The sequence below is a fragment of the Lipophrys pholis genome (assembly GCF_963383615.2).
Source record: "Lipophrys pholis genome assembly, chromosome: 10".
Lineage (NCBI taxonomy): Eukaryota > Metazoa > Chordata > Actinopteri > Blenniiformes > Blenniidae > Lipophrys > Lipophrys pholis.
In genome coordinates, this window is record NC_137640.1 from 3,658,885 (window position 1) to 3,947,242 (window position 288,358).

Genomic DNA, 288,358 nt, shown 5'->3' on the forward strand with positions numbered 1-288,358 from the left:
TTGTTTAGTTTTTTTAGTTTCATATTAGTGACTGCTAACTGTTGTGGCTCTTGAGGAATCGCATAAGATACTCAAAAGGTACTGAGAGGTGGATTGATTCAGACTGAGCGCTAGTGAAGGCCGAGGTCTGACATAACGGCCCGCCACTGCAATTCTTCACTTGTCTCATAAATCACAATTTCGCCATAATTAACTTTTAATTATCTTGTGCAGTCACTTATGATGTTGTCATATGAGCGGCGCAAATTGCAGGTATATTAGCAAATTTATTTGTACCTTCGCCAATGAAAGTTGGGCGACCGACAAAGCTGGCCGAGAAGGTTGTGTTTTATTCTGCGCGTATTTATTGATTTCTTTATTGGTATGTAGGTATGTGTTTTACCAACTTTTACCAACCCGAATTGCACGAAATCTTCAGGCGTAATTTGTCACCCTCCAAGGACCAATCCATTAGATTTTGAGACGTTAACGGCCAACCGTTTCCGAATAAATTCCCAAAAACTGTGACGAAATGTCACAGAAATGACAGAGGCAACTCATGGAGGAGATTAAAGGAGATCTGTTGCCATGGAGACGCTCCCTGCTCAGTGTTTCACACAGTGATGTAGCTACATGAGCTACCTAGTTAGCATCCATATGAGCTAAATGCTATCATGCTTGTGATGCTGACTCGGTTCCGCAAACAAATATGGCTTTGGAGAAGTTCTGCGCTCTACCGAGAGCCTATTAAATATTTAAGCAGAGCACGTTTAAAATGTTTATATAAACATATAAAAATGACTTTCACCGTGATGATTGGATTCTTCAACACACTCAGCAGCTGTTAACTACCCCAGACGCCTCTGAGCGGACATCTTTAGGCTGAAGCGTCTCCGGCGTGCCGTGGCCATTAGGTGATTGCGGAGACCAAATAGCAGCACTGTGAGATGCGGGAGCTGGAAGTAAAGCCTCTCTGAGTGCTGACAATCAAGTAGCATTAGGCCAAACCAAAGAGAGGCATCAGGGAGGCGGAAACGACTTGATGTTGGCTTGCTACATGTGTACACACTGTCAGCCGTAACTCCAGACACAACAAATTGTTAAAAAAAAAAAAAAAAAAAATCTTATCAAGCTCCACTGTCAGGCTTGGAGGCCGAGCCGCCGAGATTAAGAGCGAGATATGTGTGACGGTGCGACGCATGTGGTTGGGAATTTGGAACACGTGGATGCTGGTGCAGGGATCGAGGGGGTTAGTTGTTACTTGCCAGAGAGTTTGGTATCACGTCTGCTATCATTACAGAGACAGCGCGGCGTTCTTCCATTCTCTTCAGTCCGCCGGGAGATCCTCCAGAGTGCTTCTTGATTGACGCCGGGAGATCCACCCACTCCGGCTCTGCTAATGAGAAATGCCCCGAGGACACAAAGAAAATTCTGAAGACATTACTCCCTGACCTTTGTGGCGGTTTAGCCCAGGACGCGGTGGCTCGTGGAGCCTCGCAGTTTGAGCTCCTCCACCGCCACACCCACCTACCCCCCACCCTCAACCCCCAGCCCGGGGGACACGGAGCAACACTAGGGAGCCTCGTTATGTGCGCAACATCAAAACGAATCAGGATCCGTCCGCCACCCCTCGTCATCGGCCGCTACACCGCAGGCTGAGGGGAGAGCATGTGGAGGTAATGAGACCATGGTGCTCAACGGCTTACCAGACCCCCTCCTCACCCCCAACCCCCCCTGGCCTCGCTGCCACCTCCACTGCGCGACACTAACAGCTACTGGTGCCCCGGGGATGTCCGTGAGATAAGCAGTGAGAAAAAGAAAGAGTGAAATCATGGGAGCTGGGGGAATAAGAGAGTGTGAGAGAGAGAGAGCGAGAGAGAGAGAGAGAGAGAGAGAGAGAGAGAGAGAGCGAGAGAGAGAGAGAGAGAAGACCAGGCAGTCCACCTAACCAGTTGAAGTGGAAGTTATCCTCATGAAGTGTGTGTGGGAACTCTGTGTGTGTGTTTGACTCATGCGCCGCCATGGGGTTTTTATTTTTCAGAGGTCTCGAAGAAGCTGTGCCAAGTTGTGTGGAAGTTTCTCTCATTGCCAGTCGAGCCTCCAGTATACTGTCCCGGGTCCTCGTCAATGATTAATCCCTGCGACTCCGCAGCATTTTTCTGTTTGGAGTCACCGGTTGAAAGATGACATAGTCTGTGACGTGTCACCTTAAAATCTCTCACTAAGCGGTCCTGCTTCCACACAGTCTGCAAGCTGGATGAAAAAAAAAAAGATCTTTACTGTTACAAAAACGCAGAAACACAAAATGTTGAGAAAGAAATAAAAGCAACAGACATCTTTAGTTTGCTTCTTCCAAACATCCAATCCTTCTGGCCGACCTGAGAAACATCCAAATGACCCGCAGATCAGCCAAGACCAGCAGTGGATAAACTTCACATTGCTTGTTATAAATAAACACAAGTTCAGCTCCGGTTTTGGCACATCATTACAACACCAGGCCTTTAAGATGGAGTTTGTCTCAGTATCCAGCGGATTATCAAGTTTTTCCAAAAATCTTCAATTTGGCTCTGGCACAGTTATTTAGTACAAGAAGTTAAATAATTTTTTATGTGGTTACTTTTGCAACAGTAAGGGTTTAGAAAAATTGTGTATTATGTTTGGTGGTGATAACATTTTTTTTTTTAAAAGTTCAATCTGAATACTATACCATCAATGACATTTTGCAAAATGTATAGACAGAGGGACAATGTAGAAAAAAAAAAATTCGGTCCTGACCTCCTTTCAAGGTGATTGATTCAACTATTTAACTTGCAATAAAGCAAAAAAAAAAAACCTAGAAGAAGGTCTAGGTATCATTCTATGTATTTAATTAGCACAAGTGATTTCACTTTTCATTATTCAATAAAATTATCTCTAGTTTGGACCTTGGGGAAGAGAGGGGTGCCAGAAAAGGGTCGTCTCTCTGTGGGATGAGCTACAGCCTTGTAAAGTGGCGGAGTCCACCTACTGCCCTCATTTGTGCCTCACCTGCAGCCTCCATTCTGAACGCACTACATAAATCTACACGTGGGAGGATAAACCAGGGTGGACTTGGAGTTTCTCATGGTGGGAATCAGCTTTGGAGCCAAACGTCACTCCTGCTTTTCCCACATCAAAGGTGTTGGGCTTTCGTTTCTCTGTCTCTGAGATGGTGGGACATACAGAGACATACGGAGTTAAAATCACAACGTTACAGCAGAAGCGATAAATAAAATCATCCATATTCTATCACATGGTTTGGGAAAAATCCAAACTGCGATTGATTGGGGCTTGTGGTAAGGATATTTAACGTTACTCTAGAATCTACATGGAAAATATGAAAATATTTAGGCCCCAGTTTTAGTTGTTGATGTACGTCACTAATATGTCGTCAATACCTTTCTGAAGAAAATTCCTCATTACATACGAGTGTGCAGAGGACGTTCCAAGAAATTTAAATACTGAAAATATATGAATGGGATTGTTTTGGGGGAATCTCGTTCATTGTAGTAAAAAGTAAAACAATAAACATTGAAATTACAGAATTAATATCTGGATTAGATTAAAAAACCCTGGAATTTCCACACACAATCACACATATTCTACTGCTGCACAGTATCATGTGTCTCCTCACCCATTATTTTTTTATAAATTTTACAAATGTAAGAGCGAAACAAAGCGGGACAATGAGGAAACCTCAGTACGATGTGTAGCTTTTTACCAGGAAGTGTATTGTATGATGAACAACACAGACTCTGGCATAACTAAAAGATTCTTCCTGCTAACATACATTTCAATTCTTCTGTATTTCTGAAAAGGAATCTTGTTTCCGCCTCAACACGACGGCTTACAGTGGCGTTTCTTCACATTGCTCATTTCGTCTGAGCTCAAGTTTCCAGCTGCAGTTAGAATCAGTGTCCCAGTTCCTCTTCAAAGACCTCTGTGTCACCGGAGCTTTTCTCTACCTGCAAAATCTAATTGTTCTCCTGAAAACTGTCAGCAAACCTGCTTATCACCAGTTAATTTCTGTTTGTGACAGCCATGAAGTTTAGTTCCCTTTATTGTCTTCTTTTTTTTTTTTTTTTTCATACATATTGTCAGTTTTTAAAGAGCAAAAGCCAACCTCTCTCTTGATAACGAAGACTTGGCAGGGTCTATAACTTTTGGTCTATTGTTGTAATTGGTGGCCAAAAGTCTGAGTGGCAGAGAAAACTGTCTTTTATAGTGAAAAATCCTTTCATTTCCAGTACGTCATGTGTTTTCTGAGGTTATGAACCCGCTCAATTTAGCATCTACATCGATCAACACTGCAGACTATCGGGGTGGATCAGGCGTCATCTTCTGCTACGACTCATTATAGTTTACTGCATTACGAACGACCTCCATCACAATACGGTGTTCTTTATTTCATGTTAAACGCAGATTCCAGCTGATAAGATTTCACACGCGGAAGTGAAATATTTATTCTGCGTCGTCCTCGGGTGCATGAGCGAATGTCTGTTCACGCTTTCCTCCAGACTCAAACGCGAAACCGGGAGATGGACGGGGTGGAAAAGCGCAGTCTGGGAAAGCAACCTCATGACACTGACGATGGGCTGCCTTGTTTATTGTGTAAAATTGTCAGAGCCAGAGGTTATTGTGTTCGCTATAAACCTCTTCTTCTCCGCACCAAATGAGCTACACATGCTCTCTGTAGATATTGCTGATCGAGAAAGTTTTTATGGCTCCTGCACAGCAGATACCGTCACAAAATCTAATCGACTGGTCCTTCGGTGAAGACAAATTCCCCCTGAAGATTTCATGTAATTTGAGTTGGTAAAATACATACAAACAAACTAATAAACAAATAAATTGGCGAATGTAATTAGCTCATAATGGACTCAATACATGTTTTGTTTGCTGTAATCTCACGAAAATATGTCATCCGCATAAAAATAAACATTGAAATACAACTTCAGAGGTTGAGTATTGTGTTGTACGCCGTCAAAAACTTTTATAAATTTGTCCTGCTCGTCAAAAGTTAAATTCTTATTTTTTCAAAAGTTGTGTTGTTTACGTCTCCAAAGCGCTTCCCTGTTTAACAGTAGCTTCCTACTTCTTCAGCCATTGTCATATTTACCACTCCATCGCCAAGCGCCAGCCCCTGCTGATTCTTCTTCTCATGTCTCACTTTATTTTCTGACTGACTGGTGACAGACTACATCCAGGAGTGATTCGGTACACTGCTGCTTCCTGAGCAAATCTCTGGACTCCTTTCATCTCGAGTCTGAAACAATGTCTGGCAAACAACTTCATCACTGCTTGGACTCCAAGTTTCCTTCTTCCATCTGTGGACCAAATACTCAAGGACACTAGTGTGGGACTGGTGGAAGTTTATTTACATGTTTTGAATACTTAAAAAAAAAAAAAAAAAAGAAGTGACATGACTCTTTTCCTTCGAGGAACAAGTGTGGTACAATATCTAGAACAAGAGGAAACTCCACCTCGAGAATTTCATGACCAGACTGAGGCTTGACGGGAAGTGAGGCAGTTTGATTTGTACATTTCAGAAAAGGAAATTAAACTCAATGAAATAAATCAAAAACATCAGTAATCAAAAAGAAAAACTTACAAGCACAGCAATTAAAGATATGGTGCAACATGAAATAATACTTGTTTTCCTAAAAGGCAGAAAAAAAAAAAAAGGTCTTCAGCATGTTTTTATTTCTTTTTTTGTATATTTGTTATAGAAAAAATAAAAGCAGCTTCTGCTAGTTTGGTTCTGAATGTGGGAACAGAAAGCAAGATGGATCCAGATGACCTGAGAGTTCTGGATGAATTGTGATTTAACAGAAGTACATTAATTTTAAACATCGTCAATTTCACTTTAGTCAAATGCATGGATTGACTTCTCTCAATCTTGCTGAGTCACCAGTCCATTAACCTTAAAATACCACCTACTTGTCTGTTGCTTCAAGCCACCAAGTCAAAACCAAAGTTGCTTCATCTTCTTTTATTGAAATTATAATTATCATTTTCTGGGTGTTTTTTGTTCATAATGTTCATCTGTGATCCAACAAAATGAGTTTGACTACAACCTAATTGACATTTATTCATTTCTACTACAACAGTTTTGAGGTAAAAAAAATAAAAAAATGTCTGGGTCCTTCGTGTTTTACAGAAAACTTTTGCAAAGTAGCTTCTGACTGCAAGTCAAAGCAAAGAGACAAAGTTGCTCTGATATTAAAGGACGATTCATTCTTTTTTTCGGGCTGCAGTGTCTGTGATGATAACTTCGTAATAATTTGTTTTAGTAATAATTAGTTTGTACTTCTAAGGCGTCATATACACAAGAACATTTCAAATGAAAATACTTTGTTTTTGCGCTTTCATTTCAGATACGTTTTGAGTTCACACGAAACGTTTTGAAAATCATGTAGTTCGCATGCCAGGCCACGAGATGGTGCTGTTGCTTGTTATATATAAACATTAACAACGGGAGAACACGGACATTCTAGTGGACAGACGACCAAGTTGGATCGTTATCACGATGACTCAAGTAATAAACTACCAAGTCCCAGGAGAATCTGGACTGGGAGTCAAGACACTCTGGAGGAAACTTTGTTCTTATTGCTCATCTACTGAGCATGTGCAGAACTACTTTTTACTGTGGCCGTGGTGCACATGCACCGTGGAGCCTGAGCAATTCCTGGAAGTGTAGCTCTCATCCATTTACATGACGACAGAGTCACAGCGTTTTCAGAAAGTTCCACCTTGGGAGCCATTTTGAAAATGGACCCCTCTCAAGCATTTTCACTTGAAATAATTACTAAATATGTTCATCATCTTACGTCCACATATTTTATATACCTGCTTTATCCGAGATAGCGTTGCATTTAAAATGGGAGAAAAGGGAGGATACACCCGGGACACATCACTGGTCCATTTCACATCATTTTACCCAATTTTGTGAACGTTTTCCTTTACTTGTGGGGATTCCTTCCTGTGCTCTTTGTTTCACACGTCATCGTGATTGTGAGTGCATTTGTCTGAATGCGCGGCCGGGTTAACCTCGGCCGTTTTGAATTAGGTTTGTTCATCTTCGCTCGTTTTTTTTTTTTTTGGGCCGCACTCTTAATTTCAGCACAAATTAAAGCGGCGAACAGGAGGACGTGTCTCCGGCAGCATGTGGCACAGCAGCTCAAGCTGTTAGCAGCTGAACAGGCGCAGCTGAGGAGCAGTCTCTCGGGGTCTCCAGGGGCCCGTGCAGCAGTCTGTCCGTCCTTACCTATTTCACTTCTTTCCTGCTCTCTTCGGGGACTTCGCCTGTTAGTGTAGTGTTTGCTGGAAGAGACACGTCTGCCTCTCCCATCTGTGCCCAGCCTCGGAGTGAGCTAAACTGCAGTCAATGTCACACAAGAAGTTGCTGAATTATTAAGAGTTCCAGATCTGCTGTGCACTGCACATCTTTGATCCATCTGTTGGCGAAGCACTCATATATGGCAAAGTGTACCTGCTGCAGTTGCCGGCAATCTGTCGCCGATCAAAACTTGATGGTTCATACATTTGTTGTCACCGTAGAATAAGTTTGGCTCTCCGAGCTCCCTCGGCTCAAAATCCTCGGCATTCCAGTGGCTGGAGTCGTCTTTGACTCTGGATATTTCAAAAAGTGAACCGAGGGATCATTATGCCACCACGGCCAGTGTTTCTTCATCATTTGTTTCCCGGAAGAAGGAGAAAGAGATAATAAGACAGACAGAAAGGGAGAGTGAAGTGTAAAAATAGCAGCCCTCTAACACCTTCCTAATCATGTGGCCCATTTCCTCAAGGTGATGTGGGAGAAAGGTTAGTGCCGTGTGTCCTCGGTGAGGGGAAGGGAACATTTTATCACCTCTGGTTTCATCATTCCAACTTTAATCAACAGGTTTTTATTAAGAGACCAGTTGGTGTAGTGTGTGAGGAACATCTCATAAGGCTTGATGTCATTTTCCGGCCTGCTGGTCGCCTGCACATGCTGATATTTCCATAGAGAAAAAAAAAAGGGGGGGGGGGGGTGGGTGGATACAGTATGAACTGCATGTATCATGAAATATGATTGATTATTCTGTAACACAGAACTATATCAATAACATGCTCTTTATTCAGTTCAATGGTTTTGTTTTGTGAAGCCTTTTGGCCCAGACGGATTAACGTCTGCAAAAACCACAATACAACAGCAAAAGACACAACGGAAATTAACCCACCACAGAAGTGCGCCGTGGTTGGAAGAGCAGGCTTTGTTTCTAGGGGACAATATTTTCTGACAGATTATTATAATTACGGGAGAGTTTAACCAAACGTAAGTAAAACACTGTTGCTGGATGACTGTGATTAATGATGTAACCGCTGCTGCTGGAGGTGTTTACACGACAAAGTTTCAAGTAAAACGTGTGCTTATTGTGTTTTCGTTCCAGAAAAGTTTCTCGTTAACGTGGCAGTTTTTTCTTTAGAAGATGTCAGTTTACATGGAAATGGCAGAAATGCTGAAAAGAATGTAGTTTGCATGGGGGACCACTAGTAGGTGCTGTTGTTTGTTTTGTAATGAAACCACACACATGCTCCCGAGAACAATAAACTATAAACATTAACAATGCGAGAACACGGACATTTGTGTGGACGGACGACCAAGTTGGATTGTTTTTACGGTGATTTCGACAGTCGTCATGTCAACGGCTTCTTCTGAAAATGTTAATGATAATTTCAGTTTCTCAGACAAAATCACCTTTTCATTTTATTTTCGCAATGATTCCAATTTTGACTAAATTCTGTCTTGCTCTTGATTGTGTTAGTACATTTCCTTCATTTCAACTTCAGTCTTCAGATCTTGACTTTATTCTTGACATTTTGACATTTTCTCTTTATTGTTGACATTTCAGCTGTATTCTTGACATTTTGACCTTAATGCTGACATTTCAATTTCATTCTCAACAGTCTGCTGGATGGCGTGACTTTCCTGTCTCTGCATGGGACCCGAACCCACAAACATCTGGAAGAAAGACCCACCAGTGGTTCTCGCCATTCTCTTTAAATGCCCATTCCTGTTCAGGATTGAGGGGGGGGGGGGGGGGTCATAAAAAACAAAAACTGTTGTGGAGGACTGGGATAATGGTTGAACACACTTCTTCTCAAAATGAGAAAGCAATATGAATTTTGAGCTACTGCTTTGCATGGCTGTTTCAGCTCAGCTCAATGCGTCTGAAGCTTTCCGTGTTTTACTCAAAGACATTTCAGCATATGTACAAGGAGTAAGTGGGGGATTGAACCTGCAACCCTGCATCTGACAGATGACCTGCTCTACCGACTCAGCAATGGTTGCTCCCATGTTAGTCCAGCTAGTCGACACAGAGTGGGTCGATAAATGCCCAAAAGTAATGACCACTTTCAAAGTAAATCCGTAGGATAATTGTTGTTTGATTCATATTTTCCCAGTCATCAAATCTCCATTCTGTGCAGGTCACCGTGTCATTAAGATAAAGGGATGCACCGGTACCTATACCACTGTCAGGTGTCAGGTCCGATACGGCACGAAATACCTCGACTTGGACTCGTGAAAGATCCCAGATACTACCCGGCGAGTTTTGCGTGACGCCATCCATCAGCACGATGTCCGGATGTTTGGAGATTCTTTGATATGAACAAAACTGTACATTAAGTTCTGCCAAAATATGAAGAGGAAGTGGAAGATAGTTTGTAATTCACCAGAAACTCAATCACCACCAGAGTTAACCTGATGTCGCTCTTTAGTTTAACTGCTCAGCAGGTAACTCTGAGCCGAGCTAAATGCTACATGCTACAGTTTCAGGGCTCACACACCAGCTACGCTACATGCTTCTGGAAGCGCCCAGCCTTCACATATCATTTGTGTAAATTAACATTTAGTACTCATATCGGTACTCCGTATTGGCAAGTAGCTAAAGGTTAATACTCGTACTTGTATTCGTCCGTTAAAGAAAAGGGGGTATCTGTGTATCCCTGTTAAGATATGAAGAACTGGAAGTTGGGCGATATGCATCAACGAGCCATGAAATTTTAACACCCCGGTAAACAACGAGGTTGGATTTTATGAGTTCATGTTTCATCTGACAACAACATCTACAGACTTCTGGAGTTTCGTCTGACCGAGTCGTTTCGTCTTTACTTTCTGGCTAATGTTATTTTTAACCTGGAGAAATCTTTAGGTTTGTGCATTTTTCTAGATTAAACCGTCACTTGTTGTTGAACAGATCCCAGCCACTCACAGCGGTCATGACGAGGAGATAGCCGTTCAGTGCTCGTAATGTTGTGGCTGATTTGTGTGCTCGGCTCCGAGGTTTTCTTACCCTCCTCTACTCATTGGCTTGTATTTGCTGACAACAGCAGGAGGTGGACTTAAACACAGACTGAGTCATATTGTTTAGCTAATTTAATATCAAATCTATGATTTCTATGATCATATGTCCCACCCAGATATCCACATGATAAATTCAGATAATTGTTGTCATTCATCTGCTCATGTGGCTGCTGCTCGTGGTTTTCTGTCGTCTTGCACAGAGGCTCTCCTCTGTGCTCCATGGCAGACTTTGCTCTTGACATTTCCATGATTCATGCCTGGTGTGATGTCCGGCCTGAAGGCTCGCAGAACCTTTACTGAGACAGAACCAGGCTGCGTTAATCTGCATGGCCAGAGAGCACCATCACACCACAGGACACTGCATGCGTGCCCACACAACCACATTCATGGTTACAACCCTGACCCCTTTCCACGCCTGCTCATGTTGGAAGCGCTTTATTTTGCAAGGATCAATCCTTTGTGGAAACCGCATTATTTATTTTCAATCGCAGGCTCTGTTAGAACTCACTGCTGGAGTTCAGCACACACAGATACACACTTCATAGTAAACTTTTTTTTTTTTTTTCAGAACTTGTGTTCAGAGTGGTACTGACTGCTTTTTTTATTTATTTGTGTGTGTGTGTGTGTGTGTGTGTGTGTGTGTGTGTGTGTGTGTGTGTGTGTGTGTGTGTGTGTGTGTGTGTGTGTGTGTGTGTGTGTGTGTGTGTGTGTGTGTGTGTGTGTGTGTGTGTGTGTGTGTGTGTGTGTGTGTGTGTGTGTAACCCACACAGTGCCAGTTCTTTTCATGTGCTACAGAAACCATGAAGTCAGCTCCACATGCATATGTTTCGGTGCTTTGGGGAAATGATGGTGGCTATGAATAACAAATAGATGTGAGTCAGTGCAGTTTGAAAAGCCTCGGCTTTGTTGCCGTTATTAAAGTCGCGGTAGCGGCAGAAATGGATCCAAAGTACGCTGTTGATCTTGCTGTGAGCTGATATCAAAGCCTGGACAGCAAGCGAGTGGTAAGTACTGAGGGACAGGGGGATCCCTTGAGCAAACCAAGGGTAAAGATGAAGGGATCTGGAGGAGATGAAAGAGTGAAAGGAGAAAACAGAGGGAGAGAGAGAGAGAGAGAGAGAGAGCCAGTGCGCTCTTTGTGTGTGTGTGTGTGTGTCTGTATACCAATGTCTGCTGGAGGAAGGACTTCAAAGAGGCAGCGGAGCAAAGGCTGCTTCGCTTTTTCACTTTTTTTTTTTTCTTTTCTTTTTTTCCACCAGAGCTCCTCTTGCGCTGGATCCCCCATCCCCCCGTTCTGATTATTCATCTGTCTCTCCTCAAAGGCAGCCAGGCCTATTGGATTCTGTAGGGCACCACTGACATGAATATTTCTGCTGCATCAGAGACGTTTGCTGTCGGTGCCTCGCAGTGCTTCAGCTGTAATTGAGCGCGCGAAGCCCGAAGCTTCACACAAAGTTTATCTGCTGCAATATTGGCCTGCATTATGGACTGCACAGCCACTGTCTGCAGCTCAGTGTGGAAACAAAACAAACAATTCTGTTGAGATTTTCTGGGGAAGCTGGGCACTTTTTAACAAACGACAACATGTTTACTGAAAGAATATTTCACCATTGATGGAATTGAGAAAATATTATGTTTGGTTTTCTTATCACAACCACTATTTAGCACTTTGACCCCATCCAATAAAGAACACTTGAACTTTCAACACTGTATGGGGTCTTTATAATGTGTATCGGGTCAAATACTGCACAGAGTACTGGTGAAAGGTCCCCGATATAACCCACTGAGTATTCCAGTATACCATGTGTCAGCAGGTACACAAGAAACGATGTCATTGGTATGGACATGTTTGTCTTAGGTTGGTTATCGTCATTCATTTAAAAAACCCAGACTAAATTATGTTCTGCCAAAATATCGGAAGGTCGTTGGTACAACACCAGCAACTTAATCACCAGAGAGAAACTGCTCAGTGGATCCAATGGCTTGTGGTGCTTGACCTTGTTGTATTAAAGTACTATGTAAAACAAATAAATAATACCAGGATAACCGTTTAGCAGAAATTGGAAATTCCAGTTCATGCAATTTCAAATAAGCTTTCCAGCGCTGTGAAGTACTTTTGCGTCATCGCTCATGCTTTGGGGGCTTTATCATAGCTTGGTGTACTCTTAATTGGTATTGTCATTTCACAGTGAGTCTTGTGTTTGGAGGAACCTTTGGGCACTGCTCTGGCGCACATGTGTTGATTCCAGGGTTTGATTGCTGGAATTTGGCCAAAGCAGCGTGACGCATGTGCAGCTGCAGGACACATGTTGTTGGACATTGGTGACCAGATGAGATTTTGCCTTTTGTTCCAAGCTGGAGTTTGCAGCTGACCGAACCGCTCACCGTGATGTGAAGACAACTGAGGTACCGCCGTGGGTCCCGTACCACACTTGCGCTGCCATAACTGCCAATTAAGAAACTTTCATTAATCGGTTTCTCTCCTTTAATTTCCTCTTGGATTGAGTGTTGCTTGGAGGGAAGTCAGGTTTTGTAAGATGGGTTGGAGTTACTGGAAGCATTTATCCATGTCTGATGAAGCCATTTCATAGTACAAGGGTGTATTTTGTCCTATGTTTTTTGTTTTACTTGGCCTTTGATGTCTTTCAGGTGCAAGGTTGATTTTAAGAAGCTCCTAATTGTCTTGACGAAGGTGTCGGTTTAAAATAGAAACCTGCTGATATGGGAGTTCGTAGATGCATCATGTTCTTATTTTGGTTTTAACTTAAGTTTTAGTTACCATTGGTAGGAGATTTTCACTTCACAATTATCAAACAAGAAAATTATTGCAATACAAATATTATCACCCTGCCAAATGAGAGAGTGTCGTCATCCCCCGTTACGACCTGGTTTAATGTCTGTGTAGCCTGTGCCAGAAAAAACCTCACAACAAACAAAACAAGTCGTCGTCATGTTTGGAGTGTGTCTGGATAAAATGTTTTCCAAGTTTCATCCAGACATCTAGAGGCATTTAAAAGTTATTTGGTAGAAAATAATATGCTTCCCACGTCACTTCAGCTTCCACTGACATCATCTTGGGCCCCGTTTACATGACAACGTTCCAAGTGAAAACGCATCGTTTTTGCATTTTCATTGTAGACAAGTTTCTCATTTGCGCGGCAACATTTTTAAAATGATATCCCGTTTACATGGGAACAGCAGAAACACTGGAAACTATGCGGTGGAAGTGTTGGATTGTTATGATCGTGAAAAACTAAAGTCCCAGGAGAATCTGGACGAATGTGACACTCTGGAGGCAAACATTGTTCTCATTGTCCATCTACTGAGCGTGTGCAGAAGAACTATTTAATGTAGCCAAAGTGTGCGTGTGCAGTCGCAGCATTTCCTCCGTACACATTGATAGGTAGCCTTGATAGCCATCTTTATCTTTCTTTTTGTTTTTCTGGCCGGACAGCGACGTCCGTTCAGGAAAATGCGATTGTTCAGATCATGAAGGCAGAATGGAATAAACCTCAAAACTCATTCTTGTCGTCATGAACTTCTCCTGGGAGCCAAGCAAAGGTGAGGAGCTGGCCTGCCACCAGTGTGTGCATGTACTGTATGAAAGGTGCCAACACCACCGCACCACGGGAACAAAATGAAGCTGCACAGAAGAAACATACCAGCTCTATACATAGCTGCTTCGTGGCACTGGAACAGATACACATTATCATCATTCAAGAAAAGAAATATTTCACGGTTATCATCCAAACTGGTGTATGGCGACAGACATAGTTCTAATAAATGCTTGCATTTTTAGTTTTGCAGTTCATGTGGGGTCTATCTAATTGCCACAAATGTTGAGCCGGTTTTTATTCACAGTTTGTCGCCGTAGTTGTAGCAGCGGTGCTATTTGTCAAGAAATCCGACAGGGTGTTATCTTTTAGCAGACTGCTCCACATGTTATTGAAATTTGTCAAGGATAAAATGCAAGAATTAGTACAGTTATCACTGTCAACCCTTTATTTGAATAGATTTTTTTTTCTTTTTTAAATAAAATGTTACTGAATAGCTTACTAAACTGACGAAGACGAAGGCCTACGTTTTACAATCCTAAATCAATGTTTCTCTTAAAAAACTGACTGGACATTGAATTGTGCAGCTTTACAATTTTCTACAAACAGAGTCGATTTTTCACCATTTGATTTCCTACAGTTAACGGGTTACGTTTCAGACCTCATATCAACATTCTTTACACATGCCAAGCATGAAAACGCAACTTATTGCAACTAATGTGGTAACTAGTTCTTCTGCACATGCTCAGTAGACGGACAATAAGAACAATGTTTGCTTCCAGAGTGTCTTGACTCCCAGTCCATATTCTCTCCCGGGACTTGGTAGTTTCATTTTGACAATCACCATAATAACAATCTAACTTGGTCGTCTGTCCACGATGTTGTCTGTGTTCTCCCATTGCTAATGTTTATAAGGTATTGTTCTCTACATGCATGTGTGTAGTTTCATTACAAAAACAAGCAATAGTGGCAACTTGTGGCAAGGCATGCAACTACATCTTTTTCTGCCGTTTCCATTGAAAGTGACATTTTCAAAATGCTGCCGTGTTAGCGCTCACCTCTTCTGAAACAAAAATACAAAAACGTTGAAATGGCCTTCGTAGCATGCTCTCATTTTCAGCACAGTTTGTAAAGGATCAGGGTGTGGCCATATTTGAATGTGAAATACTTTTTTTTTTTGAGACGATCAAAATTGTTTTAGTCAAACAGAAAATTCATAGTTCAAACCATGGGACAAATATAACTATGTCATTTCTTTATTTATTATAGATTTAGTTCTTTCCATGATGAGAGGTGTTGCTGGTGAAGTGACCGACACTGGGTAGATCGGCATGCAACATTTGGTACGGCCCAAAAGTGTGAATGAGCTGTAGTAGTTTGGAGCGGCTGATGTCACACCGACTTTTCCCTGCGGCTCAAATACCGCAGGAGCATCAGGTTTCCATGACAACTGGATACCATGACATGGGGAGCATCTAATTGCAGGCCATTAATTCTTATTAGCCACAATGTGGCATTCTTACGCTGAGCGATTAAATCTCGAACACAACATACACATGTTCTAAAGTCATTTGCACTGTTTATGTTGCAGGTGTCAGCAGGTTGCAAGATACACGTCTCTTTATTTAATTCAAGGGGTATAATGGAAGGTGGAAAATGTTGAAGTTGAGCTGAGGTCTGCACTGGCTGCACTGGAATTTTGGTCGGATGGAAAAAATATCAAAAAACACCATGAGACTTATAGCAGGGAAAAACCTGGGACGACTGGTGAAACAGCTGTGACTCACTACTGCCGTCTAATGCAAAAGTGACAATACTTACCGTAATTTCCGGACCTACTGAGCACCTGAATATAAGCCGCACCCACCAAATTTTAAAAGAAAAAAAAAAGAAAGGTCGGAGCTACTTGATGCATCGGAAAGCATCACCCATGTATTGGCGGCATGAAGCTCAACCTGTAAACACCTATATTTAAGCTGCACGGTTCAAAGCGTGTGAAAAAAGTAGTGGCTTATAGTCCAGAAATTACTGTAAATTTTACAGACTCCCATATTATAAAGTTGGTTTTTTTACATTTTCTCATAGGTGTCAGAGGTCCAACAACATTGTATTCAAAGTGTATTTCCCCAAATCCATCCTTGGACCAGTCTAAAAGTCCCTCTACTGAGAACAGGCTGTTTCTGTGTCTGCACCTTTAAATGGTAATGAGCTGCGTCTGTCCATGCCTACTCTGTCTGTCTTCTGGTAGTGATTGCGAGAACAAATGGCATCCCATCGTGATTTTAGAGGGAAGAGCTCATCTTCCTCTGGGAGGGTGAAAGTGTGTATCCACCACCAGAGGGAGTAGTTATTTCCTCACATGACGTCACAAAGGGAAAATCTCTGAATAAAGTGTATGAGCACACAATTGTTAAATTGTTGGATTGAGCCATTGAGGGAGATGACAGACTTTTGCTATGGGGACACATATTACAGTTAGAAAACCACCAGAAAGTGAATTTTACATGGCATGGGACCTTTTAAGACAATTCTCTCTCTGCAATAGTATTACATATTTTTGTTATTTGGACAATTCTTTCTCATGTTAGATTTAATCCACTGTAATGATCAGGTTGGGGGGGACCGAAGAGACAAACATAAAGGCTGAAGCAGGTGACAGTAACAGAACAGAACATGTGTTAAGTTCTTATAGGCTTGCAGCCATGCTGAGGGTGTCAACGCGCCTTTTCCTGAGTGTGTCAGTCTTCCACTCCGTGACTGATTTACTCTCTCCAGTCATGGAGCGAGTCTTTCAGATGCCATAATGCTGATCATGTGGCTCTTTGAAGACGAGGAAGATTCCCTGGAGGTACAGATGGCTATGTGCCTCCTCTGTTTGTGTGAGGGGAGGCGAGGGGCGGCAGGGTGGAGTGTGTTGTCGTTGTCATCATTTCACGCAGGGTGGAGGGGAGGGGAGGGCTGACTTTTGGGGGAATTTGAAGAAATCAAAGCTTTGTTTTTGCTTAGAGGCATAGGTGAGTGGGTACAACTGGTGGCAGCTGCTGTCATGAACAGATAGGCTGTCAGGTCTCTGATGGAGCTCATGGTTGTCTAATTTGACTGGTTCTTCACGACACACCATTTATTATTTGTTTCTCCTTCGCCTTAAAGCTTCTGTAATTTCATGTGTCCCCTTACTTTAGATTAAAAAAAAGTATGAGTGAATCCTGAAAGGGTGCCACAACCAATTGGCTTTCCAAAATACTGAACTAAGACATATAAGCATGCCGTGTCTTCATTTCAGAGCAATAGAAACAAAAAATATAATATCATTTGGTTGAGTTGTTGATTAATTTGACCTAATTTCACAGATGTGGCTTTGACTTACAGGTATATTATCAGTAACAACAAAAAGAACTTGTAGAAAAATCAGTTTTTTTTCCAATTGTCAATGCAATACAATTTTGTTTTTGTTGTACTGCCAGGATATCTGTTAATTTTCAAGAAAAAGTATTATTTTAAATTAAGGTATCAAACAGAAGGCCCATGGGCCAAGCAAAGACCCGTCCAGTCCGCCAAACCACCAATCAAATTTCTTTATATATTTATATTCTTTACATATTTCTATATTTCTTTATTCTTTACTCTGAGACCCGGGCTGAGATATCGGTGATGCCGTCATAAAAGATAGCAAACTAGCATTAGCTTCAAAGCCATGCTGTCAGGGTGAGGTTGTAAAAACACCCAGAATGCAACTGCTACAGGAGTTTTGTTGACATTCCACTGGATTCATTAAAATTGGCATCATGTTGAGATTGGAGTCATTATCTGTAGTAATTTTTTGGTTTTGTGAAAATATAGTAATTTTCATCACATAAAAAAAAAAAGTGTTTTTTTTTCATAACAAAGAACCAAACTGAGTCTGAGATGAGTGAGTTCACAATGCAGACGCAGCTGGTGCCAGAGCTAATAAGTAGAACAAGAAACGCAGTGATGATGACCAGACTGAGGGCAAAGTGAATTCCCCAGTGACTCACTGTACCACCTTGTGGATCAAATTGGAATTACACAACTCAACAGGCTACAGTCAGGTTGTCTGCCAGCTGCAGGAAGATATTACTCACACGTTAAACTGTATTCTTAACTTCCTGGGACTATTTGTGACAGACAAGTTAGGCAGTAATAGTCTTCTTAGTGCATCTTTCAATGAATTCAGAGTTTCACCACAATGCAAAGTTACAAGAGCAGAAGCAGAGGATGTGTCACAGTCTCGTGGGCGTCTCAGTGTCGCGCTTGTTGAAAGAGTTTGATAGCTGCAGCCTCTCCTGTACGTTTTTAAGGCACTCGGGGGAGTTGATTGACTTGTGAGGGCCAATATATTGGCCCTATGAATTCACTTGAAGACGCTAGTTGTCTGGGTGAAACGCTGCTCGCTCGTTACGCAGCTCGGATTGGTGTTATATTGCAAATCCATGAAGATGGGGCTCATCAACAAAGGGGACGGACCGTATAGTGTGAGTGCACAGTTGTTAACATTTAAGCGGGGGGGGGGGGGGTTACGAGCTTATAAAATTTGATTGCACCCTTTAGAGAACTTAGCAGCAAGTGTAAAGTTTGCACTCGGTGGGCTCGTGGCTCCTTCTTTTCTATTGTACACTATATCTTAATATCCGTCTGTTACCGCTCCCTGGTGGGTTGTAGATCTGGGTTCATGTTCAAGTAATAGCTCTTGCGCTCACAAATGCTATCTTCTGATGCGGTATGCTTTAGATCCACAGTATATTTATCACGGTGACAGTGCCGTAAAACACACACTCAGGGAGTTGGGTGAGCCTCCTCAGAGTTTTCAATATCAGCCTTATTCAAAACCCTAATATCAGCATGGGCTCCGACAATAATTCCCTCTCATTGTCTATAAAGTGATAGCTATCATTTTTATGGCACGTTTGGCGAAGTGCATCAGTGCGGGATTGACAAACGAGGCCCTCGGGACTTCGTAAAAAAAAAACAAAAAAAAAAAACAGCGTGTCGGCGCCACGCGTGCAGGCGCAGCGCCACCAGGTGGGCCCTGTAAAGTTTTTGTTTGCAAAGGTAGGGCTGCAAATAGGGGCAGGGGGGTTGGGTGACATGTTAATGGGCTGATGGGTGAGGGGCTAATCGCTGCTCGGCCGTTAGCCGCCGGGCTCATTCCAGGGGTTAACTAAACTAGCCGTGACACATGGCTGGGCTTTATGGGGTCCAGACAGGCAGGCAGAGGAGGCCCACAGATGACGCTAAAGAGCCCATAGTAATGACAGCAATTATCACAATCGGCTTAAACAAATGGGAGCGCACGGAAACCTCATCATACTCTGATCAGATTGGCCCTAATGAGATAAAGATGCCAATTAATCCTGCGGTAATTGCCGCGGCGCATTCTGGAGGAAAACACTGAAATATGCGCATGCAAATACAAAGACGGGGCCTGCTGTGCCGTCCAGGATCCAAACTGCAAAATATCGAGAGCGTATTTACATAATGATTATGATGATGATGATGGTCTTGTGGCTAATGATGATGATGATGATGATGCAGACGAGCGTTCATATCGGGTACTGTAGATTTTGAGTGATGGTCGTCCCCCAACTGATCACTGGGCTGTTCTTTTGCTCGTCCCAATGACTTCAGTAGGAGAGAAAGTCAGACTGACATTTGCATTAAGGTAATGTTTGGTGACTGATGCTGCCTTCTAATGATTCCCTACGCCGGTCAGGTGACCTCCCTCGGTGCGGCGTCTGAACCCCAAAGTGCTGAGGTGACACCGTGCAGTTGGTGACCTCATTATGGCTATTACTGCAGGCGGCAAATTTATAACATGCATGTCCGTGACGACGAATTCTATAAATCACGGCATTAACATCCTGCACAGGAGTCCTTTGCTGGAGCGTTCTCCTCAGCGCCGACGCCACGGCGATCCATTTTCCCCCCGCGCTCTCTAATTGCCTCCCTCATAGTTTTGCTCTTACTCTTGCTGCTGTTGACGGCCCGTAATAGTCGGTCTGCCCCAAAGTGTCTGCGTTGTCGCTTCTGCCATTATACGGGCCATTTTCATTTCATCTGCAGAGGTCCCGGCTCCTCACCGCCGTGACAGCATCGCCCTAAATCATCCCCATGTGTAATTGCTCCCTACTTACCCAAATGGCTATGGCCTTCTCTATTTGCCTAAGAGCGTTTATTCAAGCTTTGGAGGAATCCGTGCTCCAGGTTCGAACCTCTTTGACTATTTCTTTATGTCAAGCTCAGTGTAAGATGCATCATTACTCTCATTCAACCAAGGGCAACCCGATACGCTGCTTCTCACACTTCACGCTTAAAGTCTCTCAGAAGTCACCCGGATGGGGAAAATAACAAAGATGTCATTTAGAGATCTGCAAGTTTGTCGAGAATAAAAAAATAAAAAAGTATTTCATGAGTTGCAATTATTTTTTATTCCAGACGTATCAACCCACAACCTTTAAGCCCAGCACACCTTCCACAGACCACAGAGAGGCTGACAGAATTAGATTTGCACCTTGAAACCTCGATACAAGACGTTGTCGAAGCTAAAGCGCAGTTAGGAAAATGACTCCCTGCATTTTGAAGGGTGACACTTGATGTGTAAACTTGTGTTTGACTTCACAATAACATTTTGACAAATAAAGACTGGAAAGGATCACGGCCTCTCTCAGGTTGATTTAACACACAGCCGGCTGTTCAATCCAAATATCTCTTTAAGTTATTGGTCGGGTTGGTCAAGTTACTTGGAAATAGTTATTAGTTACTGATTACTTCCCTGAAACTTTTATCAAGTTACTTCACCTCTCAAAACTATGATGTGAAGCCTGAATACTCTACAAGTCAATAGACCTTGTGGAGTATTCCATTCCTTCTGCAGATTCCATTATATAAAACTGAATCAAATGAAAGATCGTATTTGTTTGAATCTTAACTTTCTGCACGTCAAGCAGAACGTTCCACTTCGGTGGAAAAGGCAAGCGACGCAACATGACAATCAAAAAAAGGTGAAAGGAGTCAATGTGGAGTGACGAAAGAAAGATTTTTTTTGGGGGGGGGGGGGGGGGGGGTCCACAGTTATCTAAAAACTGAGGATAAATCAAAAGTAAATACAACCCAATAACCTAGTGTATTTAACAAAGGAATACCTAGATGAGTGAAAAGTGTACAGGGCACGGCACGGCACGGCACGTCCTGTCCTGTCCTGTCCTGTCCTGTCCTGTCCTGTCCTGTCCTGTCCTGTCCTGTCCTGTCCTCCACAGAGAGCTCAGTGCTCCACACACACACAGCAGACAAAGATCAACTAAAGACGAGCCTCTCTTCCCTGCAGGATGATCCTCCTTTAAGGAGGGCTGCTGGCCCTGATTGGCCAGTTTGGAAGACACAACAGGAGCCACAGGTGCAGGCGATTAAAGTGATCACACCTGAGAGCAGACAGGAGGAGGAGGGAGAGAAAAGTGCAGAAACCAAGCTTAACTATATTACATGCCGGGCTTGTAACACAGAAGTTAAATTAAATGCAACAGGCTCTGACTTGAAGGAAATGGTTGGACATTTAAACGTTTTAAATTAACTAAAGCAAGTATTTCTTCTGTTAACCTAAATATTCTTTTTTTTATATTCCAGTATACAAATAAAATAAAATAAAACGTTTTGTGTATGTACTCCTTCATTCAAATAAATGTCAATAAACTACAGCAGTATTTATTGAAATGAAAGTTTCACTTTCCTGTGCTGCTTGGATTTAACCACCAGGGCCCCCTACTGGGGGTTACATCGGATTATAAAGTTGATAGCAATGACTGCTTTTCAAACACCAACTAAGCACCAAATGGGAGGCATGTGACGCTTAAACAACCAACTAATGTGGTACTTTGTGTAGTGGGAGAGGCTGGCATGAGAACTGAATACAAAAACAACAAACGTGTAAAGCTGTGGTCAATATATTTGGACTTAAAGTAATGAAAATCTTGCAGATTATAACTGTAATTCTGGTGACACCTTTGAGTCAAGTTGACATTTTAGAGATGACAGCAGTGATATTTGTCTTGTATTTATATTTATTCATTAGATAAAAGGTGACGTGAGGGAAGAGACCAGGATGGCCCTCACACAAACACACGTACATTCACACCGGTGCACACAGCAGCTGGTGGGTTGTGGCGACAGCATCGCCATGATAACAGCTTTGTCAATCATGGGGGTCCCAGTTTTCACTTTGGATTGTGGGAGGTGGGTGAAGCCAACACGTTGCAGGTATTTGCTTGGTTTGGGAGCGTTGTAGCGCCGCTGGAGGGTCTCTGGTGTCTCCTCACGCAAACACATAACCTCGCACGGACAAAATATAGCCGCACACTCATCTGTGCTCAACTCAAACCCCCCCTCCCCCTACACACACATACACACACACACACACACACACACACACACACACACACACACACACACACACACACACACACACACACACACACACACACACACACACACATCCCCCCCCAGTGATTTGCCCTGCCATTAGGCCCACAGGTTCTGGAGGACTGTTGAGCGAATTGGGTGTCCCAGACCCACTCAGCCTCTGAAACACATCACTTAACCCTGACGCTCTCGCCAGCCTTCGCTCGGCATGGAAAGCCAAAAGCCTTTTCCAGTTAGCTCCTGCCTGTCTTGCCTTTATCGATTTTGTGACAATGGCAAAGTCTGGTGTCAAATCAAGTGGCAAATCATTGAGAGAAAGTTTCAATTAGTTTTTTTTTTTTTTTTTTTTTTTGCTTGCCTCACCCGAAACTGAAGGCTACAGCGGATTCTGCCTCGTCCTCCTCTACTCGATCCTGTCAGGGGTAATGGGCTACACAGGAAGAGGGAGCAGTAACAAGCCCCCCCCCCCCCCCCCCCGTTTCTCAAAGATCTGCCTGAATAGAGTTCTGGTGGGAACGTCAACACATCCTGATGATGCAACAACCCAATGAATTACCTTCGCCAAAGAAAGTTGTCGGAGATAGTTATGTTTTTTTTTTTTTAATAACTCTTTTTTTTTTGTAAGACTTTATCGAGAGATAAAGAGTTATATTAACTAATTTATGTATGTATGTATGTATGTATGTATGTATGTATGTATGTATGTATGTATGTATGTATGTATGTATGTATGTATGTATGTATTTATTTATTTATTTATTTATTTATTTATTTATTGATTGATATATTTCTTTCTTTATTTCTTTCTTGGTATGTATTTTACCAACTTTTCACAAAAACTACTTACCCGAATTGCCTGAAATTTACAATCGACCAATCAATTAGGCGAAAAAGAATTCTCATACAAAACGGATGGGAGAGGCACCTCATGGATATCAAAGGAGATCAGCGTATGTTGCCATGGAGACGCTCCCTGATCAGAGTTCCTCACAGTGACCTGACAGGCTAGTTAGCATCGATATGCGCTAAAGGCTATCATGCTAGGGATGTAGGGATGACTCGGTTCTGCAAACAAATGTGGTGTGAGTGAAAGTCTGCGCTCTACCGAGTGTAGCTCTCGTTTAAAAAAAATATTCTGACTGGAAAAACAGTATTAAGTGCAAGTGGCAATAGCAAGTACTCTATAAACATCTGCTATTTATCTCAATATTATACATTTATGTTACAGTTTTGTAATACTATTTTTTAATACTGTTTTGTGTGTGAGAGGTTTTAAAGTATTTCATTCTACTAACTGCTTAAGATTTTTAATTGCTTGTTTGAATTCATTTCTGTTGTTTCTTTGTTAAGCTTTAATGTATATAATGTATATAATGTATATTTTATATTCAAACACTCCCCTTCACCCATACATTCCCACCCATCACCCTCCTCACTACCGCGTCTCCTAAGAACAGATTTCAGACAGACTGCAGCAGCCACAGTGTGGAACTCACTTCCAAAGTCACTTTGTGACGGCAGAAATCTCTGCATCTTCAAAGTCCCACTGAAAACCTTCTTTTTACGTCTGCTTTTACTTTTGAAATATTTGATCGGATTCATGTATTCTATGCTCGTTGTTTGTTTTGCTTTGTTTTTGTTAATCGTATTCTCTTGGCTTTAATCTATAAAGCGTCTTCGAGCACAATTGAAAATACTCCACTAATAAAAATGTATCATTAGAATTTTAACTATGAGGAACTCAAAAGTAAAAACTGTGAGGCACAAGTTAATATAGTGACACAATGAGGCTTCGAGGTCAAACTGGCCTGCAGCTTCATGGAGCAGCTGGAAGAAACTATGAGACAAAGTCGAGCTTAAAAATCAGCAAGTCTTTTCTGCTGCATGTCCACAGATTCTTAATGTTTATATTTACTGACCAGACAACACTGAAGGTCACATATAATGTTTTTGATTTAAAAAAAAACAACAAAAAAACCTCAGAGCTTTGACAAAAAGCAGACATAATTGTAAAGCTGCATATAAAATAATATTAGCAGTGACTGAAAGCAGAGTATGCAATGTCATATAGCGAAAGGAAAAAAACACTGAATTACATCTTATCTGTGGTTCACTGAGCCTCGCAACTACAGTAGAACCTCCGACGAGGGGACTCCACGAGAGTGGACCCCCTGTACTGAGCGAGCCAATCAGCATGCACGGGCAGGTTTTTAGATGTTAATTACTACAACTTCCATCCTCCCGATGTCCGCCATCTTGGATTGCTCTGCCTGCCTTGGCACACCATGAGCGATTCCAACAACATTCACCATCTAATTTCAGTTACTATCAGGATACCGAACACATTCAACATTATAGAGTCCCTACAGTACAATCGGCACGTCAAGAACTCAAAAGAACTTACTCAGACGCATTAAGATACGTTCTGTGTTGGAGTGTAAAGGAAAAGTAAAGCACAACAGTGTTTAGTTTTTTTTACATGTTATTCTTCTTCTAGTGGATAAAAACCAAATGAAAACGCTAAAGTCTCAACCCTAATTCAAACTCACCGTACGCACAGCCACGGGCCTTATTGCAGGCAAAGAACGTAAAGCAATTGGAAGCCCTGGTTTACTTCAAGACGGGGGAGCCCGAGGTACAAAAAAATGTACCTTTCTCTCCGGGTTTGTGCTTCTATGGCTCCGGCATTCAGAAACTGTCCTCGGTGATGGCGGCGTTCGCTGCCGACACGTGTAGCCAAACTGCAACTCGCAGGTAATTAGAAAGCGGCAGTGTGTAATCTGTCCCAAACAAAAACGGCCTAAAAATAAAAGCACTAAGAATCCGTGGCTCTACTGATGAAAGAACAAGCCACGTGGAATCCAACCAGCTCAGATGCGATGTGGCTGTGATTCCAAAGCCATTTTGTGCACACAGTTGCGTTTGATTATTTGTCACCCTCACATGCGGCGCCACATAATGAGGAGTGTGGGTTCAGCGGTGATTGGATTAGTTGAGGTTCCACGTCTTTTGAGTTCTACACACTTCTAATGGATATGGAGCTGGCTCTAAAGTGATTACCGTCTTATTTAATCACTTTAGGAAAAAAATGGTTCTAATCAATTCTGCAAGTGTGCAGCCAGATGTTTGGAGTTTCTATAATTGAGTTATTTCAGTCAGACAAACAGAGATGTGTTTGGTCTAATTAGACTCCGTTGTCAGGGAAATCAAAAATTCTTCAAGCGGGGAGCTGAATGCTTTTAATACACCCATTGAGTGATGTATCATTTTTAGAATTAATTTCTGATGCAATAAAAACTTGTCTGATCTCTGGATGTTCCTGTTCATCAAGAGCTGTCAGTTATTTCTGTCACTATTCTCTCAGAACAAACTGTTTAGAAAGTACATTGTTTGTCTCCGTTTGATCTCCGCGGAGCAATCAGGCGGTCACGGATATTTATAGCACAGCTTCCTCAATACTTGGATGAAATTAATATTTGTGCAAATGAATGGGCTCCGGGCTTCTGTCAATGTATGTGGGCTCGCGGATGATTTGTGTCGTGTGTGATGTTCTTGAAGCGTATCTGAACATCTTCTGTTTTTCTTATGATGTATACATGCCTAATATTTACACGAGGAATATCGTCTTTATTTGGACTTGGCTCATTTTCTTCCCTGGCAGCGACGTACATGACTTCATTAGCCCCGTCAGGGCCGCCAAGCGCATTGGCTAATTACTCACCGAGTCCAGGCATTGGCAGGTAGTTGCACACGTATCGATCAGGAGTGCTTAAGGCTGGATCTTCAAGCAGAAATTAATCAGGCATTATTTTTACAGAGGAAAAAAAAAAGTGACGTCTCAGATATCAATGTGAACTAGACGATGTTTTCAAAGCAATAATTTCTTTCATTCCTTCCGTGGAATACTGTCCAAACAGAGGAGGACATCAGGGAAATGAATGGATGTGCGGCCATGAGGAGACTGTCACAGTGAAGGACTCGGAACGCTGCAGACTTCCGGGTTTTCACCTGCATGACTGTGTGTAAGTGAACGTCACATAAATGAGATTGACTTTGTCTCTCAAACCAAGTGGTGGGAGTCTGTCCTCAGCTGAGCAGGAGTTTAAAATGTTCTCGTTGTGACTGTTTAGCCACAGTGTTTCAGCAAAGACGTCCTTTTAAGTTGATGGCAGACATTTACACATTTTAATTTCATATTTACATGGTAAAGTGTTGAAAACAGTGTGTGTTCACACACAAATGGCAGAAATGCTGAAAACTGTGTAGTTTTCATGTTTGGCCACTAGTGGGTACTGCTATTACGGTGACTATCAAAATAAAACCAGCAAGTCCCAGGAGAATATGGACTGGGAGTCATGACACTCTGGAGGAAACGCTGTTGTTATTGTCCGTCTACTGAGCATGTGCAGAAGAACTATTTACTAAGGCCATTGGGCACATGTGCTACAGCAGCGTTTTCTGTGTCTACACGGAGACGAAGCCCAAACTTTTCCAGAAAGTTGCATTTTCCCCCGTTTCCACCACGACAACACGGTCAAAACATTTTTAAAAAGTTCCAGCTTGGGAGCCATTTTCAAAAAGTCTCATTTTAATTCAGCTCCGAGCAGAGTTGTCATGTGAACGGACATTCGGAAAGCAACAAAAGATTTGCCTTTTCAATTGTAACCGTTGGAACTAAATTTCATCCATTCATTTACACTGTTTGACCTTTTTGATCTGTTACTCCACCTCTGGTTGGCCACAAATTGTTACCTCCATCATAAGCAATACTGGGTTAGCGTAAGAAAATCAAGACTCAAGAGATCACAAGCAAAACTAATGTAAAAAGACAAAAAAGGAGTTTAAATGAAAACTATGCACAAAAAAATTGCGACATTGTTGTTTTGTATATTATGTTTTTGTTGTAACAATACTTCGAGCTCAAGAAAATGTACCAAAATATGCAGGTGAAACACAGTATTGAAAGGGCTCATATGATGCAAAATTCACTTTCTAAAGGTTCTCCAGCAGTACTAATCGTCCCCATACCTGGACTGACGCCCCAGAAGTGAAGACAGTCTGTCCTCTCTCTCCCTGGCTTGTTTCATGTTTTAAAAAGTGTGTTGCTCCAACCAGCCAATCAGAAATCAAACCCTATATAGTGTCATCGGGGGTTTAGCCAATCCCAATCAAGGTAGGCCCTCTCTTTGACTCCTCCCACAATTAGGCAGCTCTGCTCTGGCACCATGAGAGGAAGTACTTCCTCCTCTTCCCAAGATGGGCATGTGTGGGCGGAGCCAGTCCAGCTCACACAGACACAGCAGATTATGAATGCAGCTCCTATGATCTAATATTCAAATGGAGGAAAACCAAGGAAAAGCAATGAACTTTGAGTACAAAGGTTTTTGACCAATGAGACCTTGTTAAAGTTTTGGAAAGCTGTATAATATGAGTATTTTAAATGTTCATGAATGGGATGGACCAAGATAAACAGACTGCCACAGTTGTGTTTGATGATGGTCTGGCTGAGATCAATAGGAATATCCACTCCAATATAGTCCTGCTAATAGGTTTTGCTATGTAAGACATTCTCAGACCAGAGGAGAGGTTAAACTACCACCAGTCTGAGAAAAAAGTCCTGACACTTCACCATTTCTGCCTCTCCTGCATCAGTGCTGATAAGGTTTGTTGTATAACTTTGGTTAGTATCAAGAGTTGAGAGTATTTTGCTCTGTTGCTCCAGTGGATTTATCTGAGGCCATTTCTATAGCTTGGTAGGCTGCCAAGAAGCCTGGATTGAAACGTACGTCAGTGGCGTGATTAACGGATAATGACAGACCCGAGTGTCGATATGTTCTGTGCTCAGATTTGTAGTGTGGGCATTATCACAGGCTCAGGCCCAGTATATCATCTGAAGGGAGTCAGCAGAGAGGTGTGGTGGGAGAGCAGTACTATTGTCAGGGAAAAGAAGTGAGAGGATCCCGAGTTCCCCCGATGCCATGAGGGGCTTATTTCTCATTTTTGTGTACAGACAGTAAATACCTTCTCTTTTTTTTTTTTTTTTTTGCTGGTGCTCCTTACCTGAAACTGTGACCTCAGTTTGGTCTCCGGTGGTTCTCTGACGGTTCCCCCAGCTCAAAGCTGTTGAGCGGGCTGCACGGCTGGGCCCAGGCCTTGTAATTCACAGGCTTCTAGATCGCCTGCCACACCATATTGATTTTTGTTTCCCCAATCTGCAGTGGAGAGCCAAAGAAAAGATTAAAAACACTGTCAGTTTGAAGTTGAATAAGAATCCTGCACAGGCGAGATACCTGGAAGAGCACGGGGTCACAGTAAAGGTACATATTTCTCTTTATGGGTTTAACCCCTGCATCCATCGTCTATAGAGATTTACTGTGTTCGGGGGCGCTGGAGCCGATCCTGGTTAACTGTGGTTGAAGGCCTGGACACCTGGACAGGTCATCCGTCCATCACATTGAGACAAACAACCACACACACAATCACAATCACACTTACAAGCAATGTTTTTGTTTTGTCTTGTTTTTCAGAGGGGGGGGGGGGTCAATAATTAATTGATTCATAAACTTTCACACGTGTGTACATAATGTCACATTTGCAGCCATTCTCATATGTGCAAAACTGTATACAGTCCTTTTCCATGTCTCTTCAAGTGGTCAGTGTGTCAGCCGGGACTTCAGGAGCAGTTTTGACTGAGATCAATATTTTTTTAAAGCTATTTAAAAATGGTAAAAAAAAATGAAGTATACGGGACCTAGAAGCTGAGGCTTCGTAACTAAAGACCTGACCTACATATTTCTTTTGCTAAACCAACAGTCGTCTAAAATAAGAGGTTACATTAATCAAACGATCCCATAAACCATAAATGAGCATCATTACATTTATCTGACACTGACTGCCAGCTGAGAGGCGGCCAAGTCTATAACGAAAGCAGCGTTTACGGAGTCCAACCCCCCCCCCCCCCCCCCCCCATTTCAATACAACCCACACTTATGGCATCCTCTCAGTCTGGTTAGGATTGTGTGTAGTACATCACACTATGAGGACCGTGTGTGTGTGTGTGTGTGTGTGTGTGTGTGTGTGTGTGTGTGTGTGTGTGTGTGTGTGTGTGTGTGTGTGTGTGTGTGTGTGTGTGTGTGGCTGGCGTTTTGATCATGCTAGTCAGGCCCTGTTCATCTCGGCGGTGTTGAAAAGGCTCCTTATTGGCCCTGACCCCACATGAAATATTGTGTTATCAGCTGAGCATGAGTTGCCATAAGACATTAGAGGCGTCACATGTCTCCGGCTCCCCCTCCCCGACGATCCCCATCCACTGGAAGGAGATCACAAATACAGCGCTGTCACTCCCTGTCCGCTCTGTTTACTCTATATCTATCTATCTGTGGTCAAAGCAACGATGTCAAATCGAGTCGAGCCGTGTTGACATCTTTATTGAAATTTTCTAAGATGTCGGGGGGGGGGGGGTGCTTCCTTCAAAGGTCCTTACTGTTTTAATTTAAACGTCACCAGAAAGCAGAGAAGCTGGTGCACGTACACCAACCGCAGACCTACTGTACTTTACAAATACAGGTGAGAACTCTAATAAAAGATGACAGAAGACATAAGAAAGCAAATTACAGGGTGACAATTTCCTCAGATGCTGTCACCCAAGGTTCAAATGGCAGCCTCTGTGTTCTATTATTTATTGCGTTAGTTGATGAAATGTCATCTTTGATGATGTGATGTTCACAGGGAAGGCTGACGTCTAAGAAGTTTAACTGACATGCGTCGACGCAGCCCTCACCAAAAAACGTGTGCTCTTCTTTAAATATTGAAGGCCTACATAAGGAGGAACATGGAGTCCTTTATGCTGCCTGTCATTATTACACACATGTCAGCTGGTGCAAATTAATTGGCTGGATGGCGCTCTTTTTCCACGCAATGATTAAAGGGAAGACGCCACCTTTTTCAACAATGGCTCTCTTGTCTGGTGTTTTTTTTATTTTTTTACTGCTTCCTAGAAATCAACTGTACATCAACTATATTCTATCACGCTGCTGTCATGTGCTGTGTGTTACTTTTACTTCATCAAATGTTTAATAGTAGAGTCACAAGGCGGCCACTTGACCTCCACTCACATTTCTAGATATAAATACTATAATATAAATACTATATCCACATGCCCATCAAGAATGCAAAGGTGAATACAGCTTAGAAATAAAGGATGATTTGGTATATATATATATATATATATATATATATATATATATATATATATATATATATATATATATACCAGAGCAGAGAAAACTAACAAAGGGATTAATAGAAACAGACACAAACACAGAATCAGCGGACAGCAGATTAAATTAAATAATTTAGCCTTAAAGGCGGACATAGAAAAGCATTTCAATTCCAGAGTTTGGACCCATGACATTTGATAGAACGTTTTACTTTGAAGGAATGAGAGTGGCAGATGATAAGATGTTTGTTAACAATGAATTTCTACATAAATATGCATGTTTGTAGTGTGTTGAAAGATGAAATTGGTCAAGGATTAAAGTTTCTAAACAGAGATGCAGTTGACCCTTGACTCTTGAGTACGAGATTAAAAAGTATTTGAGTAAGAAAGAAGGATGTGACGCAGCCCAGATAATCTTACACTTGGTGAGGTTTGGATATAATAAACTGTAGTTCAGTGACTTTAGAAATGACTTATTGGCTGAATGACAGTCTCTCATCAACTGGAGGACCAAGAAACCTCTTTATTCTCGAAATCACTGATTAGTAGTTTTTGATTCATTTTAAGGACCTTACTTGTTCTCATTTTTTATTATAGTATAATTGGATATATTGATAATCAGTAAGATTCTGTTCATCTGAAACCATTTCACTGCATATACCAGAGCTGTTGGCATTTGTTATAAGAGAAGCAAAGTCAGAGTGAGATATATAAACGACAGGGAAGACTGAATCAGATAATACAACAAAATCATTTATAAAAATGAGAAAGAGAAGAGGCCCTAAAATTGATCCTTGTGGCATGCCATATTTAATCTTTGATTCTGTGGAAACTATAACCGCTTAGCATTAATACCAACTTTATCTACATTAAAGACATGGAGGGTAAATATTTATTTGAAGCAACTCACCGAACTAGTTTATCATCATTTTTATTTTCTAAACTTCAAAGTTTATAAAACTCGAAGTGTTCCCTGACATTTCTCAGGTTACCCAACTGAGTATTTTAAATGTACAAATGAAATATTTGAACATATCGGGAGACATTTGTTGGAATAAAATCTGAAGTTAGTGATCAAATTGACCTACCTGAAATACAGAGCGGGAAAAAAAAAAGAAAAAAGATTGATTACTGAAGTTTTTAACAAAAGTTCTCAGAAAAATCAAGAGAGGTGAGCTTTGGATGGACTGGAAGGCACAGCGATTGTCGATAATATCTTACACGTTATATTTTTAAGGCAGCCGGGTTACAAATCATTTTAGAATACATCATGTTTGTTTAGTTTTTCAGTCTGTATGTGATGTGTGTCTGTTTATATATGATAATATGTACATAATGATTCTCTGAAAGCAAAAAAGAAACCGTAGCGAGTATAAAAATATAAAGAAATGTTTCCGTATTTTTTTCCCCCACCTAATTGAGAACAACATATTCATAATTAGTATCACATCAGGTGTTCCTCTCCTTGTGAAACATATTGCGGGTGATACAGAAATAGGCAACGGCAAGAAAGCAAAATCAGCATCTGACGTGATAAACACAACCCTTAACTCTCACAATCTACTGAGCCCGATATTATACTCTATGTTATTCGTAGGAATTTGCCCGTGGGCAACGTCGCAAGCTTAAAGTCGTGCACAATATGCCGGGGCCTCCTCAAAGGGCATATTAGCGTTTGCTGTTGCATATTAATTTAGCATCCAGAATGACTGACTGATGCACCTTTATGCCTTCTTCTCCCGCCCTGGAGGGATAATATTGCAGGATTATGAGTCCTGTGTGTTATATTTATTCACCCCCCCCCCACACACACACACACACACACAGACACACACACACACCTCTGTCGTTCTACTCCTTTTTATCTCAAGCAATTATGTCTTTCACCTCATCAATCTGTCACTCAGCATCTACTTATACTTACCCCACACTGTTCAGCCGGCAGACTCCCGACACTGTTTTGATGCATCTCTGTTTACTTGATGCGGTGAGTTTGGACTGCACATGTGAATTTACAATAGCTGCAAGGGCAGACAAAATATAAACACTTACATCCTTGTTATTATCCAGAAGTCACAGCGCTCTCCTGGATGTTTTCCTATTTTTGAAAGCTGACACGCTCAGTGTGTCTCTTTGGCAAGAATTACAAAAGAGAAACTCTTCCAGTCAAAAGACAAGTTGAAAAGTTTAAGTTATGCGTCTAAACTGAAGTCTAGTTTAATCCCAGAAGAAATTTGTTCTTCAACACATCGTCCTCACACACAGAGGCCACGTTTACACGAGTAACACACATAGTTTTTGCGTTTTTGTTTGGAGTTTTTGTGTTTACATGACGTTATTGAGAAAACAATGTAGAAACTCGATGTAGTTTCCATGTTAGGCCACTAGTTGGTGCTGTTAGTAGTCTTTGTAATGAAACCACAGCACACACGTATGCAGAGAAAAATACCTTATAAACATTAACAATGGGAGAACACGGACATTCTCGTGGACAGACGACCAAGATGGATTGTTATTACGGTGACTGTCAAAATAAAACTACCAAGTCCCAGGAGAATATTTACTGGGAGTCGTGACACTCTGGAGGAAACATTGTTGTTATTGTGCATCTACTGAGCATGTGCAGACGAACTATCTACCACGGCCGGCTGCGAGTGACCAGTTGCAGTGTTTCGGGCGTCTACATGGGGACGGAGGCCGGGCGTTTTCAGAAAGTTGCGTTTTCCCCCGTTTCCATGACGACGGAGTAGGACTGTTTTTGAAAAGTTCCACCTTGGGAGCCATTCTCAAAAAGTTGTGTTTTCAGTGACCCCGAGCACCACTGTTGTGTCTACGGACACCCAAAACCAAAAGTTTTGCCTTTTCACTTGACCTGTAGTCGGGGGCGGAGTGACAGGTGTCAAGAGTTGACCAGTGCAGTTAGGAGACAGTCTGCATACAAGTTATATTCTCTGGCAAAAGTATTCATAGAAGAGAGAGTCACAAGCTGAGACCAAATTTGGACTAGAGTTCATTATTTGCCAGCAGAAATTCTAATGGAAGACGGCTGTTTGGATAAAAATAAAGACCTAAACGGAGCTTCTTGGCCATCAGCATCTCTTTAGTGAAGCATGGTGGTGGCAGCATCATGCCTGCAGTACAGTAACAGTATTGCTATTAATAAAGAAAATTGTGGTAAAATATAGTGATGTACTGATGGTGCCTCCACGATACACAGACTTGAAAAGAGTCAGATCTTTTAATGTGGATAAAAAGTTGAACCCAAATGGGCCTTGAAAGTGTCGTTACGCGTCATGTCCCTCATTGAAAAGGCGTGAAAATCAACTTATGAAAGAAAAGTGCAGTCGTACGTTTGGATATAGAGCTGGAGATAAATCACACAAGCAAACATGGAAAAACATGCAAAAGATAAATAACGACCACGTCACTGATTGATTCTCTTTAGTTTAATTAAATTTGATTTCTTTAGGGCCAAATACAATTTTTGGATGTGTGTGTGTGTGTGTGTGTGTGTGTGTGTGTGTGTGTGTGTGTGTGTGTGTGTGTGTGTGTGTGTGTGTGTGTGTGTGTGTGTGTGTGTGTATAGGGATAATGGTTATGTATGTGATTGCATAAAATGTTTGAAATGAGACGTGCCTGAAATATATAAATGGGAATAAAAACGACAACAAAAAACAACGATTCCACATGAGCAAGCAGAAGAGACAGTCGACAGGAAAACATTCTTTATAAACCTGCAGACTCGACTTTCGCCGTTTCTGGTCGGAGTTCGCCAATAGAAAGAGAGAAAAGGGACGGACAGACCGATTAGATCACATATCAATTATCATCTAAACAACGAGAAGTCATTTTTAATCGTGATTCCATTTAGAAAAGCAAAGTAAAGGTAGAAATGATAAAAGCAGGAGTACATTTTATAAGCATAGTGTGTCGTACAGAAATTCTAGTTGAAAAGTGTTTTTTTTTCTTTTTTCTTTGTTTTTTTTTCCCGCCATGTTGACGTGCCTCCATATGGCTGTACAGGTGTGTGAAGAGGATGTGTGAGGAATCTATCACTACTGTATCGCAGCGGTGCCAGTTATTTTTGTTTCGTCCCGTCCTCTTTGGTAAGAACACGGGGGGCTCGGGGAGCGCTGAGCGCAAAATGTGCGTACAGAAGGATCAATGAAAAGCAAAAACACACACAGACGTACACACCAACAACAACAACAACAACAAGAAAATTGCACCAGCCCATGTGCATGAAAGCAAACAAAACAGAAGCGCGCGCGCACACACACACACACACACACACACGCACACACACGCACACACACACACGCACACACACACACACACACGCACACACACACACACACATCATAAACAGCGTGCACACATGCAAACATTATAAATACACCGAGTAAACCCAGGTGGATTTGGTGCAAGCTGTTTTCGCTGGCAGCCTCCTCCACCGCGCCTCCTCCTCCCCCCAAATCCACATCCACAGCCCCGTTCAGCAAAGCTGTCACAGCGGCAGCACTCATAATGAAGGGTAAAATATTTTATTCAGATTTATTAATTTGAAAATGAAGCATGCCTGTCGACGGAGGGACAGTTCTTCTCAATCTGTCAACGCGGAGCCACTCCACGCTGACACCAGGATTCATTTGTCTTGTCGGCTCTGACAGTCGGATTCTCCCAGTGCTCTGCGGAGAGGGATCGCCCAGGGATTTTTTTGAGCCGGATAAAACACATTCCGACAAGGAACAGCCTCTTTATTAATGCAAATGAGGCCAGAAAAATTCCAGCAACAGCTACTTGGCTCCAGAGTCCTGGCTCCATTCTCTCTGCCTCTGTGTGTGTGTGTGTGTGTGTGTGTGTGTGTGTTTCTTCTTCTTTTTTTTTTTTGTGTAAGTTGCTGGTGGTGGGGTGTTAATAAAGGCAGCCTTGGTGTGTTTGTGAGAATTGGGCCTGCAGGAGGACCTGTCACACTGCAGCTGTGACACTCTCCACACACGGGACCTGCACCAAATCTTGTGGAGCCTCTTTCTGCCCCTTCAGCTGCCCTTTTCCGGGCGTAATTGTTCACGTCACACGGATGAAGATTCCTCACGTTCACACCACGCTCTTCACAAACAACAGACGTAAGGTGAATGGCTGAAATTCAAGAGGAGTGAAGGAAGCAACCAGAGCATGGACGACAGCGTTTATATCAAACTTTCTTTCTCAATATGTCTCACAAACTAAAAAGATCAATTATGAGAAAATACTTTAAATCAACATAACAAAAAAAAAAAAGCTCATTCAATGTATAATATTAGTCAATATGATACTTTTGTTATTGAACACTAATATCAAAATATCAAAGATATTATGGCCCTTTTACCTGGTCTGTTTACGACAAAGGAGCGCGGAGCCACTGAAAACGCAACTTTCTGAAAACACTCGGGCTTCGTCGCCATGGAGACAGTGGAAACCGCACCGTCGTCGTAGTAACAGTTCTTCTGCACATGCTCAGCGGGAGGATGTTTCCTCCAGAGTGCCATGACTCCCAGTCCATACTCTCACAGCACAATGTCGACTTGCACTGAATCGGAGGTGACGTCCGTACACAAGAGCAGCGCGGCATAGATATCGATCAGCTGGTTCGCTCGGCGGCCTCACGACGTGCCGCGGGGAGAAGACAGACACGTGTGAATAAAGTGACAACTGGTCAGGAGAACTCACACTTCACAGTGGTGCTGGCGTGTCGTGGAGATGGACCGAACTAAGACTGAATAACTTGCCTTTCGAGATTAAATGTCTGATCTTGGCCAAGGATCTTGTGAAATAAATTTCAAAATAAATGAGAATTATATGTTTGGTTTTTTTTTGTGTGTGTGTGTGTGTGTGTGTGTGTGTGTGTGTGTGTGTGTGTGTGTGTGTGTGTGTGTGTGTGTGTGTGTGTGTGTGTGTGTGTGTTACCAACTTTTCGCAAAAGATATTAACCTAAATTGCATGAAATTTTCAGGGATGATTTGTCTTCATCCAAGGATGCTTCCATTAAATTTTGAAAGCGATTGGGTCAAAGGTCAAAATGTCAAAAATGTATTTTCGTCATAACGTGGTCGATTTTGATCTGATTGATCTCAAACCTACGCCGAACATTTTCAGTTTTCAGTTATCTATCCTCTGATGTGCCACACGAAACCGTGATGTCATTATCCTGGTCAGCAGTTGGGGGTCAAAGGTCACGCAGTAATTGTAAAATGTAGGTACGTCTGTGTCAAACATGAAGCAATTCAAACGACCATGACAAATGATGGAAGGAGTGGTGTGGTGGATCAAATAACCATAGACTCGACTGGTTTGCGCCCGTTCTAGTTTTATTTGATCTTTTCACTGATCGTAGAGGAACTGTGCTGCACAACACTGCCGCCACAGGTCACCAGTGGAAATTTACCAAATTGGCCAGAAGGCTCCATCCGTTGCCTTCTGTGTATTTAGCATTGAGCATACATTGGCAAAAACATTTTAAACTTTGTTTTACTTTTTTTTTTAAAGTATAACGTCCTGATAATGTTCATGTCTGTCTTGCTGGGGAGGTTTTTCATTCTGCTTGACTAGTCTGAATCAGTGAAGATAACTATTGTCTGAGAATGTTTACAGTACAGGTTATGAGCACGAGGTTTGTGCAGCACAGCTTGAGCAGTGTAGTGTATACAGTCGGTCGCCTGCAGGCGGGTACACAGAGAGAGGAGGCGCTATGACATTCAGTCCACCAGTGGCGACAATTGTGTAACTGTGATTAGTCACCTGCTCAGTCACACGCTTTCCACTGCCGCGGTCCGGCCAAAAGCACAACTGGCGTGCACTCGAGCATTAACAGGGGTTAAACCTCTGCATTGCTAATGCACAATGAGTCCATTTTAGTCAAGCCTGCTGCCCCATTTTTTCTGATTCTTCTCTGCATCAGAATGCATGGGTGAATTGTGTTTCCTCCCCTTTTTTCCTCTGCTGCACCACCATGTGTCTGCTCCGACCAGAGGCCAGAGGACTCACCAACTGTGGCTGACTTGCACTCGCCTGGATGAGTGCAGGCGAGTTGTTGTTTTATTTCGCCGAGAGTCCTTTGACATTTATCTCTCTTCACCTGCTCCGTGATGGTAATTTCAAGTGACAGGGTCTCCTCTTTCTCTTTCTTCTCTGTCTTTCTGTCCAACCCCCCCCCCCACCCATCTCTCTCTCTTCCTTTGCCTCCGCCTCCATCTCCCTTGCATCTTCCTGGATATTGTGCATTTCTAACCCCGGCCTCCAATTGGCACTGTACACAGTAAATTGAACCTGGTGTGCTGAGGGACCGCTCAGTCAAGTCAGTCACCCAGAGACGTTTGACGGGAGACAGCTAGAGGCTGAAGATGTGCATGATGGGATTGCTTCATTATAATGTTAAAAACCAGACAACCTCTCTGATCCTTCAATTACTTAAAAGGACGAGATAGGGGGGAAGAGCTCGCGTTGCCGCTCTACCTCCACCGTAACGCCCAGATTAGTTAATTGGTTATCCTCTGGAATGAGGAAAGGGGGCTGTATTTCACCGGCATCTCTTATTCAAAGTCCTCCCACCGTCAATACGCCGCAACACAAACAGGCTCTCCTCCGCCCGCCTCCCGCTGTCTGGGTTTTACTCTGCACCGGAAGACGGATGCTGCCTGGCTGCCTGGCTGCCTGCCTGCCTGCCTGCATGCCTGCCTGCATGCCTGCCTGCATGCCTGCCTGCATGCCTGCCTGCCTGCCTGCCTGGCTGCATGCCTGCAGCCGCTGCAGCTGTTTCTGCGGGAGAATCTGTTGGTGGAAAAGAGGAAAGTAGACGGAAATCTCATTGAAGAGCTGGCGGCTGTTTCAATCCCGGGTTTTCAGCCGCCTCCTCTGGGAAAATTCACCTTAATTGCAAAGACTTCAATACTGGACCTGACCGTCAATTCATTAAGCCAGTAATAAAAGAAGCCCCTCGTTGTTGCCGATCTCCACCCGTTCTGCCCGTTTCAAAACCGCCTCACCTCCACAGCCCCCAAACCACCGCCACCGCCACCGCCACCGCGAGAGTCAAAAACACGCCTCCTGCTTAGCCGCCCACTTTATCAATTGCCTTCATAATTTTAAAAGCCTTTTTTATGTTGTTGTTTTTCTCTCATATAGTAAATGGAGCCATAATTTAATATTTTAATGCATGTTAATGTGTTGTTTAACCTTCTAGCAACAATCAGGCGTCTCTAAAAGGTTAACCTTGAACGTGAGCCAGTGCAGACAGCAGCACAATAACACGTCAATCTTTGAAAAACATCTCTGTCTAATGGATTAGTGGTTGATTGCACAGCCCCATCTCGAGGTAGATGCAGTATATATTGGATAGGCATTAAAACGAGCATTTCTCAATTTTCTCGCTGCCGGCCCCTCAGGGTCAATGGATCGCTGGGGCAACAAAACGCTGAGTCAACGCTTGCCTCTTAATTTATCTCGCGTTTGATTATAGCTTCATTTATGTCTCCGGCAGCCCACCAGCACAAAAGTTAAACAGGTTAGATTTAAAACGGAGGGAGGGGGAGGAGGGGTGGTCCGCTCGCCGTTTGCTGAGATTTCTTTCCCTGGAGTCTGAAGTGTGGTAAAGAAAACATGGCAGAGCGTTCGCTCTGACACCAGAGGTAAACAATATTGTAAAAGATATGACAGGTAGGAGGGAAAAAAAGGAAAAAAAGAGTTGTCTTGAAATGAATGAGAGAAAGGGCATGCAGCCACTGGTGTGTGAAGGGTAACTAGACTGTCAGTAACCTTTCCGCGATGGGCTGACATTGTATATATCATATTAGGGACTGGTCAGGTGGAAAAGCAGGCACAGCTTAATATAGAAGAAAAAAAAAATTCAATGGGTTTAAATCATCTCACGTATTTCTTATGAGCAGAATTGGCATTTCTCACTTTATAAGCAGCAGCTTATGGCCTTGGTGGTCTTTAAAAAAAAAGGTGCTTGTCTGATCTGTTTAGCAGGTTTCCAAAAGAGCTGTGAGGCGACCCGTCTTCAAACTCATGATAATTAAAATAAAACATCAGGGAGACTGAAAGATTAAAGCAACACATGACAAGAAGAAATTTTGAATAGCAAACAAATGCTAAAATAATTGTTTTGACTCTCTTTAAAAAAGGGGTGTGTGAAACGTACGGCCCTCGGGCCAGAACTTCTTACATTAACAGCAATATATTTATTTGACCACCAGGGGCGCACTGGAGTATAATTTACACCCTGTTTACATGTGAAGTGAAAACAAAAAACGTCCGACGCATTCTGGACGGTGCTCCTGAAAACGGAGATTTCTGAAAACGTTCCGTATCAGTGTAGAAGGAAGTACGAAGGAACACTGCTACTGAGCATGTGCATGTGGTTTCATTACAAAAACAAACAATAGCACCCACTAGTGGCCCAACATGAAAACTACATCCTTTTCACAACATTGAAAGGTAAACGCGAATCTTTTCTCATACGAAAATGCAAAGGCAACGTGTTTCCACTTGAAAAGTTGTTGTATAAAGGGGGAACTTTGTTTTCCTTCCACTTTAGTTTGCATCATGTGAGTCCGTTGAGCTGATCGGGATTACTGCACAGAAATGTGTTGACTTCAAAGAAAAATGTATTTTCCGATCATAATATGGAGAAGTTAAGATATTTTAGGTTTCCAGCTACATGCGACCAAATGTCTTAAACCTTTGAAGATGAAAAAAATCCACAGTAGGTTATAAAGCACACAGCGAACTGAGCCATGCTATTGTTGAAATTCCAGTTCTTTTATTGAAATTTCAGGTGTTATGTTGAGTACCATCATTAAATATGAACTTCCTCATGATATATTAAAGCTTTGCTGCACTGAAGGCAGAGCTTTAGAGTTCTAGTTATTTCTATATTATAATGTTATCATTTACTGGTTCGGTCTGTTTGACACACTTACTTACAATGTTTTTCTGTGGTTAAAAAAAAAAGGATTTTAATTTTTTTTTTAAACTTTAGTAATATATTTCCCTGTGGATGTGAAAGTTATGCTGCTCAGAACATGTTTTGTTTGTTTATTCAATTATTAACAGAAGTTTATCAATATTTGTAGACATACATACACCGCCTCATAGTTTCAGTAATTCACTACTGAATCATTTTATGCAGCCTGAAATCCTTTTTCGTCATGAAAAACACCCATAAAGCCTCTGTTTGTCAGGATAATCAATGAAATGGTCACTATGATCAATTTTGTTGATACACCTTGGGCATATAACATCATATGGAGTTGGTAATGAGGGTCAACTGAGAATATAATAAAACAGAGGCGGCCTCTGCAACACAATATCTGAACGACTGACCATTGCTATCAGAGGAGTCATTTACAATAAATAGCATATTGATACGAACTCAAGGTCCCATTTACACAACGTTTTCAAGCGGAAAAACAAAACTACTGTTGTGTTTCGGGTTTCCGTTTATAAAACAACGGTGCTTGAAACCACTAAAAATGCAACTTTATGAATTAGTAAAAAAAAAAAAAAAAGTCTTTCTCTGTTAGTCCCAGCAGTACACTATGTGTGTGTCTATCGATGCCAAGGTTCCCTTGCTGTGTCCGTCCGTCTCGCAGTACCCCCCCCCCCCATAACTGGAGGCTCCGGCTCTGAAGAGGTGCATGTGAGATGCCTGTGATGCACCACAGTGACAGTAGTTGAGCAATGGGCCTGTCCTGATGTGGGGCCCCTGCTGAAGCACAGCTCCCCTTTGTTCTGTGATGTATCGATGTATTCAGACCTCCTCCCGAATGCACTCCGCTGCTGCTCAAACCAGCTTGTGCCATGGATCTTCCTCTAACGCTTGCAGCAGCCAGACCCAGGAGCTTCTGCATGGAAACATTTTTTTTTTTTTTTAAACAAACCTTGACTTCATTCTCCACTTAAGTTGAAACAACTTTGTTACCAACTAACAGGATGTATGTTTGATTTTTAAGCTGTCTGAGTTGAAGACTTCAAACTGTCATCTGTAGCCTTTAGAGACGTATGCAGGCGGATCGATTGATGGCCTTTATGACGCCACATGAATGTGTAATGTTCCTTAAAGACCTCCGAGTAAGCTTGTTGTCGAGTCGCCAGGTCACACTTTATACTGCGCCGTAGATTTAAAACCTCTAGAGCAGCTAATGTTGGTAATTGCCAGGTCACTCCGAGTTTAATTAACACGTCATCTCACTAGCAGTTGCAGTGACTCATTAGCACGGACAACAGCTCCGCTTTTTTAAAGCGGCCGTTCAGTATAACACGCCGCGGCCGCATGTCTGTAAAACAAAAGTGACCGACGAGCTCCGGCGCAGTGGTTCCTCAGTCTGAACGTGTTAGAGTCACAACGGGAGCGTGGAAATCCATTTCCCTCCGTGCCGGCTGCACACGGTCCGTTCAGGATGAAAGGGAGGATTTATTTACAGAAACCCGTCACATGATGTGACCCTGCGCCTGAAGCAGAGAGGTCATCCTCTCCCCCGCTCCGTCTCTCTCAGGTGCCATGGAAACCAGCCCACCTCTGGCTGATTGTACCTCAGTCCCCCAGTCGCCCTTTTGGGTTTTCCCACAGTGGAGGCTTCAAGCCTGTTGACTGTCTGGGACAGTTTTAAAAACACAATATTATGGCTGTGACAGAGACCTTGAAGGTGCAACATGGAGCTGACAAGATCTGCCTCATATAACGACTTCCAGCTGCCATGCATATACAATGTTAAATATATATATATATATATCTTTTTGAAACCGGCTCCCAAGTTAAAGCTTTTTGAAAACACTGTCTGACGGCGAAAAAGCTATTACTGCGCATGTGCACCACGGCTATAGTAAATAATTGTTCTGCACATGCTCAGAAGATGGACAATAACTACAATGTACAACGTAACAATCCAACTTGGTTCGTCTGTTTGTTTTTGTAATGAAGCCACATGCACACAAAGTAATATATGTTGTAATCATTGACAATGGGAGTACACGGACATTCGGACAGACAGATGAAGACGTTGGATTGTTATTAGGCGGACTGTCAAAATAAAACTCAAGTCTCAGGAGAATATGGAGGAAATGGTATTATTGTCCGTCTACTGAGCATGAGCAGAACAACTATTCACCACTGTCGTGATGTGCATGCACAGTAGACGGACAATACGAGTTTCCTCGGTCTCCGAGGAGAGGGAGCCCGAATGTTTCCAGAAAGTTGCATTTTCCCGCCATTTCTATGAAGATGGAGCCTTTTTCATAAAGTTCCACAGAGGGAGGCGTTTTTGCAAAGTTGCATTTTCTTTGAATTATTCTTGTGTAAACGGAAGCTCAAGTGATTTGGTCATTATTGTGCTAAGTGCAGTGGAGGAGGGGATCCATTCTCCGAAACAAGGTGGGTCGTACCAAGAAATGTCCATCACTTGCAGCACAGTGGCTCTCCTGAGGCAGTATGAAGGGAAAAGAATACATAAATCTGCTCTTTTGATCATGCTTCATGTATTCAGTTAATCGGATCACCTTGTTTCGGCTCTTTTTAAACACTTTGTGATTTATTTACAGTCGTATTTTTTGTCCACTGCTGTAGCTACGTAGCAGAGGCGCGAGCTGCCGTCCTGTCCTACACCTGGGCGTTGTATTTGCCACCACAGTTAGAGTCTGCCTTTGTTACTTTTAATAACTGTGACGGTCTCACAGAATCCCACTAGAGCTCAGTATCCAGCCTCGGCACTCTGTAATATATATCGCCTGCGTCTCTAAGCATTTTACAAAAGGGGGGGGGGGCATTAGCATCTCCGTCTTTATCACTAGTGAGCGGCCCGTCGTGCATCAGCCCGATGACCCAACTGATGGAGAGCACTGCCAGCCTCTGCGGTTTGTCTGCTTCACCGTGCAAACCTCCACGTATCAGCATATATTTAGATTTCCAAATGCCCCTCGAACAGAACTTAGCAGATGTTAGGGAGTCATATGGATGTTGGAGTACCAGAGACCCCCTCAGGTATTCTCATTATTCTACTACTGAGCAGATGGCAGGGAAAACTTACCACACTTACCATTATCCATCATACATATTCTGCTCCCGATTTACATAGCCGCTGATTCGCCGGCGCTCCTACGGGGAGGATACCGGGCTCCAGGTCCGCACCGCGGTCCCACCTGAGGCTTAGGGAGACCGTTGGAGATGTCACTGCCACTGCACCTCAAACTCAAATATGCTAATGGTTGTACAGAGAATTCCAATGGGTGCGTTCCAGTGGTATATTTGGAATTGGGAGGGAGAACAATGTCCAGCTCGATTTGTAATTTAGGGAATCCGTTTTGTTACCCAGCAGCCTTAATTGGGTTGTAAAGCACTGACTTTTACTGCGTCCAGAAAGGTTTGCATAGCCAGTCACTCGGAGCCTTCGGACCATACGTTGGAGTTTCTCGTTTGGATTCTTACAGCACAGACGTCCAGCAATCAGCAATTATACAAATTTAGATGTGAGATCAAGAGTTATTACTTCTATCAGTGTTGATTTTTCAGTTTGTTGTGACGTCTCACCTTCAATACACATAATTCAGCCAAAGCAAAAGTTGCTCCCAGCCCATCATCTACCACACAATTCTTGTCAAAAGAATCTCGGAGAAACTTTTTAGTTCCCAGTCCAGAAGAAGGTCGGCTGGCTGCAATTATTAATGAGAAGGACAACATTATCAATTTTACAATTAAACTAAAGTTTATAATTAAAGGCCAACAGCAGCCACAGAGCAACAATACACTTGAGGAGAAACAACCAGCGTATCAGTCACACTTCAATCATCTTTAGCATGTAGCATGTAGCATGTAGCACAACTCAGAGTTGCTATTGCACCATTGGAGAGGCTATTTGACATCGATAGTGGCCCAGGGATAGATCGACATTACCTGAGCTGTGAATGAAAGACAAGAAAAATTGAGGTTTATTTTACATTTCCTTACCCATAGCCTTCTTTTTCTGATCATATTTTGTTGCTCTACCTGTCACTTAAAAAAAAAACCCTGACACTTTATTTACAACCTCTTGTCCAGTTTTCCTTTAGTTCTCTGGCATAAAGTACCGTAACATAGAGTATTAGTAATATTACATATAGGCCTGAATGGGTGTCTGCACATGTAACTGAACTGATTTGCACAGCAATGTTTATACTTGGGTTCCACACTGGAGCTTATTTTCACCCCTCCTCCTCCTCCTCCTCCTCCTCCTCCTCTTCCTCCTTTCTTCCCTCTGAATGGCTCTCAGTGGCGAAGGGGGAGCAGCGGCAGTGAGGCAGCACTCGGCCTGAAGGGCACTTTTCAGCCTGGCCAGACACACTCGGGCCTTGCTGCTTGGCTGCGCAACATGGGTCACCGCCTTACATTAGGAGGACCCTGCCAAAGTCAGCCAAGCGGCGCCCGGCAACATACCTGAAAATGAATGAACAGAGTGGCCGCTCACTGCAAAACAAGTGCACCTCGATGGCGAGGCCGCGCTCCCAACAGCCACATGAAATATTCATGATATCAGAAAGGTGTTTTTCATTACATCTCATTAGCAGATGGATTCTTCCAGTCATAAATCGATACCTACATTATCTGTGTCATTTTTCTTTTTTCTTTTTTCTATGAACAAATGAGAGGGCTTAGACTCCAGCCTTGTATTGGTGCACCTTATCTTGGCACAGCATGGAAATGAAATGGCCTCCCGAGGAGGCGGTGGAGGCTCTGGAGGAGGTCAGACGGAGGAGCGGACCTCTTGTGTCGAGCATGGTTATTTATTTAGAGATGGGGCTCCATCCATCATGGCTCTCCCTGCACATCTCTCTCCAAACTTCTCCGGATCCGGCTCGTTCAGTCCCAATAATCGACGTTTCACAGGAGGCACCTCAAGGTGGGGCTAAGCGGTCTTACAGTAGGCTGTATTCCCAATCATGTCGCCTGGGCGGAGTCTGACTGTGGCGTTGCTTCCCCTCCCTCTGCCTCAGCCTGTTACAGTACATGACAAAAGCAGAGAGGGGATGGAGTGAGGCAAATAAATCCACACTTCTTATTTCTCTCAGCCACTTTCCCCTCTCTTTATTTTTTATTTTTTTTACCTGGTAACTGCACAGAGAGGCAGTGAGAGAGAGAGATAGCGGTAGAAGGAGAGGACAGGTGGACTAGAAGGAGGAGGGATGTTTGGATGACTGCGCGACATTACAAGCAAACGAGCGTGTTGGTTGTAGAAACCAGCAGCCTATCTCTTTTTACGCACACCCTTCGCCGGCAGTTCAGATCAGATTTCACATTCAGCTCCGACCAGCTGACAGAGAGCACGGAGGGCTCATTTTCCCCGCTTTCCCTCCTCCTCTTTCTCTCTCTCTCTTTTTTCTTACCCTGATCGCTGTGCGCAACATTAAAACAATATTTAACCAAGAAGACGCACGCCGGTGCGCCGCGCACATATCCGGATTTTTCCTACTTCTTTTCTTTTTCTTCTTCTTTTTTTTTTTTTGATACATATATGTAGAATTCTAAATAGCGACAAGACATAATTCACAAGACAAGGAGTGGGGGGGAGGAAAAAAGAAGAGCGAAGACGAGATGGACGACCAGCCGAGGTTGATGCACTCGCACGCCGGGGTAGGCATGGCAGGGCACCCCGGCCTGCCGCAGCACATGCAGGAAGGCACCGGGGGGACGGACGGCGACGGCAGAAAGCAGGACATTGGAGACATTTTACAGCAAATTATGACCATCACGGATCAAAGTCTGGACGAAGCCCAAGCCAGGTAAAGACAGGACGGGCGCCGGGTCCCTGACAGCTGGAGGAAGAGTGGCGTCAAAGTAGATAAAATGCCACGGATTGAATGAACATAATATAAATACTTTAATAATGCCAGAGGGAAATTCTGTTAACATGGATGAACACGTTTACTTTTTGCGCGTGTGCGCGTCCAAACAATTAAAATGGCAACAATTTGGCATGTGTGCGTATTTACGCAGGTAGAAACTCCGGGTGTTTTCATTAAGACTGATAAAAGACAAGCTCCAAATATAATAATTTAAGCTGCAAATTAAAGTGGCTTTTATTGTCAACGTGGGTCATTTTAGTTTTTAACACTTCCCACCTGTAATTAAAAATAAAAAAAATACATATTAAACTATTTCACCCAAACTTTGCCATTTGCCCCATTTCAAGTTTAAATTGTTTAATTAAGCATTTTTTTTAGAAGGTGCTTTTAACTCAGCTTAAGGACACATGTTAAAAAAATATTTTAAGTTGTATGAATTCCATAAATTGAAGATACATTTTAATGTTAATTAAAAAAAACCATTCTAAAGTAGCTGGAAGGAATTGTTTTAAAATTACTATTATTAAGTCTTGGCTTTTATTTTACTCACGAAGCTGCTCCTCTTGTTTGCAGGAAACACGCTCTGAACTGTCACAGAATGAAGCCAGCTCTTTTCAATGTCTTGTGCGAAATCAAAGAGAAAACAGGTACGTCTTCACACCCCGATTTCCTGCACAATTCCCCCCAATTAGAGGAGCTCCCGACTTACTTTCCAACGCAGCTCCCTGCACTGCACGGCTGCTATGGAGCTGTTCACATAAAGAGACTCACTGTACCTGTGTGTGCGTGTGTCCGTGTGTGCGTGTGTGTGTGTGTGTGTGCTATTCAGGCTCATAATCCCATTGTAGCACCTGATGTTTGGTATTCAGTCACAACACAATTCTCCATTTAAATTTCCCTGACATGTACGGATGTGTTTCCTCATGTAAGCTTTTAAGTCCCCCCCCCCCCAAACACACACACACACACACACACACACACACACACACACACACACACACACACACACACACACACACACACACACACACACACACACACACACACACACACACACACACACACACACACACACACACACACACAGCACCCGGCAACAATAAGACCTGTGGACAATTACCTCCAGCAGTCCTTATCAATTATGGTGTCAAAACAAGAATGAGGACTTTTTGATGTTATTGTGGAGTAATAGAGTATTGAGCAGAATTGTCGCCGGGCTCGCTGACGTCTCCCCTCGTGTGAGTTTAACTGTCAAGTCTGATGAATGCGTCTCCTTCTATTATGTATTGTGTCGCTCCATTAAAGCACTCTTGAGCGAGAGCGTGTCAGAGGGATAATTGGAAGGAGTGGAAATAACATAGGATACGTTTTTTTTTCTTCTTTCCTTCTTCTTCTTCTTCTTCTTCTTTGTGTGTATGTGTGTGCATGTATGTGGTGTGTAAGTATGCGGTGTGTGTCCCACCATCACATTATTTCTGTTGGCACAGGATAGATCTTATCTTCTCCTGCAACAGGGCTCCCTCACGCTCAAAAGACCGAGTCGGTTGCTCGCCGTGTTCCTCACGCTCATACTTGACCTCTGCGATGGCGGCCCAGTGTGTGTGTATTGTTTCCCCGGTGTGTGTGATCCCCACCTCACCCGGTGCCCCCGCTGAAGTTCACCTTCGTGCCTTGTACCCCTGACAACCCCACCGCGAGCCTGGCGGTTTATGTGGAGTCGGGGGGTCACCAGGAGAGGAGCGGGAGGGATGTTTTGAAGCCTGCTGGCTCGCACTTCTTTTTGTTGTCGTGACAAGGTTACGTATAGTGTTTTACTCCCTGGCCGCTCCTCGGGAGTTCATCCAAAGTTCGGCACTGGTGGGAGCTCCAAGTGCCTCGGACTTCCTCCCGCCCGCACGCCCGTCTTCCTTCTGGCTTTGAGCCGCCAACCTATAAACACGAGGTGTGCATCCTGTGGAGCTGCACGCCGGAGACCTGGCAGTGCTGCTGCAGAGCTCTGTTGGAGCATCGGCAGGAGAGAGAGACATTTACCACACGAGTTACTCAAGTCTGAAGGCTTTTCATTCAAGGGCTCAAAATTCAGACGCTAGTTTAACTCGACACATTTGAGCGTCGTCTCCTCGGCCCACGTTACAACGTTTTCTGAGCTCGTCCACGATCAATAATCCCACACCTCAGCTGTACTGCCAGTTTAGTAGTAATATATAGAGAGACAGCTAATAAGATATATCGTCTCTCTCATGTAACAAGTATGTAAAAAAAAAATAAAAAATCAGGGAAAGAAGATCTCGCTTTAAATCTGCAAATTACAATGTTTGAATACTTGGAGGAATAATACTGGACTTTAGCTCTGCATGTACCTCAAATGGCTGAGTGAGGATTTTGTGTGTAGATGTTGTGGGTAGAAGTTTGCGGAAATCATTCTATTGGTTAGTCTGTGAATCTTATTTATCTGCTCTTTGGATTTTCTCATGTAGTGTTTCTATTGGCGGATAGTTGGTTTTTCCCTGTTTAATCTGAAACGGTGTCTCCAAATTAATTCAATTGCTTTGAATTAATATGTGTTAATTGATGAGTAAAGACATTTTGTTGATTGTTTTTGGGTTTATTTTTTCATACATTGCAGGATGATACTGGTAATATTAACATGAAGGTTATCCGTGCTGCCTGCAATGTTTGTTTAAATGAAAATAATCCCATTGTGGTGCAGCATGTGCTGAATATCACATTATGAAAAACATGTGAAACCTACTAGAGGAGAGCGTTGATTAAACATTACTGTTAGGTGTGGTTATTTGTGTCAGCATCTGAAGGATTAAAAAAATAAATGCATTTGAACAAATGGAAATAAGTTGAATATTAAAAAAAATAGTTATGTTGTGACTTTATAGAAATTATTGACGGATGAAAAATCTGCATTTACTTGTGTCCTGAACGTTTCTAACCTGAAAGTGGTTAGTTTATTGTCATTTTAGGTTAAAAGCAGCAGAATGCATTGTACTCAAGAAGCCACAGTGATGATTTTAGATTATTTTGGGGGAGACTGTTGAGTTAATCAGATTATTTGTTGGTAATTCGGTGTGTTATTCACCCACTGGTCTTGGTGTTTGACTATAACTCTGCTTTCAATTTTCTGACTCTGGACTGGTGCGTTGTCCTCAAATCGTTCTTCTCATCAGCTGTAACGTCCCGTGTGTGTGTGTGTGTGTGTGTGTGTGTGTGTGTGTGTGTGTGTGTGTGTGTGTGTGTGTGTGTGTGTGTGTGTGTGTGTGTGTGTGTGTGTGTGTAGGACACAGTGCTGATCCACGGCCTGAACTTCTAACCCACTCTGTGTATTTTCTTATTTTTATATATATATATATATATATATATATATATACACACACACACACACACACACTGGGGATGGATGAAGTGAAGGATCACCCAGAGAAAAACTCAAAAATAAACGAGGATAAAGAAATGGAAGGAACATTTTCTTTAAAGCCTCATTTAGGGTTTTTTTCCTTTCCCCTTCTTCTTCTTCTTTTTTTTTTTTAAATGTTTGACAGGCATCGTCTTTACCCAGTTTCATTCCAGTCATATTTGTGCTGTCTATTCCACTTCAAAGGAATGCTGCTTTTCTGAGTGTGTGTGTGTGTGTGTGTGTGTGTGTGTGTGTGTGTGTGTGTGTGTGTGTGTGTGTGTGTGGCGTGATGCCGTCCAAAAAGGAAGCGGAGCGTAAAACATATGAAGCATATTAATGATACGTGTGTGAAATGTGGAGCAAAGGTAAAACCAGCAGTTTGTCTGCGGTAGTGTTCATCATAGCAACGCACCGGAGCCCCCCCCCCCCCCAAACACACACACACACACACATAGGAACCTACCAACAACACATCCAGCGGTCTGACTCCAGCACTCTTACACTGTCCTCACACACAAAGCCAAATCTCAGGCATGGGAAATCCAGATATCAAGCGCTATCTATCTGTGCCACCACGTGGCCGCCACGCTCTTTTTTTTTTCCAGCTGTGATTGATGAAAAAAGGCCCTCTTCAGATAAACAAATGCTCTACAAACTGATTTGGAAAATGAGCTGCCTTGACCTCTGTAAACACTTGATCAAAATCGTAAATCTCTGGCAGAGTCAAAAACTAAACTCGCTCCTCCACCGAGCCGCTCTGACTCGCTGTTTAAATCTTTTTTAAAAAAAAAAGTTCCCCCTCTCAACCTCAACAAAAGGGCCAGTTTTCTCGTGGCGCCTTGTTTGTGTAGTGTAAGGTTTCGAGCCTAGGGGATCCTCCATTTCTAAAAAAAAAAAAAAAAAAAAAAGAATGACTAGGCGAGTGATGTAATGTTATTTTTTGAAGGGTGAAAATAGGGTGTTTTACAGAGGGCAGCCGAGCGGTGTTTGACAGGGTGAAATGAGCCAGAGGTCTGATTATGGAAGGTGCGCGGAAGTCTACACTACATTGATTTGTCAGAGCGCTCAAGACGCTTGGCATCTGCCTATTTGTATTACCGAGGCTGAGCGTAGCGCCGCGCCGCCGCCGCGCGTCACTGTGAAAACAGTTTGGAGCGTCCTTCAAGGTGATCGGCTGTGATGTAATGCGTGAGATGTGATATAACCCGGCGCTCGGCTACAACAATGGGTCAATTCATTAGCGGATGGATGGCGGGGGGGGGGGGGGGGCGGGGCGAAAGGGAAAATATTAAATGTTCCCCTGTCCAGCTTCTTTTTAATATTTAATTCTTCGGTTTGTCAAACACTTAAAAACTTGTTTTATCTTCAAAACAAAGTCAACAGTCTTCACTGCTGTGACCATAATAACGTCACAGTCTTATCAATATGCCAGATTTGATTGATGACAGGACATCGTACCTTTATGTAGCATCAAGCCACTCCTGGTGGAAATGGTGAATCCTTCCACGTCTCAAAGGAGAAATCCTCTGCTGAAACTCTTGAACGTGTTTAAGCGTCTTTTAGCTCCTGTAACAGCAGCGAGGGAAACGTCTACAAGACAAGATCGGGGCTTTCTGTTTTCAAGCTGTTTATTTCACGGGACCCTCAACAGCCACGATCTGCACGTTCTATATCTTTTATTGTTATTTTACGTCGCACGTAAGTTACGGACGAGTGTTTACTGGCCTTAGTGTTTCCGCCTTTTACTGAGCAAAACATTAAAAGTTCAAGTTTTTCAAAAAAGTGACCTCACGGAAGAAAGTATTCATATGATTATGGATTAAAGACACAAGCTTAATTACCAGGTTGTTCTAAATATAGTGTCAGTTTTAATGTGTTGTGGTGGTTCGGTGCTTTCTCCTTTAGAAAAACATAACTGCTAATTCAGTAAATCAACAGATTAAACAATCAATGAGACTAACTATAATTTATTTTCACAACTTGATTTGCCATCTTTAAAACAAAACAAAACGACTAAAACTGTATATGGAACTTTAATCTCCAGTTTATTGACCAAGCAGGTCGTGTGTCAATTGAAGCAATCGACAGGCGCTTGAGCGCATTAAGAGGAGCCGGTTTGACTCATTCATCACTCGGCCTGCGAGACGTCAGGACGCGGTGGGGACGTCAGGACGCGGTGGGGACGTCAGGACGCGGTGAGGGATCACAGTAATACGCTGATTTAGCTGAGGGAGCTTTTGTTTGGGTGATTCCCCTCCGGAGCGGCAGCATCCGTCTGAGTTGTTGGGAGTTGCTGGAGCTGCCAGCAGGATGCGAGCAGGTACCGTCCGCTTGCTGTGACATCTTTTCAGGGGGGGGTGATTTGGGTCGAGGCGGGGCGCCAAGGTGGCCGCCACAGCTGTTTCCCCAATTTCTCTTGCTTAATCATCCACTGAGCCCGAGAGAGAGAGAGAGAGAGAGAGAGAGAGAAGGAAGGAGGAAGAGCCAAAGTCTAATTCTGCTCTCAGGATGTTGACAACTGTGGGGGGATAATGTGCTGTGATTAAGCAGCAGAAGGCGCACGGCGACTTTGCCTTCACGCCGCTCCTCGGCGCCCAAATCGGGCGCGGCGTCAGAGAGTGACAGCGCCGTAAATGGCGAGTTAATACCATTACAGTACGGAACAATGTGGTTACATTATACATTATGCAAATTGTCAGTGGCCTAATTGATACGTGTTAATCATATTAAGGAGCTTAATTATAGGAATCTTACTGTGCTGCCATTTGGTAATTAACACCGACACGAGGAAAAGTGATCCTTTTTTATATATATATATATTTATATATATATATATATATATAGATATATTTATATATATATATATATATATAAATATATCCAGGAAAGGCTTTCTGTGCTGTGATATCCCCCTGTCTTGTAAAGGAAACAGTTTTTATATTTTTAACTTTTGAATTTCCCCCCAACTGATGAGTGATTCTCCCTCCCTCCCTCCGTCTCTCTTTCTCTCTCTCTCTCTCTCTCTCTCGCCGAAGGCCATCACAATGCAGCTCGTCGAAAAATTACACTCAGCCTGCGAGACAGGCGGAGATTACAGAACGGAGAACTTGTAAAAGAGCACAAGCCTCAATCTTTTACCTGAATGTCGACGACGACGGCTAAAATATAGCTTTTCTGCCATTTGCCTCCATCAGCGCTCTCTCTCTCTCTCTCTCTCTCTCTCTAAGCAGCCCCTACAGGTCTGTTCTGCCCTTTTATCCTGCCTCCCCTCCTCCTCTTCCTCCTCCTCCCCACTTCCTTAATATGTTACGAATTTAATCAAGTCTGCAAATTTGTTATGCACGTTAAATTGAACATGCAATGGCACATTTCAAAGTAGTGGCCATACCAAGCAACCAACCAAGCAACCAATCACCCCCCCCCCCCCCCCCCCCCCACCCCATCACCCCCCCCCACAACCCCCAGGAATTCATTTTCCATAATATAGTGTTTGGAATCTCATTTCCTCCACTTTCGCCCTGCCGTTGATCTGCAGACGCCACCCTCCAGGCTCCCGCTGTACGTTCACTGTGAAAGAGGCTCGAGCTGCCACGGCGTTTTCAAACACATAGAGGGGAGGAGGAAGAGAGCGAGAGCGAGCGAGAGAGGCCTCTCTCCACGTAGTGGAAATGACACAAATTAATATACACTACTTAAACCAGACCAAGATTAATGGTTCCCTTTCGCTGCAGCTTAGTCCCACTGTCAGTTGCCGGGTGCTCGTTGGACAAAATCAACACTAATCAACATTTATTCCACTTTTGCCCTGGGCTCTCAGGAGCCTGGCACGACTGCTTGGCTCTCCCCACCCTCCCTCCGCCTCACCTCCTTCCCTTCCCCTTCCAGCAATCCACCCCTCGCTCCCTCCCTCTGTCCGTCTCGCTACGCTTTTCACCTCTCATCCAGCTCCTCCATACATCACCCTCCTTCGCGCCGCTCGGCTCCTCAGCTGAGAGTGCGCCCCCTCCTATCAGGCCACATTAGAGTCATGATAGATTTTCTCTTTTCATTTGCATCTGATATTTAACACAGCAAAGCAGTTGCTCTGTCACTTTGCGGCGCGGGTGCTCGAGCGCAGTGTCTTCTGGCGTGCGCGTCTCCTTTCGAAGCGGTCGGTAATCTTATCTCGCACTCAAGTCGCCGCCGCATTATGAGAAACAGGATATGCTTTCACTCGGAGGCAATTGTGTGTGTGTGTGTGCGTGCGTGTGTGTGTGTGAGTGAGTGAGTGAGGTGGTGTATTTACAGTTCTTAGTTTTTCTGTAAAGTAACCTTTAAGATTTCACCTCATACCGGGGATTGTGTCACATGATCAGCCTTGCAGCTCATCCTGAAATTACACCACATTTAAGCGTCCAATCCCGTACAGTCCCTCTGCTTTGTCCTTTCCACAGACAAACTGTTAAAAAAAAAAACGAAAAAAAAAAACTAGAGCTACGCTCGGTAGAGCGCGGACCCTACGCCAACGCCACATTTGTTTACAGAACCGAGTTAGCATTGCTAGCGTGCTAGCCAATAGCTCATATAGTTGCTAACTATCCTGTCAGGTAGCTACATCACAGTGTGAAACACTGAGCAGGGAGCGTCTCCATGGCAACAGACGATGATTCATTGATCTCCTTGATGAGGTGCCTCTCCCATCCACCTTGTATGGGGATTTTTTTTACACAGTATTTGGGGATTTATCCGGAAAATTGTTAGCCGTTAACATCCTGCAACATGCTACATACTACATGCTGAAGAGTTTCTGGACTCACACACCAGCGATGCTACATATGGTAAACAGAGCAGTGTGTAGTATTTATCTACACACTATGTGTCCTGTAGACTGTGAGGCTGTTGGAGATGCATGTAGGTTCAAGAAGAAAAGAATGAAGCATGTAAGATGTCGGGTGTATGAATTATGGAAATCCGTGTGTGCAGAGGTTCAGGGTAGATGAATGGTGGAGACACGGGACTATGTAGTTTTAATGCAAAACTGGGATTGTTTCATCATCATGAGGTTTCATGTTGTAATGATAATAAACCAAACCTCTGGTTTATAAGCAGAACTATGCAGCTGTGCTTGTCTCTTGTTATTAAGTTTGTCCACAGAGCTATTTCCAGGGCAATCAAGTAATATGAACTATTTTGTTACACACATCCTCTATAATTAGTTCTAGATCGTGTTTTATTTTGACCACGAACTGAACAATTTGTCCTGCTGTGCCGACTGCTCCCGGACTAAAACTACAAGTCACCGATGGAAAAATGTCATTCTGTACTATAAAATGGTGAAAAACTCCCCCAAAATTTAAAATTAGATCTCGTCTGCTGAATAATCAGATGGCTTATGGGAAAGATTGTGTGTTATTTTCGCACTCGCTGGGATTCTCATTCGTGCAGCCGTTGTCTTATCCACTTGTTCCTATTTAGGGAGCTGGATGAGCTGGATCATTTCCCAGCATGCATTGGGCAGAAGCCAAGGAAACACCCTGGTCGGGCAAACGGTTCATCAACGCCGGTTCAGATTTTATTAATGTCCGGTAACCGGAGGTGGGATCGCTCCTTCAACAGCCTCGAATCTGGGAGTGTGCGTGCTGCTTTGTTCGCCGGTCTTGAAAATGAAATTGTGCGAACAGCTGATGCCTCCGTTTTGTCCTCCTTTGCCAAGATATTCGGCACAGTGTTGTCCATCTTGTAGGGCTGCATGGCCAGAGGCATTGTCACAGCACCAACTGGCTTCATTGAAGTGACACTGAATGCTTTGTCAGCTTTGTGTCTCAGGTGCCAACCTGCGCTTCCCAAAATAAATCGTCATGCAATGTGGCACAACAGACAAAAAAAAAGTAAAAGGAGCACGTTGCGGAAGGGGGGGGGGGGGGGGGGGGGGGGGGGGGGGGTGATGCAAGGAAACAAATGGTCTGCTGTAGAAATGCATTGTGGGGTTTTTTTGGCGGGATAATTGAAATTGTGGCCTGTGATTATTTTGCATCATTGGTGTTTTGGATTTACTGATAAATAAAACTTGATTCTTACTTCACATCAGGCCTGTTCGAGTTCTCGCAGCGCTGTGTTCTTTGCAGACATCCTCTTCCAGAAATAGCTTATGCTTACTGTAGTTACCTCCTCTTCCTGCTTTATAAATGGTGTGTCATTTTCTCTCTGTCGTGCAACAGTACACCAGCAGAGGATAAACAGAGGATGTGCACTTGGTTGAAGTCACTTTCAGCCTGATGTCAGGACGTTTGGGGGGGGGGGGGGGGGGGGGGGGGGGTGAAGCGGTGCAAAGAGAATCCCTCACTCCCGAACCTCCAAAGTGTAACCACTGGCCGTGTCAGCCCCTGTTAGGCTTGGCCCCGAGCGCGTGATTCCTGTTAGATCTCCCCGTGGGCCCGGTGTGTTCCACCGCCGGCGTGACATTTTTATGATTAGTGCTGAAGTAAAGGTGGTACTCACAAAGGCTTGAAATGGACGCTCAGTCCGCACCTCTGTAATGAGGAACCAGCAGCTAATCATGCAGACAAAGGGAATGATTCTGTAGGCTGACAGCCAGAGATATAATTATGTTTCACCAAACATGGACTGCTGAGCTGGATAGGTTGTGATTTGACCAGTGTCTGAGTCGAGATTGTAGAGGAGGCGGCGAAATAGTCCCATTAATACTTCTCCCAGGGGGTGGCAGCTCCATCCAAGCAAGACAATAAACAACGCTGGTAAAATCCGCGCATAATATACTCGACAGTTTTATTTTCAACACATCAAATTATTGGGAATTTGTAGAATTATGCATGTGAGACTCAAAGCACAAGATAATATAGCTCATTGTCCACACTGTACCCGTCTGTAGTTTGGTTAGCATCCAGCCTGCTGCCATAGAGACTTCAGGATCAGTAAACTGTACACAAAAAGCTCAACTTTTATCTGTTATCTGTTATCCAAAAGCCCTTTTGTCGTTCAAACTTAACAGTGTACGGCCTTCAGCTGTGATGCTAACGCACCGCATTCACCAACTTATACTGCAAATGACTAATCATGTAGCTATAGCTAAAGTGCTAAAGTTCATTTAGTTAGATAAAATTACAAAGCTTTCCATATGTACTCTGCATTAATTCTTTTCAGACGTCTGTCCATTTCTGGACCACATATTGCAGTACCGACAGTGGCCATAGGGGGCCGGTGCTGTGTTGAGACCTACAAGATCGTCACTTCTCTCATACCAGTTTATGTACAGACATAGATCATAAATGTGCCTTAAAATATATAAAACTACCAGGTTCTGTGACATCCATTAAAATTCACACTATATTTGTTTTGTAAACCATAACGCTGTCCTGACGCTGGCGTCCAGATAAATATCTTGACCTCATATTATTATCTTTCACCACAACTCATTCGTGACAACAACGTTCTCCTTTTTATACCTTCTTAAACTCTGTTTCCCGTGTAGCGACTCTGCCGCTGCAGCCGCCTGGTTGCTATCGAGCTAACAGTCGTGTCGGCGCGCGTTCCAATTTCACCAATGTTTTTATGATTGATGAAAATTTAACTGTAAGAATCCAATTGTTCTGGTTATCCTCAAGGCTTTTTAATATGATGTATTGTCATTATAAGCTCCAATACATAAGAACAGCTATGAATCAGGTAGCTAATGTAGCATACAACAGTTGACATTTATTAAACAGTTTAACTTAGCAGATTAATAAAAACAATTGCTTGGAGCTGACGGTTTGATTGTAGTCAGGAGGCGCGTGGGAAAGCTGTACGTTTTAACTATGTGGAAGTGTGACAGTTTCCTATATGTGGAAGGAGCACACGAGTACTTTCAATGTCAGTCAGATAAAACAAGACATCAGAGAGCATCATCGTGAGCGAAATGAAATTGTGACGGGCACTTGTGACTATTCGCTGACGTTTTGTCGACCACAATTAGTCGAGTGATTAAAAAGTAAGGTTTTTTTTTTTTAATTGATAATCACAGTAATCATTAGCTTCAGTTTAAGAAGCCAGCTGGCTGCCCTCTGTCACTGCTATCCCCGCTGATAAATACCCCTCGGCTCCTGCCTCCGCCGTAAGGAGATTGTGTTGATAAGTTAATATTCTGACAACAGAGACGAGATAAAGTGGCTTTTAGGAGTTTGGAGGATAGTGTAACCTTGATAAAACGCTCATCTCAGTGACACTGATTTTCCCCATCCATCTTCATCTGATTTGAAGTATGCAAATGGTGGCATCGGCTGGGAGTGGAGTACAGTGCTGTTAAATGGGCCATTTCAAATGTTCTTTGTACCATGCTGACTTCCCAAAAATTCACTGTCGGCCTGCTCGGCACATACTGAAGTCTATTTGGAGACACTTTCCTGCCTTCGTCTTATATCTTTATCTATTTCTCGCTCCCTCTGTCTCTCTCTTTCTCTCTCTCTCTCTCTCTCTCTCTCTCTCTCTCTTTATCCTCCTCCCTTCTCTTCATTTCCCCCTCTCCTTGCTTGCCATACAAATTAGGTAGACAGTGACAGCGTCAGAACAGCTACTCATGAAATATTAACAGCTTGTAGAGAATTTTACATTGCCACATTCCTCTTCATTTTTAACTTTACCAGCTCAGGCTGTGGGACGTTCATTTGTGTGAGTTCAGGAAGGCTATTACCCTAACAGCTTCTTATATATATATATATATATATCCATGCAGTCTATCTCACCCCAAATACCTTTCTATTTCAGTTCCAAGAGCCTTCATGTAATATTGTGTTTATTGCCCTGTGAGGCTGGTAATTATCCTTTTATGCGCAAGATAAGACCAACACTTTGCATTAAACCACATATGGATGGTTGTTAAAGCGTCTGCATGGAAGGTAAAGCATAAACCCACTGTGATAAACAATAAGTCCAATTAGAATTCGCCTGGAGTCAGTATTCCTGCACATAAAAGAGAAGTCGAAGAGGCGTCGCGCTGTAAGACAGCTGATTTTGCTTTTATTTATTCCACGCTCACGACTATCCTCCAAGCAAATTTGACTCAGTGGGTGGGGATGGCCTCACTCTCTCGCTCTCTCTCTCTCTCTCTGCCTTTTTCGCTGGATGGCCTCTGTTAAGATGGAGCTGTCAATCACACGCAGGCTCCCCAGGTCCTGGGAGGCAGCGCCGGCTCCCGGTGCCAGACAAGAACAATGATTTTTGTTGTCACTCGTGCATTATTTTTTGGTGTGTATGTGTGTGTGTGGATATTTCACTGGATGGAGTGTTGGATTTTAAATTAATTTTGGTCTGAACGGTAGAAACCAGATGATTGTAAACATATCAGACCTGATTACAGAGAAGACATGTCCAACCCTCCATAAGTGTCGGGCAAATAGACACTAAACACTTATTATTATTTGCATTTTTTAATTGTCGAAATATGTTTAGAAATAAGCAGTATTATGTTGTTTATGTCCTGTTTCCTGGTTGGCTGAAGCTCAGGATCATCCTGTCAGAGATGTGTCCAGATGGAAACTGACTACAAGATTAAAGTTACCCGCTCACTTTGTTTGTTTTTATTTTACAAAATAATCATATCACATGCATATCAGCAACACGAGCAAAGGCTTTACTTGGTGTTGGATTGAAAAAGTGGCACATTAGTACCCTTCATGTGCAGAAAGGAAACAAATCCAGTTTTTAAAAATACATATGTTTTTGCATCTTTACCTCGTCATCGAATGTCGCCGGTGAAGGTTTTCATGGCTCGTATCACCACATTAATTGCTGGTGTTTAATACGGTATTGTCTGACCTTACCCCGAGACTCTGAAGTAAGATTAATCAACTGACTCAGAGTCCAGTAGATTAGGGTGTAGATCTTCTTTCTGTTCTTGCTTTTTTGTTGCTTAAAAATAGAAAAAATAAACCGAGGAAAATGAGTTAATGAGCAGGGTCCTCCTCTCTTATTACACGAGTGTCGGGCTTCCTTCTCCTCCAGACTAATGATGATGTGTGGCACAGGTAGCTGTCACCCAGCCATGATTAATTAAAAGGAAAAGCAGGACAATTTGTCATATTGTTCTAACTGTGGTCAGAGTGCATGGCGAGTGGCGCCGCTAACTCGTCCACGCCCTTCCACTGCTCCACCTAGACGTCCATAACTTGTTGGATTCCCCCGCAATCCGTAAGAAAGTCTCATCAGCTCTGGGGGAGGGATTTTTCTTTTCTTTTCTTTCTTTATCAAGCTCAGACTGTCTTATACACACATACACACAGAAACCGATAACAATTAGGAAGGCGTCTGCTCGGGCAGGGGGGGTCTGAAATAAGAGTGCCACGGGATGCTGATTTAATAATGAGCAGAACCTGGCAACCAAAAGGCGAGCGCTCCCTTTGTCTGAGGAGTTTTGAAGTCTCCAAAGCGGCACGCAGCCTTTATTTTTGCCACTAACAGCAGCCCGGGCTGCTTTTGATTTGTGGTGTTTGTGTTGTTGTTTTTTTCGAGGTCCATGCATGCAACAGTGATTAGCGTTATTGAGGGAGCCCTCGAGGCGCTCGCTCACCGTTGCTCCTCAGCTGCCGGCGGTGTGAGTCTCACTTGCAGACCACCCTGTCATATCTGTCTCCAGGCCTCCACCCAAACTGCCAGCCCGTTCCCCCACGTCACGCCGGCAGACTGGTCCTGGGAAAGACAGGTGTCAGCAACTCGCCTTCCCACGACAACCAACCCCCCCCCCCCCCCACCCCCCCCACCCCCCACCACCACCACCACCAACACCACACAGATGCCTTCTTGCAAACTGCGTTTTGAAGCCGAACGTCTGGAAAAGAAGGGTCATCTCCGCCACCCGTTCACAGTCGCCATATCGCAGGAGACCACAGCCCACATCAGCCTGTGGGTGGGGGTGGGGGAGAGAGAGAGAGAGAGAGAGAGAGAGAGCGAGCATTCATGTCAGATATGGTGCATCCACCGGAGGAGAGTAGTCCCAGTCCGAGAGCGTTGTGGGGGGGGTTCGGTCCTGAGTGACTGACACCCTGACTGACAGCTTTATTGTGTCCTTTGAGGAACGAGGATGAAAGGCTCTCATGAAGAGGCCTTCCAAACACAAACCGTTACTCACTCGAGCTCGGAGAGTACTACTTGCTTCTTTGTATGCAATGTTTTGTTTTGTTTCGTTTTTTTTCGTCTATTCTTTTAGCTGACAGTAACCCCCCCCCCCCCACCCCCCCATCTCCGACCCCCACCCCGATGCTTCCCCCAATTTCATTATCTAGTCTCCAGCACAAAGACAATGGTACAGTTGTACAACGGAAACATATTGTCTTCGTGTATTTCTACTGATGCCGCCAACAAACTACACAAACATTTTGATGAGAACCAAACTAAACATGTTGTTTGAGTTGTGACATCATACGTGGATGAGAATGGAACTGAATCGAGGTTTAACCCCTCGTGGGGCAAGTAACTGCATACTCACTTCCAGATTTTTCTTGTCTACTTGAAAATATCCATCCGTCCATCCATCTTCTATAGCGCTTATCTTGTCCATGGTCACAGGGTGCTGGAGTAAATCCCAGGACACACCCCGGGCAGGTCGGCACCTAAATGTCATTTTTTTTTAATTGTGAGTATTAAATGAGTATAAGGAATAAATAAAAAAACAACTGCATTGTGTTAAAAATACATGAACAGGAAAGGGCTCACTCACCAAAGCAGTGGTTCTGTACCTGCGTTACTGAACACATATTATACAGTTTTACCGACACATTTCTACTAACCCTAACCCTGTGGTTTCTTGGTACTTTAATTTGGCAATTTAATTGCCTGTCTTCTCAGAAGTAGCACTTTTAAATAATGATGTGTGAATGGAAAGATTCATAGTTGGACTATTTCAAACAAATACTATAAGTAAACGATGATACACTGCATAAGTTACAAGCAGTTCAGTAACACACTCCTAGTGAAATCCAAACATGGTTCAAGTGTAAAGTTACACCAATTTTAATTTTTTTTCCAACAAGTCCTACATTGTTGGCTCCCCGTCCTCCCACCTGCCCATCGCATCTTCCCACCCGGCGCTGGTGTCCCAGTTAGAGTGTTATTTTTGTCCAGCATCTAAATTGATCCGCGGCAATGCCAGACAAAGATTGCTGTATATTTAATGTCTTTCAGCAGCCACATTATGGAAGTGCAGTTTGTATGTTGGGCGGTGGGCGAGTGGAGACGGGGTGCGCTGTGACATTAATAATTTAATTGCAGTCGTGTGTCTGAATGCTGCAGGACCGATGGATGATGGATATTTTTAATGATATGAAGAGCAAAGCCCGGAAAGATCAATGCTGGCGCGCGCACACACACACACACACACACACACACACACACACACACACACACACACACACACACACACACACACACACACACACACACACACACACACACACACACACACACACACACACACACACACACACACACACACACACACAGTTTCTGTCAGTGTGAATCTGGTGAGGATGATTGTGCTCCCACATTAATATTGTTTTGGTCCATAAGCCTTCTTGTCTGGTCTGATCTTAACGGGGCTGGAGGTCTCTGGCCCAAATGACTTTGCCCCCTCCCCCTCTTCAACCTCCCACTCCCCTCACACACACACACACACTTTTATTTCCTCAGCCGGTGCTGTCAGAACTGACAGTCCTCATGTTTATTTCATTTTGCGTCTGGGCTGTCTCGTTTCCCTATCCTCCAATGTCATTAACGCTCCGAGCCAGGACCCTGCAGTGGCGCGCCTAATGAATTCCTCTGCGGCTCTTTGCCTCCTCACCTAGTTACCCCCAGCCCAAGGTGTCAAATTAAAAAAAAGGGGCTGAGAGAAAGAGAGAAAACAGTTTGTGCTTGCGTGTTTGTTTTAAGTGCTTATGACTGGCAGAGGCTTGATTTCCTGACCACTGAGAACAAGTGAACTTTTAATCTCTCAATTGAAGGAAAACGAACCGACAACAGTGAACACAGAAGGAAGCCACCTCTCTGGAGCAGCGATGAGTTTGAAGCTGCAACGCGAGAGCTGCCTGTGATGTCGACACGCCGCTTTAACCTCCTCTTTAGTTTTCGTGATTTGCGAGATTATCATGTGCCACTTGATGAAGAATTGCTGCTTTTAACGTTCTGGAACTCCAGAATAATTTGGGGACTGGAATTGGCGGAGGCAGCGGCTAGGATGCCTGGATGATTGCTAATTGTGCTTATTTAGTTGTCATTGTGATAAGCGTAACGAGGCCAGACGCGTTATTGAGCTGTGAGGCTGCAGTGGGGAAGCAGATTTTGTTGCGTTTACTCCGCATTGATGGAGCTTGTGACGAGGTGGAGTTGTGCCTGTGGGATACTCACTAAATCTGAAGCGAGGGCAGCTGCAAGATATTAAGTAAGTAATGATATCCCAAATAACTGTGAAAGTAAAAAAACAAAAAAACATCTTTAGTAGATTTGTACTAAATGAATCAATAATCCTTAAAAAAAAAAAAAAAAAAAGACTATACGAGCCCCTGAACGATTCCAAAAAAAATTGTGATTGTGAAATTACAATATTGAGGTAGAACTGTTTAATCAAAGCTAAACCCAGATAGCAGAAACATCAATACATCGGGAAGTACTATTACCAGAATACCATTACTAATACCAGAAATTAACGTATACGTTAGGGTACGTAAAAACTACCGCACGGATTTTCTCAACATTTTCACCACAGAGAGATACTAGGTCATGGGAGAGTCCATTGAATTTTGGAGTTGATCCGGAAAGTCCGGGTCAACCTTTGGCGGACGTCGGAAATCATTCTCAGATGTTTGGACACATTTCGTGGCAGAGATGACCACTAAAGAAATCCCGTCAGGTTAGTTCGCCTGGAAAAAATGTCCCATTGCGCCACACAACGGATTATTGGTGTGCTCAGTCATATCATGGTGGGCCGTCACAGTCTTAGACCCCGTTTACACGATGACGTTTTCAAATGAAAGCGCAAAAAACTTTCTGGCAACGCTCTGCCTCCATGTAAACGAGGGGAAGAAAAAAAACAACTTTCTGGTTATGCTTCGTCTTTGGATAGAAAGAAATGCTGCTCCTGCCATGTTAGATAGTTGTTCTGCACATGCTCAGTAGATGTGCTGTGACAACAGCCTTCCACGGGGGAAATTTATGAAAAAGGCTCCATCTCCGTAGAAATGGTGGGAAAACGCAACTTTCTGGGAACATTCAGGCTCCGCCTCTTTGTCGACCAAGGACATTCTGCTACTCTGCACATGCTCAGTAGACAGACAACAAGAACAGTGTTTTCCTCCGTCGTGTCATGACTCCAAGTCCATATTCTCCTGGGACTTGGTCGTTTTACTTTGACAGTCACTGTAATGACAATCCAACTTGGTCGTCTGTCCACTAGAATGTCCCATCGTATTGTGCTACAGATGAATCTGAACCTACAGCCAACATCTCCAGTAAAGGATCAGAACCAGGGAGTCACTTTAGCAATACCAATTACTAACTCAACAGCGAGACCAGGGGAATATGAAAGTCAGACAGAATGCTGTTACGAGTCCAAAGAAATCAGCAGCACTGCTTGGTTTGTCCCCGTTAGTTTTTCTCCTATTGAGGAAGCATTGTAAATTATATCTCAAAGTGTTTTATTGATCAGAAAATGTAATAATAGGGAATAGTAATACAGAAAAAGTCATGCTGGCTTTTAGTCACCGGATGCTGGCTTCAACAAGAGACATTTTCTGGCCTTATGGATATGAAAGGTGTACGCTGAAGCTGCAGCAAGGACACAGCTGTAGTATAGAGTCCATACAGGTACTGTATATACAAATAAATATATAAATATGTCCTTTTTCCCTGTGGGGACCCATCACAGTAGTGACCACAGTGCTGCAGCCTGCCTCGCTCCTTGTGTGGCTGGCTCTCTCTCTCTCTCTCTCTCTCTCTCTCTCTCTCTCTCTCTCTCACTCCGTGACAGGCCCAGAAGATGGAAAATGGTGTCAATCAATTCATCACAGCAGCGCTGGGCGCCTGTGCAGAGAGGTGAGCTGGGGGCGTGGTAATGGCAGCGTGCAGGAGGAGCGCAGCGCGTGATTATGGCTCCCTGCTGCAAACCCTGAACCCCCCCCCCCCCCCCCTTCTCACATACAACCCCCACCCGCTCTACCACCCCCCCACCCCATAGACGCTGCTGCAGTGCTTCCTTTAATGGGCTTGAGGAATAACGAAAAAAAAAAAAAAAAGGAAGCACCCTTGCTTTGGCTCGTCTCCACCACCTCCGCATGTGCAGCTTGTTAGCCTGAAAGAATGTGCGGCTTTAATTAAAGATGTGTAAATATGCTCAAACGGGCCGCATCTTCGCATTAGGAGAGATTTGAGGAATCAGAGCCGTAATATATTTTAATTAAGGATTAATTAAAAAATAATGGGGGATTTTATTTTGCCCGGCAGACTGCGCGTCTGAGCGTCCGCCGTGAGCTCGTCGGAGGAATATTGAGCACCTCAGGAGCACTTCCAAGGTCTCCGGGAAAACCAGGAGCCCTGCCCTCTCACCCCTGTGTGGAGAGAGAAAGAAAAACAGACATTTGCTGTGGGGAGGGAGTGGCCAATGTGTTAATTAAATTTTATTTTTTTTCTTCCTCTCATCCTCACCTCCCTCCTCTCATCCTCCTCTTTTTTTTCTCTCTCTCTCCCTTGGTTTTCGGCTGGCAGAGCAGCAGAGTGGCTCTGAGACACGGAACACTAGTTGTGCTGGCAATTATGTTAATGGGATGCTATTAGGCCATGATTCCGTATGAGCGATCGGGGAGAAGAAGAGCCCCGGCGGCAGAAAATGATAACGGAGCGTGCGCCTCGTTGATACCGCTCCAGCAGGATCATTTGCATAATGAACCCTCCCCACTAACGAGGGGTGTGGCCTCGACACCGAGCTACTTAGAAAGCTCAGGAGTCGCAGCGTGAGTCGAGCCGACAGCCACACGAGTCGGGGGGGGGGAGGGGGGAGGGGGGCGACAAGAAAGATTCCTGGACTTTGACAGGAGGTGTAACTGTGTCGTACAGCTGAATTTTTGTAAAGTTTTTACTCTGGTTTTATTTTTCTTCCACGGGGACACATGACAATGCATTTTCTTTGTAATGCAGTCCTGTGTAATGCAGTCCTGTCCTGAAAAATGAATGAGGAACTCTCCGTGTGGCTGCTGCTTTGGTCTAATTCAGTCTTTAGTCTTGGCACATATAGCGTATTGTTATTTCTGGCAGCTACATTCAGAAATGTCCTCTGCTTCCATAAATATCTCCAAATCAAATATTCATTATGCTGCCATTGTCAATTTATTCATGCACTTTTTTTTTTTTTTTTTTTTTTAGCTTTCAACCTTTCTCTTCAGAGTCAACATTTTGCATTCCATGTATAGAACACACACACACACACACACACACACACACACACACACACACACACACACACACACACACACACACACACACACACACACACACACACACACACACACACACACACACACACACACACACACACACACACACACACACACCAAAAATTCTCTGTGTGTGTGTGTGTGTGTGTGTGTGTGTAATTCACAAAGTGCTAAGAAGAAAACTACCTTGGGGCACCAAAGCCCTGTGGAATCCCTCAGCAGCTGAAATTAAAAAAAAACAAAGAAAGACCCAGGGTGAGCAGTGATTGCTCCACTTCACTGACACTGCTTAAGACGATGCATGCTTCAACCCCCCCACCCTTCTTATGATATTACAATGAGGCAATCGCAGTCACCAAAGTCTTAGACGCGACAACGTTTTCAAGCAGTGGTTATCACGTTTGCGTCACAAACAAAAGGTCCTCGGTTCAAAACCGGGTGGAAACAGTGAAAGATTTAATTAGGCCACACGGTGGCGCAGTGGTTAGCGCGCTCGCCTCATAGCCAGAAGGTTGTGTGTTCTGATACGCCCTTCTGTGTGGAGTTTGCATGTTCTCCCTGTGTATGCAGTGGTTTCCTCCAGGTACTCTGGTTTCCCCCACAGTCCAAAAATCATGGACCCTGAGCAAGACCCTCGGCCCCCCCCCCCCCCCCGAGCACTGTGCTATGTGGCTGCCTACCGATGGGTCGGTTCAGTGAAGAAATGTCCCAGAGGAGAGTAACAAAGTACGAGTCTTTTTCTGCAAACCACAAAACTTCCATCGCGCTTTGTTTGTCCGTTTACATGACAGTGATGCTCGGAGCCTCTGGAAACCACAACTCTTTGAAAACTTTATGAAAATGCTTCGACTCTGTGGAAACAGGCGAAAACGCAACTTTTCTGAAAACGCTCGGGTTCTGTCTCCACGTTGACAACAATGTTTCCTCCAGGGTGTCTTGACTCCCAGTCCATATTCTCCGGGGACGTGGTAGTTTTATTTTGACAGTCACTGTAATAACAGTCCAACTTGTTCGTCTGTCCACTAGAATGTCCGTGTTCTGCCAGTGTTAATGTTTAGAGCACATGTAAGTGTGGTTTCATCACAAAAACAACCAACAGCACCCACTAGTGGCCCGACATGTTATTTATGTCATTTTTGGTATGTCTGCCGTTTCCGTTTCCACAGAGATGAAGTCAGACTATTTTTTCTTTCCACCTTCCAATCATTCTCAAAAAAAGCAGTGTTTTCAGTGGCTCTGAACTCAGCTGTCGTGTAATCGGACGCACAAAAGTTTTGCGTTAAAAACGTTAAACTCGGCCCGGAACGTGAATTAGAATCACACAGTATTTTCTCCTCACACACAGCCAGAAGTCTGCTCTGGTGTCTGTCCTCGGTTTGACAAGGAGAGCGGGAAGCGACTTTTAGGCTTGTGGGTGAACTTCCCGGCCAGCGCTATCCGCCAACACTCGCACCACTGCTGTAATCCTACATACATCCAACAACTCACCATTAACTCGGGCTGCCGGCTGCTGCATTTTTATTCACACACTCTCCCAGGATGTCTTGATATTTTATTTGCGTGTCAGTGTGGCGTGCCCATATTTTCCCGAGGCGCCGTCCCGTCGCCTTCTCACACGGCCTGAGGATTTGATGGGAATGATCCGGAAGGCCCAGGGGAAGACATTAAACACCCAGAATGCCCCTCAGGCTCACTACCCCCCCCCCCCCCCCCCCACTCCTCTCCTTCTCAACCTTTCATTCTCCCTTAATGAGAACTCCTCCTAATTATTTCAGTGGCTGGAGCCCACGGGGGGGGGGGGGGGGGGGGGGGGTAGATCCCCCTGCGCTTGGACGTGACTGCTATGCTGATGAAGGCGGAGGGTGGGGATCAATAATTTAGGCCCTCGACTTAATGGTGGAGTAGGGTTGGGAGGTGGTGGTGGTGGTGGGGTGAGGAGAGAGCGATACATCTGAGTCAGAGATTGCATTTTTCTAAAGGCACAGCCGGAGCCCCAGTCGGAGTTAACTAGAAACCCCTCCCCCTGAGCGCGTTTTCTGTAAACAGCTGACACATTTATGTTTACTGGAATCCTTATTGCTCTTCCTCTAAAGCTCAAGTCTGCGTCTAAGTGCTTGTTTACCCGGCTCTGGATGGTCCCGCATTCAATTACTGCAGTTTGCGGAGTCACTCCTGGAAACGTCTCGCTCGCCAGACGATTTGCATTGCAAGTACACGGGGATATTATTGATTTAGATGCATGAATATTGATAGTATGTTATCAGCTCGGAGCCCCATCCCTCAAACCGCCGCGAGGTAGAATAATGGTCCTCTGAGCAGTTCCCTTGGTCATTTTGCTTTAGCACGCGCGTGCACACATAATCTTTAAGTGTACCGAGCCTGGGCTCCTCCATCTCCCTCCGGCGAGGGAAACCATGCATCTTTTAAGGACTCTTCACATCAAGAAGGGGGCCTGGGCAGAGTACCCTGCAGTCTCAGCCTCAATTATTAAAGCTGGGTTTTTTTTTTTGATGCTCCTTTACTTTTCAGCCTTCGAAAAAGAGAGAGAGAGAGAGAGAGAGACAGAGAGAAAGAAAGAGAGAGAAAGAAAGAGCAGCGAAGGGAGCCACATGCAGAGGACAGTATCCAAGCCCAAGCCTCACATCCCTCCCTCGGAGGAAAAGAGAAAGATGGTGACAATTTTCTGTGGCAGCCTATTAGAGGAGTCTTCTTTTTTTTTCAGTGTGTGTGTGTGTGTGTGTGTGTGTGTGTGTGTGTGTGTGTGTGTGTGTGTGTGTGTGTGTGTGTGTGTGTGTGTGTGTGTGCGTGTGTGTGTGTGTGTGCGTGTGTGTGTGTGTGTGTGCGTAGTGGAAACTTGGAGGAGCTTTTGAAACATTCATATGGATTTCATATTGCAGACATTCAGCTTCAAATGGAATGATTCACTGCGGGTTGCGTTACAGTTTTCCAGCACTGCGTCCGCTGTCGCTGTGTGACAAGAGAAAAAGAAGAAGAAGAAGAAGAAGAAGAAAGGAAAAAAGAAAAAAATAGCGATGAGTGAGAAAGCCGGGCTGCATCCAATTATAACAGGGGCACGTTTGCTCGCAGTGTTTCCTTCAATTGATGTGTGAGGGCTGCGATCGGAGCGCCAACAAAGTCCGATCGGTTCAGAACGTTTCTTATTGACTGAGTGAACAATCAGACCAATTCTAAGTGGGACCTCATGGTATTCCGTGTGCCTGCCTCTTTAAGAGGCAAGGCACAAAGATTATTATCCTAGGCGCCCATTTCTTTTTAAAATATATATTTTTCGTCCGCCGGACTTTTGTTGTTGTCCCGCACCGTTGGGAGCACATACACATAAAGCTCATGAGGAAGTGCGGAAAATACGGGAATATTGTGGTATAACTTTTAACAATTTGGAAAACCATTTCCGCAAAAAATAGCAAAGAACTGTGCAAAAATCTGCCGCTCAAAGTGAAAATGGGAGCACATGAAAACATGCGAAAAAGTTTGGGAACGGTGTCCTATCGTGTTTGCTAATGATTCAGCAGTTTCTTCAAATATCGCAAAAAAATTGACGGTAAAAGTGGAGGGAATATTGGTGAAAAACAAAATGGAGGGGATACTAGTCGGCAGCGAGCACACACACACACACACACACACACACACACACACACACACACACACACACACACACACACACACACACACACACACACACACACACACACACACACACACACACACACACACACACACACACACACACACACACACACACACACACAATTATATAAATAATAATTCCATTCCAGGCATATGGAAGTCACACAAACTTAAACTGTCTGATGGCAATGTAATCTGTATTTTCCATCGATTTTCTCAGAACTGTAGCTGCCTTTAACTCAGAATAAAGCCAAAAGTGTTTACGTGGATATCAATATTTAATCTGAGTCTATCTCTGCCAGTGTCGGAATGAACCGCCGCTGGCTGTGAGAAATAAGGCCCGGTGTTGTTTTGGATCGCTTGTTGATTTATGGTGACAAAATAAAGCGTTCCAAACTGAAGTGAAGGCCCCCCAGATGACTTCCCCTCCGCTCAGTTGGCGGAGGATTTGAATAAACCAAAGGCGCATGTCTTTGGGTTTATGGCGCACGCGAAGCTGCCTCCATGGTAATTTAATATTGTCTTCGGCGAGCATAAATATTCTCCGGTTGGGAAAAGACAAGAGGATTAGTGTGGCCTAATTGATAATTGACTAGATTTATTCAGCATCCGCAATCAATCAAGACAACACTCTGTAAAGTGGTTCGTTACGTGAAAGCCGATCATGCTGTTGATTTGCACAAGTGCGGGCCAAAGTGTGTCAGACATGCTTATGAATAGTGACCGGAAAGATACCATCTGTACATGTGTCTCCATTTCACAGCTTGCTTTATAGCAACAGAGCTGTTGACTGCGTGCTCCATATGTGGACCTAAAGTCTGAAATATTCAGCCGCTTTTTTATAAACAACATAATAATTAAGCATTTAAACAGCTTTGTAAAGCCAAGCAATGATCCTAGTAGGAAGTTTAACAACATCGTGTCATCGCCTTCCAAATATATATATATAAATAAATAAATATAAAGGCATTGTTTATGGATTTTCATTTGAGAAAGGTTTGAAGTTTACTCGCCAACATTCTGACACACGATTTGTAATGAAACCACTGAGCATGTGTAGAACAGCTATTCATTTAATTTTCAAACGCTCCGAGCACCATTGTGACGTAAATGGATGAACAAAACACAACATAAGTTTTGCGTTTTCACTTGAAAACGGGGCCTAAAATAGTTCTGCTGGGTGTTTTCTGAGCCGCACACTGGCTTCACTCACATTACTTCAGGTCTTTGTTTGTCCAAGTGGCCCGTCATGTCATCAGAATCAACAAAATCTGGGCGGGAAATTGCAGAGAGGTGTTGCTCAAAATTGCAGTTTTTAATACCCGCAGAATACACGACTTCTGGCCTCCACATGAAGAGTACATTCGAAATGGTGACACTCATACAGTATATTGGCTCTTTCAGTGTGTTCATGGCTTTTAATTTGAAGCACCTGGCAGTGACAAATACAGAACAACTACACTTCAAAGAAAAGTAATTATTTCCAAATGCGTCTACTTCAGTACAGTACATTTCCTGCTCTGACAGCAACTGATGACACCTTTAATGTTGTACAGCTGAACAGATATGCAACTTTTTGCGCTCTGCAAATAATAAATACAGGAGTATATCGTTCTTCTGCACATGTTTTCCTCCAGAGTGTCATGACTCCCAGTCCATGTTCTCCTGGGGCTTGGTAGTTTTATTTTGACAGTCCCCGTAATAACAATTTCATGGGAATATCCGTGTCATCCCATTGTTAATGTTTAGAGCATATTGTTCTCTACGAGTTCTCTATGTGTGTGTGGTTTCATTACAAAAACAACCACTAGTGGCCCAACATGAAAACTACATTTCTTTTCAGCATTTCTGGCGTTTCTGTGGAAACGGACATCATTTCTAAATACGTTGCCTTGTCAATGGGAAACTTTTCTGAAACGAAAGCGTAAAAACGAGGTGTGAAACATGGAAGTTTTGGCTTCATCTGTGGTAAATGAATTAAAAAGTACTCCAGCGAGGGTTCGTGTGAGCGTTAAGCGTGAGTTAGTCATTTCTTTAAGTGTAAAGTTAACAAGTGGTGCATTAAAACACTAAATTTTGCCACGGATTGCGATTCAAGTTTCACATATTCACTCTTGTGAAGCGATCACACTGAGTAAAGACATCCACCCTGCAAGTTTCTCCTTCATATTTATGACGATTTTTATTATTTTTCAATAAAATTTTACTCACCCGGCAGTCAAACATCTGCAATTAGTTAGCGAGAGAAGAGGAGGAAGCGGCGGGGAGGACTAACTGAACACAATTTCTGCTGCAAAGAGACATTCCAGTTGCTTCCAATTTCCTGTTTTCTCGTTGGCGGTCGAAGTGCCACAATTAAACTAAAACACTTCCTGCTTGGATACTTAAAGATTTGCAGCAGCCCCACGGAGAGATTTCTATCTTCTCCTGGTAATATTTAAAGCAGAACATCAGAGCGGAAGCAATTAAAAAATTGAGTGAATGAATGCTGGCGAAAAGAGTGTCGCCCTTTCATTAGTGACAAGCCCTCTGCGTGTTTACGCTGTGATCCGAGGTTTGTGGCGGCCTGCGTCCCGGCACTTCTCTGGAGAAGTCGGCGTGCCGGCGAAGCGGAGGGGATCTGGGGACGCCGTCGTCCTGGATCGCATCCACAGATTAGCTGGAGGCGCCGCGGAGCTCGCCGCCACCTGCATCTTTCATCCTGCCTGCAATCGTTGCCACATACCGAGATAATGCTACAGCGAGGGGGAGACATTTTCTTTGCTTCTCTCTTTCTGTTTTTCCCCTCCTCTGTCTTTTCTCTGAATAATAGATCTCCTGCCAGCAAGGCCTCGCCTCCACCTCCCTCTCCGGTGTTACTTCCCCCCCCTCCCCCCTGCTATCTCAGGGTCAACTCCACGAGAAACACAAGCGTTTATGGACTCTCACTTTGAGACTTTACAAAGTGTTGCGCGTTCGTGCAGCACGTGGCAATCCCGTGTCTGAAATGGCGTGCGCTTCGGAGATTGGCGCTATCCACATATAAGAAATGAATGAGGTAATGTACTGGGAGGTAATGGCTTTATGCAACATACTGGAACAGAGGAGCTCATTAGGAGACTGGAGCCTTAACCCCAGCGCCGCTTGCCTTTACTCCCTTTGTCATAACAGAGTGGTGGAAATCAGGGGAATTCAGCGCTCCAGGGTGGGTGGAGGGGGTGGTGGTGGTGGTTTAATACTGGGAGCCTTTGTAGAAGAGCACAGGTGAGTTATTTTATGTATGAAATGGCCTGTCACCAAGCAGCAAACCAGCCTTGTCGCTTTCACGAGCAAAGGAGCGCAATCGATCAAAAAGTCCTCGGTATTAATATCGTCTAAGTTTCCTATGTGTCATGTTAAATGAGTGGAAACATCCCTGGAAATCTGAATCCTGAATAGAAGTGCTTCAAGGGGTTAGGCTCGAAATGTATTAGTATATTTCCTGGACTATAAGTCGCACCTTTTTGAGTTGTTTAGCTGATTTATTTTAAGAACCGACACGTATCAAAATATAAAGACACAAACAATCTGGGAACACTAGATGTCACTGTATGTCAACAGAACGCTTATACTTATTTATACTCAGGTGCGACTTAGTCTGGAGAATATTGTACTTTCTTTACGGGATCTACAGTGCCAGAAGTTAATGTCTCAAGTTAAAACGTGTTTTATCTTGGTTAGATTTCTGGTATTATAGAACCTTTTGTTCACTTGTGTTAGTGTCAGATAATGAACGCGATTCAAACGACCCTGACCAATGATGGAAGGAGTGATGGGGTGGATCAAATAACCTCGCACTCGATTGGTTTCCATGGTGACAAATGTGGCGTTGGCGAAGGTATTGCGCTCCACCGAGTGCCCGTTGTAGTTGTATATGTACACTATTGAATACAGTATCTCAACTTTGAATATACAAGAATTGATAATCGACTGCGTCGTCGCATATCGTTCAGCCCTTCAACCTCGCATGTAACTGGATTAGTGCCAATAAATAGCTTTTACCTTGTGATAAGACAGTTTGCACAAGGTGAACTAAGAAAACCAGTCGTGTTTTGAGAAAATAACTTTAAAAACGTGTCTCACCTGGAGTGAGTACTAACATAACAGCAAACATATTTATTGATGCTAAATGTTGTATGCTATAGTAGATTTTAACAGTGTAGTCAAAAATTTAGGATTATGATTGTTTTGGTACAAAAAGTATTAATTTGACTGTCATGACATCACCTTTTGTATAAAAGAGTTCAGAAGTGTATTTCTGATTATCTTTACGTACGTCAGCGGTCCCGTTGGCTGATGGGCTCTTTGATTGACTTTAACTGTTGACACGTCTTCTGGGTTTTGTGAGCGAGTGAATCCGTCCACAGCTGCAGAAACACTCATGTCCTGATGTGGATTGTGTTGTACAGTGAGTGTAATGCCTCGCTGATAGCTGCTGCTCACACACACACACACACACACACACACACACACACACACACACACACACACACACACACACACACACACACACACACACACACACACACACACACACACACACACACACACACACACACACACACACACACACACACACACACACACACACACACACACGCGTTCCAGGCTGGGCTCGGTGCCATCCGCGGCGTTATCACACATCGGTGGACAAGGCATCAGCTGACTGCAGCGTGCTCGCAGTATGTGCACACCTAAATGGTGTCAGCGTCATAACTCGGTGCATAACATGCTTCAGTCATGTTGGCTTTGTGTGATTGAGACGTGGTCGGGGGCTTTCGGGGTGGGGTGGGGTGGGGTGGGGGTGTTGTTTGGCATGCAGGCATTGGCAGGTTTGTGGCCTGCACAGAGGCCGAGTTTCCGGTCTATTTCCAGCGCAGCGTGTTCATTCTAGGTGACTGGGGGTGTGTGTGTGTGTGTGTGTGTGTGTGTGTGTGTGTGTGTGGGTGGGTGCCATTAAAAGGCCCGTCCTCCGCCTCTACCCGAGTGTGAAATGCTGCGCCTTGGAGATGCTGGTCTGCTTTTGTTTGTACAACCAGTTTGTGGAGTGCCGGGCAGAAGGTTAGCGTGTCTCTTTGAGGTCGAGGACAAAGTGAAATCTGTATGAATTTGTTTTTTTACGTGTTTCCTGGTGTTGTGAATTAACGATACTTGAGAACAAAGTAACGCTACCTTTTTGAGCACATACCGAACTGCTTATTTAGTCCATTGTTTTTGGTCGTTAACTTTATCCTTCCACCTTGTTACTAATTTATACGCCCCACCACCAGCCTCTATCATCTGTAATCACCAGACATCACTGTCCTATTGACACACTACTCTATATACCACCCAGTTCTCTCATTTACTGTCACAAAAAAAGGACAGGCCCCTTGGGACATATCACACGACAATAAATCCATTCAATTACCCCCTTGTTGACAATTTCAAAACCATTTCATAGTTGATTCAAAGGTATAAAACTTTATTGGATAAAAAAAAAAAAAAAAAAAAAGACACAGGATTGTGCACCGTGTGACTTTTCTTGGCTGCAGTTTATACTGTCTTACATTACAGGTCCTTCATGACATCTTAAACTTTATTGAACAGGACTTGAAAATCTGTGGGTAGTATATAAAAAGAGGAATTTATTAGACTTTGCGCCCTTTTTTTTCTTCCGCAGGCTGCGTATGAAATATGGCGCGGGAGAGACAGATGAGCGGGATCCTCTGTGTGTGTGTGTGTGTGTGTGTGTGTGTGTGTGTGTGTGTGTGTGTGTGTGTGTGTGTGTGTGTGTGTGTGTGTGTGTGTGTGTGTGTGTGTTTTAATGCCGCAGTCGGTCGGTAATGACGCGCAGTAAAGAGCAGGTAACAGATGCTGGAATAAAAGGAACATGATATATCAATATTTAGCATAGCAGATGTGATGTGGTGTTTTATAATGCCAATAATCCCCAACTGACCCTGCAAGTGTGGAACAGCTGAGTAATTAGTGCATTTATTAAAACATTAAAGCAGGTACACACACACACACAGACGGATATACCCGTAGATTTTAATTCTATTTTCAGGGTCATCTTCCAGGCGGTGGATGTGTGCGATTCCCTCTCGGAGAACGATACGTTCTGGACGTGGCTATAAAAGACCCGTGTTAAGCCGGAGACTTTTTTTTTTCTATTTTTTTTTCCTCCACCACCCGATGCAGGTGCGCATCCTCAGCCACGAGAGCAGAATTTAAAAAGGAGCCGGGGAGAGGAAGGGCTCTGCGGGGAAACCAAACTAGGAAGTCAATAAGGCCTGAATCTTTTATGAAGGCAGAGGTATTCAGATCACAGCTCCGCCGACAGAAAGAGCAGGCTGCTGCTTATATGAGGAGACAGAGAGTAGTCGAGGGTCTAAATCTCTCCCAGATTTACCCCGCTCCTCATTAACGCAGGAGCTGCTGCTCGTTATAGCCCGCGCCGTGCCGCATACCTGGCTTTCTCCACGCTGCCATGCCCAAACTGCGGAGGGGGAATACGACTTGCTTCTTTTTCATGTGTTTGGGTAACGTCAGGTGGATGTCAGAAGTTGTCTTAAGGTAGACTGCCATTGTTATTAACTTGGCTCTGTTTTTGTTTTTTGGTTGATTGTGATGGAATCAGCTGACCAGACGAGCTGCTGACGTGATACGGAGGCTCGATCACGTTAGTCCCAATAGCATCTCGTGGTTTATGGCTGCTGTGAAAAGCCGATCTAAAAGGTGAAGTGAAACGGCTGAAGTCAAGAACAAGGACAGGGAGTCATGAGGGCGCCTGGGGTTTTCCTTGAGGACATTCTCATCTTGACTTGAAGCAGTTGTGTGAGGAATGACCTGAAAGGGCTCCTGTTGTTCTGAATTTCATTTAATTTAATTAAATTTCATAGGCACTCTTCATGATTAAGATTCAGAGTGGACAAAAAAAATAAAACATTTTGTCCTGGATCTTTTGACTGGATACTTAAGTGAAAAACAAACTGCTTCAGTAGTTCTTGTCCAAATACAAGAACAAGCGCTCCGTTATTTGACACCAGCCTCAAGGTCTTGCAGACGGGGCAGTCTGAATGCTGAGAAATGTATTTATTAAATCACATTATTTCACACTTCCTTTCAGATTTGATATGAATTTCTATCTTTGTCTACTGTAGAAAAAGGTGTCCCTGCTTCCCTGACTCTACAATTCTCACTTTTTCATATCCGCTTTCGACTAAAAACGCAAAACCTTCGTTGTGTTTTGTGTATCAGTGAAGCTCAGAGCCACTGAAAACGCCACTTTTTGAAAACAGCTTCCAAATGGAACTTTTTGAAAAGGCTCCATCTCCATGGAAACGGGAGGTAAAAGTTAACGCTGTTATTGCGAAAGAGCACAATAGCCGTAGTAAATATTCCTTAATGCACATCATGTGTGAGTAGATGGACAGTGACAACAATGGCCGCTTCCAGAGTCTCATGACTCCCAGTCCATTTTATCCAACTTGTGGTCGTCTGTCCACGCGAAGGTTTGTGTACTCCCATTGTTAATGTTTATAGCGTTTTGTTCTCTGCGCGCATGTGTGTCTGCCAACAACCAACAGCACCCACTAGTGGCCCAACATGAAAACCGTGACATTGTTTGACAGAGTGCAGTGTAAACACGAAACTTTTCTAAAACAAAAATGGGAAAACTATGCATTTTCACTTGAAACGTTGACGTTTAAACATCTTTGTATTACCTTTAAAAAAAACAAAAAAAAACCTTAAAAATCATACTCATTGTTCCATTGACAAAGAAAAACCATCTCCTGCCAATTTTAGTTGCCAGAGTTGTAACAGTTTGATAATGAAAGTCAAACTCCCTCCAGGGTTTTATGTTGAAACATTTGTGCTTGAGCATCATTAAAAGGAGATTGAGAAGATCATTTCAGAAACATCCAAACACTGAGCCTGAGTTTCTGCCACACGCCTGCAATAACTGACTTAAGTTAAGAGCTGGTGGTGGACTCGTTTTATTTCTGGATTTGTGCTGTCCAGAAGTCCAACGTGTTCACAGTCTTACTGAACACAGGACACAAAGGAAAGCCAACATGAGGAGACGAAGACCTTTTAGATTATAGGAACGATCCCTCTGGCAATAGCTCGATTCGCACTGGAAAAACAATTAACGATCAGTTTCACAACATTTAAGACTGTTCTCATGAATATTTGGCAGGATATACCTTTAACTTTGCATATTAACAATCCTTGAAGCTCATTTTAGCACATTTATGACATCGAACTTTTTAAGGTTGGATGGCGCGTTAGAAAAATCAGTATGAAATTTCAACTTTTTAACTGCAAGTAAATTGGAACTTAAACTGTATTTTGCCTCATTTTTATGGCTACAGGTCATTTTTGTTTTCAAATGTGTGTCAGAATGAAGTTATGCTTCTTTGGCCTTACCACACTGCGATTGCACAATATCAACATATCACAGGATCTCCCAGCATCCCCATCTGAAATGACTCATCACACCATCTTGTGGTAAGAAATGATATTGCATGTCTGTACATTAGTTAGTTGATATACTTTCTGATCTCGGTTGGTTTCTGCATACTTTGAATCCTTAATAATACAGAAGCTCTGCAATAAAATGTTCAAGATTGTTCTCCCAAATCTGAACCGAAGTGTATTAGTCGGACCAGATCATGTGTCAGTCCGTGAAATATTGTACTTCTGATGTCACAAGTAGAATCACTCAGCACTATTGATAGATTATCAAACACAATTGAGTTATCTTTGCTGAAGTGTTTACTATTTACGGATGTGTTGATCCATGGTATCTGAGGCATCTGCTGGTTGAAACAAGCAGGGAGGAAATGAGTTTCCTCAGCCGAGGAACCACACTGGTCCTACGGGCCTGAAAGAGTCACTTCACACTCCATCATCTCCATCCACTGTCCTCACTTCACTCCCGAGTCTTCCTGAACGTGTTCAGAGCAGCGAGTTTCTCTCTCAAAGACCCGGCGTCTGAGTGGCTCTTGTTTACCAAGGCTGCGTGCATCCGGTGGCGGACGTTTAGGTCTGTTATCGATCAGGGGAGCCGGAGTGCATCAGAGAAAAACTGTTGTTTTGCGAAGCGTCGGCTGCAGAATGGGCCCGCCCCGCGTTCCTGTCGGTGGACTGAAAATAGCCCTTCAGTGGCTAATCAAATTAATGCGTACTTGCCAGCTTTGCCAAGATCTAATTTAGCATGCCGGCTGAAATGCACAAAGACACCGAATGACGCCGGATGAAAAGGGGGGGGGGGGGGGGGAGAAATGTATTTGAGAGGGAAAACAAATACGCAGCGGGGCTATCTTGATAGATTCCGGAAAACGTGGCGGGACTCCGACCCCGGCTCGCTCGCGCTATCGCCCGGGCAGGAGCAGGTGCAGCGTTGCAGAAAGGTCGAGGTTGTTTTTTGTGAATGCCGGCCAGCCACCGCTGTGGCCTGGGAGACGTCCACAATAACAAAGCTTTCGCTCTCTTTTTATGTCCTTTTCTCCCTCTCGATGCTCTGCTGGTTCTCATCGCAATTAAAACCAAGTGTCCATCAGAGGCTATCTCTGCTCTGTGTGGCCCATATGTTTGGGTGCTGATAGAGCGTGGATTACTCTGTTTGGGACACAGATAACAGGCTGTTTATAACCTTGGCAGAGTCTGGGGCCTAATCTGGCAGGAGCATATTTCCCCTTGCTCTCTGATAAAGGCCTGTTAGCAGCTTTATCACACGGGCAGATAGAAGTCGAGCCAGAGCGAGACGAGAGCCCAATTTGGCAGCGTGCGCGCACGCACACGCTAACCCAACCCGGCACAACACAACACGCGCTCCTTTTTTATTTTTAGAAGCCGTCTCCCACACATTTTACACAAACGGCACTCCTTGTCTGAAAGAGCAATTAATTTCTGTGTCTTGCCTTCTAAGGGCAACACGAGGACCAACAAACAAATTAGAAGAACAATGAGCCCATTCATCAATGCAGCGTTTTGGAGTTGCCTGCAATGCTACTTTGGAGAATTTGGAAATATGGCGACTCTTATAGGTTGTTGCTGTAGTTTATTACGCATATGCAATTAGCCTGAGCTGGGAAAAAAAAACCAATGTACCTGAAGCTGTAGGCATGTTTACATGAGCAGGTCCTTTCATTCCTCTATGAATGGGCATCTCAAAATTTTTTAAATAATCCTGACTGTATTGCTGACTAAATAAGAGGATGGTTTTTATAGCTGCTTTCCTGCTTGTACCTGTAAGTTGCTCTGGGATATGTGCACGGTTATTTTCTGTATCCCCATCCCCTCCCGCCTCCCTTCTCGATGGCTCTGCGTAGGCACAATTACAGAACGCGCTCCTTTCACAGCCAGAGAAAATTGTCATCCTCCGTAAATTGCTTTTGCCGCAGCTTAAAGAAGATCTCTTGTTACCCTCTCATTCAGTCTTTCTCACAAGACACCCCTTTCCTCCCTCGACCTGCCGTCTCCCTCCCTCCGCCTTTCGGATAAAATTGCTTTCTCGCAATCAACAGATTGCTTGCTGCACTTAGGGGTAAATACAGGTAGACTAGAGCATTAGCATAACATTATTCAGACAAGTGTCAACCTCTAGGCACTTAGCACTGCATCTGAGCTCAGTGTGAGGTGAAATGAAGTGCTGCGGAGTCGGAGGAGCGACTGCGGCTGCTACTGTCGAGACTTTGTCCTCCGAAAGGAGCTGGAAGTGGGAGGAAAAACAAAGGTGCGACTACATGTGACGTACCTCAGCGTCTTGGCACACTCGTTTCCAGGAAGAGATACCGAGTCTGCTGACATTCAGAATCTAATTCTTGCACTTTTATACCATGCTCATAGTTTGTGATGCATTGGTGTCTTTAACTTCACGCCACTCAGCCTGTTAACAGACAAATTCAGTGCTTCACTCCAGCCTCATTGTCAATTGCTTATTTGTGTACTCTCCTTTATACTTGTATATTATGCAGCTACTTGGGACAAAGTGCAGAGCTTCAAAACAAACTGCTTGTAATTTGACACCAGCCTCATATTACTTTAGTTTCTACTTGCATGACCGATTGAAATGATCTTCATATGGTCAATGTCAAAACCTATGGTGAACGTTTTCATTACTCTTATTGTATATTTGGTTTTTAAATGCCTTTATATACAGAATAATATTAGGATACTACATCGTATAATAATGGTATTCTATTTATTATTATAACATAACCTTGTTTGGCCTTATTGGTAACAAGTACAGTAATTACTGTTACTACTACATATTTAGTGTTTAGTCTATATAGAGTATGTTTGTATGTTTCTGTTCTCTATGCTGTTACGACACAGCAGTGTCCCACAAATCTGTTTGTCGGAAGAAAATATGTCCTGAGATGACACCAGTTTGTGCAGATATTAGTGGATTTCCTCGAGTTTTTTTTTTCAAACGAAGGTGTAACAGACTTACAGACTTAGACAGTCTGAGCTGAAGACAAAAAGAACGGCTGCGTTAACATTCGTTTCCAGGTCGTATCGTTTATGTTTTGACCTTTTGTGTCTTTTAAACTCAAGTGACTAATAAAATAATTATTAAGAAAAACTTACTTTTACAGGACAGAAGCATTTCAAATGAATGAGGGAGGCCCTTCAGACTGAGCTGGAATTATTTCAGTAAAGGACATGTCTTTAGGATGTTATATGTGTATTTAAAAGTTTTTAATGGGATCTCTGTAGGTCGATAAACATAATATAATGTAACGTCCCCTGTAAAGGACTTGTTCTTGTTTTCCTGTCAGTTGTCTGAGACCACCTATTTTAGCTGCTGTTTCCCTTTAAGCCCTGCAACCAGAAAACTTCTCTTTCGAGGGCCAAGGTGTTTGTAATTTGACACCAGCAAACAAATAAAGGGCGGCAACAGCGTGATGACCGCCGCTTGGGTTCCGTTCTCAAAAGTCTTACTTGGGTCCCGTTTTGTACGAGGCATTGTTTTTTTGTTGTTGTTTTTCGTTTCTTGTGTTGGTGCTGTTGTTTGTTTTTGTAATGAAACGATAAACACATGCATGCAGAGAGCAATCCGTTATAAACATTAACAATGTGAGCACAGAGACATTTGTATGTACAGTCGACCAAGTTGGATTATTATTACGATGACTGTCAACTACAAAACCACCAAGTCCCAGGAGAATATGGAAGCTGGGAGTCATGACACGACGGCGGACGCCATGTTTGTTATTGGCCAGGTACTCGTGCATGAGCAGAAGGACTATTTACTACGGCTGTGTGGCGCATGCAAAGTAGTTCTGCTTCCGCCGTCTACACAGGAATGGAGCCCCGGCATTTTCAAAAAGTTCCACCTTGAGAGCAGTTTTCAGAAAGTTGCCTTTTCAGTGGCTTCGATCATCCACGAATCAACACTCGATGTAACGTACGATGCATGTGACAGAGAATAATAGAAGCCTAATAGGCCCCGTTTCAAGGAATCTGAGCGTGGAAATGTGGCAGCGGATGCTGCTTGAAGGTGACTTCACGGTTTCCTCTCTGCCGGGGCTGCCGGAGGAGTTGGATCCCGGACTCTCTGGAGGTCTGCGGCATGTAGGTCATACCGGCCTCATCATCCAACTGCACACCATTGCAGGATGCTGGCTGGGATGGCTTTATTGGTGTGCTGGTGATATATGATCCTGCTGGCACCGGGCTGGAAGCGGGGCAGTCTGCTGTGGATGCCGAATCCGCAAAAAAAAAAAAAGAAATTGTTCATGCCTTTTACTTTTTTTTTATTATTTTTTCTTCATCCTCACTCACGCATTGGTTGGCTCAAATTAACCTCACAAGCAAGAGTCTAATTAAGTTTCCTCATTGAAGCTTAACATCACATCTCTGCTGTTTCCTGCTGATGATTTGTGTGTCGCCCCCCCAGCCATCCTGTCATTGGGGACGAGCTGTGAGGAGCAGCAGGCAGCGATCTTTCACCAATAGCGAGGGGGGGGTAAATGATGTGCGGGGGGGGCGGGGGGTGGACTCACCCTCTCACTATCCTCTCCTCCATCACTACAACCTTTCCTTCGCTCTGTCTTGATTGACAGCAGGGGTTCTTCTGACCTACATTTGCATCTGCTCCCTGACCCAAATAGGACCTGCGTAATGAGCCGCCCGGTCATCTATTTTCAATCTCGAGCGTGGAACTTGTGCGGTTGTTCATCCTTCCGCTATGAGAAGAGGGTGTGTGTGTGTTTGTGGGGGGGGGGGGTACACTTAACTGGTCTGTGGTAGCAAGTCTCCCCAGGGCTTTGTGTCTGCACAAAGGCTGCCTCCTAACTCCCCGCCTGCCCGCCTCCTCGGCCACCCAGGGCCATTCTAGGTCATCTGATTACTCCTCGCTGTGATTACCAATCAGGCGACTTGTGCTAATGTGCCGTATCACTGAGACGAAGAAAAAAAAACGTCCTCCCTCTGATTTCACTCAGGTCTCTTTGTCATCCGTTTTTCTGGCGTGTCTGCACAAATATGGCCATAAACACCCACAAAAATCCACCCAGCGTCCATATTCAAAAACCGTGCGATGGGTTGTAACGTAATCTGACTGCGCAATGAGCCTGTTACTGTTTTCTCCCCAAACACTGGGAACAGCCGACGCTGGTAAACAGCTTGTACACAAACAGGGAGAGAGACAGAGAGAGAGACAGAGCGATCCCCTGGGATCTCACGGTGGATTCCGAGAGCGAGCGTGAAAACTGTTCCCCACATCACAGCGTAAAACGCACCTCATCACACCAGAAATATGAGCGTTTTCTCCAATAACGACATGCTTCTTAAATTACAACCCCGCTGCTTCATACCATTAAAGCAAAAAAAAAAAAAAAATTGAAATAAAAAAATGACCTTATCGCTGTTCTTTTGCAACACAATTACACCATATATGTGTGATGTACATTGTAGGAAATGGAATATCCCCATAAGTGGGTGCAAATGAAAGTCTTGTGTGAACGCAGCAAAGTCGATGAAATGTACATTCCCTGAAGCACAGCAACATATGCTGAAAACTGAAGGCCTCGTACGATTTCTGGCACCCTTCACCAAGATGTAGTTGTAGAACTGCTGGCAGCCCTGACAGACTCTAAATGTCTCTTGTATCTATCTAGAAGTTTCTTGTGCCTGTCTGCGGTTAGATTCTGGCACTCTATTGTGATGCATTCAAGAGCTCTGGGTTTTGCAGGAGTTGTTTTTCTGAAATGTCATATTTCCACTCTCCTTCCAGAGGTATCGGTTAGATTTAGGTCAGGACTCATTGCTGATTATTTTAACTCTTAGCGGCCTTTCACATTGGGATATTCCGGGACTCGGTTCACCTGCGAGGGAAGGGATCCAACAATTTTCACGACTTCATTTGGTCCGGGTGGCGTTCACATTCACTTTTGAGACCGGATCAAACTGCCTGGAAAAAGTAATGCAATTCCACCAGCTGCTGGTTTTGGGGCGCCGGCGTCCGAAAAAACAAACCAGAGAGGAAGTACAGAGGAAACACGGCCAAATATCAATGAGAGTCTTCCTCACTTCTTCTTTCTCTCTACTTCTTCCTCACTACTCTTCGTTTGCCCGTGAGATATTTTCCCAATTTTTCTTACTGCATCTGCTCCTTTCCGATTCACCCGGTTAGCTTTGTTTACTATCCAGAATGCATTGCGCTCTACGTCACGTCCTCTCATCCCCGCCCGCGAGAAAGATCGTTTGTAAACGAACCGAGACCGAGCATTTCAAGGGGACCAGAGATTAATTGTTAGCACCGGTTCAGAGTTCATGGGAGTGTTCACGTCGCCCATACAAAACGGTTATTCCCTGAAGAGAACTCCGGTCCAGATCAAACAGGAATGTCAACAAACCCTTAGATTAGTCTCCTGAGACTGCGGACAGGAATGACAAGCATACTTCTCATAATCTTAAGTGTAATTAATCATAGCAGGAATTACAATATCCCCCCCAAAATAATCCAAAATTATCAGATAGGATAACAAGTACAGGAATGTACAGGAATCTTTTTGTGATACTAGATATGAGTTTTTGGCTCATTATCCTGCTTAAAGAGCTTCTAGTAGTAAATAATTTCCAAGTAAAATGTTTGGTGATTCTTCACCTTTTATCTTTCCTCCGATGTGTGTAGTAATGCATCCACTGGCAGAGGGAATGAAGCAGCCGAACAGCATGATGATACCTCCACCATGTTTCATAATAGAAGGACTATAAACAGAGACACTCTGTATGCATCTCTCATCAGTGTTTTTGTACTTCTCTTTAGCCTGAGGTGCCGTTGATGACAGCGACATTTATTCTCATCACAGAACGATTTAGGAGAGTGTAGGATGATGATGCTTTAGGTTTCTCAGTTTTGCTCTTAGTTTTGGACAGTTTTCTGTCAGTCAATACTTGCAAAGCTTGTCCTCCATTGTGTTTACTGTTCTCTCTGTTTTTTTGTTGTTGTCTTTTTAACTTCCGGTCTTGTTTTACCAAACACCGGCTTGGTGTCCCATCCTGTGGTTCACAGTGGTGTTAAGTAACTCGACAACATAGGGTAGCTTGTGTGCTGTTGTTTAAGAAGTTCATTGTTTATTTACACAAGTTAATACTTGTTCGATGTGACATTTCGTCACATTTTATTTTCGATGGATCCCAAAGATTGTGACGTTTCACACATCAATTTGGTTTCATTATGTTTAGATATTGTGATCTATAATGACATGTTTAATGCTCTCCACTATTCTTAACTATTGCCCTTTTTTTTTATGAAGTAAAACCATCATTAATTGGTTAATAGAGGTTAGGTGATAAGTGAAGGTTAACCACAGCTGGGTTACATTTGTTTTTGATTATGTATGTGTAGGGGAAGAATGCTGTTAATATCATTAGACAGATGTCAGTGAGTGTGCCTATCGTGCATATTGTGCAGCAGAGATGTGAGTAATCCTGACAGTAGAAATGGCAGAAGGGAATTGAATTTAGCTCTGGCAGAAATATGCATTTCCTCTCGCCGGAACAAACTCCGCAACTTGTTTCCCAGTTTCATTTCATGTCTCTTCACCGTGGGGTTTGCTCTTATCACGGCCATGATATCACGTGAGTAATCTCATTTTCCTGCAGCTTTCATAATGACAATTTCTCACATTCCCGCGTCTGATGAACATCCTCAGCACTGTAAGCAGATAAAAACCCGTCCCTTTCGCTGGAGAGGGGGAATGAGACATATTCACCTGGAAATTGCCTCCCTTTTCATTCGTTTCACTCCGGCTTTAGTCCACCTCATTTCAGATATTATTGCTCCCATCTGTGCTGAACAATCAAAAAGAAAACCTTTTCTAGTGGCTGCATTAGATGGCCTTTCATTTTCCCTGGGCCTCAAATCATAATGACATAATGTCGTGCACGAGCCTCTGCAGGGCTCCTCTCCCTATCTCTTCACACTCTAGCAGCTTCACTGTTCCCGATATGTAAAATACCAAATCCTATTATTTCTCCGGCTAAATAACACTAGTCCCAGAGGCGTTGTGTGATGTTTTAATGAGAGCCCCCAATTCCCAGACGCTCTGCGCCGTCTCCTCTTCCGCATTTCCTTAAACTGCCAAGTAAGAGCCCCATTAATAATTCAGCTCATTAAAGTGTGTTAATTAATCTGGAGCGGTGTAACAGGGAGAGACTGGAGCACAGGGAGGAAACTCTCCGGGGGGGGGGGGGGGGGGGCGGCAAGAGAAACATTGGGCTAAGAGACACGGCACACCCGCTGTGATGGAACAGGTTCCCCGGCACACGACCAGTCCTCCAGCATCATTTATCTGGCAGGGAAAAGCTACGGAGAGGCACCGCTGCTGCTTTACCCCGAGACGTCTTCAGGCAACTCAGCCAATCAATGATTCAGCGTGGCTACACACAGGGTGCTCTGTGAGTGTGCGTGCGTGCGTGCGTGCTTTAAAAATAGAAAATCAGTTTCTGGGTTTCATAAAAGTACAAATTATACATACAAACATACTCAAAAATATTAAGAAAACACTTTTTTTAAAGGTCAAGAAACGACATCGTTTGTTGCCATGTCCAGACGCTTAAGGTATTAGATGTACATAATTCACAGTCACAGAATGATTGTTTTTCGTATAGCTTTTAGCTTTTTGTATTATTCAATGAAACAAAGTCACTGTGGCAGTGGAGCATGCCACCGTCGGGCTCCCCCACAGAGACTCAGAGTCAAGAGTTCTCAAAACCATTCTTTTTATTAAAGTAAATCAAAACGTTCACCAAAACACACACGACACCACTGCCTCTTTCAGGCTCTCTCGTGGTTTTGTCTACTCCCGCCTGTCACACGGCTCCTCCTTTATGGGCAGAGAGGTGAGGCAGCACACCTGATTCCTATCGGGGCTTAATCACCTCTCTGCCACAGTCACGTAAACAGTTTACTCCAGTTTTGAAGTCTGTACACAAGAAACAATATTTAGGAACTCAAGCACACGTTCATTAACATTCTTTATTATAGGCATGTCCTAATTATGGCGTCATTGTCTATATACTTGTTCACACCAAGATGTCTTGCACCTTGTTTTTGTCTTGACAATCTTGAAGATTATTGAACAAATATAACAACACAATTGAAGTGAAGTGAAAAACATTTGAACAGCAAGAACGTGTACAATTTGTGTTTAACTTTCAAGCTGTGAGGTTCACATGGTGCCACGTATGTCCTGTGGCTGGAGTTTAATGGCTTGTTTGATGTGGTCCTGCACATTATCCCAATCAAAGTGCACATGCAAGGTCAAAAAAAATCTCCATATCTAGAATCCAGCTGTAAAGACAAATCTGTTTTCTCCCAGAAATAGAGTTGATGTTTTGGGATAATATAGCATTTGTGTCCCTCAGAAGGTCATCTTGCTTTTTGAGCAGCTGATGCCTCGGCTTCACCTTGCTTTAATAGTTTTTCTAGCAGAGCTTCACGTGTTTAATGGATATGTTCGTGAATGACATTGATTATTAAAATTGTGTGTGATTAGGATAAGGACATTGCATTTGATTATACTTGTGAATGAGATGTGAACAGGTCTACATTTTATGGCCACTTAATGTAGAAAAGGTTGAAATACTGAAGGTTTCATCTGGGAGGGACTGATACCGATACCAGTATGGGATATCGGGTCCGATACTGCACATAGTACTCATACTCGGAAGAAGCTCCTGGGTACAACCTGGGTGGAGTGTCTGACATGGGACATCACGTAATACTCTGCGTATTATGTGACGGCCTACGTCAGCAATATCACATGCGAGAGTACGAGCCATGTCAGCAGTTTGTGGATTCCTTAAAATAAAAGAGAATGAAAAACGTAAGACAGGCTGTAAATTATGTTCTGCTAAAATATCAAGAGGAGGCGAAAGATCGTTCGAAATTCGTACAACACCAGCAACTTACCATGATTTCCGGGTTAACGAGCTTCATGCCGCCATTACATGGATGACGCGTTTAGGTTCATCCCGACGTTTCTTTGTTCTTTTTTTTTTTATTTGGTGGATGAGGCTTATATACAGGTTCGTTCAATAGTCCGGAGATTACGATAATCACCAGAGACATTTGGACCAGCAGAGTTAGCCCGATGTCACTCATTGGATCCAGGAGGATTTTACTCTGGGCCGTGCTACATGCTACATGCTATATGCTATTGTGTTTCTGGACTCACGCATGAGCGATGCTACATCTAAACATGATTAAACTATGACAACACTCATTAACCATGGCCTGGAAAGTGTGGCTACGCACTGCTCAGTACGTACGGTAGACTGTAAGGCTGTTGGAGGTGCCTTCAGATACCATTTGCGTATTGAGCATAAATTAGGATTTATGGCATTTAATAAGTACTTGCATCAGTACTCTGTGTCAGCGTGTGGCTAAAAGGTTCGTACTTGTTCTCGTCCTTTTAAAAAAGTGGAATCGGTATACTTCATTTTGTCACGGTATCAACTGTACCTGTGTTGTCTTCTCAATGTTTTTTTGTCTGCTCTCTACTGAAGATACTAAAGTGTTGAAATAACAATAACCTGTATAATGTAAACTGCAAAGCTATGGCCACTCCTTGATATCACTGCTGATCATGTGGGTCTCGTGTAGCGTGGCTGTGTGGACGCTTTGTTAGTGTGCTGGTTCCAAAATAGCTTTGTTGGCTCATTTAAACTGCTCACACACATTAAGCCAAATTTCATCACAATTAATTTATGATGCAGGGAGTGGGTGAGCATAAGGGGGACAGGGCAAACAAGGAGGAGACTTCAGAGACCCCACAGGAGGACGAACAAAAGAAAACAACAACAACAAAGCAACAGACACCGGAGGACACACATAACTTAAACTGAAAGGAAAAATACAGCTTGTCTGTGTTTTCATCGTAGCCGGTACAAAAAGCTTACGCCTTCTAATCTACCGACAGGATAGAAAAACATGTTTGAATCCTAAATTTACGGTGACAAAAAAGCAAAACCCTGCCCCATTGTGAAAAGGTGTACATATGTGTAGAACAACAAATTCTGCATAAATCAATAAATATGGAGTCGAGCAGCTTGTTAACATGCACATTAATGGTAGGATGGGGAGTTATCGTATGTACACAGACTCGCCGCTCTGCCATATTAGATACCCTTCAGTTTACTAGTCCCACTCAAAGGGGCTCACCTCTAAGAAGGCCTTGGCATGCTTTCAGGTTTGTAAACCACTTCTGGATGCATTTCATTCTGAAGGACAGGAAGTTAATCTTTTTATTGAGTCCAGAGCATACAGGGTTAAACGTCTGGTCGGCCGGAGCGACGTGACACGGTTCGCTCTGGTAGTGGAAACTGTGTTTGACTGCAGATAGAATAGTATGAACGAGGTGTCAGCATCCGCTTGCCTGGTAAATCCAAAACTTTTGGGATAAACTCTTCAAGGAATGACAGCGGATCACTTACTTGGATCAATTCCTCGAGGTCCGGGATTCTGACGTTATCTCGCCTGAAACGACCCTCAAAGTCACTAATCTTTGATGCCTGCTCCGCTTGTAATTTTTCCACAACGGCGACTCCCCCCTGCTCCGTCGTGGCTGCGTCGGTTTGCTATGATGAGAGGGAGCCGGTGGCTGCAGCAACGTTGTCAATTAGTTTCACCTCGTTTCAACTTTCTCTTCCAGTGCCGTCTCAAGCTCACTTCTCTGAGTGTTTGATGCCTTTACGTCTCACCTTCTGCAACAATGGTGGCAATGCGTCACAGTAAAACCATGAGGTTAAAGTTGAACCGATTTAGCCCCCAAAAAGTAAGACTTTCTCAAGGAAAGTGTCTTTAAGCCACGAGAAGAGTCTTAAATGCTGTGAAACTGATTGTTAATCGTTTTTCCAGTGAGAATCGAGATCTCGCGAGATCGAGTGTACAAACAGGATCTTGCTTCGGGAGACTTCGGGAGTTTCGGTGACGCTAAGATGTCAACAAACCCGGGTATCTTTCTCGAAATATAAATGCTGGAAATACGTGTTTGTCTGAGTGTAAAGACGAATTTCCTTCTGAAAGGTATTGATAACGTGTGAGAGACGGACATCCACACTTAAAACTGGCTCCTAAATCTTTCATTTTTCCAGTGTTGGATTCTGGTAGAGCAACTTTAACGCCGAGCTCAGTTATAGCTCAGCGTGCAGTGGAGTGGTTGGAGTCCTTTGTTGTGTTACAAAACATGTCCTTGATGGTTGAATTAGGGAGTTTGGACATACTAGCTACATAGTAGGGATGCACCACAACCACTTTCTTAAAGGAGGAGTACAAGTACTAACCCTTAGCTGCTTGTTGATACAGAGTACCAATACCAGTACATATTGAATGCCATCATTCAAAATCCACCTCTACACAGCCTCTGTGTCGACACTATGTGCACCTCCTACAGTACACATAGGGTGGTGCGTAGTGTTCATCTACATGCTCCAGCTCGCTGTTCATGAGTGTATCAGTCATATTGGAATCATGTTTAGCATTTAGCATCGGTGGTGTGTGAGCCCCAAAACCCTTTAGCATGTAGCATTTAGCATGGCTCGGAGTAAAATCCTCCTGATTCCCTGAACATTTAAACTAATGATCAACATCAGGCTAAACTCTGCTGGTGCAAATGTCTCTGATGATTAAGTTGCTGGTGTTGTACAAACTACCACTCGGCCCTTCTCTTGATAATTTGGCAGATCATAGTTTACAGTCTGTCTTGCTTACTTATTCTCATTAATATTAAGGAATCTCCAAACCACTGACGTTGCTTGTCCGGTCTACGAGTACTCTTAACGCAGTATCGGACTCGATGCCCGATACTGGTGTTGGTATCGGTATCAGTGCATCCCTACTATATGGTAAATGTAGTAACAGGTTGAAGTGGCGTATCAAGTAAAAAGAGATAAATAAATTGCAGCCGTTCACTGAAATTAACCCGAAAACACACGTTTTTACAGTCATACTGTGGATATTGAGAGAACTGTAGAAGGTCCATTTCTATTGAGATTGCTTAAAATATAAACAGAAAAATATTAAAGTCACTAACACTAATGTATGATGGTTATATGGTTATTTGGACAAAAACGCGCCAAACACTTGTCTGGCACGGCAACTTTCTGTAACTTAAAAAAAAAGAAAAGATCAGATTTAAATGAGGATTTTCTGAATGTTTGGCTTTGAAGTTGACTTATTTTTACTCAACTCACCAACACCATGTCCTGCTCACCGTGATTCTGCATGTATATATGTGTTGCCCGACAGCACAGACCCCCGGAATGAGCGGATCCAGAGACCGTGCCTGAGCTTTCTGCTCGTTTCATGTGGCCCATGGCAAACTTCTGTGCTCTCAGTACGCCTGCTGCCACTCACAAACCCTCCGCCGCTCCAGATGTGGCTTAATTTACTGCGACTTGGCTAATCATCTTGATTAAGGATTAATTACTCTTAATCACTTTTACATAAACTGGTTGGCAGTAGAAGCGCGTCGCTTGGTGAGAAATGCCGCTCGTGTCCGATAGCGGGAATATGGTGCAGACAAGCCAGGTGCTCCCGCGGCTTGGTCTGCCAGCTGAAGAGTGGGAACCTCTAACCCTGCATCTGCTTGTGTTTGTTTACAATCGCCAGGCCTCAGTTTGAGTCTTCTTAAATTGTGGTCATCCTGAGCATATTTGTGGTGAACAGAAAAGACATAGTCAATATTCAGCACAGCAGTCGGCTTTGGTCGGCGGGAGGCTGTGCAGACACACTGCCGTGGCTGTGCGGCCGGGGTGCTACAGGAGATAAGAATGCGAGGGAACATGACCACTGTGAGTTCCATTAACACAGACTGACAAGGGAATCACACGGGCATCAGGGGGTCCCAGGGATGAGTCTGACAGCAAAGCGGCCGCGCCACGCTCGCACCGCCACAACCCTCCAACCTCCCCCGACCCCTCCCCTCCCCCACAAGCTGAGGGTGGCAGCCTGGTCACCTTCCCTCCTTGGCCTGGTTTCACGCTGTGACATGCTCGTCTGCTCTCCTGAAGGAATGGCTTTAATAAGGTGGAGCAGGGCCTACTGTTAATGACATCGCTGGCCCATTCAACACACACACACACACACACACACACACACACACACACACACACACACACACACACACACACACACACACACACACACACACACACACACACACACACACACACACACACACACACACACACACACACACACACACACACAGGCCCTGAGGCCATGGAAAAGACTGGTGTGTGCTGCCGGACCCTCAATGCCCTGTGTGCTGGACATTCGTCTGGATGCTCTTTAACTGCTACCCATCCTGCACAGCGGGCTGAGACCAACCAGAAGGGCTGTGAACCGTGCCATTTACTTCTCCGCTTCATCAAATAGCAGCGAAGACATAATATAGTAATTTTTATTCAAGGAGGAGAGACTTACCAGGTCACTGAGGTGGTGGGCTTAAAGAATGCAGCGACTATTAGGTCTGCTCAATATCAGGAGTGTTTGATGATAGGATGATAGTATGATTGGAGAATCTGATTATAGTTTGCACTTGATATATGTCTGCTTTCTGTTCCATTGAGCTTCATCCATAAACTGAGCAGAGAGTCTGTCACATTGCAAAGCACCAAAATTGTGATATTTCTGTCGCAAATCTTTGCATTTGATATTGAATTCTTGTGAGTTTCCTATTTTACTCAGCAACCTATACCTGCATCTTACATAACAGTTGTAGCACCCCAAACATGTGCACTGGTGGTATGCTTGCCAAGAGTTTACGAGAGGTTAAAGATGTTATGGAACCAAACAAAACCTTGATCACATCACAAATTCCTTTTGGTTGAATCAGCAGTGTGTTTTCTCTAACAGAAAAAGAATGAAATATTTCTGCTTCATGAACGTTCCTTTAAATACAAGAGGAATCAAAACCTGTTTTCGGAGCTTATCATGTCGCAAGGAACTGCAACAAACTCGAGGTCTGAGTCGTCCTCACGAAAGCACCGAAATGTTCACTGTTGAAACTGAGTGTGCTTTCCTCTTGGCTCTCCAGACAATAACAGAAGTGTACGTAAGCCTGAGGCTGGCGGTGCATTAACTTCATCCAGAACACAGCGGGATTAGGTCAAGCATAGCGTTCTTCTAAAGACCAAAGTTTCCTCTAAAAAAAATTGTTTTTTTAAAATGTGTGTGCATGTGTGCGTGTGTGTATGTGTGTGTGTGTGAACTTGTTTTTGGGCCTTCATGGGGACCATCTATGTAATGTGGACCCCACAAGTATTGTCATGAAAGTAGATTTCAAAATGTGGTTTTCTTTTCTGTATTTAGACTGAGGCCAGGGTTCGACCCTCAGCTGTGATGGAGAAATTCGGTTTGTGTCTTTCACAAAGACATTACTCCTTCTCGCTCTCTGGTGGTGGTGGTGGTGGTGGTGGTGGTGGTGGGGGCTGTGCACAGGCGTACTGGATGAGAGTGTAGCAGTGCGCTTTAATGCGAAGGCTGTCAGATCCACTCTCCTTGATTTTCACCTTCCGAAGAGCACAAGGCCTTATCGGTTTAATTGATTCTTTATCTTTTTCGTTAATTTCCTCTTTAGTTCACTAGCCTTCTTTTCCACCTTTTTCAAGTGTCGTTTTACATTGGCCCTCTGAGATACTTCCAGGAAGTGGCTCTATAGATTAGTATATTTCATAAAACGCCAGATTTCTTTTTAACAACACCGTTAAAGAGCTTGGTCCTCGCTTCGTGGTCGCCACCATTCATTAACCTCTTTGATATCATCTGGTAACCTTTTTCCCTTAAAATGAATTACATGACTTTATGCTTTGAAAGTAAGTGCAGTAAAATTATGCATACACACACACACAGATCCCAAAGCACTTTTCCCTGCATATCATAAGAGTGAATTAGAGTTTTATATTGCTGGCAAGATTTTAAAGTCTTGAACCCCCACCCCCCCATCCCAAAAAAAAAAAAAAAAAAGGCAAATAGAGGGGACTTAAGGAGAGGCAGATTTAACAGTTTGATGCCTGTCGTCTTCCTCCTGGTGTATGTTGGTTCTCTTTCCATTCCAGTACACTTGCGACTGTATAATGAATTATGCCGATGTTGAATTAGCATGTAGCTGTCGCTTCAGCTCTGGCGCCTGCCTCGTGACAGGACCACCGTAGCACAGACTGGTGCGGAGCGAGAGGCTTCCGCTGTGATTTATTAACTGCTGAAGCCACAATGAAGTGCGCCCACTGAAGCACCAATGCAAACAAATAGGGCCAGGGCCATCACTGTAAATTCAAGCGGACAGGTCGACCGCAGCCTGACCAGAAAAGGGTTAATTATGCAAAAGCGCGTGGCTCCTACCAGACAGGATGGTTTTTAAAGGGGGGGGGGGGGGGGGGGGGGGGGGGGGACTCTTTGAGGCCTGAGTACACCACATGCTGTTTATCATTAGAAATTGTAGCACTATGCTTTGGAGCATACTCTGCTTCCTTTTTATGGCTTCAATCAGCAATAATTTAAATCCCTTTTAGTTTTTTTTTAATCTGAAAGAAGCCAGGTCAGTCATGTCACTGCAGAAAACATAAGCCACTGAAAGAGTATTAAAGCTATGAGCTATGAGCATGATGCATTTAAATACATTTGTGGAACACTGTTGATACCTCACTATAAAGTATCTATGGGGTGTTAATAAGCAATGTTTCTTTATGCAATATCTTAATAAAGTTTGAGTTGGTATTTTGAACAAATATCAAGCTAAAGTAATAAAATCACTTCCTATCTGAGCACTGATAAGTCCCACTGACGATGCTTTGCATGATTGCTGCAGATAGTAAACTACCACTGGTCAGTAGTATGCAGCACTCCAGGCCAACACGGCTATTGCAGAACTTAAAGTCACTTGGCTTAATTAGTAGGGGTTTTTTTAAGGAGGCAATTGCTGTAAGGTAGCAAAGGTGATTTAAGGCTGCAAGCAGTTTTAACCATGTCCTTCTCTTCTCTTCTTTTAAAACCTGAATATTTCATGCTTTTGTTTCTCAGATTTCTTTTACTTTCTCTTTTATCATTAAAGCTTGATAGTGGGATTGCGATAACAACGAGTTGGGACTCACAGAAAAGCGACGCAGAAATTCCAACATTCACATCAGTTCAATTGACGACGTTCCGTTCAGCATATTCCACCTGCAATTTGCATAGAAAACACTGAGCTCAGATGCCACTGTATATCAAAGTGGATTAGCAAAGCATGTTTCCTTCAGCAGAGCAGGAGTAAGTGTGTCTACTCAGTGTTAAGCGTAGGGAGCGTTTTATACACCGCTGGACCACAATATAAAGTCGAGTCTAGTCATACAACAAGATTCTTAACATTCTGGTCAAAATTGTCCAAAAATGAAAGAATTCAATATTATTAGCCAAATGCTGAGGAGAAGAACATCATGACTGGCTGGAGATCACACTGCAGATTTATTAGAGCAATGGAGCTATCGCAAATAACTGAATGAATTAATAATGTCGTGACTGGTAGATATACAGCAGAGTCACAAGTAGAAAATCAAGATAGAAATGACCAAAAACAAGTTGCTCAGCTTCTGTAACGCCGCCTTCAGACACACGTGATGGACAACACCATCGGAATTATTGCAAATCATGGTATACTGCATATTTGCCTTATATCATGCATTAACATAGGTTTCTATGGATAACGCAGTATACGGAATCATACACAGAAAAATATGGAAGGTGGGAAAAATGAAGTGGAACAAGTAGCCGAGTGCACTGATGAAAACGTCACTGGTTCTGAAATCCTCCTCGTCAAAGAGCTCTCAGAAATGTCAAAGCAGGCGGCTGCTGATCTGCCCGGGCATGCGCTGCTGTCACCTGACCGGCATCGAGTGTCACTTGTGGCCGACTCTCCCCGACGCTGCAGCCGGTGACGCAACGCCACGGATCACATTGCAGCATCTGGGTGCAGAGCGGAGGGGGCCTCCAAAGGTCTCCACCACTTCCAATCCAAGTGTCCAATCTCTGTCAGAGGCCTTTATGTTTCATCGTCCATCTCACTGTGACAGAACAGCCCAATGTCATTAATTAAACATCAGGGCCCCCCGACACCACCACCCCAATCACACCGATCGCCATGACAGGCTGCCATGCCAACGGTCCCTGTCGACTCGCCTTCGAAATCTAGAAGGGGATTACATATGGTAATGGTTTTTGACAGCCTGCCATTTGCCTCTGTTAATCTGATAGGATAAGGTATCTGGACTGCAGAGCACGGTGGGCCGCAAGTCTTTTTGAGTCTGAAATTTTGATACCAGGAAGAAGAAGAAGAAAAAAAAAGACAAAGAATAATTTTTGAAGATGTGAGCAGTGTCCTGGAAGAAATCTTAATCCCCCTGACAAGCTCTTGATACAATTTCCAAATATTGTCACAGACCCAAAGTGTATTTTTAGACCTGGATCATGCTTGTGCTTCCTGTCAATGTTAATATTTTCCCACATTTATGAAGTGCTATCATGTACGGTGAGATGCTGTGCCAATCTCTGATGGACCTGTGTCCTCACTTCAGTGATGGCATATCTCTTTTTTTTTTTTTTTTTTTAAAGGAAAAGAATGCTTGTTACAGTGCTCAGGGATCTAACTCGCTTTAGTTTTGCCACAGTCAATTCCTGTTGTGGCGGTGAGTTCATTCTCTGGTCTTTCGTCAATTCAAGGTTTTTTTTTGAATCTCACTTTTTTATGAAGTCACTGTCGCATTCAGGCCGACTACAGATTCTATCTCACCTACAAGGTCCGACTAATCTTTTTTTTTTATTTTGACATTTTCAATATGACATCAAAATCCATTCTATAGGTATGGGGCAGTGGGAACCCACCGGAGCATCCAGTTTGTCCTCAGTCCAGCACTGTAGTGGTTTTTTTGTGCACTTACCACCTCTCCTATTAGACACTAAAGTGACTGACTACACCATCTTGTGGTGAACAGTTGTTGTACAACACTGAGGCTAATTGATTGGTAACATCAGACAATTTGCGTGTGTGTGTGTGTGTGTGTGTGTGTGTTAGGCATATCGTCAAAGGTGTCGTTTGTGGTACTAATAGATAATTTAAAACAAAACAATCTTAATTTGGGATCTAGACTGACTAGTTTTCACGCTGTAACGTACTTAGTTACTTATAAAAATGGTGTCACCTGCAAGGAAATTCACACTGAATTACAATCAGGAAGCTCTTACGGCACACCGTTGCCACTTCCTATATTAAATGCCTTCCTGTGGAAAGCCATTTTATGAGCTTAAAACTTTACAAGTCATCATTCCGAATGCAGCCAACACAGTCAGAGCTTGCTCCTCAATGAAGCATCTCTGCTGTAAATACTTTAATTAATGCTGTACTTTAGTACCCATAGCCATCTTCATACGAGGCTGAGCCCCAATATTCTCAAATGACTATATAAAACAGGAACGCAGAACATTACACTCAAAATGAGAAACAAAGGGTGGAACGGGCCTCCCCCTTACATTCCCAAATACCAGTGTAAATCATCTCCAAGCATGATATTCCCAACCCCCCTTCATTTGTTGCAGAAATGAAATATGCATTCCCAGGAAAACGACCAGACAGTTAAAGCATCCACCTCTTCGAAAGCAAATTGTCCCGGACTTTTATTAAATATTGATTTGATTTGCAAAAGGCCAGATGTTGAAAGGTGAAACAAATGTCATCTTTATCCTCCTCGAGTTTGACTTTTCTTGTCTTTCTTGGCCTGCGACATTTTTGTCCGTGAATTGCACCGCAGATATTTTCCCCTGCTTACACTCCCGTCTTCTGTATATTTAGAAACCAAAGGCACAGCGAAATGCATGTTTTTTTCGTCTTCTTCTTCTTCTTTTTAATAACATATAAAAAGAAGCTATAAACCCCCAATGTACGCGTCCTTGTGAAAATTGCTTGTCAACACTAAGGAGTGAAGGGAGGGGGTTGTCGTTTGACAACAAGCCATCTCTGAAATGCCTCCAAGTGGGAAAAGGCGTCCATTAGAGCCATACAGAAAAATGTGTGTTCACGGAGGGGGGAGTGCGGCCAAATCTCTCTCTCTCTCTCTCTCTCTATCTCTCTCTCCTTCTCTCTCTCTATTTCTCTCTCTCGGCTCCACACACACAAACACACTCACGCGCGATTGTTTATCCCTGGGAGAACGTTCAGTGTTTTGTCTGCGGGTGGCTAAGTAAGTTCACCAGTGCTATTGGACAGGGAGTGCCCAGCAGACCCAAGGCTCGACAAACATTAGGACGAATCAATTAGGCTGCCATTAGCCAATAAAGTGGCCCTCACTGAGTCGTGTAATTATGACCCACAGCAAAGCCTATTTTATGGCGGCACATTATCCCTCATTTCTTTTCTTTATTAATTTTATTTGTTTGAGATAATCCCTCCATGGTTTTAATTATGGGCTTTCAGTTCAGTGCGGTGTAAATAAATCATCATTCGGAGCCGTTGCGTCATGTTTTCTAAGACATGCGCCATGCTAGAAAGATTGTCTGGATGAGCTGATTACATGATTTTTTTTTTCTTTTTTAAAGCGGGGATCCACTCTGGGAATGGAGGGTTTTTCCGAACAGATTGAGTGGTAAGAGGTGCCGGGATGGAGCTGATGTTACAGGCGGCTACTTAGCTTGTTCCCAGCTCGGAGGACGCTGTGTAAGTGTGACAATGTGCTGTCAATGAGGGATGACAGTACACAGCCAACATGGCGTAATGCATTGTTCCCTTCCTGGGTCCCTCTTGACAGATGCTCTCCAAGACAGCTGGATCAGCAGCGAGAGCTGAGCCGGGATCCCGCCGCACGAGGAGGGGACTCAGCGCACTGCTTATTAACGAAAAAGGGGCGAAACACATGTCAACAACCCTCGTCTGGGGACGGTGGCGTGGAGTTTGCGCTAATTATCAATTATTTTGGGATAACTGTCGTCGTGGTTTGCTTTCCATCCATCCTTGACCTTTTGTTAGCTTGAGTTAAAAAACAAAAAGTCAGCCTGTTGTGTATGTGTGGGTTTTTTTTTTTTTTTTTTTCTTCCTGTTTCCCTTCCAAGAGATCTCCTAAGAAATGACCTTCTTTGCAACAGGCGCTCTTCTAGCACTGATGCTGAAGGAGCTTCAAGCCAAGTGAAATAAACACTTCACGAGCGCAAACACTGGAACTTGGCAGGGGTGGATTGCATGGGGTTTTTTTCTCTGTCGACTCTGGGAATTTTTATGTTCCCTTTTTCACTTGACAGTCTAGACATTTTATGAGTCCAGAGGAAGACATCTGGCCCCAGATCATTTTTCTTGAAGCATCAGAGAAGAATTTCTCTTCATATACGTGCATTGTCCAGATTTTCCCTTTTTAAATTCAAGCTTTCTATCCCAATAATAACTACTGTATTTAAAACCTTTTTTTCCTTCAAAGATACTGCCACTACATATATATATTTATCCTCAGTCCAGTTTGTCGTCCAGGCTGTTTGGTGTTTGTTGAGTTGCCAATTGCCTCAGCCATTGTTTCCACTTTGACTGATCCATCCAGTTGTATACGTGAAATGAAGGAATCAGGAGATCCTTCCTCTCTCTTTTTTCTTAGAATAAACACAGGAGTCACTCACTGTACCGTCCTGTGGTTCAAAAAATGTCAACGTAAGATGGAGACCCTGTTTACGTAACAACGCATTCAAGTGAAAATGCTAAATTTTTGTAACATTTCCGGTGTCGGAGCCACTGAAAATACAACTTTTTGAAAACACTCGATGCCAAAAACTCTTCTGCCATGGACATAGTAATTAGGTTTTGCTCAGTAGATGGACAATACCAACAATGTTTTCCTCCAGAGTGTCATGACTCCCACTCTATATCCTCCTGGGACATGGTAGTTTTATTTTGACAGTCACCGTAATAACAATCCAACTTGGTCGTCCACTAGGATGTCCGTGTTCTCGCCATTGTTATTGTTTATAGCGTGTTGTTCTCTGCTGCACGTGTGTGTGGTTTTATTACTAAAACAAACAACAGCACCCACTAGTGGCCCAACATGCTTACTACCTTGTTTTCAGTATTTAATCCATTTCTGTGTACGTGGACATCGTTTGCATTTCCAGTGCAATTATACTAAGATTGAAGTTGCTAAATATGTGTTGTTACATCATAATTTTCACTATTTCAAGCTTTTATTCAGTTGCTTGCTTATTTTATTGTGTTGAAGAGTTTGCCACCTAAAAGAGAATAATTGTATTATTCCATACAAATATGTGATTGTTGCTTTCTTTATGGCATTTGTTCACTTCTGACCTGGTAACTGTATTTTATGACCACAATGACATCCACCTAAAGTCTTTCCAGCATATAGTTTTGTGACAGTAGCACAAAACTGAACTGAGCAAGTAATTAGACAAGTAATAAGACAACAAACGGTTAATGTGTAACAGCTGTAGGTGTTTTGTGCCTTGTGGGAAAACTACAAAAACTACAAGCTTGTTTTTGGTGTGCAGCCTCTAATTAGAAGTTTGGAAAGAAAAAACAATACAAATTTAATAACTGATTAAATGTAATTCCACAACTGTTTCATTGTTTCAACAATGTTAGAGGAAAAAAATTAAACTCTCGCTTTATAATTGATTATTTTCTGATTTGTTACTCTTCTGTTCTAGTAGGCTGAAAAACCTATTGGAGGTTTACAGTTTATTTGACATTTTAACATCTAAAAAGAATCGTTAACATTATTTTCACTTCTTTCTGGCATTTTGAAGGGCAAACAACTACAAATGATCTCACTCTTCTGCCTTATAATTTCCATAGATTCTATATTTTCCAGTGTGGGATGAGGCATGGCCAGATGACTAACCTTTTTCTCTTTTTATGGAAAAACCAGGCAGACTTTTTTTTTTTTTTAATGTAGTGCCAAACATGTCTGGAGGGTATCTCAAACCATAAATCTTGTGAACGAGTCTTTTTAAAAAAATTTTATTCAATGTAACTTGTTATTGAGATCTTTGTCACACTCGTCAGTCTTCTTTCTTTAAGTACGCTCCGCTCTGACTTATTTTCCCAAGTGGAAATTACTTCCAGAAAGTGCAGCTCATTTTCTTCCATGGGATATTGTGATGTGCTCTGGTTTTAACACCCACTTTAGTCTGGTATTTATGAGGTGGTAACTGTAGGAGGGGAGGAAGCAGAAGAAGAAAGACCCTCTCTGTGCTGCGAGCGTTCGGGAGGCGAGCGAGCGGCTAACTGAGGCGGACAGGCTGGTTTAGAGTTTCTGGTGTGCGACCGGGTTTGTGACATGGCCGTCGAGGTGAGCCGGGTGTGAAGCCGTGCGAGGTTTCCCCGAGACCCTCTATACGTTAGTGGCGTGGAGGAAGGGGTCCGGCTAATGAGACGGGATGTTTGTACAGTCCTGCCATCCCCGGAGACCCCCTTCGCCCCCCGCCCCTCCTCCAACATTCAATCTACCTCCCGCTGAGCGTCGTGGCCTGAACCCCTGACCTTGTCCACTCGCCAACAGTTGCTGTATTTGCATTTCCAGTCCACTTAAAGGCAAAAGCAGGAGGTGGGGGTGACTGTAGGAGTACAGCAGGCCTCATTCTCATCCCCGCTGACCCCCACTGCCCCTGAATCAGGGCCCGACCAACCCGGACCGCAGTCTGGGGTTAATGCACCAAGCGCTCTTATTGTCTCTGAATTAATGAGGTCCTCTCTGCCTGTCTCCTCTCATTGGGAGACAAACGATGAGCTGTGCCTTCTTCAAGTGGGCGTTGACACCCACCGGGGTGTCGAGTCACAGAGCTCGTGTCAATGCACCCCCCCACCTCCACCACCACCACCCGCTACCCCCAAGACCACCACCTTTCCCAGTAACCACAGCACCAGCTGGCCGTTGATACGCTTTCGATGTCCACTCTGGGATCAATTTGGATTCTATCGTGGCGCTTCACTCCACAACCGGGAGTGTGCAGCTTTTTATATTGAAATGGATGGTTCTCAGATGAAGGAGGGAGATCGAGCAGTGTTTTTTTTCACCTCAGAAAAGATGATGGGACACAGAGGTCCTACAGAATGTCAAGGGGGACCTCTAGTGGACGTCAGATGTACCCGCCTAATACGATCTGGTTATTGTAGGGAACAACACATATTTGTGCCATCACATCATATTAATTTGAAGCACACGGCAATGTTTTGGGCAGCCGTCCAACCCAATCCTGCATGAAAAACGTCCACTTCTTCTCAACTGAACACCTATAATCATGATAAATATAGTATGTAAGTATGTAAGTCTTTGCCTGCTGGCAATTCATCTGCTCAAAAAACACTTGAAGGAGTAAAAGTTTAAATAGTAACTGTAAAGCTGAAATAATCAGTTCATAGAAAAGATCAAATATTTAATAATCGGTTCATCGTTTGGGATTTTTCTGTGGAAATATAGGACAAAATTTCATCGTTACAGCCTTATTATTAAGCTATTTCTTTTTTCTTAAATTGGTTTTGTTATTTTCACGTTTCAAAATTGTGAAGACAGAATAACTTGTGGAATAAATCATAAAAAGCTCTCTTAAATGTGATGCAATGACAGCCCAAATCGCTGCTTTTTTCCCCCCATACTTTAATTTAAAAGGTTTTGTTTGTGTTTGATCATTTTTACCTTATTTTGTGTCTTACCTGTATTGTGAATGGAATGAATGGGTGTGACACGTAACATAATTCGTCCGTGTGTCTGTTAGGACATTTTGTGCAATAAATACATGAAAGAAAGTGTAAATAGACACAATCCGTCAAAAAAGAAAATATTTACAATTAATAAACCTTAGAAAACCATAAAAATCTGTAAAAGACGTTAATTAAATTATTAATAATGACAGTAAAAACAGAAATGACACCTGAAAAGATAAATTGATGTAAAGATGTGGACGTTTTTTCATTTTCAGTCTTTGTGGAGATCTTCACAATGACATGTACATTTGATTTGGGTGTGTTGGAGCGGGAATACTTTAAGAACATCACTGGAATATTTAAATATGTTAAAGGGAATATTAGCTTGACTCATCGCAGAGGCAGCAGCAGACACCAGAATTAAATCCTTTCATTTACGGCCCGGATGGAACATCTTTGGTTTGAGCCGTGATACTTTAGCAATCAGCCTTCTCCTTCACCTAATTTGTCTGCACACTTCCTCCATCCTTTGCGTGCCTGCATGCATGCGTGTCTTCCTCCTCCTCCTCCTCGACCCCCACAACTACCCAGCTGACAGCTTGTTACGACAACACGCCGCCGCAGGTGTGACCTTTTGTGACTGACCTTCGTGCCCTTCTCCTGTCATCACAGTGCTGAGCATCCGTGGCGCCCAGGAGGAGGAGCCCCCGGACCCCCAGCTCATGCGGCTAGACAACATGCTGCTGGCGGAGGGCGTGTCCGGACCGGAGAAAGGCGGCGGGTCGGCGGCAGCGGCCGCAGCAGCCGCCGCCTCGGGAGCAGCGGGGGCCGACAACTCGGCCGAGCACTCCGACTACAGAGCCAAGCTGTCCCAGATCAGACAGATCTACCACACCGAGCTGGAGAAGTACGAACAGGTGAGGACTGCAAAGCCCTCGGTATGGACTCCTCTCACCATCAGGACCACCTCAGACACGTCCGACATTCACACTTCTATTCCAGATTACTGAGAATATCACATATAGCACCTCTTCAAAACAATCACATCGTGCTGAATAAAAAAACAAAAGTTTCCACAGTTATGAACGAAAGGGAGCAATCTGTCCGTTCATATGAACCAATATTCAAATGGAGGAAAATTAAAGAAAAAGCTGGATTTGGGGGAATAAACTTTAAATACAATGTTTTTGGACCAACGAGATCCATGTGAAAGTGTTGAAAAGCTGGATATTATGACCCCTGTAAGGCGCTGGTGTTGTACGGATTATCTTTGGGCTCCTCTTGATATTTTGGCAAATCATAGTTTGTAGTCATTGTCAGTCATTTTAAAAAATCTCCAAATCACAGATATCGCTCGTGCTCTCTTGCATACCTGAAGTTGACGTATGACGTCACGTAGTACTTGTAGGGTTTTATCAGGGATGTTTTTCCAAATATGAGTACTGGTATCCGTATGGGTGCATCCCTAATTGAAATCTTCACTTGCAGTTCTATTAGCTGATTTCTTATATATGTTGACCTTCAATGTGTGCTATCCAAACACTGGTTTGAAAATCAGTTGGTAATAGTGGCGGTGTGGGTGGGTGTGATGGAGGAGGGGAGCAGCTTCCTCTCGTTCCCTTGATAAGCGATGCGTTCGCAACAGTAGCAGCGACAATCGCATCGCCTTTCAGATGAATGAGAGCGAGACAGATGAACACGCAGATAGGCAGACACAGACAAAAGCCTGACACGGCTAAATCCAGAGAGAGATCGACAGGAGGAGCAGGAATAAGAAAGGGGAGACAGTAAGAGACACGGAAGTCAGGAGTGTAATATAGAAGCAGATTCATGCCTGGTGTCACACGGGGTGGGGGTGAATGAAACGTCATCGGGTGCTCGTTTCTCAGGGTCGACTTCACTGTGAAAAAGTGCATATATAAGAGGGTGGCTCAGCTGTCATTGATTCCTTTCAACATACTGCCACCACCATTTCAGTTAAATATAAAACACATCAGCGCTCTTATATACCCGCTCAGGCCCCATGACAAAAGCTCAGCCCACAGCTACATTAACCAAGGTGTCAGGCTTTTTGATTTGTTTCATGAGTGAATTGGAAATCCTCGCGCTCTGTAGTTAAGGTTTGACACCACGCAGTGACAAATCGAGAACTCTTCTGGAGTTTTGTTCAACTTTAAGTATTTAACACTCAAGTGATGCCAGGTTTATGCTTTGGGTGGCAGTAGTGAGTTAATATTTTATTCAGAATGACTGAAGTGACTGTTTAGTTCCTGGAGCTTCATGTTGTTATTAGGTTAAGTTCATTCTTTGTAAAAGTTCAAAGAAAAAACTAAACGAACAAACAATTCAATACAATGTTGAACAAAATTAATGAACAAGAGCAGAAGGAAGATTAACTTAGTTGTTTTAACTTATTGCTGCTTTTTCTCTTTTGTTGCTTCAGAGAGGCAAGAAGCAAGAGTGAATCCACGTGTATGAAAAAAGCTGTCAACCCATGTTTAGCTGTTTTTAGCTTTCTATTTATATTTTGAGGGTTTTGTTTCATTTAAAACAGTATTTACAAATGTCTTTTAGAACATGTCCTTTATGGCATTGTGTGACAATGATGAGTTCCCTATAGCCACCAGTTGATAGTATTAATTGTTCCAGCTACCACGAGTGGCACACAGTGCTTGTGTATTAATTTTGATGTTACTTTAAAAATGTCATATAAATTATATGAAGTTGTTCGCTGTGGCCACATGTAGTGTCCAGGCTGACCTCACCACAGTTCTTTGGTATGTGTTTGCCAGTAGCCTTTTGCAAATAACTTCAATATTTTGTAACTATTCCAAAATCAGGCTCCGTACCAACAGCTTCTTCTTTCCATGTTAGGATAGAGGACAGAGTGGATGATAGCTGAAGTACCCGTCAAGCATATTTACTCAAATTCTGTTAGCATTAGCCAAAACTAGAAATTGAAACAGCGCCAGAACAGCAATACACACAAGAACACCATGAGGTGTCCCTAATGCTAACCCTAACCTAAAAATGAAATAAGGCAAAGCACAACACTTAAATTTGAAGAACAACAGTGTCCCACAAAGAATGTATTCTAGACACTTCGATGTCAAAATCAGATAGAAGGAAAGGTCAAAGTTTGGACTAAAAAAATTACTCTGCATCTAATCATGTTGGAGAGATTCAGAATCGGCAGAGCAGATGGGGGACAAGATGGTGCTGCTCCAGAACAGGGCAAGCAGACACCAAAGTCCCTCTGGGGTCTGAGCTTAGTACCAAAGGCAAAGAAACCCTTCAGGTGACTGAGCACAAGGCTGAAGGCAACAAAGCTCCTCAGGGGGACAATCGCGAGACCAAAGGCAGTGAAGCACCTCCAGAGGCCAAGCAAGGGGCCAAACGCAACAAAGTTCCTCCGGGTGCTAAGCAAGGCGCCAAAGATGGCACAGAAAGGGAGGGGGCAGGGGGGCAGGCCATTCTGGACCCCATCAAAAAATTGGAGAAATTGATTGAAGGCCTCCCTGGACCTCCTCAACGATGGGGAGAGGAACTTTGAGAGGTGGGCTCTTCAGCACCCTCTCAGAATCTGACAGAGGAACTGAGGACCCCCTCAGAGGCAAGCACAGGAACTGACAAGTTCAGGTCCTCTGTGACTTACCCCCTCAGATATGGGTACAGGAAGAGAAGGAGGCAAGTCCTCCAGGACCCCCTGTGAGAGGGTCTCCCTCAGGGTTGGGTACAGAATCAGATTGAAGCGAGTCTCCCTGGACAGCCTCAGAGACCAGCAGAGAAACTGATAGAGGTGAGCCCATCAGGCACTTAGAGACCTGCACTGGAACAGATGGGGGGCAGGTCTTCCTCGAAGCCATCAAAGAGTGGTAGAGAAGGTGTTCCCCACTGGAGCCCCTCCAAGTTCAGGAGAGAAAGTGTCTGAGGGGAATTCTCCAGTATATCATTTTCGGGCTGAGGAACTAGGTCCCATTACAGGCTCAGCAGTGGTGTTGATGCACCCAGAGATTATATGCAGGGCAGTGACAATGGCTCTGCTGGGTACCAGCACTGGTTCTGTGGTGCCAGACACTGAAGAGAAAAATGTGGGGTGGTGTCATGTCAACAGTTGTGCTGATTGTGTGCTAGTGCAGCCTCCCTGAGCACCATACAGGCTGGCTTCTGCTGGCTGAGTGCAAGCTTGCAGGCCTTTGCGAAACTATCTGTTGACTAGCAGGCTTGGAGTTAACAGGCCGCCAGTCCTTGAGCTGAGCTGACAGAGAGGTAGCAGGACAGGAGGATTGGAGCCAGATGGTTTGGGACTAGAAGGCTTGGTGTTAACAGGCTTTAGGCCATGAGACCTAAAACACAGTCCTCTCTTTGATTACCTTTGCACTAGCTGTGGTCCAATGAATTAAAACTGGGCCTCAATTCTGGCCAAAACAGTGAGAAACTGTGTGGCTCTGCCAATCCTAAGCAGAGGAGCATCCATAACAACGTGATCAGACAGTCCAAAAATTAATCATCTTTTGCTGAATCCATTGGTGCTTTCAAGGAGAATTGACAGAGGACCCAAAGAAAGTTCAGGGTCAAGCTAAGGGCAATCTTTATCACGTACTGTGTCCAGAAAACCAAATGCCAAACGAGCAGTAGGCTCCATGACAGGTGTAACAGAGAGTACAGGCAGGGGTAAATGGAGCGATGACACAGTGAGCACAACCAGAACTGGGATTAAACAGAGGTTATAGACTCAAAATAGGGAGTTAAAAACGATTCAATTAACAGACCATCAAAGATGCATTGGCAAACTCAGACCTTTATGCACACAGAAGCAAGTGTAGCAAACAAGGCCAACACTCAGGCAACAATACATTACTTATCTACCATCTTTTGGAAAAACATTTATTATAACAAGAATACAAATGTTCAGGCTTGCTTACACCACAATCACGATGTCTTTGAGTTGATACCATAACCTTCTAAGAAATTATTGTACACCTTTATACACGTTGTACCTTCAAGAAAAGTTCCTTGATGTGTTTCTTTGTATGTCTGTCCTTCTCACAGGCATGCAACGAGTTCACCACCCACGTGATGAACCTGTTGCGAGAGCAGTCACGCACGCGACCCATTTCACCCAAAGAGATCGAGCGCATGGTGAACATCATCCACCGCAAGTTCAGCTCAATCCAGATGCAGCTCAAGCAGAGCACCTGCGAGGCCGTCATGATCCTGCGCTCCCGCTTCCTCGATGCCAGGTGCGTGTCCTCGTTTAAAACGCCGCGCTGGAAGCAACCTCCTCATTTAACCACATCACAAACGCATCGTGTGCAACCTGATATCCATATGAATGCAGGAAGCCCCTATCATGCTGTAAACATGCTGGAGCACTTGGATGTTTTCGCTGCATTTTACCACACATGCCGTGGATCATGCGGATGCCATTTGGAACGCTGTAGCTACCAATAAGAGCTTCCTGCGTGCTCCATAACGCTAACTGTTTCCCTTTTCTAATGTAATCGCTTGTTCTCTTTGATGCGTGTTTGGGATTTGCATACATTCCTTCCAAGGATAAATCTCACTCAAAGTCTGAGTCGGAGGCATAACATTTAAATGAGGCATGCGCTCCCTTACAAAGCTCCCTATCTATTCTCTTGCAAATGATTGTGGTGGCGCGGCGGCAGGAAGGGAGGGGAGAGGAAGAGGAGAAGCTTTCACTGGTTGAGAGGCGCTGCCACGCTCGGCTCCACTGATTAATCTACTGGCTGCTGGAGCCCATGCTGCGCACATTTACATATTTTCATGCAGGCTTTTGGAGCCAGGGACAGAGATTTTAGTACAAATCTCCTCACCAGTGGATGCACGCAAAGAGATTTTACAGGGTTCCCCGCCAGTTTATGTAAAGCCCCCATTAGATGTGCACATTGCAGACATGCTAGGTACAGGATGTGGAGGGGTCAGTCAAGTCAAGGGCATCAGCATGTGATATCTCTGCTTTAAGAAGGGGAAGGTCGGGTTGGCACCAACCATTTTCATATTCATGATCAAAATGTATGTTATTGTGTTATGTTGGAGCCCTTCCAAAGATACTTGAGAAACAGAGAGTGATATTTTGTACATTTGTGCCATTAAAATAAATTAGATTAGATTAAGAAAAAAAACCCAAACAAATAAATTCTAAGTGAAAATTTGGGAGAAAAGTGTTTAATAACGTTAAAAAGGAAACATTCCAAAATAGAAAATGCAAACCAATACATCAGCAATGTAGAACCTAAATCAATTCGTAACATTCGACAAGGTGACAAATGTGATCTGATGTCTTGATTTTTAACATCAACGTCACATCAGTAAGCTTTTCAACATTTTCACCTGGTCTCGTTGGTCCTAAAACATTATATTGAAAGTTTATTGCCCCAAATCCAGCTTTCCCTTGGTTTCCCTCACTTTGAATATTGAATCATAGGAGCTGCATTCAGAATCTGCTGTGTCTGTGTGAGCTGCACTGACTCCGCCCACACATGCCCATCTTGGGAAGAGCTTCCTCTTGTGGTGCCATGTGCCAGAGCATAGCTGCCTGATTGTGGGGGGAGTCAAAGGGAGGGCCTACCTTGATTTTGATTGGCTAAACCCCCGATGACACTATATAGGGTTTGATTTCTGATTGGCTGGTTGGAGCAACACACTTTTTAAAACTGAAACAAGCCAGGGAGAGAGAGGACAGACTGTCTTCACTTCTGGGGCGTCAGTCCAGGTATGGGGACGATTATTACTGTTGGAAAACCTTTAGATAGTGAATTCTGCACAATATTATCCCTTTAAAATGTGCTTGGAATGTGCTGCTGATGTGAACTCGTGAATTAAAAATAAAGTTTGTCCTCAGTTCAGTAAGATAAATTGGAGATTGAATATTAAACACAACAGAGTCTAGAAGTTTTAGTGGTTACAAACTGAATACTAACAAAACTCCAACAGAATTTCAAACACGCTGCCCAAAAGACAACCTGAGAATGACAGAGACTCACTGGTGCCAACTATTTTACATTTCCACTGTTTTCCTGGTCCAAGCTTTTTTGAAAAGTTCCACGTTGAGAGCCATTTTCAAATATGTTACCATCACTCTGAGCACCGTTCTCATTTAAACCGACACCCAAAACATTTAACAAGTTTTGCAACTTTTACTTGAAAATGTTGTTGTTTAAATGGGACCTTAGTCTTTATAATGTTTACATTCCATTCCAATCGAAAAATATTTATTTTAAAGACTAGTGTTAAACTCCACTAGATCCTTTTTCGTCATGTTTTCTGGAAACCTATTACAAAATATCCCAAGCTGGAAAAAAAACATATACACACATGTGGAAATTTTAATTGAAGATGTCAACATACTGTACCTTTAAAGGATTCAATGTTCTCGGTGTAAGCATAAACCGCCGTGAGGAAACCTCCTTTGTCACTATTAATCGCAGACATTAACTTAATTATTATGAGCCAGTATGTGCTTTTATTATTGCCACCACTAATGGTTTTTTAGCTGCTCATAAATGGAGCTGCACAGCAGCAATTCCAGGCTAAATTGTTCTCTGGTGTCCTGACAAAGTGTCTCCGAGCAAAACTGCAGCTCAATTGAAAGTTTCTAGTGCGGGAAGTCGATCCGGAGTAGGAACAGACGAAGGTGAGGGGTACACGTTAATCTCAGGCTCGTGTCATTAATGGTGTTTAAATTGTGCTTTAGATCAGTGTTTCCCTGCCTTTTCATCTTGGAGCTGCCACACAGCCTCTGCACTGATGTCTGGTTACTCAAAATATCAGAGTGAGGCCAGACGCAGGCAGATACTTCGAAGCGTACAAGATAAAATCAATAAGCAGTTTCCCAGCTCCGCTAAAGATTCTTCTAAGTGTATTGCTCTATAGGGACGCAACAATACCAATATCGGGTATCGATACAGCACAGGAGTATTCGTACTCGCGAAAGATCCTCGATACACCCCCGGCGAGTATTACGTGGCGTCACGCATCGGCAACGTCGCTCGCAGGCACGCAAGAGTGAACAACCGTTTCGAGATTCTTTAATATTAACGAGAGTGAAAAAAGTAAGACAGAGTGTAAATTATGTTCTGCCGACATATCGAGAGGAAGTGAAAGATAGTTTGTGCAACCAGCAACTGAATCACCAGCAGTTAGCTGGATGTCGCTCATTGGTTTAACTGCACGTAACTGAGATGCTACATGCTACATGCTAAAGAGTTTCGGGGCTCACACGCCAGCGATGCTACATGCTAAACACGATTAAAGTATGATGGGTAAATACAGTAGATGCGTACTGTAGACTGTAAGGCTGAGGTGTGCGTAGCGGCGACACAGAGGTCTTCCAATTTTGTTTGCGTTTGGAGTTTGAATTAGAATTTATGGCGTTTAACAAGTAATCGTATCGGTACTCTGTATCAGCAAGTAGCTAAAGGTTAGTACTCATAATTGTACTCACCCTTTAATAAGGTGTTATCTGTGATTCAACCATTTATCTGGCAAATAATCATATTCGGTAATATCTTTTAAGTTTAAGTTCCTCTTAATGATGATCACAGAGAACAAGTCAAGCTATAACGGGCACTCAGAGCGCAGACCTTCTCCAACGCCACATTTGTTTGCAGAACCGAATTAGCATCGCTAGTATGTTAGCTGTTTGCTCATATCGATGCTACCTCGGTGTGTGAAAGACTGAGCAGGGAGCGTCTCCATGGCAACAGACGCTGATCTCCTCTCATCTCCATGGGGTGCTTCTCCCATCCACATTGTATGGGACATATATTTGCAGTTTTTGGGGATTTATTTGGAAAGGGTTAGCTGTTAACGTCCCAAAATCTCATCGATTGGTCCTTGGATGATGAGGAAAAATCCCTGAAGATTTCATGCAATTAGGATTAAAAATGTTGGTGAAAAGTTGTTAAAATAGATACATACAAAACTATAAATAAATAAATACAACCAGACAAAAACAACCTTTCCCCAACGTTCTTTGGCGAAGGTAACAATTTGTGCAATACATTGAAATCTGTGTTGCTTCTGTAGGATTGAAGCAGGACACACACTCGACACTGTGAGCACCTTCACCAACCTTTTCTGTCAATATCTCAACACATTGTTGGACTGAATGAGTTTGGGAAATATTTCCCGTTGGGATACATTTTAATGCATAAATTCTGAAATATGTGGTTTTCGTAATTTGTATACATGATTTATTATAAATATATGGCACTAGATGTTAATTAATTATTGTTACGTACAGCAGCATACCAGAGCCTGTACACTTCAGTGACACTCTGACATGTTTTCATTCTGACGTCGCCCTGATTTGATTTCTCTCTAACTTCTTGTTGCAGGCGGAAAAGGCGAAACTTCAACAAGCAGGCAACAGAGATCCTGAATGAGTACTTCTACTCGCACCTCAGTAATCCCTACCCGAGTGAGGAGGCTAAAGAGGAGCTGGCAAAGAAGTGCGCCATCACAGTGGCCCAGGTACGTCGTGTCGACCTCCTCCCGTCTCACCTGTAGCGTCACTGTCGTAACACAAAACGGTGAGACAAGGACTTTTCTGTTTTGTTTTGTTTTTTCTTTAATCTGAAGCTACTGAGAGCATTAAAGCAAGTAACCTAAGAATAGGTTTCCTGACTGTCATGAGTACAGACAGCTCCTCTAATCTTTTAGTGGTACCTTTCAATGAGACAACAAAGGACGCACAGTATAAATACCACATGTCAGAAGTTTGTAATCTCGTGAAACGAAACGAAGCAATGCTATTTTTGACCAAGAACACGGCGTCTCCATTGAAGTAACACCAGCTGAGCACAACACAGTGGTCACCGGCGGTATTTATCTCAGCGTATGGCGGATCGGGTTGACTCTCAGGTCTGAAGATACATTTTAAATACACCACATGTGCTTTTATGTGCAGCAGACAAGACACACAGAAGGAACATGAGTTTTACCCGGGGTACAACCACAATTCGATGTTTGAAATACAAACTGGTTGCAATGATCATGTTGTGAATTACTTGATAGAAAACCTAAATATGAGGAATTGGATATTGCACCTAATGCCCGCGACCTTTCTAAACAGTGGATTGAAACTACTCAGACTCAGAGGAGGCAAATATATTTACAAATCCAGCAAATATGTGGTTTCGTCTTGTAATATAACGTTTTCCATTGAGATTAATAGATGCAGTGATGAACTGTGGTCACAGACCCCATGCACTCTCTTTAAACATGTTGCCAGCATAGAATTCAAAACAAGTGCATGTTTTAAATTAAGAATATTAGCGTCAGTATTTGACTTCTTTGTACAATATCCAACCTGTAAAACATTTTTTTTATTTTCCTTTGTCGCCAAATTTTCTGAAATCCCCAGTATTCCTGCTTTTACACTTCATCGACAACTAATGGATGAATAAGCAGCTGCGCGTTCATCTCCATATGAGAGTTCGCCGGCGCTCGGGAGCCGACAGACTCAAACCTTTGGGCACGTCGCTGTTTTACGTTCTTAATCTCTGCACTCTTAGCGCTCAGATCGTTCGAGTCCTGTGAGGACTGATAATAAGGAAGGCAATGACGTCGCCAAGGTAAACAGCGGTTTGTGTTTTGAATCCATCACTCGGGAATGGATTGTTTTCTCAATTGGTTTCATTAATTTCTACCAAGCGATTGAAGGATGCAGCCGGGCCCCGATTGCGGAAGGAGCCCGGTTAGCCGGATGATTTGTCGAGTTTCCGCTCCTCAGCCATAATAAAGGAGAATGTTTACCTACTCAGAGCGTTGGAAACTTTGCAGGATTGATTTAGTTTTCATCTTAATATTGTTTATCATTAGCGCTGGGATTACCCCCTGGCTTCATCTGGGAGTCCATTAGCCGTAATGGGTGTTAGCGGATGTTGACTGATTGGTGCTTGCGTGAGTTCTGATGATAGCTGCAGTCATGGTGACATAATGAGACTGTTATTGGCAATCATTCCATTTTGCCACTAATGCGGATTCACAGCACCGGTCTCAGTAGCCCCCCTTTACCTCTGACGGGGCTCCACAGTGCTACACATGCTGTTAGAGCCACGCGAGCTAAACACAGATGAAGACCTTTGATTTGCCCCGGGTTTGTGTTTGTGTTGACATGCTGCGAGAATTTAACGGCATTCCCTTGTTTTGTCTGCTCAGGTTTCCAACTGGTTTGGGAATAAAAGAATCAGATACAAGAAAAACATTGGTAAGTTCCAAGAAGAAGCCAACATGTACGCTGCGAGAACTGCCGTCAATGCGGCTAATGCATCCTCACATGGAAGCCAAGCAAATTCACCCTCAACTCCAAACTCTGCAGGTGAGACAGGAAGTCCCTGGCTCTGCTCAGCTATTAGAACATTGTACCTCCTCTCTGTGCATTAGTGCAATGAAGCAACCTGAGGCTTTTTTCAGTGCTCACGCTGATGACTTGTACGGGATAAAACGATTAGGGCCCTGAGAAAAGGCTTCACCAGTTGACAATGCACTGCTCCCATAGTGAACAGGTTTCCCTTTAACAAGCACAACTTCCCCTGTAGAAAACAAAGCTGTGTCAGAGATTAGCCAACCTGAGCCCCATGCCAAGTCTCCATATGCTTACTGTCCTTTTGTCTTGGTCTCAATTAATCTTGTGTTTTCATGTCTTTAACACTGAGTCTCTACTGACATTTGAAGGATAAGTCTCGTGTGGTTACTCCGTTAACGTTTCTCGCAGAGCTCCACTTTCACTGCGCCACAGTAACTAATCACAGCGATCCCAAACAGTGTGGTCGTCAGGACATTCGGTTCATCTTAAGGCAAAATGACTTTTTAGTCTGCTGACAGTTAATAATTTGTAGTCATGAGTACAAAATTACCCATTTCGATGTGTTTTTTCTGGCATTTGAACACCCACACTCCTGTAACAGTGTCTCTGTGTTGTATTAGAGAGTGGAGAATTAGCACCACCAACTGTTAATGTCAAGGCACTTAACTTGAAATATTACACCAGCCCGCTCACTGAGCCCTGTGGGAATTCCAGTGACAGGATGTGAAAAGCAGAATGTTTTCTATGTTATTTTATGAAAAGTTGTTCAAAGTAAACTTAGTAGAAAATAATGAAAATAACAGCCTTTTGAAATCCATTTTAATAGAAAAATATCTAATGATATTTCACAACTTTTACATCAGCTTAACCTGAAAATATTAAAGTCTACTTAAAAAAAAAAAAAGAAAAGTTACAAAAAAAATGTATTTATATATCGGTCAATTACTGAGTTTGACCATTTATTGTGTTTTCGTCTAATAAACACTATATGACTAACCAGCAGCTGCGCGTATGTTTGACAGACACTCATGGTTAGATCTCATGAACTGTCTTATAACTTTTAGTTGGATTTTAAGACATTTTAACACCACAAAATATTTTGTATACCTATCTGAGTGATTTTCCTTATCTCACTAAGTAATTCTTAACATCTATATAGTTTTTTTTATGACAGCTGTGTGAAACAGAAGAAGACTTGTGTAGGCTTTATTAAAAAAGAATTCAAAGGAATTTATTTGGTGGCGACATGAAAAGACGAGTTCACAGATGAACAGACTCGTCAAGTTGTGGAGCTAAACTGCAAAATTTTAATTGTGATCCATGGAACGACACCAGACTTATCTTCTCAAACTGCCATCCTCAAAACAATTGAGAAATGTCTTTTGCTGTTTTACTTTGAGTCGCCTGCAACTGGGAGTCAGTCTGAGGCTGCATACAGGGAGAACTTGCTAAAACCAAAAGTCCCGACTCTTCCTTTCCCTTATATTTCTCTTTCATATGATGTGTTTGGGTCACTGAAATAGTTTTATTGAAAGCCCAACAGTTTGCCTGACTCTGGGTAACACAGCAAATGAGCATTTCTCCAAATGTCGGACTGCCTTTTCACTGCCTTTTGTCCTGGATAAATGCATATTTGTTGTTTGAAATCATAAAGTGGACACAGCTCGTCTGTCCCTGCGTGTCCCTTTAGTTTCTTCTCGGCTGCTCTAACCTCGCGGGGCGTGCCTGGCTGCCAGCTGCATGCAGCTCCTCCGGGCCGAACGCCCGGACGGGGCCCCCTTTTTGCCCCCACCCCACCCCCACCCCCTCCTGCTTGCTTCCTGTCTCTCTGTGATTCGACTGCTCCGTCTCTCCTTTCAGGTTCTGCTGGCTCTTTTAACATGTCAAACTCCGGGGACTTGTTCATGAGCGTGCAGTCTCTCAATGGGGACTCATACCAGGGGGCTCAGGTGGGAGCCAACGTGCAGTCGCAGGTAGGGCCCCGAGCAGAAGCGATGAGAAAACAGGGGGAGGGGGGTCGTGCCGGCTGCTCTCTCTACCGACCAATCAAATCAATCAGTCATAAAGTGCTTGGACAAGAAGCTTAAATAATTTTATCCTCACAGAATTGGTCTTGCTAAGCTACTTAGCATTAGCCTCCCAAAACCGTCCCATCAAATTACATCAACTGTTATTCGGGCCACATTTACACGTACCCTGCTTTTTGCAAAACTTTGATATTTCTCTGCGTTTGCGTTTACACATAAACGCAGCTACGAATCTCCACAAACAATGATTTCTGAAAACTCCGGGTGGAGATCTGGAAAAACTCGTGTCTCCCTTTGCACCTAAAGGGGAGTAGATTTATGTCACAAATCGTGACGACATGTGTTTTTTTCCAGGATTCTGATTGGCTATATATAGCTCCATGCTTCACGTTACACTGCCCCCTACAGGTTTGGCATGCTCATAGTAGCTCTGAACCAGGTGTATTTGCGTGTCCGTGAAAATTAAGAATTTTATTTTGTAAACGTAGACGGGGGAAATAAATTTTTCATAAAAACCCGGGTAGGTGTAAACATGGCCTCAGTGAATTTATTTTTTATTTGTTTCATTTGTGGATTAAATCAAACAGGAAACCTTCGACAGTTATAGTTTAACAATCGTGTTCATATTAAAAATGCTCCCGCTATACATATTTTTCCAAATTGTTTCTGTAAAATAGTTTCTCACAAACAAGGTTTTGCTAAATATATATTATTTCTGTTGTTCTAACCTGTGAAAATCTATTTGGGTTTCGCCCTGTCCTCACAAGTTATACTGGTATGCGACATGCAACTTTAAGCACAACGTGTCAATTGAAAACACATAGTTTTTGCGTTTTTGTTTCAGAAAAGTTTAACATTTACGCGACAACATTTTGAAAACAATGTCTGTTTCTATGCAAACGGCATAAATGCTGAAAACGACCTTGTTTTTTTGTGCTGTTGGTCGTTCTTGTAATTAAACCACACACACATGCTGCAGAGAACGATATAACGACTATAAACATTAACAATGGGAGTACGCGGACACTCTAGTGGAGAAACGACCAAAGTTGTTATTATGGTGACAGCTTTTTCACTAAGTTGTATTTTCCTCCGTTTCCACAAAGACGGAGCACGTATCAAAGATTTCCGCATTCACTTGAAAACGTAATCCTCATAGTGAGGGGCAATAAAAGGTCATTCTCTGAAATATCTGAAAATGTTTCGAACATTGATTAACATGGAAATGTTCAGTTTTGGACAAAAATCGAAATATGAAGTGTAATGGCATGTGTTGAGATTTTAAACAAGTGTAGGAGACTCCCATCACAGCTCGGTCTCCATGTCGCCTGGCAAAGAAGCAAACATTTCTTTTTCCTGACTTTCCTTTCCTTTCTTTTTTTTTTATTCCATTGAACCCCAAAGTCTCCAAGGGCATGCTCGCGGCGGTGTACTCCTGTTGTCTCTCTTGTTGTCTTGTCATTCCTCTCCCTTTTCTCCTGCGCTTCTTTTGTGTTGACTCTGACCTTGCTTTGTCTGCTGCTTCCGAATGTTTCAGGTGGATACCCTTCGCCATGTTATCAGTCAGACAGGCGGATACAGTGAAGGACTCACAGCCAACCAGATGTACAGTCCGCAGGGCATCAATGTAAGCGTCTCTCCCCACCTCCCCTCTTCCTCTTCCTCTTCTTTCTCTCTCTCCCTACCAATTATTTCGAAGCCACGGGGCTCAGAATGCCACTTAGTCAGACTTGTCTCCCAGTCTGTGGTCACCTAGTTGATTGCTTGTGTATCGCTCACGCCACGAGCCAGCACGCCGCCCGTCGCACACGCCGGGCCGGCGTCTCGAGCGCTGTCATGTTCGATCAGGTCCCGGCGCAGCACCTGCAGCCACGCACGGCCCTGCCCGTGAGAGGACTGCACAAACAGGTGACACCTCGTGTGCCGGACCACCTGACTCCTGATTAGCAGCAGCCTGGAGGCGGCGGGGTGGGAATGTGTGTGTGTGTGTGTGTGTGTGTGTGTGTGTGTTGGGGGGGGGGGGGGGGGGGGGGGACGACACAACACCACTGAAAACAAACAAAAAAAAACCCCACTGAAAACAAACTTCTCATTTATAGTGCAAATTAAATTATTTCCAACGTCAGATGTTTCTCCTGTCTCTATTATGAGACAAGTAACGCACGTATAAATATATATTGTCTATTCTAGCTTTTTCCTGTTTCTTTCACATCATCGACAAAAGCTTTCTGAAGGCCTCTAGTGAGAATTTTAGCTTAATATAAGATTCAAAACGGTCATTTTCCAACTGATTTTTTCCCCCATCACATATAAAAACTATTATTTGTGTTCAATAATCCTAAAAATATGTTTTTTAGTGCCAAATAAAGGATTCATAATAAATTTTAACGCTATAAAATTAATTCACCATCGCAAGAATGACTCACAATCCTTTAAACCTCACTGGTAAGGCATTTCATGCAGTTTGCCTCAATAGCATTACCGTAGCGCGAGCATTACCGTAGCACAAATTGACCGTAGATTCGGTCGTGACAGAGCCAATTCGATATCTAACCTGCACGTTTGGAAATTTGAGTAAAAATAACCCCAAACGATTCTGTCTTTGCCGATTCTGATTGTTTCTTTGTTCTGATTCTGAAGAGGTGCTCTCCTCTCGGACAACGTCAACAGGTTAGTTTGTCTAAATAGCTGCTGAAAAATGAGGAACAGGAACATTAGCCCCCGTTTACATGACAACGTTGGTCTTCCCGTGGCCCGGAAGACCAACAACATAGCTACACTTTTTTTTTAAAGGATTAGGTAGTTGGTCTTCCGGGCCACGGGAGGGGCGCTGTTGATTGCTTTTGTAATGAAACCACACAGACGCTATGAACGTGAACAAAATGGACTGATGTCCGGGGTCATTCTTAAATTCTTAAATGACCAACATTGGCAATAAAATTAGAATATGCACTGAGAGACATATCACTACGGGGGCCGCCAAGTTTGTTTACAGGCGCATGAGCAGAAGGAACTATTTGCCACAGTGGGGTTGTGCATGCACATTAACAGCGCTCCAGAATCGCGACCGTGAAAGAAACGTTCCACGTTGGGAGCCGGTATAAAAAAGTGGTGGATGCAATGGATTCGCACACCGGTGTCGTTTAAATCTGGGCCTTAATGTAGATAAATGTTTATTTTGAGAAGTTTACTGTTAACATGAACTGTTAAAGGTGTTTGATAAACACGTTCAGTGCAGATATATTGTCTTCTTTGCACAGGCAAAATGAAATGCGATTAATATAGATTAAAAAATGAATATTTAATCTTGATTAATCTAAATTGATCTAAATTAAGTCACAGCAACCCTGTGATTAATCTGATTAAAATTGTTCCAGGGTAAACCCAAAACATTCATGGCATCACTTTATGTGATTTATTTTTTTCTCCTTTTTATTTTGAAATTACATTGGCTATTCTTTCAGTTACAAAGGAAATCGGAGAGAGAGAAAACAAGCATAAGGGGGGGGTGAGCCATCAAGTTCGGGTACAGATAGAAGCGGGGGGGGGGGGGGGGGGGGGGGTTAGCTGGCTGGCGGCAAAACAGTAGGGAAATTCACAGCGACAAGCCGTGTCGTAAAGGGGAAAATCGATAAGACAGACACAAGGAGAGCGGAGTGTGGACTCGGGACAGCGTTCCAAGCGCATTGCTCAGATCACGTTCCCGCTGCACTAATGGTCCTGACAGCGAGCCGCCGCGCCGAGGAGGACGGAGACGTACGGTCGCGGGGCCGCGGCGGCCCAGCCTCCTCCGCTATCGTCGCCGTCATGCCTCACTGGCCATATGATAATCAGACGAAACGTCTCTTGTATTTAAAAAACAAAAACAAAACAAAACAAGTGCAACCTCAACAACGGCACAACTGGGAATCCCGTGTTCCCAGTGGAATGTAAACAACACATCAGACGTTGAAACTGAGACAAGTCGATGTCATCAACACGGCCTTTTTTTTAACACAATGTATTATTATATAACATGAAAAGAGCTGGAGTTGTCGTTCCCTGGTGCGCCAAACATTTTGCGTTGGTGAAAGTCGTGGACAGTTCAGTACCTGGACTGTTGGGTGCCGTGGATCGGTTAGTGGTATTTGAAGGACTTTAGACGAGGGTTCTGCAACCTACATGTAAACATTGTGTTTTATTTTTATTCTATATATGCACCAGATTTAATTCCAAAAGGAATCTTATCTCCTGGTTGAAAGGGCTCACATTATGCAATGTTCACTTTCTAAAGGTTTTCCAACAGTACTAATCGTCTCCATACCTGGACTGACGCCCCAGAAGTGAAGACAGTCTGTCCTCTCTCTCCCCGGCTTGTTTCAGGTTTTAAAAAGTGTGTTGCTCCAACCAGCCAATCAGAAATCAAACCCTATATAGTGTCATCGGGGGTTTAGCCAATCACAATCAAGGTAGGCCCTCCCTTTGACTCCTCCCACAATGAGGCAGCTCTGCTCTGGCACATGGCACCACGAGAGGAAGTACTTCCTCCTCTTCGCAAGATGGACATGTGTGGGCGGAGCCAGTCCAGCTCACACAGACACAGCAGATTCTGAATGCAGCTGCTATGATCCAATATTGAAATGGAGGAAAATCAAGGAAAAGCAAGAAACTTTTAATACAAAATCTTTGGACCAACGAGACCATGTGAAAGTATTGTATAATATGACCCTTTTAAAGGGGTTTTGAAAAAAGAAAAACGAACTAAAATGGGGAAAAAAGAAAGAAATAGGACAAAATTCAAAAACAGCTTAAAAGAAAAACCTAAAATGACTAGAATTTCTACTACAAGGCATAACATTTTTTAATACCTTAAAAAATGAGCCAAAATCATTAAAACTTCTAAAATGTTGACATTCTGTGTGTGTGCACCACAGCTGTATGTGCACAGCTGCATTAGCATCATTTTAAAGTTTGAACATGTGTTACGGCTCCAGTTAAATTTGATTTCGTTAAAAAAAAAAAGAAAGTCTCTTTTGGTCATAAAGGTTGTAGACCGGCGTCATAAACAATGTCTGGATTGGATGATAAACACTAATACAACCCTATACGCACAATCAAACGTGCAGCTGGATGGTCCCAGTTTTGCTGTTTGACCATTTTGAAGGAGTTTGCAGGACGGAGGATAACACTGATCTCCAGTAGAACCTCACCCCTGGTGTTGATTCATTCCAGTGTGACTCTGACTTGTTTATCGCTCACGAATGTTTACCTCCACAGCCTGTGGCGTTTTTACATGAACCAACAGTTTTCCAAAAGTTGTTCCACATCTTTTAGTTAGTTTGATGCAGGTTGGTGAACGTTTCTGTGCATTTCTCCTTATTTTTACACCGAAATACAACACACCTGTTTCCAAATCACACATTCCAACTCTTTATAGAGCGGTTGTTGCCATCAAACTCAAAGCCAATCGTCTCAGTTCCAACATCTCCACGTGTCGTTTCACGTTCCGTTGGGGATACTATTAGATTTGCATAGTCTTTTTTTTTTTATCTACAATTACCAGAGTTTCCCCGTTTCTTTGTGGACTTTGGGGGGCTGCTGTAGATCCAGATAGGCTGGGAGCAGCGCCGTAACCCCGGAGAGGCTGCTAACGTATGCAGGCGCCGTTCCCCCTCGGTCCTTTGACCTCACAGATACGGTTCTCCTTGGACGCCTGCTTGCTCTACCACATCTTACACTGCCACAATAGGCGGTGTTATTCACTTTTACACCCTGTAAAGAAAGGCCCGCGATGCATAATGTAAGAGCAGGAGATATGTCTGCCAGCCTGTTTGCTGCTGATTTATGTAGGGCGAGGAAAGAAATCCGTGAGTTCCTGCTCTTCACTTGGCCTTTTTTTTTTTCCTTTCTTTTCCCACTACAGTGTTGTGGAGGTTCGTGTTGTAGTGGTACTTTTGCCAAAGTAGTTCATCATAATGTTGCAATGTTTTTTTTTTTTTTTTTTTACTGAATATGGAAAATGAATAAGGAAAAACCACGTGAATGGAGTAGAAAAAAACACAATCTTTTCGGTTTATATTAAACCGAATTCTTCATTCTTGTTATATTGAGCCATGCTAATTCTCTAGATGGTCCAGTGATAACAATTTTCCGTAAATTTCCACTGATTTTAAATTAAATTTGGTCATTTTGAGTCTATTGAAAAAAAAACCTTTTTAGGACGGGTGAGGTACCTAAATTTCATTGCTATCTTCAAGGATGGCGTTAGATTACCGTTGAATCGTATGGAAACCAAATGTTCTGTCTCACACAGGCAATGTCTCATGTCTTGTACAAAGATTTAGCAAATAGATCAGCTGAGAATAAAAGATCTCGACCAATGAGATTAGCCGTTCGTTACCTGATTGTTAGCAATATTTTCCACTGGAATATGAAGAAAGAATAGTGACTTATTTTAATCATTCATTTTAATCATTGGTAGTTTCAGAAAGACTGAAAGTTGTTCAATAGGTAAGATTTATTATTATGTTGCTCTTGTACTAAATATAGCTAAAAGGGCTTTAAAATGGGTAGAAATTGCTTAAAAATGTTCAGCTTTGGGGGGCATTTGGCCTCGGAGACCCCGAGACTTTCAGCTGAAATCAATATTTCACATTTTGTTTGTCTCTGCACTTTAATTACTCTTAAAATACTCTGTCAATCTCTAAAGTCCATTTTTGTCAATTAAACGACATCATACCTTCCGTCTATCTTTTTATCATTACTACGGCCTTAAAACTTGTTCCTCACTACCTCGTCGGTCCTGTTCTGGGAGGTAATTCCAGCTGTTTGCACTGGTGTTGTTTGGGAGGCTCGTCCATACACTTTCATGATGTGAAGTGACAGCTACAGGAGTTTATTTTTAGATGAAATCTTACCCTTGCGACTCGACTTTTCTTCTTAGGCTGCCGCTTCATTACAGGAATTTGAGCGTAGGGTGGATGATGGGGCGCGGCTCGGTTAATGTCAGCCTCATGTTGAAGTATCTGTGGTAACTCGAGGTACGCACAACCCGATCTGGGAGGCGGTGTCGCTTCGGGCTGGAGCTGAGAGTATTCCTGAGACTTGTATAACGTCGTATACCGCGCCCTCGGGTCCTCCGCTCGTGCTCATGGAGTAATGAATACAACCGCAACAACCTCACCCACCCCCTCACCCTCCCTTCTCTCTGATTCGTCTCCCCTTCCAGGCAAACGGCGGCTGGCAGGATGCTCCGACCCCATCGTCAGTGACTTCGCCCACAGAAGGACCCGGAAGCGTTCACTCCGACACCTCCAACTGATTCTCGCGGTCTCACTTCACCACCTCCTCCCTCACTTGTGTCACACGACCCCCCCCCCCCCCCCCCCCCCCCACCCCCCACCTTACCCCCTCCACCCCCGATGCCCACCCACCCTTTGTTTCTCTCCTCTTCCTGAGGTTAGGGGAGACGGGTGGTGGCGCACCAGGACTCAGACTTGTTGGGGAGGGAGATGGAAGTTTTTAACTGTTCACGGACTGATGAGACGATTTCTGTTGTCTGGAATCATCGCCGGCCTCCATGGACTCACGTCTGCTCTTCAACCATTTTGTACAGTTTCCTCTCGTCGTCCACGTTGGATTCCTTCCTGCATTCGACTTGACAGTCGGCCAAAGCCTCCAGACTGCCCCTGCCATGGTGTAAATTTAGAGCTGCATTCAAAGTACCTCGACTCAAAGTTAACAACGGACTGTACAACGACATCAACTATTCTTCCATTTGACACATTTCTTTAATATTTCACTTTCTCTCTTTATCTCGTCACTCTGATTTCGTCATTTCTTTTCTGATCTCAAGTGCCAAAGTTCAACCCTGGAGGTGAATTTTGATTCTGTCACATGTCTCTGTGAAGTATTATTACGATAGACCAGCCTTGTCGCTGGGTGATTTACAGCCTTCATCACTCTTACTCAGTTTAGGGTGGTCTGGTATGTTTTTTTATTTTTTTTTATTTTCCCAAAGCCGTGCTACTTTTTAAAACAGTCAAAATGTAAGAAAGCACAGTAACGTTTGACGAAAGTCGAATGATTTGTAAAGTGCTGTTCAGTCCACCTCATCGGAAATAATCACAAAACATTGGTGAATTCACTCACTCACATACATGCAAGTAGATCCGGGTCAAAATTATATGAGCAGTTTTAAAACAAGAATTTTCGGGTTCTTCGTGATTTGGTCGAAAGTGTAACGTCGCAGGTCTCAGTTTGTTTGTCTTTTAATCATTTAATTCAAGCTCCCGTTCTCCATGTGGACTAAGATTTTGGCATTAGTAAAGAGGAAATGTTCTATGCTTATAATTTACATACATTTGTTTCGAGATAAAACAGGAGCATTTGTCTGCAGGACACACAACATGTGGGGGAAAGTCTCTCTTTTCATCAAAATTCTGTTTTGATCAGTCTTTTGTCATAGTTGGGTGATTTTCGGGACGTTCACCAGAGTCAATGCAACAAAATCCAAACACATTTAGATGCTGACGTTATCAGAATTTGTCTTTTTTCTTGTGTGACGTAACATTTGAGTAACTTTTCTTCAGGTTTGTTCAAACAAGTTCACTGCAAAAACAGTGATTCAAATGTAATCCCAGTCATATTCATATTGTACTAGAAATGTTATTTGAAAGCATTTTTCTTTAACTAAATTATGAGATTCCAGGCCGGTTACATGAGGAGCAAATCTCATCATGTGCAAATCATTCCTTTCTTTATTCAAGCTCACAAATTCAATTCCAAGAACACTCAAGTTGAGATTAGGATGTTTTGCTTTTTGATTTTAACAATTCTCACGTCTTTTTCCCTGAATTCAGCCGGACTTTTAGTTGGTGAAAACAGAATAAATGAATCGTTTGGAATTTTATAATTAGTGATATTTCTCTGTTAACTTTGCCTCGTGTGTCAGAAAAATATTTTTTTTCTGTGCTCAAAGTTTTGGATTCTGTTTGCAAAGTCAAAGCGTGAAAGGGATCATTTCCTTTGTTCGACGTCTGCGCTGAACTGACCCGACCTTCCATCCTCTTCTTACGAGATGTGACGTTGACTCTGAGGCTCGCGGCCGTCCTCGCTCGGCTTCGGCTTCAACGCTCCTGGATACCAAAAAGAAGCAGAGAGACCGAATTTTTTACCCCACGTGTTGGGATCAGCTTTACTCTGGTTTTCTTTTCCGTCTCCATTGGAGGGATTTTTCTTCTCGGTGGTACTTGTTGGTTTCCCATGACGCTCCAGTTGTTGCTCCAAAGCCAAAAACTAATTGCAAAGCAGTTCTATGGATTCAAATGGAGAACAGAAACACCCCGATGGCACACGAATCCAGACGATGTTTGAATAGATTTTTATGTCTCCATTTTGTGAATAAGTCATTCTTTTTTTGTTTGTTTCATTTACTTTTCACGCTACAGTTGTATGTGAATTAGCCTGAGAACGCTCTATATACAGTATGTAGATAAGCACCTTTTACTCTTTTCTTTTTCATCTTTGAATTCAGGCAGTTTTTAACGCAACTCATTCGATTTTGTGTGAAATCAAGTTTGCGATTTTATACGCAGGCTCCCCCTCCCCCAAGATGGCTTCACTCTGACAAAGGTGGAAAAATAAGTGTCAACGTCGCCCCCTGGCTGGGATTTTTAGATTTACTACGAATAAAGTTCAGTTTTTAAAAAAAACGCAGTTTTTTTTTTTTTTTTTTTTTTTTTAAACAGGTGTTTGTATTTATTACACATGTACAAAATCGTGGAGAGTTACACCAAAAAAAAAAAAAAAAAAAAAGACCCAGAGCGAGACCCCTTCCACCCCCACCCACCTCCACCCCGGCTCCCCGCCTCTCCCCTTGGACTCGCCCGCTGAGCGCTGGAGCCGAGGGGCCAAGCGGCGCCGGAGTGACGCACAGATTCTGCCTCAGTCGTGTTTTCAAAAGTCATTGGAGTGAACTGACAAGGAGCGGCCATGCAAGGCAACGCACCGGGCTTGGGGTTTTTATTTTATTTTTTTGTTTTGTTATTTTTCCAAGGAGGGAGGCTCCTCCTCCTCCTCCTCCTCTTCCTCCTCCTCAAAAAAAAAAAAAGAAAAAAAACTACTCTTCACTTTGCCTGTCAAATATTATGGGAGCTTCATGTAATGATGCTTTTTAGTTTTTCATATAAAAGGAAGAGAGACATGAGAAAAATAACAATTTGTAAAACATAAAATGTTTTATTTGTTGCATGTCTTTTTGTTCTTCAATAAAATAACGTACTGCAGTGTTTTTTTGAATGTTAACTTCTTTTTTACGAGGATTTCAGAGTGAACTTGTGGAGCCTTTTTCTTGACAGGTTTTAAAGTTTTAAGATCTCTGCGTATGTTTTAAAAAAAAAACAACAACAACAAGGTATCAAATGGGATTTTGAAAAAAAACATGTATTTTTTATTCCGATTATTTTTTTTTTTTTCTGGGAAGAAAAAAATAAATAAAACAGCCGAAGGAGTGTAGGTTTGATGATCTCTAAATTTGTACTGGCAATGCATATCCCAAATAAATAGTTCCTTTTGTTGCATAAGTGGGGGTTTTGTTGTTTTTCGCTGCTCTGAAGCACAAACAGGAGTGAGACTTTGCGAACGGGGTCAGGGTCAGGAGTCACTGGAGGACACAAGTTCACACGTCGCAGACTTGTCAGTGCCGTATCTCACGATAACATCGCACCTCTCACTTTTCTGACTGTGTGGCGGCACGCAGGCTTTTTTTTTCTTTCTCCATTTTAATCGGCACACCAACCACGAAGGACACAGTGCCAGAGCGTGTTCCTCCTCACCTCCTCCACGTTCCCCCTCGACGCTGTAGCCGGCGAGGGGTGTGAAGGGGGACATTTTCACAGTCTCCAAAGTGAGTGAAAGCTGCACGCTCCGAGCAGACAAGACGCCGCTGCTGCTGCCGCCGCTACGTTACCTCAGCCATCACCCTTCTCCAAACCCTGCAATCCCCTCCGAGGCACGGCTAATGTGCGTCCCCTGGAAGACGCACAATCCACACTTATCTCTCTCCTCCAGATAAACCTCGACGGGACGTTTGATTCTGTTACTTTTCGACGCGCTGCCTCCCCCCTGGAAGGAAAGAGAGGGAGGGGAAAGGGGCCCCGAGTACGCTCACTTGTGGATTAGCGAGGTTCCCAGGAGCGTCGGAAATCAAGGGAGCGTGACAGAGATTGTGGGAGTGACATATGCAAACATGATCAAGTGTAATTACATGGAGGAGCCTCCTTGTTTCTATCAAAGAGTCTTCTTTTTAGCAAAAAAAAAAACAAAAAACAAAAAAACGTGCCGGACGTGTTTAATTTATTCATGCACTCCAACAAACCAAAGCCCATTGTGAGTCTCATTCAGTTATGACAGGGTAAGAAGGAGTAAATCCCATTTGGAAGGCAAAGCGGTGTTCATTCTCTTGAATTTCTGACTCCACCAACGACTGAGGCACGACGACGAGCCGCGGCTTCATGAAGACTTTTACCCCGGGACGTTAAGTCAGTCTACCTGGTGAAAACATGTGGAATCTCTTAGTATTTCACCGAGTAACGATGACCGCGTGATGAAGAATAAATGCAAACCAGCCAAAGCTAGGGCTGTCAAAGCCAACGTGTTTAAATGGATTAAACTGCCATCATGATTAATTTGATTACATTTTTTTTAATCTCAATTAACCGATCGGCAGTGCAGAATGACTCAAAACATCTCTGGCAACGTATTTTCGGCAGTTTGTCCAATTTTACGCATTTTATTTTCAGCCGCCGAAGTCGTCAAAACCTTCACGGCGTTCGTGACAGTACGAGACGAGTTTAAATAATCATTTTTGCAGACTGTACGAGCTGAATCTGCGCCGACTCGACGTGATTACAGAAGAATAAAACATCATAAGTGTGCGCTATCAGGAAAAATAAAGGTGGTAAACATGGAAAGAACTCTGGCCCTGGTGGTTTTCTTATGTTTGGAGAAAAAAGGAGAACATGAACAAGGTCGTGGCTCGGAAAGAGAGGCGAACTGGGGAAGCCAATTTTGCAAAGAGAGCTTGAAGTAAGTACTGGTAAGCATGGAGTAGCACTTTAAGTTAACTACGTCATGTCATACTGCATTTCTATTGGTTTGTTTAAGCTGACGTCACCGCACAACGTCAGACAGTTCGATTAATCGCGATTTAACATAATTCATTAATTCAGTCACGATTGATTCTGCCTGAGTAAACAGACTGAAGAAAGAAGGGAATATATTTTCACCCTAACGTGTTTATCAATTTATTTATCGACAGTAAACTTCTATATTTTTTCAAAACAAATATCTATTCACATCAATGTTCTCGTTTCTAATTTTTCAGCAGCCGCTGAGACAAACTAACTTGTTGACGTTGTCCGAGAGGAGAGCTGAGCGCCTCTTATTTACGACGTTGCTGCGACTGAGAAGAGTCAACAGAGTCCAGACGAACGTTTGCTTCACGTTAATGTGGGATTTTAATCTGGAAGGGCTAAATGGTGATGATGAAATGGTCAAGGGAGTTTAGTTCCTTTTTACCAGCTGAAGTCTCTCGTCCAATGTTTTATTTTGACACACGAGCAAAAGCATGATGGGGAATCAAACCCTGAACGGCGGAACTGGAAGAGTCGTGTGCACTGCCAACTACCCCAGCCGCCTCACACTGAATTCCCATTAATGTGGGACTGATGCCTGTGGAAGCTGGAGTGCTTGTGGAAGATAGGCGTCGTAGTTGTATTTGTCTGGTTTGGCCTCGTGGTCGTCGGTGAGCCCTTTTCATCACGCAGGCTTTATATCAATCAGCCTCAACCAGACCGCAGTGCATGTGGCAGGCTCAGCAGGGCTGGAGAGGCTCGGGGCTCACATTATATCAATGACAATAACGAGGCTCATGAGAAGGCTGAGCTATTTCGTGACGCATAATGTGCCCGGCAGCGTGAGGTTCTCCTACGCCAAGGCTAAAGGAAGCCTTGGGGGGGGGGCAGACGACGGCGGGTCCGAGGTCCGAGGGCAGGGACGCAACGCAGAAGCTCCGTCTCAAGAAAAAAAAGGGTTTTGCCCTAATGCGACGGAACAAGTCTCCCCTCGCGCTGAGAGATCTCCTCGAAACTTACTCCGCCGAACGGGGCTGCACGCGGCAAATAGGGTCAAGTAATTAGTGTCTGTGGGTGTGTTCCAGTCAGCTCTGCAGATTTCAGATTTGGAGAGCGTTCAGGTTGGCACAGCCTCAGTTCTCCCATTGCCTATGCCACCACAGATTGCTAATGAATTCCTCTGATCCCCCCAACTTTCAGAAAGACGACGTTCGGAGAAGATTTCACAGATCAGCGTGCGTCATCTCAGCCTTTCAAGTTTCTTCAACCGTGCAGCATTTCAATTAGAATCCACGTTCTGTTCAGGTCTTTCTGTTTTTTCGGGGTGTGGGAGTTTTAAGGCTGGAGACTTGTTTTCTTTAGATTTGCCTAAAGCCTCCATAATGAGCGAGATAGGGACCTTATCGTGTTCTTCAATTACGGGGGGGGGGGGGGGGGGGGGGGGCTTTCAATTGGTGCCAGGAGACATGCTTATTAAAGAAACGAGAAAGTTATCTCTCCAAAACATGAATCGTAAAGGAAACAAAACGCATATTTTCCTGCTGATGATCAAGGACGCGGGTGTGCAGGGCTGTTGCGGTGATTAGCCGAGTGGGATCACTCGCGTCCAGCCTGCTGTCTGTGATACCTCCTCTGCTGAAATGTTTTGTGGACATGAAACCGTCTGACACGTTGGGTCAGCGTTAAGAGTGTCGCTTTGCAGGCAATCTTGTTCTTTTCAAAAGATACCAATGCTGATTATGTTGTCAGGAGGATTTACATCTGTTCCAAGCGGCCCCCCGTTGCCCCCTGCTGTGCACTGTACATCGTAATGTATGAGGCAGCTGTCATATTGCGTTTTCTCCATTACCCCGCCGCGCGCCGAGTGAGTCTGGAACGCGCTGGGTGTGATCCCAAAAGTCTGGATCTTCTCCCCCGAAACTCTCAGTCTTGATTTATGGGCACAAATAATGCTCGTATCAGCAGTCAAAACAGGGGGACCCGACACCGGCGCTATGGGATGTGGCAGCTCTGCTCCCAAGAGACGACGCTGTGCGGGTGAGACACTGCTGACCCCTCATGGACAAAGAGTCTGTGAGACGCAGCAGCTTAATATCAGCTGCTTGATAACAGGTTAATGTCAGCGGGGGAAAATACCCAGAGGCTAATCTGGGTGATTAAAAGAATAAGTAGAAGGCACACAAAAACATACACCCTCCAGCAGAGGCGACGCACTCATTTTATACCCCATTTACACGCAGCGGCGACTGGTCATTAGGGGCAGGTGGGGCTGAGCGCCACCTGTGTGTCAACAGAAAGGACTGCATGCATAGTATGCTATTAATTCTTTAAGATTATCTACAGTATTTTCTTGTCTGTGAATAAAGCTTCCTCTGATATAGGACATGATTACTGTGTGAGGACTGTACTTCCTGGTTCTTGGTCTCCTCTTGCCGTTTCAGGTTGTTTCCTCCTTATTTACACCGATGGTGCATTAGTGTTGCTCGCCCCTCTCTCACCATGCAGTGTGTATTGCACGCAGTAAAGTGTAAGTGCGCATGCTCAGGCTGTGGCTTCATTCAGATCACGTGACGTTGATGCCGAGTGGGGCTTGAAGCCCGAAGCCCACTAACAACGTCATTTCGATGCTCAGAGCTGATTGGCTGGCGCTGATTTAGGCACTGCTTCACAGAACCGGAGCGAGTCGTCACAAATACCAGCTTGTTAGCAGCGGAAGCTAACAAACAGTTAAGAATCAAAATTAATTAGGCCGATTGTTTACGAACTCTTACCTTAGCGGAGAATCTGAAGGTGACTCGTGGTAAGATGAGTGAGGCCGTGACCAACCGTTTCTAATAATCTTACAGATTTGCAGCCTTACGGCTGGTTGACGGTTGAGTTTCTGAAACAAATTGACATGATTTGATTTCTTTTTGAAAATGGCTTCCAAGGTATAACTTTTCGAAAAAAAGCAGGAGGCTCCGTCATCTGGTATAAATGTGAGAAAACACCACTTTGTCAGATTGACAATAAGAACATTTTCTCTGTTGTGTCAAGACTCCCAGTCCATATTCTCCTGGGACTTGGTACTCTTATTTTGAGTCACTGTAATAACAAGTTCTGAAACGAAAATGCAAAAAAGATGTGTTTTCACTTGAAACATGTAAACAGAGACTGAAATCAGCAGTGCCTCCTTTGAGCAGTGGGTGGCAGTGTTGAGTCACTGTGATCTGCTGTCTGTAAAACTCTGAGGTACATTTGTTTCCAGTTGATGTTTGTCATCATTGTGGGGTTTACTGCTGGACAGTGGTGGCGGAGATATGGCGGTCTAAAGGTTAGAGAAATGGACTTGAGGTTCTCGGGTTCAAATCCCAAGGCTGACAGGTCAACACTGTTACTCCCCGAGCGTGACCCTTGACCCCCAGCTGACTCATTACACCACCTATGGTTAATTGGTATTGCCCTCCATGACCAGCCCGGGTCAGATGACTAGAAAGTTAAGTACAAAAGACAAATTACATCAACGCTGTCGTTTCTTTTTTATTATTTGGATATTTTTTCAGAAAATCTTGAGTTGAAAAACAAACTGTAAAAGGACAAAAACTCGGCCTCTTTATTGTAAGTCATACGCCTCCTTCAAACTATGTCCTGTGAGCTCTGCAGGATGTCGCCTCTCTCGCTCTCTCTTTGTTGATAATTTTCAGCCTCATCTGTGAACAAGAGTGCGACCTTGTGCAGCTTTGAGCTGTCTCAGCAGAGCACCGGAGCGCGGCGGCTGACGCAGCGACACGTCGGGGGGGGGGGGGGTATGTAGGTCAGCTGTGGGCAGCCGTGACAGCAGGCGCGGTCACTGCATGGTGCGGGGTCCGCGACAGGGATTGGAGTGGACAGAGGGCCCCCGCTGCTCCCCACACCCCGGCCGTCAGCACCGATCCTCCCTCACCTCCCCCCTTAAACACTTTGACGTTATCAGGCCACACAGAGCGACGTCCAGCCTCATTACTCTCACCTTTGCTGCTGCAGCCAAATGGACAAAGAGGAAGTAAAAAAAAAAAAAGGGGGGGGGAGTAAAGAGACCCGAAGTCGGATCACGGTGCTGAAACATGCCGGGTGGTTATGTGATGGGGACAGTCCCCTCGGAGTCAATAGTCATTGTTTTCTTGATATACGCCCCGACACACAACCCAAGCAGCGCTTTGGCACAGTAGAAAATGTTGAATTACACGTTTTTTGAAAGGGATTCCTAAGTTTGAGAAACATAAGTGGCAGCATAGTGCCATCTAGTGGCTCAGATGTGAATAAACATGTCCAGAGACTCAAACTTATCACTACAGGGAGCGCTTCTACACAGTGGCACTGCTTCTCACATTGTGTGTGACGACTCCTGCTGCTCGCAGGACGGACGCAGATCTCATCGGTTGTACGGATGCATCGACCCGGAAGCGGACTTGATGTTCGTCTTGATGCTGCTCGGCATTTTTCCTGAGACAAGAGAAACACGCTGAATATGTTTTTCATGACCTATGCTGCGACAAATCAAATTAATTTGTGCTGTCACATGAGCGCTCTAGTATGTGGAAAGTATTTCAATTGAGTTTAAGAACATAAGCTGACATACATACATACAAAAACAAGATGATGGTTGACATTTAGAAGTAGAAATTTTCTGAAGATCACACAGCCGTTTTTCCACCTCTTCTTTTTTTTGATTCGAGTGGGAGAACCGGTAATCTACAGGGTCGATCTAATAAATCTGATCTTAACTTGTTTGTTTCTTGCTCTCCGTCACTGGCCTGTCCTCATTTTAGACCAAAACAGCCCTGCAGAAAACAGCCACTTCTGTGTTCCGCCGCCGCTGTATCATGGACGCACGAATCCGATCTCTTAATGACGGGTGAGGAGGTCTCTTACCTGGTGGCCCCTGCTGCTGTGGAGCGACGGGCCCGCCCATCCCAGCCTGTTGGCCTGATCCTCCACCGAGAGTGACCTGCTGTAAGGTGGGACCCCCGCTCATCATTGGCCCCTGGCCAGGGTGACCAGGGGCCACGGGACCAGGGGGCCTGCACTTGGAAAGTCCCTTTCCAAAAGCCACAGCACCGACCAGCGCATTGGTGTCAGCGGGGTTGAACGACGGTTTGTTCTGTCTCATTCCTGGAAGTTTGATTTGAAAAAAAACCAAAAACAATGCAGGAAGTTTTGAAATGTTGAATCAATTTTCTAAAACCAAGAGCAGAAGAGAGAAAAATACCTGAACTATCTCCATCTCTGTCGTCACGCGGGTTGTTCAGTTTCTCCAGCAGATTCGAGCAGAGCTTGTTCAATGTCTGGATCTGTTTCTGTCGGGGGGGGGGATATGCCGGGAAGAGTTCAAAACCACTGAAAATACTCAAAAACAAAAAAGAAAGAGACATTAGTGAACATGGTGACTGACTGACCTGAGCCACTTCGGGGCCGATGCGTGCCGCCTCAGTGCTCAGCTGCTTCTCCTGCTCCTCCACCTCCGGGTCGGGCTTGGTACGAAGGTAATCAGGTACAATCTCATGGCTGAACACCGGCACTCGCTGCTCCGTGAGTTTCTGACGGGGAGATAGGAAAGACAAATGAATTTAAAGATTGAGAAGGAAAAACAAAACAACAAAAAAACACACACACAAGCTGTTGCAGTAGTACACACCGCCAGGTCGTCGTCTCTGTCCGGCGACAGGAGCAGTGGGATTATGACCTGGTTGCGAAATGACGGCGTCTTCTCATTCCTCAGGAGCTTGTTGATGGTGTTGAGCTGACCGGACAGTAGTGCAAAATTATCCAGAACAGACGGCCTTCATGGGGGGGGGGGGGGAAACAAATACTGTTGTAAAAACAAGGTAAGGCAAGTACATTTGCAATTCAAAGTGCTTCCTGAAGGCAAAGAATTATGAGAAATTGCAATAAAAGCATAGAAATAAAACAAAATACAATAAAAGCATTTGAAAGATGAAAGGAAATCAAAACAGGAAAATTAAGCTAATAAAAATGCATTTAGAATACTGAGAAATTAGAATGAGTAATGCATTAAATTCACGAGAATGCTGCAGTGAAAAATAATATTTTCAGCCCCAATTTAAATAAGGTGACAGTTTTAGCAGACCTCAGCTGTTCATGAAGTTTGTTCCACATGTGGGGAGCATTGAAGCTAAAGTGCTGCTTCATTCTGTTTGGTTCTGCTTCTGGAAACACACATTAGATCTGTCCCAGACCACCTGAGGGGTCTGGATGCTTCACAGAGAACCAATAAATCTTGCACATATTTTAGGAAACCACTGATTTACTAAATACAGTTTTGGTCCGAGGCAGAAACTTCACATTTGGTAGACACACAGGTCAGTTACGAGTAGAAAGTGTTCACAAATCAAACAGCACACTACCATGACCTCTCCAGATCACCACTCTGTACAGCACTCAATCCAACGAGCACACTGCATTCAACAAAACTGAAATCGGCTTTTTTCCTCTTGATTCTGTTGCTAAACTTTGGAGTTGGGCTCCTCATCCTTGCATGTTGTTCCCACACGATTTACTAATTAAATTAATCGTACCAGTGTTGCCAGGGGCCCTGAGCTGATCCTTGACCTCCAGCGGAGGTTGCTTTAACAGGAGTAGTTAAAGGTCCGATTAAATGCAGCAAAATCTATTTCCCCAAAGGAATCAATAATGATGTGTATGAAGTGTGATACAAATCAACCAGGTGTTGCATCACTACAGTCTGTAGTTGGTGACTTTGAGCATTTCTGTGGAGGTGCACCTGGTTTTCGTAGAAGACGACATACTAAATTATATATGTGATCACAGTTCATTGTTCTACAAATCAATAGTATTCAGACTTTTGACTCACCAGGTCAGACGCTCGTACTCGTTCTCCAATTTGTAGATGAAACTGTGGAGAGCATTCTTAACGTGAGAGACACGGGAGATGAGAGACTCCACTGATGCCTCCAACTGCCTCTCTTCTCTTTGCTGGAAGACACAAAAATCACGGATGAATGAAGATCTCCACTTGAGTTTACATGATTATAGCAGCACAGCACCCCGTGTTTCGGATTAAGTGGTTCCGGTGTTAACTAGAGACCGACTTGACCGCTTGTAAGGGCAGATTATACAAATTGGACAGAAATCCAGAGCTGAACTTGGGCCAGCACCTTTAAACAGCGTTAGGTGTAAAGTTTCGTAATCCAGTACCTTTTGTATCTTAATGATGATACTATTAAAGCTAAAGGAAGTCACCAGTTAACACGGAAACCAGTTACCCCGAAACGCTGCAGTTAAGCGAAGCTAGCTATTTTAGCACAGTTATATTAATATGCGATTAATTCAATAAAAAACAGAAGGAACCAGAAACGAATCAACCTAACAAAACGAATCACGATTCAACTGATGCATAAATGATTTAATAGCGAGTCTCTTTGTCAAAAGGCTTGAATATTTCAAATGTTTTACCTGCATATTTGGGTTACAGTTCGATTCCCAGAGTGGTTAGCGCCGAGCCACTTCCGGTGACGTCACCTCCGCCCGCTTGCGCTTTTCCACTGAAAGACAGAAAATAGAATAAAATTTCGAAACGGATGATAAAAACATCAGCAATGAGGCAATTTCTACATGAAGCGAGTGTTGGAATTAATATTTTAAAAAAATCACCTGCATTGTTGTGTTGCGTGAGTTGGTGTGGTTTATTATACTTGATGTGGGTTCAGCTTTTGCGGCGATAAGAGCTTCAACTTATCTAGGAAGGCTTTCCACAAGGTTTAGGAGTGTGTTGATGGGAATTTTGGACCATTTGTGAGGTCAAAATAGTCATTCACAACAGCTTTATTAGATTTTCAACTGTATAATTAATCAGTGTTTACATTCTTAAATGTAATTTTGAAACTTCAATGCAACATGACACCTTTTGTAGATATGGCAAAACTTTACAACCCCATGAGCTGTGCTATTGTAATTTTCAAAAACTAAACAAAGTCAATTTTCTTTGTGTGGCTCCAAATAAAATTTATTGGAAGATGACAAAAGCGGCTCTTTTGGTCATTTAGGTTGAGGAGCTCTGTGATATGCTGAGACTAGGGGGGGATAAAAAGAACAAATACTTTGGCAATATATTATTGGATAACGATCACAAAGCATTAGTCATCTCTTGCCCCCATCTGTCTCTGCCGAGTTGAATGGAGCATCACTCTGTACCGTCTCTTTCTATCCCTGAACACCGACTGGAACATCAGGAAGAATCCACCTTTGAGTCTGGTCCTGTAGAAAGTTTCTTATTAACTTATTCCTTATTAAAAGGGAGTTTTTCCTTTCCACCATCTCCTCTGCTTGCTCATGTGAAACTAAACAAATTTACAGAAACAAAAGTTGTACAGAAACAGTTTTAGGGAAACAGCTGCTGAAATGCACAAAACAAAAAGACCAGTATTGAGGTACTGATGAGCGAGTTATCTTCTCAAATTCATTATTCCTGACAAACTGTATCACACAGAAAACACAGAGCCGTTTGCTTGTGTAGTGCTTTTATTTCAATGCAAAAACAGGAGTTGTTAGAGAAACCGATCACAGCATAGAGTGCAAAAGCTAATAGATGTTAATAGTTTTCTTCCGCTGGTGAATTCACCTTATAGAATAACTGGTTGGTGTTTTGATTCAGCTTTCTTTACTGTGTTATTTCAATTGCGTCACATTTCAGGTATTCACTATGATGTAGAAAAAAAAAGGTAGCGTCGCCAAGTGTAAAGAACATTTTCTTATTTATTCGTGGCCCACACGAGAGAACTCAAAGCATTTAGAAGAGGCTGTCCACATTGCCCATCTCCACCACCACGGTCTTCAGCTGGGAGTAGTACTCAATGGTCACCTGGCCGTTCTCTCTGCCGAAGCCTGTGGAGAGAGCAAGTGATTAATAGAAAAGTTTAGTACTCGTGGTTAATTGTTGACAGCTCACAGCCTCTTACCTGAATTCTTGTACCCTCCAAATGGGACCTCCACGGGGCTGACGTTGTAATTATTGATGAAGCAGGTTCCCGCCTGCAGGTTCTCCGCCACGCGATGCGCTCTGGAAATGTCCCTGTGCACAAAACGAAATGACAAACAAATGTAGCACGCGTAACATGGCAAAAACCTGCGAAGGGGTTAACGCTGGACGATATTACTGGCTGTGAAATTAAACGGCAACAAACTCCTCGACTTGGAGAACGCCGCAGCCAATCTGCTGACCTGGTAAAGACTCCAGACGCCAGTCCAAAGGTGGTGTTGTTGGCCCGCTTCAGCACTTCCTCCTCTGTGTCAAAGGCCATGACCGACATGACGGGGCCAAAAATCTCCTCCTTCACACAAGTCATGTCGTCTCTGCAGTTGTCTGCGGCGAGAGATCAGTGACATTCTGCATCGCAGCACAAACACTTAAACACACAGCGTTCAGCTTGAGTCGTAACTGAAACAGAAACATCAACATGACCACATGACTAACAGCCACTTCATGGAAAGGTGGTGGAATAATACATTTATTAGGGAAATGAAACACGGGGAGCTTTCTTTGTTGCTTGTCATGTCGCTAATGTTAAAAATGATGTTACTAATATTACTGTAGGTTAAATATAGAATATGTATCGTCATGTTGTGATGCTGCTCGTCGTGTTGTTTCTATAATGTATTGCATACAGCTTTTTGTATTCTGTATGAATCATTGTTTTTAACCAGGTGATACATTTTAATGATTATATTGCTAATGTTACTCATTTTTATTGTAGGTTATATTTGTAATATGTATTATCATGTTTTCTGTACATGGCCCCTGAAAAATAAGCAAATAAACTAAACTCATGTAACCCAGCAAATGAAGGTTATAAAAGGATGAGAGTTTTTTTTTTTTTTTTTTTTTAAAAGCCTTTAAACTGACAATTACACAGAAGTGGGCTGAACGACGGCTGATCACCCAGACACACTGAGCATGGGAGCAAAGTGTTTGACGTAACAGTCGCCACCAAAAACTCCGTCATGGCATCTATAATACAAGGACATTTAGCCGCAGTCTGAAAGAGACGCTGACATCTTAAGTTGCCTCAAACGTAGAGTTTTCAGCTAGAAAGTCCGTGTAGGAGTTTGAGCTGCATGTAGGCCTGACGAGGATCGTTTAAGTCAAACCAGAGATTTATTTTTTTCCTTCACCAGGACTATTCATTTAACATTTTTTTGTGATTGCGCACACATGGTACCTGCAGACCACGTGATCAACTTTTATGGTCATTAAGTTCTTTAAGAATCTACAAAGTGCAATGCTCTGCAGACAAGGCAACACGTCACATGTGAATCTAAACCTCTTGCCAGGCTACCAGCTGCCGACTGTGTGTACGTGTGTTTGTGTTGTACATACCAAGTACACAGGGTGACATAAAATAGCCCCCTGCCAATTTAGGGTCACTTGGGGTGAAAGGTTCTCCTCCACAAAGCACTTTGGCTCCCTGGAAAATAAATCTTTATGAAAGTGGAGAACATATCGACCTCTTAACAATCGCTAGTCCCTTCCTCCCAATGCAACACACCTCTTTCTTGGCCTGACTCACAAATCCCAGCACTTTGTCCAGTTGGGGCTTGCTGATCAGAGCGCCCATCCGGGTACCGTCCAGCAGGGGGTCACCCACCGGGATGGCCTTGGTCCTTTTGACCACTTCCTCCAGGAACTTTGGCATGATCTCTCTCTGCACAAACACTCTGGTCCCGTTGCAGCAAACCTTGAAATAGTCCGGACATATTGCATCGTGAAAGTCAACTCAACAGTACTCTCCTTTGGACCGGTCACACTTAACAGGTTTACGATATTATCATAATTGTTGTTTTTGACGAGGTGTAATTTTACATTATTGAGTATTTACACAATCTTCAAAATCCAGGAAAAGCTGGATTTGGGAAAATAAACTTTGAATGCAATGTTTTCTGGACCAAAGAGACCAAGTGAAAGCGTTGAAAAACTGTGGAATCTGACCCCTTTAAGTGACTCACTTATTTGCTGCACACTTGCATGCGGTACCTTTGACCTCACCAGAGACCGAACCTGAACGTTTACTCATGTAATGTCTCTACATTGGGGTTTAAAGAAAATATACAAGAGCTGCTGTTCTGAAACTTTGTGTCCATCCATAGTTATCCTGGTAAGCAAAGATGATTTTCCTAATTTTATTTGTAAAAAAAACAAAAAGAAAATCACATTTTAAAAGGATATCGTCACAGATAAACTAAAATAATATATATATTGATTCTTTTTTTTTCTTTCACCTATATCGCACACCCCTAGTCACATTTGATACACGAAGCTGGCGAGTCTCACCTGCCCCTGTGTCAGGAAGTTGGCCATGAGAGCTCCATTGATAGCATTCTCCAGCTCGCAGTCTTTGAAGATGACGAGAGGAGACTTGCCCCCGAGCTCCAGAGTTACCTGCTTCACCCCCTTGGCAGACATTTCCATGACCTGGGGGTCGAGAGGCAGAGGTGTTGGTGTTGATGGTGGGGTTACACACACACACACACGGCACTGTGCCGGTACCTTCTTGCCCGTGGGAACGCTGCCGGTGAAGGAGACTTTAGCAACTGTGGGGTGTTGGCAGAGCAGGGAGCCGGTCTCGGCGCCGCCCTGGACCACACAGAAGAGCCCATCGGGGACGCCGGCCTCTTTGTATATCTCAGCCAGGATCACGGCAGTCACAGGAGTCATAGGAGAAGGCTTGAATACCATGGCATTGCCTGAGGACACAACCACAGTTTGGTTTTGTTTTTTAACTGAAGAGAAACAAGCAAAAACAGCAGTGTGATCTTTTAAAGCATTTATGCCTTCTGACTTTGCCTGATGTTGGTGAGCCACACGAGACCCTGTAGCGCCGCATTATGTAATAACGGTGCGATATGTAATAATGTAATATATTTTCAACTGATCATTTTACTCATTTATAGATTGGGCATTCTGGTCGTCTACCCACTAACAATATTTTCCAGCTCGCACCGGCTCCTTCACCACAAGAACTTTAATTCGAGGACACTTGTTCAGTGGATTTCACACTAGTTTATATCAACTCACCACACGCCAAAGCTGGAGCGGACTTCACTATCGCAATCTGGAAGGGATAGTTCCAGGCACCGATTCCCGCACAGACGCCAAGCGCCTCCCTCCGGGTGTAGGCGAACGCCCCGTTGGGAAGCTGGATGTGTTGGCCTTGAGCGAGTAACAACAACAACCGCATCTTTAAACAGTAGTGAAGTAAAAAGGCGCCAACGAGCTGGGAGCTATAACTTTGTTGGTTCACCTACCTGCCAGCGTACTGGCCAGGCCGGCGTAGTACTCAACGCACTGCCAAGCGAAGTCGATATCCGCCAGGGCTTCGGTGATGGACTTGCCGTTGTTGATCACTTCCAGTTTTGCTATCTGATCCCTTTTTTCCTGTTTTAGCGGGAGCAGAGGAGGAAAAAATTATGCTGTGCAGAGCTCTAGAAGCATTTGTGTGCATCTTTACCTTCATCAGTTATAGTTGGAAGGAAGTTCATGTATTTGTCTGTGTGCATTTCTTTCACTTACTGGTTTGTATGTATGAATTTTACCTACTTTTCGCAAAAAACTATTAACCAAAATTGCATGAAATCTTCATGGATGATTCGTCATCATCCAAGGACCAATTGAGTCGATTTTGGAATGTTAAAGGCTAAATGTTTCAGAATAAAACTCAAAAAGCTACAAAAAAAATGCCCCATACAAAGCGGGTGAGAGAGAGAGGGGAGGAGATCAGCGTCTGTTGCCATGGAGACGCTCCTTGCTCAGTGTTTCACACAGTCATGTAGCTGAAGTTCTAGTTAAGATTATGCAATGACAGCAGACAGTAAACTCTTTGTCCATCATAAGACAGAGGCAACACAGGCGCACAAAGAGTGGATTTGGGCAAATGTAGGCCATCAGAGAAAGGGGGGTGGGGGGGGGGGGGGGGGGGGGCTACTATCTCGCTTTGGCTTGCAGTGGTCTGTATCAATTTGAGTTATGCAACACTGCAACCAGACTGAATCACTCCCCTGCTCCACACATACTTTGACCCCGACTTGACCGTCTCACCCTGATGATGCGTGCGGCATCCAGCATCACCCGGGCCCTCTCCATGCCCGACATCTTGCTCCACTTTAGGTAGGCTGCGTGGGCACTCCTCATGGCTTCGTCCACCTCCTCGGCCTTGCAGGGAATCACCTTGCAGAGGACCCTCCCTACAGAGACCAGAGTACAAGGGTTCAGACGGCTGACTGAGCACAAGAGCGTCACATTATAATCTAATCACACCAGTTTACTGAAGCCAGGTGATAGTTATTTTAAAACGCCATGGTGCGTTTCAAATAGGTGGCCTGAGCTTACTGAAAACATCAGGGAGGCTTTACTGGCGTAGCAATGTAACATGTGGAACTTTCTCTACTGATATGGTAGGAAAACTACGAATCGGACTGATTTCCACAATACATGTCAGACAGCGTTCGACTATATCATAACGTATAACAGAGTTCTCCAATATGTGCAATTTCTAGAATGTGTGTGTGTGTGTGTGTGTGTGTGTGTGTGTGTGTGTGTGTGTGTGTGTGTGTGTGTGTGTGTGTGTGTGTGACAGAGTTCTAGAATGTGTGTGTAGCAGTTCTATAATTGTTGAGTGACAGAGGTGAGAACGTGTGTATCAGACTTAACGTCATTTGCGTGACAGAGTTCAAGAATACGTGTGAATCAGTGCCATATAGAGCTTAAAACATTTTCTTCTCGTAACACGATTACTCTTCTGGAAATATCGATAAATAAGTGCATTTAAAAGTAGACATTTTGAAGTTTTCCCTAAAATGCGACATAAACTAGAAGAGTTGCAAAGAGAACCAAATGTCTAAAGTCCGCCCCACTGAAAGAGGGAAACGAAAAAAAAAAAAACTGCCGTTATACAAGAACTTGTCCTCGGGCTGCGTTTAGCGTTTCCTCCCTCAAAACAAACAGAAAAAAAGTTCTGGAGCGATTTTATTGGGGTTTTTTGTTGTTTTTTTTAAACATATTCACCGGTGGCTGGTTCAAACACATCCTCGGCGTCGGTGTTGTTCCGGGGGGCGACTCGCTTCCCGTCCCAGAAGTTGAGGTGGTCGGTGATCAGCAGGGATCCCGTGGAGGCTCCGGGCATCTTGTCGAGGACCGACTGGGCCATGTTGAGTCGATGGTGGCGCTGCAGAGACACGGAGACTTGATGGGTTAATGGCGGTGCGGAGGCAACAAACACTGTGCTAAGCTAACGACGAGCTCGGCCACAAAAGCGTTCGGAAAGTCGACTGTTTTCAATCGTTGCGACTCACAGGAAGATTTACCTCCGCTGCTCTGCTGATGCTTGTGCACAAGGAGCTCCGCAGAGAGGATCGTTAGTTATCAGAGGAGCTCCACGCCTTGGCTGCACACGCCCCCTCAAAGAACCCTGGCTGGGCACGCCCCCTCGAGCAGCCCCGCCTGGACACGCCCCCTCGAGCAGCCCTGGATGAACCCTGGATGGACACGCCCCCTCGAGCACCCCCGCCTGGACACGCCCCCTAAATGAACCCTGGCTAGACACGCCCCCCTCGAGCAGCCCTGCCTGGACACGTCCCCTCAATGAACCCTGGCTGGACACGCCCCCTCCAGCGTGGGGCGCGGACGGCCCATGTTACACAACATTCTGGTTTAATAGTTTATGTATGAATTCAGGCAGTGGTTCACACTCCTCTTAACACTAGAGCTGTGATCGTCTCAGTCCGAAGGTTGCAGGTTCGAGTCCTCATCCATCTCCTCGCTGGAGGCCAACACTCACGTTGGACAGGGCTCAAATCCCAAGTGAAACCTTGTGACTGGAACGCATTGAAAATGACTTTGATGTGTGAATGTATCACTAGTTTGATGAGTATATTAACCTTATTATAGGTGACAATCCTGCTGTTCTATAAAAGCTCTCCTCATCCCTGATGACTGTTTCCTCTTCTTCATTTGGGTTCAACGGCAGTTGGCATCTGGGAAGTACCGCCATCTGCTGGTTCCCCCCAATCTATACCATCCTCGCCGCTCAAACAAAGAAAAGAAAAGAAAAGAAAGACCTTTCCCAGAAATTATGCAGTCGAAATTCCCCAACATCTTTACTGGAGTGAGGTGTTGTGGTGGCATCATCCTGCTTCTCGCACAGAAACCCACAAAAGGATGAAAACGGTCAAATAGCCGAAAGCCAATAAAATGACACAATAAAGATCAGACCTGAAATATATTTTATTTAACGCAATAGGAACAAACATGGAATAACTAATGCATTCACTTTTAAAAATGTAAGCATAAAACTTCCATAAAATCTAAAATACATGGATGATGTCGACGACGTGCATAATACTGAAAATAGATGCGATGTTAGTGTTAATCGGCAATATTCTCAAATCATGAATTAGAAATTTCGAAACACACATTTCCAAATAGCTTCTTTTGCTAATGTCCGAAATAAACAACACGCCACAGACAAAACCAATGAAACTGGCGGTAAAAAAAAAAAAAAAGACGTTTGCTCCAGCAAGTTCTGAGGCAGACGCCATGAAAGAAGTGCTGATCAGGAGAACTTGGCTGCTTGGGGAGGGGGTCCGAGGAAGCCCCCCGCCTGTTTGGTTGCAGCTCTGGAGGGCGCCAGGCCCAGCATCTTCTGGATGTTCTGGAGGGGAAACGGACAGAAACTAATGTCAAGCAACACGTGGGATCATCGGCGGCACCCGGTGATGGAGGTTTTTGCAGATGCAGGGTCCTATACTGCGCGGCGTACTCATTAAAAGATCCGTCAACACGAACCGGCCACGTCAGAAGAAAGCAGGCACGAGCGATGTTTGCGGTATTAACGACAAACTGTAAATTACGTTCCTCAAAAATATCAAGAGGAGGTGAAAGATAGTTGGTACGTCACCGGCAGAGTAAAGGCCCCTGCATACTTCCATGAGAACAAGAGGAAATGTTCGGTTGTGACGTCAGCCAAACGCTTTTTCAGCAGGAGAGTTCATGCTCCGAGAAGAAGCTCCGATTTGCAAAAAAAAACCCTCCGATACATATCCTACTAACGTAATTAAACGGAGGATATAAATCAGCAGAAGGGGGGGCTGGGGTTACCTGTCTGATGGACATGGTGCACAGGATGTAGAGGAAGATGAAGGAGCAGTCGGTGAAATCTTCGCCCAACAGGTTGCGGTGCGAGAGTCCCTGGATGTACGACAGCGGCACAAACGGCAGTTTTGCCACCACTCTGCCATCGAAGCTGGACAACAGAATAGAACATTGGTGAAAAATGGAGAGCAAAAGATCATTCCCGGACTCAATTCTGATATTTTGCCGGTATCTCATTTTTTTTTGCGTGATGATTCACATTACAGAAGTAAATATGGACGGTCAGGCACCGGCGTTGCCAGTTGTGACGCAGTGTTTCCAGCTCAAACAAGGTAAAACCCAAACACCTCATTAAAAACCAGTCCAAATCTCAGCCTGTGTAGGAATCGTGTTAAAATCGCTAAACTATTAAATGTGTAATAAAGAACACATCATAAACACACAAATGCACAAAATAAGAAAAGTTAAAAGGTAAGAGAGTTTGGCTCCCCGATTGGGGGATACCCGCCATGTCTGGCAACGCCGGTCGGCCCCCGTGGATTCATTTTCGAGCCGATGAATTCTAGACAACATGACGAGGGAAAGAAGGAGAATGAGGAAAAAAAAGAGAGCAGCTTTGAGAGCTTTTATTCTGGCGGAGCCGCTTCTCTGTGACGTCCGTCACACGTCAATGACAAAGCAGTCGCAAGTATAAAAATATCCAAATTGTTACCACATATGATCGAGGACTGGGTCTGGTGTGAATAAAATCAGAATTGGGAGTTGTCACACTTCCAGAAAACAGGACGGATATGAGTCACTGAGTAAAGAAATCTGAATTGGGCGGCGTTTCCTGACAGTGTGAAACGAGGCCTTGGAGATTGATTAGTTTTTTAAAGTGATGTATCGGTGTGTGACTTACATAGAGTTGAACATGCCCATCAGAGCTGTGAAGCAGAATCCGATTGCGAACATGGACTTCATGCGTACCTACACAAAAACAATGTAAGATTAAAAAAACAACAACACTACAATAAAGTTCATGTTTGACTGTAGAGGGGGAAAGAAACTCTCTCTGACCATGGACAAGTCTCTGTTGTTGTTCTTTAGTTTTTCCTCTTGTCGTTCTGTGGCACACAAATCACAAATCGTGAGCTACATATAGAAAAAAAAAAAAAAAAAAAGGTTTATAAAAGCGGCGTCTTGATCGCAGAGCGCTCACCAATCTTCTTCTTTTGCTGACGTCCGGCAGATTCTGTGATGGTTTCCTTTTTCTTCTCCACTGAAATCAAGCAAAGAATAATTAAGCTTTTTAAAGCGGCGTGACAGGAAACAGACTCACATGGAGGCCGACTTACGCTTCTTGCTTTGTTTTTCCACCTCAGCCTTCAGCCTTTTGTACTTTTCAGTGCGATACACTAAAACCCAGGTGATTCCTGAAAAGAGTCAGAAAATAAAAGTGGAAATTAAAAAAAAACAACAACACAGCAATACAGAGTAAATACCTTGTTAACAGTATCAATGAAAAGTGAGCCGTTTGTACTGGATTATATTATGTGGAAGCTGATATGGGCCACAGACACAGCAATAAGAGCTTTTTCTAATCCCTACCAGAACCAGGGTTTGAATCTCTGCCCACAATCTGTTTGTTTGAGTCTGGTTCTGCAGGTTTCTTTCTCTTAAATAGCGTTTTTCCTTTCCAGTCTTTTACACTTGCTTTTTTCCTCTGAAAAAGTGTCTTGAAATTGACTGTGCTGTGTGTAGTGCTATATAAATAAAGTTGAATTGAATTGAATAAATGGTAAAACAAGCTTTGGAATGACTACTACTTGAAGAATACATACTGACATTAAAGACGTACATATCATGAGAATAAATAGAGTTAAAGAAAGAAAACATTAAAATGGTAAAGTATTTCTTCTGAAAGCATTAGCACAGCTGGATTACTAACAGCAACTCGTTGTGAGCACAGAGAAAGTTATTTCTGTACATAAACAGAGTCTCCATGGTGCATATCTTTTTGTACTGATTGAGTTTAGTCGGTAGTGACCCGACACACCGCACGAACCTTCGGCTAGCAGCGCCGTGCAAACCGAGATGAAGACGATCAGGATGGTGTCCGCGAACATGGTGCTCATGGCGGCAGAGAGCGAGACAGAGAAAGAGGAGTTTTCTTCCAGAGACGGCTGGTTAAAGTGTGATCACAGCCCTGTGAACCCGACCCCAGCCTCATACAGCTCGGTCAGCATTACTGAGGATAGACAGGGCTCGAGCTCGAACCACTTCCGGGTCACTTCCGCAACGTCACCGGAAGTAACTCATGAGCGATTCATTTGTCTTAAAAGAAAAGAAAAGAAAAGAAAAGAAAAGAAAAGAAAAGAAAAGAAAAGAAAAGAAAAGAAAAGAAAAGAAAAGAAAAGAAAAGTAAATGAATTAAAAAAAATAACAAGTGTTGGAATGTTACAATAGCAAACTTATTGCTATTAGAAATTGTGCAAACTCACAACATCCCAATAAAATAATGAAGCGCAATATTCAATTATTTTAACAATGAATAATTAAGCTCTTTAATTTAAAGATCTCCTCCACTGAGCACCAATTTAAAAGACAACTCAAATAGACAATTAAATCCCATGAGCTACAATAAAATGAATACAATACAATTAAATACAATTAAATACAATTAAATTTAATTAAATTTAATCTAATTTAATTTAATTTAATTTAATTTAATTTAATTTAATTTAATTTAATTTTATTTTATTTTATTTAATAACAAATATGCTTACCCTCGCAGACGAAGGTTGGGCGACCAGAGAAGTTAGGTGACTAACGAAGTTGGCCGAGAAGATTATGTTTTCATCTGCGTGTATTTATTTATTGGTTTGTATGTATATATGTATTTTACCAACTTTTGCAAAAACTACTCACCAGAATTGCATGAAATTTCCAAGAATGATTTGCCATTGTCCACAGACCAATCAAATAGATTTTGGAACTGTGAAGACCTCACAGTTTCCAAATAAATCCCCTCAAACTGCTCTGTGTGCAAAATACAGTTTTTTATTCTATATTTTATAACCCTAACTTTCAACCCAATCACCCCCAACGTAATTGGGGAAAAAACAATCTCTTCTATTACTGTTTTTCTATATTATTGTTATTGAGACTGTTTTTTTATATCTATTATTATTGTTTGTATTCTTTATTACTTTTCATTGCCACAACAATGAACATCTATCTATCTATCTATCTATCTATCTATCTATCTATCTATCTATCTATCTATCTATCTATCTATCTATCTATCTATCTATCTATGGATGGTCAGAAGGAAGGGCTATAGGTGAACTCAGGACCCGTTTCCTTCATTCCTTCATCAGTTCAGGGGAAAAACAGATGGAGGGTGAAGTGAAGATGTTTCATCTAGTGTCTGCACCAACAATTTATTGAGACTGGACTGCAAAGGAAGGCCTTGAGAGTCTCTGTTTGTTTTGTCTTCGACCACTGGTGATGTCTTGTGCATCTTGTCCTTGGCTACATGTGCAGATTAGTCTTGTTGGAGGTGGACAAAGGCGCCTGAGAACCCAGGAAGCACTGAAGGAAAAGAGAATTTTTCAGATGTCTACTTGGGTCTTAATCAGATTTTCTTTGAAGGAGTCTGAACTCGGACCTCTGAACATCTCAATGTGAGGCACGGGGACTAACCACTGCAGCACAGCCAATATCATGAACTATGAGAGAAGCGGCTCGACAGCAGGAGTATTGCACGTGCGCGAGGAAATGCAATTATAACATATTTCGTTCTTCATCACTGTGGTCGCAACTTGTGCACCCTCCTCCACCTCCCGCTTCACTTCTAGTTCTCCTTTCTCCTCCTCCTCCTACTCTTCTTACGCCTCACCCTCCCTCCCTCCCTCCCTCCTCCTCGAGCCGGTGAGGCGGGGCGGAGCTCAGTCATCCCGGCACTCAAGAGGCCGGAGTCTCGCGCTGCAGATGAAGCATGGCAGGCGAGAGCGAGACAAAGCCAGGTGACAGAGCCGAGGATGACGCCGCGCATCGGCAGCCCTTCCTCATCGGCGTGGCCGGAGGAACAGCCAGCGGCAAGGTGGGGGAGACCAGGAAGGAAAGAAAAACCCTTAATATCATTAATTCTCTTGATTTTTTTGCATTTTAAATAATTATTATTATTATCAACAGATATTTGCCGTGTTAGGGTGTGTGATCAGAGGTGTTTGACGCATGAGATGATGGTGATTTATTTCCCTGAAGGGACAGTTAGAAATAATAAAAAATGAGGATTGGTGAGATGATCCGCCGGTTGATTGTCAGGCTTGATTGGTTTTTGGTGAATGTAGGCCACGGTAGAGGAAGCCAAACAAGACCACGTGTGTGTGTGTGTGTGTGTGTGTGTGTGTGTGTGTGTGTGTGTGTGTGTGTGTGTGTGTGTGTGTGTGTGTGTGTGTGTGTGTGTGTGTGTGTGTGTGTGTGTGTGTGTGTGTGTGTGTGTGTGTGTGTGTGTGCCAGCAGCTTCCTATCTTCCTGCCTGAGCTTTGAGTTGTGCAGAAACCAGACTAATTGTTCTTGAATTATTTCCTTAAATTATTTCGGACATATAGACGAGGAGAGTCTGCAAGTCCTCCCAGAACAACCTCTTTCACAATCTGCACAAGATAGATTCTTCTGAAAGAGGTGGACTCATGTTTTTTTTTTTCATTGGTCAGGCTTTTTATCCTCATGCAGGGTTCACGCTTTCTTTTCCTTTTTTTTTTTTTTTTAAACCTCATTTTACTGTCTGCCTCATTGTTTATTGAAGGAGCCTCCTGCCGGAACTTCTGCCTTATCAGTCATGAAATGTGTGTCTCTTTTTTGTTGTTGTTGTTTATTTATTTTTTAAGTAAGAGGAAGAGGCTAGTTGCCCAAGTTGATGATCAATACACCACACAGTTTGCTGAATCAGTCTTAACATTTCTATTATGTTTGGCAGAATGCCCCCCCACACCCATCCACATGCCTTTGATTTGCAAAGCCAGAGAAACAGACATTATTTACATTATTATATATAGTCTCCAGCTGCCTCGAATGAAAGTGTACTGAAATATTCAAATTCGACTACTTTGTTGCCAAAGTTTTACTGATTTTGAGGTAAAACTACCGTTGTGAAAAAGTAAATTACCCAAAGTATTGATTACTCAACAGCAGGCATTTGACTTGATATACTTGTATTGAAAGAACAGTTCCAGCAATATATATATATATATATATATATATATATATATATATATATAAAACAACACTATCTTTTTAAATAATAACCTTATTACTGCTTATTTTAACTGTAAAATGCCTGGAGAAAATAGTATGTATTAGAAAATATAATGAGGTGACCTGAAAACAGCAAATCAATTATTTAAACTATTATTCTAATCATAGTAATGTTTGTTTGTTTTTTTACTTTAATGCAAAAAGTGACCGTTTTTGTCCTTGGGCTCATTCCTGGAATTATTAAAAAAAAAAAATTTTATTATGATTATTTTTATTCAGCTGGCGGTGCTTTTGTTCGTAGTTCAGCAGACTTTCGCGGCTTCCACTGGCGGGGCTTGCGGCCTCTCGTGTTTTCCCACAGAAGTAACTGCTCACTGAGCCACCTGTTCTCACAGGCTGGGAGCTGGCAGGACACAAACCACACACCCTCTGTTTTGTGCCTCCAAAACTCCGATGTGACGCAACAGGAGTGCAGCTGCAAAACAGTGAATGCAATGTGCAGAAACACGATAAACAAACACACACTGTGATGATGTTCAAATTCAATTGTGGAATAGTACAAACATGTTGCTTCAGGTCCCACTGATCATCTGACCTCAGTGAGGTCTTATACAAATTCATATCCATGGACAATTACGGCTATTCTGTGGCTACGCTGTATTGCATATTTCACGGTATAATGAATTTCAGTGGTATATTGTAATGTATATATTGCACATTTAAGGGTACATTTTTATTATACATTGCACATCTTGTGTTGTATATTGCATATCAGAATATATTGTATATTATATTATATGTGGGTTATCCTGTAGCCCACTGATCCTACAAGCTCACACAGAAAATAAAATATTTTACTTTAAATCTGTTTTTAAAAACATTCATACAGAAAATACAAAGCGTGATTCGCATGGCAACACACTCATGATGGACAGACAGTTTTCAAATGCAAACACATGATATGATGCCTTTTCAGAAGTACAAGGATTTTATTTAATTTTTTTACTGAAATCACATTGAGCTCAATGTGAGTTTTTCACTACTTGTTTTAACGTGCACACTCGCTTGTTTTAAACACTTTTTTTTTTTTTCTTTTTTTTTTTATCTGCTTGTGCGGTCAGTCATCAGTGTGCAATAAGATCATGGAGGTGCTGGGACAAAATGAGATCGACCACCATCAGCGTCAAGTGGCGATCCTCAGCCAGGACAGCTTCTACAGGGTTCTCACCGCCGAGCAGAAGGCCAAGGCGCTGAAGGGCCAGTTCAACTTCGACCACCCAGGTACGCCTGCTTCCAGCCCTGAAAGTCAGCACTGTGCGTTCGGTGACCTGCAACTCCTTCTGTGCCTTTTGTTTTACTTTCGCTTTAGACGCGTTTGACAACAACCTCATAGTCACGACTCTGTTGGACATCAAGGAGGGGAAGACCGTGCAGATCCCGGTCTATGATTTTGTTTCACATTCCAGGTAAATGACGTCTGTCGGGATGGAACTCTAAAGTAGGGAGGGTCTCCGATATAATTCTAATGTTAAAGGGGTCATATTATGCAAAATGGTACTTTCTAGTGGTTTTCCAACAGTACTAATCGTCCCCATACCTGGACTGACGCCCCAGAAGTGAAGACAGTCTGTCCTCTCTCTCCCTGGCTTGTTTCAGGTTTTAAAAAGTGTGTTGCTCCAACCAGCCAATCAGAAATCAAACCCTATATAGTGTCATCGGGGGTTTAGCCAATCCCAATCAAGGTAGGCTCCTCCCTTTGACTCCTCCCACAATTTAGCAGCTCTGCTCTGGCACATGGCGCCACGAGAGGAAGTACTTCCTCCTCTTCCCAAGATGGACATGTGTGGGCGGAGCCAGTCCAGCTCACACAGACACAGCAGATTCTGAATGAAAGTGTTGAAAAGCTGTATAATACGACCTGTTTAACTTCCATTCTGTGAACCAGGGCCGTTAAAGCTGCTACACACTGAGATTTTCAGCCGTCCCAGACAGCGTCAGGAATTTGTGTTGATCGTGGCTGCTGCTGCTGTGACCTCCGTCAACTAACAAACCTATAGAAATGTGAAATGACGGACCGATCAGTGCCACACGGGCGCTAAATTCCTCAAGGCATCAAAGAATTAGACATTGAAATGTTAGGGGTGTATGAAAAGGTGTAAAATAAGTGTAATTTTTTAAACTTTATTGCGAGTTTGACTGTGGCTCTCTGTTCTGTCTCCTGTTTGGCAGGAAAGAAGAGACTGTGACGGTGTACCCTGCTGACGTGGTGCTATTTGAGGGAATCTTGATGTTTTATTCTCAGGAGATTCGAGACCTTTTCCAAATGAAGCTGTTCGTGGACACTGACGCAGACACGCGCCTGTCACGAAGAGGTGACCCTATCAAGCAAAAATTCATGATTTGGACCATTTTAAGCCAAGTTGGGAAATATTAAATCGTCATAGCTTGCTTGATGTGTTGCAAAAGTAAAACGACAACCTGGAAATGTTTTGACATTCTCTGCCTTTAACTTTCACCTAAAAATAACTTCTATTCCAGCAAAGCCTTCAACCGAAAACTTAAAGAAATTCGGGGTAAAATATCACAATTTCTTAGCTGTTATTGTTCTTTTGAACACGCGTGTGGTTTTCCCACAGTGCTGCGGGACATTAGTGAGCGCGGTCGGGACTTGGAAAGCATTCTAAGTCAGTACATCACGTTTGTCAAACCTGCGTTTGAGGAGTTTTGTCTCCCAGTGAGTTTACATCCTCTTCTTCAGTTTGTATGTTGCAGTGTCTTCCTCAACACACCCTCATGGTTTTTTGTTGTTGTTGTTGTTTTCATCAAATGTAGACCAAGAAATATGCAGACGTGATCATACCAAGAGGAGTTGATAACATCGGTGAGTATTTTTGTCGTCTGGGGAGTTCGCCCTGAACGTTTCGCGTGCAGACGAAGGTTGAGTGCTTCGCCTTCACGGTGTTTATCGTGAAAGACGAAGCTGTGGTTGTTGTTATAAAGCAACGGTTTGCAACCTGCACATGTGGCGCTTTAGCTCCTCTGCAGTGGCTCCCTGTATAAATGTATATATGTAATGTTTGAAAAGCTTGTTTGGCTGAACGGGCTAAAACTGCAACAACAATTCAAGAAATAGGTTTTAAAAATTAAAATGGCTAAAATGTGGTGGTGGTGGTGGGGGGCCTTAAAAATACTAAAAGAATGACGAGCAGACGGAATTTTTAAGAGTCAGAATGGCTAAAACAACAAACGTAAAATAGCCAAAACAGCTGAAAAATAATTAAAATGAGCCTAAAATGAAAAAACAAACAAAACGACTGAGAATCAAAACAGTTAAAATTGGTCAAATTGTTCAAAGAGTTATACAGAATGAATCACTTGAAAAGGTCAGAAGGAAAAACACAAGTAAAGAGTTAAAATGATAAACTGTGGAATAGACTACAGTGGTCAAAGTGGCTAACAAAACTAAAAATGACTTGGAAAAAAGATTTAAAAAACCAAAACAACTAATAAATGTAAAATATGTCCAATGTTGTACATTGTAAACAATGATGATAAAAAAAATAAAATAAAGGACTAGACTGAAAAGAAATTAAACAAATAGTTAAGAAAGAGAAAATAATTGAAAAAAGGAAAGGTACAGAAAGTAGAGGGTGGGGATCTAATCTCCAGACCTGCATTACTGCTCATATTCATGTTCAATAGACGTAAAGTTTACTTTCAGGCTACAGTAGCTGCTGTTGGGTCATTTTGAGTTCTATGTTATACTGATAAATCCACGACTGTCCACCGGCTCTGGGTGGAGTGTTCGCTGCTTTCAGTCGGTGATGTCGTCAGCGCGTCATCAATGGACGAACCCTGACTTCACTCTATCGATTTGTTTCTCAATCCAGTCGCCATCAACCTCATCGTCCAGCACATCCAGGACATTCTGAACGGAGGCCTGGTCAAACGGCTGAACGGCTGCATCAACGGCGACGGGCCGACGGAGAAGCAGGCCGGCGTGGAGTCGAGCAGCCGGCCGCACTGAGGCTCCGCCCTCTTTGCCTCGGGACGTACGTACGCTTCAAGCAGGCCGGGCCGCAGCTTTCGACAGAAGCCTGATCTTTTCTTTGTTTTTTTTGGACGTGGAGCGAGTTCAGAGCAGCGTCGCTTTCCGTTGCTTTCTGTTTGTCTTTAGCTTGTGCACTGTACGGGATCGGAAAAACAAAGGCGGGGGGGGGGGGGGGCTTCTTTCCTTCGAGGGAGGAGCTAACCCAACCGTATCCAAGACAAAGGACGCCTGAACACTCGACGACCTTTAACTGATCCAAAGCTCCACGCCGTCTGATGGCGAGTGCCGATCCTCGTCATCAATGCAACGTTTCTCAAGCTCTGTTACAAAAGTACTTATTGAAATGATGTGGATACCCCCCCCAGCCCATAGAAGTACTCACTTTCTCAGTTAAAACTATTAGTTTTTAAACAAAACAACCGATTTCCACCTCAAACCACCAAAGATTGTCCTCGTTTTGTTTAGGTTTTTTTTTACATTACTGTCGCTCATTTTAAGGATGTAAAAAGGCACAATAATGATATGGAAATACCATGAAGTGTTACTTTCATTTCATCTGCCCGTTTGAAACTTGAATACTTCAGATGTGTTTAATTTAAGATGCACTAAGCTGTAAAAGTCACACGAAGGCCAATGTGCCCCTCCCCCCCCCCGCCCCGCACTCCGTGAATGTTTGCTTAAAGCAGTTTTTCTTTTTCCTGTGTACACGTTTCCTACGATAAAGTTCTCAGGTACACTTTGTTCGCTTGTGTTTGTTTTTATCAAAAGTGTTGGACGGAGGTGAGGTTTCTCTGTTCACCTTCAGCCCGTGTCGTGTCTGGTTGACCCCGGAGTTCACCGCCGTTACAGATAACGTTTGGCCAGTCGGACGCCGAGGTCACCTTAAGTTTGACGGGTCGTTGACATTATGACACATTAGAGTGGGAATAAAACCTGTGGGGTTCACGGTGGATCCTACATGAATTATGCCCGACAAACTTGTCTCCCTTTTCAGATTTTAGAAATACGAGTTTTCAGAGATGGCGTCAGACTGTTAAAATTGATGCTTCAACTGACTGTTTTCTTATTAAAAAAAAAAAGAAAAGGTAGGAAGAACAGTTTGTATAATTTGAACACTATAGAAAACTGCTCCGGCTCTCTAGAAAGTAAATCTACGAGGTTCAGTTTTTACTAGCGACGGCCAAATAAAGCTTCACGAACCACTTTCTTTATCTCTTGGAGCCACTAGATGGCGCTGTCTGTATTACCAGTCCTTCAGCCTCCATCTTGAAACCAAGAGCGCCATCTGGTGGAGTCAGAAATTAAAGAGTGCTTCATGAAGCTTCATTTGGTCATCACTAGTTCCTAGTACTTCTTGATTCAAAGAAACTTCTCAACTAATGAAGAGAAACATATTGATGGGGGACAGTGGTTAGCGCTCTCGTTTCACAGTGAGAAGTTCTGGGTTCAAATTCCCGGCTGGGGCCTTTCTGTATGGGGTTTGCATGTTTTCCCAACGTGTGTGTGTATTTACTTCAGGTATTGAATCATATCTACTCGAGTAAAAAATTTTAAAAAAATTATTTAATTAAAAATAGAACATTTTAGTTCTCTTTCCACCTGATGTGAGGTTAATTGGTGATTCTAAGGCCTCGTTCACACTGCAACCCAATTCAGATATTTTTTTTGTTTTGCTCACATTATTTGGTACAAAATATATTTTACTACATGCGACTGCTTCATCATTGGCGTGTGGATAAGCACTGGAGGAAGTGGCTCCACCAAAATGTTCGAAGCTGTGCTCTTTTTAACTTATTCTCCTTCTTTCTCTCATGTTGTCTACTTGTTGACCCGTGTTGCCAGATATGTTGGTATCCCCCGATTGGGGAGCCAAACTCTTACCTTTTAACTTTTTGGATTTCGTGCATTTGTGTGTTTATGGCGTGTTTTTTATTAGACATTACAGTTTTATGGTTTTAACATGATTCCTACACAGGCTGAGGTTTTATGCCGTTTGGGCTGGAAACTGAGTCAAATCTGGCAACCCTGGTACTGAGGGCCAAATGAAGCTTCATGAACCACTTTATTTTCCATTAGATGGCGCTGTCTGTTCACTTCATTGCCAGTCATTCAGCCGCCATCTTCAAACCTAGAGCGCCATCTGGTGGAGTCGGAAATTAAAGAAAGTGTTCACGAAGCTTTGCGACGCTTCATTTGGCCATCACTACTGACCAGCATGCCCTGTGGAAATAGCGTGCTCGGCATGACGAAAAAAAGTCTGAATTGAGCATCAAGACCTGCCGTGTGAACGGAGCCGAACTTTTAAATAATTTTTGTAAAGTCACTGCAATGGGCTAAAGGTGTGTTGTAAACAATAATGTAATTAACTGTATTAAGAAAAACAAATGGCTGGATGTGGTTTAATGACCAAAAGTATAAAAAAATGTTTTTTTAAATACAGCAAACATGCAGGTGTGGGTTCATCCATCGACTGAGTAAATAACTTGTGGCGCTTTCAACTGATTTTATTTTGCCAATAATTACAAATATAAGCATATATATATATAAATCAGAATCCAGAGAGATTACGAACATGCATCGACAACTTGTGAACTATGGAGCAAGGCCGTCTGTATTATTTTAAAAGGAATAACTGTTATTACTGCATCGTATGGATTCAGGACACGACGGATTAAAAAGTACAAATCACTGTTTTCATCACTGCAGGTAGAAAAGTGTTTTCTGAGTCCAGCTGTGACGGTCACTGCCTGACGGGGGCGCTCTGACCAAACAGGCCGCGGTACAGCTCGCTGCGAGCCTCGTCGCTCATCGGGCCGCAGTCCATCGGCGCCATGAAGTTGACCATCTTGTCGTGGACGTGGAAGCGGACTTTGCGCCCTTTGCTGGCCTTGGTGTCCACCTTCTTCTTGATCTTGCTGCGCAGCTTCTGGATGGCCAGCCACTGCCGGCCCGTGGCCACCTGGTCGTTGGGGTCCGACGCGCTGGTCCGGCGCTCGATGAGCTCCCGGAGCAGCTGGTGGTAGAAGTCGTCGTCGTCGAACACGTCCTCGTCCAGGTCTCTCAGGTGCTGGTTGGCCTTCGCCTGCCCGTCCGCGTCTAGGTCCTCCGCGACCACGGGGGTGTCCATCTTCCCGAGGACCCTGTACTCCGAGCGGCGGGTCCGGGTGCGGCGCAGCAGCCTCTCCTTGTCCGTCAGCACCTGCTCCACCTGCGTCAGGATGTTCCTGTCGAACGCGCCGAACCCCTTGCTGCCGCTCCTGCCCGTCGTGAGCCTGGTCTTGTCGTGCCACTTCTGCAGCGTGTCGTTGCAGTACGGCTTGAAGGCCTCGAACCGCTTTGCCATCACGTCCGGGTACTCGGCCATCTCCAGTTTGCGTTTGGGCGGCCTGGCCGCCGGCGCCGACCCCCCGGCTTCCCCGTCGCTGACGACCTCTTCGTCGTCGCTCCGGGCGCCTCCGGCGACGGCCCGCAGCTCCTTGTTCTGGTACAGGAGGTGGTCGTGCAGCTCCAGCAGGGTCCTCTGGAGGGCCTTCAGGGCCTTGTGGGCGGTCTTCATAGCGCCCGCCATCTCGGACCCGCCCCTGGACCGGAACGCCGGCAGGGTGTCGGGCTGCGGGAGCTGGTTGGCCGTCATCAGGGCCTTCTGGATTTTGATCCGACCCTCCAGCAGCTGGTCCCACAGGCTCAGCTGGTTCTTCACGGCTTTCCCCTTCTCCACCCCCTCGTCCACTTTATCCTGGGAAAAAGTCTGAACTCCTCCTTCCTCTTCCATCTCATCATCATCATCATCGTCGTCGTCATCATCATCAGAAGCCTCATCTTCATAGTCACTGCCTTCAAGATCATCTTCACTCATGCCCAGGTCATCCATTCCTTCTGTCAGCTTGCGGAAGTCCATTCCTGGAGGTAAAGTGATGTCCTTCTCATCATCATGTTCATCGTCACCTGCCTCCTCCTCTTCATCTTCATCAATTCTGCTCTCGTCCACCTCATCTTCATCCAGGCTGTCCTGCTTCTCCTCCTCTTCCTCTCCAGATCCCTCCAGATCCTTCAGCAGCTGTTCACGGGACACCGGCTTCCCCACGTACCGTCTGTCGGTGTCAGCGAGCAGGGTCACGTTGCGCCGCCGTAGCGCGCTGAGTCGGACGGGACCTTTCTCCTCCTCGCCCCCCTCCTCCTCCTCCTCCCCGGCGAAACTCTCGATAACTCTGGCTTTAGTCGCTTCATCGTCGATGTCTTCCGGGTCCGCGAACACCGGGAGAGGATTCAGCAAATCCTCCAGCTCTTTGGAGACGGATCCCGCCATGGCCGACGAGGTCTACAATCAAAACATGTGGGGATGCGACCGGGCGACGGTGATGACGTAAGTAGGACGCGACAGGGTTCTGTGGGCGGGTGTAGTTCAGCCCCGGCTTTGGACTGTCAGGCATAATCATTCCCTCGACTCAACCCAACTTTTCGAAACAACTGCAGCATAACCAACGTACTGTACACGAATAAGCCATAAAAATGTAAGAAAAAAAACTAAAATAAAGTGCATACAAGACAACAACAAAAATACAAGAAAAAAAACACTACAATGGCAACAATAAAAACAGGAACAGAAACTCAAGCTGGTTTAAATACCAAGGAATAAAAATGGGTATTAAGATTAGTGTCTGACTGTCTGTTGGCAGCAACAGAAAAAGATCTGTGAATGGTTCCCTACCAGAGGGCACGACACCAAAGATTCATGGGGTGTCGTGAACTCCTTTTGATTTTAAGGGGTATAATATTAGCTATAATATTTTTTTCATGTCTTGAATATAGACGAGTCAGCAGTTAAATCATCTATGTAAAAACAAAATACTACGTTTAATCGTTAGATTCCATCCATCTCCTATAGCGGTTAATCCTGTGCAGGGTTGCGGGACGCTGGAGCCGATTTACAAATGGGCGAGGGTAAGGAACACCCAGTCCATCACAGGGCTAACACCCACACCCGTTCACATTCATACCCAGAGGCAATTTAGGGTCACCAATTAACCTCAGATGATTGTTGCTGAATCATGCAAACTCCACAGAGCCCCGGCTGATATTTGGACCCAGATTTTCTCGCTGTGAGTTGAGGGCGCAAACCACTGCACCACCGTGCGGCCTGAGAAGGAACTCATCATTACAGAATATAACAAAGAATAAGAGAGTGGCGGGAAACAATGAAGATAGATAGAACCAGCAGATGGAGGTAATTCAACTTTATGAATGCTAACTACCGATCAGCTTCTGTTCCAGGGAGACGAGAACAAAGGAGAGGCAGGCACACGGAATTTCCTCTGAATTGATTTCTTCATAGATTGGCTTTGTATTGTTGAGTTGATGGTTTAGATTTTGAATTGTAGTCAAAATATATCTCTATATATAAAAAAAAACACTAAATAAATTGTATTTCTTTTTTGTTTTATTTTTTTATTTTTTGCGGCAGATGCACCTGACAAGACTTGACCACGGGGCACACGGCCCACCACCTGCTCCCGGCATTGACCTGTGTGCGCGTGCGCAGTCCGTTAGCATTCCTCGCTGTTAGCCGCGGCTCGCCGTCAAGAAGGAGCGTTTTCTGCAGCGAAAACATGTCGACGAGCGACTTTTATCTGAGGTATTATGTCGGTCACAAGGGCAAATTTGGACACGAATTCCTGGAGTTTGAATTCAGACCTGACGGTGAGTTTAATTCTGGCTTTTATTTCTAACTACGACGTTGTCGCTCCGATGCTATCGAGGCTCGCTACCCGGCGGCGGCTAGGCCGCGGCGGAGGCGGAGGGAACCACTCACCCGCGCTTTCCTCCGTAATTCGCTTTGTTTTCTTCATTCTAATCCACCAGTAATAATCTGCAGGAGATAATGCAGCATTATTCTTCGGTTCTCCGTGCAGCATGCTCTCGGTAACAGTTTGTAGAAGTGTTGGCGCCACGTGGCCTGTCAATGAAACGGACGCTTCGGTTCGCTTCTTCTTCTTCTTCATTAATTTCTGTTGTTTAAAGTGATTCTGTGTCGTTTGTTTCTCCAGGTAAGCTGAGGTACGCCAACAACAGCAACTACAAGAACGACGTGATGATCAGGAAAGAGGTGAGAACGTCTCCTGTACCTCCTGGTGCACATCATGTTTACTACCACACTTTTATTAAACAGTCTACATGTGTTAAACTAGAATTAACCACTGCAAAAGTTCATTTCAAACTAATGTCTAACTTTTAATTGTAGCCCATTAACGCAATACAATTTTGTCATTTCAAGTTTATTTTCACAGAGAAAAAAATAATTCCACTCAAGTAAGTATAGGACACAGTGGAAAGGAAAAAGCTCCTTTTAACGGGAACAAACCTGCAGAACCAGTCTAGGGTGGAAACTTTCTGCAGAACCAGGCTCAACGCTTGATTATTTGCACATCAATGCATAGGAAGACTATTTGAACATTGAACTGATCTCGTTTAAACTATCATGTCAGTTTAGTAAGGTCACAAAATTACTTGCTGGTCATTGCCCATTAATTTGTGACTATGGTAGTTGAAAATATAACTAGATCAGACTCACTGTGTCGGTGTGTGAACAGGGTTCATGGATTATGACAAACGGCCCTGCTGCGTACTCCCTGTGGCTCTCTTCACGACCATGGACACACGTTCTCTTGGAACGGGCGTTTATTATCTTAACAACCTCTTGTAGAGTACCCGGGACGCCGTGAGAACTAAGACCATCGCATAATGAAAAGTATAAACATGTGAAAATGCACATTGTACGGCTCAGATGTCATAAATATACAAAAATATATGATGAAACAGTACGTCATTCACCGCGTGCCATAAAAACAGTTTCTTCTTGCCATTTTAATAACTTAAGTCGGTTTACGTTGGGTTGCGTTCAGGAACTGTGGTCCGTCTGTAAATCTCTCAGAACTTAGGTTCCACCTTTAAACACTTTCAAAATAAAAGTCCTTTTTAACTTATTTATACAAACACATAATTACACGCATAAATTAACCCATTTTCTAAATCATATCAAACATAGAATAGAACGTTTTTACAACACTCGCACTCCCATAAGATCAAGAAGAAACGTTTGGTTGTGAAGTCAGCCGGCTGCCAAAAACGATGCTTGTTCATCAGGACACGCATTGTCCGGCATACGGAACATGATGTGTTGAGCACCTCTGCTTCTCCAAATCTTGCCCTAAAAGTGAGATTTCTGCTCGTCGTGACCTCGTCTTGTGCTGCTTTCCGTGGTCCGGAGCTCCGGCAAGTGACGGCAGTGCGTGATGCGTTCAGGTGGTGGCTGAGAAATCTTCCTCCTCTGAATCACACTCGGCAAATAACCGATAAAATACTCCTAATAATAGTCTCAATAGTCCGGAAAATACAGTAGATTGATTCTTGGGGTACAATAATGACTGTTTGTGGGGGTTTGCTTGACCAGTGGAGAATATTACAACATTATCAGTTGTTTAACCTGAATTATAACGTGTCTCACCACAGTTCAAACATCAAACTGAAATCAGTGAGGCGTCTGTGTCCGAAATATTAGAAACTTCCTGAGCTCACTTTGAAAACAGGTGAAGTGTGTCACCGGCCTGCGTCGCCGGAGTATTAACCGTTTCCTCTCCCGTGTGCGCCAACACAGGCGTACGTACACAGAAGTGTGATGGAGGAGCTGAAGAGGATCATCGACGACAGCGAGATCACCAAGGAGGACGACACGCTGTGGCCGCCTCCGGACAGAGTCGGCAGACAGGTTGGTAATCTGCTGCTGCACATGTTCACATGCTCCTGTTCTGACACTGATGCTCCAGTGGACCTCGGCCCGGGAGACTTTCTGTTCTACATGTTTTAAATCTATGGAGGAATTATTGGTGGGGAAAAAAGGTTTGAGCACTACAGTGGAATTTGTAGTCGTGTACTTGACGAATTTTTGTTATTTCATACTGGGGAGTCATACTATCAGTATAACTGCCACGTCTAGTGGCCGAACATTTTTTTGCACACTGGAGTAGTTATCGTTATCGAGGTGAACGGCTCAATATACGAGGATATTGATTTGAGGTCGTATCGCCCAGCCCAGTGCAGCGTTGGTGAGGATTCTCATAAAGTTGACCTGCAAAACTTTGTCACAAAATGCTGATTTTTCTTTTTTCCATTAGTTTAATCATTACATCTCTCAAAATAATCTAAACGTGATGCAGACTGTGTACTGTCCCATGTGTACTTGTAGTATTGGTGCGTCCCTACTCGCAACAAATGTCCGTTTTGCAGATTAGTTTGATCTGCGTAGTCCAAAAGTAAAATGCAAGGCGGTTCAGTACAAGCTTCCAGAACTGCGGCTTTGACGCACAGGCTTTCTTAGCTCGTTGAATTATGTTCTAAATACAAACGTATAGACGTTTGTTTTTAACGACAGGTTAAAAAAAAAAAAAAGGGAGTTTCTTCCCTGCATTTGCCTGTAATTAAAAAAAAGTCTAATCGTGTGTATTCCTCAGCTCGGTCCACCAGTAAATATAACTGTTTGTTTCCCTCACAGGAGCTGGAGATCGTCATCGCAGACGAGCACATTTCATTCACAACTTCAAAAATTGGCTCCTTGATCGACGTCAACCAGTCGAAGTGAGTTCTCCTATCGGGAGCAGGGGAACTTCACGTTCAGTGTTTTTCATCCGGCAGCAGGTTGTAACTTCCAACTGCTTGTTTCAGGGACCCAGAAGGCCTCCGTGTGTTCTACTACCTGGTGCAGGACCTCAAGTGTCTCGTCTTCAGCCTGATCGGGCTACACTTCAAGATTAAGCCTATCTAACATTTGTTCTTTTAAATTACTTTACCTGATGTTTGTTAGTTCAGCTGGGATTTATTTTTCTTTTTTACTTTAAATAAAAGACTGGAAAAAAATAAATGCTTGTGTGTTTTGTGCTTTCAAACTCGACGCAACAAATGATTAAATTAGATTTTATTTTAAATTATACACTCAAGCACAACAAGGTTGTCAACGACCACGACAGTTTAATATTACAGTTAATGCTCTGACGGAGCGTCACGTTCTCATAAGGCACAGCTGTCATTGCATTCCTAATGCTGATACTGCAGCGGACTGAGTGTCGGGGGACAAAGACATTCTGCTTTGTCAGGGCCGACAACTTTTTTTCTTCAAGATTCAGCTAATTTCACAGTTTATGCATCGGTGAGTTCTACCAGCATCTACTGTATGTTCACAACTCCCCCTTGTGGTCAGAAGTGATATTTACAAGAGCCTGCTACTAACTATTATACCAAGTTGACTTTACAGTATAATACAGAAAAGCCCATGTAAAATGAGTTTTATTAGTTTTCTGGAAACCTTCAGGAGATGATTGCAATGCAAAACCTTTTACTCAAACGTCGGTAATTATTTTGGGGGAAATAGATATTTAAGATTAATAAACCAAACAATTGAAAATTTTCTTTTCTTTTTTTTAAGAACAAGGTTTGTTTTCTTCCTGGGAAGCCCGGATGTTTGGTGGCAACACGTGTTTTCACTTTAGCTGAGTGGCTTTCCTTCCAGGACATCGAAAATATCCACTAAAGACTTGTTCACACACTGCAGGAACTCGTGGACGTCGCGGGCCGGGTAGGTCGACACGTTCAACCCGATCCAGTCGTTGTGGATGGCGTAGCCGACGCCCAGGCCGTCGGGCACCACCGGGGCGAAGCCGCCGAGGTAGACGGCCGGGCTGGAGAGCGTGCTGGTGGAGAGGATGTTGTGGTTGATGGCGGCGTACGCCGGGTCCGTGTAGAGACTGTGCAGAGCTTGGCCCTTGGAGTTGGCGAGGTATCGCATGGCGAACAGGTGGCGGTCGAAACCCTGACCTGATGTTGAGGGTTAAAAAGAGGCCATTAGAGCAGTGCAGGAAAATATAATTGCGATATTTAAGTTGGTACCCTGACGCGACCTTATCGGGGCATAAAACTCTTCGCTTTACTACAAATGTAAGTTTAGTGAGAACGACAAAACTAGAACTGGTGGTAAATTTATGTTCTGCCAGTTAAGGAGGAGAAAGCTACTTCACATGCTAAACATGATTAAAGGGGTCATATTCTCCAGCTTTACAACACTTCCACGTGGTCTTGTTGGTCCGAAAAAAACATTGTATTTAAAGTTTCGGCGCCGAGTTTGATCTGATTGGCTGGTTGGAGCAACACACTGTGAAAGTGAAACAAGCCAGGGGAGAGAGAGGACAGACTGTCCTCTTCACTTCTGGGGCGTCAGTCCAGGTATGGGGACGATTAGTACTGCTGGAAAACCTTTAGAAAGTGAGTTTTGCATAAATGTGGCTCCTTAACAGTCTGATAGTCATTAATAGTAAACTGGAGTGTGGCGGCAGGCAGCGAGCTCAGCCTACAGTACGTATAGACCAGTGTGTAGATAGACGAGGCTTTACAGCATTTATAAGTACTCCTTATTGGCAAGTACCTTAAGGTTAGTACTTTTCTTTTAAAGAAGTGGTATCGGTGCATCTCTATCTGCAATCAAGAAATTCCTTTGATCGAAACTTAAACCTAAAATCCCCTATTTTCATTTTCCATGTGTCAGGAAACGGCTTGCCGCCACTCGGTAGGCGAGGACGATTAATCACATTAGAAACGACGACTGTTTTTCTGTCTCCACCTCGAGGACAGTGAGCCTCTCGTGGAGCAGAACAGCAGGACGCCCCATCACGTACCCATAGCTGCCTCTCTGGTGAGCTGCCCGTGATATGCGGAGCACTCGGCGATCATGGCGCGCAGCTGCTCCACGCCGTGTTTGCCCGGCTCGTGGACGAACGCGTGCGAGCATCGCTTGGTGTGCACGGTGGCCGGCCGGATGGTCTCCGTGCGGCCGTGCTTGAACGCCGCGGTGCTGCAGGACTCGTACGTGGCCACGGTCTGTCCGTGCTGCCTCAGGAAGCCCATCTGAAAAGCCAGCTGCGCCACGGCGTCCGGGCTCAGGTTGTTCTTCTTCAAATGCTCCTTCCCGCCTCGCCTGAACTCCAGGGCGTCGATGGTGAGCTTCGACACCGCGGAGTCGAAGTTCTCCTTCGCCTGTCTGATGCCGTCCTCCAGCTCGGGGCTCAGGGCGAAGCTGAGCCGGCGCACGGCGGAGGACGAATCCACGGCGGCGGGGGCGGAGCCGGGGTGCACCCGCGGCTGCTCGGTCGTGTCCTCGAAGAGCTCGTTCTGCATGCGGAGCACGGCCACGCCGTCGCCCCAGGAGTGCTCGAAGTTAATGCCCGCCTCGCCGTCTTTGGTCACGATGACGCTGAAGGACTTGTCGTACCACCGGTTGCAGCCGTCGCCGTGCAGCATGGTGTGCGAGGAGTGGATGTAGTCCCGCATGGCGTCGTCGTCCAGGCAGAGGCAGAACGCCGCGCTGTCCACGGCGCGCAGCGCCTCCGCGTTCCCGGCGGCTAGCAGCTTGTCCCTGATGCCGGCCCAGACGTCTCTGTTCTCGCTGGTCAGGAAGCCCAGCGGGAAGGCGGGCGCCGGGGTGGCGTCCGACAGGATGTACTTCAGGTGGGAATGGATCTCGGCGGGGTTCGACAGGTTCCCGTCTCGGTCCACGATATCAAACACGTACATGTTGCCCTTCCGCATGACCAGCAAGTGGCGGGCCGTCCCGTCCGTGAAGAGCTCGTCTCGACCGCGCCTCGGGATCCGCGTCGAGTTGAAGAGGCGGAAGTACTGGGACATGTCCAGGGGGTACGCGTTCACCATGTAGGCGCCGTACCAGGCCAGCGAGGAGGGAACCCAGCGGATCAGCTTCTTGAAGGCGTCCGTGTCGCTCTTGGCCGGGTTGAGGTGGAAGACCTCCGGCTCCAGCAGGTCGGCTCGCAGCGTTTTCATGAAGCGCACGGCCGAGCACACCAAGTTGCACGCCCGCACCAGCTGGTCGTTGTACTCCGGCTTCGGGTCGGGATTGAAGGACAGGAAGGGGTTGAAGTTCAGCACCACAGAGTCCCGCGCCGAGAGGTACATGTCAAACCAGGGCGCTGGAAAGAGGAGAAGTCGCCACAGAAAGTCGTTAAAAAAATAAAATGGGGGGTGTTTTTCGGTTGCCGTCACTTCAGGTGTGTCGTGGTCGGGTGCCTCGACTCTCACCGGAGATGTAGCTTGTGTGTTTGTTGTTTCTGTCCTGAGCCACCAGCTCCTCGTGCAGCTGCTTCCCCGCGCCGCTCTGGAAGTCCTGCGCAAGTTTCTCCGTTGTCCTACGAGGAATCGGAAAGCTCAGCATCGCACTTCGAATGGAAAACCGACTTCGATGTGGAGACTCACCTGAACTGCTCGTCATCCAGCAGGGGCCTCTGGGCAGCCAGATACTTCTTCATGGTGTCTTCCAGCTTGGGGATTGGTAGTCTGAATAAGGAACGAGGAACAAGATACTGTTGGTAACGCCTCAGCAGCAGCCAAGAAATTAATGTGTTTGTTCCTCGACCAGGAAGCGAGGCCAGTTCACTGATCTAGCACTATATACACACACACACACACACAGCAGTTCGTCTGCACGTTAAGCAATATTGTGCATCATGATTATACATTTGTGACATAATGTCCATACGCACATAAAAGTTACGATTATATAAGTTATATAAGTTTTCTTTTAAAAACAAAAATGTTCTCAAGTTCCTTCTGGATTTCAAAGCACTGCTCAACTCTCTGTAACTAGTAAACACTAAATAAATATATATATATATATATATATATATATATATATTTATATATACCATAGTATCTAAGCACTTGATATTTTCCCCACATTTGTCGGGGTAATATCTAATTTCTTTCACTTTATTACCTTTTTTCTATCATTGTCATTATCACATTATGCTTTCTCTACTTTTTATGTTCATTACCACTTTGTGCTCAGTTTGTTGAATTGACTTTATATTTGTCACTTGTTCTAAATAAATGAAAAAAATAAAAAAAGATGTTGACTGTGGGAAAAAAAAGGTCTTTACACATTTGATATAATTGCAACTCCACGTATAAAAGAAGTGATCTGTGACGCATTGGGCAGCGTTATCGCCATACTGTGTGACCAAGAGGCGCCCCCTGGTGGCCGCCCAGTGTAAACCAACGGTGCCCTTTTACCTACATCTCTCCAGAGCGAGAAGTGGGTCACCTTCTTTAATGGATCTCTTTCTGTCAGAACGAGTGAAGACCTCCGTGCTGCTGCATCGTGTGGCAGCGGGAGCCGAGCTGCTCACCTGGGTAAACTCTTCTGGTAGTGCATGGACGGCACCACGCTCCGGTGCAGGTACTCGGATGTGGGGTCTGGTTTGGTGCCGTAGCCCCGGACCTGGACCTGGACCTGGACCTGGACCCCCGCCGCCGCGGCGCTTCTGGTGAAATGAATGAGGCAGGCGGGTTTCCTGGCGGAGGCGGCGCACAGGGCGCCGAGCAGACCGACCATGTTTCTGCTCTGGACGGGGAGGGAAACCCTGAAGGAGGGGGGGGACCGGGCAGAGCGAACCGAGCGAAGCGCCGGGAGTCGGACGCGGGGTTACGGTGCGGCGGGGAGGCAGAAAGACGTGTCGCTCCAGTGATGAACGCCAGGAAGAATAAATGAAAGAAAAAAACCAATTAATTTACAGCCAAAGTGGCAACGTAAAGTTTACCTGACAGAGCGGGGTCACGTGACTAATCTGCGCTTCCGCTATAGAACATGGGTGCGTCCGAATAGTCCAGCCTGTCTCCTAACAGTCCCTCCTATCTCCTAACAGTCCCTCCTATCTCCTAACAGTCCCTCCTATCTCCTAACAGTCCCTCCTGTCTCCTAACAGTCTCCTTTCTTAGCCCCTTTTCCTAAACCCCGGAAGTGTTTGAGTGACGGCCATGATAAGGAGCGTTCAAATTCTCTTGAAGCGAAGGAAAGGAGACTCGGTGCTCTATTGGAACCTCCTGTAACCGAGGAAACGTTGACGCTGCCTTTACCAAAGGGGATCACGTTATGCTGCCCCACAATTCCTTGCTGCAACGACATTTAAAGGGAGAACACACACATTTGTAAGGACAGACGACCGAGCTGGATTGTTATTACGGTGACTGTCAATGAAAACTATACACTCTGGAGGCTGCAAGAACGATTTACTCCAGCTGTGGTGCGCATGTGCAGTAGCAGCATCTCTGCCGTGTACGAGACGGCCACAAGCCTTTTCAGATTCAGGACTTGCGTTTTCCCGCATTTCCATGGAGATGGAGTTACAGTGTGTTCACTCTGGCTGCATTCCAAGTTCCAAATTTCATAAATTCAGCATGAACTACAGGTTTGATGACAGGATTAGTTATTAACGACTATGAGTTGTGTTGTCTTGATGTTAAAAGTTAAACATATTTTGCAGCTCCGGACAAATCTTATTTTTTAGATGTGGACAAATAAAAAAAATGTAAAAAGCTGCAGGCGGATCAGTCCTAACTGATGTAAGCTGAACGTATTGAGTGAACACAAAATTAACTAACCGCTTTTCTATTTGCAAAGTAAACCCACCACTTTTTAATAGCTTTTCAAGTTTTTTTTAATAGAATCACTCACTTTAAGTTACTTGTCCAACACTCCAGTGCACTTCACCATTTCACTCTAACCCTGTAGTTCGGCGAGGAGCCAGCAGAGGGCAGCAGCGTCCTGGTGGGTTTTCTGATCAACAATCAACACATCAGTAGAGATAAATGCAGAAGAGAAGAGAAAAGATAATATGCTTAATTTCCCAACCATCCACATTATAGAGCACCTCTTGATAACAGCTTTTTACAAAGAGTTCTGACAGAGAAGAAAAAAAACCCGTAAAATAAATCTGCATTTATACTGCTCATAAGAAGTGGTGTACAATCATAACAATTTCTGCTGCACATGAGGTGCCTCTCCCATCCGCTTTGTGTGGGACATTTTCTCACTTTTTTGGGGGGATTTATATGGAAACGGAAGATGTTTAACATCCCAAAATATAATCGACTGGTCCTTGGATAATGATGAATCATCCTTAAAAATGTCATGCAATTTAGGTGAAAAGTTTTTGTGAAGAACTGGTAAAATACATACATACATACATACATACATACATACATACATACATACATACAAACCAATAAATACACAAATACCTTCTCGGCCAACTTCGTTGGTCGCCCAACTTTTGTTGACGAAGGTAATAACCTAACAACAATATGTGTACATAGCTCCAACTTGATATAATATATACACGTCTATTTGTGTGTGTTTGGGTTTTTAGTTAATATGGGACTGAGACTGGAGCTTTCATTGTGGGATTTATGTTGTATTTCTGCATGAAATGTGTTATGCAATTAGAGATTGATTTACTGAACGTCTCGGAGAGACAGAAAGACCAAAACAAAACATGTCCAAGTAAACAACTGTCCTGCGAGGTCGGATGCGTTTCATCCATCTGTTATCGACACATCGAGTCTAAGGAGTGGAGGAGACAGGCGGAAGTGCGGTTATCTAACAGCTGAGGTCCGAGCCACACGGAGACCGTCTCCACACTAACTCACACCGCCTGTCTGTCCTCCTACCAGGAACATGCCCGAGGTCCACACCCCGAGGTAAGACCCCCGGCTGGGTCAAGCCGCTCCGGAGTGAGGAGGCGGGTTGAATGTCCGCTAACTCGGTGTCTGGTCCGCTGTCCGTCCTGCTGCCATATGAAGAAGTGAAGCCCGTCCTCACACACACACCGCCGGGCTGGATGTCCGTGGAACCTCCCGGGTGGAGTCCCGGCTTCTCCCCCGTGTTCTCCTTTTCCTCTTCCTCCGGGAAACACGTATTTGAAATGTGTCGCCTTGTTTCGGCGAGAACCTTTTGTTTCCATCTGCGTGTATTTATTTATTATTTGTTGGTTTGTATGTGCGTATTTTACCATATTTTCGCAAAAACTATTAGCCATGTTCCACACAAAGCGGATGGGAGAGGCACCTCATGGAGGAGCTCAAAGGAGATCAGCTCCGGTTGCCATGGAGACGCTCCCTGCTCACCGGTTCACACAGTGATGTTGCTTCCTGACAGGCTAGCTAGTATCTATATCAGCTAATATGCTAATGATGCCAACTCGGTTCTGCAAACCAGTTGGCGAAGGTCTGCAGCACATTGTAGTTACATGGTAGTTACTTTGTAGTTACTTTGTAGTTACCTTGTACAAACGATGCACATGACTGTTTCAGAAGCAGGTGTACAGTTCGTTGCACCGTTACGTTTCCAGCAACAGTGTAACAATGTGTCAATCTGTACATCTGCTTGTGTCACGTTGTTGCAACAATGTAACACTTTCTGAATATTATTGTTACATTGTTACACTTTGGTGCAGTGGTTAGTGCGCCTGCCTCACAACGAGGAAGTCCTGGTTCAAATGTTCACCGATCTCCTTTGATCTCCTCCACGAGGTGCCTCTCTCATCCGCTTTGTATGGAGAAATATGTTTTTGTTTTTTTTCGGTTTATCTGGAAACGGTCAGCCGTTAAAGTCCCAAAATCTAATCGATTGGTCCTCGGATGATGACGAATCATCTCAGAAAATGTCATGCAATTCAGGTTTGTAGTTTTTGCAAAAAGTTGGTCAAATACTCGCATACAAACCAATGAATAAATAAATAAATACACGCATTACCTTCTTGGCCCACTTCGTTGGTCAACCGACTTTCGTTTGGCAACGGTATTAAAAACACTGGTAGAACAATGTAACAGAATTGGATGCTTTAGAAGCCTGTGTACACTTGGTTGCATTCTTACACTGTTGCTTAAAATTCAACATTTAATTCTGTGATATTGTTACAACAGTGTAACAAAGTAACATCAGACGATGGAAAAGGTGCGACTGAGTGGAGACCACCTAGTTTAATCTTCACTCCTCTCTTTAGTGAACGCAACGTGTCCTCACTGTTTTTCAGGATTCAAGCCATCAGCACCAGTGCGAGTGATGGACTGGAGGGCTTCAAAGCTCACGCTGTCTTCCAGGAGATCAACAAGAAGCTTCAGGAGGTAATTACAGAGGGAGACGAAGAGCTCGGGGAGGAAGAGTTGGCGATGAGGTGAAAATGTATCGGTAAATCCAGACGAGGATCAACCAAAGTTAGCCGATAGGAAAGGTTCTTTTCAGTGTTTCACAGAACCTCATTACTCATTTAATGAATTAAGGCCTACAGTTATGTAACATTTGAGGGTGTTTTGTAGTTATATTCAATCGGAATCTACTCCTAAATACCAATAAATCGTAAAGATACAAAGTTCATTCAAAAAATGTGTCACAGCAGTTCTATTCTCACTGTGGACAGTTTCATTCATTGACATGATTCTGCTGTTGAGGAGGTTGTAGAAAACACAATATTCCCGAGCTTTGTTGAGCACTTTGTGTACAGAGTGAACACGGTGAGCAGGGTGGCAGGTCACCAGCGTTTTCAGGGAAACTTCTCAACTTTCTTATTGATAAATCATGACTGTATGACAAAACTATAAGCAAAGATCCCAGGAAAAGACAATGTAGTCTGACATTGTCACAGCTGTTTATTTAGTTTTTATTAGGGTATTCATTTATTTATTAGGATTTAATTAGTACTTGTATCAGTACTCGGTCTCGGCAGGTTAGTCTAAAGGTTAGTACTTCTACTCTAAAGAAGTTGTATTAGTGCAATGTTCATTACGTGAGTAATGAGCAATGAGTCGTTTGAGCTTCATTCATCATGAATTCTTTTGAGACATTTAATTAAAATGAAATAGAAAATAAACATGCTGCGGAATAAACAGATTCTTTATTCCCATCAGAGGTACATAAATAATACCGTTGCATCGAATCGCATCCAGTGGGTTTTTTGGGGGATCCGTTCCCAGGCGGTGTTTTCATCTGAGATACGGCCGAGCAGCATATGTCGACTCAATCAGACAAATGCTTTTCTCCATTAAGTCGCTGTTTTTACTTTTGCCCGGGTCATGCCAGCTTTATCTGCAGCTCATCCACAGCGTCATGTTTGTGATGAATGGGATTTTATTCCCAATAAAGAGGAAGTAGGAAGAGCTCGGAGGGGTCTGCTAACGTTAATGTGACGTCCAACCGACTCCACAGATTATATTTCATCTTCCATGAGAGAATCAAACGTCGGTTCAAGGTCAAAAGGATGGGAGATGTTTGTTTTTCCACTCCAATCCTATTTATTTTCTTTTTTTATTGGTATGTCACTCTAACAACATTGCGGATGTCGGAGAAATAGGTTGAAATACACTGCATCCAGAAAGTCAAGCTCAAAAGTATTGAGCAAATACTGAATACTCATGAAATAAAAAAAAATTTTTGACATAAATTTGCAAACATTTTTAATGTTGACATAATGACATTTTTTGTGTGGAATTTTAAGGTCAAGCATGAATTTTAAACCATTTTTGGAGAAAGGCTGTAACAGGATATGTGGAGAAAGTGAAACGCCTGTGAATATTTTCCAGATGTACTGGATCATAAAGAGGAAAAACCCTGCTAACGTCTCACCGTCCGGTAACACAGTGTTGCAGAATTAGGCAGAAAAACTTTATTTAAAATAAACTCCCGGGTGAAATATGTTGTCTTGCTCGGCTCATTGAAGAGAAAAAAAAAATAGCATTCAGATACACAGTTCTGTTTTTATTGCTTTAGAGTATGTGAAAGTTTACTGTCCATCCAGGTTTTGATGTCTGAGAGGCAGTTATTGATGGTGGCGAGGATGACTGAGATGATGGTGCTGGTGGAGATGGAAAGTTGGGTATCGTCGGCGTAGCAGTGGAAACTGAGACCATGTTGGCGAATGATTTGACCGAGCGGAAACATGTAGATTGTGAAGAGGAGGGAGCCGAGCACCGAACCCTGGGGAACACCATGGCTGACGGGAGAAGTGTGGCATTTACAGTTGGCAGTTAAAGTACGGCGCAAACCAGAGGAGCTGTGTCAGAGATGTCAAGTGATTGTAGATGGTGGAGGAGGATGGTGGATGGCACATGCTTCGCTCAACTTTACATGTATGATCACAGTGTCTCATGACATCCATAGTAGTGACGGTCAAATGAAGCTTCACGAACCACTTTCTTTATATTCTGGTGCCACTAGATGGCGCTGTCTGTTTAACAAATGTTTGAAAACACACTTCATTGCCAGTCCTTCAGCCTCTAGCTTCAAACCAAGAGCGCCATCTGGTGGAATCAGAAAATAAAGAAAGTGCTTCATGAAGCTTCGTGAAGCTTCATTTGGCCGTCACTAATCCATAGACCCAAATACACTGTTTTTCACAGCGTCCATGTGTTTGTCATCACTGGGCCAGGCTGTTCCATCTGCAGCGAAAGAGGAGGTTATAGTTCCTGCTGTTCTTTTATGTCTCACACACACACACACACACACACACACACACACACACACACACACACACACACACACACACACACACACACACACACACACACACACACACACACACACACACACACACACACACACACACACACACACACACTTCTTATTTATTTGTGAATCTTGCGCACCGCGCAGGAGGGCGAGCAGTTTGTGAAGAAGATCGGTGGGGTGTTCGCCTTCAAAGTGAAGGACGGACCCAGTGGAAAGGAGGCGACTTGGTTCGTGGACGTGAAGAACGGAAAAGGCTGCGTTCACAACGACACCGGTGAGAACTCTCGTATCAGCACTCCTGCTTCATCACGGGTGTGACGGTGTTCTTACCTTCCTGTCGACCTCTAATATCCCAATAGTAAGAGAATTCTGTCTCGCCTTGTGCAGATAAGAAAGCAGACTGCACCATCGCCATGTCGGACACAGATCTCCTGGCCTTGATGACGGGGAAGATGAACCCGCAGACTGTGAGTATTCAACGCTGGTTTGAGCTGATAACACTGGGGGGAAAGTGTGTGTGTGTGTGTGTGTGTGTGTGTGTGTGTGTGTGTGTGTGTGTGTGTGTGTGTGTGTGTGTGTGTGTGTGTGTGTATGTGTGTCCACGAGTCACGACGTAGAGAGGATCCATGTAATCGTCGCTCATTTTCTACACTCTTCTCAATCTATCCATCAATCAGCATTATCTATCTCGGGAGGCAGCGCTCTCTTCACGCTGCTTTATTATTTTTCACAAATACAAAGGCCCGGTGCAGGTTGGATAACCACCGAAAGCAATTACGGTTAGTTGATCGTCAGAAGACAGAAATCTCTCCGATTGTCATAAAGACAGACTGTCCTTTACCGCCAGTCAATAACATGAGGAAGGAAATGAGAAGTCGGTATCAGTGGTGACGCTCGTTGATTCTCCTTGATCCCCACAAGTGATATAAAACACAAAAAAAACATTGAAATATTTATTAAAACCAGATTTTGTATTCTACTTTAAAGTATATTTCTTGGGTTTTTGAAGTCGTTGGTCAAGTGAGCAGCATATTTAGTTTGAAGATCCTCGTTATCAGTCATTCCCATCGATTCTATATCCGGGCTGTCGAGCAAGAGGAAGTTGGATTGTTAGCACGGTGACTGTCAAAATAAAACTACCAGCAACACTGTTCAAAGAGTTGCATTTCCCCCCCCCCCGTTCCCGCGGAGAGGGAGTCAGAGCGTTTTTTTAAAAAAGTTGCACTTTGGGAGCCATTTTCAAAAAGTGGCGTTTTCAGTGACTGTGAGCATCGTCGTGTAAACGGGTCAGTTGTTAATCTCCTCGTGGGGCGTCGGACCGCCGCACTACAATTGGACAAACTCAATAATCCAGTAGCAGCATTGCAGCATATTTATTAAGTTTTACTTTATTTTATTCATCGTTTTAAGCACACATACTCCGTCCCCACTGAATAGTTTCCATTTGATACTTGATCCATACACTATTACTCTCTATTGTATTTCGTCTCCACTGTTCAGTTGAGTCTATTTCATATTGATGAATGACTATTTGCAGCTCATGCATATTTTAAACTAACAGTTTTTCACCGCACGGTGGAGGCTGATTCATTCCCTTCATGACGGCAATGAAAGCATTCATTCGGGTTCAACTCCTGCAATTTGTGCCTGCAGCTGTATTATCTGCTGAAAGTCGTGCAAAGTGGGAAAAGCACTTGAGCAACGGCAGGGAGTGAAGACTGGACCGATCTAACAGCCGTCATGAGGCGATGCTGGTTGGATAGAAAAGTGTTAGAATACGTAATGAATGAGACGGCGAGAGGGAGAGGGATTCGCACAGGATCACAATGTTCGAGGTAATGGGTGTACGTCAGTCTACTCATTGAATTAGACATTTTCCGACAGTTTTTAGAGTCAGATTTCTGAATTCGTCTCACGCAGTCTCAAAATGTGCAGAGATTTGCAATGATGTTTGAAATCTATTACAAGATCAAGTATGATTCGATGTGACTGAAAAAAAAATTAAATAAATAAATATCTCAAATTTGATTAACTGAATAAAAGACTTTTTTTTTTTTTTTTTTTTTGTATTTGAAAGGAAAACCCCCCCAAACATTCAATGAGTGATCTGAACTAATAAATGCATTATTATCATTGACGTTTACAAAGTCGTCCGTTTGAACTCGGGGGCCCCTTCAACCTGACTGACCTTATCTGGAAACAAGACAATGACCCCACAAGCTCAAACAAACCAAGCTTTACCAGGACAGGTCGGTCACACAGTCCTGATAACAAACGGCTCTGAATACTCTTCTATCTCTCCCAAAGAGGTGCTGCGCTGCTCTGCGGGGTTGTAGGCCCCAGGCCAATCTCCATCGAAAAGCATAAATTGAATCCCTTCTGTATTGTGAGAGACTTAACATTAAACTGTCTCTTTGGGTTAAGTGATGAAAAAGTTTCTTCTAAAGTTTCACTGCCTCAAGCAACAGAAAATGCAGATTTCCCTTTCCGTGTCCTCTGAACAGCTCCGACTGTGGACCCTTAGTTCTTTAGCCAGCACGGCGTTAAACAGTCTGACTGTGAGGTTTATGAGTCAAATCATCCCTGAAGACTTCATGCAGTCCGGGTTAATCGTAAATGGTAAAATACATACCTACATGCATGCATAGACACATAAATACCCCAACTAAATAAATACACGCAGACAAAAATGCGCAACTTTGGCCGGTGAAGGTAAAAACCAACAGCAAGCTTCACCTCCGTTGTGAGGCTCCCGGAGTGATGTGCCTCCTGCAGCTCTGTGGCGTGAAAAGAAACAGTCCTGACAAGCCTCTTACTGGGGATGGCTCCACATGACCCTGTTTGCTTTCCTGTTGTCAGGAAAACAGACAACTGACATTAATGTGTGCTTTTGATTGAACGGGAAGATATCAGGTCAGATTGAACTTGATCACCTGGAAGCTTAACACTGATCCAGGTCGCCTCAAGAACCGACTGTCACGGACACCTTCGGACCGCATTGACTTCAAGTGGAAATTCCCTTTCTAGTGGTTTTCCGACAGTGATATGCGTCCCCATACTTGGAATGACGCCCCAGAAATTGCTCGCATAGAACGAGTCCAGAGGGAGGCGGACCTCAAACTGCTGAAAAACTTCAACATAGTCATCTTAAATATACAGTTGCACATCCTTCCTTAAGGGGCTCATATTCTCCAGTTTTTCAACACTTCCTCTTGGTCTCGTTGGTCCAAAAACCTTCAGTATTCAAAGTTTCTAGCTCCTCCTTGACTTCCCTCCATTTGAATATTGGATCATAGGAGCTGCATTCAGAATCTGCTGTGTCTGTGTGAGCTGGACTGGCTCCGCCCACACATGCCCATCTTGGAAAGAGGAGGAAGTCCTTCCTCTCGTGGTGCCATGTGCCAGAGCCGAGCTGCCTAATTGTGGGAGGAGTCAAAGGGAGGAGCCTACCTTGATTGGGATTGGCTAAACCCCCGATGACACTATATAGGGTTTGATTTCTGATTGGCTGGTCGGAGCAACACACTTTTTAAAACCTGAAACAAGCCAGGGAGAGAGAGGACAGACTGTCTTCACTTCTGGAGTGTCAGTCCAGGACGATTAGTACTGTTGGAAAACCTTTTATAAAATGAATTTTACATGATATGACCCTGAATGTTATCAGAATCTTTGACCGGCGCTCTTCATTTTTCACCACAGTATTTTCACGTTAAAAATCCCAGTTCCTTCTCATTTTTCGTGCCGTGTGCAGAGAAATGTTTTTAAACTCTTAAGTTACTATGCACAAGAGAAGTGGCTCGTGTCATTTTTAGGTCATTTATACTCAAAAGGTGACGGATCATCTATGGCCATTTGCAGAGGTTACGTTTTCAAAGGGTTTCCCAGAAAAGCTGCCAGTGTGCCTTGTGTCATGAAAGATTCCCGGGGAGTTTAAAACTTCTTTGATATGTGTAATAATCTTTTAGTTTATTTGAAGGGATTAAAAAAAAAAAAAAATCTATTTGTGACCAATTGAGCGAATCACTGTACAAATTTCCACTGGCTTGTATGTTAGCAAATCTGCTCCACGTACCTTACATTCCAATGTCCTTCTGTAGCTCCTCCAGGCACGTCTCCGCCGTTGCCCCTGTGTTTCATGCACTGTCCTGACATTTTATAAGCTGTTGTTGCCATTTGCCCCACTTTGAGTTAATCTCCCTCTGCAACTCTTAAAACCAGCAGCGTGTAGCTGCGTCCTGCACAGAATGAACCGCGCTGCGGAAATCCCAAACTGTCCTCGTGACGTACGTTTGCTCTCTGCTTCGCAGGCGTTTTTCCAGGGCAAGCTGAAGATCACTGGGAACATGGGCCTGGCCATGAAACTCCAGAGCCTGCAGCTCCAGCCGGGCAAAGCCAAGCTGTAAGACGGACGCCCCGGGGGCACCCGGCACGACTCCACCTCACCGAGTAGAGTAACACCAACGAGTTTTAACGGCAGGTCTGCGGCTCAGACAAACCTGATAAAGACTCTCTTCACTGGAATAAACCACGTTGTTATCACTGTCACAGTAGGCAGCCATGCCTGCTCCTCCTGGAGAATTGGTTCTCTGTGTCCTGTCCACAGGTCCTCTCTTGATGATACTTGATGTTCCCCGAAACAGGAAGCAGGCTCCTTACTTTGATACTAATTAGGTATGTGTCCATTCTTTCAATAGAGCCGTTTTTCAAATTAACAGATTTATGTAAGTTTTCTCAAATACACATGTAACAGTATAAGTGCCTCCTCCTCCTCTAGAATTGTGGTTTTTGTAACCATGGCTGCCCAACCTTTTAAGTGGCAGTTGTTTGCAATATGAGCTCTACTGTATGGATATATTAAAATAATTCCACTAAATAAATGTTGTCTTTGCTGGGTGACTGTGACTGAAGTCAGTCTTTGTGTATCAACTCTATCAACCTATTTTAAAATGTTTAGACCGAGGACACTAAATGCTGCAGCTGCAGCTTGTAAGACTGACTAGACACTAGAAGCCCATTTTATTTGTATAAACAGACGCATGTTGGCTCCATGACAGAGGAATGCAAATTTCACCTGAGCAGAAAAGAAAAATTTTATTTCACAGGAAGAGACCTGCAGAACCTGACGTAGCGACTTTGCGCAGCACCAGGCTCAGAGATGGAGGTTCTGATAAGGTATTGATTAAAATAAAATTAAACTAGATGAGATGGAGATTTTCAGGTCCCTTCGTAGTAATGAAGCAAATGCAACAAACAACAAACATGCACACACTTCAGTTGAAGATTATTTACATGATGAAAATAATCAAACCCGTCATGATCTATTAAGGACTAAAACCACTAGAGGGAGCCAAAGTGCCGCCCACAAAATCGATAATAAATAATATATTAAGTTAAAAACAAGTATTGTAGTCAATGTTTTTTTTTAGTTTTGGTTTGTAACAAGCATCTGACAAAGCAAATCCCAGATAAAAATCTGTGCTCATGAGGCCCAATGAATGACGTGATGGTGAATTGTGACTGTAGAGAGAGGAAAGCTGAGGCCTGTACTGCGACACTGGATTTTCTCTTGTCAAGATAACTTCAAGGATTAACTCTGGTTTTCTGGACTACGACGCTCGCTCACTTCTCATCAGGATAAATCACCCCGGCAACTGATGCTGAACGTCTCACCTGCTCCGGAGCAGGTGAGACATTCTTGATAAGATCAAAGTGAATGAAAGAGCTCCGCCCCCTGACCAATCAGATCTCTTGGAAAATGACCTGCCTAGAGTATTCCATCAACAGAGAGAGATCCTCTGCCTCGACTTTGGTTTCACTGTGGAGCGACACTCACTCCGCCCCCGACTTTTTGGAGGACTTTGTGCTTTTCCAGCGTGCTGCTTCCAGACTGCCACGCTGTAGTGTACCCCCCCCCCCCCCCCCCCCCCCCCCCCCCCCCACACACACACACACACACACACACACTTGTACGCAGAGGAGCATGGCTACAAGACAAATCTGTTAATGAGCTCTGACCCAGATTCCACTGCAGCTTTGGCTTGGCTCTCATCGCTGCCTGGGTCCTACGCCGCAAGCCCACTGCCCTTATTTCATTGGCCGGCAGCGGCTGCTGTTCAGTGTGACAGCTCGTTAGAGTACGGCCATCTTAGTTCAAGGTTTTGATTGTGACACTGTTTCAAGCATATGTTCCTTAAATACTTTAATTTTCATATTGTAATCAGTAGTAAAGTCATTCAAAATTATTAAAAAGGCAAAGTTTATCGTCGTCATCCCAGATTATGAAATGAAAGTGTGCACATTCATTTTTGCACACTTTATTCATCCCTTTGGGTAAATTTACTTCATTTTTTTCCTGTTACTTTTTCTCATACAGACTCTGCTGTATCAAATTCCATTATACTCACCAACCTAATACAGTACTAGGAATAAGCTGCTTCTCAAAGGGAAATATAGGAAACTAAAATGTACTCGTTTTACTGTATACCATAGAGGTCCACATTTATGGAATGAGCTGGAACGCAACTTAAAACAGTCAGCTGCATTATCCATGTTACAAACGAAAACAAAAGAATCAACTACTGGAGAATTATATCGTTTTGCAGGTGGCTTAGTGCTCCCAGGGTTAAACTACCTTCTCTCTGTTTATGGATCAATTCAAGGTAGAAGATATCAATATTTCATACATGGAAATGTAGTTTTGTATTGTGTTTAGGCCCACACCTGTAAGCAAATGTCTGTTTATCTATTTTTTGTTTTACGTTAGTGGAGATGCCTTTTGTCATTGTCGATGTACGCACTGTAAGTTGGACTGTTGTGGGATTTGTGAGCCCGAAGCCTCTCGAGGGCCTCCAGGGTCCTGTATCTGATTCCCTTTTGGTGGGATGAGATCTTGGTTGGCGGTCAAAGGAAATGGAAGCCAAATTTTAAATAAAAAAGGAACCCAAATTTGAGCGGCTGTCTGAAGTTGCCTGTGCTGGTGCAGCGGTGCTATAGCAGCACGAACTAGTCTGCAAAGATCAGTGTCCTCACTGATGATGTCAGCAGGAGTTGGTTGTGGTTGAGCCATCCTTGGTTCAGAAATCAAACCCTATATAGTGTCATCGGGGGTTTAGCCAATCCCAATAAAGGTAGGCCCTCCCTTTGACTCCTTCCACAATTAGGCAGCTCTGCTCTGGCACATGGCACCAAGAGAGGAAGTACTTCCTCCTCTTCCCAAGATGGGCACGTGTGGGCGGAGCCAGTCCAGCTCACACAGACACAGCAGATTCTGAATGCAGCTCCTATGATCCAATATTCAAATGGAGGAAAATGAAGGAAAAGCTGGATTTGTAGAAATGGACCAATGAGACTCGAGTGAAAGTGTTGAAAAGCTGGACGATATGACCCCTTTAAGATGTGCAGATTAAAGTTGCCTTTGTGGTGACGTGTTTTTATGATAAGCTTCAAGCATTTTTCACAATTTCATTTATTCATGCACGTAATCTCCGATTGTATGTGTGAAAAATGCAGAAATTAATAAATACAATTTTTAAAATACATAAAAATGATATCCATACGGATTCTCTGAGCTGCAACTGTCCTGAGAAATCACATGTTCGATGTCAGAGCTTCTTTTGTGTGTGTGTGTGTGTGTGTGTGTGTGTGTGTGTGTGTGTGTGTGCGTGTGTGTGTGTGTGTGTGTGTGCGTGTGCGTGTGCGTGTGCGCAATCTCAAGTTTGCTATTTGATCACGTTGCCCCAGGTGGTGGCGCTCACACTGTTATTGCTCCTACCTGCTCCCCCTGCTGCTGGGATGTCACAGTGACCCTGACCTGCACTAAATGTTTGCTGCTTTATTGCGATTATGTAACAGGACATCACTTTCCGAGAAAAAATCCAATTATCTACAGCAAGATGTGCTGTGCTGCATTTGTTTTTGTTTTTAAGAAATGAACAAACAGAAGACATGGAGACAGGAAGTCCAGCGTCCACCCATGACACAAACCCAGGCACACGTGCATTTTCCCAGATTATAATCTACTAGATGAATGCTTTGTGACGCAATAAATGTCACACTTTGGGGATTATGAAGTTGGTTTAAAAGCAATGACTCAGAGCAGCTGCTGAAAGCCTTCACCCAAACACTCTTTTTAAACATTGCAAACACCTGATGGGTGGGATTTCACATTTTTAAATAAGCTCTGCCCTTTAAAGATCCGGAAAGTGTTTCCTCCAAGTGAGAGCTGAACGGGATTAGTTCATTAAAATGCAGATGGGACCTCTGCTGTGCAAAAAAGAGTAGCCGATCTCCCAGCTGTAAATAATAAACAAAACAGAATCCTGCCGGGGGTCCTATTGTGCGTCTGTGCTCCCGCACGGCGCGGCCGTCGATTTTAGCTCCAACAAGACAGAGATCAGATTCCCTGCTGATCTTTGGAATGAAACACAACGTTCCTGCTGCTCACCGGTCCCAGAAAATCACTCACAACCTGTTTAAAACACATGGGAGTGCCTTTAAAAATGCAGATGGAACCTTCAGGTGTTTTTGTATGGCTTTAAAGAATGTAAATTTATTTATCTATCTATCGATCGATCGATCCATCCATCCATCCATCCATCCATCCATCCATCCATCCATCCATCCATCCATCCATCCATCCATCCATCCATCCATCATCCATCCATCCATCATCCATCCATCCATCCATCCATCCATCCATCTATTTATGTTTATTTATTTATTTATTTATTTGATTGGATAATGCCAACTCTTTGCTCTTTTCAATTTGAGTCAAATTACATTTAAATACACTGATTTCCTAATAAACTTTATATTTCTAGCAGGAAATGTCTTCCTGTACAGGCAAAAGTTTTTAAAATCATTGTCTACAGTAAGTCTTGAAACAAACTCATAAAAAACAACAAGTTTTCACAGCATCATAACTTCTATCCCCAAATTTAAACTGAGGTTTAATAATTGAATACCTTGCGGTCTTTACCTGAGATCTAAATGTATTTGTATTTCTAGTTATTTCATAACCTGTGAAAAGTGTTCTGGTCCACGTCGGTTTAGCAGACTGTGCTTTAAGCAAGTTTTTACATAGTTTCTTGTACGTTTCCTGTATAAAAACAACATTTCCAATGTTTTGAAAAGCAGCCCCAAACATTTTGCAGACTTGCCCAATCAGATTTTATTTCCAGGCCGAAGTACAAACCCGTCTGACAGCCTGCTCATATCATCCGAAAAATTTACAGCTTGTTTAAAAAATCTGACCTGACCTCATGGTCTCAAGCACCGAAACGACGGTTATGCTTCTTTTTCCGAAACAGTCTAAACCGGGTTTTTTTGGGGGCGGGGGGGGGGGGGGGGGGGGTTGTGCAATCTGAGGGTGTGCAGGGCTCAGAGGCCTCACCGAGAAACTGCTGTTGAGCAACTGCTCAGTTTATTGTGTCTCTTTCGACGGTGAGACTGAGTCCCTGTCATCAGACGCAACAAAGTCTGGACAGTTTCGCAACGACGGCCAAAGGAAAATTCCTGTGTTCCACTTCTTCTTCTTTTTTTTAATGTAAAGTAATTTTACTTAAGGTGCCGCGTACAGTTCACTTTATTCCCAAAAGCAATTATGGAATAAGAAATCTTAATGACGTTTGATTAATACCAACTGTGACTAACTTTTAGAAAGAGGAAGTATAACAACTTTTTGCAGGTGTTGATTATTGATGCACTGATACCTTCAACAACTGATATGCTGTTGGTTGTTTTTGTAATGACAACACACACATGTGCAGAGAACAATACACCATAAACATTAACAATGGGAGAATTCTAGTGGACAGACGACCAAGTTGGATTGGTATTTCGGTGACTGTCAAAATAAAAGTAGTCATGACTCTCTGGAGGAAAGCATTGTTCCAGCGACTGATCATGTGCAGAGGAACTGTTTACTACGACCGTGGTGCTCATGCGCAGTAACACTGTTTCTTCTGTCAACAAAGAGATAAAGCCTGAGTGTTTTCACCCCCCCCCCCCCCCCCCCCCCCAACCCCAATTCTACTGAGATGGAGTCAGAGCATTTTTGAAAGTTCCCATTATGCAACAGAAGTTTTTCACTTGACAGCATTGTTGTGGTCGTTGGATTTCAGGTCCGAGTCCTTCCTCGTCGGGGCCAAAAACGATGACCTCAGTTTTAAGTTGAAAAGTTCTGAGCGGCTGTTTTGAGAGAGACGACCGAACACGTTCCACTGAAACAGCAGAAACTTTTCAAAAGCGCTGTGGCAGCGACCAGAGTCCCTCGGAGGGGAAAAACACCCGCCTGCCAAATCTCATGATGAGTAATAATAAGAGCATGGACCCGAATGTGTTTTCTCAAGTTTCAGCAGTCGAAGGCCACCAGCCGAGTCCGTCTCTCTTTTTTTCCCCCACAATCCCCAAAACACCGGCTCAGTGTGCGCCGAAGAAAGACCCCACACAACCCAAACACTCAGCACCGTCTTCATCATAGGAGACGGAAAAATGATCAAGACCAGATGCACTTGATGATATCTATCTGAAATGTCAGCTCTTTGAAAACCAGGCAGACAAAAGTAGGAATCAAGAAGGGAACGAGCTGATTGTGTGGATCTCCGTGAAATCTCTCTGAGTCACGGCCTTTTATGACTGAAGCCAACTTTCTCATTCCTGCCTGAGCCAGAGGGCTTATATTATTTATGTACTTAAAATGCTTGTATTTAATCTTCAGCTATGGGCCTCCATTTTCATTTAATTAGTTGAAATTGCTCACCTTGGGTTTTTTTTTCTTCCTTGAAATGTCACAGAAGTTTACAGCTGCTTTCTAGGAAGTGGCTGGGAAACCGTCCAGAGAAAAAATAATGGAGAGAGAGAGAGAGAGAGAGAGAGAGAGAGAGAGAGAGAGAGAGAGAGAGAGAGGAGAGAGAGAGAGAGAGAGAGAGAGAGAGAGAGAGAGAGAGAGGGAGAGACTGTTTTTTTCCCTAAAGTTATTCACAGTTTGTCAAACATGATTTTCAGACTGTTTTTCTTCCTCTGCTCTCGCTGTCTCTCCTTCTGAGAAATCATTTTTTACTGCATGGTGACAATATCGCTACTTAACCAGCCGGTGGGCCAGAACACATTTAATAAGCCTACATACAGTCTTCAGTAAAACTCAAATTACCAGATTATAATCTGGTGTCGCCTCAGCTTCTGGAGCGGCGGACCTGTGGACACATGGATGAGAAACCACATTAGACTTGTTGCACTTGTGTTTTTTTGGACTACAGGTAAAGGAATTAAGCAAAATTAGATAAAATTCTTCCTTTTGTTTGTTTCATGTTAGTAAATTAAACTTCTGCGCGCGCCGCGCGCGCACACACACACACACACACACACACACACACACACACACACACACACACACACACACACACACACACACACACACACACACACACACACACACCACCACCATTAGATGAGCAACAAGGTGTAGAAGTAAAAGAAATATGAGGATAAAGCAAATGGATAATGTGGTTATGAATCATCTTGTGTGTGTGTGTGTGTGTGTTGCACCATACTTGCACCGTACTGGTAGCAGATGTTCACACACTTGTCCCTGATGGGAAGTGAAAAACAACCCAGTCCAAAAACACATGGGACATTAGATCACATCCTGTCGGTCCTCTCGGGCTGGGCTCTCTTCCACTTTGTAATTCATCATCAATCACCCCCGAGCCCGATTCTTCTGAAGGTCATCCTCCAACATGTTTTGCAAACATACTTTCAAGAAAAAAAAAAAAAGAACATATTTACGGTGTCTAGCCAGTGTTGTGCGCCTATCTGCGTGGAGAGCAAAGCTGTTTTTGAGCATCTCATCTGATAAGCAGCAGGACTATGATTTTTTACATCTCAACCTAATCTCAATGCATTTCAATGGCGGTGACAGGATATGTTGTGGAGGAGAATAAAAGCAAATATTTGTGGAAAAATTATGGAGGAAAAAAAAACAAAAAAGGAAAGAATTTGTATGTTTGGCTGGCTGTCAGCTCGGAGCCGTCTCCCCTGTTCACTCCCTTCTTTTTCACTCTTGCCTTCCCTCTCTTTTCCCCTGCCTTACCCCCGCTCCCACTCCTACTTCTGTCTCACATCTGGAGGGTGATCTGGATGTGGCTGTGCAAGTCGTGCTATGGGACAACTTGTGTTTGGACTGGACGTCAGACTTCAGCGCGTTCCGGCTAGTGTGGTTTGGAGGGGGTAAAGTACTCAGACCGCAGCGTTGTTGTTGGTTTTTTTTTTTTTTTTTCTGTCTGATACGGCAGCTGCATGTCTTTAAATCAGCGGGCTGTAAACGTTAGCCGGAGCTGTCAGTGTCACTCACACGTGCATGATAATCTGAGACAGTCCGACTCTTCGCTCAGAGCAGTGCAGCACGAAAACTAGATGATGGCTTTTAAAATGCACCACAGATTCTACTGAGAAGCTCTTTTGAAAAAACACAAGGAGAGTTTTTTTTTGTTGTTGCTTACTCACAGTGGGGTTTTAACTTTCCCTTTGACCGCTGGATACTTTCATGACTTCACTCCGTCCAGGGTCGACACTGTAAAATATTTGCCTTTCCCGTGGGCGTGCCGCTCTCTCCTCTGTGGTGTGGTACTATGAGCAGTGGGGGCTTTTAGCAGTCTGCCTTGAGGGAAACGTTTCTCTTATCGGTGGGGACGATGACATTAGAGCCTGTAAACACCACTATCCTTGCTCCTGTAGGGAGACTGCAAAACACTGCAATTGTATTCTTTTATTTATCACCGACGAGCCAAAGGTTTCCACTTTTTTGCCACTTCCTTTATGACTCGCGATGCTTATTTTCGTTTTAAATTGACCTTGCAGTTATTGACTGATGTTTCAGAAACAGAGCGGGCTTTCACCCTTTCGCACGACGATGTGAACCTCTTCTGACTTAGATCAGTGTTGGTTCAAACGAAGTGATTGGCAGTGAAGATTGAGATGCGTTTTATTCTCCCATATCTGGACCCTCAATCATTTTGATGATATTAAGGTCAGGGTAAGGCCTAAGAAGTATTTCCATATCAAAGCCGTTTCCTACAATCGTACCAATGCACCTGCACATAAAAGAGCGACTTCTGTCCTTTATTCGCCCGTCCGGAGCATCTCATCAAGAAATCCTCCCCTTTGCTTTATTGCCGACTAAAGCAAAAGGCTTGTTCGAGGGTAAGGTTCTTTTCGGGTCACAAAAATGTGCCAAATTTGCTGAGCTGGACATTTCAGACAAAGCTACGGTTGTTTAAAATCGACACCACAGGCTGGGTGGTGGCGGCAGGGCTGGGTGTGCAGAGGGGGGGGCCCCCCCGTCACCTCTCGGGGCTTCCTGCCATCCCGCCATATGACACCCAGATTGTTGGTGGTCGGTGCAGGCCTTGGCCATGGCGTCGGGTCTGCCCTATTAGTGGGTGGGGGTCAGGCTGTCCCCTGGGGGGGAGGGGTCCCTGGCTGGGGGGGCCTGGGGGCTGTGGGTCTCCTATGGTGACTGTCAACAATTAAACCACACTGGGAGCCGTGACACTCTGGACACAAACGTCGTTGATACTTTCCATCTACTTGCACATGTGCAGATTAACTGTTTACTACAACCATGGTGGGCATGCGCAATACAGGCGTTTCCACCGTATACGTGGTGACTGAGCCAGGGCACTTTCAAATAATTGCTTTTTCTCCCGTTTCCATGGAGACAATGTCGGAGCATTGTCAAAAAGTTTCATTTTCAGGAGCACCGAGCAACATTGTGCACTTGTATGTATGTATGTATGTATGTATGTATGTATGTATGTATGTATGTATGTATGTATGTATGTATGTATGTATGTATGTACGTATGTACGTATGTACGTATGTACGTATGTATGTATGTACGTATGTATGTATGTATTTTCACTCTAGGTTGTTATTGTAAAAACTGCTCTAGTCACTTCTGTTATAACAGTTGTTGTCATTTAAGTCACTGAATTTGATGTCGTTCTTGGTTGCAACTCTGGAATATTTGAGGACCTTTATATATATATGTCCAGGGATGTTGATATATATGTTGATATTGGTATATATCAACATATATATTGGTTGATATTGGTATATATATATACCATGAAGATCAAATGATTGTAATGTCTTTCTGATACCTTGGGTAACATTTCAGGGTTCTGGGAGACCGTCTGGCATCAAGCATTTAAGTCAATCATTTCCAGACTGTTTGGCAGTGGTTTGAACTCCACACCAGCAGCAGATACATATTTGGAAAATTGTTTCTGAACTTCGAACACCCACAAACTTTGGCTTTGGAGGGACTCAGCATTGTGACAGCACACATTTTCAAAGCAAAAGAACTGCAGAAATGTCACTTTTTTTCTTCTTTGACAATGTCACTATTTTCTAAATATGAAACTACCCAAACAGGCTACTCTAGTCGAGCTCCTCTTGTTCCCGTGCGGAGGTACAAGCCGCCGGTGTGGAGGCGCAGCTCCATTACTGCACTATAATATGACCGTCATTCTAGTTTGTACTCTCTGTTCCTCATCACCTTGTTCATTTTCACCCGTGGATGAGTCCCTCTGGGTTTTAGCCATTTATCATAGTGACCAGGATGTTCAAATGCGGACTCATTAAATTACCAGAGCAGTACCAGAAATGAAGCTAAAATCTTGTTTTGAATTTTTGGGGCTTTAAATTACAGCTATGACTGCTATTCGCCAACGTCAGTAACAACCAATTAGATGATCTGAATGGCCACCGTGGGGTGTGTTGCTTTGCCCGGCCATAGTTTTATAATAGTACTGGAGCTCAGGCCCCACTTACACAAGGTTTTCAGGTGAAAATCCATAGCTTTTGTTTCCACAGTGCTTGGAGACACTGAAAATGTGACTTTTCGATAATGGCTCCCAAGGTGGAACTTTCAAAAATGCTCAGATTCCAGGTAAACAGCGGAAAATGCAATTTTTCCTGAAATGCTGCTACTGCGCATGCACACCACAGCCATAGTAAATAGTTGTTCTACACATGCTCAGTAGATGGACGATTAGAACAATGTTTTCCTCCAGAGTGTCAAGACTCCCAGTCCATATTCTGCTGGGACTTGGTAGTTTTATTTTGACAGTCACCGCAATAACAATCCAACTTGGTCGTCTGTCCACTAGAATATCCGTGTTCTCCCATTGTTAATGTTTCTCTATTCAGACATATGTGTGTGGTTTCATTACAAAAACATACAACAGCACCCACTAGTGGCCCAATATGAAAACTACATTGTTTTCAGCATTTTTGACATTTCTGTGTAAACGGACCATGCTTTCAAAACGTTGTTGTACAAACGCAAAACCTTTCTGAAATGAAAAAGCAAAACCGATGCGTTTTCACTTCAAATGTTGTAGTGTAAACGCCGCCTCAGAGGAAGCTGTTGTGGCTTTGGTTAGTTAATATGGATTTGACATATATTTGACCTAAAAGCTTTTAATGAAGGCCTGTGTTTGTGACTATTGTCCAAACAGCACTGACTTTGTATTTGTATGTGTATGTCAGTGGGAATTATTCTCTCCCATCACACAGATGATAAATTCAAGTTCTTTATTTTGGTTTAACAAATCCGTCTCCAATATGGCTGTAAAAGGAAAAAAAAACAAAACTCTGTGATCATTTGAGCTCTTAAACCAGACATGGTAAAGTTAGCTGAGACCAAACAAAGCCCAGCCTCATTCTTGGTTAGTTGTTTCTGTCCACGCTGGAACAAAACCACAGTTCATTGTTTTTTTGTGGGAAAATGTCCAGTGTTGCACCATATTGATTCAATTGAGTGAAAAACCGTTTCCACCACTTTTGCAAAGAAACATTTGGCAAATATTTTGTGTTGTGTGTCATGTTCTTTTGCTCTTTTAGATTTGTTTTGTTTGAAGAGGAATATTTCTTTATGTCGTACTCCCTTGTGATGGAGGCTAATGTGATGGTATTTCTGTTGCACATTCATATTGATGCATTTAAAGTGGAAAAATTGCAGCCTCTTCTAATATTGTGGAGTATAATTGAATTTGGGGATTTGATACCACTTTTTTAAAGGACAAGTGCAAATACGTTTACTAACCAGTTGTTATTTGCCGATACCGAACACCAATAGCAGTACTTATTAAATGCCATAAATTCTAAACTTCATACAGAAATGGTACATTAAGGCTATCAGTTGCCATGAACCACCTCGCCACAGCCTCTGTCGACGCTGCGCTCACCCCCAACAGCTTGACAGTCTGCAGTACACATAACGCAGTGCTTAGCGTCTATCTACACACTGTGGTTAGGGTTAGGGTTGTGTACTGTAGACTACAGAACGAGGGATTGAGCTCACTGTTAATGAGTCTATCAGTCAATTTTAATCGTGTTTAGCAAGTAGCACCACTGGTGTGTGAGCCCCAAAACTCTTTAGCATGTGGCACGTAGCACAGCTCAGAACTACAGAGCGACATCGAGCTAACGCTGCTGGTACACATGTCTCTGGTGTTTAAGTTACTATCGTTGTACGAACTATCTTTCACCTCCTCTTTATGCTTTAGCAGAAAATAATTTACAGTCTGTCTTACGTTTAGAATCTCGTCCTCTCTAGTCTACCTGCTGACGTTGCTGACGGATGTCATTTTGTAATACTCGCCAGGTAGTATCAGGGAGCTTTCACGAGTAAGAGTACTCAGTGCAGTATCGGACACGATATCCAGTACTAGCATCGTTATTGTTACATCCCTAATTGCAATTGCAATAATTTTTGGGATTGATTTGATAGTGAATTACAAAGCTAACTAGAGCTACACTCGGTAGAGCGCAGACTTCGCCAACCTTCGCCACATTTGCTTGCGGAACCCAGTTAGCATCGCAAGCATGTTAGCCATTAGCTCATATCGATGCTAAGTAACCTGTCAGGTAGCTACATCACTGTGTGAAACACTGAGCAAAGAGGGTCTCCATGGCAACAGACGCTGATCTCCTTTGAGCTGCCTCTCTCATCTGCTTTTTATAGGAAAAACATTTTCGCAGTTTTTGGGGATTTATTCAGAAACTGATTGCCGCTAACGTCCCAAAATCTAACTGGTTGGTCCTTGGATGATGGCAAATCATCCCTGATGATTTCATGTAATTTGGGTTAATAATTTTTGCGAAAAGTTGGAAAAATAATACAAACCAGTAAATAGATAAATAAATAAATACAGACAAAATCATAACCTTCCCCCAACGTTCATCAGCAAGGGTAATTAGAAGAGGCATATACAGTTCATGTAGACAATTTCCACTTAAATGACCTATAACAAGCAAGGTATTTAAAAAAAAACAAAAAACAGAACCAGCAATAAAACATGAAAATACCAACCCCATATGCCCTAAAATGACTAAGCGGTTAAAATATTTTCATTGATAAACCTTCACCAAATACACACAAGTAAGATTTCCCAGACAGATTCCCATTTCAGGAAGCCCGGAGGTCTCACGAGCCCACACACACACGCACGCACGCACGCACGCACGCACGCACGCACGCACGCACGCACGCACACACACACACACACACACACACACACACACACACACACACACACACACATACACACACTCCTGAAAAATGTCACGGTTGATCTCTCGGTGAAAAAGAAAAAAGAAAATAAGACTGAAGGGTAAAATGGCAAGTTGTTACAATGAGAGACCTTTAAAAAGGTGGTTTTCTGTCACTTCTTTTACTCAGACTTAAAAACTAACCCCTAAAACTGATTAATGTTAAAATCCTGTTTTTCAGGATGCACCAAACACTCTGGGCAATGTTTCCTTAAACGTCTGCAAATTGAAAAAATGTAGATGAGTACTTTAACTCTTAAGGGCATTACTTCAAAATACTGATGACATGGACATTTTTAACTGGTAATTGTAGAAGATATTTTCTTTTCTTTCCTTTTTGGTTTCTTTTTCTTTAATGGCTTTTCAAAATCAGGGGATAAAAAAACAGAATTAAATTCCATTTGTATTTGAATAACAGTCAACCACACATTTCTTAAAAATGTCCCCCTGAAGTTCTGTAAAAGGTAAAACATTCCTTAAATACATGTGATAAGCTTGTGTACTGCAGTGGCTTTATTTCTACGTTTTGAAGCTACACCCGGTGGGATTTTCGGTCTTCCCAGACGAAAGATAACAATTGTGAGAGACTCGTGGTGATATCTTTGGTTTTGCCCCTAAATCTTTGGTCCTACGTCGCACTGTGAGACTGGTTCACGAACGTGTCGTCATAGTCTTGTGACCAAAGACAACCTGTATTAAAATTCAAACGTCAGAAACTCGGGGTGATGGTGACCGCCGCTGCTAACCAATAGAAATACAGTATGAAACGAAGTACTGATAAACCTAAACCGATGCTTTGCAGCTATGATGGCAAAATGCGTTGAAAGAAAAAGTATGTAAACAAAAACTTTTGGGGGATTTCTCTCCAAACACATAAATGTCACAACGCTGAAGGCTCCGTTTGTGTTTCACTAGTTTCTTTTTTGTGAATGGATGACACTTACCTTTGAAGTTTTATTCTTGCGCCATCTCGCCGCCGTTGTAGGCTGCAAATCAGCTTCAGTTTTCATTGTGCATTAAATCCATGTTGTACAGTGCAGCTCGCCGTGAACTTTGAAGATTGTTAAAGGCGTGTGTAGCAGACATAAGATTAAATATGTTGTCCAAAAAAAAAAAAAAGGTTTAAATGATGCCATGACAAGAGTGAATCAGGTGTGTTTTCACAACCCTGGACAATTTTAGAATACACTCACACCCTTTTCCACGACAACATTACAAGTAAACGAGCATGGACTTTGTTTCGGAACGGCGTTGCAATCACACAGCAATGTTTTGAAAATGATGATCATTTACATGGAAACAATGTAGTTGTCATGTACGACCACTAGTGGGTGCTGTTGTTTGTTTTTGAAATGAAACCACACACATGCATGCAGACAACAATAAGCTCTAAACATTAACAACGGGAGAACACGGACGTTCTAGTGGACAGACGACCTGTTATTATGGTGACTGTCAAAATAAAACTACCAAGTCCCAGGAGAACATGAACTGGGAGTTATGACACTCTGAAGTAAGCATTGTTGTTACAGTTCATCTACTGAGCATGTGCAGAACCACTATTTACTACGGCCATGATGCATGTGCAGTCGAGGTGTTTCCGCCTTTTACACGAATGTTGCGTTTTCCCCCGTTTCCATGGTGACGGAGTCAAAATGTTCCACATGGGAAGCCGTTTTCGAGGAGTTGCGTCTCCAGTGACTCCAAGCACCGTCGTTGTGTAGACGGACACACAAAACGCAACAAAAGTTGGCGTTCTGGGTAAATTTCTTTCAAGAATTGAAGTAGCTATGTAATTTTGGTGTATTAGCGATAAAGAACGTGGTGTATAGCTGTCGCTCGTATCTCCAGATGTTTATGTCAGTTGTGTTTTTTATGAGAAATGATAGTTTGGTAACACAGGAAGTTCAACCGACCACAGTTCGGGTCGTGGCGCCGTCACTGCCTCGGGTACATAAGATCCAGTGGCTTTGCATGCAGCACGTCTTTACGAATATAAGTGGAAAAACAACTTGGTCTTCAGAGCTCACTTAACACCGTTGTGGCGCTGGAGCTGGATGCCGCCATTGCAACAAGTCGGTCGACTTTCTTCTCTCCACATAGTCCACCTTCAGCTGTGAGTGGTATGATTGTAAAATTGAAGCATTTAGAAAGTTTCTCAGTCACCTGGCGTGAGACCCGTGAAATTATAGAGGAGGGTTGCCAGGCGCTGCGGTTCAGAAGTGCAGCGTGAGTGTGAATGTGGCTAACACCTTACTGACTCTGAGCCTCCGCTGGCATTAGCCCCGGGAACGACAACCAGCAGATCCGTGGCGTAAGTTTCCACGGTGGAGCAGCTGCATGCGGCTCGAGCCAAGAGCGACGCCGAGCACTGAACGGAGGAGAAATTTGTGAAAAGCAATGATAATGTGCTCAGTGGACTTACTAATGGCACCTGTCTGCCAGGCTGATGGGTGAAGCTGGTTTAGAGACGACACCAGAAGAAGGTTCTTCATGAGGGAATAGTGGATTTTTCCCAGCAAGTCTTTTAAGTTACTGAAAAGATGAGTTTGTCCCGTCCCGTGTGGGATGAAAGTACCTGAACGGGAACCGATACTGATGCACGCAGTGAGATATTTCAGTCTGGACTGAAAACGTGCTCTGACAGACCAACACTACATCCCCGGAGCCTCGCTTCGAACAAAACGGTCAGAGGTGCACCTGGATTTGGAATACCAGACACATATTCCAGAAGCTTTCCTTCCTTTTTCATGCTGTTGGACACATGAACCGTGGACGGGTTCCAGAGCCAGTGGGACTTTTCGTTTCTTTTCTATCATTTCATCCCCGACTGGTTCTTCATCCCCTCCTGCCTCACAATTTGTTTTCTGCGTCTGAAACGCACACTGTGGACCTTTAATGCTCCCGCTTGCATCTTCCTGAAGAAGAAATTGGTTCTTAAGTCTTAATTTTGAATCTGTCAGCATCCCTCGAAACCGCTTGCCGCTTCACGGTGACGCGAAATCACATCCAACTCAGGGTTTAGAGCCAACAGGTGCCAAGAGCAGGAAATGAGCAATAAAAAAAAAAAAAAAAAGCAAGAAAAAGAAAAGAGCTTTTTTTTTTTTATCAGCTTACAAACTGCTCCTTGTTCCCAGCAGAAAGTTGGAGTTTTTCTCTGCCGGCTTCAAATGTTGAGACTGAAAACAAATCCAGAGCTGGGGGGAAGTTTGGAGCTTTAAGGGAGTGTTGTGAAAGAGCCAGGGAGGATGTTTTTGATGGCGATTGGTCGATTCACTGACCTGAGGTCGAGCCTCATCAAACTGGTCCTGGAAAACATCTCAAGTTCGAATGAATCCTCTCTGGTATTTGTCGATTTGTTTATCTTCCAGCCTTCGTAGACTTTGTGTTATTGCTCCAAACATTTTTTCCAAATCGTTTTTTTTTTTTTTTTGCAAGATTATCTTGTATGAGACATTTTTTTTTTACAGTTTTTTAAGATTTATTTGGAAGTGGTTAGAATTCAACATCCCAAAATCTAATCAATTGGTCTTTGGATGATGACAAATCATTTCTGAAAATTTCATGCAATTCGGGCAAGTAGTTCTGCATACATATACAAATACAAATACAAATACATACATACATACATACATACATATTAATGAATAAATACACATGACCAGATATTTGGTGACTCATCAGTTTGTTGATGCTCATCAATTCATGCAGATTCATTGTGTTGGAGCAGGTATGTGGGTGGTGAAGCGTTTTCATGGTTGCAGACTATCAAGAGGTTTCATGTTCTCTGCACTTGCGTGGTTGTTTGCCGGCTACTCAGGTTTTCTCCAACAATTCCACAGCATGTTTGTGAGCTCCATCAACGGTTTCGTAAATGCTCGTTGGTGTGAGTCCGCACCGCTCTGTTAAAGTTTTAACCTCCGACATCAGTGAGCTGTGACCAAAGGAGTTTCCAAACGGTCTCATATCATTTTAGCACGGCTTCACGGTTTTTCCACATAGATTTGGATATTGTCATCGTCAACATGGATGTTTTTAAACCTGTCTCGAACACTTCCAAATGAAATCAGAAAGTATGTGAAAGAGCACGAGAAATGAGGTTCAAGTGAGAATTCTCGATGGTCTCGTATATGTGACTCGCAGCTGCATGGGTGTGCGGTGAACCGTACCTCTGACACTTTCTACTAAGCAAATGCAACTTTGGTTTTTAGTTGCAGCTCTTTCCTTTTGGAGATTGCATGTTGTACCTGAGTCCCCGCCCTGCCTTTTGCCACATTGCACTAACGCACAGATGGATGGTCCCTCCCCACAGTGGCCCAAAGAAAGTAAGATCCTAATATCTGAATTCAGGAAGGACAGTTTTTAAATGTCTGAACATCACCAACATCCAGACCATCTGTTACCGTTTTAAAGAGTGTGTGTGGTGTGAATTGTAAGACGTCCATGTTAATCCATGTTTTGCACAGACTTGTTCAACAACCCGACCCGTTAGGAATCTAATTAGGACTGAGATGTTCTAGCAGATTTATTTGATCATTACACAACTCCATTTCCTCACAGATAACTCTTCCCAGTTTCAACATCTTTGAATTAAGTGTGCTGGCAACAAATTCAAATGCTGGTGCAATTGTTATTTGACACCATTTTGATTTTTTTATTGTGCATTCTCCTGCTTCGATTCACAACACAGATAGAGGAACAACAGACGGAGAACAGAGAGAGCCACTGACACATTCACAAGAAGGACCTTGAGTTCAGTGACGATTCATTCGGAGTCTCACAGCTTTTTTAAAAGCCTGCAGCTTTCACACAGCCGTGAATTCAGAAAACAAAAGCCTCTGTGACCCGATGTTGTTTTCTTAACCATCGCTGTCCGTGTGCTTGTGCAACAGGAGCGCTCCGCAGCGGACATGGCCTTTCCCAAGCATTCCTTCCTGCGGGCCCTGAGCGTGCTGCTCGTAGCCTGGGTGTTGGTGCGCTGCCAGCCCCCCGTCCAACCGGAGGAGGAGGAGAAGGAGGAACCGACGAACGAGGCGGACGTCACGACCGTGCCGCCCAGACCTGAGAAGATGGAATGCCCGCTGGACTGCAGCTGCACGTCCGAGGGGGCGGTGGACTGCGCCGGGGTGGACCTCACCGAGTTCCCCAGCAAGCTGTCAGATAACACGCGGCATCTTTCCCTTCAGGTCGTCACACAAAAGACGCGGGAATCCGGTGTTGAAGGCCGAGGTCGTTGTATTTACGTTGCTTTGTTGCCCACTCGCAGAACAACAAGATTGAAGAGATCACAGTGGAGCACGTTTCCCATCTGCATCAGCTCGAAACGCTTAATCTGCAGAATAACTGGCTCACCACTAACGGTAAACACTGCCACACAATCCCAACAGACAGACTAAGGACAGGCTGCTGACCTGTTGGGACACATCTTTTCAATCCAGTCAAGCTGCTCCAGCTGAGCGGAGCTGACTTTCAACAAACGCCCAGTTGACACCACGTTTAAAGATGAAGTCTCGTATTGTCGCATCAGGTATCCGGTCGTTGATCACAGCAAATTATATTTCTTAATAAGTCTAAAGAAGATTGTTTGCTTGTTGTTTAAAACGAGTTGGAAGAATAGTTTGACCGGGCGTGAAAGGAGCATTTAGGTGTCAAACTCTCTGGCCCGTGAAGCAACACCAAACCACTACTAGAGCTGGCCCACTGGTATTATACTGCGAATGTATGGTACCACTAATACTTCAAATCCCAGATGCACATCTATTGATGAATATATTATCATGAGGTAATTGGTTTATTTTAAATTTTATTTTTAAATGTATTATGAGCCTATGGAAAAACATTACTGGTGAAATTTAAATCTGAAGGTTGCAAATGAAAAAAGAGGAATACGATTTCTATTTCTATTTTATTTAAGAAATGAATGCCATTGATGTGTTTTTTAAATTTGAAATTAAATCTTGCATGTGTGCACGATTACATTATACATTGTATGGTATTAAGATTGACTTCTTCCACATTCAATGTTTAAACAAAACTTGTTCAAGTCCACATGAAAAGGTTCATTGTTTTATCTGGAGGAGGATTTTCTTTTCAATAAATATCAACGTCGGCCCACGACTTTGTCCAAGTTTTACATTTCGGCGTACTGAGTTTGACGCCTCTGATTTGATTTCTGAACAATTTGCTTCTAAAAAATGTTCAAATCTAAAAAAAAAAAGAAGTTAAATTGCAAAGACTTTTAAGATCTCACAGCTTCCAGTGAAAAGATTGAAGAAATGGTTCAGAGAATATTTTCATTAAGTTGAAATGTGTGTGAACAAAGGTGAAAGCCGGAGATCAAACTGTGTGTCTGTCAGAACCAGCATCAGAAACAAATAGAACTCGCTATTACAAATCTCAGCATGGGTGCAGGAAGAACTTTGAGGCTAAATTGAAAACTGTTCTGTGGTCAGATGAATCAATCTGAAAAACATTTTGAAAACCATCTGCAATGTTTCCTGCACAGTGAAGAGGAACAGGGGAGCGTCCAGCTTGTTGTCAGTGAAACAGCCTGTGATGTATTAGTCCCTGTGGCAGCTTATACGTCCACAAAGGCTCCATCACTGCTGAAAAGGACTTTAAAATTATAGAAGAACCTTCAACGGCTCTCCTTCAGGGGGGCGCGTTGCACATTTCAGCTTTTGACAAACTGCGCACGTCGAAACAGTTTCACAGGGAAGTCTGGATGATGAATTGTCGACTCTCTAACTCAATATCGCTTTACTCAGTTTTAAAAAAAAATTGATCGTTTTTTTATTATTCTTACGAACAAACAAACTGCTAACCATAAACCCAAAGCACGGCCGGAGCATGCAGCAAAGCAAAGTGGGAAAAATAAATCAAAAAGGGAAACAGATGTAGCTCCACCTGTGAGCAACATCTGCTGTGTCTTTCTACACCGACTCGGTCCCTGTGGTCCATTAACATTCCCCGATCCTCACCGCGCTGCCAACTTCAACAAAACAGTTTTCATTGAACCCAATTAATCAAATGAAAGTGAATTATAACTATTCTTTTGGTTTTTGTACCTCCCGCAACAGCGAAGCAGGGTTTGTTACCCGGGGCTTGACGAGTAAATCAACTGCGGCCTTTTGGTTTGTTGGATGGGAGATGTATTGATTTCTAACCAATAGGTTTTTTTTGGTTGTTTACTTTTGTGTGTGTGTGATTTTTGAACAGGCCTTGAAGATGAAGGGCTCGAGATGCTAGAACAGCTGGCGTATTTATATTTGGCAAATAACAAGGTTAGTCACACGGCATATTTTTGTTGTTTGTCTTGTAGTGAAATGTGCTCACAAACCACTGGATGGTTTTCATTGTTTTTTTTTTGTTTTTTTGTTTTTTTTTAAACTCCTTTCTTTTCTCTTTTGCTTGACTAAGGCCCCATTACCACGACAACGTTTCAAGGGGAAACGTGTCGTTTTTAACGTTTTGTGTTTGCACTAAAAATGATGTTCTCATGTTAGGCCACTAGTGGTTGCTGTTGTTTGTTTTTCTAATGAAACCAAACAGACATGCCAGCAGAGAAGAGTTAAGAGCAGAGTTTCCACCATCAACAAGGAGACGGAGATCAAGATCCATTAGTTGTTTAATGAACATTTTTAAGATACATTTTTTTTTAACTTTAATTAAGCTCAATCTGTTCCTTTTGAGCTGTTTTACAGAAATTATTGAAATGAAATGCAGTAAAATGCACAGTCCTCTTGTGTTCCTAATAACTTACAAGATTACTAAAATGTTTGTTTAAAAGCAAAACAACAAAAAACGATTATTCAAATATTCGTAAAAAATGTTTTTTTGCATTATATTAGCAGAATAATTGTGAGTTGCAGCCCTAGTTTTCAGTGGCTCTGAGCACCATTGTCATGTAATCGGAGAACCAAAACTCATTTGATCATTTACACAATTAATTTAACTTGCCATGTAAACCAGGCCGAGGTTTCTTCACTCTCCAGCTGCTTGTGCATGAAGATGATGCTCCTATAATCACTCCCAGTGTGGCCCTGCCAGCTGGCCACAGCTGAAATATGACTGAGCACCATGAACGCTGTGAGCCAGAGAGAGAAAGGATGGACAGATTTGTTTGGTCCTTCATCAGGATGTATAGCCAAACAGGATCCAGGAAGAACAGAGGAATTTTAAGTGCTCGCTAAGCCTCAAAGACACCCATGCCGCTTTAATCCATGACTCATGTAATAAAGTAGAGAGCTTTAAATCTCAGCAGTGATTGTCAAATTCCTACATTCACGGCTATTTTGTGCAGTGTTAGTGTCAGTTATGGTAGGAGTGGACAACAGCTTGCTTTTAGTGTTTGGGATATTCCATTTTACTGGTCCAGCCACATTCTCAGAATGCCCCATGAAAAATAAGTATTTTCTTGCCTAAAAAGACCTCCAAGCTGTGCTATTGCCTTTTAAAATAAATTATTTGCTATAAGCATGGATTCGATTAAGTGTTTTGTAATTAAGTGAAAATCTGGGTGGCGCCAGTACATAAGCTAAATACCCCAGTGCTTCACATCAGATCATAATATCACACAAAGGCTGGGGTTGTCAGAACTTTATTAGTAGTTTTTTTTGAGTCAGAAAGCAACAAAATGAATGATTTACGTGTTCACAGCTTTTCCATTTGGTGTCTTGCTTCACAGCTGTTGAGTGAAGCGAAAGGCAGTAGGCAGAGGTCAGTATTTGAGGAAAAGTGTATTGCACTCTATTAAGGTGAAATGGCCCACTCTTAAATCTACTCCCACGTTAAAACAAATACTGTAAATGATAAAAAAAACTCCACCAATAATTCAATCAGTCTGTTTGCTAGTAAGTTTCTCGACTATTATTAGTAATATTTACATTGTGTCCGTCAGCGTTGCTCATGCACTGTTTAGTCCTCTGTCTTTGTATAAATTTTCACACTTTCACAAAAAAAGACGTATAATCTGTCAATGCTGAGGTGTTTTTGGAAACGAGAAAAATATTTGACCATTCATGATATTTCCTGTATATAAACAGACGCATCCTTTAAACCTGTGCATGTCTTGTAATGCTTACGTTCTTGTGCCTGCAGCTGACTTCAGCGCCGAAGGCTTTGCCACCCTCTTTGATGAGTGCTGATTTTGCAGCTAATCAGCTCATGAAGATCTACCCGTACACATTCGGATACAAGCCAAAGCTGAGGTGCTGAATAAGTATAAACCTCTGTGGAAGAACGTACATCTGGCAGCCGCAGTTTTGTTTGCTGACACGTGCGTTGCGATCTTGTTCACCAGGTCCGTGTATCTCCACAACAACAAGCTGACGGACGCAGGGCTTCCTGAACACATGTTCAATGGTTCTGACAGTCTGGAGATCCTCACCATGTCCAGCAACTTCCTGCAGGTTGTCCCCCGGAACCTGCCCGCGAGTCTCTATCGCCTCCATCTGAAGGTACCTGACACCTGAAACAACCCTTCTTCTCATGTGTAATAAAACATTGTTGTCCAGTAAAGTTTAATACAAGAGGCTGGCTTTGAAAGTGACGGGAGCTCTGTATTATGTCCTTTGTCACAAACTCCACAAGGATCTATTGTGGACGGTGGCAGGTTCGATTCCCAATCTCCCACGAGCCACACGTTGAAGTGTCCTTGAGCAAGACAGTGAACGCTGAGGTTGTGACTGGATCTATAGAGAGAAAAGATCCTCAGGCTGATCTCACTGCTCAGTGCAACAATTGTTGTATTCAAACTTACTTTCATTGTCGTTGGACCCCAAACTGAAATGGGTTGACCGACAAATTGGTAAATTGATGTCTAATTACACGACAACCGCAGAAACGCTGAACATGATGTAGTTTTTTTGTTGTGCCACTAGTGGGTGCTGTGGATCGATTTTCTAATGAAACCACTTTTCATCTTGGGAGGTGTTTTTAAAAAGTTGCATTTTCAGTGGCTTCAAGCACCATTGTTCCCGTGTAAACCGACACCCAAAATACAACAAAAGCTTTGTCTTCACTTGAAAACATTCAGCTCAGAGATCAGTTAACCCTTCTAACGTCAGATAATCCAATTCCTCAGCATCATGATGACTGGAAGGTTACAACTAAACCATCATTTCTCTTGTTTCAGAGTAACAAGCTGGAGCAAATCCCAGCCGGGGCCTTTGACAGCTTATCCAACATGAGAGAGCTGTACCTCCAGAACAACCTCCTCACGAATGAGGGCATGGACAATGAGACTTTCAGGTAGCGAGGACATCGTCACGCATGAACCACAAGAAATATAGACTGACGTACACACAGGCAAACACAGTATGACATCACGTGACGATGCACCGGTCTGCTGCTCTCCTTTCAGTCAGCTGAGCAGCCTGGAGTGTCTGGACCTGTCCAATAACAACCTGAGTGTCGTTCCCAAGGGGCTGCCTCGCAACCTGGTGCTGCTGCACCTGGAGAAAAACTCCATCCGCAGCATCCCAGCAGATGCTCTCACGCCCGTCCGCAACCTGGAGTACCTTCTACTTCACAACAACATGCTGCGCTCCCGTTCCATCCACCCAGCCGCCTTCATGGTACAGCACGTCTCAGCTGCATCGCATCCGGAAAATCCACGAGCAGATTTTTCTGCGTTCTTGTCTTGATTTGTTCAATTTTGCTCTTTGACCAGGGTCTCAAGAAGCTGCACACTCTCCACATGTACAACAACTTGCTGGAGCGCGTTCCCCGGGGTTTGCCACGGCGAGCCAAGACCCTGATGCTGCTGCACAACTCCATCGCCGAAATCGGACGCAACGACTTGGCGTTGCTGTACACGCTGACAGAGCTCAACCTCAGCTACAACAAGCTGACCAGCCCCAAGGTGCACCGCGAGGCCTTCAGGAAGCTGCGCGTGCTGGAAACCCTGGACCTGTCCGGGAACAGCCTCTCGTCGATACCAATGAGTCTCCCTCGCAGCCTCCAAGTGCTCAAGATCAAGAACAACCAGCTGAACTCCGTGCCAGACGGGGCGCTGACGGGCATGGAGAAGCTCCAGAAGCTGATCCTGAGCGAGAACCAGCTGAAGCTGAACTCGGTGTATCAGGGAGCGTGGATGGAGCTCAGTGCGCTCACAGTGAGTGACATCACGCACACTCTTTCTGGGACACGTCGCTGCTCTGCGGTAACAACCTGTTTATAACCACAATCCCTAAAAGGTCTGATTTTTTTTTTTACTTTTTATCTATTCAATATAAACAAAGCGTTTGGAGATGTGACATAAAATCACACCTGTTTCAATTTATAGTTAACCTTATAGAAATCATATTAACTATACATACAACTTATCTGTAAAGTTACAGATAAATCCAACGTCAGAATCAGATTTAAACTGATAGCATAGACATTCACTGAGTTCTGACTTCTCTCAAATAGTAATAGAACAGACGTGTGTACTTACAAAACTAAAACAGACGTTGGCAACATAATACATTAAAATAAGAAAGAGCTGTTTTGTATAGTTTTACTGCCATAAAATACTACATTTGTTAAGTTGTGACTATATTTTTGTTTATAAGATTTACACTAAATTGCATCCTGATTTAATTTATGTTTTACACATTGTACAAACCTATGTGGAATTAAAGTTCTGTAATTTTAGGTTGTGGTCGCACTGATCTGAATTAAAGTGGAAAAAAGATAAGTTTAGTTTTGGTTTATATAAACATTTCAAAGCGTAGCTGAAAGGCACATCAACGAAGGTCATTTATAATATAATGCCGCGTGTACGCAAGGGTTTGTTGAAAGAGTTTCAAGAATCATAACCAACAACAAATCTGACACCTTTCACATCCGATATTAGAACTACAGTTATGATTATAGTCAGTGTTGTGTTCATATTTCATTAAAACTATACACTATATTTTGTATGGAAATGAACTAAAACCTGCCTGGCCTCAGCAAAGATTGTTTTAATCGAAGTGAAGTAAATGTGAACACAAATCTGAGGAACCGGGATGCTTGTGATTTCTGTAATATAAGAGCAAACTCAGTCACGAGTCGTCATGTTTATTATCAATATAACACGTTTGCTGGGCTTGTCATGATTGACAGAACCACTAGTGACCCCAATGTCAACAGCATCGACGCGTCAATTCATGCCCTGGAAAAAGGGTTTTCCTTCCAAGTATGCTCGTTATTCATTTTGTATCTCACGATTTCAGACGCTTGATTTGTCCGGAAACGCTCTGTCACACATTCCCTCTGATCTGCCCGAGTCCCTGGAGTACCTTTATCTGCAAAGTAACCGCATTTCCAGTGTCCCTGCTTCAGCTTTCGAAGGCACTCCGAACATCAAAGGCATCTACCTCCGGTAAGAGACCATGTTTCCTAGTTTATGCTGAGAACTATCGTATTCTGATGGGTTTTTTTCTTCCACCAAATAAACCTCTGTTTAACCCATAAAGGCCTGTAGCAACCAACAATCTAAAACTTGCCAATAACGTTCGAATTTTGACCATTATGGCTGTAAGTAAGCCAATAAAGTAATAACTTATAGCATAGAATGAAACTCTCTCGCCTCACGGCGAGAAGGTCAAGGTTCAAATAGCAGCCAGTGCCTTTCTGTGTCGGCGTTTGCACATCCTCCCCGAGTGTGTGTGCGGTTTCCTCCCACAGTCCAAACACATGCATGTGAGGTGTGAATGTGAGTGTGTGTGGTTGTCTGTCTCTCTGCGTTTGTCCCGAGGTGGACGGGAGACTTCAAGGTCACTGCATTTGCACCAGAGGGTAGATTTGTTTTGCAGGAAGTGATTACATTTGGCGTGCCATCACAAACAAAACACGCAGGCAGATACGCGATCGAGTGACAAAAGAAGAACAAAACGAGCGCTCAGCGTTGCTTCCTACACAAAATATGTATGTGAGAGCTGATTGGCCGTCACTCAGCGTGAGGGGGTTCACTCACTGGATGACCTCGGGGCGTGTTCACGTTCCCCTGTCTGGTCCAGACCAGAGTCTCTTCAGGGTAAAACATTTCTATTGGGCGACAACTCTGAACCGAACCAAGTGATCGCTGGTCCCCTTGAAATGCTCGGTCTCGCTTCGGTTGCAAACAATCTTTCTGGCGGACGGGGTGAGTGGATGTGACGTAGACCGCAATGCATTCTGGGTAGTAAACAAACAAAGCTAAATCAGAAGAAGCGGATGCAGAAAGAAAAAGTTGGAAAATATCTGGCGGGCAGACGTGGAGTAGTGAGGAAGAAGTAGTGAGGAAGACTCTCATTGATATCTGGTCTGAAGACTTTATATCACGGGACTTCCGGTTTCAGTCCGGACCAATCAATGAGCTGTGTTTCTTCTTTACTTCCTCTCTGGTCGGTGTTTGTTGTGGTCGACAGCGCCCCCAAACCAGCAGCTGGTGTAACTGCACGACGTTTTCCAGGTGGTTTGATCCGGTCTCTAAAGTGAATCTGAACGCCACGCGGACCAAATGAAGGCGTGAAACTTCCCCCCGGTTCCCTCCTACCTATGTTCTCTTCTCCAGAGAACCAGCAGCCACTACTCCTTCCGCTCCAGTGACATTTTCCTTCTGAACGTTCCTTGACTAGTTTCTCTGCCCTGGCTGCCTGGAACACACTCCAAATAGAATTCAAAATGTACGAACTGGTTAAAAATCACGTCTGTTCCTTATTACTCTTCAATAGAGGTTCGACTAATCATTGTTCTTAAACGTGAAACTTTCTTCAAACGAAAACTAAAAAAAACAAACTACTGACATTCAGAAGACAGTTTCTGAGGTATGTGATTTGAAGCGTGTATAATAGAAGTAACCTTTTGCAAAATGATCCCAGATGCTCCAGTAATCAGCAAAAAAACCCAAAAAACTGCATGGTCTTCATTTTGCAGAGTACCACAGTACGCTAATCTCTCTATTACCTTTAACTTTTGCACATTCAGCAAATTTCCCCCTCTGGCTTGTTCCACATAGTGCAGGCTTATGTCCACGAGTTCCGCGGCCGGAGGGGAGGCGGTCAGACCGGAGAGAAAAAAGTTTCAGACGTGCAATTTCAATCCTTGTTTTAGTTCTGTTCGCCTCCAGGTCTGACCTCAGCCCTCAGCCTGGCTGTTTGGTGGCTGATGTTTACAAGCCTTGAAACCCTCCAGGCTTTTATGAAGGCTTGAGTTGTTGCATCAGTTCTTTTTGTTTTGGTTTTTTTTTTCCAATCAAAACCCACCCAGTGCTTGTCCGTGAGTATATATTTTAATAGCTAATGCAAAATGTGGATGTGCACGTTTTGGCAAATACCAGGATGTGAATCCAGTAAACACCCGTCAGGGGAAATATTTGAGTGGTGCAATTAAAGGTCCCACAATATACAAAATTCACTTTATAATGGTTTTCTAACAGTAGTATGTGTCCCCATAGCCTGTGTATGAAGCCCCAGAAGTGATGAAAGTCTTTGCTTTGCTCCACTTTTTAGCGAATGTGTGCTTATATGGGTGAAGCAGATATTTTTCCCTTCATGACATCATGTGGGGAAATAACCACTCACTCTGTTAATAGACCATCTGACCCTCCCACAGATAGATGACCTCTGCCCTCTAAAATTATGCGAGGGCGCCATTTTGTCGCCTCGCAAACGCTACTGGAAAACAGACAAACCTCATTAGCATTTAAAGGTACAGACACAGAAACAGCCTGTTCTCAGTAGAGCTCACAAGAGGGACTTTTAGACAGGGTGAAATTCAGGACCAAGGGTGGATATGGGAAAATACACGAATATAATGTTGTTGGACCTTTGACCCTTTTGTGAAATTGTTGATAAACTGTATAATATCTGACCTTTAAGTGTAGTATAAGTGGTGGATGTGCCAGGTAGCTGTATAATGTGAAAGTGTCTGATGCTGATAGTTTCATAAATGTCACCTGCTGCCTTTCAGCCGTCTCTGAAACGGTATGACGAGCTGTTGCCCTCTGGAATCCCATAAAAAGAAATTACTCTTTTTTTTTTTTTTTCTTCTTCCCAGGTATAACCGTCTATCTGTGGACTCGGTGGATGAAAGCTCGTTTGCGCATCTGTCAAACCTGCAAGTGTTGGACCTCGGGACGGGAAGCAACGACCTGCCCTTTAAGAGAGACGAGGAGCAGGAGGAGGAGGAAACATAAGACAAGCTCAATTCTTGGACTACAGTGTACATCAGGAGTAGAAAAGGGGCTTTTTAAAAGTAATTTCCATGGTTTGTTTGTTACAAAGAGGAAGAGTTGCATATTTCTGGTGCAGGATACCAGATGAAATTACCTATAGATTCCATTTTGTTGGGCTGGTTATGGTTTCTTAGCGTTACGATGATGGTGACTTGTTTGTTTTTGATGGTCAATGACATTTGTCAGTCATTCAGATGTGTTTTTAAAGAAAAATCCTTTTTCCAATTACAAGCGTGACACGAAAATGCTTCTAATCAACTCCAAGAATGTAGAGAAACGCAATTTAGCTCTCAAGTGTTTTCATCACTCTCTGCTTTTTTCTGTTTTAATGCTTCTGTCCTGAAAGGAATTGATTTTACTGTGAAGCAGTCTGTGTTTCCCTTCCACACCAAAGACATTGAGATAGTGAGTGTAACTTCCTGTGAAAGTGCAGCAAAAATCTCCAGTGAGGTCAAACATAACTCTTATTTTCATTTACACGCTTGATTAATCACTGTTAAAATGACTTTTATCTATTAAATCAAGACATTTCAAGTGAAATAATGTACAAGGAAGGAATAACATGTAAACTGTTGCTTTTTTTGGCCTTTTGTTATGGCCTGTTTTCAGTTAAATTCATAATCTTTCTTTATAGGGAAGAACATAAATAAAATTTCACCTGTGGAGTTTTCTTACACAAGCATTGAAAAGTTTGTTTTGGTTTTGATTTTAGCGGCTCAAACTCGTCTTTTACATCAAACACCTGTGCTGTTTGCATTTCTTGTCTTTAGTAGAATAAAAATGATGTGAGGGATGCCGATGCCAGTATCGAATATTGGGTCGCATGCAGCAAGGAGTACTTGTACTCATTAAAGACCACCAATACATCCTGGTGAGTATTACTTGATGTCAAGTACGCAAGAGCGGACAAGCGATGCCCACAGTTTAGAGACTCTTTAATATTAATGAGAATGACAAAAGTAAGACAGACAGAAAGACAATGGCATTTAGTAAGTACTTGTACTCGGATTTGTTCGAGCCAACTGTTAATCAGAAGTGCGAAACGCCACCGGGAACCCAAGAGGGACCGAAGCCCCTTGTAAAGCCCCGTTTCCACAGTGCCCCTTGGTGCCGGTACGGGTCAGGTCGTAACCGGTTGTTGTGCATTTCCACTGACTCAGAACCGTTACCAACCGGTACCATTGGTAACCATTTCTCGCTACCCCTCCACTTGGGGTACCAGGCACAATGTGCCGGATATGAGGGGGAGGAGCTTCAACACTGCCATCTGCTCATTGGTCCGTGACGACCGCTGTTCTCCCAGCAAGAAGCCATTTCCAATCAGTTCTTCTGCAGCAATCAGGTAAACTTTTTTGAAAATGTCCTCCCGTTATGGCGTCACATCCTGCATGGTTACACAACCGTTCATAACCCCGCCTACATTTCAAACTGAACCCCGTGTAATGGAAACGCGGCACTGATACGGGTCTGGTTACGGATAGCTGACCCCACCCGACCGGCACCGGCACCAAGGGGCACTGTGGAAATGAGGCTTTTGAGGAAGCACACAGTGTAGGAGGCTTTCTAAATGGTGCCATGCTTTTATTAGAAAATGTAAAATGTTCTCATTCTTATATCAGTTTTTATCCCTTGCTGTTGTCTCGTTGGACCTTTGTTTGTTTTGTCTATGTAACAAGAGTTTTTTATATTGTTCACATTGTTGCATGACTTCAGTATATACATTATTCCCAATGTCCCACTTTGGCCAACCCTTGGCTGGGCTGACTCCCCGGGGCAGACCGCAGTGCTGCTGGTTCCTCCCCCACTGTGATCTCTGTTTTCTCAGTTCATGTGCATGTTGCATAAGTCCTGTGTTCACAATTATTCACGTCACTAGGCCACATACATATTAATTGAATAATTCCAAAGTCCCACAGGCTGTTGAAACAAAATTAAAAGATATACAACAAATCTATGGCTTAAATAATTTCCAGATAGCTCAAACCTAGATTGAAAAAAAAAAAAAAACAAGACCAAGAGTGGCCTTGTTTTATCGGCTTTACATGTACAGATCGCTCTCTTCTATTGATTAAGAACATGGTTCTCTTGAAACAAATCTTCATGATTACGCAAAATAAATCCAATCCCTGTCCCAAAACGCATTCCTTAAATTTGACTGATTAATCGTAAACGCTGTTCACACATCTGTGGACGTGTTTGTGCAAGATGATGTGATCATGACTGGACAGCGGAGACATTAAAACCCAGCTGCCATCAGACTGGATCTCAGTCCACCTCGCAGTCCCCGTTTCATATGTTGAGGAGCCGGCGTATCATTTGTTCAGTGCTATGTTTTATTCACTCTGAGCAGGAGGACACATGTTTTGTGTACATGTCATGCTGGAGAATTGTTTTGTTAAATTATTTATCTTTACATAGACATAAAAAGTCGAATAGGAGCAGGTGGTTCATTATATTCATGCGCAATCATATTGAGAAATCGGTCCCAATGTGACACAGGATTTTCCTCCCGATGGAAATAGGCCTGACAAGTGTTTATTTCTTTCTTTCTTTCATATGTTGTTTTTAATATTGAGCTCTCCAGCTGTCACTGGAGTTTGGTATAAAAACAGCACACAGACCTCAGCAAGAATGACGACGTTCTGAAGTTGTGTTTCGGGGGAACAACGGCGCTCGGAGCCTCTCAAAACGCAACTTTACGAAAAAGCTCTGCCTCCGTCGCCGTGTAGATGGCAGTAGCGCTCCAACTGCGCATCGCTACCGCGATAAATAGTTCTTCAGCACATGGGCGAGTAAATAGACAATAACAAAGATGGCGGCCCCTGGAATGGCATATTCTAGTTTTTCAGTCCACATTTGGGAGTTTTATAGTTGTGATTCACCCCTAACAGCTTCAAATTCTTGCGTAGGCTCCATTGTTAATGTTTATAGCATGTGTGCGTGGTTTCAATACAAAAACAACCAACAGCACCAACTGGTGGCCCAACATACAAACTACATCGTTTTCAGTGTTTCAGTCGTTGCCGTTTCAACGGGCATCATCTTCAGAACGCTGCAGCGTAAAACGCAAAACTTTCCACAAACGAAATTCACTTGACACGTCGGAAACATGGCTGAAGCCGTCAGGATGTCGCTCTGTGGGGGGAGCAGGTGAAACCAGAGCGACGAGGAACCGCTGAAGCAGAACATCAGTACACTGGAGACGGAAGACTTCATAAAAAACTGTATGTAACGAGGAAAACATCTGACAACTTCAGTTGTATCGTTCAGTTTGTGTGCGCCTCTGTCTCGGTGCATGTATCCCACTAGCAACACATCATAGGTGTTTAGTTCCAAGTGTTTTTATCATCTGTACGAAATATTGACGCCTCCACAAAAAACAGATACTGTATAGTCTGTTCAAATTTGAGCCTTGAAAATGGAGGCGGGGCTGGGCGTCTTTAATCTAGTGTATTTTCCGGACTGTAAGTTGCATTTAGAAATAAAATGCACCATGAACACGAAAAGAAAAACATATATAAGTCACTGGTATATTAAGATACATTTATTTTTCCATGCCCAGATGTGCTTTTAGCCCACGATTACATTACAATAACAGTTTCTCTGCTTTTCTCCACCATTTCTCACAAACTCTGCACCCTATCTGCTGCTCTGTTTCTCTTTTCTGCTGCATATTTTTTTTTATCACTTTTACTTTACATTCTGCTGTGAAAGGGTTTTCTTTTTCAAAACATTTTTCTTGCTCTGTCAGTCAAATACATCAGTTATGGAAGTTTTTCTGTGATACTGTAGCAGCTTTCTGTTGTCATACAGTGACATCTAGTGCTCAAAGATGGTATGTTCTGATATTCAGTTTTTAATATAAGTCACATAAGACAACAAAAAAGTATGACTTGTAGTCCAGAAAATACCATCACCTCCAGTTGGCTACATCAAGAGTCGTATATATATATATATATATATATATATATTATTATTATGATCTTTTTATGAGAAAATTGTCAACTTTTGTGATGAACTTTGGTGTTTATTAGCTAATAATAAGTCAACCTTGATGTGTGTGTTAAAGTATAGAATTTTATTTATCAATTTACAAAATCAGGGAAATTAGCCCACATATCAGCCTCGTAAAGAATCTTATAGTATATTTCTGATGAAGCAGAGGAACTAGATGCAAAGATAGCCTTTAACCAGATAGGAATGAAGCAGTGTTAGATGAACATCTCTTATAATAACCAGTCGCTTTTTTTTAACTATTCTAATGTACTTGGTTGTTGTTACTTTTCCCAGTTCAACAATTACCACAGGTGAGTCAGTGCATCACATTGGCTTTTATATATGTCATTCTGAAAAGAAGTGCAAATAAACCCATTGTGCTGTCTCAGTATGAAGTTGTGCGGAAGGAGCAAGACATTTGGTTTCTGTCTTTCGTTGCTTGGAGTTTGGGTAGAGTGAAATATCTTAGGTCCATCATAGTTGAAAGGAGATTCTGAACAGATCTCTGAGTAGAAATACACACATAAAAAAAAAAACAAACTCATATTTGACCTTTAATTTTAAAGATCTCTTCTTTGAGCTTGGGCCCATTTATGTGCCCAGAAGATGGAATCAAGTACTCCTCAGGCTCTTCAAATACACGAAATCATCCAGTGCTATATTTTTCTTCCCTTAGGTGAAGGTGAAGATTCTGATTATCTTCTCCAGCTCCTCCTTTCCCTTCATCATCGTTGGCCTAGCACCACCAGCTTTATGTTAAGGCAAAATTAAACAAGCAGGGGCATTTACCTTTGCCTCCTGGTCTTCCAGCTCCAAGCAGATAATTGCAGTCCTGTCTTATCCTCTGATGCAACTGTTTGCATTACAGTAATATAAAATCAATATACAATGGCCGTCCCATTAGCATGATGCACACTGACAAAAAAACAAAAACAAAAAACAAACAAAAGATAGAAATCCTAAAAAATACAAATATCAAATAAAAATTTGAGTTGTAAAGGGTTCAGGTGTGAGATCCCACTGCAGGTTTGCACCAAGCATGTCTCCTATGACAAAAAAAAAAAAAAAAGAAAAAATGAAAATCCTAGTGTTTTCCTCGTGGCGAGGTCAGCAGCTTAAATGTTTCTGGTGACCGCCGAAGTTCCGAAGAGAAAACCGAGAGACGAAGATGGGCTTTTCTCCCCGCTGGTTTGTCACTCGCTCATCAGCACACCTGCACAAACAAACATGTCCGACTGGAGGAGCAGGAGGCTATACGTTGGTCTCAAGGCCATTCATGTCAATGGTGCAGTGTTCTTTGTTCTTCTTCAGGTGCCGCGGGGGAATCGGGGGCTTCTTGCGCTCGGGGTGCGGCCGGACGCCTTCCTCCAGCTGCATGAGGCGGGCCACGTCGGGGGGGACGAGCTCGTGTTTGAGCCCCGAGGATGGGGGCCGGTAGTTCCCGTTGTTGTTGTGGCAGTTCATCAGGGGCGGCGCGCTTACCGGCGCCTTGGTCTCACAAATCAGAGGCACCTCCTACGAGAGGATATGTTGAAATAGAAAAATGAAAAAAAAAAAAAGGGGGGGGAAATAGAAAAAACAAAACAATGTATCAAATGGAACTTTACTATATGAAACAGCAACACGTGAATAAATGTGCAATTGCAAAAACACTGGAAATGATGTAGTGAGCATGTTGGGCCACTAGTGGGAGCTGTTGTCGAATGAAACCATACACACATGCGCAGAGAACAAAACGCTAGAAACATTAACAATGACAGTACATGCCTGCACACCAAGGTCATAGAAAGTAGTTCTATTTCTGCACATGCTCAGTAGATTGACGATAACAACAAACTTAAACGTGGAGGAGTTCCCTTGTACATTGGGAATATTTGATTGAAATGGTACTGTTTCTGTGTTTGCTTCAGTTTACCAAGGAGTGATCAGATTGAGTTTGGGATGCGTTAACACCTCCTTCACTAAAAACAGGTACAATCAGAAGGTATCCAAACTTTTCAAGACACTATGAATCATATTGGAAATGTATCGACGAGCAAAAAAAATAAAAATAATAATCCTTGCAGTGTTTAGCACTGCAAGGATTTCATCTGGCACACACACACCTTCCCATGTATTCACGAGAAAGCGCTCAGGCATTAGTGTGTGTTATTTTACACGTAAGTACACCAAATATCATCAAGTACAGAAGATCAGACCCAGCTTGGCTTGAACGTCTTTGTACCTGTTGGTTTATTCACACGCTACACAATGCTTACAATTAATTTTTTAAGGATTGAACCTGAACTAATTATATTTCCAATGTCAGCAAATGTACAAGATGTTCTCTGGCTGCCGTGTCTCTTAAATTAAAGTACAGATACAATGGAAAGCCCCTGTAGTAGGTTTGTGTTTTGGGGAAGCGTTGGTAGTGAGAGTAAGACAGTGTGTATCTTTTGGCTTCAGGTACTAAAAACTGCTCGTGGAAACAGTAGGGGAAGTCCTCAGAAATAAAGCCGTCACACCACTCACCCCATCTCCTTCTTTCATGAAGTCTTTCCTGCAGATGTGAGCCATGATACCCGTGGCCAGAGCGTCCCCCATCACGTTCACCATGGTGCGAAATCTGTCTCTGCGGAGCGGGAGATCATTTGACACGTTAGTGTCGGGATGAGAGCGGGAGAAGATGGACTTGAAGTATTGACTTACAAGGCCCAGTCCACCGCGATGATGAGAGTAATATCGTCTGTGGGTAAACCCACGGATGTCAGCACGATCACCATGGTGACCAGTCCAGCCTGTGGGATCCCTGCTGCACCGATGCTGGCAGCCGTGGCCGTGATGCTGCGGAAGGTTTGGGACAAACGAAGCAAACAGAGACAGGATATTGGTAAGATTAACCTGAACTGCCTGTCAATTACCAAGCCGAGGAGGAAAAAAGGTCAAACCGACCCTCGATACAGCGGCGGCGGCAGTGGCGGCAGCAGCGGCAGCAGCAGCAGCAGCAGCAGCAGCAGCAGCAGCAGCAATGTCACTGTGACCTTATTTGACATCGCTTTTCCTCCTTTTTTTCACACTGCACATCCGTTTCTCTACTTCAATTTTAATTACAGGTGATTTTCTCTGGTGCGTCGGAAAACACTTCACTGTAATGAGACTTGGAAAATCTTTGCCTTTTGATATCACCAATGGAATTCTTCTTCTTGTTCGTCTCATAATAAAAACAATAATAACAATAATAATAACAATAATAACAATAACAAGAAGAAGAAGAAGAAGCAGAAGAAGAAGCAGGCAGGGAGGTTGTGCATGGAGATATTTCAATTTGGTCATGGTCAATTTGGATAAAAAAGTTAATCATGCTATAGGTCAAGATACCTTCTGAAGAGTTTTTGATTAAAAAACATGGTTCCAAGATAAATACCTGAGTCGGACTATTACTTTCCAAGCTATACTTCAAAATGTATTGGCTTTGCCTGCTCTGAAATTGAAATCAAAATGTGCACAGGTGTTTCACGGCAGCGCATATGCCTTCACGTATCGTTTGCGAATGGAGTATAAATTGGGCTTTGTAGTATTTAATAAGTACTCGTATTGGTACTTGTATCGGCAAGAAGTTGAGGGTTAGTACTTGTGGTTGTACTCGTCCTCTAAAGACGTGGTATTGGTACAACCCTAGTGCTAGTAGTTAAAACTATCAAGCCAATATAACTAAAACATTTGAGCAGATTTTTTTAAAAAGATTCCAATGTAGTTGAGAAGAATAATACTAAAGCATATGGACCAAAAAAAAGAGCAAAACTAGAACACACGTCTACACACTAATTTCATCCAACACAACTGAGCTTTTAATCCTTTGGGTTTTTGGTGATACGCACAAGAAAAACAACAAAAATAAAAGTCCTTCGGACAAAATGTTTTGCATAGTTTTGAATCTACTGTTTTGGATTCAGCGTTAAAATGTAATCCATGCCTCCATTTGTGTCTTTTATGAGTCATTTAAATCGTTTCTTGACGGCATGTAGATGCATTCTAGCATCAAGTACTGACCGTCTTCTATTACGCACGCATGTCCTTCAGGGGAAATTAAAGAAAATCCTAATTTCCTCGTAGAATCTGAAGGCGAATTCCGGCCTTGTGAGTCACACCGGCGCTTCTTCATAGCAAATAATAACATAATTAAAAATTCCCCCATTACTGCCACACACTTTCCCATTCATCTGCGATGTGAAACGCACAAACTTCACGTGTGCATGTGATATCTGGTGCGAATCCAGAGGTGGAGGATGGGATGATCCTACCACTCATGGCAGCACGGGGAGAGATGGTGGGATGGGGGTTGGGGGTCAGACGTCCAGTGATGGCGTGACTGGGATATGGTGATTTATTGAGGCCACATGGCTCTTTTCAGAGAGAGAGAGAGATAAGCGGATATTTCCAACCTACAGTTACTATAAGGCATTATGTAGAAAAACATACTGTGGCACATGCAGGTGGTCGACAGCTGGTAGAAAAAAGATTATTATATTTTTTATAATAAAAACAATTATGAACACATTTCTGAGCAGGAAATTGGATTTGGACTCTAAAGCAGCGTTTTAAATGTTCACGTGAAAGTCCTTTCAGAGGGTATGATCTAACCCTAACCCTAACCGCTTTTCTCAAACTGTTTCTGCAGATTTATTCAGTCACATTTGAAAACATAAAGAAGTCTATAGAAATATGTATAATGAGGGGATGGAATTACTTCCTCTGGTGGTGCCATGTGCCAGAGCAGAGCTGCCTAATTGTGGGAGGAGTCAAAGGGAGGGCCTACTCTTGATTGGGATTGGCTAAACCCCCGATGACACTATATAGGGTTTGATTTCTGATTGGCTGGTTGGAGCAACACACTTTTTAAAACCTGAAACAAGCCAGGGAGAGAGAGGACAGACTGTCTTCTCTTCTGGGGCGTCAGTCCAGGTATGAAGACGATGAGTACTGTTGGAAAACCTTTAGAAAGTGAATTTTGCATAAAATGAGTCCTTTAAAGAAAAGGTTCTGTCACTGCTTGGCTGTAAATAGGTTGATATTTGCACATGATGTATAAATTATATTTGCTATCTGTATTTTACTGCTGGATGTACCAAAATGACCCCGTCAGTGGTATATTTAAACGGAGCTTTCACATGCATGAGGGATCCCTGGCCACACAAACTCCGACATAATCACTGTGCTGAAATTGGTGCCTGACTAAAAAGTGTAACTGTCGATCATCTGCTATTATTTGGAGTCGCTGTTAACAGTAATTACACCCTGCATGAGGCTGAATCGAGGGGAAACCAGTGATTTCTCTAAGGGTTGTTAGAACCATCTTGACTTCATGCTGGAAGAGAAGTCAACTTTCTTTTTTTCTTTATATTTTTTTATTTTTTTCATAATTCCTCAGCATTTTGGAAAGAGAATTGGTCCAAATTCCTCCCCTCTGCCCCGGCATTTGAACGCATCAGGATGAGTCGGAGAATTAGGAACCAATCAGAGACTCACTTTCAAAAGGTTTATACCATGTGGTATCATTTCACCAATCACGTTGCTCGTTACTGGGCGTAATACAAAGCCAGAAGTCAGTCGCGAGATATTTACTTGAGCCGATAATTCGTTATATTTTGGTGAAAAAAGATGAATTTAAGTCAAATTAGACGGTGACAAGCAGTGATGGTCATTATACAAATATTTTAGAGGCTTTGAGCAACACGTCCGCAATTTTTTCGGCCGTCTTTTCAAAAAATTCAGCGTCCAAATGACGACTGGACAGCTCGCTGCCTAAAACTATGCATTGTGTCAACAATTTTCAAACCCAGTTTCATATCTGAGCCACTGGGTGTTTCTAGTAAATGTACTACGAAGGATCACTTATCTGCTGACATGAATGCTTCCAAATCACAATATCTTTCGCATGTTAATGAGCTTATGTGACGCGCAGATGGCACGCCGCTCAGTTGACTGACCTGATAGTGATGATCTGGCCAAAGTCCAGCTCGTAGTTATTCACTTGTGCAATGAATATGGCGGCGACGGCCTCGTACAGAGCGGTGCCGTCCATGTTGATGGTGGCGCCCACCGGGAGCACGAAGCGAATGATGCGGCGGTCGATGTGGTTGTTCTCCAAGAGGCACTTGAAGGTTATAGGCAACGTGGCAGAACTGCAGAGGAGAGAAGAAGAAACATATGATTAGGATTAAAAACTATCTATATAAAACTACATACTATCTAGCTATTCTCGTATCAAACTGTCTGCCGCTTGTTTCCTACAATCTTCTCGTGATGTGCTCTCTGTAGTTTAACAGCACTGCTTTCTGCCGACTCAGATTTCAGCTCTTTTCAAAGGTTTGCAGGCGAATGTAGGTCAAGAAATGATCAACGGTTTCATTTGTGATGGAAAGGTGTTTTTATGTCCCTTAAAAAATCGTCTGTGTGTGTGTGTGTGTGTGTGTGTATGTGTGTGTACCCACACACACACACACACACACACACACACACACACACACACACACACACACACACACACACACACATCAGAAAACAACTTGTATACGTGTCAGACACAGTTCAAGAATGATGAGAGACGTGGAAACAACAAAGTGGGTTCAATTATCTACACTTGCGGCTCAGACTGCTGATACACACTGGAGCTCAGAGAGAGAGAGAGAGAGAGAGAGAGAGAGAGAGAGAGAGAGAGAGAGAGAGAGAGAGAGAGAGAGAGAGATAGAGAGAGAGTTCGTTCTGCGTTGTGCCTTGGTAAAAAATTTATTTCAGATTTTTCTTCGTGGTAATCTTCAGATAATGTTTAATATACCGATAACACTGGTTTATCTGAATCTACCTCTGAATGCAATCAAAATTTTAGATTCTAAACTAAAACTATAGTAGACTAGAGCTACACTCGGTAGAGCGCAGACCTTCGCCAACGCCACATTTGTTTTTGGGAACTGAGTTAGCATCGCTAAGATAGCTCATATCGATGCTAACTAGCCTGTCAGGGAGCTACATCACGGTGTGAAACGCTGAGAGGGAAGCGTCTCCATGGCAACAGACGCTGATCTCCATTGATCTCCTCTGTGAAGTGTCTCTCTCATCCGCTCTGTGTGGGACATTTTGGGGAGATTTATTTAGAAACGATTGACCGTTAACATCCCAAAATCTAATTGGTTGGTCCTTGGATGATGACAAATCATCCCTGAAAAATTCATACAATTCGGGTGAGTAGAAAAATGAAATGAAGAAATGAATAAGCAGTTTTCTTGTGAACTTTATACAAATTTAGGTAATGATCAGAAATATTACTTAAGGGATTCTTCTTTTTCTTGATTAATTGATAGTGATTGTGTGGTTTTCTCCTCCTCCTCTTCAGGCCCTCCTCTTTCTAATCAGGAGAAGGTGCAGCTGTGAGTGTTGAAGTTTTTCAACCGCAGGCATGCCATCTAGGTTTTGAGCGAATTAAGACAATGCTTTGTGTTTTGTAAGAAAGTCAGTCACGGAGAATATTTTTTGTCCATGCAACTAAATTGTGCACCTTTAAGTGAAACTTGAAAATCCTTCCATGAGTGTTTTTTTTTTATACCACAAATCGAAAATCTCCTCAAATGGCGACTCTTACTATTTCGATTTTCTGAACAAAAGAGTGGTTATTCCCTTTCCACAATGGAAAATTTGAAGGAGTATGGCATTGCTTTTCTGTGCTTTGTTGGTTTTCTGTCAGATCGTATGGCTCCACATCCCTGAGAGCCATTTGCATAGCGCACCGCTGCTGTTTTTGTCACTTTCATACCTTCCAGGCACTTTTGATTACTTTGCATGTGGGGTGAAAATAAGGCCAGTCCTGAATCTACTGCAGTAAACCCACACGGAACACAAATAGAGATGCACCAATACCACTTGTTAAAAGGACGAGTACAAGTACAAGTACTAACCTTTTGCTACTTGCTGATACCAAGTACTGATACAAGTATTTATTAAATACCATTAAGTCTAATTTATACTCCATATGCAAATGACATGCAACGCTATGTGTTATAAACCACCTCCGCCAGCTTTACAGTCTACAGTACACATAGTGCAATGCTTAGCGTCTATCTACTACGTCACATAGTATTCACCAGGTGGTATCGGGGGAGCGTTTTATGACTTTGAGTACCGAACTCAATACTGGTATTAGTATCGGTGCATGAGCCCACAATCACAATGTCACTCAGCTAAAACCAAGCAAAACAGTGACATCACATTTCAAACACTTACTGAAGTCCATTTATAACCTGTCATACAGTATGACCATATCAATTTCAACTCCTCAAGGAATTCTTCATTTTGATTCACAAATGTTGGAAAATCGTGACGTGATTCTCTTTATTGATTTCTTAGCTTTGTATCTACAAGGAAATGAGGGCTTTTCATCTGAAGAAGGGGAGGAATGTGAGATGATATTAATTCTTTGTCTGGCAGTTTTGGGAACTACTTTCTACTACTCTGTGGAGTAATAGGTGGTGTTCATAGGAGCTTTTGAGTGTTCCAGTAGGAGAGTTGCGTTCATTTTGACATGCTGTGTTGGTTTCTTCTCACCTGGAAGAGGTTGCCAGTGCAATGAGCAGGGCCTGCAGGATGCCCCTGATGTAGACTATGGGGCTCTTTTTGGTGATGAAGAAGTACATGGCGGGCAGGATGAACAACCCGTGCAACACCAGGCCGAACACCACCGTGACGGCGTAGAAGCCCAGCTTCTTCCCCATGGCCGAGGGGTCGCTCATCTCCAGGATCTTACCGGCCACCAGGAAGACGATTCCAAACGGGAAGTACCTGGAATGACAATGAAGCTGTAGGATTAAGAATGAAGATATAGTTGCTAATTTTTTCTTTTTTTTTTCTCAGTCCTATGTTTGTTAGGAGCTTGACATTGTTACGTCTGCCAAGGAGGTTTGTTTGTCTTTTTGTTGACAAGATATCTCAAAAACTAACGAGGTGATCAGTATTAAAAAAAAAAAAGAAAAAAGAAAAAAGGTCCACAGGTGCATTTTCATCAAAGCAAGAACCCATGAAATTCTGGTGGTGATCCAGATCTAAAATAATTGTTACACATTTTCCATTCCCTATATCTTATTAGATGCCGAGACTGTGACTTTAAATGACAGGTGCATTGTGGGAAATGGAGTCGTAGGATGTTTTGGTTCTGGGGAGTGTAGTTTGTTGTTGTCTCGCTGGGCTCCGGTGCTAAAAGAGGAATAAACGTCCACAATTCCGCAACCACCAGCGTCTTCCCTTCTCCCTCCATCGAACTCCACGTCACAATCGACCCGACAGGCAGCTTGTCGCTACCAGCAGTCACCAGTTAGTGAGTGAAACTCCATGATAAGTAGCGGGACGTTTACACCATGTTCCCGGCAGCCACGGCAGCCACGTTTCAGTCCACCGTGAACAAAACGGGATGGACGTGAGACAACGCAGGGGGACGGGACGGGCAACCGTAACAGGTCGTGATAGTCGTGCCAGATTTTTAAACTGTCAAAAAGTTTTCCACGGTGCGGATGAGAAACGTAATTGGCCGTAATAGAACTCCCGTGGGACGGGAGGCTTACAGGAAGTGACGTTGAGTGCGCGTTCTTATCGCGGTTGTTTCACGGTTGCGTTGCGCTTCGTCACGTTCATTCGCGGCTTGTCCCGGCGTGTGACGGCTTGTGGACCCGACGCGTTGCGTTCTCCTCCGGTCCGCCACGGTGTGCACGGTCTGGGCGGAAGCCGGGCCCGAGGGGAGTTTCATAGGAGTCTGAGTGATCAACGACAGAACAACTTCTACAAGCTCTGCCACCGAAAAAGAAACCCAGAGGTATGTCGGCACCCTTCGGGGAAAAACGTGCTTCAAAATGGTCCAACGTCCACATTTCATCTGTAGAAAGCTTTGATAGAAGGTGAAAAACGTGCCGCGCCTTCCTCGGAATTCCCCAGAATCCCACGGCGCACCACGTTTCAGGCAAACGGGGCTGCCGGGAACATAGTGAACATAGTGAACACAGTGTAAACCTCCCCTAAAGCATGGCCCAATGCTGCTTGATGATCTTGTTTACTTCAAAACACTGGGAACTCAAAATCTCTTAAACACTAATAATTACTTTAATTTATTGATTGTTTTACTGTAAACTGATTATCTTCTTGCATGACTTTGGAAACTGGTTCGTCATTTCTTTTGTTATTTAGCTAAAAACATCTTAGACAGTTTTAGGGATTGAAAATAATCTATTTTGGTCGTTTTCTATTTCAGTAGTTCTCAAAGAGTGTACAGTGTGAACCGTCTGAGAAAAGTAACACACACAGCAACAAACTGAACAAACCTGCAGCATTATAACAGAAACCAGAAGTTAAGGAGAGATAACTTTTATTTCAATTATGAAGGGTTTTTATAATGGTTGTTTCTTTTATTTTGAGTCGTGTTGTCCATCATCTTCTCCATGCTATTTTTAGCCTCCCACCGTGATTGTGTCCTGCTGTGTTTCATTATTATTAATCCACTCTCTTCCTATTTACTGTCTTAAGTCTGATTTGGTCTGTGTGGGCACCAGTCTTATTAGGTGAAAGTACAAACCACTGCACGGCGCTGCTCTGCCATGACGCCACACAGTCTTAAAGTCAAGGTTTGATGCTTTCACTTATAAACAGTTCATTTTTGCCTCGAAACCTGTGAGGCTCTTTCTTTCTAAATAACCCAAATGTCCATAAGTAATGTCCGGGATGTTGTAGCAGAGGGTTTTTGATGCTCCGGTATATGTGCAACCTTTCATGTTCCTGAAAGATAAGCCTCTAAAACGTCTGCTTTGGCTGTTATCAGTCCGACTGAATGACGGGAGTTCATCTCGCAGATACCGAGATGTTCCGATAGGTTGTTTGTAATTATATATGCCCACGAGGGCTTTAGATAAGCAAAACCTTAGGAATATAAATATGACACAGTGCACCTTGGTTAATATTAACCACTGAAATACCATGATTACAGTGCTTACAGCAATTCCCATGTTTGTTTGGGGTTTTTGTGTCTTTGGAGTAGATTTTAACATTAAACTACTTTGCTGCATTTTTTTTGGGTCACATACGGAATTTCAAACTTATTGTTCTCCGTTTTCATATGTGGCGAATGGTGGTGAATTTCTCAGATGGGTCTCTTCATTCTTCCTCAATTTCAGCCATGATTCTGAGTATTAATCTTAATTTAGGTATCTTTATAAATCACATTACAACAAGCACCAGAAGTGATGCCAATCTTGCCTTTTTTAGATATAGAGAGGCCCCCAGTGATGAACATTAGTTTACTTTTAAACAGCTCGTGAATAGAAAGCGCGTATCAAGATTGACACTTTTATGAACACACACCAAATACAAGCAGATGCTTAATTAGTCTCTTTTAAAAAAAATCAATGTGTTTTTTTCAGTCATTAATAAATATGAACATATCAAAAGATTTTTTAAAATCTTAACAAACCTGGACACATTTACAAAACGTTTTAACACATTTCTGTTTATGTGCATTTAAAAATTACTACAATGGGGAAAGTTGAACCTGACCTGCAGCTTTTAAGCCAAATTTCTCTTTTTCCAAGCGTGTAAATTAGAAGAGATTTGACAGAGTTGATAATAATTGCTTGTTATCTCCGTCGCTACATCTTGTAGAAACATGCAACAAAACAGAACTTTTTTTTTTCCAAAAAGAAAAAGAGAGAATAAAGAGAAGAAATGAAGAAAAGGGAAGAAAAAAGAAGAACTGACTTTAGTTAAGGACCAAACAAGTCTGGCGATGGCCAATTTAAAAGTCGCCCCAAGTCCAAGTTTTTCCAAAAACAACATATTGGACATTATTGCAGTTTATTAATTTGTTTTGTAATTTTCTTTATTTTTCGGTTTCTGCGAGGGTGGGGAGGGCGGCGCTCCAGCGCCATCTATTGGCCAGCCGCCACTGATTGAAACTTCTATCAAATGTTGTCTCCATGTGAAAAGAATGTTTATTGAAACCCTTACCAAATAACAATCGCGACTATTCGAAGAACGGCCTCGTTCAAGCTCTGGCAGAAATTCACCAAGGCGCTGCCATTTGGTCCCATTCTTCCGAGCATAATACCTGCGGGGAACAAAACAGATCCGACATTTTGATTCTCAGTTGGATGGCTGGAAGAGAGTTCCCTGAACGGAGCATGTTTTTACCCATTGTGGCGGAGAAAATAACAATCCCAAGGACGTTCATGCCGTCGCTGGTCCCTTCACGAGTCTTTATGAGCACATCAGGCGGTGGAGTCAGATCCAGGGCGAAGTTCTGAATGTCGGTCCCGTTGTCGTCCTGGATCCCGTAGATGAGCGCCCGCCGCGTGGTGGACTCTGATTGGGCCTGACTCACCGTTGGCTTGGGCTTCAAGCGGTACTCGGTGCTTGTTCGATACTGTTGGCAGGGAATACAACGTTCTCTCAGCAGCTCTACGGAGCAAAGCTTTATGAGTTTTTGTTTAATTGAAAAGGTCTCACCTGCTGGAACGTGGCCTGGACCAGATTGGCTGGGAACATGTTTCTGCAAGGCAAACACACACACACACACACACACACACACACACACACACACACACACACACACACGCACACACACACACACACACACACACACACACACACACACACACACACACACACACACACACACACACACACACACACACACACACACACACGTCCTTCAATTTCCATGAAGCAGATTCTGAATGTAAGACATTTCCATAACGCCACCCACAAGGCTGTACATTCATCACAAACTCAGTGACAGAAAACTAGATAATCAAATTGTGGCGGCAGGATAGATAAAACTCCATCTCTATAGTCTCCTTCAATCTGATGACATTTATAGTCTGGGTTAAAACAAACAAAACCTAAATTAAACTTTCTTGGCTTTCTGGTTTGTTTGAGTTCAGCTGCAGAAGTTGAACTTGACTGCACACATATATATATATATTTGATATTTTTTCCGAACTATGCCCCTGCTTTATACCCAACCTGAACTTTCAGCACACACAATTTTTTGTGTGACTTTCTCCCTGCAAAAAATATAGATACAAATCTGAGGCAACAGTCTGTTTCTGTTTCTCCATGTTTAAGGATTTACAAACCATGATAGACTAATCTATTCCTTTCGTTTATTTAATGCGACCGGGTTCGTTCATTTATTAAACTGCCGATGCGACCCGGCAGGTTTTACGTGACGCCATGGTTTTCATTAACGCCAGACGAGAGAGGACGAGCGTTGTCTGCGTTGAGATTCTGTAATGTTAATGAGGATGATAAAAGTAAGAACGATTGTTAATTAAGTCCTGACAAAGTATCAAAAGGGGAACACGAGTTTGTACACCAGAGACATTTGGACCAGCAGAGTTTAGCCCGATGTCGCTCATTAGTTTAACTGCTCAGTGGAGTCGTGCTACATGCTACATGCTACATGCTACATGCTAAAGTGTTTCGACGCTCACACACCAGTGATGCTACATGCTAAACCTGATTAGAGTATAATTGATACACGAGCTCCGCCCCTCAACGCACAGCCATCCTGTATCATTTGCGTGTGAAGTGTAAATTAAGCTTAATGTCATTTAATAAGTACTGTATTGGTACTTGTAGCTAAAGGTTTATACTCGTATCTGTACTCCTCCTTTCTGCCTTTCTCGTGATACTGACGCACTCCGTATCTGCTGTAAGCGGACATTTGTACATGGTGGAGTAATAGATGTGCACTTTATTGGAGAAAGGGTGAGCAGCACAAACACTCTGTTATTGTTGATGTACTCGTACAAGAGCAGAACTATTTACTACTGCATGTGTAGTACCCAGTGTTTTTGAAAACTTTGCACTCGGAAGCTTCAAAAAATAAAAATAAAAAATAGGCAGGGCAGAGGGCAGCTGATTATCCACTAGGTTGCAATTATGCAGCTACCACTCACAAACACAGCATGCCAGTATGATCTCATTTGTAGAAAGACACAAACAGTTATATTTTTCAGGAAATTCAGTCTCTGCTCCCTCTTCATATTTGCTATGCTGCTTGTAGAAACTCCAGTGCCGGTCATCCTCCATTTGGATTAATTGGACACCCTGCCTGTCATGGTTCATGTTTGTTCTGGTGTTTTTGTGTCTGTCTGTCTCAGAGTTTCCGGCTCCTGGGATTCTCCTCCTCATGTCTGATTGCTGTTCCCCACCCTGATGTCTTCCACCTGTGCCTGAGTGAGTGATTGTTGGCACCTGGTGCCTGTAGCATTTAAGTGACTTGTCTAGTGTGCTCTGGTTGTTTGTCTGTACCTCTGCCCTCCTGTTCGTGTTTGTTGTGGACGTTTCCCCTGAGCTGCAGCCTCCCGGTCGGTGCCTTTTGCAACCCATGCTCTCCTGACTGCAGGATTTTGTTTTTTGGATTTTTGATCTTGGTTTTGGACAAAAAAAACTTGTGTTTTTGTTCTACGGTGGTGTCCGGCGTCCCTTGAGTCCACCTCACTCAACCAACACATAACACCGCCCATGCAGTCCATTTTCCTCCTCCTGAAGTCCATCACCATGCCCTTGGGTGGTGTTGCGATGACGATCAGATTCTTTAACAAAGATCCTGCTGCCAGTTAATTCACCCTATACAACATAAACAGACGCGTCTCCCACCGAGATGTGTCCACAGCGGCATCGCCGTGGTTTCTTCTGCTTTGATAAAGCTGTCGGTCGTGACGTCGAGAGTTTTAAACACCGGACTCGGTACCGAGGCTGATGAATGGGGTCATGCGGGGGCTCACTCTCGCCCCCTGGCAGCAGTCTGTCTGGATGGCCCTAATTCAGATGCAGATGGGGGGGGGGGGGGGTTGATTTTCCCAGAGGATAGTGTGGTAAACAGTCTGTTTGATTAATAAACGCTGATGCCCCAGATGGAACAGAGCAGCGTGGAGAGCAGTAGCTAAAGTGTCCTCCATGGATCTGTCGGTTCCATAAAGGCACGTTTCCACCTGGCGTTAACTTGTGTTTCGGTGATCAGATTACACGAGGCGAGTCCTGACGCAGACTGTTTACATTTTTAATTTACATTCTTTGGTTTGGTGCCTGTATACACTCGTCTTTAGGGCACGCCACATGTGATCTGATCACCCGAAACCATAGGCGTAGGAACCGGGGGGGGGGTACGGGGCGGAACCTGCGCATTAATATTAATCAACCCGTGGAGGAGAAAAATATTTGATTTAGAAATTTTTAACTTGCGTTCTTTTCTCATCATCTTATCTCATCTTTTCTCAGGTTTTTAAGTACAGCACTTCTTTTGAAGAGGTAAAACGGTCTGCAGGGAACGCTGCCAGGAATTTGGCTAATTTATAACGTCATGCTGTTCGTTTACGTTCACATTTGGGAACAAAATCTGTTGAATGAAGTCGTCTTCTACCTGGGACGTACCATTGGTCCTTTATTTAACTGATAACTGTCATCAACACCGGATCAAATAGGTGCTTAGTGTTTTGTTTTTCTTTAAAGAGTAATGTCAGTGTGAGTAATGTTACACTACACAAGGAGAACACCTCTTCACTCCAACATTTATCTACACGTATGACTTCATATGAGATATTATGTGTATAATGTGAGAGATCAAACCACACCGGCCAGCCTTCACTCTCCTCTGATCTGAACGCCACTGAGCAGGAGTAACCTCGACAGAGCTGCGGATGCCCTGGAGATGCTCGAACATTCACGCTTTGTTTGTCTGTGATAAATAAACGACGAAATGAAGGAATTTATGCACGAAATGTTCCCTTGCTGCCATGCTAACCCACCCGCTTGGATAATCAGTGTTCTTTGTTCCTCCTGTCAACGGTCAGGATCATTGTGTACAACCAGTGTGTTCGAAAACAGCTGACCAAACCAAGAAATTCTAAGTCGCACGAACTTTACATTGATCTATCCTCTTAAACTTGCTCATGCTCTTGGAGCAGATCGATGCAACTTTTCTTAAGAACCCTCTCAAGCGGTAACTGCTTTTGGATTTCAGAAGAATCCCTGAACTGCTACACTTCAAATCAATAGAATAAAAACAAACAAAAACAAAAAGGCAGCATATTATATCAGCAAAAGTTTTTATCCCTCTGGGACATTTATCCCACAAACTAACTGAAGGGTTTATTGAAAACTCCAGTGCAGACGGACCTAGTTTTTTGTTTTGATTGTTGTTGTTTTTTTTTCTGTATAGTGTACTTTCCATGCCTTCTCAGTACTTGAATATTCACTAGACAGCAACATATTTGATCAATATATATCACGTTTTCATTTCTATTGTTTTATTTCATTACACTCTTGACATGCTGATTTAAGGCCCTGTTTACACGACGTCTCACATGACATTGTTTTTTGTGTTTTCCTTTCTAAAATGGAACTTGAAAAAGGAAGGACTTTATATGTATGAGGAATCATTTTAACATAAATTTTTTTTCGTCAAGGTCAGGGACTTTTAGGTTGATCTACCAAGATAAATGGCTGATTCAGTGGATTTGTTGTGTTTCTGAGGGGACATTGGGAGGATTAATTCCAGCAGTCAAACAGTTCAGATACTTTGTGGAGCGCGCGTCATCCCCGCAGCATCCTCGCTGGGATTAGGGTGAAACTGTTTGGATTTGTCACAAATCCTGAGACAGGATTAAAAACATCGGTCATCTCAAGTGACTCAGTTCCTACCGTGGGATGACTTCATTGTTGACAAAAAAAAAAAAAAAAAACTTAATCTTCTTTAGCGGGAGTTGTTACTCAGCTTCTCATCAGCGGTATCAGTAAACAGACCTGTTATCAGTTGCCTGTCTTGCTTTACATGTCTGTGACTATTTGTTTTTTGCCGGTTTAATCCGACGATTTTAACCAGTGAGCAACGAAGGTGCGTCCGAGTCCGAGTCCAGGGCATTAATGAGACGGCACCGAGGCCGAACAGAGCAGCCGCTCACCTAGAACACAGAGTCAGTTACATCTGAAGCCAAAAGTGGTTCCAGCAGTAGAAGTGATCAGAGAATTGAACGCTGTCTTTGGTATTTCAGAGATGATTTGCGAAAACGAAATAATAAGTTGTTACCTCAAGGTAAAAAAGTGAGAAAACGAGATCATTTAACTGGTGGCCACGAGATGGCATGTCGTTCCCTCACGTTATTAACTTCAGGTGACGACTTAATTTCTTGTTCGCTCGTGTTATATTTTTATCACCAATGTCGCCTCAATCCCCGTCTTATTTGCAGTGATAGACTCTCAAATGATGTGGACCGCATTAGTTGTTGGTGTTTTCTAATGAAACCACATGAAATATATACATGGAAAACTCATCTTGGCCCAAAAAGAGTGGATGTGAATCTAAGCAGCTCCAAAGTCTGCCCTGCCGAATCACGTATCCCCTCTTTACCCTTAATGAATGAGCTCGGGGCTTATTTTTCAACATTTCGGCGTTACGTTGTGAATTTCTGCTCCTTTAACTTTATTTCTGGATCAAATGCTTCAACATCAGGAGGAATGGAGGTGTAGAATGATAGAACGCAGCTCTACAGCCGTTTCCAATGGCAACCTGCGTAAACACTGCAAAAGTTCTTTCACATAAAGCGCCATTAAAAGCCATATTGTAGCTTCCATTGACAGTACTATGTACTTTGGGTGTTTTTTTAGTAATTGATGAACCAAAAGTATCCCTTCATTTTAAAAAAAAGTAATGTGGGGTAGAAAATACTAAACTAACTAGGCTAACTACACCACAAAAACAAATGTAACACAACTTTTAATATCACTGTAACACTAATTTAAACTTCACTAACAACATCTAAACTCCCAACACCACAAACTCTCTCATAGCTCAACAGTTCAATTACAGCCACCGGCTCCGCGGCCGCTACAATATAATCCGTGGCCACGACTTACTATCTCTTGGCCGCAGATTAAATGAACTCATTCCCTCGCGTTATTAACTTGAGGTAATAACTTATTTTCTTGTTCCCTCGCGTTATTATTTTTTTCCCTCTATTGCCACTCAGGGGCTCCGTACTTGACTATGATTGGAATATATTCAGTCGCAATACATTTCAAAAATAATTTTGAGGAAGTGAAATTATTTAGAAAGGGAACAGGGGCTGGAAACTGAAAAAAGTCTTGTTCTAGTTGTTGGTTTTTTATATCCTTCTAAGCCAGTATTGAAAATGTATGTGCAATATGAGAATATTGTATGTACCATACACATGCTTATTTAAAAAAAAAAAGAAAAGAAGAAAGAACAGAGGTTGAATTCTGAAAGTCTCAAGATTTGCTTTTTTTTGGGGGGGGGGGGGGGGGGACGATTTGACAGCCGCTAGTTGGACGACATCTTTCTGCACCATATTGGCTCTCTTATCTATATATTTAATCATATATTTTAGAACATTTATTGATATTTTCTTGCACATTATTTGTACTGTTTTACCAGTTTTCTTTCTCACGTGTTGCATGCTGGGAGACGACGCTGTAAACGTCCGTGTTTATTGTGTTTGTCTGCTGCACACGTGACAATAAAAGTGCTGAATTAAATCCACGATAGTGAGACATGGTGCTGAGCGGTTAGCAGGACAGTAACGCAAGTTTCAAGTCAAAGGCGCATTTTTTGTATCTTCGTTTCAGAAAAGATTCGCGTTCACATGGCCACGCACACACATGCACATATAAAACAAAACATTAAAATAAACATTAACAATTAATAGCGTAATATACATAACGTTGCGGTTTCATTACAAAAACAACCAACAGCACCCACTAGTGGCCCAACATGAAAACTACACCATTTTTTTATCTTTCGTTTTTAAAAACACTTTTGAATATTTCTGAAACAAGAATCCAAAAATGATGCGTTTTCACCTGAAGCATTGTCTCGTTAACGGGTCAAAAAATACTAAACACAGCCGAGTTAAACGAACCCGAATCTTCCTATTAAATTTTAATTGTTTTGAACGTCATCATCTTACCGGATGAGGTCGAGCAGAGCATCAGCAGAGCTCATGATGGGCTTGGCGCTGTCCTCTGAGTCCTCCTTCTGGGCTGCACCTCCCGGGTGTATGATGGACACCATGATGATCCCCACTACCACGGCCACAAACGTGGTCCACAGGTAATAAGACACAGTGATGAGACCGAGCCGACTGGAGCACTTGGCGTCGAGAGCTGCCAGGCCCGACATCAAACTGGAGGAGGAGAGTACAATTTAGGTTAGTGCTTTGAAAAGGTCTGGCTGGTTGAAGTGGTTTGACTTCCGGGGCTAATAGTACATTTAGTGATCGCTCTTCGAGTTCACTGTGCCACAGCCTTTTTAATCGAATTCTATTGAAGGTTTTTTTCAGTCATTGTTAAATAGTAGGTGATCCTATATATATATATATATAAAAGCTTTATGTCTCCTAATTCAAAGCAACAGAAACAAGTAAATATAACATTAATAAATTCCCTTGATTAAGATAAATGACAGCTTGCTCTGGCTTTTAACATTGTTCTCTCTATTATGAACTGGAAAACACAACAAAGTATGGCAAAGAACAAAACAAACTGGAAGCTATGTTTTAATTGTTCATCACACTAAAATGTTTTGATGACGAAAAACAAAATTGAAGTCATTTCAGTGTAAAGAAAACACGTTGCAAGAATAATTGTGTGTCTGATTCACTAAAAGCTGCAAATATAAATGGTGATCCTTTTATCCCGTTTCCTGGAAAATACTTTCCTAGGATTTAAACTAAGTTTAAGTATCAACAAGCACAGTTTGTGTCAGCATGGTACGATTTCATCAAGACGTACTTCTGGAATATTGTTTGCATTTCATTATTGTAGAACAGTATATACATCACATATATTTACTTTATGCCGACTCTCTATAGTTGCTGAATGTAAGTAGCCTTAGAAAAACACATTGTCAGGTAACAGATTACTATTGCTGTATTAGGCCCTGGCTGCGCCGTGTGGACGATCGGCCAACATTGGTGCGTTTACATTAAAAAAGGTATTCTCACGTGGACAGGCCTAAAGGCTTGCTTCCTATTGGCCAACGAACCCACAAAACGCAGCGAAACTTTTCACTCTTCACTTGAACACGTTGCCATGTAAGCAGCGTGTAAATGCAGTAAAATACTAATAGACAACCTGATTAAGTTTAGTTCTGGCAGAGGTTTTAAGGGATTTTTCTGGAGTGACAGAGTCAAACTTAAACACACTTTAATATGGATATTGTGACATAACCCCCAAAATGTAGTGCAACAAAATTTGAAATAAATTCAGTAACCCTTAAAAAAACGGGACGTCTCAAGCGACAGACAGGCAGTGGACGGTAATCCGTTTCTGGCAGGGGATCACCTTTTGGCTCAACGCCGGCTTCCCAACGTTTGAGGGAGCCTGTATGCGTACTGTAGTCGCAGTAGTATCCTGGAGGCTGTTGGAGGTTCGTAAGCTCCTCACAGCCTTTGTGTATCGTTTGCTCATGGAGTTTCAATTAGTCTCAGTGGTATTTAATGTGTACCGGTATCATTACTTGGGTTAGTATACATACTTGCACTCAACTTTTTTAAAAAGTGGTATCTGTGCGTCCCTATTAGCTACGACTATACACGTATTGCCGTTCGTCAAACCACTGCAGGGAGGAAACAACACACACGAACTGTACGAGGAGATGCTCTGATCCAGCCGTCAAAATCATTCACTTTTGCTTTTATCTCCTAAATGCATCAACTTTGAGGATAAAATGTACACTTGCTTCCTGGTGTGTCTATCCGCCAAGATGTGTCAGACTAAAGAGATAATTTGTGCTTTTCTTCTCACCTGCTAAAGCTGCGGATTGTTATATGGACACAGTGAGAAGGAAAAGAGACACGACTGTGCTGCTTCTGACTCATAAACGAACTGAGTAAACACACACACACACACACGCACGCATGCATGCTCATTAAAAAGACGTTTTCATTTTAAAACAGAAGGGAACAACTGTGCAAAGAATATCCGTTTGAGCTCGGTTCGAGAAAAGGAGAAGAAATGACTGCAAATAAGAAAAACGGTTAAAGAGATGTGAAAAGACGGGAAGAAGAACATACTTTGTACCAGAGAGTGGAAATAATTGTAAGAAGCCTGAGGATGCATCACTCAGTGCAAAACAGCAAATGAGCAGCGACGAAATGAGACCTGTTGATTTAAATAACTTAAGAACTACAGAGGATACGGTCCCAGCATAAGAAACATGATGGGGAAAAGGATCTGGAAGGAATATTAGGAACAGAAAGACAGTAGAATGCACGGCAGAACGGAATTCAGTCAGTTTGAGGGTTGACCTGCATGTATTTTGAAGCTGGTTCAATCGGCCAGATGTTTAAGGAAGAAAGAAAATATGAGGATAAAGGGAAAGTGAGTCTGTTCATAAAATAAATCAGGATACGTTGAGGGAACTGACCAGAAGATAAAGACCAGGAAATCCTGGAAACAAGTTGGCGCTCAGATGGACATGGAGCTACAATCAAGACATATTTGTCTTGACTTTAGTCTTCTTCTGTCCTTTCTGCCGTCCTACTGCTGATTGGAGCGAGCAGCTACCTAACCTATCGCAAAGTTGACAAAATGCTGGCAGCTGCATTGGGAAGGATGTCAGTGATCACTGAAGGACTGAACAGGGCTTTGAACACTCAGACTCATACGATAAACGAACTCAGAAGCAGGCAGGATGCCACTTCTGGACGTTTGCATGAAATGGATTCCAACTTGGAGAAGCTGGGCGCCCTGAGGGGACGCTAAAACAAAGAAATGGCCACAGATTTGGATTTAAACTCGCTGGAGACCAGAGACTGTACCCAGGGTGCTACAAAACAAGACACCCTGACCTCAGAACATCTCTAATCTTCATTGGACTCCCATGACAACCAGAGGTTGTTTACATTCTCTCCTAGGATAAAGACGCAACAAAGGCTCTGCCCCCCACCTTGGCCTTATCTTCACACCCTTTCCCCCCGAGGAACTATCTCTGACCAGAACTTATCCGAGGTCGTCTCACATCATCAGAGGCCGGACTGACTGGAAGGAGGAAAAACACAGAACTGTCCCCGCCTCCGCTGGCACCCCAGTCAGTCTGTGATATTGTGAGCATGCTTTCATGATGACTTCTTTCATCTGCAAAATGACAGGAACATCTTCCCCCAATGAAGCCTTTCCTCACTTTCATGCTCTTTGGAAATTCTCCTGTGCTTGGAATCCTCGATCAGCTGGTGAAACTTTCCTCAAAGTCTCTTTAATATGATGTAAGTTTCCCAATCGACGAGGCAGTGACGCAAGCTCCAAAGAGCTTTCGGAAACAAAGTGAGTGCTTCCTTTGAATCCAGAGAAGGAAAATAAGAGCAGGTGAATCCCACAAAATGATACGCAAAGTTGTATTTTTGTAGTTTCATTCAATTTGAAAAATAAAGATTCAGGAACAAACTCGGCAAACTGAGTTTATTTTTGTGTGTTAGGGTTCGTTTGTGCAGCAAAACACATTAACTATGAAATTATGAGGTTGGAAAGTCTGTTCTTTTTCTTCTTTTTTTTTTTTTACCATTTTGGAGCATTCAAAGGAGAATAATAAACTGCCAACAAATCAGCCTCACTAATATCTGCATATAAATGACAGACAGACTCGTCGTTACCAGTTAACATAGATTCACACTTGACACTTCATCACTCACTTTTACTCACATGGAAATGCTGCTGATTATTATTGTTCTCTAAATTGTACACAAAAAGTAAAGACATTTTGTTTTTGGTTTTTAACGACTGAGGCTACGGTTTGTCAAACAAACACTTTTTTAAAAATTCTAATGTCTTTTTGTTACTTCAGACTTCAGTCATCCAGTCCACTGACCTGCACCAAACAGCCGGAACAAGCGAATTATCGTTTCATTCACATTTCATGGGACAATGAACAGGTTTTCTTATCATAAAAGATTTTTGCCAAGAAGGTTGACAAAGAGGTTCACAGGTTGGAATCCCACAGCTGACGCTTGAAAAGTGCAGCTTTTTTGAAAACGGATTCCAAGCTGGAACTTTTCAAAAGCCCGCCGACTCTGCCGTCATGTAAATACTCTTCCTCTCTGTGTAGAGTATTTCTTCTGCACAGGTGCAAGTAGATGGACAATTACAACAGCAGCGCCCACTAGTGGCCCGACATGAAAACGACATAGTTTTCAGTGTTTCTGCCATTTCTGTGTTTATGTACATTGCTTTCAAACATTGCCGTCTAAACGCGAAACCTTTCTGACAAGAAAATGCAAAAAAGGACGCATTATAGCTTGAAACATTGTCGTGGAAACGGAGTGTCATTGTGTGACTCCTTTACAGATTTATGCTTTAGATTTTATTTTATTTAAGCTGTCGCTGTACTTGGGGCAGCAAGATTACCAGAAAAATATATTGAGTTGAATTTGAACAGAATACACCCTCTCCCTATTTGTTATGACAAATAATTTAGAGTTCAACACAAGATTAGAAAATTAAAACAAAAAAATAACTGTGAGAGTTGGAACAAGGTTTCTGGTACCTGGACACCACGAGTGGGAGAATCAACATCTTGAGCATCCTCATCAGCAGCTCTCCGGGAAACTGGAAATACTTCACCTCCTGACGAAGAAGAAGAAGAAGAAGAAGAAGAAATTATGGTTTATTTTAAATTGACGTGGAGCACAGAGGACAGCTTTTGAAAAAAAAAAAAAAAGAAAGTAACTAAAAGTCATTTCAGAAAAGTTAATGAAGTGAAGCAAAAGCTCTGATGTTCATGGATGAATCATCAAAGACTTCACAGATTTCAAATAACATCGTTTCATGACTGGAAATTACACTTTTCGCCTTCATCTTTTTGTTGTTCAACTAATGGCCTTAATTCTTTTTTTTTTAAATAATTTGAGCTTTCTCCTCCTTTTCAAAAGTAGGATGACCTACACATATTCTAGTTTTGACATTTAGACAGTGGTTTTACTGTGGAACTGCTCAAGACTATATTCTCCTCGCTGGGGACAGATATAATAAGAAAAGCCTCCAGGATTGTGTTCTTCTGCTTTCTCTGTGTAAGTCAAGAACATCCCGTCTCAAAGTGCATCGGCTTTATTTGCTTTGTAGCACGTTCTTTTCAGAAGATGTGAATGAACCATTGAAAAAGCCTCCCACAGAACCAAAAGGTAACAGAAAATAAAATTCTGAATCTGAAAATCTCATAGTTCTTTGTGTCCCTTTCCAAGGGTAATAAAGTTCCTTTTATCAGTTAGGTCTCTGGATTTTCTTTCAATTTGGATTCAGGATTCAAAACCTTTGTTGTCACTGTATAAATAATCTTTATTGCAGACACAGCTCCATATAAAACAAGAAAATACAAGTACATAGAGAAAGAGGAAAAATGAAAGATACAACATACTAAACTGTTCATTTTCAAACCTTTTGAATAGAAAATTCTTAAAATGAATGCAACTTTTCTACAAATTGTGCATGTTGAAATGTTTACGGGCTATTGCACTAATGCCGTCTCAGTTTGGAGGTAAATCTGTGGCACTCGGGTTCCACGATGTGGTTCTCGGTCTCGTCCAGTAAAGCTGAACACCAGCTGTCTTAGTCGTGCCTCACGAGAGGACACGAACGATTGACCGGCACGATGCCACCTTGGGACTCGAACCAGCAGCCTCAGAGCATCATTGTTGGCCACTTTGAGCTGGACCCTAAAGGAGCAGTGTGTAGCGGTGTGTTGACAGAATTCGAGCACATAGGAAATGTTTCTGATCAGCATATTGATCTGGGAATACATTTGCCAACGCTGCCGATAGATGTCTTTGTCTTTGTACGACTGTGGACAACAATATTTCCTTAATTGCCAGGTTGAGAGGTGGATGACGACAATATACAGTGACAAGCAACCGCAACTAAGAATTAGTCATAAACTACCTAACTAATCATATAATATTATTCCTCTTGAGTAAATTGCTATTTTCCATATTTCTGCAAAGGTGCAGCTGCTGGACCCCCAGTCGAGCCACTAGACTAACTAAATGCTTTCCCACCACACAAACTATCCTGGATTATCCAAAAATACGTATTAAAATCAAGTATGGACTCTTTTTTTTAAACCACACTAGTAGATTTACTCCTTAGTTCAGGGTCTTTGTACTGCTGCTTTGGCCAATTCCTCGTGCGTACAGTCACCCTGAGATTAGGTTTAGTTTCTTTGTTTTTTTCTCATCTGGAGTTTGAATGTTCTCCCTGTATACGGCACCATGGAATCATCCTACAGGCTAAAAACAAGCGGCTCTCCATTGTATCTGGCTGTGATGAACTGCTGGCCTGCACCCGGTGAGGTGTCCCTGTCTCCGCCTACAATCAGCAGAGATTGACCGGCGTGGCCCTCGGCTTGGCAAAAGCAGCAAAGCAGGTGGACGGAGAACGAAATGGCCTCACCTTTGTTTCATCATCTGCGCACAGGGGTGAAAAGACACTGATGTACCACCTTTCTGACATCCATATCGAACAGCGGGGTAGAATGAATAAGCCATGAAACAAAATCTATGCGTCAAGGGAGCTTTTAAGTCTGCAGGGCGCTCAAATGGCGTGATAGCATGTCATTAAAACTGACTGTCCTTTCTCCCCCGTACATGTGCTTCCATTTCCCTCGCTTTCCCGTCGAGGCAGATGGTCGCCCACGTCTTGACCTGTTCTCCTGCCGATACAGCAGCCTTTTTTTGTTGTTGTAAATGACACTGTTTTTTTTCGAAAGTGAAAACGTTCCGTGTGTTCCTCCCTGTGAGCGAGACCGGGAAACCATATGCTGCGATCTGACGATCGAAATTGCCCTGAAGTTATGTTGATTTCCTTACAGGCGTCATCGTCAAACATCTCTCCTCTTTCTCTTTCTCTCTCGGACTGTTTGAACTCTTCATATCCATTGTCGGTAATCCACATTCCTGCCGCCTTTGTCTGAGGCAGTAACCTCCAGTTCGTCAAACACGGTTTTATCCGGGGAAACGCAGAAGCATTAATGCAAAGAGATAAACACACAAGCCAGCGTTCCATGATAAATACACTCGTAGGGCATTCTATTACCAAGGATTTGTTTTTACGCTCCATAAAAATCACATGCAAGTACAGGCCATTTTATAAAGCCATCCCATTTATCAGGTATCTCTTTCAGATAATGTGGCTTTGAGAAAAGTCAAAATCCTACAATATTGATATATTTTGCATGCTTTGGTGCTGTTCATATGGTTAAGGCAATAGAAAACTGTTTATATAACTATTTATATCTAAAATAATTATTATCTAACTATTTGTTCGACGCTTCTAATAGTCGATAACACCCAAAACATTTCACTTTTGGAGATATTAGCAGTTAAATCTTGCTGATTGATAAAATATATATTTTCTAAGGATTTCCTCTTTTTTATTTAACATTTAACACACTGCAATCTGACCAAGTTTATTAGTCTTGGTTTTAGTAAAATTTCTGATCCCACTCGATTTCAGGTTAATTTACCTAACAAGTAATATTTCAGCACGATAGAGAGACTTTGCTTTTTTTAAGAAAATGCATACTAAATGTCTTGTTAAGTCAAGCAATCTAGAAATGATCTGGTTTTGAGTTGAATTTTAATAGAATTGGCATTTCATACTTTTTCTTGTAAAAGCTGAGTCTGGTAGAAGTGATGGCAGTGTCTTTCTCTTCCTGTCTTCTGTAATTTGTCAATTCTTCCAATATATTATATAATTCTGGCTTTTGCAGTCTCAATTTGGGTGGAGTCCCTCTGTTAGATGACTCTCCTCCACAGTGCACTGCTCCACCGTCGGTAGGGGTTTGTTGGTACCATAGTCCTGTGATTGACTTTTTACTTGCCAACAACATTTTTCTTTTTTTCCGTCTTATTTCAAGGTAAAAGAACCTTGAAATACATTTTCCTTTTCTTGTTTTGCGAGGGACATTTTATTCGAAAACAGAAAGGATGCATTGACGAAACCCTTTAGGCCCCGTTTACACGGCAACATTTTCAAGTCAAAATGCAAAACTCTCACGGCGTTTTGAAACTTTCTGCAAACGGCTCCCAAAGTGGAACTTTCAGAAATTTATTTCCAACTCTGTGTTCGTACCACAGTCGTAGTAAATGGTTCTTCTGCACTTGTAGGTGACTCAAAGACGTGATCCTTGAGGAACAAGGAGTTGTACTTCCTTTGAATATCGATGAAGCGTCTCAGCCCCTGTTGACCTGGTCTGCAAAGTGAAAGTGGCTGCTGTTGATGCAGGACATGAATCAGTCACTGGACATTGTGCTTACATGAGTGCCAATCATAACATTCTTGCTTTTTTCGGACAAAGTTGAAATTTTTGCACAGCCCTAAATGAAACCCTCCTAGAATCACAATCGAATGGACAAGAAGTGAATATTCACCTCGAACTGTGTAAAGGCAAAATCAATCGTTTGTCTTTGCGAATGAATCTTGGTGGCCATCCTCTGTTTGAGCTCAAACAAATGAATCTGAATGATCAGATAAACTAGAGTAATCCCTCTTGAAGTTACGGCACCAAACATAAAACTCCAAGGAAGTGAAACATGAGGGATTGGAGGTAACGTCTAACGCAGGCTCACAATATTGTCTCATGTCTTTGTAATGATGAATCCAACATGACTGAGGCCTGAGACCCGCCGGCTTCCCAGCCCACCTCACCAACTTCCACCTGCATCCTCTTCCTGGTTCCTCCTCATACGCCACATGTCTAAACCTGCTCCTCTAAAGCAAGCGCTCCTACATGGTTTATATGTTTACCTGCCCAAACACCGGACCCCATTAAGTTGTTGTTAAGTTGTGGCAGAGTTTGCGACGGACACATGTGTTAAATGAAGCGTGATTCTGCAGGGAGGCATTCAAAACAATGCAGGAAAGTGCTTCTCGGGACCAGATTTGGACTTTACCGGCATAAACGCTTGTTGAAACTCAAAGTGCATCGCTCCGATACCTTTATGAACAAACAAACAAGCAGACTGAGACCTCTCCTCAAGGAGTTGCTGATCCAAACTGAGTCGCTAAACAGTGAATTTGACTGAAACAAACAAAAGAAGTCTTTACCAAACAGAACCAACACATAATGTGAGGAGGAAAACCTGGACGTGTCTACTTACTCCTCACAGTAGAAGGTTTTTTTTTAATTAGAATTTTTTAAGAGGGAATATTCAAACATTGTCTTGACTCCTTAGTCAAAACAATGTGGGTCTTCGTCGACTCTCAGCTTGTATAGATAACACCATATGTAACACGCGGAATGTCATAAATGCAACTAAAAAGTGCAGAAACCAACCAACAGGAAGCTTTTAGTGCACCGTTGCTTCACGGGGCTCCTGGTTGAATACAGCTGATAAGGCCTATTTCTTTCTCTCTTTCTCCCTTTCTTTCTCTCTTTGACTTCCGAATAGCACAAATCAGATTTTCTTTCTAATCATATCAGTGCACTTGAGGGGGCGAAAGGAGGCAATAAAACAAGTAAACAAAACTCCCCATCCACACATAGCTCTGTATGGAGGAAGCAGCCAGAGCTCCACGAAGAGACTCTTGGTAAATATCCATCCTCATTTTCTCATTTGGTCATATTCCATTATGTGTTTAATGGGTTTTAATGTTTGACATGAGTGTGAATTCAATATTTACTGTCGCTATGAATATTAGACGGCCCTGGTTATAACTTCTGTCATTTGTGCAAGAGTTATATTTGGAAAAGGACACACCAGATTTAGTTTGACATTGCCTTCATAGAAATATGGATTTTGACGGCTGTTGTGAATATTCTGGCACACACGCTTAACAGTGCAACTCAACGGACATATGGTCAGTCTGCAGCGATACACAATCCCAGTTTTTCACATCTGTTTCTAGGACCAATATGGTTCTTCTGGCAACAAGCTGACGTCACGTCTTCCCCAGGGCTGTAGACTGTGGAGTCTGTCGTTTTTCATGTGAATGTGAACAAGCACATTAACTTTAAGACCTTTGTTTACACAAGGTTTTCAAGCGGAAACTCAACACTTTAGTTGCATTTTGTCCGTCCTTTTGCACGACAACGGTGCTCAGAGCCACTGAAAACACCACCTTTTGAAAAGCTTTTGTCGTGTGAACGGGGGGAAACGCAACTTTTTGAAATGCTCCGTCACCGTGTACATGCTGCTGAGCATTCACACCACAGCCTCAGGAACTAGTTGTTCTGCACATGCTCAGTAGATGCTCAGTTTCCTCCAGAGTGTCATGACTCCCAGTCCATCTTCTCCTGGGACTTGGTAGTTTGATTTTGACAGTCGCCGTAATAAGCTGGGCAATAAGTGGTGCTATAACTATAATAATCTATAAGAACGTATTTACTATGTAAAATACATCCACCCCCATATTCTGTACATGTCCACACTTATAGGCACCGTGTGCATATTTTTCTATTATATTGTATTTTTATCTGCTTTTTTTTAGTTCCTGCTATGTGTGCTTCTTTCTCTGTACTATCCTGCTGTACCACTGCAAATTTCTCCGCATGCGAGATAAATAAAGGGACATCTTATCTTATCTTATATCTTAATAACAATCCAACTCGGTCGTCTGTCCACTAGATTGTCTGGGTTCTCCCATTGTTGATGTTTACATCGTATTGTTCTCTGTGCACATGTGTGTGGTTCCATTACAATAACAAGCAACAGCACCCGCTAGTGGCCCAACATGAAAACTACATTGTTTTCAGTATTTCTGCTGTTTCCGTGTAAACGGACAAAGTTTTGAAAACGGTGTCTCAGATATGCAAAACTTTTCTGAAACAAACAAAAAAAATACACATTTTCACTTGAAACGTTGCCATGGAAACGGGGTATGAAAGTAGATGCATTTCGCATCATCACTGCGATGGTTTTTTCTTACACTTTAACGACAGTTTGCGGTTAGTTTCTGTCTCTTTACATTAAATGCATTTCATACCGTTGCTGCAGAGGTTTTTCTTTGTGCTCTTTGAGACGTTTAATTTGTTTTGCAGGAGCTGTGTATGCGTATCGATTGAATGCAGTATTTCAGATTCTTTCTGTACATACGCCCACCTGAAAGGAAGTTCCCCTTGAGGATTATATTGAGTGTATTGTATGGCATTGCTGGGTTAGTTGGTAACCTCTAAAATTGTAGATGGCATGAGCCTATGGAACACTTGGGTAAAGCCGGTTTAAATCTAAACAAAAATTGTACGGATGTGTGAACTGAGATAATATGAAGATAGATAAATGGATGAATAGATGAGCCACTGCATGTTCACGTGAACGGACTCCTGATCTCTGTGACAAGCAGACGGATCAATGAGGGAATTACAACCTGAGTGTTAACCATTAGCACAGTCTGCTCTTTGGAGTACGCTTAACCTGTCAAGTACTCCAATGTGATGTGAGTACGCATCATGAGTACCTGGATGGTGTACCGATGACATCCAGAGACACAGTGTGTGTGTGTGTGTGTGTGTGTGTGTGTGTGTGTGTGTGTGTGTGTGTGTGTGTGTGTGTGTGTGTGTGTGTGTGTGTGTGTGTGTGTGTGTAAGAGGCGCACTTCACTTCTGCTATGGTTGCTCTTGATAATTGAAAAATACACACAAACAGATGTAAAAAAAACCCAGAAAGAATGAATCAAAACCTGAAGGCTGCCGTCACAAATAAACATCCGAAGCAACAGGTCGACCCAGCACACACACACACACACACACACACACACACACACACACACACACACACACACACACACACACACACACACACACTCCCTGGTACGTATGTTGCAGGCACACACAGTGAGGGTGTTGAGGTAAAAACCAACCAACAGCTCCAAACACAATGAAGTCTAATGAAAAACTAACTCAATTAATAATTCAGCAAATGCACATCTGTAAACAGTATGTATGACGTAGAAAATACTGCTTTAATTTCAGGATTTAACCTCTAAGCCCTCTGCCAGCCAAGGTTTCTGGTTGTTTCTGTAGTTTTCTAATGTTTACCCTCCAAATGGAATAGACATTAAACACTTTGTTGTACAATATATGGAGTACACGATGGTATTGTTTTTTCCTAAAGAGTCCTGCGAGAATATCGTGATAAGGTACTGATTCAAAAGAAGTTGGGGTAAATGAAAGCACCGAAAAGTAAATGGTAGTAAGAGAAAGAGAAGAAGCTGTTTGGAGGACTTGTCAACATGTCTGTGAGCTTTTAGAGAGGCAGAGTGTTCCAGGAGTGAAGATGTGCTAATACACATATAATTAAAGATGTGCTAATGCACATGAAATTATGGAGTAATTCCCTCAAATTATGTTCCTCAATATTAATGGCACAGACTTTGAAGTTTACACCTTTTTATGACAGAAAGCTGAGTAACGCAGGGCGCAAGGTGAAAACTGAGAAGCAAAGTGAAGACAAGCGTGTTGTTTACGTGTGGAGTATGAATTAGGCTTTAATAAGTACTTCTATAGGTATTCGGTATCGGGCAGTAGCTAAAGACTAGTATTCTTACTCACGCTTTAAAAAAGTATTATCGGGGCATCCATCATAATCTTCATGGAAATGCAGCATGAGAAAACGTGTGTTTTGGCTAGTCTTATGTTCAAAAATCTAAATCAATAGTTGCCCTGTGAGGAGGAGATTTTTGAGTTGCAGAAAGTATAAAAAGTACTCGCGGAGAGATTTTCCAGGTTTAAAAAAAATATATATTAAATTCTCCGAGGTTGACTTTCTTAAGTAACACAAATACTTAACATAAATTCTATAATTAATCTGCAAAAACAAGAAAACTTCAAATAATATTTCTTATCATTACGTAAGAATGCACCAATTTGACAAAGAAAACACGAAAAACCATTTTACTGTGAACACAGTTCAATGTGCAATTCAGAAACACAAGATGAAACCAGAAGAAGAAAAAAAGTCGTGTGCCAAAACATATCTGACTTCACGGGTAAGAAACAGGAATATGGATGGAATACACAGACATCTTCTGATCAATAGATATGTGATCTGTTTGGTTCCACAAGCTGTTGAATGACGCAGTGACAAAGTGAATCTCAGCTTCAGGATGTTAATGATAATCAGAAGAATAGACCAGTGATGAGAAAAAAAAGAATTTGGGCTCCAAACTTGATATAGATCAGTTTCTCTCGTTTCACGTTCGTTTCTCTCCTGTTTTAGTTTTTTTCCCACAAATATCAAACTTGCCTCTGCTTGATGCTTTTATTCCTGTCTCAATATTAACTGTCGTCATAGAGAACGACAGGCCGAGCAGCAGAAAGAGACACAAGACAAATAAAAGCAGCAGGCGTCAGTCAGTCAGTTAAGTTACTGTGATCCAACAAGTAACTTAAAATAAAACCCAGATACTCACAACATGACAGCTCAAGACGTGTTTCCACTCTTACACTCTGTTGCACTATTTTTTTAGACAGTTTGCTTTGTCGCCTGTGTTCAATTATCGTCCAGTTAATTATTCTGCTGATATGAGAGTAAGTGCATTTAAAAGCAATATATCGTGACGAAGCCTTGATTTGTATTCCTAATTGCCAATGAACAACATTTCTAAAAACGTGGAGAATCATTAATCTTTATTAGAGCCGCAGTTTTTCTGCTTCAGCTTTCTGCTTGTGGCTCTTGGAGTGAGACGTTTTTCATGCTTGAAATACATTCAAAGGGGCTTTTCACTTGACAGTCATCTCCACAAACTGCAATACTACGTCTGACAGTGATACACGCCTCAGAAGGGTGAAGAATAAATCATTGTTATTGTCCCCCAGTGGCTTTTCCTCTGTGCATGTGTAACACTGCCAATCCAAACAATTATAGTAATTCATTTTTATCGCAGACGTTTGCTATTCCACCAGTGAGTCGAGACCCTCTGGCAGCCAGTCGTGGTCCTTTTGACACTCCTGGACTGGACTCGTCCTCATAGTTCTTTAAAATGGAGCAATCAGTTATGTTGGGGTCTCCAGGAGTCGTCGCAGGGCGCCCTATGGGCAGGAGGCAGATCTTCGAACTACAGTCCCAGAACATGAAGAATATCAATATGAGTAATAAATGTTTCCAGGATTTGAATTGATAACTTATGGTAGTGAAACACAGGAACTGTTCCCAACTGTGTTTTAAAGTTTCATCACGGCTCACAAAGTGGCGCTTTTTAGAAAAATGGTTGGAAGTAGAACTTTTCCTCGAGCTCAGTTACTGCGTAGAAACGCCGCGACTGCACCTCGGCCGTAGTAACTCGTTCTTCTACACATACTCAGTAAATGGACAATAAGAACAACGTTTTCCTCCAGAGTGTCAGGACCTCCAGGCCATACTCGCCTGGGACTTGGTAGTTTTATTTTGACAGTCACTGTAATAACAATCCAACTTGTTCGGCTGAGTTTCATTTTCCAGTTTCCGTGTAAACAGATATCGTTTTCAAAAAGTTACCATGAAAACTTTTTTGAACATAAAAACAATGTCTTTTAACTTGAAAAGTCTTGTAAACGAGGGCCAAATCTGAAAGAGCTTCCTGTTTCCACAATGAACGTCCTGAAGACACTGGACATTGTTGGACAACTGCGATGAAGAGGACAACGAGTTAAGATGTTTAAAATAACTCCACTAAGAAGCAGGACCAGAATAGATGTTTTCTTGCAAGACTATCCTTTCACCGTCACAAGTGTTTATTTTCTTTATCTTTACATCACAGAACCTACATATATTATAAAAGGTCAACGGTGTTTTCTCTCATAAGATTTGAGGAAGAATTCGTATCATCGTTTTCGAAAACATTGCCGTGCAAACGCCAAACTTTTCCAAAGCAGAAATGCACAAAAAGGTCACGTTTTCACCCGGTCGTGTAAATGAGGTGGGAGTTTTACTTGAATCACGACAACTCAAAGGCAGGGATGAAAGTGGCTTCGAAGCATCTGTCGTGAAAACTGGAGTCTGAACGGTAAATAGATTTCACGTAGATACATCTGCATGAGCAGCCCCCAAAACACTTTACATAGTTCGTCACACCCACACACACATTCACACACCAATGGAGGCTGCAGCCACGCAAGGTGCTGTCACTCCAATGGGAGCAGTTTGGGGTTCAGTGTCACTTTGGCTTGCGGAGAAGGGATTCAAACGGGCGACCTTCCGATTGGGAGACGGCCGCTCTGCTAACCGAGCCGTTAGGGTTAGCCATCTGGTGCAGGACTCAATAGTTTGTGATGTGCAAGGTGGTTTTTTTATTTGGTTTGCAAGAAAGACATTTTTCTGGCAAGTGATGATGTCGAGCAGCAGGAGGTATTAAAAGGTAGCAGATATCAGGCAGCGGGCGAGTCAAACGCCGGTTGAGTCGAGGGCGACGGTGTCATGTCACAGCTTGTTTTGGGCGACATTCTGGCTGAGGTTAGCAGATCTGGCTGGGTGTTTGTGTGAGTTTGTCTCAGCGGCCGACTGGCTTAATGTTGGTCGCCGCCCGGAGCGGTGGACAGCTGTTCCCTGTCAACCCCCCCCACCCCCCCACCCCCGGTCAGATCGCACATCTCCACTCTGTCAGAATGAACTTGGCAGCATGTCAGGTGTTCGGGAAAGCTTCTTTCTTCCCGAGTCATTGCTGGTTTATACAAACAGGAGGGAGTATCCCATAATCCTGCACTTTAGAGTGTAATTGTCCCCGGTGTTGGTTTGCGTACAGAATAGCTCGATGTGCCACATAAAAGCCTCTGCAGATTTGATTATTTTCCCACTGTTTAAATAGATTTATAATTTGGTCAGTCGGCTAATTCTTTTTCTCGCGTCGATGCGTTTCTTTTCACCTTCACTGCAGACCGAGGGTGTTCTGAATTTTCAGCAACAATGGAAAAACAGTCGAAGCACACTGACTATTTCTTTCAATAACACAAAGAACTCACAACAGCCTGTTTGAAAGTCGTCGCATTTGAGTAGACAGAAGACAGCAGGGAAAGTACTAGTTCATGCGGTCAAAAACACTCGCAAATATAAAGTTTCCTCGTCTTCGTAATGCTTATTTCATCTCTGCGTCTGCAAAGTGTCAGAGTGGTTGTGCACTTAGAAGTGTTTCAGATGCAGAAAATATCCACCATGTTCCTCTGGAGTTTTTGTGTCTTTTAGCCTGTGCGGGTCAAGGCTCCGTCTTCACCACCACGTTTTCAAGTGAAAAACGCAAAACTTTTGTTGATTTTTGGGTGCCTGTTTTCGACAATGGCGCTCGCAGCCACAGACAGTGGAACTTTTTGAGAAACGCTACGACTCCGTTGTCATATAAACAGGTGAACACACGCAGGTGAAACGCTGCTGCTGCTGCTGCTGCTGCTGCTGCTGCTGCTGCGCATTTGATTGACAGTTTTCAATCTATTGAAAATTTTATGGGGATGCATTAAAGTTTTAAGACGCAACCATGGGGCGTAGATTTCAAATGAAAGGGAAGAGTAGTGTGGAAAAACATTAGGAATTCAACAAAGAAATCAGCTGGTGTGAAACAAAGCCTGTGGGAGTGACACTTGGACGAGGCGGCATTGTGGTTAAAGTTCATCTCATCCTCCCGCGCTTATAAAAAAAAAAGAATTTCTGGCGTTAAGTTGTTAAGTCTCTTTGTTGAAACATGTGTAACCACCAAGGTGAACTAGAATTTCATTTAGAAGATGGTTTATTGAACAGACACGGCGTCGATCACGGTCCTCATTGAGCTGTGTGACTGATGAGATTCTCGGGATTTTATACGTCTACTATGCATCTATTTTGTCTCCGCCTCTGCCCATCCTCCACCTCCTCTGCTGTGACACCATGTCCTCCCTCTCCTCCTCCCTCATTCCCCAATCCTCTCAACATGGACTGTTACACCTTCATAGACTGCTCCAATGTGGCCTGTGAGAAAACTACTGTTTGTTCTGGCCCAACAAACCGCCTTCTGTCACATGTAACACCGACTTTAACCTCTTATTCCCCGTTTACACTGCAGCGTTTTCAAGCAAAAACGCAAAACCTCCGTGGAACTTTTTGAAAACACTCCCACTCGGTTTCCGTGGAAACGGGAGGAAAACACAGCTTATCAGAAATGCTTGGGCTCCGCCAAGGTCAATTGCTCAAGTGTCCAACTAGGTTACCTGTTTTTCTGTTTGTTTGTGTTTTACTATTTAGGACAGTCTCTCCTTACTATTTATTAAGAGTTATAGTTTCTGCTTTCTTAGGTGAACCTGAACCATTTCCAATCTATTTCAATTTCAGGACCTGTGGGTCTCATCACCACGCACTTCCTTTAATTCAATCCTGTTTTATTCTCTCTTTGTTATTCTGTCATGAAAAGAAAAGGCCTTCACCTCCGAACCTTGCCGCTTTATTCATGATTTTTTTTTTTTCCTCTTCCCCATTCACTCAGAATGGGTTTTGTACTCTATTAAGCTTTAGACTTCACCCATTCAAGTCCAATCATGCTGCAACATGAATAAAAGCATTTTTCGCATAATTTCACATTATCTTAACAATCATAATAAATGCTTGCAGGTTGCACCTGCGAAGGAGACACCTGTGAGCCGCACTTGTGCAACATTTAACCGGTAATGAGAGAAATTATGCATCTCATAAAGCCGATGGGGGTAAGGGTGGTAGGAGAGTGGATTGAGGGGCTTCGTGGGGGTGGGGGTGGGGGGTGGATACATAATGACAGCTAAAGAGCTTTTCTGTTGAGCATTAAGCAGAGAGAGCTTAGTTTGCTGTGTAAGAGCAGGATCAGCACTCGCATCCCGCCAGCAGGGAAGGTCTGTCGCCGCTCTGCTCATCTTGCACTCATGCATTAAGGGCCTGTGTGTGTGTGTGTGTGTGTGTGTGTGTGTGTGTGTGTGTGTGTGTGTGTGTGTGTGTGTGTGTGTGTGTGTGTGTGTGTGTGTGTGTGTGTGTGTGTGTGTGTGTGTGTGACACACAGCTGTTTGCGAAGGCCTGTCAACCGGACAGCTGCAGTTTGATAGGTTTCACTTGACACAATGAACTATCAGCGAACAACAAACGCCGATATCGGCAGAAAATACACAACTTTTTCACAAATTGTCTTTTTTTTATGTGGATTGACTCGATAAGCAAACTCATATTGATTGAACACATTCAATATATCTTTTTTAGTTTGGAACATTACGGACTTTTGAAGGTGAAACTAAAACTTGAAAACCTGTTTAAATTAACAGGCACTTTCTGATGAGCTGCCAGAGCCATGCAGCGGTTACAGTTATCAGATTAGATTAGATTACAACATTTTCTGGACGATAAATCATCTGCAGGTCTTTTTGTTTGTTGTTTTTTTTCTTGGCCATCTTTGATTCACTGGTCACTGCATGACAACAGAAAGCTGCTATGGTACCACAAAAAAAAAACCTTGATTACTACTGTATTTGACTGACGGAACAAGAAAAATGTTTCCAAGAATACACAGCAGAATATAAAGAAGAACTGAAATATAAAAGAGCAGAAACAGAAAACATAAAGAGTTCAGAGTGTGTCAGAGACCTGTGCTGGGCTGGAGAAAAGAAACTGTTACCCTGATGAGGAAATAGGAAAGAGAGCTAACCCAAACCTTTGGTTATGATCTGACAGCTTCTGGTCATATTAATACATATTTCTCTTCAATTAAAAACACCAAGACACAAAAGGCTTCTCTGAGGTATTGGCCATTTTATTCAGGTGTTCACTGAACGTTTCATTTTTTACCTTCGGTTGAATAAATAAAACTGAGTATTGACACAGATCATGTTCACAAATCCCAGTTTTTACTGTCAAATTACATTTAAAAACATGTCCATAATTACATTTTAAACAGAAACAAAACAATTTTTTTTAATGAAGTATTCATGTTTTTAATTGACTGATGTGGAGCACTTCCTCTCCTCAGTTAGTGGTACTCATCTGATAATGATCCAATTAGTTCATCAAACTTATTCAAAAACAAAACACACGCAGCTGAGATCAACATGCAGCGGTCACATCAAGGATCGGTAAACAACTAAATGATGGTTCGATTGCATTCAGAGGGAATGACCGGTTCTTTTTCCACAATATGAATAAAAAAGTTGACACAATTATAGTGGAGTGTTACGATCATTACCTTGCAAATAGTGTGAGTCGTTAAATGCTCTTAAAATTGAATCGGGTACATTTAGTTACTCCGTCAAACACCGTTTGTCCTCCGTTGTCCTTCATCAAACTAATGAATGCTGTGAGTAACTGCAGCTCACTGCGGCCCCGTTCACACGACGACGCGACGTCTTCCAGTGAAAATGCTGAACTTTCATCGCGTTTTGGGCGACAGCTCCAATTCCAAATATTTCATACCAGACCCAGGCCTCCTTCATATGTGGTACCAACTTTATTTGGTGCATTTGTGTGTTTATGGCGTGTTCTTAATCTTACATATAATAGTTTTACAATTTTAACATGATTCCTACACAGGCTGAGATTTGGGCTGGTTTATATTGAGGTGTTTGGGGTTTTACAATGTTTGGGCTGGAAACAGTGAGTCACATCTGGCAACCCTGGTGCTGACCGTCCATATTTACTTCTGTCAGCAGCGTCTTCTGCGCTCTGGGGCTCGAAAACGTCGGGGCCGATCACGTTCACACGGCAATCTGATAGAGGGCGCCTTTAAAAATCAATGTGACCGATCCGACAAAGAAGTCGGATCCCAGCAAAAAAATCGGAATTGAGCATCAAGACCTGCAGTGTGAACGTTGCTTTTGTGGACGAGGGAAGAATAGACTGTACAGTTGTTGCATTTCGACACATGCTTCAGCACATGCAAGCTGCCAGACACGAGGTGACATTTAATCAGTGGAGACGCCATGGTGAAGGACTGCAACCGCAACAGCACCTGCCAGTGAAGCCTGAACAAGTGCCTCAGGTGGCACTTGTTCAGCTGTTACTCCCGGGTTGCCAGGTTTTTAGTGAAAGAACAGCCACTCAGTACCAAAGCAGTCAAACGTCCAGCAGTGTTGTTATCACTGCAAAAAGTTTAATGATAATTAAGACGAACAACGTGATTCTTCAGTGTGCCAGCATAATCTAGATCCTACAAAAAGGTCCTCCGATGATTACATGGCATTTATTAATGAGACTGTCCCTGGATGAGAATTTGTCAGTGAAACCACAGTCGGCTGTTGAATTCTAATATTCAACAATCGCTTCAATGTTTTCATATTTGCGATTTGGTGACATCTGCGTTCCTGTAAATGAGTCAGGTTATATAGTCCTACAAAAATTGTCAACCTAACAATAACAACAACAAAAATAATAAAAACCCAATCAATCAACTCCGTCCTATTTCCGTCGCTGCGCCGCTCGTCATGGTGCACGGCTATGAATGCTAACCTCGACCAATGAGACGTCGAAGGAGGTAAAGTCTAATTGGCTGTTTCACCTCTATTCAGATTTCTGTATTAATCACATCCCGGAGGACAAAAACTGTTTCTTTCTGCAGGAATATGAACAAGCTGTTAAAGCAATTCACGAACAAATACATTCACAGTCGAAGCAGGCAAGTTGTCGAGCCCGCAGGGATTGTCCTGACTGTAAAATACTTAATAAAGTGTCACATTTTACAGTTTCTGGTCACGTTTCCCTGCAACCAGAAGCAAGTTATGAGCACACCGACAAGGCCAGGTGAATCCAGAGCTCACAACACTACAAATTGGTGTCAAAAGTAATCAAGTACAACGGCGCAAAGTACAACAGCATGGCATTGCTTGGATGCTATTGAAATCACACTTGTCTCAAAGAGAAGTTTCTGTAAGGTTCAGCCCACACACCAGGTCGGAGGTCGCCAGAACATGAGGTCTTCCTCGTACAGAGGTAACTTGTGCTTTATCATTACGGGAACCAACTTCAGATTGATTCTGCCTCCATGAACAGAGTCTTCAACAGGCCGGGTTTAAAGTTGAACAAAATGGAAAAAGTGTAGGAGCCAGTTTTAGTTGTTGGCGTACCGCTCTAATACGTTGTCAAACCTTTCTGAAGGAAATTCGTCATTCCACTCCTACAAACGCGTATTTCCAGCATTTCTATTTTGTGACAGATACACGGGTTTGTTGACGTCTCAGCGTCACGGAAACGCCCGAAGATTCCCATCACCGAAGTGGTGATGGTCGTGTTTTGGTGTGTTGCTTTCATTCTCTGTGCCGAAGTGACACCTTTTATGGGAAGTATATTTTAAAGGGTTTTTTTTTTCCCGGTAGAGTAACTTTAACTGAACCATGTGGAAAGTCTTCTCACTCTGTGTAACATTACCATTGCAGGACATTAATAAAGAGTTTCTGCACTGGACATTCAAGGCTGTTTCCTGCAGCGATTGCATCCACACACCTTGAATGTCACAAATGGAATCGGACATCAGGACAAAATGAAGCCTCTTAAGGAAAAAGTTTTGTGTTTTGCATTTCTGGCACCAGGACCTCTGAGACGACATGTGTGTGCGTGCTGCAAAGACAGTTTTTGGCAGTTTAGAGGATTCAGAGAAAGGTTAGAGGAACCGCAGTTGTACCAAGGTCTGAAATGAAATGATATGAAAGACAGCTTTCCGTAAAAGAAAGAAAACGCTGGCTTCAAACAATGGTGCAGGACAGTGGGGAGACGAGCCGCTTTCAAGGCTCGAGGTGTGTGGCATGAAGGAGGAAATCTCGGTGGACTTACCTCAGGTTTACATTCATACAGACGCCAGTGTCCAAAGACAGCTGACAGGAATACATGCAGTCATTGGTCTGGTAATTGGAGGTGAAGCGCTCAAGGTTATCAGGTCGCTCTAGTTGATCAGGAGTTTGATTTGCAAGGCGCCATCGGTTTGCTCTGCCAGCAGACGCTCAGGCCCCGTTTACACTACAACGTCTCCTTGTCAAAACGCAAACCTTTCATTGCATTTACATTTCATTTTGGGTGTCCATTCACGCGACAACGCGTTCGGAGCCGCTGAAAGCGCAACTTGAAAACGGCTCCCAAGGTGTAACTTTTCGAAAACACTCAGACGGGGAAAAAACATGAAGCATCTCTGGAATGAAAACCCAAAAGCTGATGCGTTGTCACTTCAAAGGTCTTTAACCTTAAACGAGGCCTCAATCTGTAATAAACTGGACATTGTGGAGGGAATCACACGCCGTCTAAACTGTGATAAAAAGAACAGAATGAGTTCAGATGTTTAAAATAACTCAAAACCTTTCCATTTGCAATCCAAATAAACGTTTTCAGTAAAAACCATTACTGGAATAGATTTTTTTTTGGCAAGTCACATTATCTGTAACAGCCCAAATAATAACATGAAACCTCCATTAAAAAAATGTCATCTGATTTATTTGTCTCAAGTAATGAAAAATATGTGGGGGGTTTTTTGCCCTGAAAACAAAGTGGGGGTTCCCAGCATGGCCGAATTAGACTTAGTGTGATATAATCTTTGAAACCCAAACTTAGGATTTCAACAAAGACGTTTTAAACAAAAAAAATAAGCTTCATATGAAGTCGCTTGTTGGCCTTTCTAGCCTTTAATAACTCTTTATGACCAGGAATCGTTTCATAATGTGTGTCATTGTCTGATGATGCTCCTCGCTCTGTTATCCAACATTGAAGATATTATTGTGTGATCATTAATTTAAGCAGTTGAAAAGGCTGAGCACAATCCTGCAGATACAAGCAACTTCTGGCTTCCAGGTATACTTTACATATCTAATTAGAAGACGAGAATTGACCTTTTTTTTAATCTCTTGATCGCGAGCAGGCGCAGGAGGTAAATGTTGAGAAAGAACCACCGAGAGTGTTGTTTCCCTCACGTTCTCCTCAAGCCGAGCTTCACCGTCAGCAGAGTGTTCCTGGATGTGAATCGAGGAAGAAGCTCTCTGAGAGAGAAGTGTGTGTTCAGGGTAAACACGGCAGCAGGACAAAGAGCTTCAGACCGAGCTGGAACAAAGTGTAATGTTGCTTTCAGCCTCAGCTCAAGGATAGAAAGACGCCCCGCAGCCTTTCTGGGCTGATATTGTCTGGAAACAGGAAACCAGAACATCATCAGTTTGTTTAAAGAACAACAAATGGAGCCCAGAATGAAAGGCCAGACTACCTAATGGCCATCCTGCGCTTGAACAGAGAAGGAAAGACGTTTTCTGAACCCCACCAAGATATTTTATAGAGAAACGTGTTCTGCGGTGTCACAAAAATGGGTTTTACGTGAAGCTTTGAACAGATGAGCGGGTCCAAGCTGACATCAAAGAGCACAGAGGAGAAGACGGAGAGTTTTCAAATAACTGGCAATGAGTCGTGACCCGAAAAATCCTTTGAAAGAGCTGAAATCTGCCGCCACGGAGAGAACTCCCGCGAAAAAAAGAGCTTGAATGCATCACCGTACTGCTCAAACAAAATACTGATTCTCTTAACGGTGAAGCTACTTTCTCAGTTACGGCAAATAAAAGGAAAAGAAACGACTGAGCCGCTCCTTATCTGAGGCCTCGTTTACACGACAAACATTTTCAACTTTGGAAGTGTTTTGGATGTGCGTTTACACGGCAACGGCTTGTGAACGGCTCCCCAAGATGGAAACGGGGAAAAAAACGCAACTTTTTGGAAACACACGGACTCAGAGGAAAGGCTGCTGAACGAGCACACTACAGTCGTGGTAAATAGTTGTTCTGCACATGCTCAGTAGATTGACAATAAGAACAATGTTTGCCTCCAGGGTGTCACGACTCCATACTCTCCCTAGGGACTTAGTTTTATTTTGACAGTCACCGTAATAACAATCCAACTTGGTCGTCTGTCCACTAGAATGTCCATGGACTCTCATTGTTAATGTTTATAGTGTTATAATGTTTTTTGTTCTCTGCAGGCATGTGTGTGTGGTTTCATTACAAAAACAAACAACAGCACCCACTAGTGAAACACGAAAACTACATTGATTTCAGTGTTTCTGCTATTTCCGTGTAAAACGGACATCATTTTCAAAAGATTACCGTGTAAATTTGCGATTTCACTTGAAATGTTGTCGTGTAAACGGGGCCCGAATCGACGGTCAGAAATAGCATTAGCATTATTTGGAAGCGTTTTGTTCGGAGAGGAGAAGCTCATTTACTTTTTCACTAAACTCAGAGTGCTCCATTGAACCAGAACTAACTTGAAAGCAACATGATAAATGATTGGAGTCATGTTAATATTCGCCTCCAACCGGTGAATGGGTGAATGTGATTAACAGTGTAAAGCACTTGGGGACTAAACCCAGAATAAACCAACACACCAAAACAAGACCGTCGCCACTCATTTCCACTGATTTCAACCCGCAGTTGGTCAATATGTTGACAAAAACAACCGCAATTTGTAGCCATCAAACAGTGTTTTGGTTTTTACTAAGTGATGTCATCTTGGAAAACCTGCTGCAAGGGTTTCTGGGATATCAAAGATGGCGTTGCGGCAGCTCCAGCGAAAAAAAATCAACATTTGACCGATTTACCCTGAAAAACAGCCAGAGGAGTCTCCAAGCCAGATGAATAGTCGGAAACGTTGTGAAAATGAGCGTTAATCATTTTTCCAGTGCAAATCGAGATCTCGCCAGCTCAAGTGTACAAACAGGATCTTTCTTCGGGAATCTCCGGGAGTTTACGTGTCAACAAACCCTAGGTATCTTTCACAAAATATAAATGTTGTAAATACGTGTTTTACTGAGTGTAATGATGAATTTCCTTCAGAAAGGTTTTAGAGACGTATATCAACAACTAACACGGACTCCATCAGACGGCCATGAGCACCACCACCACGGATTCCTTCTTGAAAATGATGCTTCATGGACTGATGAATAGCGGGAACTGTGAGATCCTGCCAGCCTAGACAACATTTAGATGGTTCTAACTGAACCGTGAAAACGTCTCATTTTCATCATGGCGTATCACTGAGGAAGACTGATTGCCCACAGCACATATAGAAGAAAGTGGTTGACACTAAATTCATGGTTTACGAGGCTCAGATGTGTACAGCTCCAGGGAGTAGGAATCGGAGTTCAATGGGTACGCAAAGTAAAATACTCGTGCGACCAACAGGCAGCGGCAGGATGTGTTATTAAGCTGAATTATTCCAGGCCAAGTCCATGTTGTAGTTCCTTCTCTGGTCGTTATCAGTAACTGATATGTGTGATGGTTACTCCATGAATCCCAGCGGGGGTCCTGAAGCTAAATTAGACTCAGATGCTGCATGACAGCATTCCATTAAGAAACATACCAGTTAGAAGTTTCTCTCGCTTCCATCTTTTCCTTACATCTCAGGCTGAAGACAGCCCGAGGGAAGCGGGATTCAAAGTGAGAGCTTATCTGTAACGCAGCATCGACATAACCAGCTCAGGTCAGGTTTTTTTTATTGATTTTTTTTAAAATTCCGTTTCTAAAATTGATCTTTTGTTTTCGAAAGCATCTACAGCCCAAAATAAAAACGTGTCTGGATTGAAGATGAGTCCATAATGAGGCACAGCGTTGTTTCATGGAAGGAAAGACCGCTCAACTTTATAACAGTTGTCTTCGTGCTGAAAGCCACACAGAAAGAATTATACTTTCATACGTCTCTTCACGTCTATATATCTTACAATTTTACTTTTTTACAGTTTCGACTTTAACGGACGATGAAGTTGCACTGCTATTACAGTAAAGCAACTATAAAGTCCTGTTTACACTCCTTCAAATCTTCATATTTGGGGGTGCGTTTATGCGACACCGGTGCTCAGATCCAACCACTTAGGAGACTCTGCAGCACAATTTTACCTTCTGTACCCAGGGGGGCGGCTTATCAGTGGCACCAAACTGCAGAATAACTAGAAATGTGATGACGAAAAGCAAGATATTTGAAATCAACATTAAAAGGAATATTAATCATTAAAATGGCCTTTTGTGCTTTTTGCGGTGTGTATGAGAAGGGAGAAACACAGACACTTCCAGCTTTGGTAATCCAGTGTGAAGTGGCCCTGAGAGTGTAATGAGCTCAGCAAATGTGTGATTGAAGTGGAGGCAAGTCCTGTTGTGGTGCTGCGACGTTAATAGGTCGAGAGCGTGACATGACAATTTCTAAAGAAAATGTAGAAATGGAGATGTTGGGGGGGGGGGGGGGGGGGGGGGGGGATTTGTAAGTGAAGTAACTGTCTATATATATATCTGTCTAGATAAATTTACAATCTATTTTTTCAATCCCAGTGTTGGAAGTTTGCAATGTTCATATATCAAAGAGAAAGACCCCAGTGTGTGTGTGTGTGTGTGTGTGTGTGTGTGTGTGTGTGTGTGTGTGTGTGTGTACACAGACGCACTGAAATGCACCCTCTAAGTAAAAACCTTTCAAGCATTTCCCCAAAATATATATTTTCTAAAATCTGTAATTTTTGAACTTGCACTGCCGGGAGTGTTTACCTGCTCTTTTTCTGCACCTGACAAAACATATCCCTGAAATTGAAGCCTGAAGAACTGTATGAAAAAAAACCAAACAAAAAAAAACTGTGAGGCAGCGTACAAAAAAAACCCCGGAAATTTGTGTCGAAGATTTCCATTCATACACTTTTAAACTCAGTGTAGAAATCACACTTCAAACATGGTGTCACATTTTGTGTAGCGTGAACATAGACTGTTCAGTTGGTAGTGCAGATTGGAAGTCCAAAGAGCTTCCAGTGGACGGCGCTGCCTCGGTGAGTGTGTGTGACAGGGTGAATGTGTCTGGCATGGTCTTCGTCAGAGTGGTGGAAACAATACTAAATAAGTGACATCTACTTGTGTTTAAAGTGAAAATTCGTTTTTTGTGTTTTCGTTTCAAAAAAAGGATTTGCGTTTACTCGTTTTGGTTCTCCTGTTGGGCCACTAGTGGGTGCTGTTGGTTGTTTTTGTAGTGAAACCACACACACATGCACACAGAGAACCATCCGCTATAAGAGTTGGATTGTTATTACTGTGACTCAACTATAAATCTACCAAGTCCCAGAAGAATATCAAAAATGGTCTATATTTATCTATTTATCTTTTATCTCTCGTGTGCCTAAATTTCTTTTATTATCATTCATATTGTATTATAGTGTTCTATTTTCTTTATTTGTGTTCTAAATTTCAATTTTTCTTTGTTTTTTAAAATTCTTTTATCCTATAAAAACTCTTGTTTCGATGCAGAACAAGTACTCAAATCATTTCACTGCACATTATACTATGCATGTGTGAAATAAATAAAAATAAAATTTTAAAAGAAAGACTTGAATATGGACTGGGCGTAATGACACTATGGAGGAAGTGGTTCATCTACTGAGCATGTGCAGAAGAACAAGTAAATACGGCGCGGTGTTGAGCATGCACAGTCGCAATTTTCAGAAAATGTACATGGTTCCTCCGTCTACATGGAGACTGAGTCGGAGCGTTTTCAAAAAGTTCCACCTTGGCCGGTTTCAAAAACTGCGATTCCGAATACCATTGTCGTGTGAACGGGCATCTAAAAAAACGTACGCGATTTTGGCGTTTTCACTTGAAAATGACATTATTTTTTGGGGGGTAGAAACATTTTTCAGCTCCTGTAGTATTTCATGACTTACACCTCCTCCAAGAATGCACCACAAAAAAATTAAATAACCTGTAATATTCAATAAAAAAATAAAATAAATAACCTGTAATATTCAACAAAAAAACAATCTCTCAACTGTTAAACCAGAATGAATCATTTTCCATTCTGAGGCAGGAAATCTGGAAAGTTATATAAAAGAGTGGTCAAGCTGTGGAAAATCGCTAAATAGGTGAAACCCATTTACAGTCAGACATTAAAGTCTTGTTCTCCAGAGAGGAAAATCACTTCCATCAATTGATCCAAGCATCACATCTTTCAAATCCCGCTTAAATTGGAAGGCAGTTTCTGTCTCGCGAATTTCCATCAACTAATGAAATCTCAATTGCCTCCCCCCGTGAATCAAAGGTGGGGGATCGATTCATGCATGCAGTGCATTGTGAACGCACCTCCTCATGCAGTGAAGTGTCTGAAGAAAAAAATAAATCAAATGTCCAACCGATAAGAAGACTTTACAAAGGAAAAAAAAATAACATCAATTTAAATCGCCTAACAACCGTTAAAATGTGTTTTTATGTGCGCCACCTAAAAGCAGCCGCTGCAACAGCAGGACGCGGGCGCACATGAATCCTGAACCGCGGCGGCGGCATTGACTCCGACCTCCCTGAGGTCAACCGGCGTTCTTAGGAAATCAAAATGTTGTGAGTCAGAGGTGCTCTTTAGACGTCGCTGGATAAATCCTTGCTCAGTAAGAGAAGCTAAAGTACAGTCTGGGGAAAAGTCGCATCGCCTATTGATGAAATCGACACCCTGATAGAAAGGGCCCGCGAGACTGACTTTTTTTAGAATTGATTTCCTAAATGATTGCGAATGATTAGCCTGTATTATTAGAACCATTAATACGTCTTTATGTTGGTGTCAAACTTAACAGGTTGTTCTTTATCATCACTGTTTACCAAGAGACAGTAAACGGTTGCATTTAAGCCCCGTTTACACGATTAGGTTCTGAAGACGGAGTCCGTTTGTACAGAAAAGATGAAGGAAGTGATTTTCATGCAGGGACCCTAGTGTCCGCTGTTGTTTGTTTTTGCAATGAAACCACACACACATGCATGCATAGAACAAAGCTCTATAAGCCCTGAGAGAATGTTTTCCTCCTGGGTTCTCATGACTCCCAGTCCATAATCTCCTGGGATTTAGTAGTTTTGTTTCGACAGTCACTGGAATAACAATCCAACGTGGTCGTCTGTCCACTAGAATGCCCGTCTACTACCGTTGTTAATGTTTATAGCGTATTGTTGCCTGTAAACACAACATTTTTCTGAAACGAGAACGATGCGTTGTCACCTGAAACATTGTCGTGTAAAAGTGGTTATCGGTATAGTTGCTGAGACAAACTGTGTATTGAAGTTACATAACTTAGATATTGGAAGATGCCCTATAGTATTAACCTGCCGTGATATAAAGATTCATGAACTGATGATGCAGTGACGTCATTACCCTGGTTAGCGGTTGGGGGTCAAAGGTCGTGGGGGGGGGGGGGGGGTGACACAGATGACCGTGACAAATGATGGATGGAGTGGTGTGGTGGATCAAATAACCTTATAATCCATTGGTTTCCATGGCGACACGTGGTGTTCGTGAAGTGAAGCGCTCTACCGAGCTCCCGTTCTACTTATGATTAGAGTTAAAATGGGATTAATGAGTCACTCCTCTTCCAGTGAACAAGAGTTCAGTGAAATAAACAAAGCTGCTTTTCAATGGGGAAATACTCTTGATGGAGGAACCGTGACCGGGGCGTCGCAGCTCTTTTGTGTTTGTACGTACGACTGTGAGTGTGCGTCCACATGAATACAGCGGTTGGTAGTGAAAATGTTTGTCACAGTAATGTAATGATTCATAACAACTCTTCTGTTGCAATTGTTAGTTTGCTGTTCGCGTTACTTGTTGCTTTGACGTAGAAATCGATGCTATATAATTGGTCATATGCTTCATTTTCAACGTGCAGTGAGAATCAGCTTGTGAAAATCAGTTCAACCAGAAGCTGCAAGGGTTTTTTTTGTTGGTTTTTTTTTGTAATTTTGTAAAATTTTTGGCTTTTTCATAATTTTGTCAATGTGCACTCCAACTCTTATCGCTCTCTCTCACACACACACACACACACACACACACACACACACACACACACACACACACACACACACACACACACACACTCTAACAGATTACCCGTTCTTGCCCCTGCAGCCCTCCATCCTCAGGGGATCAGAGTGTCTACACACTGTCTGCAAACACAAAGGTCCGTGCCTCCTGTGTACCTTGTGATGACTCACTTTTTATCTGATGTACAATTAGAGAAGGCATTTGTTTGATTGGATTGTAATCCCCCCCCCCCCCCCCCCCCAAACCCCCCATTTTGAGAGTAAAAAGGAAGCAGAGGCTATTTTTGGATCCTATTTCAGAATATGACTTTAGTCGGGGGCTGCATTTTGTTTATGGAGCTCCTCCATAAAGCTGCTGAAGCGACCGCATGTGGAAATTTAAGTGTTTTTGTTTTTTTGTCCCCCCCCCCCCCCCCCCCCCCCAGCGTGTGGTGTTCCTTTTTTAAAAATGAAAAATACACGCACACAGAAAAACAACAACACTCACTCACACACACACACAGACACACATTGTCACTGAAAAACGAGAATTTGAGCGTTTGTCCTCATTTTTAATGAAGTCGGAGGATTAATGGAGGCACTAATACTGCAATAATAAACCAGTGAGAGAGTTTCCCCACGGGATGCACAGTTTACTCACTTAAACTTTTATTGATTTTTCTCTTTTGGTTTTTTCCAGAACAAACGTAACATATGGAATTAAAATTAACAAGACAAAGATGACGGGAGATAAAAGAAGAAGGAGGAGTGAAAGAAAATAAAATGTGTGACTTAAATGAAACTGACTCTACAAAGGCCTTTGGAGGGTTGAAGGAAACCAGGATAGACTGAGGAAACCGATGAGGAGGAACATGCAAACTTCTGGCCTGGAATCAATCCTGGGTCAGGTTGTGTGATCAGACTCATATGGATAAGTTATATCATCCCAGTCAGGGGTTCACTCCCATGATGCTTTGCTTTACCCAGACTTAAAGATGGACACCGTATGCTCGGTGAGTCGAGCTTTGTGTTGTTTCTTTACAAACTGAAAAAAACCAAGAAACATTTTCCTGAGAAAAGACCTGAACATGAACCGACACAGAGTACACACCTTTAGCTACTCGCCCATACCGAGTGCCGTCATGAGTTGAACGTATTCGATGCCATGAAGCCTTATTCGTACGCCGCGCATGAATAATGTTGTGTGAGTCGTCTTTAACAGCCTTGAAAGCTCCAGTATGCGTTCTGTGTACTGCAGACCGAGGGACCGAGCTCGCTGTTGATGAGTGTGTCGGTCATACTTTAATCATGTAGCATGTAGCATCACTGGTGTGTGAGCCTGAAACTCTTTAGCATGTAGCATGTAGCATGTAGCACGGCTCAGAGTAAAAACACTCCAGGATCCACTGAGCAGTTAAACCGTCGTACGAACTAACTTTCTCCTCCTCTTGATATTTTGACGGAGCATACTTTACAGTCTGTCTTACTTCTGTCATTCTTATTAATATTAAAGAATCTCCCAACTGCTGACACGATGATCTCTTGTCTACCTGCTGCTGACGTTGCTGATGCATGTCTTAACCTGAAGATCTCAAAATATTAGATTAGATTAGGACGTTTTTTTCCCCCCATAATAATTTCACTCAGACTGTGAAACTTTGATATATTCTCAATTTATTGCAGCAAAAGTGAAAGATTTCAGGCCCTTTTTTTGTTTTGGCCACAATAATTCTAAATTATGCTGGAAGCCATGAAAATACATTACAAAATGTTTGATTCAATAAGCTGTGACGCTCACACAAGATTGTTGTTTTGATTAGAGTTTTCTTCGGAGTTCACCGGTCGCGCTTCACCACCTCCAGTTTTTCTCTGAACAGCATGAAGCATGAAGTTACAGTAAAGACAAAATTCAACCCCAACCAAGTGTGGAACAAGAGTGTAAGTGGACTCTGTTCAGAATGTCAATCAAGGAAAAACACGTTGCTAGTTCAAAATGAAATATATATATCTGGATGGACAGTATCAGGTACGGTTCACCAGATTTCCATTCTAATTGTTAAAATTATATACGTCAATGCACACATTACTCAAATTGAGCAAAAGTAGTAACTTAGGGTAGATAATAGTGTTGACTTGTTCCAGGATGTTTACTTATAATTATCTTTTAGATTTCCCGGTCCTGATTCACTTTCCAATAAATGTAATATTCCACTCTCTTGAATCGCAGGCGTCATTTTAGATACGACTCAGCTTCTTCATGTGAATCTCTATTTTTGTTATTATTATGATGATGCTTCGATTTTCAAGAGAGGAAAAAAGAGAGAAGTTGAAAGATAACTCTTCTGTCCTGAATGAATCCATCTTGATAGAGAATTATGAGGCAGGACCGGGTTGAGGCAATGTTGTTCCCGACAGCAGAATTTACGAGTCCATCAGGAGGCTCATAAAGAAAAACAATTTAGAGTCGATTGGCAAGATATCTTTGCATTGTGAGAGGACGGAGGAGTACCTAGAAAAAATGTGGGCAGAGAAAACATACAAACCAAAAGTATTGCCAAGCAGCATTGAGCCACAAGCAAACCTTCTGAGGAATAATGCTGAAAGTTGTGATTAAAATATTATTTTTACCTTTTTTTTATGTCAGAGTGAGGTTTACCAATATGTATGTTTTTAAACCTATAATCTTGTTTTGCTGCTTGGAAGGTAGAATAATTCTATGGGAAAAATAACACTTTTATGCCTATAACACTTTGAAAATCTAGATTATCGACAAGCTGTTATTTAAAGGCAAAAGTGGAAATGTTACAAGAGTGTGTTAGGGAGCACCTACTGGACATATTTATCTTATAGAGTGTGTTGATAGTAGACTGGTGCACTGTTATGGTGACAGTTAGAGTAACTGTAAGGCCACTTAACCACTGGAAGGATGGACTCAGTCCAACACTCAGACTGATAATCAAACACTCAGACTAATAATCCAACATTCAGACCAACACTCACTTTCTCCTCTCTGACTTTCAAGATTGTTCATGTGTTCATGAAGAATTCTCCCCAGGTTGAATAATGCAGCAACAACAATCTGTTTGATGGGTATCTGTTTGTTTTTATGCTTCTATTTTCTTTATATATACTATATTCTTTTTTTTTTTTTCTTTTTTTCTTAACACTTTTTATTTGTACGTCTTATGGATGGATTTTAGATGCACAGCTCTTAATGGGATGTTTTTATTAATTGAGTTTATGATGCACAGATGGGCTAGCACTTTTAAATCTCGTTGTACCTGTCACAATGACAGTATCTATTCTATTCTATTCTGTCCAACATTCAGACCAGAAATCCAATATTCAGATCAACAGTCCAACATTGAGATCACAAATCCAACATTTTGGCCATTTGTCCAATATCTGGCCAAATAACATTCCGACCAATAATCTAACATTTGGACCAATTGTCCAATATTTGAACAAATAATCCAACATTCAGGCCAATAGTCTGACATTCAGATCAATAATTAAACACTCGGGTCAATCGTCCAACATTCAGACAAATAGTACAACATGTGGCCAAACAAACATTCAGACCAGTTATTTAACATTTGATCCAATAGTCCAATAGTCAGACACTATTTGATCGAGTCCAAAACTCCAAGAATCTGATCAACTGTCAAACATTAAGACAAATAGTCAAATATTTAGACTAATACTTCAACATTTGGTGCATTGGCTCAACTTTCAGGTCAATAGCTCAACATTTAGACAAATCGTCATTCAGATGAATACAGACGGGCTATCTACTGAAGACGGTGCTGCATTGATGACCGACAGCTAACATTTGACAACTCCGAGCTCTGAGTCGGATATTCATGTAGGTAAAGAGAAAACACCACAATACTCCATAAATCCAGGAGAATCAAGGGAAACATATAGAATCAAATGATTCCTTGGCTGGTATGAAATAAATAAAAAAAAAGAGTTAGAAATGGTTAAAGACACACAAAAATCCAGTCAGAGATTCTGAAGATATATTATTTCTTAGTATATTTCTAGTTTATAAATGTCAACAATTTCCCATCCAGAAAATCTGGAGGCATGCGTCAGTAAAGGGATTATATGCTTGTTTACTTGCCTGACCTGCTTTGAGATGTTAGCCTTATACTCAGGAGGTCGGGGCTTAGAAGAGTGAATTTCCTGCACTAATTCTATTGCTGGAAGCACCGAGATGCAGCTGCAGCTTCAGAGGGTTTTTAATGTTTGTTGGTTTTTTTATATTACATTATATTAAATAGTTGACTTATTCAAGATGTACATTCATTAATTTTATGTTTCTGACATTCCTGTATAAGATTTAAGTTTTTATGTTGCATGATTTGTTGTTGCACCGTGATTTTGTGTGTAAGTTTACCATTGTCAGCGATTGTAAAGCAGGCTTGATAGGACACACGCACACATATTGTGCCGTACATATAAAACCACCCAGATTACACTCAGCTGAGCAGAGATGGCTGGTTCATCATTTAAGAGGATGGCAGCATATCGGAGAGATGAGGAAACAGGATTTACCCGAGGCATGTGTACGGCTCAACACAGGATGAGAAGTTATTTAATGCGAAAGAAGAAGAAATTGTATAAATTGATTTTTTTTCTCTTAGCATATCTTCTTTGTTATAATATTTGAGATAAAATCCAATTTGATAAGTGGCAGAGCCTGATAAAACAGCATTTTCGATGTATAGGTCAACAGTAAACATAATAAAGCAAACAAAAATAAGGATAAATTCTGAATAAAATAGGCTGCGTAATCAAAAAGGCAGCTGTGGACGATAAATAGTGACTGACCACGACATGAATGCTTAATACAAAATGATGAATGACGCTTGCTTCAATAGCCTATTACTGATCGAGACATTTTGATGTGTTCTGGAATAACTGCAGCCTGGTGTGAAGGCGTGGGACCGCGTGAGTTTAGAGTCAAACTGTGCGAGTTTCACACTCGATGCGTGAAGGCGAACGTCCTGTAAAACATTCCTTTATACCTTCAAACAGTTTGAGCTGGAGGTTTTGCAGAGACTTGGGAATGTGTTGTTTCTTCTCTCGGATTCAGAAACTTTCAGATCAGCACCATGGCCTCATATTCATGTTGCTGGGCTTTCATTGTTTGATGACGCCGAGGAAAGTAGGGCCCAAGTTATGAGAAAGAGATGAAATATTTGGATTCAGTGATCATTTTTGTAAGGAGGAGGGGTTTTTGTTTATTTTATTCCTTTATGCAGTACTGTCCGAGACACTGGGATGTCAAACCGAGGAAGGCGAGGACGAGACTGACCTGCTCCGTGAGGCGTCGCGTCCTCAGGAAGAATCCCAGAAGACACCCGATGACCACGGCCAGCACCGACATGATGAGGAGCCCATTCTGTTTGCACACGTTCTTCACCCTCAGCCACACCGCGTCCAGAGCCACGGCCATCGTGAGTCACCCGTCACGCCTCCTTCCAGTCAGCAGCCCATAAATGTGGCCACCCAGTAGATTAAATACAAGACCTACAATCCGGGTGTGGCGACGAAAGCAGAGAAAATAAAACCAGGAAGCAAAAAAAAAAAAAGAAAAAAAAAAAAAAGAAGAAGAAGGAATAATCAATGAAGAAGAAAAAATAAATAAACGGCTGATGTGAAATAATCAATCCGCAGAGATGTTTAATGGAAAGCACCTTTGGGTTCAGAGCATCCCCTCTCGTCCTCCCGCTGCAGCTATCTGCACTAAGCTAAGAGGATCCTCTCACTTTCCAGGCGTCCCCTCCCAACCCCCCTCCCGCCCACCCACCCCCTCACCCCCACCCTGCTCCGCCCATGCCTGGCCCTGTTTGTGCTGACCGCCACCAGGGGGAGGGAACAGCTGGCGGCCGTGTCCCGGGGGGCTCGCGTCGCCAATCCTGTTAGAGCGCAACTGTATTAAACAGTTCTGAAGCTGGATTAAAGATCCATGAACAATTTGCCAGAGGTTAGCGGAGTGGCCTGCAGGGCCTTCTGAGGCCAGCGTCACCACGGGAACCCGCCACAAAGTGGTTCAGCAGCTGATCTTCAAACTACCAGCGGGTTGAATCAGCAGGACACTCGACAAAAGGTCGGATACATGTGATCTTCATCGTGGTTAAAAACACCTGGTTTGGGTGATGTCGGCTCATTTTAAAGTAAATAAAGTTATTTTATTCGTGTCAACGCTAAGAATGCCTATAAAAGGAGATTTTTCTCTCTTAACGCATTCACGGGTGAAAATGTGTTTGTGTTTTTCTCCAATAAAGATCCAAACATTCAGAGTCAAACACTGTAAAATTATAAATATTCAAAGAGATTTGGTTTCTAACAAGAGATTATATAAAAATTCAGCCCATTTGAAGTGTCTGACCTAATTCTGAGGTTCAGCTGTTAGGCAATAGCTTTGCAGAGTGATTCCCGTCTGCCAGTTACGGCTGAGGACCTTAACTTGAGTACCGATGATATTCGGAGATCACATGAGTACAGGCTGTGTAACAGAATACTTCATTTGCCGAAAGGCTTCCGAGAAGTCAAAGTCATGGCACTGCTGAGGTCTGGAAACATGCAGTGGAGTCGTTCTGATTTCACCATGAACACTCCGAGGTAAAGTGGGAAAAAGAAAAGCAAACAGCAATGAGACCAAAATGAAGCTTTTATGTCTTTAATCTGGTCTCGCCGCCTGGTGGACATGAAAACTACACAGTACCCTCCAAGTTGGAGCATGACGATGGCAGCGACAGCACCAAGGTGAATAATAAAGCTACAAGCAGCGTAGGAGTCCTCACACACTCGGGCTCGTCGCAACGTGTTGAGGTTTGGTGTACGCCAAAGGGTCAAAAATGCCAAATACCTGATACCACAAGGTGGCGCTATGACGGTGAATGGACTTTAGCAAATGGATGTGTTCAGGACAGGATTGTGTTGAAACACAAAGGGTGTGTCCGAATAATTCCTCCTATCTCCTAATAGTCCCTCCTATCTCCTTTCCTATCCACTTTTCCTTAACCCTAAGTGTTTAAGTGGCGGCCATGATAAGGAACATTCAGATTCTCTAAAAGCCGAGGAAAAGAGGCCCAATGCTCCTTTAGAACCTCCTTTAGCCTCGGAAACACTGATGCTTCCTTTACCAAAGGAGGCGAGCTCATGCTGCCCTGCAATTCCTTGCGGCGACAACATTTAGAGGGACCCGCTCATCGGAGCGTTCAGGGAAACATTATCACCGATGCAATAATCTGCCTTGAACAACTTTAAATAATCTAAAACCCAGATCCCAACTAGGAATGATATATGGATGTTGTAAAACGAACAGGGTAAAGTTTTTGTGCAGCCCATTCTCAGCCTGTACTCTTCAGTACAGGGAGTTTTGACAAGATCATGTGGAGCTGAGATACAAACACATACATTTTAATGCCGCAGACACGTCAACATTTTCTCCAGGGAACATCATAATAATGTCAAGGTCTATGTTTCCATATTTGAGGTTAATGTGGGCAACGGGTGACAGCAGGGTTAGTGAACTATGTGTAGCTCGATGCTTCACGCTGCCCAATATGTTCTGTAGGCTGGGAGGCTGCTGAATATAGGCGTAGCCTTCATGTATTGATTGCTTATGGAGAATGAATTAGGCTCTATGGGATTTAATAAGTACTCGTATCCGTACCCGGTATCGGAAAGTAGCCAAAGGTTAGTATTTCTACTCACCCTTTAAAAAAGTGGTATCGGCGAATCGTTAATTTGGACCCGCATGCTACATCCCTCCTTTTATCACTACAGACAGCAGTGGATTAATTAACTTTGGCAGCTTACTCAATTCACTTACTTTCCCTGATGTTTCCTGTCGGCATCATTAAAACAGACCGGTGGTAAAAGCCTCCACATAATAACATCCTGCAACAGTTAGGCCCAGGGTCCATTTATAATTGGCTCGCGACAAATTCGGAAACATGGAAAATGTTCCATATGCAACATTTGCATTTGATTCTATTGCAGAGGGAAGATTGATGGCTCCAGACCTGTGTTAATTATCTATATTAACATAACTGTACAATAAGTGTTATTATCTTAGCCGTATTCAGTATAATTGAGTCCTTCTCCTCTTCACAATGTGCAATCACTGTAATTTAAGCCAAGATGTGTTCATGTGCATAATTGAGGTATTTTAACCTTTATGGTAGTTTTCCATGTGAAGGACCTTTGAAGCTCTAACTGGATCCCAGAAAGTACAGGACATACATTAGTCATGTAAGAAATGCATACAGGGACTCATTCTATTAACTTCCTCCCACCATGTACCCCATGAGGTCCAAGCTTTACAAAAAAAAGAAGTCTGATGTGATAAAGTCTATTAAGTCCTGCGAATAATTCAGCTTCTGTAGAGATAATATCTGCTTTTTCATCCTTTCAAGCAATTTAACTTATTCTTCCTGTCGCTGGCATGATTTCAAAAGCCACCCTCATGCAAGTACTCGGTGTTCTTACATTTTTCATTTTCTAGGTGTGATTATTTTTGCATACTACCAACATGCCTGAATGAGAGCTTCGCAGAAAAATGTGACTTTGCCGAGTTTCTTCTGTGGTGTTAATGCGAACAGCTGTGCTGCTGCGCTTCAGTTATCGAAACATGGGCGTCCATCCATGATCTAGTTTAACTGTAACACTTGAGGGTTAAAATGACTAAAACCAAAAAGGAGCATTGAGAAATCCCTTGATTATTAAAAATCTATTTCCACAGATGCATGTAAATTGTGTTTTGAAAGTGGGAAAAAAGGAATTTTCCTGAGTAGATTAATAAAGTAGGTTTAGTTTAGTTTAGTTTAAAACAAACAACAACACCCTATGATGGCCCAATGTGAAAACTTTGGTTCACGTTCAGCGTTTAATGTATTTGACAAAAGTTGACGTGTAAATGCAAAACCTTTCTGAAACGAAAACAAAAAAAATTATGAGTCTTAACTTGAAACATTGTCGTGTAATAATAAAAAATAATAACAGTAAAAATACCTTTTGTTATGCACTTCTATACACAGTTACGTTTTACATTAAAACCACAATAAAATGTACAACAATAAAATACAGAGTATTGTAAAGTCCTGCGAGAGTTTCCTTCCAGAGTTCAGAAGGAAAAAAACTCAGTGGGAACCAAATGTACGTAGCTGAGTGTTTTATAATTGCTCGGAAGAGAGTGGGATCAGATCTAAGAACAAAAACACATGTAGACGTACTCGCTGCCTTCAAACCACTGGAGTCCATAACGGCAGCCACCTGCTGCTTTTCACACTCTGAATCACGAAAATTGTCTGAAGCTGGAGCTATTTCATGCTATTTACGTCGCACTTCATTTGAAGTTATTGTCTCACATGATTAACCTGATATTGTGAACTCAAACTACCGCATCTATAACCCACACAATCAATGGCCGTTGCTCGTGTGTGTCGGCTTGTCCGGTTATCACGCCACATTCATCAGCGTTTCAAATCCGTCATCCTCATTTTCTTCAACCAGCTGCTGCTGAAGGTCACTCGCCTCTGTGTGTGTGTGTGTGTGTGTGTGTGTGTGTGTGTGTGTGTGTGTGTGTGTGTGTGTGTGCGTGCGTGCGTGCGTGCGTGCGTGCGTGCGTGCGTGCGTGCGTGTGTGTGTGTGTGTGTGTGTGTGTGTGTGTGTGTGTGTGTGTGTGTCTGAGAGAGAGCGCCCGGTGGTGAAAGCAAGAATAACAACTTCATTTAAACTTCATCCTTTGTCGGCCATTTATTGCCTCCGAGCAGATTAGGAGTTCCATTTTGGCTGCAGCTTTGATAATTATTACCTCAGTCAGAAGGAAAATGACGGAAGCTTATCTGCACTGTTTGTATTGTCCAAAAGAGGAAGCAATTATTTGGGATAATTTGCTTTATTACTCTCCATTTAGCAGTTCTGATACCCAGTACAGTTTGGTTTTTTTCTAACCACCATGAACTTGTTTATCCAGAAAGTGCTGCAGCTGTGCCAGTTGCTGATTTGCTCCGAAAGGGTCACCTTCCCCTGGTGGGGAGTGGCGTGTATGTGGGCTTTACAGTTAAGATGGATTTCATTCAGTAATGTATGAGAATAGCTGGGGGATTAGCGGAAATGCATGTGACCGGACTTTTACATATCCGTTTCCTACATGTACAGTAGCTGTCGTACATGTAGACCCGCTCATCAGGTGAGCTCGGGAACAATTCTTGCTGACGTTGTTTTCAGGCACTTGATCTGCAGTGAAATACTTTTCTTTTTTCTTTTTTTTTTTGTCCCCCTCTGGCTCTACGCCACATTCATGTAATCAGAGACACTTTCATCTAACGAAAAAAAAACCCTGTGCTTTTTTTGTCTGCTTTTCTACAGAATAATTACTTTTGCCAACGAAAGTTGGCTGAGAAGGATTATGTTTTGGTCTTTGTATGTATGTATTTTACCCACTTTTCGCAGAAACTACCCTCCAGAATTGCATGAAATTTTCAGGGATGATTTGTCATCATCCAAGGACCAATCACTTAGACTTTGGGACGTTACCGGTTAACCGTTTTTGAATAAATCCCCCAAAAAACTGCAGGGAATAAATTCCCACACAAAGCGGATGAGAGAGGCACCTCATGGAGGAAACATTTTAAATCCAGTTTGTGTCACTTGTGTCCCTTGTTGCCTCGTGTTCTGAGAACCAAGAGTCAAGCTGAGCTGCTTTCTGAGCGGAAAGGGTCCGTGTGCTTGTTGCTGAAGCAGAATTGGCTGAAACTGATGGCATCTACTATACAAACCACTTCAGCTACTCAGCAGGACTGAGAGCGGACTCAACACTGTAGTGACTCTAATTATCCGTCTTCTATGCCGCTTTTACAAAACCAGGGTGGTGGGGGAAGGTCACATCACGGCAGGTCACGACCCCATCATACGGCAAACACAGACAATCAAACGCATACACCTTCAAACGCTTGGGCAATTTATGCATACATCTGTCACACATATGTGAGGAAGCTGAAATACTCGTGAACACAGAGTGAGAGCAGAAATGTGAAAAAAAGTGTTTTCCGTGTCGTTTTCCCTCCCTTTGATGAAATATCCACTTGCAAGTTGCCCGACCAAACCAAACTTTTGCATTTGTGCCTCTTGGGCGCCGTGTTTCCTGCTGGCTGCACTGGTGACGTCGTCGGCGCCCACTGGAGTCGAGAAGGGAATCGTTTGCAAAACTGGCAAATGATGATTCGAGTCCAATTAGGCATCGGGAGTCATAAATGGTGTCATGTAGGCTTCAGACCTGAGATGTCAGATCAGCCATCACTGACAACCCTCGTTTCATTCTTCAATGTCGACGTCTGTCTGAGATCTACAGCTCCTGTTTCGAAGACGCTTTCACGCTGCTTTGCCCCGACCGCTGCAGAGATTTGATTTAATTTATTTATTTCAGGACTTTTAATCTTTCATTTGCCCAAAGCTCGAGTGATTCAGGTCACTTTGTCCTTTGCAGTCTGTCCCCATGGTGAGACCATGTGTGCTGTTGTCAGGTGGCACATTTTCAGTTTTCCCAATTAAAAATCGAGACATTTCTCTGGGTGAAACACTGGCGGCGAAAAGGAACCGCACACTTTTTTTTTTTTCTCCACACTTTGCATGCATCTGTAGCACGGACGTTGGAGGGACTTCTAACAACATGCAGACACACGCCCCTCGTGCGTGCTTTTTGCGTCGTATGGCGAATACTCATCAATGATGGTCATGGGTTTTTTTGTTTTAGTTTTTTTTTGGGCATGCCATCCCTGAGTGCCAGAGGAGAGCTCGCATATGTGTGAGTAAAGTATGTGCTCGTGCTGGGATCACATGTTTTGCCAGACTCCATGGTCACTAATCCTTCTCTTTTGCCAATATTTCCACTCTATCTGGTTTCATCAGGCAGGGATTACACAGGATTAGACAGCCTCCCAGAAGCTGACATACATTCATTCATTAAAAAGCCAAAAGCGGTTGCTCACACGCCTCTGGTTTAGCCAAAATGCACCAATTACTCCCCGGCTGACGGCGTGGAAAGCTCACGCCTGAAGCACGTCCGGGAAATTATTCATGCAATCTGCAGCCCGTGCGACCACCTTGGTGTTTTATGCCGTCTGTGATTATGCAATGCAGTGGCGAGAGAAGTCACGATGGCGTCTGTGCAGGAGAGCTAGTTTAGCGACGTAAGCTCTTCACTGCTTCTTCAATCAAATATTGTAGCATGAGACAAACGTTTACGGTACTTCACCACAGTTTAAGATATTAACAATAACTGTTCTGACCTCAGCTATTTCGCCTGAAAACAATTTTTAATGATTGTTTAGTGATCGATAGTAACGTAGTGGTTTAGAAACTGAGAATGCTTCTTTTTTTTTACCCCCATTATTCCAAGCAACAATTGTGCTCTGCTAAGGCTCATTAAGCGTCTGCTGAGAACAGATGTCATTTGAAATAGGCTGTGCAGCAGATGAGCGACAGGTCCCTCCCTCGATCAGACAGCGACACAAAACCCAGTGACAGCAGAATCATAGTCACTCTCATCTATGGCACCATGTTTGTTTTCTGAAAATTACACCCTGCTTCAGCTTCTCCACACTAAAAGGCACAGATTCTTTTATTTTTCTTGCGTTCTTTTTGACACCTCAGTTTCACATTTCCATCTGTCGGAGAATCAATGATCATCGTAGGTGTCGATGAGGTGACGCCTCGATAGGTCAACAAAAGTCGACCAATCTCCTCCAACGTTGTCACTTGGCAACAACTCGATTGATGAGGTCACCAGGTCATCCACGGGCGTCCCCTCGTCCTCTTACCCCCATCATGACTCCACGCCGTTGCTATTCAGGTGAGGCGCAGAATCCAACCTGCCACACTAAAGCGGCACTCTCTTGCTATGTGTACAGTCTCTTCTTTACTGACGAGTTCACGACAGGTCGCCTTTAGGATTTTTCACAGGCACCTTGATTGGTTGGTTGGTTGGTTGGTTGGTTGGTTGGCTGGCTGGCTGGCTGGCTGGCTAGTTGGTTGGCTGGTGGGTGGTTTGGTTGGTTGGTTGGTTGGTTGGTTGGTTGGTTTTGGTTGGTTGGCTGGTGGATGGTTTGGTTGGTTGGTTGGTTGGTTGGTTGGTTGGTGGGTTTTGGTTGGTTGGTTGGTTGGTTGGTTGGTTGGGTTTTGGTTGGTTGGTTGGTTGGTTGGTTGAATGGTTGGTTGGTTGGTTGGTTGGTTGGTGGGTTTTGGTTGGTGGGTTGGTTGGTTGGCTGGTGGGTGGTTTGGTTAGTTGGTTGGTTGGTTGGCTGGTTGGTTGGCTGGTTGGTTGGCTGGTTGGTGGGTTGGTGGTTATTTCTGGTGTTTGCATATAGAGAGGTATAATATAATTTCCTTTGTTTACATGAAGCAGCATCAGTGATGCGTTGAAACATGATTAGGAGGACTGTTTTTTGGTTAGTAAGTTACTTGTCCACCTCACTAAACAACTTAATCATGCCGTAAACAGAGCAGATTGGGACAGAGTCTTAGTCTCCGATAAGAACTTTGTCCCGATCAACTCTAGCAGTGATGTCAGGATTAATTGATCTCAGAACAGTTCCGGAGCGATCCTGGCTATATCAAAACATTTTGATATTTCAGGACCTGCCTTGTGTGGTTCCGGACTAAAGTGTATTGATCCTGTCTGTTTGCATCACCCTGGACTACTCATGACAGATTTATAGCTCAATGACCAATAGTAATAATGAACAAAGTCACATGACTATTGTGAATCCACCGGGAGGAAAATATATTAACTGGGTTGAGGGTTGGTCACACAAGACTTACCAAGACTCAATATTATTTGATAAACATCCATCGGGGTTATGCAGTGCAATATTGAAGAGAGTGGGGAACATGCTATTCTCAATTATAATGAATACACTCATGAAAGAGAAAAATTCAATCCAATTAAGTCCATCCACCAGCTGTCTGTCTCATCTCAGACCACTGAGTCTCGCTACAAATATGGACAAAGTTTTCAAAGTTAAAATAACTATAGAAACATACCTTTTCTTTTTCATTTTGCAAAGGACAACTTGGAAAAGTAAGGCCCCGTTTATACAACAGCGTTTGAAGTGATAATGTATCTTTTTTTCTTTGCATTTTGGGTTCAAAAGATTTTTGCGTTTACACGGCAACATTTAAAAAATTAGGTCTGTTTGCTGAGAGACAGTAGAAATGCTGAAAGAACTATTTTTACTACGGCCGTAGTGCACAGTAGCAGTAAAAGTGTTTCCACCTTCAACACAGAGATGGAGACTGAGCGTTTTCAAAAAAAGTAGCGTTTTCCCCGAGATGAAGTGGGAGTTTTGTGAAACAATAATTGGACACAGTATTGAGAATTTGTGGTGCTGCCCTCTACTGGCTGTTTCTATGACAGATTTTCTTCCTGTTCTGAATTAAAAAAAATTAAAACAACTCCAGTAGGTTTTGGGCCCAGAGTGTCACTGAAAAGCTGCCGTGCATTGAGTTTTGATGCTAATACTAACGTACTACCTCAGTTTGACAGACGGAGAGAAAATACATTTTCCTCCTTGGCTCTGAATGTAAGTTCTCCCCAGTTTACCTCATGACGAGACAACAAAAGAGTCGTGGGACGTTTGCAAATGAAGTGTTCTCCAAGAAAAAGTACTTGAGATGTTAAATGAACATGTGAAGTGATTGAGGAGGAAGACCATTGTACACCAGATTGTACTACTCCGGTCATTTGCCATCAAGCCCCATTATAATTGTCGCTGCACTGGAAACAAAGATGGACGATTTGACACTGCAGTTTGTTGATGAAGAGCAAAGTGAGTTCAAGCCAACAAAGATGGTGCTGCATCCGGTGGTGCATCAGCCACGTCAATACAAGTTCCTGCAGATATGCAGCTTGTGGCCGCTCCACACTACATGTACATATCTGTACTTGCCTTCCCGCGTACTTGTGAAACGTCATCAGTTGGAGAACAAGTACTGATCTAATTCCGAATACGCATGAAATACCCGGATGTGTTCTCGCTCCGCCACTTTATCGAGGATGCATCAAGACCAGACTTGTGTGGACTTGGGAAGCCAAATTACCCATTATGCATTTGGCAAGAAATTCCCAAAAGTACGTAGACACACTTGTGTTAAATGCTTTTCTTGAAAGTCAAGTCACTTGCTGTGAGTAATTTCTTTTGAGCTGCTTCATTTTTCATTTCACATACAAATCTGTCCCTTAACACACTGCAAAGGTATCGCCAAACCCACAGCGCTCAGCTAATTTACATAAAGTGGCCATGAACATGGTGACAGACTCCCCCTCGTCTTGATTTCATTGGTCAAATCTGAACCTTCAAGGAACTACCAGACGTCTGGTTGAGAAATGCTTGTTCAAAGTGTCCACAACCACTTTGTATGTTTTACTTCCTGGTTTTTCTGACTGTAGTATGTTTGGAAGCAGGGTAAACACAACAATGTTTTCGAGTGAAAATGAAAAATGTCTGTTGTGCTCAGAGCCACTGAAAACAGATCTTTTTGAAAGTCGCTCCCACCCTGGAACGTTTTCAGAATGCTCCGACCTCTTCTCTGTGGACAACGTTAAAAAAAAAAAACCTGTCGTGAAACTTTTTCCTATTCAGTCTTTATTCTGAGAGTTCTGAGAAATGTCTGGACCAGAGGTCTGGACGGGTCACCAGTCCATCACGGGTCAAACACAGAGAGACAGACAACTACACAACTACGCACACTCACAACTTAATGTTAAAGAATCTTCAAACCGCGGACATCGCTCACCCTCTTATCTGCCTGCTGCCGATGTACTCCGTGCCGTATATGACCCGACACCCAATACTGGTATCGGTATTGGTACACCTAATCTTTTGTCCACCTTGAGGCAAGGCAAGGCAAGGCAAGGCAAGGCAAGGCAAGGCAAGGCAAATTTATTTATAGAGCACCATGCAAACACAGGGCAATCCACAGTGCATTACAAAAAAATAAAAGAAATATATTAATTAAAGAAATACATTAAAGCTGTACAACAAATGAAAGAAATACATTAAAACAAGTAATGAAGAATTTTAATCTCCAGACTTTTTTCTTTGCCACAGCCACTGAACATGCCGTCAACTTTGGGACCACGAAGATCCTTGAGTGTTTGTGTGGTCACTCTGCGTTTTGCTTTTATTCGGCCCGGAGTGTGTGGTGAAAATAAACTTCCTGTTTATTTGATAGACAACGGTCCGTAAGTGACATTGTATCATAGTGTGGGTCAAACATGTAGGGCTTCATCATTGTTTGTTCTCCTGCAGCATTATTTTCTCACGGAAACGTGCTGGTTGCCGTGGGAACAAGTGTTTTCCTCGCCTCGCTGTATGAATTAAAGAAGAGGACGGGTAAGCAGACTTTGTTCATTTGCTTTAGGGGAGACATAAGAAACGCGAAAGAGAGTCCGACGGGTCAGGGTGAAAATGATGCTGCTGAGACGTATTCTTAGGTCCAATGAATTAGTTTGTGAAGGTTTTGGCCGAAACTTCCAAACATTTAAATTTCATTTGACTTAATTTCAGCATTGGCGAGTCCATCAATGGCACTGAACGCAAACATAAACTACAAGTAAACTGTATAATTCAATAATATTACGTTTTGTCTGAGAACATTTAATAAAATAGAGCAGTGTGCCCTGCAGACTTTGACAATCATCACATAAGATGTTTTATGGAGCGAAAGCCAGTAGCCACTAGAACTAATGCTGTAGTGGTTGTATCAGGTGTGTTAAAAAATCATCAAAATGATCCTGGACAACATAGCTCGGTGCCATCTTCAGTCCTCTGTGTTTGGACCTTTTATTGAGTTCAGTCATTTCACAGGATTAACTAAATATTTCATTTGGATGTGGAATGTATGTAGAAGACAATCTAAAAACTGTAGGGTACAATGTTTAGTATACAAAGCCATCAGGACATGTTAGAGCAACCTGAATTGTTATCAAATATAATGTAATGAAACCCCAAATGTGAGAACTGGTAAATAATAATAATACACAAAAGATTAAGACTTTAAATGTGATCTTAATGTGTCTAATGACTATATATTATCTTGTACTGATGATTGGAGAAATAGATTACAGATTATAGAGAACAGAAGACTGTCAATGACTCGGGCGACAGCAATCTTATATACGTATATACTATAGACTATATAAATATATGTATAAACAAATAGTCAGAACTTTTAAAAGTCATTCTTTCAGTGTTATTCAAATTGTCTGAACGGGCCGAACATGTTGAGATGTAAAATCAATCGATAGCACTCCTCAGGTGGAGGAGTTAACGTATCTTGGAGTCTTATTCAGGGGTGCAGTAATGCAATTACTGTACTACACAGTCTCTGTAAAGAGGAAGCTGAGCTGTAACTCCCTGTTTGCTCTGTGACTCTACAACCCCTCCCTTGCCCAGGGTCATGAACTTTGGATCATGACTGAAATAATGAGACGGCCGATACAAGCGCTTGAAATGAGATTTCTCTGCATGGCGGCGGTGTCACTCATCCTGAGAGAGTGAGGAGCTCAAGCATCCAGGAGAAGCTCAGTCGAGCTGCGACTCCTTCACATTGAGAGACATCTGATTAAGGATTCTACCTTATCACCTCACCAGGCACGCCCTAAGGAGGAGGCCCGGGGGGGGAAGTGGGAGCCTCACTGTACAGATTATATCTCCAACAAGAGCTGGAGGGCATTATGGGAAACACATATAGGGAATTTTCTTTTTTTTTGCTCTCACTGCCGCCACTGTGACCACACAGGAAACAGTAAAATCATCATTGTTTGTTTTTAACAGGGTCTTTCTCTGCAACAGTGACAATGTAAGATGCATCTTTCAGATCACCTTTCTTTCATCAGTTACCTCCACCAACATGACACTTCCAGTAATTGTAATTGGACATCAGCCTCATTAGCTTAGAGACCATTACTGTGAAATGCTTTGTAATCTGCGATGAGCTGACATCAGCTCAACCGAGCCTGGTCCAAAAGAGGAGTTCATAAAGTGCATGAGGAAAAAATTTAATAAAAACATTGAGCCCTCTGGATGTCATTCGTCTCTGGAACAACATTTCGCCATGGTGGGTGAATAAAAGCAGAAAGTTTAATGTCAGCTGAGATGAGTCCAATTCCAAGAGGAACTCGGAGTATGTCACCATGGCCTTGTGAGTGCATTTCAAGCAAATTGTATAGACATGGCAGTAAAATAAATATAATCAATGAAGATAAGTCACTGCCTCCCCCACATCTACACAGTGTGTCTGGTTATATTAACCGAGAGAAGGACAAACATGGTTGGTACATACAGTACAAAAATGTACACAATTATTATTTATGTTCAATGACAACCTTGGAGGCTCAGCTATTCTATCGGGCAGCGCTGTTACCAGCATGCTGGTAAAACTAGTGTGGGTTTGTTTTTTTTAACCGAAACTTATTGGGACGTGTGAGACAAAAGCAGGTGTCACAGATACCTGTTGTTTACAGTTCCAGTTCCAGTCCCCAGACCGTGGTCAAGAAACACAGGGGAGACTAACTTCGGCTCCGGGGCTTCAGGGTTAACTCCCTCGCTCCACAGCAGTCGGGACGCAGGACACGGGACTCGGTTTCATGCTTAGCGCCTGTAGCATTTCTTCTCTGGTAACTCCGTTCATGCGCTTGCTCACTCACCACACAGGTCAAGCAACCTGCACACCCAGCATCTGTTAAAGGGGCCACATACTCTGATAACACTGTGAATCTACTGTGACACTGACATTAAAACTGGGGATGTACCGATACCGATACCGATACCAGCCTGACGGTACACAAGGAGCGATGTCTGCGATTTGGAGCTTCATTAATATTAATGAGAATGACAAAAGTAATACGGACTGTAAATTATGTTCTGCATTATATCAAGAGGAGGAGAAAGATAGTTCGTACAACTTAATCACCAGAGACATTTGGACCAGCAGAGTTTAGCCCGATGTCGCTCAGTAGTTTAACTGCTCAGTAGATCCAGCAGGATTTTACTCTGAAACATGCTACATGCTAAAGCATTCCGGGGCTCACATACCGGCGATGCTACACGCTACATCCTAAAGAGAGCCGGGGCTCACACACCAGCGATGCTACATGCTAAAGAGTTCCGGGGCTCACACACCAGCGATGCTATATGCTAAATGCTAAAGAGTTCCAGGGCTCACACACCAGCGATGCTACACGCTACATGCTAAATAGATCCGGGGCTCACACACCAGCGATGCTACACGCTAAAGAGTTCCGGGGCTCACACACCAGCGATGCTACACGCTAAACATGATTAAAGTCTAACTGATACACTCATTAACAGCGATCGGGAACATCTGGCGGCAGACGGCGAGCTCGGTCCCTCATTCTGCAGTATACAGAACGTACAGATCAGTGTGTAGATAGATGCTTCACACTGATCTGATCTGCAGCAACACATAGCCTTCACATATTGTTTGCAAATAGACTATAAATTAGGCCTAACGGCATTTAATAAGTACTTGTATCGTTACTGGCAAGGAGCTCAAGGTTACTAATTAAAACCGATCCACAGTGACCTTTCCTGAGAAAGCTGGTTTATATAAACATAATTCCTCTGTCCATTTTTTGATGCACCCTTAATTTCAACCTCAGTTTGGTGCTCCTGGTTGTTCCTGGTCAAGGACAGATGCTGCATCTGGATTTTATGAATTCAACTGAAGAATAATTTGCCGTGTGGAATTAAATTTGCATTAGTGTGTCACAATGCGGGACGTCATGACAATGGGAAGTGCTCAGCTATCAAAGATGACTCAGGTTCTGTCATCAGAGCAATCATTTCAAGAGGCAGTGTGTCATCTCCTGTCTCACAGGAAGACGTTGATCATTTTCCTCTAATAAGTTTCCTCTGATTTCACTAAGTTTGAAGAGAGGAAATTCATCACGTATGCCACCTCCTTTGCTAAAATCACAGGAAGTGGCAGAACAAGTGACGCTCTTTCTCCATTAATCACCTACATGATGGTTTTGTCATCTAAAAAAGTTGATGTTGGTTTGTTTCCACGAAGCCCTGAAGACAAATGGAGCCCGCCACAGGAAGATTCGGCTACTTTCTAACTGAACTAAGTTTGTCCCCAGTATGGACAGTAAGAGTCCCATTTAAAATGTGACGCAATTAAAAGTGTGCACACCCATTTACATGCTAATTACTGTGTTGCATTAGTCAAGGAACAAGGCCATAGGTCATTGTGAGTGTGAGGAAGGGTGGATTAGTGCGACAGACGTGTCCTCACACCAAAATGGTCCGTGGTTCAATCCTGACTTCATATTTGCTTTCTCTGAGCGCTTCCGGACAAAATGTAAAGACATGCGTGTCAGTTTGTGACTTTGTGAATTAAAAGTAGAGTGTTCAAGGTGTGCTCTGCCTTTTGGTTTTTATTGGCTTTATTAGGATCTATCAAATATATATATTTTTTTTTTTGTCAAAGCAGGTATAGAAGATGACCAATGAGATATTATGATTTAATGGGAATGCAGAAATTAAACAAGATTTCCGAAGACTGAGGCCCGCAGTCTGGAGAATTCTTACCTTTTCATTAAAACTGTGCCGTGATCTCCGAAACCATTGAACCGAACATACATGTATGGAACAGACCAAACAAAGCTAATTGGATGTGGAATACAGAGGACACGACAAAGGTATTGATCCAATCATAACAGCGCTATTCTCAGCCTGCGTTTATCTCAGGAAAAAATTTATATCATATTAGAACTGAAAACAACACTCAAGTCATCTTGTCTCAAGTCTTGTAGGTATTTAACCCTTCTTCTTTTTTTCTGAGGGATTGTTTTGAACTAATTTGAAGGTCTCCATTAGGGATGTCCCGATCCGATCGGTAGATATCGGATCGGGGCCGATATTAGTGATTTGTGAGTGATCGGGATCGGCAAATCCAGCCGATCACCCCGCCGATATAAATAACAAAACAAAAAAAACCTCCGGTCAAGCTGCAGAAGCTAGAAGCAGGCGGAGCGGGGCCATGGACCTATAAAACTACAGTTATATATAGTGGTTTATGTGTTTATGTGCAGAAGTCTATTTCTAAATTTCTATGTGGTCTGTCTTCCTCGGCTTTTTTATTGTGTTTGGTGAGTCACAGCGCCCCTGAAGGCCTGGCATGTGTACTACATGCCTTGAAGCCTCGTGTTGAGCCGTGTTCATAGTGAGGTGCGGACGGTTTTTTGGGAGAAGGCCAGGGAGAAAAAAGATCGTTTTTTCGTCGTGTGGATGTACCCTCAGTTTACAACAACAACTAAAGAGAAAGAGAAGAATTCTGATTCAATAAGTGAGTTTTACAATAATTTCTAGCTAAACAAAGCTTCTGCCAATAGTGCTTTTAGCTTCAGACATCTTAGTTGCAATAGCAATGTAAGTATCGGATCGGGAAAGTATCGGTATCGGCCAATACTCAATTCTGAAAAATCGGATCGGTATCGGGGGCAAAAAAGTGTGATCGGGACGTCCCTAGTCTCCATGTTTACTGATCATTTGTTTTTTTTTTTTATACATCAAATCAAAACTCCAATGAAAAAGTAAACGACAAATAAAAGAAAATCTCCACCTCTGAGTTCCTTTCCACTGTTGCTCTTTGCTTCTCATGTAGAATTGCTGATTTTTCCATGTAAACGTTTGGCACTTTAGAAATGAAATTGAATTGAATTGTTTTAGTGGTGAGCGCTCTCAGATCATAACAACATGGCTTCGGGTTTGGATCCGGGTTGCACCGGGGCCGTTTGCATGTTTGGATAGGTGTTCATTCCACATGAAGCCGACGTTTTCAAAAGAGCCAAACCGCTCATTTCTGGCTCAGAGATTGTTTTTCTTCTCCATATTTATGGCGGCAATGCTGAGTTCATAGCCACCACTCTCTCTTAAAACCCTGACAAACAGGAGGATTACAGGGTTGTGTTTGCACTACAGAAGCCGCTGGGCTTGTTTTGGAATCGACAGTAAACTCTTTCGCTCCTCCCGGATCACTGTGTTTGACTTTCATTCTTTTCTCTGTATTTACCCTGGCATGAATACGTATACAGTTTCTGTGATTTCATGTGGACAGACGCCTTTCTTTCGTGTGTGAGGAAAACCTTTTAAAAACCTTGAATTTCCAACAATTGTGAATGTGTGTGTGTGTGTGTGTGTGTGTGGGGTTGTGTGTTTGCAATGTGATGGACCTGTGACCTGTCCAGAGTGAACTCTGCCTTCACGCTTTGTCAGCTGGAATCGGCTCCGGCGCAACAGGAAATTAAGTTAGATAAAGCAGCATAGAAGATGGGTGGAAAATAACTCTTGCCTATCATCGTTTTATATTATAGGTTTCTTCCAGTGCGGTTTTGTCGGCTCCGTGTGTGTCTCAATGTGTCCATGATAACTGAGTAACATGACCCGAGAGCAACGACGTGGCTCACCCAGGTGTGGTTGTATTTCCACGGCTCAGAGGAACGAGGTGCATCAGGCTTTGGATAAACACGCCACACTTGGTTTTTAGACACTTAGGGTTATGTGCTTCACCGTTTCTCTGTCCTTCCACGGGATCTAAACACCCAGAAGGTCAGGATGTACAAAGTCAGCCGCTTCGTCTTCCCATTAAAAACCAAGACGCCAATGTGCAGTTTAATTCACGGTTTCACAATGTATGACATTCGAAGTACAATTCAATCCAATGCCATTCGACAAAGGTCGACAACAACGAGGCTGCGTCATTCTTCAGTCTTCAGTTGTTGGTTTAAGGTACAAACTGGCTGCTAGAGCCTTCCACAAGAATTCATTTGTCACAACTAGCGTCAAGGTACATTTGTGTTGTGGTACAAATACCTCATGTTTATTGTGTGTAAGGTCAGAGTGAATTAAATTGATTAATTAAAGGTAATTAAATTACTGCTCTCACACTGGAGCTGCAGTTCCACCCTCATACATGTGAACTACCGCCATGTCAGATTCAGTCGACATTCCTTGTAAAAACTCGCTTCTGCAGAATAAAGGAAAACTATAATATGCACACATAACCTCATCGTGATTCTGTTATTCTCCATCCATCTTCTATTTATCTAACTTGTTGTTTGTTGCAGAGTGAGACTTTCAAAAGATTTCTGGTTCATTTTAGTTTGTGGACTGATAAGAAGACTGGGGTTGTAAATGGATGCGACTCCTCCGCCACCAGTTTCTTCTTCCGACTGGTTTGGTTTCTTCATTTGGGCTGAGATATTCTTTCTCCTTTAACCAAGTTTCAGTGAGGTTCAATAAATCAAAGCTGTGGTCAGTTAACAGTTTACTTACCAGTAAAGATTTGGACGAAGGCGATCGAATATTTAACAATCCACACTTGATAATTGTGGATTTTTGTTCAGCTTCATAGAAGGTTTTGATTTTAATTTAGCTTCTAATATTCCAGCCTTTCCCGTGAAATTAATTTTGGCTTCACTAAATGGTTGGAACTGACAGTCTCCACAAGATAAATACATGTTTGGCTTAATCACAGGGTTTCCTTCAACACTAATGGCGCTTTTCCACAAGTACCTAATCAGCCCTACTCGACTTGACAATACTTGCCTCTCCTCTCCTCGTCTCAGCCTCAGTCGTTTTCCATTACAATATAGTCCTACCACGGCGTGGGTGGTGTCATCTGAGATTCTCTGCACAAGTACTCACCCCCAATATGATGCAGCGCGAACGTGCATTGTATATCAGCTCAAATAATAAATCAAATAGTACATATTTGTAAATATTTATTAATAATATTACAAAATGTGGATTGTTATGATCGTTCTTCACTGTCCGATGTTCCGGTTTAACTGGTGCCCCTGTTAACTGGTGACTTCGACCACCAGTCATTAGCAGCAGCTGGTGTTAAAATAAGAAAAACAAATGGTAAGATACTTTAAATTTAAATGAAAATTCAGTTAAACGACGTTCGCCGGGACAGCTTCGGATATTGGTCCGGTTTTTAACGTCGACTGTGAAAAGGGGACGCGAGAGGAAGCCGGTCACCAGTTAACAGGGAAACCAAGTAATCCGAAACACCGGTGGTATCCTTGGCTCGGCGACCTCCTGATACTCGTAGTGTGTCACTCTGTCGAGCTCCTGGTCGCCACCAGACAAAGAAACGCCTGCAGATCGTCGCTGTTCCACAAGGTTTATTTCAGTGCATCTCTCTGTGAGCGTTCTCACCGGGTTTAAAAAAAGGTGAATGTGAGGTCAATGAGCCGCCCTCTGACTCATTTGTGTCGTGACGCGCCGGCCAATCAGCCGCCTGCTGTCTGCCGATGTCACATTGTCTACTTGCCTCAGGAGGAACCACGAAAGTATCTGCTGTCTGTATGTATAATCCATCCAAAAAAATAAATTTTTTATATCATGACCTTGTTCATCATTTGATGCTCCAACCATCACAGTCACTGAATATCAGTCCAACAGAGCAGCACCTTGTAAATGGACTTCACCTTGGTATATAGCACTTTACATCATTGATCACATCCACCCATTCACACGCATGCAGCCATGCATGTGTCACTCCAATGGGAGCAGTTTGGGGTTCAGTGTCTTACCCAAGGACACTTTGGCAGGCAGGCAGGCAGGTGGAGATGGGATTTGAACCTGCAACCTTCCGATTGGGACAAGACCGCTCTACCAAACAAGCCACGCCTCCTCACGGCATGCTGTTGGAATGGGAATTTCACCTCCTATATGCGGATGTGAAACTGAAACTAAAAGTCACCAACTGGGAAACTGCAAATGAAAAATATGCTGATTTTAAAGCCTTCATTTTTTTTTGCCTGTGAAATTGAATGAGGGGTAATTTTGCTTTTCAAATTCTTTTGGCCCACTTGTTGGATATATTGACATGCACACTCACGTGATTATACTGTAGAGCTGTTGGAGCTGAACTTGAATGGATGCGATATATAAAGAGTAACACATTGGAGCAAAAACACAAACTATCCTAAAGTCTTTTTCCATGAAAAAGTGGTTTTCAAAAAATACTTTTTAAGGCTTTCAACCAAAGCACAGTTGGCTGAGAACCTAAAGATCTGTTTCTCAGTTTGTGGTTTTCTACTCTTAACATTTACATGCTTGCTTGTTGTGAGGCTGGTCCAACTGAGCCAGTTTGTAATTTCAATTCAATTATGGTCTGTCTCTCTCTCTCTCTCTCTCTCTCTCTCTCTCTCTCTCTCTCTCTCTCTCTCTCTCTCTCTCTCTCTCTCTCTCTCTCTCTCTCCCTCACTGTTTACAGTATTGGCTGCATTCAGAATGTAAAAAGGCACAGTCCACCAACATATGGAGGCTGTTGGGTTGTGAGCTAGAGATGCTCTGATATCACTTTTTTAAAGGACGAGAACGAGTACTAATCTTTAGCTTTTTGCCAATGTCGAGTACTAATACAGGTACTTATTTATTACTTAAAACACAACAGTTGACTCTTATTCTCTTATTCATTTATTTATTGGTTATGTATGTATGTATGTATGTATGTATGTATGTATGTATGTATGTATGTATGTATTTGACCAACTTTTGGCAAAAACTGCTCACCCACATTGCATTAAATTTTAGATTTGTCATCATCAAAGGACCAATCGACTGGATTTTGGGACGTTAACGGCGATTCTAACTCGGTCCTGCAAACAAATGTGGCATTGGCGAAGGTCTGCGCTCTACTGAGTGTCCGTTCTAGTTAATAATGTATTACTTATTAATAATTACTTATCGATACTATACTATACTTGTCATTCTCAGGCATCGCTGGGGCTCTTTTGTCTACCTGCACGCGACGTTGCTGATGCATGACATCATGTAGTACTCACCAGGTTGCAGAGTACTATAGTATTCTATATTCACCTTAGATACACACTACTGTCCGACCTACACATGTTATCATTTGAGGCGGCAGAGGCGTTCCACAGATAGTCATGCACCAAGGTGCACTTTTCTCTCAGACGTCTGATGGATACGTTTCTCATGTTATATTAAAGGACCGTTAAACTGCTTGTTTGTAGTGTCTGATTCCTCGGCCTACCGATATTGTCGCGTACTCACCTTCAAGATTTCCTCGAGAAGCACCCGAGTACTCCCTGCCGTATCGGGGCTGATACTCCACACTGTCGGCGCGCAGCTATTGTGACGAAGCTGGCTGACCTGAAATCACATTTGATTGAGTATCATATTCTTAGCTTTTTTATATTCTTTAAATATCAGTAACAAGTGGAACTTTTAAATATTGTGTACATTTTCTTTAATCAAAGGTTAGAATGATAATAAAAGTCATAAATAAATAACTTTGCCAATCTGTTTTTATTGTGACTTTTATGATGAATGGCTCCAGGTCGAGAATGATGTGATTGTTAAGGGTGTACAAAATTAAATATTGATCAAACAACAAGTAAATCCAGAGCCAGCTTTGGGAATACTGATCCAAACGCTCTCGGGGAATCGCCTTGATGAAATAAAATAATTAGGTCTATGAATGACCTGCATGCAGCCTCCATATAGAACCTTTCCTTTGACTTCCAGTTAATGCAAGGTGGAGTACTTATTTCAGCTACATTTATATTTCCCGGTTGAAGTCTGTGTCTTTATATAAGTATATACAGTATATATATATATATATATATATATATATATATATATATATATATATTTATCTTTAAATTCCTGCGAAAACAAATAATTTGCGTCTATTTCTAATGGTTGTATATAACAAGAGTGTCTAATTGGTCTACATTTAACATGCCAGATAAAATCAGATCATAATCAATTCTTCTGAAAATATCTATTAAAATATTTCTTAATACTGCATATAACTATATCTTGGTTTCTCGATAATGAGTGAGTTTCACATATTTGTAATGTATCCACAGTAACCTGCATTATTATTATTATTATTATTATTATTATTATTATTATTATTGTTGTTGTTGTTGTTGTTGTTGTTGTTGTTGTTGTAGTTCTATTTATTTTATATAATCATTGGAATTTCCTAATTTTTCAGTAGGGAACTGGGCAGAGTTTATAATTAAAAAAAGGTCTCTTGCCTGTGAATTCATCATAACGTCATTTGTGCTGGACAGGCAGTGGTCCGGTCCCCTGGTGGTGGCGTTTGTTAGTCTGTGCAGGTAATTATTATTATTGGTATTATATGTTTTTGGTCCCTCTGCTGCTGCGGTAAGTTAAAGCCCAGTTCTACCTCCTCCTTCTTCCCTTTGAGATGAACTTGTTTCAGTTCTTTGTTGCCCCAGTTGTCCTCCAAAGAATGATTTATAGCTGAGCGTGACCATGAGTGCTGCTCACCTCCCAAACCTCGGCGTCTTTATCCGCCGCAGGAACAAACTGTACCTCAGAGCCCTTTGTCTCTTCCAGCAGTGAGTGGATGAACAAAGGCTCTGCTTACGCCACAATGTTTTCAAGAGAAAATACTCAACTTTCCTGGTGTTCCGTGTGTCTGCAGTGGCAGCTGGCCAGTAGGGGGCACCAGGGCGTGGGTTTTTCTGCAGTTTCACCAATTACTGATCAACAATATAAGTGAACGGCCAATCAGCAATCATTTGATGTCAGTGATTGGTTTAATGTCCGCTCTAGTTTGTTCTGGCATGTTTCTACATGATGTTGAGAGGAAGATAACAAGCGGTTAGTCTATTATTATTAAAAACACAACTTTTTGTAAACACTCCTACTCTGTCTTAGCGGGGACATCACAACTTTTTAAAAATGGACTTCGGCGCTGTATAAATGGGAAAAAAAAGCCTTCCTTCAACCTTTTTTTAAAACATCAGAATGTTGCTTAAATCAAATAACCGGCCGACGGCATTTAAACCTCAAGATCCCACCTTGTGGTGGAAAATGGTATTTTTTAATCGAGACAAGCTCAGGCTTGCTGGTTTTCTGGTGAATTTCAGATGAATTATGAGCAGCGATATGACGAAATATGACACATTTCTTCTATAACAGTCACAATACATGAGAAAATAGCAAAAGGCCTTTTTGTGGTTCGTTTGGTGGTCACGACGCATTGCAACATCTCCTCTGCTTTCATTCCTGCTGGGAGAGATTTACAGTTCGGTTGAGAGTTTCCGCCACAACAGTTTTAATTATTCATTTTGTCTTTACCAGTGCCTCCTCCATTTTTCTTCAGTTCGATTGAAAACATAAAAAGCAGCACAAGTTGTTTAGCTTGCCAGCTCTCAATTATGTTACAATGCTTGAGTTTTTATTTTTTCATTGTTATAATGGGACACATTTAACAACAAAAACTGTGGAATACTTCAAAAACTTGAATACACAGTACTAAGTCAGGTCTCTGTGTCCCAGACTGAGAATAAGAACCAAAAACTGGACATTACTTTATTTATTCCCGTTTTGTGAGGCATGCTTTCATGTTTCTCCTGCGCCAGCCTTGCTATTTCTAGCTCACATTGGGAAGGTGTTTCGAAGCTGCATGACGGCCGGGGTGCAGTTAGTCAAAGTGCCCTGAAAGCTTGTGAATACCAGACAAAAACGCCCCAGCACTTCTGGGATTGCATGTAACTTCTCTGACGATCTTCCATTCAGTTTCACTTGCGGATATGTGGGAAATGTTTAAAGTGTCTAGGTTTTTGTACTGCAACACCGCCAGTGGCCTTGCTCATTGTGGGAACATGAATACTTGATTAAAAAAAAAAAAAAAAAGACCCAACAAAGGAGAGTTGAGAGTCCTTCACCAGACTGATCATTATTCAGACTGCTCAGGTGGTTCAATGTGTCACAATGTAATTGTTCAGACACATTAAGTGGTAGGAGATCCATTACATTGTGCTGCTTCTCAGGATAAAGGTTCAACAAATAAGAGAGGCAGAGAGAGAGACAGAGACAGAGACAGAGACAGAGACAGAGAGAGACAGAGACAGAGAGAGAGAGAGAGAGAGAGAGACAGAGACAGAGACAGAGACAGAGACATAGAGAGAGAGAGAGAGGAGAGAGAGAGAGAGAGAGAGAGAGAGAGAGAGAGAGAGAGAGAGAGAGAGAGAGAGAGAGAGAGACAGAGAGAGAGACAGAGACAGAGACAGAGACAGAGACAGAGACAGAGGCTTTAAACACATTACGCATCAACCTGTCTTTCAGTCACAGCCCATTCAGGTCCCGTCCCGCCCACTTCACGACAGTTAAAAACACACAAATGTGTTCTGGAAATGTTGGAAATACACTACATGACTCAGGATTCATAGCGATTTGATTATAAAACTTTGCATTTCAGTAGAGGAAGAAAATTAATTTCATAAACAATAAAAGAGTGTTGTACACTGAACTGAACAATCTGCAATGTATTTCCTAAGTAAGCTGTTACCGTTAAGCTGTTAGTTTAGTAAACCGAATGTTTATTGCAACGGAAGTTATCAGTCTTTTCTTTTTTTTC

The 288,358-nt window shown here is 43.0% G+C and overlaps 11 protein-coding genes across 20 annotated transcripts; 5 read left to right on the forward strand and 6 right to left on the reverse strand.

The window, feature by feature from the left end:
- The first annotated feature begins 45,852 nt into the window (after positions 1-45,852).
- On the forward strand, positions 45,853-123,768 carry LOC308115195 (pre-B-cell leukemia transcription factor 1). 3 transcript variants are annotated; one of them, XM_080472595.1, is made up of 9 exons: positions 45,853-46,333; positions 46,970-47,043; positions 103,753-103,997; positions 108,133-108,323; positions 112,443-112,578; positions 114,268-114,483; positions 116,263-116,388; positions 117,980-118,069; positions 123,650-123,768. In XM_080472595.1, the coding sequence occupies exons 1-9, from the start codon at positions 46,146-46,148 to the stop codon at positions 123,740-123,742; spliced, it is 1,359 nt and encodes a 452-aa protein (XP_080328721.1). In that variant the 5' UTR covers positions 45,853-46,145; the 3' UTR covers positions 123,743-123,768. The 3 variants fall into 3 exon arrangements, with proteins under 3 accessions (XP_080328721.1, XP_080328720.1, XP_080328719.1); XM_080472594.1 differs by having other exon boundaries at positions 114,268-114,427; positions 116,276-116,388; XM_080472593.1 differs by lacking the exon at positions 116,263-116,388 and having other exon boundaries at positions 114,268-114,427.
- Positions 123,769-124,434: 666 nt separating this feature from the next.
- Positions 124,435-136,098, reverse strand: med8 (mediator complex subunit 8). 4 transcript variants are annotated; one of them, XR_013935710.1, is made up of 9 exons: positions 136,008-136,068; positions 135,406-135,527; positions 134,209-134,353; positions 133,970-134,110; positions 133,783-133,870; positions 133,446-133,685; positions 132,902-133,016; positions 131,327-131,436; positions 124,435-125,558 (listed from the first exon to the last, which is right to left on the reverse strand). XR_013935710.1 is itself a non-coding variant. In XM_080473293.1 (8 exons), exons 1-7 carry the CDS (start codon positions 136,011-136,013, stop codon positions 132,946-132,948), a joined length of 813 nt encoding a protein of 270 aa, XP_080329419.1. In that variant the 5' UTR covers positions 136,014-136,068; the 3' UTR covers positions 124,435-125,558; positions 132,902-132,945. The 4 variants fall into 4 exon arrangements, 2 of the variants coding, with proteins under 2 accessions (XP_080329419.1, XP_080329418.1); XR_013935711.1 differs by lacking the exon at positions 124,435-125,558 and adding an exon at positions 127,756-127,971; XM_080473293.1 differs by lacking the exon at positions 131,327-131,436.
- A 956-nt stretch (positions 136,099-137,054) lies between these two features.
- On the reverse strand, positions 137,055-143,159 carry aldh9a1a.1 (aldehyde dehydrogenase 9 family, member A1a, tandem duplicate 1). Of its 3 annotated transcripts, none has more exons than XM_080474273.1 (12): positions 142,908-143,159; positions 142,609-142,768; positions 141,643-141,788; positions 140,853-140,982; positions 140,623-140,757; positions 140,095-140,291; positions 139,879-140,019; positions 139,097-139,285; positions 138,928-139,015; positions 137,772-137,913; positions 137,510-137,622; positions 137,055-137,435 (listed from the first exon to the last, which is right to left on the reverse strand). In XM_080474273.1, the coding sequence occupies exons 2-12, from the start codon at positions 142,748-142,750 to the stop codon at positions 137,341-137,343; spliced, it is 1,518 nt and encodes a 505-aa protein (XP_080330399.1). In that variant the 5' UTR covers positions 142,751-142,768; positions 142,908-143,159; the 3' UTR covers positions 137,055-137,340. The 3 variants fall into 3 exon arrangements, with proteins under 3 accessions (XP_080330399.1, XP_080330398.1, XP_080330400.1); XM_080474272.1 differs by having other exon boundaries at positions 142,896-143,159; XM_080474274.1 differs by lacking the exon at positions 142,908-143,159 and having other exon boundaries at positions 142,609-142,884.
- A 645-nt stretch (positions 143,160-143,804) lies between these two features.
- On the reverse strand, positions 143,805-146,972 carry tmco1 (transmembrane and coiled-coil domains 1). Its single transcript, XM_080474082.1, has 7 exons — positions 146,741-146,972; positions 146,031-146,108; positions 145,895-145,954; positions 145,753-145,799; positions 145,595-145,662; positions 144,700-144,844; positions 143,805-144,253 (listed from the first exon to the last, which is right to left on the reverse strand). The coding sequence occupies exons 1-7, from the start codon at positions 146,808-146,810 to the stop codon at positions 144,155-144,157; spliced, it is 567 nt and encodes a 188-aa protein (XP_080330208.1). The 5' UTR covers positions 146,811-146,972; the 3' UTR covers positions 143,805-144,154.
- A 1,664-nt stretch (positions 146,973-148,636) lies between these two features.
- Positions 148,637-159,212, forward strand: uck2a (uridine-cytidine kinase 2a). Of its 2 annotated transcripts, XR_013935714.1 has the most exons (10): positions 148,637-148,780; positions 151,059-151,218; positions 151,307-151,403; positions 152,167-152,309; positions 152,574-152,671; positions 152,770-152,818; positions 153,828-153,989; positions 156,695-157,894; positions 158,024-158,351; positions 159,052-159,212. XR_013935714.1 is itself a non-coding variant. In XM_080473375.1 (7 exons), the coding sequence occupies exons 1-7, from the start codon at positions 148,676-148,678 to the stop codon at positions 153,962-153,964; spliced, it is 789 nt and encodes a 262-aa protein (XP_080329501.1). In that variant the 5' UTR covers positions 148,637-148,675; the 3' UTR covers positions 153,965-154,724. The 2 variants fall into 2 exon arrangements, 1 of the variants encoding a protein (XP_080329501.1); XM_080473375.1 differs by lacking the exons at positions 156,695-157,894; positions 158,024-158,351; positions 159,052-159,212 and having other exon boundaries at positions 153,828-154,724.
- Positions 156,729-158,294, reverse strand: aatf (apoptosis antagonizing transcription factor; the record flags this gene model as incomplete). Its single annotated transcript, XM_080473374.1, has 1 exon — positions 156,729-158,294. One exon carries the CDS (start codon positions 158,292-158,294, stop codon positions 156,729-156,731), a length of 1,566 nt encoding a protein of 521 aa, XP_080329500.1.
- Positions 159,213-159,512: 300 nt separating the features above from the next.
- magoh (mago homolog, exon junction complex subunit) lies at positions 159,513-162,890 on the forward strand. Its single transcript, XM_080473377.1, has 5 exons — positions 159,513-159,685; positions 160,033-160,091; positions 161,640-161,750; positions 162,534-162,616; positions 162,704-162,890. The coding sequence occupies exons 1-5, from the start codon at positions 159,595-159,597 to the stop codon at positions 162,801-162,803; spliced, it is 444 nt and encodes a 147-aa protein (XP_080329503.1). The 5' UTR covers positions 159,513-159,594; the 3' UTR covers positions 162,804-162,890.
- On the reverse strand, positions 162,875-167,687 carry cpt2 (carnitine palmitoyltransferase 2). Its single transcript, XM_080473376.1, has 5 exons — positions 167,224-167,687; positions 166,292-166,372; positions 166,118-166,224; positions 164,704-166,008; positions 162,875-163,849 (listed from the first exon to the last, which is right to left on the reverse strand). The coding sequence occupies exons 1-5, from the start codon at positions 167,427-167,429 to the stop codon at positions 163,521-163,523; spliced, it is 2,028 nt and encodes a 675-aa protein (XP_080329502.1). The 5' UTR covers positions 167,430-167,687; the 3' UTR covers positions 162,875-163,520.
- Positions 167,688-169,427: 1,740 nt separating this feature from the next.
- scp2b (sterol carrier protein 2b) lies at positions 169,428-178,276 on the forward strand. Its single transcript, XM_080473164.1, has 5 exons — positions 169,428-169,573; positions 170,908-170,998; positions 173,520-173,649; positions 173,763-173,842; positions 177,683-178,276. Exons 1-5 carry the CDS (start codon positions 169,551-169,553, stop codon positions 177,776-177,778), a joined length of 420 nt encoding a protein of 139 aa, XP_080329290.1. The 5' UTR covers positions 169,428-169,550; the 3' UTR covers positions 177,779-178,276.
- Positions 178,277-185,414: 7,138 nt separating this feature from the next.
- Positions 185,415-207,043, forward strand: podn (podocan). Its single transcript, XM_080473452.1, has 11 exons — positions 185,415-185,600; positions 195,884-196,177; positions 196,258-196,351; positions 198,210-198,274; positions 200,091-200,200; positions 200,293-200,449; positions 201,127-201,242; positions 201,355-201,568; positions 201,664-202,107; positions 203,195-203,343; positions 206,001-207,043. The coding sequence occupies exons 2-11, from the start codon at positions 195,902-195,904 to the stop codon at positions 206,137-206,139; spliced, it is 1,764 nt and encodes a 587-aa protein (XP_080329578.1). The 5' UTR covers positions 185,415-185,600; positions 195,884-195,901; the 3' UTR covers positions 206,140-207,043.
- A 3,193-nt stretch (positions 207,044-210,236) lies between these two features.
- slc1a7b (solute carrier family 1 member 7b) lies at positions 210,237-264,632 on the reverse strand. 2 transcript variants are annotated; one of them, XM_080474173.1, is made up of 12 exons: positions 264,577-264,632; positions 264,195-264,409; positions 233,738-233,817; positions 229,167-229,382; positions 222,682-222,724; positions 222,367-222,598; positions 222,184-222,283; positions 218,749-218,982; positions 216,141-216,335; positions 212,863-212,997; positions 212,686-212,785; positions 210,237-211,689 (listed from the first exon to the last, which is right to left on the reverse strand). In XM_080474173.1, exons 2-12 carry the CDS (start codon positions 264,333-264,335, stop codon positions 211,426-211,428), a joined length of 1,740 nt encoding a protein of 579 aa, XP_080330299.1. In that variant the 5' UTR covers positions 264,336-264,409; positions 264,577-264,632; the 3' UTR covers positions 210,237-211,425. The 2 variants fall into 2 exon arrangements, with proteins under 2 accessions (XP_080330299.1, XP_080330298.1); XM_080474172.1 differs by having other exon boundaries at positions 264,195-264,628.
- Positions 264,633-288,358: the final 23,726 nt, after the last annotated feature.

Coding starts and splice junctions, on each gene's coding strand:
- LOC308115195 (XM_080472595.1), top strand. CDS start 46,146: ATGGACGACCAGCCGAGGTTGATGCACTCGCACGCCGGGGTAGGCATG. Junction 47,044..103,752: donor CGAAATCAAAGAGAAAACAG/GTACGTCTTCAC, acceptor CTGTCATCACAG/TGCTGAGCATCCGTGGCGCC. Junction 114,484..116,262: donor GAACATTGTACCTCCTCTCT/GTGCATTAGTGC, acceptor TCGACTGCTCCG/TCTCTCCTTTCAGGTTCTGC.
- med8 (XM_080473293.1), bottom strand. Junction 134,111..134,208: donor ACAGAGACGACGACCTGGCG/GTGTGTACTACT, acceptor TCTCCCCGTCAG/AAACTCACGGAGCAGCGAGT. Junction 133,871..133,969: donor TCGGCCCCGAAGTGGCTCAG/GTCAGTCAGTCA, acceptor CCCCCCCGACAG/AAACAGATCCAGACATTGAA.
- aldh9a1a.1 (XM_080474273.1), bottom strand. CDS start 142,750: ATGGCCCAGTCGGTCCTCGACAAGATGCCCGGAGCCTCCACGGGATCC. Junction 141,789..142,608: donor TGTGTTTGAACCAGCCACCG/GTGAATATGTTT, acceptor TGGTCTCTGTAG/GGAGGGTCCTCTGCAAGGTG. Junction 140,020..140,094: donor GCGTTCCCACGGGCAAGAAG/GTACCGGCACAG, acceptor CTCGACCCCCAG/GTCATGGAAATGTCTGCCAA.
- tmco1 (XM_080474082.1), bottom strand. CDS start 146,810: ATGAGCACCATGTTCGCGGACACCATCCTGATCGTCTTCATCTCGGTT. Junction 145,800..145,894: donor TCAGCAAAAGAAGAAGATTG/GTGAGCGCTCTG, acceptor TGTGTGCCACAG/AACGACAAGAGGAAAAACTA. Junction 144,254..144,699: donor GCACCATGTCCATCAGACAG/GTAACCCCAGCC, acceptor TTTCCCCTCCAG/AACATCCAGAAGATGCTGGG.
- uck2a (XM_080473375.1), top strand. CDS start 148,676: ATGGCAGGCGAGAGCGAGACAAAGCCAGGTGACAGAGCCGAGGATGAC. Junction 148,781..151,058: donor GAGGAACAGCCAGCGGCAAG/GTGGGGGAGACC, acceptor TTGTGCGGTCAG/TCATCAGTGTGCAATAAGAT. Junction 152,819..153,827: donor AAGAGGAGTTGATAACATCG/GTGAGTATTTTT, acceptor TTCTCAATCCAG/TCGCCATCAACCTCATCGTC.
- magoh (XM_080473377.1), top strand. CDS start 159,595: ATGTCGACGAGCGACTTTTATCTGAGGTATTATGTCGGTCACAAGGGC. Junction 159,686..160,032: donor GTTTGAATTCAGACCTGACG/GTGAGTTTAATT, acceptor TTGTTTCTCCAG/GTAAGCTGAGGTACGCCAAC. Junction 161,751..162,533: donor CGGACAGAGTCGGCAGACAG/GTTGGTAATCTG, acceptor TTTCCCTCACAG/GAGCTGGAGATCGTCATCGC.
- cpt2 (XM_080473376.1), bottom strand. CDS start 167,429: ATGGTCGGTCTGCTCGGCGCCCTGTGCGCCGCCTCCGCCAGGAAACCC. Junction 166,225..166,291: donor CTGGATGACGAGCAGTTCAG/GTGAGTCTCCAC, acceptor GATTCCTCGTAG/GACAACGGAGAAACTTGCGC. Junction 166,009..166,117: donor ACACACAAGCTACATCTCCG/GTGAGAGTCGAG, acceptor TCCTCTTTCCAG/CGCCCTGGTTTGACATGTAC.
- scp2b (XM_080473164.1), top strand. CDS start 169,551: ATGCCCGAGGTCCACACCCCGAG. Junction 169,574..170,907: donor CCCGAGGTCCACACCCCGAG/GTAAGACCCCCG, acceptor ACTGTTTTTCAG/GATTCAAGCCATCAGCACCA. Junction 173,843..177,682: donor GGAAGATGAACCCGCAGACT/GTGAGTATTCAA, acceptor TCTGCTTCGCAG/GCGTTTTTCCAGGGCAAGCT.
- podn (XM_080473452.1), top strand. CDS start 195,902: ATGGCCTTTCCCAAGCATTCCTTCCTGCGGGCCCTGAGCGTGCTGCTC. Junction 202,108..203,194: donor TGGAGCTCAGTGCGCTCACA/GTGAGTGACATC, acceptor TCACGATTTCAG/ACGCTTGATTTGTCCGGAAA. Junction 203,344..206,000: donor ATCAAAGGCATCTACCTCCG/GTAAGAGACCAT, acceptor TCTTCTTCCCAG/GTATAACCGTCTATCTGTGG.
- slc1a7b (XM_080474173.1), bottom strand. CDS start 264,335: ATGGCCGTGGCTCTGGACGCGGTGTGGCTGAGGGTGAAGAACGTGTGC. Junction 218,983..222,183: donor ATAGTCGCGATTGTTATTTG/GTAAGGGTTTCA, acceptor TTGTCATTCCAG/GTACTTCCCGTTTGGAATCG. Junction 212,786..212,862: donor ATCGCGGTGGACTGGGCCTT/GTAAGTCAATAC, acceptor CCCGCTCCGCAG/AGACAGATTTCGCACCATGG.